This window comes from Eleginops maclovinus, chromosome 15, assembly GCF_036324505.1.
Source record: "Eleginops maclovinus isolate JMC-PN-2008 ecotype Puerto Natales chromosome 15, JC_Emac_rtc_rv5, whole genome shotgun sequence".
In the NCBI taxonomy this organism is placed as follows: domain Eukaryota; kingdom Metazoa; phylum Chordata; class Actinopteri; order Perciformes; family Eleginopidae; genus Eleginops; species Eleginops maclovinus.
In genome coordinates, this window is record NC_086363.1 from 11,117,958 (window position 1) to 11,353,749 (window position 235,792).

A 235,792-nucleotide genomic window follows, 5' to 3' on the forward strand; every position below is an offset into this window, starting at 1 on the left:
TTTTAAATAAAGGGAGAAGTGTAGTTGAGCTTCCAGCCCATTTTCAGAGTTGTTTTTTTCGTTTTCTGTGGAAAAAACATTTTAAACTTTACTAAATAGTAAATGGCAGTCATAGCAGAGTCATTTTGCATACTTTAAAATGTGGTTTTTAGATTAGCAATTTACTATGCAAGTAAAGGATCCAAGTAGACACAAATGTACTGGGAGATTGCTGTTTTCCACAGAGAGAAAAGCAGAGTGCAGAGATTGAGAATCGCAGCATCACATATTCAACATTCACAGAAAAGAAAAAAAAGAAACCCTCTTTGAAGTTCGGAACAAGCTGCACCACTTTGAGATATAAAATCCACAAAAAATCCGCTTTGAAGCAATAAATCTAATCTGCCCTCAATATCAAACTTCCTTCGAGAAACTCTTAGTCACGTCTGAGTCACAACATGTTACCCCTTTACCTGAGTCCATGCAAACTACAAAGTCTGCTGAATGCCCTCCTCCACTGTGATTCAGAACGCCTCAAAGAGCCGCCATTATGGGCTGAGGGCCCATCTGTGTGGGTTGAAATAGCTCTGTTCCTTTACTCTTTGGGTCTGCGCGGGCAGTCACAGACTTTACTCAAATCCTGATTAGTGAAGTGTTCTCCAGGCACAATAGCATGGTGGGATAATACCACGCTACGTCCACAAGACTAAATTAGAATTATTTCAAATAAGACCCTGAGCATTTCGCGTACCACGAGATTGCAGGCTGCCCTGTTTGACTGGTAATTTTCCCCTATTCTTCCACTGGAGCACAGTGGCTCCGCTATAAGGAGTAATTGTTTTCAGCAGATGCAATCACTTGTTGTATATGTGTGTGTGTGTGTGTGTGTGTGTGTGTGTGTGTGTGTGTGTGTGTGTGTGTGTGTGTGTGTGTGTGTGTGTGTGTGTGTGTGTGTGTGTGTGTGTGTGTGTGAGAGAGAGATTCTTTTATTATGTACAATCCTTCTAATCAAGTCATATCAAAGAACCCTGGGTCTTTGGTTGCGCTGACAGTGACACTGATTATAGTGAGTGTGTTTCGGTGGGATGGAAAGGCTTAGTTAAAATGTGAACCATGACTCATATGTATAGGCAACCCACAGTTATACACACTCGTTGCATTTCTCTCCTGAACACACATTCACACCCACATACAGCCGACCTGACCCCTGTTTTTCATTCCAGCTCGGATATTGCACTGCTTAACAGCTTTAGTCCTTCTATAACCTCAGTATGGTGCCATTACCTTCCCTACTCTGCGGCTGCTTAACCAAAGACATGCACACACACTCGATCTTATACTCTAATATGGCTCATCTGTATTTCAGGCGCATAGGAAAGTGCAATCTCAGCAAATCCTGCTGTAAGAACAAGAGCTTGAAGAGAATGCCTTTCCGTCTCTCGACATTGCTGCCTGTCTGTCTTGTGGTCTGTGTTTTTATGCAGACACTCGCATATTGTTTAGCAGGTTTGAGATGCATCAGATGTTTTCAGCGTGTGTGTGTACCATCACAAAGCGATACCTGTTCCATATGTTCTGCAGATTTTTAACGCTGTCCCCCGTGGTATGTTACGTGTATGGGTTAAAAAGAGGACATTTGAATATCAGGTCAGTTGTACATAGCACACACACACACACACACACACACACACACACACACACACACACACACACACACACACACACACACACACACACACACACACACACACACACACACACACACACACACACACACACACACACACACACGCAAACACAGTTGCAGACAAAAACAGACAGATATAGCTCAGACTTTGTCGGCCCAAGGCAGGGACTTGTCATTTCTTATATGTGAGAGGGACTAGAGTGTGTGAGGAGGGTGAAAAACAAGTTTCAAGCAGGAGGAGAGGAAAGAGAAGAAGAGTGACAGGCAGTAGTTGTCTTCTGGCTGAAAGAAACAGAGTGTGTCTGTGTGTGGAGGGGATGGGGGGGGGGGGGACAGCAAAATGGAGACGAGACGCTCCGAGTTGTAGCTAATTAAGGCTCTCTAATCGAAAAAAAAGAGGAACCGCTCTGGACACAGCGCTGAGGAAGATGTTATTAAATCATAGCCAGTGGTGAGGTAGAGCATGAAAACATTAGTGAGCACATTCAAAGTACCGCCCAGGGCATATTGGCAAGAGTTAGATTTAAAAAGTAACTAATATGAAAAATTAATTAAGGCTCTTGGTGGGTGAGGGGGGGTTATTCTCTATGTGTTCTCAGGTAAGCCGGCTAACAAGTAGAGAGCGTCCACATATAATGGGTTAGCTTTATTGTTAAATGTAATACCTGTGACGAGTCTACTGTACATGGGCATTCAGATTTAAGGGTGCTTTCTTCAGTTGATATTATTTCAGGAGGTGCAGTTAAAAATATGGGGAGTCAGACAGAATTTAATCAGCATAATGGTGTGTGTGTGTGTGTGTGTGTGTGTGTCGCAGAAAGAAACAATGCTAGATACATATCGGAGATTTGTCTAAACAGGGTAACAGAGGCACTGGGCCCTCTTACTTTCGGGGTGCGCCCTCAAACCAAAATGCTGATTTTCCCCGTAAACGTGTAAAGTGATGCAAGAAAACGATATTTGTATTCGTCAAAAACTGTATAATTAGTCCAAAAATATGAAAATCGTTTCAAATAGACCGTCAGATAGCATAGACTGCTTTTTTTTCCGGAGCTTTTCAGCATCTCGAGAGAATCGATACAAGATCAGCGACATAGTGCTGCCCTGTATATTTAGAGAAAATGGAATCCCACCTAGCCTAAATGTGCCTATGATGAATTAGTTAATTGGTTGATTGGTTTGGTTTATTGACAACATTGTAAGGAAAGTTTTGGTTTCACCGTCCACCAAACTATCAAGAACACAACAGAATTAGGATGATCAATCAGGGGCCACCATTGCAATTGGTGAAAGATATTCTTAAGTCATAATGACAAATTCTAGCGTTCTTCTACCTCCATTAAATTGTAAAATAAATGGGGTCAAAGTATTAAGATAGACGTGGAAACTACACCGTCTTTAGGTTGACCGCGGGGAACAGAAGTTATAAGGTGAAAGCCAAACCGGACAGAGGATATTCAATTATTTAACACATGAGCAGTTCATCATTTATTGATTGTTTTATGCAGGAAGAGCTGAAATGAAAGGAAAATAACAGCTTGGAAATATCGAATGACCTAAATTTTGTATTTAATGCTTGTGTGGATATCAACTCGCTACTTAAATTCCTTTTTACCTTTTTAACTTTAGAATGACTCCATGCACAGAATATGAATATAAAGTAGAATCCTGTAGCTTTCACAGTTTGATGCTGCTTTAGAAAAGCCAACTTTCATTTGGAAAAATATAATGTGTCTTCCTGTCTTAGCGTTTAAGTGATAACCAAAAAGGCATTTTAGTCAAAAGGTGTCAAGAATCGCCTGTGAGTCAAAAGAGCAGGCATCAGTGCTCGCCATTAGGTGAACAAAAGAACAAAGCATAGAAGGAATAATAGATTTCTATTGTGCTGGTAAGTAAAAGAAGTCTTTCCGTTCCCTCTCTCATCTGCGGGTCTTAGCGCCACCGAGGCTGATGATCCAAAGAGCTGCTCCAGTGTGCCGGGATAAGCCGTGCCACTAGGATCCGTCACCATAACACCAGAGAGGACGGGTGGTGGGGGTGTGGGGTCGAGGGAGTGAGAGCGGCGGATAGAGGCCAAAGGGGGAAGAGAGAAATAAAGACAGGGCTAACACCCATCAGAAATCACATCGTTCCTGACCTCCACACCTGCACACACCATCACCGGCAGATTACTTGTTGGTGATTTTGCCCCAGCAGGGGCTCAGGGTGTTCTTTTCAAAGGTATGAAAATAGAAAAGCTTTCACATGTCCATTAGTGTTTCCAATTTTCTCCTTTTTCATACAATCAAAGGGAGCTTTTCTTTTTCTTTTTTCTATTCCTTGGATGTATCTCAGCTTCCTGTTGGCATTCTAAGTGAATCATTCAGGCATAGCTGCAAGGCATGCTTTAGCATTGAAAGTATGGTATAAAAACAGCACTACCAAGGGAAATGTGATAATTAACTTTAGTAAAAAAAGATGTACAGTATCCCCAGTCACATTACTGGAGTCTCAGATCTTCCACTGTGATGAATGTTCAAAATGGTTAATGTTATTTATTTGTGACCCTAATATCACTATATTTCAGGATATACAGGTTTTTTCAAATCTGACCGGTGGCTTCCCAGTTTTGGAAAGGCATTTATTCTTAACTCTCCTAGCACTAAGGTTAGGCACCCGTGCTGGAAAATATCTGGCTCTTTTGTAAAAAGTCAAAAAGGTACAAGCAGAAAGCCAGGCCTTTCGAAATAGGGTGTCCAAAGTCTCAGAAGATTCTAACAGGACAACTAACAAAAATGTAATATTTTCATAATGATTCATGGATTTTAAACATTAACCTACCCAAGCAAGCAGCTATCATTTTTATTAAACAAACATTCTAGTAGGGAAAAGACCCCATAACTATTCGTCAATACGATTAAAAGTGGTCATTTGAATAAATCATCTCTAAAGGTATTGAAAACAGCCAAAAGATAATCACTTACTGAATTTAATCTACCGGTTAGTCACCCCTTGGTTGCTAAAAGTCTTTGATTTTTGCTGTAGGGCCAGGACCTGCTTAGTTAAAATGGTAAAGAGAGTATAAGAACAACAATCTGTTGCATGGATACGCTGCTGAAGCAAAAAAACAACGATTTGTAGAAACCTAGTAATCAGTTTAGATTTACTCTAACATTTCTTGCTTCCAAATTCAATATGACAAAGTGTTTTCTGTGCCCCTGATGGGCTTCCCATCCAGAGAAATCAGCTGAGGCTCATTAGAAGAATTCGCACACAGAAAAATCATACTTCTCCTAAATGAAGTCTTAATAATTAACACTGAATACGACCACATGACCGTATGACCGAATGAAAAATCTTACAGAGGAAGCTTTGGTGAAACTCTTCCCAGAGGAGGCCGATAGACTGCGTCTCTCTCATTTATCCTCTCATCTCTTCTGTGACTCTTCTCATTAAGCACTCGCACCACGTCCATGTATATCAACGCTAATAGGAGCTGATGATCAATCCTAATTGGTCTCTTCAGAGCGCCTGTCTGCTGTTTGAGAATGTGACCGTTAGCCGCTGCCTTGGCACCCTAATGAACTATTCATCTAGTATCTGCGCACCCAAAGGTCAGCCCCCTCATATATCACCGGAGCTCCCCACAATCACACATAAACACAGCAAAAGTCAACAGATACGCACTCACACATTTAAACGTCAGGGTAAGGGCATTGAAATCTGTAGGAAACCCACGTTCGCTCATATGCATTTCCATAAAAAAAGATGCACCCATAAATTGGAGCGCCCCACATTTCCTCATGTCTGCAGACAAGCTGTCTTAATGGTGCTGAAGTCTAACATTACATGGAGAGGGTTATCTGTATTAATGATGATAGCGAGAGATGTTCAGGGCATGCTGGGTGCTGATAAAAGAGATGAGAGAAAGGTGGGCTGCACCCACATTGTGTGACTGACCAAGTAAACACACTTCTAGTGAATCATCTGTTGCATGTTCGCACTGACCAACTGAAAGTGAACTTTAACCATTAAATGTGGGCGGAAAGCGATTATTGTGGTGGCAAAAATGCTAAATCGCCTTTGGTTAAGTTGTTTTGCATTATGCACAGAAAAGGGAAAACTGAGCAAGGCAGTTAGTAGGCTATTTGGTGCATGACCAACCATGAGAAAAATAACATCAAAGATAGAACCTGCTGATATTTAAAGGGAATTCAGTCACGCATGTGTGTCTTAACTGTCGGAGTGTGAGTGTGAGTGTGTATGTGTGTGTGTGTATGTGTGTGTGTGTGTGTGTGTGTGTTTGCGTGCGTGCGTGTGTGTGTGTCAGCTGCTTACCACAGAATGAGAGCGAAGCTGCTTGTACGCACTGACTGTAAGGCTGTAGTTCCGTTAACGCTCGGATGGTTAGAATAAGGATTTGGTTTAAGGGAAAGCTGTTCCCAGATCTGTGTCCATGAAGGAAGAAATCCTCCGTTTGGCTTAAACCCCCTCAGACCTTTTCCCCCACACACACAAACACACACACACACAAACACACACACACAGTCCTCAGTTAATGTAATGCTTCAGTAGGATGAGCAACAGGCCCTGAGGGCATGACCGGGAAACAGGCAGCAGGTTTTTTGAGAAAAATAAATATTACTTGACACAAAGAGAAGGAAGGTGAGGGGCATTGGGTGACGCCGCTGCTGCTCCTCCTCCTCTTCCTCTCTCTGCCCTCGCTGTCTGATCCTCCTTTTTTCATCATCCTGGATGTATCAGCCACCTCTGTAACCTTTTTCCAGCCCTCCCCCTCCCTTTTTCCTTCCCGACAACCTTCAAATCTCTAGACATTTCCACATTTTCCTTATCATCTCCTCTTCCAGCCTTTATCTCCACATCAACACCCCTCCCCAATAATCTTTCATATCCTTTGAGAAAGAATAGCTTCATCACTGAGCCGGCTCAATCAGGGCCTGCTTGAGAACATGTGATTATTTCAAAATGCAAATATTACAGTGTTGTGTGTGTTTGTGAGTATCAATACGTTACAGTAAAAACATCCAGAGAGGCTTGTAAGATTGATTAAGATTAGGATTACCTTTATTAGCGTTATTCTTTCTATTTATTTCATTTGGGTATTGCCAGTTCTTCACAAGCCTCCAAGCATACTACCATTCATCCACTTTCTATAACAATGGTGCACATATTTTATTTGATCAGTCTAAGTACTTGGCAATAGTATACTGCACTTACTATATTAGAGGACATGTAAATACTTTTTCATATGTTAACCTATAATAGTTTCAATAGTTTTCATTACATTTTTTGGTCATCTCCTTTAACCGTGCACACCAAGCCAAATTCCTCGTGTCTGTAAACTTACTTGGCAAAAAACCTGCTTGTTATTATTTGATTAATACAAATGTATTCTATTGTATTCACTCGGTTGTCATTTTACAATTAGACGTGCAGGGGGGGGGGGCACGCCTCAGCAGTGCCCAGCAGTTGAACTGGCCCTTCTCCAGGTAGCAGTCCACACTCCATATTTTGCAACCCTTAAGTTCCCAAGCCAAGTCCCAACAGACTTAGATACTGTTACCGTTCTTGTTGGTATCTATAATGAAATACAAATGGTGCTGATTTTTAAAATGATTCTTGTTATATAATTCTATAGATTTAAATTTAAGTTAGTGATTCATTTTAAGGAATTTTCCAGTTAAGAATTGTAGTGTAAGATGGCTATTAGTAAACAGTGGTATTGAGGGTATCAGCCTTGATTAAATTGTGAAATTAAGAAGAGTGTTTAATGCTCGTCTGCAGTGATTTATGTGTTTTTATTTATAGAAGGTATAGGTATGTATCATTACTTTATTTAAAATATTGTCTAAGCTTTTAAAATACATAACGATAAAAAATGATGCAACTCACTGTCACTCACTTTGAAAGAGTCGATGAGAGGTATGGTAACAACAAGCGTGCTTGGTGTAGCCTGTGGTGTGCAGGCTTGGTGTAGCCTGTGGTGATGGGGCCAAATAGGATATCTTGTCATGAGCTCCCAAATCCTGGGTGTGGGGACCTTTTGTGTGTGTGTGTGCATGCATAAAAAGAGAAGAGGAGAAGAAGAAGGAAAGGGAATAAGCACTTGTATGCATCTTCCTGCAGGAACTTAAGCGCCTACCACAGTAATCAATACAGGAAGTGGTTGGAGTAAACACACAAAGTCATGCATAGCAGGCAAGGTTAAAAAAAAAAGCATTGTTTTGTCAGATCGCTCAAGGGCACGCATGTACATGAGCAGACGAACAAGCAACAACATTCACCCATCCCCAGGCGGAACCTTTATTTTCCTTTCTTCTATTCTTGGTTTACAGATACCTACAGCCTGCACACATTCCTACAGCTATAGCATCCCCCACATTCCACTTTCCATTTATTAATAGTAGTGTTCAGTGTGTTGGTATATATAGAGATGATGGGACTCTCAGAAAGGGCAAATCAAATACAAATAGAGTACATGCATTTCATAATAGGGATTTTTCTGCTCCACATGTGCAAGATTCTGCGCACATAATAGTGTGTATGCATTTGAATACATTAAGACTTTCTGAAGACCTCCATCTCTCCAGGAGATTGAATGAGAATTAGAGAGAGTGAATTACTTTGCAGCACACGCTTTCTTGTCAACAAAGAAAAGGGAATAGATAAACAAATATTAAATCAAGAAACACAATAAAATGTGAACGCTTTGTCTTGATAAAAGTGTCTTTTCAAATGACAGACAGCGAGACAAAAGCCCGCAGTAATGTTGTTATGTACAGTGCTGTCATTTTTTTCACTCTGCAATGATTTTTATTCGCTGTCCGTCCGACTCATCCTTTACTTTCCTGCCTCTTGTATATACAGCCTTGGAAAAAATTAAGAGACCACTTCAGTATTATCATTTTCTCTTGTTGTATTATTTATAGGTTTGTCTTTGAGATCATTTTTGTTAACTTTTGTTATTGTATTCTATAAACTACTGAGAATGTGTCTCTGTGTTGGAATTCAACAGACACTGGACTGGTTGCCATACATTAAGAGATAAAGATTTAAGAAACATTTGGAGTGGTCTCTTAATTTTTTCCGCAGCTCTATTTCAGTTCCAACGTTGTTGCTTGATTGGCAAAATCATTTTCAAAAAGAGTTATGTAAAAACATGGTTTTATGTTGTGTTTATACTGCACATTAAGTATGTACTTGTCTCGGCTGTGTGAACTATCAGAGTTTGATTCTGTTTACATGTTGCAATAGTGATAGAGCTATTCGAATTGAAGCACCCAATTTGGGAAAAGCTTCTATAAATAAGTATCTTTGTATCCGAAAAAATACTTTTCAGAATATGAGGAAACTTTTAAGTCTGAATGACCTAAAAAAAAGTCCCAAATATTTCTTACAATTTCCGAAAAAACATACTTTGTTAAAACTGTTCATTTAGAGTGGAGTATGCATTTCACTTCACGACGTCAATTTACAAATGTAAAATGTTTGTTGTAAAATCACGTCATGTTTGCTCATTTATTTAAAGAATGGTAAGTTATTTATCTAACTTATGTTTCATGTTTAGTTTATAGTTAATGTTCAATTATAGAATTACGTTTAGCTATGTCTCATTGTTCACTTGTCAAGTTCCAGTCACTCATGTCTAGTCTTGACATTAATTGTCTGTCATTGCACCCTGTTTTATTTTGTACATACCTTTTCCACTCGTTTCAGAGACCTTCCTGCCATTGTGTGTTTTCCCGCCTGTGAGATTGTCAGCCCCTCTCTTGTGGGATGAATAAAGGTATTCTGATTGTTGCCACCTGTGCCCCCTTACCTGTTATATATAAAGTCCTCATCTCCCTTTGTCCTGTGCCAGTTCGTCTTGTGTCGCCAAGAGTGCCATTTATTTAGCTGTGTGTTTTTGCAGCTCGCTTTTACTACACGAGTCCTGCATTTGAGTTCCAGTACAGGGTTCACGTTCCTAACAGTTATGGCATTTATCTGTCATTTGTTGTTTTTCTAGTGTGTGTGTACAGCATTGTATGACAAAAACCATACAAAATAACAGCGTCAACAAACTACAAAAGGGTCATATTTTATTAATGAAATCAGCACTTTGTTAAGCACTTGTGTTGCTGTCAGTGTTAACACAAACAATAAAAAAGGTCAATAAATAATTTATTCTGTAACTTTTCTTCCACTGAATCTGTTAGAATACAACAAAGCTGACGTGTTGTTTATTCGCAATTGAATGGAACTCGTATTTTTAAATCATTTTGTGAATCCTCATACTGACATTATGGAACAGTGAATAAAAACATGAAAAGAAGAGCAGAGGTAATCTTACTTACAGCTATAGGGCCACTTGAGCACGGATTATGGTACAAAGGGAAATGGAGCATGGAAGGATCTGTCATGCATTTAAGTGGTTCAAAATGATCCTTGCTTTTGCAACGTTATTCAGATTTTAAAAATTAGCATGAGTTGAATTACCTTGGGGTTATGTTGTATAGCATTTAGGTGCTGCATACACATCCCCCAGCCACGTTTCCCTCTAAATAACCTCCCCTTACTTACTGATGATACAATTCTTTCATTTTGTTCCCTTTATTTGTGTTGCTTCATTTAAAATATCTCTCTACAGCGGCTTGTTTCCTAAATTCACTCTAAAGTGACTTTTTTGCCGATGCTTTACATGAAATCACACTTTTTGGATTTTGTTAGATAATTATTAAATAATCTATCAATTGAAAACCACATGAATAAATCTGTGTTTTGGTACTTCAGCAGCTCTTTCAGCCTGCCATTAAGAGAGATGCATTTTTTGTAGTAGCACTCAATTCTTCTTTTGAACACAGAAAACTAAAAGCATTGCCACTGAGGCTCAATATGTCTGCCTCTGCAATCATTTACAATTGGAAGAAAAACCTAAATTTCATCATTTTTTTGAGAGTGATTTTATGAATATCTGAATGAGGCAGAACATACTATTTTTATGAATTAATGAAGAGACACAATTATCCATTTTAAGTGGTAAAAGAAAATTCCTATGACAACCTTTCAAGTGTATCTTGAGTTTCTGAACATTAATTCCATTTTCAAGTGTGTCTTCAAGATATTCTGACAACTATCCTTTTTGATGCGTTCATTTTTTGTAATTTGTCCCGACATGTATTAAAATAATTGCAACATCCTACCGTGCAAACCATTCATTATCACACAATCCTCCCCAAGGATTAACAGCCTTTCTCTGCATTGTGGCTACATTAATTATTATTTATTTCCCTGGTCATTTGATAGATCTAGTTATTTTTCATCATTTTGTTTTGTGCTGTCAATTACATTCTGTTATCCAGCAACACTTATGAATTTGCTTGTCATCTTGAATTTGCCTAGAGACGAGACATTTTCATGGGCCTCCCAAGGTTCTTTTCCCATGGTCAGTTATGCTCTTACAATTCCCTAAACATATTTGTTCTCTTCCAAAGAGATGTTATTATTCTGAACTGTCAATAACATAAGATTGGAGGAAGGACGAAGGCGACTGCATTTCAATGTTTGCATTGTATTTGTGTGTCGCTCGGACAGACAGAACTGCGTCTTCGCTCTCATACCGTTCTACCTTCCTCTGTGCTCTGCTGTTTGTGTCCCTTGGTGTGTAAGTAACAAATGATGGGGCCTTCTGGGCCCTCACTCATAATTACTGCTAATAGCTGCAACAATCCACTGCCTCGCCTTGCATGTGTGTGAGCATTAGTGCGAGAGACTGTTTTTGTGGCAGTCTGTCAGACATAAATAAAAGCTTTAACCATGAACTCTAAGTAAGTAGATATCCCCCATGCGCTGTTTTTGAGTAGGTTTCTTTATGAATGTGTGTCATGTTATGTGTTTGTGTGCGAAATCTGATGGATATCAGCCTTCAGAAAGCCTTGAAAACCCAAAACCAAGATTCTATTTACATGAGGGAATGGGAAAGATCAGCTATCTCCGTTTCTTTTGTGTTTGGTAGTGCACACATTCTCACACACACACACAAACACACACACACACACACACACACACACACACACACACACACACACACACACACACACACACACACACACACACACACACACCAAATGAAGTGACAATCCCCCAGATAAAGGGGGCGACGTACAGACAGCTCAACAGATTCCAGTCAATTATTGGAGATAATGAAAAATATTTATACAGTTGATGATACTCAGATACAGTTGAAGGCGGAGAATTCAATAACTACTGTGTAGGCCAGAGGAATTTCATTCTGTTGTGTGCGTGTGTGTGAATGTGACTATAATTGGGTTTTGATTGAAACCCCTCTAACCCAAACAAAATGGTTTGCAGTTTAAAAAAAGATCAATTGTGTGGTGTGGAAGGCACCGGGAGCACACAATCACGAGCCAACAAGAGAGACAGAACATGTAGATATTACTATTTGGAAAGCAACAGGCGATATAATAGCTCTCGTTTTTTAATCTTAGTCATGACCTCAAAAAAGAATGAAATTTATAACGGGTTTTAGAGAGGATTGTCAAATGTGATTGAGTCATTAGCGGATGGAGAGGTAATGGCAACAAGGCATTCAAAAGCAAAAACGAAATGAGCCGGCACATTAGCTGCGTCAAGGCTAATGAAAACCACTATTATGCATCATTAGCTGATGTATGACTAATGTCAAACTGTATTAATTCAGACCAAACTTTTACAGGGGCAGTAATAAACCCGTTTTTATACAGGGGCAGGGCTGATAATAAAACACTTGACAACTAAAATGGAGTCATGCATCCTAGCTCGCAAGTCATATTAAACACCCCAGTTGAACTTCCACTGAGGTAGGATGAGTGGATGAACAATATACCTTATTCTATAAAGAGCATCGACACTAAGTCTTATTTTAAGTGTCATCACTGGTTTATTAGGATCAACACAAAAACAAATAAGGTGATTTTGGCCCTAACATGGCTTTATCTTAGTATCAAATCAAAACCAAGTTGCAGAACTCAGTGCAGATGCGTTACGTTAGCGTTCAGCTTAAATGTGGCAAAAACCCCAAAGAACACATCTAAAATAGGAAAGAGTTGTTGTGTGATTGACTTTGCAAACCGTTTCTACAAGAATTCTGCAGTCTCCTTTTGCACAGTGCCAAAAGCTAAAGGAAAGAAATGGATTGATGCTATTTGCAGAAACATCTGGATTCACAGTTGCCATTTTTGTATTCCTAAAGGCGTAGTTACGTTTAACAAAAACAACATTTGACAAAAGTACACACTGTGGCTTAATTGTGCTGTGTCAATCCCTCAAGTAAATGGTAAACTTCTCAATGGATAGAGGCTCACCAAAGTCATTAGGATTCACCCTCTGGGCACCATGAATGTCTGTACACAAAGTCATCCATGCACATAGTTGGTGACTATCCGGACCAAAGTGGTGGACCACCAACCTACATTGCCGTTTCTTTTTTCTACAGATTAATTTTACATTTCAAATACCATCAGAAGCCCATTCTCAACTTGTTTCCGTCTCACCCACAGCATCTATACCAGTGAGTAAGTAATTTGCTGACTCCTGCAGAGAGAGGTTCATTTGTTTTCATCATCAACAAGCACGAGTGGGCGATGTGTTAATGGCTGCACTGTGCTCTCATGAACATACCATTATCCATTGGAGTAAAATCAAGTCATGTCGAATTTTCCAAGACACAAAGTTCATTGGAGCCTACTGATCTACATGAGCTATGCATAAACGCCCTAGGGGATGTTTTAAATGTATTTTCAGGTTTTAAGAAGTGTGTTCGTTGCATGCATTTACCCTTAACTACAACCCCCGACCTGATGAAGAAAAAGCAGCATCAGGATCTGAATTTAATTATTTACCCCTGGGCATATAAGCTTAACCTGTAGAATTACCAATAAGGAAAGTCTCTCACATACTCAAGGTCTCAGACCAAACGATGTCTGCATGAAGCCAATACCACAGAGACTTGCTAATACACTTCCCAGCATGCATTTGTGTAGGACAATTGAGGCTATATGTTCTGTAATTTCTCCTGTTTTAAATGACAGGCTCTTAAACGGGTCCTCAACCACTAGCAGAGGTGGCCTGTAAAACGAAAGAAAAGGCAAAAGAGATATTGTAATTGGAAGTGATTACTACCCATCTGACGAAGCAGGGCCTTGTTGCTGGCGAGGTCAAACATATTTAAATGCAAATGGATGCCAAAAATTGAATTCAATCGCACAAGTAACCAATGTCTGTGTTACAAATAGATTATTCTTGTTCTCCTTCAGCCTCTCAGGGACATCTGCTACCATGTTCCGCTCAAACTCATGCAAGGCCTGAACAATTGATTGGATATTAATTGCGTTCAAGGTTTTGGCTTCCCACAATTAAATTAACAGCGGATTGACAGCGGTATTGATGTTTAAAATGCTTGCTTAGCTCATGGAAAATAGATGGCCAAAACGAAAATGCACTGATTTTAGGTGAAGAATGCATTGTAATTGAAGTAGAAGTGAGAGCCGTGCTTTTCATTTAAATGTCGAAAGATTAAATATTTTGTCCTAAAAAATTATAGAACACTGTAATCTCACTAACAACAACAAATTGTCAAATTGACAACAAGTTAGCACATCTCAAGAGGACAAAACTAGATGACATGCAACTACAGAGTCTTTCATTTGTTTACATTTAGCATGCAGAAAAAACAAGATTAAGAATCTACAGCCAGGCTAAGCTAGGCACAGTGGTACTTTGAGCTAAACACTTGTGCTAAGATTGCTTCATGACAATAATAACAAAGCCAAAAACAGAATGTTAGTATTTTTGTAGCAGCAATAAGTTCAGTCTAACTTGTTCACCAGATTAGTTTAGCGTATTAGCATGACAACATTGCTAACAGCCATTAAAAACAAAGCCCAGCTGATGAGAATGTGATTAGTTTGAACAAATGTAATCATAAACAAACGTTGTACAGATTAAAAGTTTGACCGCATGATTGCGCTAGAGTTCAAGTTTAGGGACGAACAAAGACATTGCGATTCATCTTTAAGGGAACAGAAATTATTCATTCATGTCAAAAGACATTTTTCGCTAAACCACAAATGTCAAACTGCTGGCAGCACCAGAGAAAAATACATGTGCATATATATTCAGAGCAATACATGAATGCAGCCATGATAATAAACTGCACACGTATAAAAACAGAAATATCCAAAAAAAAGCCTCCCGCACAAGCCAATATCTCCTGGGACATTCGAAAGAAGCAGAGACCCATACAGAACAGTACCTTCTGTTAGCGGAGAGCATCAGTAATGAAATTGCATATGCATACAGTAGCATAGGCCACAGACTGGCTGAGCTGACAGCACAACAGCAAAAAGCATGACAGGCCCAACACAGCCAGGAAATAAAAACAATAGGATACTGAAGGAGAGGGGAGGATGGAGGGCAAAATAAAGACATGATGTGGGGAAGGTGAGAGAAAGTCCCTGGGAGTCAAAAACGACCCTGCACAGAATCTCACACGGGTAACAAGAACTAACACAAAACAGCCACAAAGGGAGGAATTGAACATGCCAGACGCGCCAGGCTGATAAAATCCCTTACAAACACACACTTACCTGTACACATATTCATGAGGTGTATGCAGAATAACACTGTCAAGGATCCATGTTGGACTTACATAAAGAAATGCCTACAAGCCAGCCGTGCTGGAATGTGAATAGAGAAAAAAGCCGCAGCACTCATCACTAGCTTTCACTGCACTTGACAGCCGGCGTGTGAAGTGGAGCCTACTGGCAAAGACCACAGTGTGACTGACAGATATTGGGACTACACACTTTTGTCAGATTTGTTTTTATGTTTAGTCTATTTCCTTAGTCAAATGTCCTTATTACTTTTGATCATATCGAGTCAACCTCTACCTTTCATGTTTTTAGTAAATGTTGTCGTTAAAACTGTTGGCATTTCCCTCTTTTTTGCAGGTTAATTTGAACATCTAAGTAAATATAATGAGGCCCAAAAAAAAGTGTTTATATTTTCCAAGCCCTGTTGTTGTCATTGTTATATAAATTAAATTATAACAACAGTATATAAGTATATAGGTCCTTTAGCTAAATCTGCAGATCAAACGTATGCATTTATCTTACTGCATTCTTACTGTAGCTATTCTATAAGGGTTGTACTAAGCTTGATTGGCTAATTTATGGTTTAATGGATATTGTTTTTCTGTAAACCAAAGCAGCAAAATTGACACTGTCCGAAATTTGTTAGAATACAAATGTTGGCGTTTCTAAACCCTTCAAATGGATCAAAATCTAATAGTTTGGGTACAGATTTGCAGACCATTGAAGACAAAAGATCATTAGAGACATTGCTGTCCATTAGGACACATGGTGGAACCATTATAGACAAGCAAAGACCACTAAAAGCCAGAAAACATCAGGGAGAAGAGGGGACGATTAGAGAAAGGGGGGGACAATAACAAACAAGCTGGACCATAGAGACAAAAGAACGTAGACAAGAATGGACCATAATAGACAAGAGATGATCAGAGACAAGGGGGGCAAAATAGAGACAAGCGAGGACCATAAGAGACAAAGACCATCAGAGACAAATGGAGGACCATTACATACATTAGAGATAGGAGAACATCAGGAACAAGGGGGAACGTCAGAGATAATGGGGACCGTCAGAGACAAGCAGGCACCGTATAGACAAGGGGTTAAAACAAGAGACGATCACAGACAAGGAGGGAACATTGGAGACCAAAGAACATGCATCACCAGGAGACAGTTGTTAACGTCCATTTTCCATACACATGTGGGATCAACAGTGTAGCAGGGCTACAGAAGCAAAGGCGTCTACACCTCAAGAAAGCACAAACTGCATTACATTTAAACAGATGTTTTATGTACAGCCTGTCACACTCTATTTTGACCCAAATCAAATGAGGAAAGACCAGAAGAAGTTGTTATGTATTCAATATTTAGTTATCTGAAGAGATAATGTTGCCGGCCAGAACTGGGTTAACCTTTGGCTGTTCAAAACTCACATTAAAAGGTTAATTGTGAAGGCCTGCTGTTGTGCATCAGAATGGCTTATGGTTTTCACAAGGAATGTAAATAAGGACATGACCGCAATATATAGAGACATTTTGAAAAACATCCTCCTGTCTTTCAGAACGCTCATTGCTTTATTGTCTGGGTTATCCGGCATTCACCTTTTGTGCTTATTTGGTGGCATTCACTGATTGAATTCTTATTCTGCCAAGTTCTCCTTCTGCTCCTTTCACACGTTTAACAAAGGCTCCTTCACACGGTGAGAGGAAGAGGGGGAGGAGTAGGTAGAAAGAACGGAAAACAGAAAGTATAGAGAAATTGAATGATACTGCATGACATTGCCAGCACATTTCCCTTAAAGTATATTCAGTGAAAGCAGAAATGGGCAGGGTAGGAAATGGGAAGCCGGTGCAGAAAGAAAGTTACAGAAAGAGCCAGGCTAAAGCACTCAAGGCTTCAGGCCTTTTTAGATTCAAAGCACATGGTATATCCCAAGATTATTGACTAGAAATGTCAGCGAGGGGAGAGAAAGCATTCATAAGCAAGTAACAGGCAGAAAGAGAAAGTGGAAGAGAGAAGAAAGGGAAACGAGGGGCGTGAAATAGGTAATGCAAAAAGTGAGGATGCAGGGAGCAAAAGGTTAAGGGGACAGTGGTCTGTACTCAGAGATGGGATGAGGGAACTGAAAGAAGAACAAGAGGGTAAAAGAGGAGAGGGTGGCCAAGGGCATGAGACTTCATCTTGAGGGAAAATATTACAGGCACACATGCTGCTACCTGTAAAGCTCGAGTACGACTTGGGAAATCAGATGAGGCTCAGAGCGATGTTACGGCTCGTGTGTGCGTACTGCGCTGGAACATGTGCGTGCGCGTTTAGCCTTCAGCGTTTTAACAGGCTACGTGAAGCCCAGGAGAGGCTGGGAGGTGGGACTCTCCTGCTCTACCTGTGCCTGGAATAAAAAGATCTATTCAGGCGGTGGACATATGACCTCCAACTGACTGAGCGTTCGTTTGCACCCCACAGCTCTCTGGGAGGGGGTCGGCTCACTGCCCTTCATCTCACATCCCTCTTCAATTGCTGTGAGGGTGCAGCTAATCATTTTCCACTGTTTCTGTCCTGTTGATCATTGAAGGTTGTAGGATGTACAGTTACATTGTAAAGAAGGAGGTATTTCACTGCTGGCCCGGTCATGCTTACCCCAAGCTATTGTCTTTGCTTTTATCCTTTATTTTTCCTTCTTGTGGCAGTGCAGATTTCAGCTGATCGAGGAAGCCTGACTGCCAGTTCCCAAACTCACAACAAGTAAGAAATATCCTACTGATCTAGCAACTCAAAATAAAAATACATGGGGTTTTTCTAGAAAAATTCTGAAGCAGAAGATATTGCATTAGAGAGAAGTGAAAAATAATAGCTTCTTCATAAATTGCACCTGAAACAACAAAAAAATCTTGAGGCACGGTTTCTTTACTTCCTCTGCAGAAAAAAAGGACAGTAAAAGAAATGATCTAATTCAGAAATCCCGCTGCCTGCCACTTGTCCGCCGGCTGACCGACCGGACATCGATCCCTTATTTATTCAGAGCTCCGTAAAAACAAGTATGTCTATGCGGCCTGACGGCCTATTTGACGTTCGTCAAAAATATACAATTTTTGACGAACAGAAATATTGTTTTCTAGCGTCACTTTAACATTTTGCTATAAGAGTGCACCCGAAAGTAAGACCGGGTTACCCGGTTTAGATAAAACCATGAAAATATGCTTTCTTACTCGTGATACTAATGACAAGTTGTATGATAAATGAATCAAGGAAAAAACCTGTCAATTCAGGTGATTGTTTTATTAATTGTTAACATCTAAAACAGCTATTTAAAATCTTGTTTTGTTTATGCTGGGGACAGAAAATAGCATTAAAAAGGCATTACATTCAAATCTCATAATGTGTTTCAAAACATTTAAATGAGTCACAGGATATCATTTCTATTGCAAGTGGAAGTTACAGTCATTTCAGTTCCTGAGTTTTTATTGCAGTTCTTTTAGTTTTTCCGTCCAGTTCATTCTTTGACTTTTTAATTAGTAAAAAAACAAGTCAGGGAAACACAAAAAAGCTGTGGCACTAATTGCATTGGGGGCTGCTCATAGTTTATTGTGCTCTACAAATGGGAAATCCTCTCCAACTCTTTGAGCAGGGTTTGAGCAGAGACATTCATTTCAGTATTATTTCTCCTGTCCCCCCCCCCCAGCCCCCACCACTAACCTCTATAGATGACAATTCATTTTTAGTATTTTTTTTAATATCAATTTTTTAAGAAGAAACAGTAAAATACCAAAACATACCTCACCAAAACAATACATGGTTTAACTAATGTCATTATCACCAAATTAAAACTGTGCAAATCCAAACAGAGTTTTTGTTATGTGTTTAATGAGGGATATTGGGGATCTCTGATGCCAGATTATTAAGGAATAAACATGGGAATGTACCATTATGCGGGTTTACAAGCTTGAGAGGGATCATGAGGAAGAGTCTGTTGAGGTTAACTGAGGAGAGAGCTCTCCTCTGGGAAAGCCGTGGTCTGTGCTGTTGTTGTTGTTTGTTTGTTCTGTAATTTTGCAGGTGAGAGGGAAAATAAAGGACCAAAGACAGTGCGCAGAGGATGCGAACCGAGTCATTATGAAAGGATGAGCTTAAGTGTTGTGAGTTTTTGTCTGCGCCAAACTAACAGAAAGAACAAAACCTACCCACAGAGAACATAGGCAATCCAAAGCCTCCCAACAGCATTTAAAGGGACTGAAGCGCTGTCACGTGGGAAGCTCCTTCTTCAGCTTCCCAGAGAGACTCCCCTCTGCTGCTGGAAAATACGGGCAAACCCCCCGCTCCCTGCTGCCTTACACACTTTCCAATTCCTGTGGGATTGGAAGAATTGAGACCATGAGTCTGCCATCTTTTCAAAACTATTTCTGCATGTGCCTAACAACCAGACGTAAGCAACATGCCATTAAAATTGTACTAGTATAACTTGTAACCAAGAATTGATGATTTATAGTAAGCATTTGAAGGTAATTTCAAACAATCTAAGCAGCAAAAAGGGAGAAATAATCACTTTTAAAGAATATAAACATGAAAGAAAAAAGTGAATAAATAGGTTTGAGTGATGGAGGAAGCTGCAGCAGAAAAAACACATTGACAATAAAAGGCTCAGTGACACCAGTAAAGGAGCAAACTCATTCATGTCAATGGAACACCTCCAATAACTGTATTTGCTCATGATGTGAGTAAAAAGGTGTGAGTCTTTTACATCCAGTTCAGTTTTGGTAAACTCAAAATGCTGGAAGCTATCTCTGCATATTAGCTGTGCTGAACCATTTCCTTTCTTCAACCTCCTCTGTTGCAGTTGCTCCACAGAAGAGGGATTGTAAAGCTATATATTTTTTAACAAACAAGGTAAATTTCTCCTGTTAGCAATCAAGCTAACAACCTTGCTAACTGACAGTATCACAACAGGGAGTAAGGGATGCACTTCTCTGGGACTCTTTCGGTTAGTGTGTGTCCTAATAGGGAGAATTGTTAGAGGGAAACTTTGTAATGGTCGGGCTGTTCCTGTAAGAATATGATTAGACATTAATAGTCGACACTGAAAGTTAAACATGAATTAAACAGCCGATCCCAATCAGCTAATGCAAACACAACATTATTGCTCTTCCTACACAATGCACCTTTTTCATTTCCTTTTGTAGATTGGATCCAAGTTTTCAATTAGATTGTGTTTGCAATCATAATAAATGATGTGGGGAAAATAACTGCTTTATCACAGTTGTTCCCATAAGCAGCTAAAGCTAGACAGTCACTGTGCCAAACTTTGTGAAGAGCTACTGCAAAATGCAAACCCCAGGTGTAATAGTGCTTAGATGATATGAATCTGAGTGAAACAACTGTGCATGATGACAATTGAAGGCACCAAATGAGCTAACGAAGGTAAAGCCCTTTAAAAAAAAAAGTCCCTTAAGTTACTGCCTTTGTAGCTTTGACAGAAGGTTTTTATAGTGTGTTCCTCCTGACCCATTACTGAGCCACTAGGGGGCTCTGGGAAAGAGATTGCATCATTATCATTGCAATTTTACCACAGTGAAATATGGGTTATCATTTCCCAACTCTTCTCTGTCTTTGTCTGCAAGGTTGCTGGGTGGGAACATGCGCAGACTGCATGTCCACACGAGGTATGTGTTAAGGCCCTTCAATCCATAACAAGAATGTTGTACCTTGCCCCTTATTTGAACCCCCTACATCAAGCCTTATTGTTTTCCATTTGTTCTTTCACACACGAACACACTAATCAGGGTTAGGCAGTCATGGTGAGAGTCAAAGGTCTGCAAGGCTGTTTGATAGCAGATTAGGCTGGCATGTCAGACAAGAGACCAGGCCACACAGGAGGAAGTCACATGCTGAGTTTACACAGACAAACGCTCACCCATTCAAAGTCAGAATGAGGGGGAAAATATGCGAATACACGAGCGAAGAAATGTTTTTGAAGCCAGACTTCGAAGGTCAAATCTGCTGTTGCAAGCTGGGAACAACTCGGGAGGGCTGAATAGGGCAGCAGTAATTTATAGCAAACAATAGTCCTTAACTAAAGAGTTTTGTTTTTAAGAATCAAGCTGCAGCAACTGATTTGGTAATTTTCACAACTTCTGCACAACTTGCAAAGGTTTAGAATTTGGGGAAATACGTTATCAGTAAGCTTGGGGAGCGGCTGGCATCAGTCATGACCAATCTTATCATCACCGCCTTTACTCCTCTGCAAAAGCTCTGCGCTCTGCATTTCCTGATGAGAACAGTCTTCAGGCACAGTCGCCACAAAAGCTTCTCCCAGGGGGATTCGATGTCCTTGCGCAATCGGCACACGTAAATACGAAACACCTTAAATGAAATTCACTTGGCGGGAGATAAAGCTTTTGCTTACCCTAGTAAGGTGGTCCAAGGAGAGCTGTGGCATCGCAGGGAACACTTCAGTGAATAGCAACAAGCAGTGGTATAGACAGCCGACTGAGAGATTGGAAGGATCACAAGCCATCCCTGATGCCTATACAGAATGATCGTAATATGATTATGTGTGTCTTTTTAATAAAGTCTCAACATGTGCACATTTTCTGATAATCCAAGATAACAGCATAAACCACAGGCTAATTCTATAAACCATTGGCCATGTGCAGTGCACCTCTGGCTTGTTCTAAGCAGGTGGGAAGCGTACAGTAAACAAATGTATCAAATCCGCATTGCACTCTGGTGCCTGTTAATAACTGACATATCCCCACTGTGCATGTCCTAACATTCACATTCAGGGCAAATCAATAAAAAAACACAACACTGTGAAAGTGAGAAAAACAGCATGTTCATTCATCCAATATAGACACTTCACTTAAATCCTGGATGCGTGCCATCACAAAACGAGAGCCCCTACTATCATGCATACTTTAACAATAAAAGCCCAATTTGTGATTTAAACACATGAATGTTAATTCCTCGGTTACTCTCAAAAATACTTGCTGATTGAATTCTTTTAGGGGAATTAATCATGATAATTGTTCAGTATTTTTCACATGAAACACATCCTCATTTATGCATGCATGAGGTTCCAAAATGGCTAAGTTATCAGTGCAAGACTCATAAACACAAGTGAAGCCAGTTAACTGCCACGCTTTTTAAACCAAAGTTAATTCCCCTAAAGAAGCTTCGGTTGATGATCAGTCCTTATGAGTATTTGTCCAGCGCAGTTTCAAGTAACTTCTAGAGTCAGTGTCTGATGATTTAGAGAAAATTGGTCAAAGTCAGCTAGTTTGAGTCAACATTAAGTTCTGGTTGATCTCGACAAAATCATATATTGTGATCTTTTTTATCCAATACCTCAGATAGTTTGTCCTTACCTCATTCCTTCATCTGGCTGTTTCTATGGCAATGTAGATCCGGGTTCCTGGAAATGAAGCTAGAAGGCTCACCCTCTACTGGAATCATTGGCTCTTCTTCATCTTCTCACTCAATGAAAGACATGACCTGTATTTACAACATCAAAGTTAACTATGACTTGAAACCAACATTAGCAAATACAAACAATGAATTAAAAAGATCTGTTACTCTGGAGCTCAATTGTACCTGTTGACTAACTGAGTAAATAGAACAATGTTGCAGTAGGCCTACTCTGAAACTGAACTTTGTCGTTTAATTAGAAATCCTCCTTCATAAATCACTTAATCTTCAACAACACGAGGAGGAAGTAATGAAGACTCCCACATTTCCAATGCACTTGCAAATAACTGTTGCTAACACACACAACAAACATCAAAATAGAAGCTAACTAGCTAAGGTTAGCTTACCAAGTTTGTGCAGTGCAACTCATTGAGATGAAACGGCTTTCCAGTCTGTCCCGGCGGTCGACTTTAATTTAATCTAAACGTTGTGAAGCTCACTGACTTTACCTCCTCAAGGCAAACAGCACTGCAACACTTCCTGTGTCAATAAATAAGGGATGGGAATGGCTGGAACAAAAATATTAGACTAAGTTATCATAACTAAAGTGTCTAATAACAGCTATACAATAATTTACTTAAAAGTTTAACTGTGGTCATGATTGATTTTTGTTGTGGTTCAGCTGTGCTTTGTTGTAAACAGATAAAAAGGTCTTTATTCAAATCATGTTATAAAATGGGATCCTTTGTAGCCTTTATTTTTGATGCTGTGAAATGTTCATAGTTCAGTCAGTGCATGATATTTTACCAATTTGAAAGAATAATGAGAGGGTATGAAAGAAACACACATTTAATGTTACAGTCAATTGTGCAAGGTGTCAGAAAAATAACGCCCAACAATCCAGTTCTCTTGCAGACATTAGATCATGATTGCATGTTATCATGATTCTGAACTTAGAACAACTTAAGAAGTGCTCCCCTTTGTACCATAGTAAACTGAATTATATGATATAAAATCATACCAATATCAGTTCAAATAAAACTATAAAGTAACCAACCGGACCAATACTTATCAACTTTTTGATAATTCACAAACATTGCACTTCAGCAGTTCTTGAAGCATTATGTGTTTATACAACACAATGTTCATTTTTTAATCTCTTTTATCTCGTTTTGTTCAATTTAACATGCTCAATTTAACTCCTTTTAATTTTTCAAGTTCCAGTGTGATCTTTTTCACTCCTGCTCACAGATCCTCACATGACCCCTTTGCTTATTTAACAAGGTAATAATAGGAAGGAGAGAATGTGACCGTAAATAAAGGAACATTACGTTGGATTTGTGCATCACACAATGAATGTGTCCATTGTAGGCCATCTGGAACATTCCCCTCAGTCAACACTTTTTGCTCAGCCACACAATGAGTTTCAGTTTAAATCAAACAACTTTATTGACAGAGACAACATAAAATGTGTGTTATGTGAATAAAGTTGTCAATTTATATTATAAAAGAGGGAGGCACAGCGGATGTGCTAATGTGCTGGAAAACAGGATGATGAATGTACTCTGATAAAAACAGTGGAGGAGGATAGTCACAATTAAGGCCACTGATATCTGAGCGTTAATCATTTTAACCTTTATTTATCTCCGTGTGGTTTGCCTATACACAGTGACATTTGGGAGCTGCCAGCTGGAAGCTGCAATTTCAGTCATCCACTAAGCAGTTAGCTGGTCTACTGAGTCATTTGATAGTTCAGTGCTGTGCTCATCGGCACTTTGGCACTAGATGTCTGTGTTCACTTTCCAGATTTCTGTCACTGTAGAAGGTGCTTCTATGACCCAGGATGGCGTATTAGATGCAAATTATATTTTTGTAAATCAAATTGTGTTGTGACTCATTTTGTATCGTACTGTTTATAAATGATTCACTTTACAAATGATACATGTAAAAATAAAATTCATCTGGTTATGTTTTCCTATCAGATTCCTAGAATACATGTCACTTGAGTTCTATCAGACCTTGCCAATACTTTACTTAGACAAACTGGTCTAAGTGAAGGATTTATGTCTAGTAAGCATGACTTATGTCTCGAGAAACTATTATTCCTCCCAATCAATTTAATGTGGTCAAGAGGGAGACCATAAACTAAAAGGAAAGCCACCCATTGTGTTTTGATGGCTGTGATCATATCGCACAGCCTGGACCGTGACAATGACCTCTGTCTGACCTCGTAGATACTGCTCCCTCTATCACTCACAAACACACACATACACGCTGACACACATGGTCTAGTGGTGTTGCTGATGTTGGCACATTTGTGCTCTGGGACAAGAGCTGCTTCATTGGCACTGATTAGTGCTTTATCCTTTCCCTGCAAACACCAGCCAACATCCCTCTGCATACCAATGGACTACACAAACCACAGAGACCGGGGAAGAGGGGAAATGGAGGAAAAGAAACTGGGAAAAGAGTAGTATTTACAATAGGACAGTTTGTCACAATAAAAGTATTTTTGTTGATCTTAAAGTCTCTAGATGTCCTTCAGGTAAACGAGACCAACTGCAGGGTTGTTACGACTGTTGAGCTGTCACTTCCTTTCTTCTAATGTATTTTTCTGACTTACTAAAACAAAAGCACACTGTGGTCGTTCTTGCTGATAATGCTGTCCCAACTGACGGCTTGGTCACAAAAACAAAACTGCCATCCTCTGGTTCCCACTCAAGTAAAAAAACTTAGATCCATCTTGTTTTTTTCGTGCATTGTTGTCACTGTTGTCAACGTTAGCTGCTAGCCGCCAGCCATCCGTTATCTGTTTTTCAGTCAAGGGACTTTCGGATTGGCTTTTTTGGGCATTATATAGCAATGTTCCCTATCGACCCTACAGCCTTCATACTGTGAAATTGTCTTGTGATGCATATATACCAGGGGTGTCCAAACATTTTTCACAGAGGGCCACATACAGAAAAATATACAGAGAGCTGGGCCACTTATAGAGGTGAATATTGCCTCATAAGTTAAATTATAAGTTAGCAAAACAAATCAAATGTAGGTGAATAATGCGCAATACTTGGAAATGCTTTAAGGAAAAAACAGCCTACATCCCCTCTCTTTTTAGGGTGTCATTTATTTTGTTGGCAGCTCATTCTTAAAACAGAAGCCTCAGATTGCTTATAATAAGAGTAAATATGAAAGTTAAATTTCAAGCTTATTATGGAAATAAGTTATTGGGCTTTGTTAAAAAGACATTTAAGAGGTGAAAAGAGGGAGAAAACACATGAAAAATGTAAAGTTACACTTCCTGTACAGTGGTAATAAACCAAGTATGGTGAGCACAGTCTCGACGGATTTATACCTCTGCACACTTCATTGAGTTACAACCTTATGTCAACTCAGCACATTGGAAACTATGGTTTTGTTATCTACGTAGGATCACACTGAGCTATAATTCTGTTCTGTCAGTTCAGGACAGAAAGATAGAACTCAGCATGTCGGGCCTTTTCCTGTGCTCACAAACACACACTGAAACACTCAGAGGTCTGTGAAAGGCAAGTCTTTTGAGAGCAGAGCGACTGTAGCTGCATTTAGTTGGAGATGGAGAGCAGTTGAATCCACAGAAGTTAACATTCACAGCCACATCGATGGGCTTCAGATGTGTCAGAAGACGGCCTCGTGAATGAGTCACAGTCCGTAGTCTGAGGAAAGCTGATAAGACACGGCGGAAGACCTGCATTTCAGTGGGAGACAGATGGAGTTGGAACAAAACACATCTCTCACTCTCTCTCTCACACACACACACACACACACACACACACACACACACACACACACACACACACACACACACACACACACACACACACACACACACACACACACACACACACAAATTAGAGGATACTTTCTTACATCATTGTGTATAAACAGATGTGTTTAAATAATGCAAATGCAAATATTTAATAAAAACACAATTTTGCTTTGATGTATCAAAGTAACATCAAAGCAAAATCAAAACGAACACCAATTGTAAACAGATCACCACATTTTAAATATAACTTCTAATTCAGATGGATATTGTTGCGCAAACAGAAACAGTACAATACATGAAGTTAATACATATCACAATAGGGACACCGGCTGTATTTGGAGAAAAACATGGAGGGAGACTTTTGGAGCTGGTGTTACACAGAAACACTTTTGCCAATTCAATTCTTCACATTGGCATAAGGAGTGTTTCGTGAGCAAACTATGCCAATTGCTTCCCCTGTTGAATTGCACAACGTCTAGAGACAGCTTGATGCCATATGTGACTGCCTGGATATGAACCAGGGTCTATAAGCCAGCAAAAGACTCAACTGTTTAGACATCACCAGAACATCTCTATTAAAGCCATACTGTTCCTAAACAGCCCGTTTGGGAAAGCATGCTCCATTTCTTTATGCTTTTCACAAACATGATCCAAACCCTTGTCGTTATCACTTGTAGCAACATCCACCATATTGTTTTCACCATTAGGAAAAACAGATGAGGCTCTGACATGATGGCACCCATCATATTTGGCATAATTAATATGGTAGGAAGGCCTAATTGTTCTCCACTGTTATGTTTGCCATTTACCGAGTTATTTATGCTGTTATCGCCCATGTTGAATGTCTTATGAAAATCGAAATGAAGTGTATTTTGTTCCAGTGGTCACTCGCACCAATGCAACAGAAAGATCCCCTGCAGCCAAGAAAACATATACCACAGTATAAAATATGCATATAAAAAAGAAAGAAACACCAAAATTCAATTAAAGACGTGTCTCCTACTCGTCCTGCATAGTGTTACAATGCTGCATTGATTTTTGGGTCACTTGGTCACATAAAATGGGAGCTAGTTTCCCAATCAGTTAGGAATGAAACACACTATTTGTTTCAAACCTTAGACTTCTGGTTTTGTAAAGCCAACAAAAAAAGAAACCAACCTTCAAATATTGAGTATAGCTCTTATTAGACGCCCATGTACTTAACGAAAGGTCCCTCGCTCTTCAGTCATCGGCCTAGAATTATTTCCCTGTGGTGATAAAACATCCACCCTGCCATGGGGTCCTTGAACAAGGCACTTAACCAGGTGTGAATGTAAGGAGCACCTTAAAGAGAAGGATAAAACATTTTTGTCAGCACTGTGGTTGACTAAGCGCTTTAAAAAACACAATTTCCATTCAATTAAATTGTGCCAGTGCAGATTTTTATACCATAATTGCTTATTATACGGTTTAACCAAGCAAACACACTGAGCTTCATTGCTCCCCTTTCCCACTGCAATAAAGACCATGCTCGGTTCGAGAAATAACACCCTAAAGCAAAGTCTTCACTGTGATTATAGATATGATGATGATGTTGATGGCTACCATCTGCAGCACCTAAGCACCTACAATCACAGTCACAAACAAAAGACATGCTGCAGGGTGTAATTGCTTTAATACATTGTTTTCTGACACAAGTGGCATAAGATTATTTTTGTATAACATCCGCGCCCTAAAAGAGAAACATTGTATTATTCTGTTTTCAAATTTAAAGACCAATTAACAACTCTCCTTTAAACCAAGGCAAAACAAATGTATCATATGCTGGCAAGTTTATTTTTTATATATATCCATTGGGAAAACAAAATCCATTGGTGTGAACAATATACACATGTGGCACTGCTGGGAATAATTGTCATCCAGCATATAGATAAGTGTCTTTATGTACCATGACTATTAGACAGAGGAGGGAATTGTTGATGCCCCTGCAACCTTTCTAAACACAGTGCTGAGCTTTTCCTTTTCTGTTTGGCTCTTCACTAAATATATCACAGAGGTGTTTCTTACACAAGCTTACTCCTTCCATGGTACCAAAGCACACTAATTTAATTTAAGACACCGTAAATTCCTACAAAATAATCTCCTGGGAGAAGATTTTGTGATTGATCTTCTTCAGGCTGTTCTCTCCTTCACGAAATTGTCACAGCGAGAAGCCCTGAGAGGCACCAGAGAAAATAATAATCTGGGGATCCATTTTTCTAAGTCTGATCTACAGTGTTTATGCCTTAAGAGCGGGTGAAATAAAGTTTTGCCAGGATGTTCCTCTAAGTTCCTTTTTCTCTCTTGTGTGAAAATAGGTGTGGATAATCAATGAAGGCCCTTGTTTTTCTTAGGCTACAATGTAATGTTACATATGTTGCAATCACAGACATGGAGAAATTAAAACTCACCTACAGGAAATATGATTCCTTATTTAGAATAAAGGGCAGTGGTGCGCTTCAGCCTCTGCGGCCAAAATAAGTATTACAACAACAAACATTCCAAATCCCTAAAATCCTAAACAAATATATACATTTATACTAACGTGTTAACAGACGGAAAGAAATGTATCTTCCAAAGATTATTTTGGCAAAAACGTTTTCAGTTGTATTTTAGGAGATAACAAAGTAGCTCAGATTTATTTATTTCATTTGCATCTCAGCGTTTCTGTAGCGTAGTGCTTTTAAAGGAAATACATTGCAGGAATTTGATTGGTGCACTGCCCCACTGCTTCACAACCTTTTGAACCGCTTTCGGACCAAGGCGTACTAACTACCAGTTGTACTCCTTACAACAGGAAATTGGCTCGTTTGTACTGTACACCCAAGATAATAGTGCTCTTTTTTTTAACCTGACAGTTCTCTGTAGCGACCATGCTCTCTGACTTCCCTGGAAAGGCTCAAGCAAAAAGATTATTTTTCCCCTCGCAAGAATCAATAAAGTATCAAAAAAAAGCTTACATTGTATTTTCTGCTGTCTTTGGATGTTATTTACACTACAAAAAGGGATTCATTAATGAGTTGGTGTGTGCTCTAGCACACATTGTGATATACAGGTGGTACAGGTCTTTAAAATGTTGACAATGACACTGTATCATTTTCTGTGTGCTGACATCAGCTCTAACATAAAAAACATCTTATGCGTCATGGGTTTACAACTTCACATGGTGCCATTTTTTCTCAGAAGACACTGTTTGCAATCATGGATGAATTACTGAAGGGTCAACCTAGTACAGGCACAATACGCTCAGGGTGGTGGGGGCCCCTCTGGCCTTCACCTGCAAAATGTCACTCCAAAAGACATGTAGCAACCAGGGAGAGATTCAAAATGACAGAAAACGTTCCACCCTTGCAAAATGACAACAAAGAGACACAAGATGACCACAAACGGGCACAAAATCCTTGCAGAGACAAAAGGTGATCACAATAAAGAAATTAATCGACCACATAGAGACACAAAACAACGACCAAAAGAGGCAAAAACACTTTAACATTAGTTTGTAAGTGCACCTTTAAAAGAGGTGGTTTGGCTTTTTACATTTTTGTGCCCAGGGGCCCTTCTCTCATAAACCAGCTGCATGTTTATAACGTGTGTAAATAACTAACGTTTTTTCACAGGAATAGTCCATTAAGGTATGGTCAGCATTACTGCAGGGGTACAGTAGATCACACATCATGGGGTTGTATAAAATGTCAGCTTGCATATAACATAGAGACAAGGTCCATTTGTGCATGTTTGTATGCGAATCAGTAAGTGACACAGATGGACACGTTCAAACACACTCAATGCATAAATTTGCGGACAGCTGTACGTGTGTCAGTCCATTTCATTTGCATTGTGTGGCACTGCAGCGTATATGATTTAGTTAGTAATTAGGGAATAGAGACGTATCCAATTATTGGGGTTGTGAAATATCACCCTGTCTCAGTAGTTATTCCAGCATTGTCTGAACCCTGCATTATCATTACACCAGCTGCATATATGATTACAGTGTGTTCGTGTAAAGAGTGGGAGAGAGAGGGAAAGAACCAGAGCAAGAGAGCAAAAAAGCAAATAACAGTAAATGTGTGTGTCCAGGAAAGGCGGCGTCAAAGGAAACTCATTTCTGCTCATTGTAGATTATAGGTGGCAAAACCACATGCCCGCAGGTGCTGCAGCCAAAGCCATTGCTGAGACACATAGAGTGCGTGTGTGTGGGGGGCCAGGGTACTACTGGTACTACTTTTCTCTTCCTGTCTGACTTTAAGTACATGGACACGCACACACTCATTCAAAGGTAGGTACTACATCATAAAGAAATTATGCCACTCTTGCAGCGCTGTACATAAACTAAAAGGCCATCAATCAGATACTGCTGCTCTCTCAAGGAGGTGTAAATTCATAAAGGGGCAAACACACACAGTTGCTAGCATTGCTGTGTGTGTGGAGGTGAGTGTGTACATTTTCACAATCATATCTCACCCACTGAAACAGCCACCAACCGCTCTGCCTGTCAGCACTGGAAACAAAGAACAGGGACCGTTGTATGTCAGCAACTGGAGAGCTGCTATCTCCAACCATCTGGGAAAGGGGAAAAGAAAGTGAATCTCTAAAGATTTCTGATGTGGAGGCACACAGAACATTCCCTCCATAGAGTAGAGCTCTGTCATAAACCAAGAGATGGCTATCTGCTCTGGGAAGTGATGACAGATTCGACAGCAGCACAGTGTGCATGTGTGCAATATATTATGCATGCAAAGAATATAGTGTGGATGCTTTTTAATTTCAGTCATATGTTTTTCCGAAGACACAACATCAATGCAAACTAAAAATATTATGGAGTGTGTATTAATCTCCCTGTGGACTCCTTTGTTTTGTTCCTTGCTTGCACACACCTGCCTCCAGCCCCTCCCTTTATAGTCTCCACCACACACACACACACACACACACACACACACACACACACACACACACACACACACACACACACACACACACACACACACACACACACACACACACACACACACACACACGTACTAGGGAACGAGTGATGCAGAGTGAAGCTATTGAAGCATGTGGAAATAATTTACAAGTTGCACATGGGAGCTGGAGGACAGAGACTACTCTCGCATTCAGGAAGGTGGCGAACACATTTATCATGTCCTACAGTGTGCATGCGATAAGAGCTCACTTTTGGGCTATTTTGGTGATAGTAGAAATGTTTATAGCACGTCAGAGTGCAATAAAAACTCGAGCTTCTCTTATATGCCCGCCTTGAGATATGCATGTTGTTATCGCTTCTGACGGTTGCCTTGAAGAACTTGCCTGCACGAAATCCGCTGATCATGTGGAGAATTCCACAGCTCTCTGACAACAAAACCCATGCCACGGTAACAACCGCCTATCGCTGCCAGCCGCCCTGCGCCAACCTGATTGGACCCTCAATTTGACTGACGTGCTGCTCCGCGTTTCCCATTGGCTACGCGGTAACGGCCCCGTGACTGTGTGCCAATGAGACACGGTGAAGGCGGAGCGCGTGGGCTGAGGCTCAGCTCTCCGTGGTACTTAAATGGAGCTGGTGGTGAAAGAAGTGAAGTACTAGCACGCACGACAGCCGGAGCGCCCGGTGCGCGGTGCGAAGAGTGAGAGACACAAGTGTGAGAAGAAAGAGGGAAGAAGAAAAGAAGGAGGACAGAGGACCTTGCAGCCCTCTGTACTCATGGACCACAAGGATATTTAACCATTTGCCCGGGGAGCGCACAGGTATCCTCTTTTTTATCCACATTTTGCACGTGCGTAAAGACGCAGGACTTGCTTTCTCTAGCCTTACTCTTAAGCAGCTGCAACCCCCATACCATTTTTTCCCCTCCTTTTCTGCATGGGAACCGCAGGCTCTTTCACATTCCACTGGAATTAATGATTGAATAATGGGTGTGAAGGGAGCAAGGTTCAGCGGACCATTGATTGCGTTAGTGTACTCTTTCGGCTCAATAACACCAGAGAGCTCTTTCCCCTCTGTACAGGTGACAGCTGATAAGTGATGAGTGCTTTCTTAGCCTCTTATCTATTGAGCAAAGGGGATTAAAATGTAGCCAAGCGTCTGTGCATAATGTGTCTTGTTCTATGAAAGCTCTACGTTACGCTATTGACACCCCTCTCTCTATCACTCTTTGCATCTTTCTCTCCCCTCGCAGACACCGCAGTCCATGCCTCTGCCTTGCCAGGTCATTGATGGGAAATCAACTGGATCGGATCACCCACCTCAACTACAGCGAGCTGCCCACGGGGGATCCGTCCGGGCTGGAGAAGGACGAGCTTCGGGTCGGCGTCGCCTACTTCTTCTCTGACGAAGAGGAGGAGGTGGACGACCGCACTCCGTCCGACTGCGGCTTCACCAAGGACCACAGCCCGGCCGAGGAGGGACCCTTCTCGGTCAGCGAGGTGGAGTACTCAGCTTTCTGCTCCCAGGAATGCATCTTTTCCAAGCTGCAGGAAAACGAGGACTTGAATGTGTACGCGGCCAAAACTTTGCTGACTATGTGCAAACCGGGGGACCTGCTCGAACTGGTGGCCACGGCGCAAGCCCCCCACTGGGCCATATACGAGCAGGAAGACCAGGTCATTCACCTGCACAAGGGTGAGATCCGCAAGGACAGCCTGCTTGAGATCAGCAGTGGGCGCCACGGGAGGATAGTGAACAATCGGTACCGGTACCGGCCGCTTCCCCCTGACCTAGTAATGCAGAACGCAGTGGGACACCTGGGCCTGAGCAGCGAGGAGATATGCTGGACCAACTCGGAAAGTTTCGCAGCTTGGTGTCGCTTTGGGAAACGGGAGTTCAAAGCTGGGGGAGAGGTGCACTCCGCGGAGCAGCAGTATTTCCTCAAAGTGCATCTGTCCGGCAGTGGGGTGCACACTCTGGTCTTTCGCAGCCTGGAGGACATGATCCGGGAGAGGAGGCGAGTGGACGCCAGTGGAATTCTCAAAGAGCTGTCTTTAGTTAACGGGGGCAAGGAGTGATCAGGGATTCTGTTTGATACCCCCCCTCCCCCCTTTACCATTTCTCCAACACCCCCTCCCGGTTGCGCACGGACGCACAAGCAACGGCACACACAAGCACACAGACAGACGCAAACACATGCAAGGACCTGTTGGTTTGGACTGTCTGTTTGTTACGGATGGACCCGGGGCTGCGTCTGGACTACAGGCGCTCTGTGGAATTTGCATTAAATGTGCATTAGTGTTGAAAACTGCGAGAGAGCGGCCATATAAACAGACAACGCCCCTTCATATAAGAATTCGTGCTGAGTGGGACACACGATTTCTGCTAAACCCATTGCCCCGAACACTGAAAGTCACCTTTTACAGACCGCACATTGCGCACACGGTTCGGTTTCTGTTTAATTTCTCGGGATAATGGAATTGGCCCCCTCTCGGCGCAAAGGGCGCCTGCTGCGGCAGAACAGACGGTGAGAGATGGGGAGGGGGGTGAAAGATAGGATCTGGGATGGCTATGGAAAAGTCTCCCTTCTATTTTTGTACTGTTAGCTTTAAGACCGGGACTGACCATAACACAGATCCACTAATTCATAGACCCCTGACAGTCCCAGATGGCTACGCAGTTGCCTAAACAAAGCCTTTTGGCTTGAACGAGCTCCCCTTTTGCCATATCAAGAAGAGTATTGTCATTTTCACAATGCTGTCATCCTGCTCCACAGCACTGGATGTATGTGTACAATTGTATTCATATAATGATTTCAATTTGAGTCCCTTATTTTTGTATTTAAGTTTAGTGGATATAACCCTGATCTCTGATTTTTGGTTGAAATAAATGGAGGTTGAAATATGAAAATAAGCACTTGGGTCTGGCAGGTGTTGTTTGGCCACACATAATTACTTTCACACAAACACATGATCTCTCACTCTGCTCTCACACACATGCACATGGTGATATGAATTATGTATGCTCGAGTGCCTCCTGACCTGCCTTGAGCCAAATGGGCTTCATATATCTGCACAGTATTTGGAGGCAGTAAAATGGTCATCTGCATCAAAGCCGTGAAGGTTTATGAAAAATCCATATTGGATCAGGGAGCTACATTACATAGGCAGCTGTACAGAGTCAATGGGAGCATGCAGTGTTTGGCTAATGGCTATTTCCATGTCTGGGGTTTATCCTGCTGGTATTTCAACATTCACAGACATGTTGATCTCCAGATTATGTTTGTCCTGCCTTCCCCATCACAACACTACACATTTTTGCCTCTAACATCCCATTTCACAACTGCAGTGTGTACAAAATGTCCTTCCATATAATGCTTATCGTGAGCACACACATTGTGTTGTTATAACATCAGTGTTGTGGCTCGGAATTGATGTTTTGGCTCCTCTGCTCTGAGAGTCAGACAGTGCCTTCCTTTTCTCGTGCGATCTGCTGTAGTATCAGTGAGGGTGGGATTAATACCCTCGGTCTAACTTCTCGTGTCTCCTTGCATTTGCCTAATTGAGTCTGAAAGCACCAGCGGATGTTGAAGCAGATTTATGGCCTTAGTCTTTGTTCTGCCTGCTACACCTGTGATTCATTGTTGATCATATCCAAGGGTTGAAGAGGTTTTCAACATAATAACGTTGCTGCTCTACAGCTTGTTTGGTTGTATCCACTGTTGGAATCATGTTTTAGCCTTATTGTGATCATAAATAACAGAACTGCAGCTGGAGTGGAAGACAAAGGGTTTATGTGTGTGTGTGTGTGTGTGTGTGTGTGTGTGTGTGTGTGTGTGTGTGTGTGTGTGTGTGTGTGTGTGTGTGTGTGTGTGTGTGTGTGTGTGTGTATGTGCACAGATGTTGCAATCTCCCCACTCAGACGTGGTTCACGTCAAAACACAGACTAATAAACCGATGATTCTTGTGCCTTGAGAAGATTTTCTCCAGCTATTGACCCAAATACTTTATTTTATCGGCTTTGCTGTGAATGTATTGCCACGTTTTCTTCTCCTGTTAAATCCCTTTCCCTCTAATTCTCTTAAGATTTTGTTGGCTGGTGTATAAACAGTCTTGCTTTACTCATCTCTCATTGTTTGACCTTTTGTTTTAACTACCTTAACAGCTAAACCATTATAACATCAAATTCTCAATATCAATACAGACTTTCATGTTGAAAATTGGTGAGAATTGGCTAAATAATATTTGTAGCATTAGGTCCGATGCTTTGGATTTAAAATAGGAAGTAAATCATAATTTAAATGCATTTAAATAATCCAAACATGATTCTTGCGAACAAACATCAGTTCTAAATGGATTAACATCAACATTTGTTTTAACCGCTGATGATTGTTGAATACATTTTTTAGAGACTACATGTTGAAAGGAGATTGCTCTAGGTGGGTGATTGTGCGTGTCTGTGTGTGTGTTTGCAGGTGTGTGAGTGTGTCTGAAATCCCCCTGTGGGTTTGAAAAATCAGGGTAGTGGGGCAGCCGGTGTTAGAGTTTGTACGCGTGTTTGTGGTCTGTGACTAATGTGCCTCTGAAAAAAATGTTTCTAGCGTGTAGGATGTGGGTTTTTTGTTTCTTCCAGGCAAGTGTCAGTTTGGCTCTATGTCCGTGCGTGTGTGAGTGTGAAACGTAATTATCAAAGCTGTTTAAGGTTGTGTGTATATATATATATATATATATATATATATATATAAAGACAGTATATTGGCCATATGTTGTGTGTATGTAGGGCTTCATCTTTGCATCCATCAGCGACACTGGGAAAGTAAACGCTGTTACTAGGGCAACTCTAGCCACTGTCGTGCTGTACATCCACTTAGGTCTTGTGCCTGCATGCGTAAGTGTGTGACTGTGAAAACCATCCACAGCTTAAAGCTAGGGGTCAGCCTTAATAGCTAATCATGCAAGACAAACATATGACAACCAAATCTGTCTTTCTTTCTCCATCACACACTGACTCACTGGGGACCAGCTATTGTTCCTTTGTGCAGTGGTATGGATGCATTCAATTGGGCTTGACTTCATGTTGTGTGTGTGTGTGTGGGTGTGTGTGTGTGTGTGTGTGTGTGTGTGTGTGTGTGTGTGTGTGTGTGTGTGTGTGTGTGTGTGTATCTGGACAAAGCGGATCGCAGCTAGCCTGCTGCCAGCTAAAGCAGCGGTCTCAGAGGAGATGTTCTGGGGAGGAGGGAACAAGACAGAGTATCCTGTCTGCTCGATGCCTTTAAGAGGATCTCCCTCTAATCTAGACACTGGCATGGACTCCCAGTAGGCTTCAATGTCTTGTCTTCCCCTTCCCTGCTTTATTTTAACAACAACGAGTGCACAGCTGGAGATGTAAATGAGGCAGTGGTAAATGGGTTACATGCTGGTAAAACATTGCTAACAACGGTTTTCCCTTAACATCTGCTGTAAGTTGTGTGCATACAATCTATGTAGTATTTCAATGTTTGGAGCAGCACGTTCATACTGAAATTTAAAAATTAAGATGGTGATCCATCTCATACATGCTCTCAAAGGATTGTCTTTGTCTTGTATGTTATAGGTTGTGTACTGGACAGGTGCTAGTGGGGTTATTCCTTTGAGCCTGAATGTATGCAGCGGACTATCACCAGTTTCTTTCTTAGTGAACTTAGCCACACTATTACATTTCAATAGATACTACTGGTGATATTCTATATTTTTTCTTCACCAGGAAATAACCAAAACCAACAATAAATCACTAAATAGCCATATTTGTTAGAAACAACAGTTAAGAGTATAATAGAGCCAGTAAACATTCACTAAAGCACTAGAAATACAACTGAAATCAATCCCAAATGCACTATTAACTCCTTTTTTTTAAAACAGCAGTGCCCAGTTGTTTTAGTTAACTACTGAGCCTTTTCTAAAATGAGTTTGTGAGTTGTTTTCAAAGATGTACAACTTAATGTTAAGGCTAAGAGCCCAGAAACAGTTTAAGGATGATTAGGATTAATGAGAGGAATGTGCTTCCAGAAAAGCTTTAAACTGAACAGTATCTTGAAATCTAGGACACTTTCAGTCACTTGTACTCACTTTATGAGGTTAGAACATATCAGCCAGTTTACCTAGGATTCTTAGCTAGGATACAGCCTATTGTACCTTATTAATGTTTATGCTATATATATATAATACATGTGATAATGGAAAAGTATCTCTACCTGAAGAGAAACCTTTACTCTAGTTTTATGTAATGGCAGCCTTGTGTGTGTGTGAGAGAGTTTGTCTATGGGCTTTGTGGGAGCTCAAGTACACCTACAATGGGAGACTCTGAGGGAAACAGGGAACTCCGGCTCGGTAGGGTCAAGTTGTAACATGTGGCAACAGTTAAATGTTTCCGTTGGAGTTGCGCACAAAGACGCTCCCACACTACTGAAACAACCTGCATGCCACGCCCAGCTCAACGTGCGACAGGTGGACTAACTGTCATGCAAATAGACGCCTACTATTGAAACGACATTTGTCTGCACCTGCACTGTGAATGAAAAGCTTTACTTAAAACCAGTTTGCTCAATTTAAACTGTATTCAAGATCAGACGCAATGCAGACAGACAAAAACTGTTCTAGGATAATTGAGTGTCTTTGAATTTGCACTGTAACTGTTGATTTGTATTTTTTGTACCTATAGCAAAGACATATGTTTGTCATACTGTACAGTGGGGCAAAAAAGTATTTAGTCAGCCACCAATTGTGCAAGTTCTCCCATTTAAAAAGATGAGAGAGGCCTGTAATTGTTATCATAGGTATACCTCAACTATGAGAGACAGGATGAGAAAAAAAAATCCAGAAAATCACATTGTAGGATTTTTAATGAATTTATTTTCAGATGATTGTGGAAAATAAGTATTTGGTCAATAACAAAAGTTCATCTCGATACTTTGTTATATACCCTTTGTTGGCAATGACAGAGGTCAAATGTTTTCTGTAAGTCTTCACAAGGTTTTCACACACTGTTGCTGGTATTTTGGCCCATTCCTCCATGCAGATCTCCTCTACAGCAGTGATGTTTTGGGGCTGTCGCTGGGCAACACGGACTTTCAACTCCCTCCAAAGATTTTCTATGGGGTTGAGATCTGGAGACTGGCTAGGCCACTCCAGGACCTTGAAATGCTTCTTAGGAAGCCACTCCTTCGTTGCCCTGGCGGTGTGTTTGGGATCATTGTCATGCTGAAAGACCCAGCCACGCTTCATCTTCAGTGCCCTTGCTGATGGAAGGAGGTTTTCACTCAAAATCTCACGATACATGGCCCCATTCATTCTTTCCTTTACACGGATCAGTCGTCCTGGTCCCTTTGCAGAAAAGCAGCCCCAAAGCATGATGTTTCCACCCCCATGCTTCACAGTAGGTATGGTGTTCTTTGGATGCAACTCTGCATTCTTTCTCCTCCAAACACGACGAGTTGAGTTTTTACCAAAAAGTTCTATTTTGGTTTCATCTGACCATATGACATTCTCCCAATCCTCTTCTGGATCATCAAAATGCCCTCTAGCAAACTTCAGACGGGCCTGGACATGTACTGGCTTAAGCAGGGGGACACGTCTGGAACTGCAGGATTTAAGTCCCTGGCGGCGTAGTGTGTTACTGATGGTAGCCTCTGTTACTTTGGTCCCAGCTCTCTGCAGGTCATTCACTAGGTCCCCCCGTGTGGTTCTGGGATTTTTGCTCACCGTTCTTGTGATCATTTTGACCCCACGGGGTGAGATCTTGCGTGGAGCCCCAGATCGAGGGAGATTAGCAGTGGTCTTGTATGTCTTCCATTTTCTAATAATTGCTCCCACAGTTGATTTCTTCACACCAAGCTGCTTACCTATTGCAGATTCAGTTTTCCCAGCCTGGTACAGGTCTACAATTTTGTCTCTGGTCTCCTTTGACAGCTCTTTGGTCTTGGCCATAGTGGAGTTTGGAGTATGACTGTTTGAGGTTGTGGATAGGTGTCTTTTATACTGATAACGAGTTAAAAAAGGTGCCATTAATACAGGTAACGAGTGGAGGACAGAGGAGCCTCTTAAAGAAGAAGTTACAGGTCTGTGAGAGCCAGAAATCTTGCTTGTTTGTAGGTGACCAAATACTTATTTTACCGAGGAATTTACCAATTAATTTATTAAAAATCCTACAATGTGATTTCCTGGATTTTTTTTCTCATTTTGTCTCTCATAGTTGAGGTATACCTATGATAAAAATTACAGACCTCTCTCATCTTTTTAAATGGGAGAACTTGCACAATTGGTGGCTGACTAAATACTTTTTTGCCCCACTGTATGTGGGTATACATGCTATATTTTTTAGGGAAGTGGGTTGAAAAGAGTATCCGGAAGTATCCTTTAATGCAATGTTACTCTAGTGCAATGTTTTCCTCTATAATGTAGTGTAGTTAAACCTGAAGCAGCAAATAATGGAAGTAAAGTTATAGCTCAAAATTGTTCTTAAGTGCAGCACTTGAGTAAAACACCTGAATAATCTTAAGGGGAATTGTTCTAAACAACTGCTCCAAAAGCAAAAGCTTTATGAAGTCATTATTTCTAAAAGGTAATATCTAGTAGTACCTAAGACCAGATGCAAAAAAAACCCAAAAAACCTTTAGGTGATAAAACCAAACCGGAACATTTCTCTACAGTTCATTAATGTTCTATTCTCAGGCATGTGTTCCAACATCTGACTGTGCTTGGCTGAGTTTAGGGTCTGAATGGCCTCAGGATATGCGCACCACCACAGCTGCACCCCTTAAGCCTCTCCACCTCTGTCAAGAGACAGTAAAAGCTAAATGTCAGGAGCATATTGTCGACAACCTCTTAAAACATGCAATGGAAGAGTACCTTTCATTGAGTTGAATAGCTTTTACGGACATTATCTGTATTTTCACTCTAGCCACCAAAGACGAAGGTATTTGATTTGGAACAGAAGAAATAATCATCCTTCATGGAAGTCAAATATGCTCAATATGATATTTGTCAGGGGAAAATGAACACAGACAAATTAAATGGAAAAATGTTTGACCGCAGTTGTAATTTCCCGTTCCCTTGACGGCAGTAAGTTTAATTCACGAACATTTTGTAAATGTCTCGTCACATTTCCTCTTGTGTCTCTCATAATCAGTGTTTTCAAAACTCCCAAAATCAGCTCAATTCAACAGCCAACAGCGAATCCAAACAAATTTGCACATAATAATCAACAATTTGGCAATAAAACATTCATGTATTCCATGAAAACATTCCTAACCAGAGAATACGATTTGAATATATATTTTTTAATGAGGATGAGTTAATTTAGCGCCCCTGAGTAGGTCAGACGAAGCAGTGATTCAGTGTCTGGCTCAAAGAAACTCCATCAGGTCTGTCAGAGGGTCAAACCTCGGGTTGATAAATATCGGACCCATCAGTCCACCCTGACTGTTTTATGTGTGTGGCCCCCATCCTTCTCGTCCTCACTCTTAATGAGTGAGAAGAGAAATTGCCCCCGGGCTGTGGCCCTGCGCAATCACAGTTTGATTAATGGGAAGGACCTAACATAGCATCATCTTTCCGTCTCTGTGGTTTTAACCCTTTTTAAAAAGTCACAGGAAAAGGTTACTGTAAATGTCATTATGAGCATTTCACAACCTCCCTAGCTGCCCTGCTCTGAATAACCCGCCGCTGCTAAATGTCATTCTCTGAACATTTTGTCGTGTTATACTCCGGAGTGTTTTTGCTCAGGAAAATGTTTAAATTCTACCATTTCATAACGTTACTCTTTGTGGCTTGAAATCTCTCCCGCATCTTTTACAATTGCAAGCTGTTGAATAATGCCCTCAGTGAATTCATTTTCACAGAGAATGTTTGAACCAAGATTTTTTCACACTGCAGAGGTTTGTGTGAGGAAGTTGGTAATCTCTCTCTCTCTCTCTCTCTCTCTCTCTGGATGAGGATTTAAGAGTGCAGCTGGAAAACAAGCATGTGGTCATTTGACAGTCAGTGTGTGGCCTGTCTATTTAAGAGGTGAGATGTTGGTGAAAAAGCATGTAGGCCATCACAGTGTGCAGCGTCTGTTTGCATATTTATGACCATGGCTCATTCCCAACTTAAAACAGACACATTTATATGATAGGACTGGGCAAAGAAAATAAAATCTCAATATTTTGAATGAATACTGTAGAGCCCAACATTCATTAACTTGCTGTTTTGTGCTTACATGTTGCACATTCCTACATGAACATATCCCACTGAGTCCCCATATCACGCACCAGTGAGACAGATACTGTTGAAAGTGAAAAAGTGACTACATTTCTCTGAACAGTTAGGGATGAGTTGAACTTCATGGGGGACTGGAAGGACATGTTCCCCAACAGGTTTATTTAGCAGTAGGTGGTGTGTGTGTGTGTGTGTGTGTGTGTGTGTGTGTGTGTGTGTGTGTGTGTGTGGGGGGGGGGGGGGGGCTGCAGTGTGAGGCTTACTAGATGACAATTGAAGTTTTATCCTCATACTAAATGTGTTTGTGGCATGAGGATTTGACTAAGTAGCCACAGAAGAATTTCAACATGTGAGTGACTGCGAGGGAGTGCGTCGTGTTTCAAACAGAAGGTAGTGGGTTGATTTCAGCACATACAGGCCACATGTCGATGTATCCATGGGCATGATACTTAACCCTGAGTTGCTCCCGACGGCTTGGCTAACAGTGTGGGATGTGCGTGAAAATTAATTTCCAAGAGCTCTGCATGACATTGAATGAGATGTGAAAGTGTGAATGAATTCTAGTATGTAGAGGGCTTTGAGAGGTTGTAAAGACCCGATAAAGCGCTTTATAGGTAAAGTTCCTGTACCATAACCATTACATCCAGCATACAATTAAACAAATAATAGCTTGCATTCACAAAGGAAATACATCTCATCCATAGGGGCTGCAACTAAAAAGTTCAACGTCTGAAATCATAACTAATGATCTTTTTTATTTCCTCTGTACAGAGTTAATGATCTCCGTCACAGTCTGTTTGTAATACACACTGATTATACATCAAAATACAAGAACTTCAGGCTTAAATTGCCCAAGATGTTTGGCACTCAATTTGCCCAACCAAACTACAAGAGACTACGAGTAAAAGTTCTGCTGTATTTAAGGTTGATTGATAAACGTATTTTCTCTGTTTATAATATTAAATAAATAAGAAACGTGTGGATGAAAGAAGCACCTTTAATACACACTATCAAAGCCGGTCATGCTCATCAGGGAGCAGCAAGAGGTTTACGGATGAGGAGGCTGAGAATGAGTCAGAGATTGGTTGTCAATAGCACCGCTGACACTCATCAATTAGTGTTGATGGTGTTTAACCAAGCCAAATGAATTCTTAAGTGTTGAGCAAAACACACAAACCGGTTTTCACACACAGACAGAAAAACGTACACACAAATCTTGCCTTAAAGTGGTTACTATTTTTGACAACAATACTGTAAGCACTCTTCGACAAATGTCTGCTGATAATAAAAAATGATGCTTTTAGTGACGCGTCATATAAAAACGGTCACAAATTAATGCCTTTTTCTGGTATTTTTCTTGTACTTTAATAATTCCATGCTCATTTCGTTGCTGTCTATCACTTCTGGTCCCTTGTCCCCTACGCTCACTTCACAGAGTATGTTGGGTTTGTATTCTCGTTCAACATCACTACTAATGAACTGAAAGTAAAGGCGCTTCTCTCTCTTTGGACCTGTATCCTCTTCTGTCTGTCTGCACACCTCCGTTTAATATCATCTGTTTTTAATACATGCGTTTCCTTCAATATATATATAAAATACACCCACACTGTTAGAATTATGATATACAGCCAACAGTATGTGGTAGGAAATCAACATCGACAAACTGAAATGTGTTATTTTATATTGTCAGAATCACTAAAGAATATATTCTTTACATTGGCATTTTCAAGGCAGGCTGAATCACTGCTTTTGTTTATGAAAAGACACGCAGGGATCATGTGCACAGAGGGAAGGGGAGGGCAATAACGTGTTGGGGATTCAATTTAAAATCAGAGATTTCTGATCCAAGATCAAATGCTGTTTTGGATTTTATGACATTGAATAGAGTATAAATAAAGCGTTTGGTAAACACTGTCCGGAAAGATGTTATCATGATTACAACCAACAGCAACAATGGCTGTTCCCACTCATCATCATACAGAGGTAAATACTGCGGAAGTAAAGAGAGCAACACGTTATCTACCTGCCAAAGCAGTGCAAAAACAAGCCTGAAACATGTATTTAGAGTCATTTTTTACTAGGTCCATGTTTATAACACTGTTCTACATTAACTTGCATAACCAAAACTACAGCAAATTACTTTAATTTGAAATGCTTTGCTTTGTGAGTTGTAAAGACAACCAGCATTGTCAATTCTGCAAAAACCAAGGCCATGTTAAAAGACATGTGGTTTATAATGATTGGTTAGGTTTAGTGAGCAACACTTATTGGTTAGTTTAAGAACAAAAAACATGGGTTCTGTTAAAGGTAAACAAAAACTATGGACATAAGCACATGAGGTAACACTATCAGTAAAATTATTCAGTGGTTTTCAAACACAATCCAAAAACCTTTCTTAGTGAAAGTGCTTTTTAAAGAAGTAGGTAATGTTTGTGTCAGAATGCTAACAAGCTGATGTAATGAGAGGTTAATAGAATTGTACGTGTGTGATTATACATTAAGGGCAACAAAGAAACCTAACCATATGGCGCTTGATGAAGAGTTAAGGAATCACCAAAGTGATCATCTTGAGTGAAGTATGAATGTCAGACTTAAATTGTGTTCTTTTTCAGTACTATGGACAGCTCAGATAGTCCATGATGACCACTGCTTTACCCACCTTAATCTTTGCTCATGTGCTGGAAATATGTAAAGTGTCCAAACTGATAATAGCACACTAAGATGTATGCAGTGTTGCTCTAAACAAGATCTCACAGACCAAAAGCTCAAATACATTTTAACACTACATTTATGTCAGTGTGTGGATTTTCCCGTTTATCAGTACAAGGGACAGCGCTATTCTTTAACTCGCACAGTATGGGCTGTCCATGGTCCTGAAACAACAGTTAGATGATAGTTGCAATATGTCCCTTGACCAATATAATGTTGTTTTTGCTATTTTTTAATAGATATAGAGTGGGGAAAAGATAAAACTGAGGGGGCTAATAGCGCTGATGGCACCAAGCCCCGACTGTATTTTAAAAATATATATTTTTGGGGGGCTTTTTGCCTTTAATCGGAGAGGACAGTGGAGAGTGACAGGAAAGTGGGAGAGAGAGTCGGGGTGGGATCCGGAAAGGACCACGGGTCGGGAACCGAAGCCGGGTCGCCGGCATATGGTGCAGGTGCCCCAGCCAATTGCGCCACGACCAGGGCCACCCCAACTGTATTTTAAAATACTTTATATAAAGCTATGTTCTTATACCAATAGTAAGTTTGATTTGGTAGGTCGGAGGAGGGGGCACTTCAAAGACTGGTCACCCAAAGGCACTACACTGTGTTAATCTGTATGTAAGGTTAGTCTTTACCCTGTTGCCGTCACTGTGACATCATCAATATTACTTTCTCCGACTTGGCAAAGCTCCTCCAGAACTGCAGAAGACCTGATATCATACAATCAGTTCTCCTTAAGAGGAGTCTTTCAAATATAAAACCTGTGAAGCATATTTAAAGGAATCATAACCCATTTAATCAGCACCTTAAAAGTCAATATACATATAAAATGTCCTATTGATGTTCCTGCCAATTTCCCTTACACACAAATGATACACCGAGAAGCAAACACACCAAAGGAAATTAGTATAAAATAGGGAGTAAAACTCACCTTTCCTTTCACAGAGTGCCTTTAAATCATCCACACAGGTAATGGGTTTTTGGAATTGATTTTACTCTCATAGTAAAGAAAGCAATTCAGCACTGGTTTAACTACTGTCCTCTCCTCTAGGCAAGCTCTCCCATTCAGCATTCAGCAACCAGTGGTCCAATAACAACGCACGATCATGAGCTAGCACAATATGTGTGTGCAGCTGTGTGTGTGTAAGTGTTGCAAATGTGTTTGTGCGTGAGCTCATCTATGAATGAGTGTGCAATACAGGGAAAAAAAAGCATAATCTGCCGGTAATGGAACATGAAACCGAGCAGAAAATTGCAAAAAGAAATGACTCCAAGGGAGGGTGTCAGCTCTGATGAAATAAAGCCCTTCATGTGTGGCCTAATACAGGCAGGCAGAGGGGCTAATGTCCTCTATAATCACAACCTTTATTCCGATACATTAAAATGGAAGAAGAAAAAAACAAAAACACACCCATATGGCTGGAGCACAGCCAAATATTTAAAAGTGGCCTGATAGTTAACTAGCAAGCATGATTTTGCTCCCTTGGGTGTCAGCTAGCTACGGAGCACTCGCCTCAGTTTTTCCTAATGGACTCAAAATATGACGTGCGGCTTTCGCATTAAAAAGCAATTACTGTGATAAAGCTATGTTTGAAATGTTTCAGGAATTAAAATAAAATCTTTCCCAAAAAGATAGAATCAGCAACAGGTGTTCCCTCCAAGGTCCGTGTATCTAATGGCCAACTTTCTGAATTTATTATAGGAGCAACATTTAAAACTATGATATGTCTTTCTAGATAGTGCTCGACTTGCCTTCATAATTTAGGTGATAATAATTCATTTTGAGTGTTTTTTTTGCAGATGTTATCAAATGTAGGGACTTTGCCAACTTTTTAAGGTTAAATTAGTTCCTTCATTTGCTTAAATCAAATCCTTAAACTGATAAATGGGATTTCTTTTATCTGTAATCAGGATTAAAAAACGGATTATTGTGTGAATGGTTGCAATGATGAACCAGGTCTAAGCTTAGAACAACAAAATGATGCTCAAAGTCTCTCTGGTGATGTTTTTCTCTACAGCTTTGTGGCTAACTGATGGCACTACTTACCACTTGGCTAACCCAGGATTCCTGAAGTCTAATCGATCAGAAAAGCCAACATTCAACTCCTCCTTACTTTCATTCTATGCAACCAAAGGCACAAAAAACCTTTAGGGTTCCAGTGGCAAACACATTTGCATCAGATGAACTTTGGTGAACTTTCTGGAGAGAATTTCCTCACTTTTGCCCGTGTGACGCGAGTGCGCTAAAGGTGAGTCATGGACCTAGCAACTGCAGACGGAACTTGACAAAATGAAAGAAGACTTGAAACACAAGATACTGGTGACTTTGGAAGGACGTTTCCATGCCCAAATATTACATCATGTTAAAAGTATGCAGCTTTACCCTTTAAAATCCACCCAGCAGCAGACATTAAGAAGGGAAACCTGACCACACACATTGCTTTAAATTTCAGATGAAATTTGGTTCTTCTGAAGGGGAAAAATACAGAGAGCGTTATGAGATTGAAAAATCTGAACTGATTAATGGAAATGATCTTTTTCACTTACACTCCTCTAGACAATGGCACCTTTGTGTGCATCTTTACTGACCTGTTGTGAGCTACACAATAACTTAGTTAAAATGTATTAACTAGTTTTATCATCTGAATACCTTATACTGTATTTAACCTATAATAAGTTTCAATTTTTGAGGAACCTTTCAAGGACATTAGGGATTTACAAACCTGTTACAGAAAAGACTTACAACGACTCACAGCTTGGACTTGCCCTTGAGGGGACCGCTGAAATGGACCAAAACACAAAAATAAACTAAAAGAGTGCCACCTGCGGATATGTCCGGTCAAAGGTTAAACGTTTGTCGTTCAGCTACATTCATAATGTCTGCTATGGTTCATCACTGTGGGGGGTGTGCTGCTATTATGTGGCGCTACATGGGGTCTTTGCTCTTTTAACCCTCCCTCTGTCTCCTTATGTCTCCGGGGTGTCATTTTCCTTGATGGGGCAGCTGGAATTGACTCAGCAGGGGAGGTATGATTTGGGGGAATAGGACAAAACTATTTCCAAAGCTGTCATCGACTGGCTTGCCCTTGACCATTGCTGCCCCGGTGGATTTGCTAGATGACCCTGTGTCAAAGAGATCCCTTGTACTGGACATCTCCTCTGAGGGTAGCGGAAATCTGTGCGAGCATGTGTTGGACTCTGTCAACTTACTGTGGGTAAATAAAGGCTAAAAACAAATTGCTCAAGGATTGTTTGCAACCATCTGGCAGTGGCAGTTCCTTTATAGAACTAGATGCAACTCATATCGTCCCAACGGGATCACAGCCAGCCATTCCTTCAATAGTGTTTGGTGGAGCATGGATAAAACCTTATTCCGATGCCCGAGAAAGAGCAAGGGAGTGTGAGAGAGGAGAGAAGAGGAGGAGAGGGGGTAAAATATTGATGAGAAATGTGAGGCACAAAAATAGAGCTGCTCTGAATTCCCAATGAAGGGCAAAGGACACAGACACACACACACACACACGCACAATGCAGAGTGTAGCATGAAAGCAGATGAGTAAAACACATACGCACTCGTGCACATGCACACGCACTGTGGCATTTTTGTGCAAAACCATGATTCAGCACAAAAAATCTCATCTACTTCCCAAAAGTGCTTTTCAACAGTCTGAAATAGTAACTGGCTATCTTCCAAATGTTTCTGTAATATATTCTATGCAGCTATCACAAAATTCTCTTTCATTATATACAACCTGAGGTCAAATTCAACTACAGGCAATATGACTATACACAACAGCAAGAGGCAACAATACAGAGCTTTCAGAGTCTTTTAAGACCTTGAGAGTGGAACTAAGGAACGCACAAACCGTGTTACAATTGGTGCGAAAACATGAACACAACAGGGAGGCGATAACGAGTTGCTGCTGCCAGCCCAGGTTCACATTCAACACTCCCACTCATCGGTTTACACTAGCTCATCTTACATCAGTAGTTGGTATACATGTGTAAGTGTGCCTCATTTAATAAGACCTAACCGGCCTTTGATACTTCTATAACAATAACTTTTTTAATTCAAATTAAATTAGATGTTAAGAAAAAGGAAGACATTCTAATTACATTTTTGTTACATTTTTGTTACATTTTTTATCCCAATGAGGCCCAAAGCAGCACTCAGCTTTCAATTCTTTCAGAGGAATTCATTTGTTTTGCTAAGGAATTAAACCAACAATGTACAAGCGATAAGGGTTCCCCCTCGAGTTGAGGTTCAGAGATCAAGCTGGAAGGCAATTACCAGAAAGAGACATCAACCTGCAGAATAAATGTGCATTCCTTTTCCCCCTCCAGCTTACATATGCTGGCTCAACCTTGTTTTGTATTACCTGAAACTAATGAATTTATTTTGGTAAGAGTTATAATATTCAACAGAAGCTACCAAACCTTTGGCTAGTCACATTTCCATCCTAAATCATGAATTCACTTTACATAATAAGCTTGAGGAAACTATCAAAGTTACTCGCAATAATAATCCGCCCTCACACTTTGTGACCTGAAACTGAGTCGCTTTAGCAACAATAACCAAGCCAGCTGATATATTTAACACACACACACACACACACACACACACACACACACACACACACACACACACACACACACACACACACACACACACACACACACACACGCACACACACGCACACACACACACACACACACACACACACACACACAGTGATCACGTGTGATTCCAATCCAGCCCCGGCCAATTGCAGTTAATTGCTTCTGTGAATGACTGATTGGGTCCGATTTTTACCATAGCAGGATCTTAGAGGAAGAGACGATGGGAGGATGCAGAGAGAGCGCGTGAGAGAAAGAGAGAGAAAGAGAGAGAGAGAGAGAGAGAGAAAGAGAAAAGAGAGAGAGACAGAGACAAAAGCAAAAACATCAACCTGTCACAGAGGGGCAATTAACAGGTTGATTAACTCCTAACCATGTCCAGAGTTTTCTCTATTATCTGTCTGCCTGGGTTTGAGAGTGTGTGCGCGTGCTTTGGCTGTGCTCCTATAGGATGAATGGACACACCCTAAAAAACACTATAAATGTTGATTTAACTTGTGCTATCCCTCAAACATGACTACATCTTAATCTGTTCCTTTCCTGTCCGCTGTCGTAAAAGTTCTAAGTGTCATTTGCAGAAGTAATGAATTCAAATGAATGGAAATCAACATCTGCTTGTCAGCGCAAAGAAGTACACTGAAGAGCCTCAGCATTAGCGTCCCCTAGCATCCCTAGAACTTCACCCATCACCATTGGGTTTGCACACAGACGTGAACATTTAAAACATTTTTTCCAATTCAAATGAATTTCAACCTCGATCTGGCATGTGTTGGATCCTGGAATGATCGAAAGAGTGGTCGCCTTAGCAACATAGCACCTTTTGGTTGCCTTATATTTCTGAGAAAATGTTGTGAACAGAGAGAGAACAAGAGGGTTGGCAGATCGGCTGAGACGTTCGCAGACAGTCAGCGTAGACAGACAGACAGACAGACAGACAGACAGACAGACAGACAGACAGACAGACAGACAGACAGACAGACAGACAGACAGACAGACAGACAGACAGACAGACAGACAGACAGACAGACAGACAGACAGACAGACAGACAGACGGCCAGGTGAGACTTGTGCTTTTGTGTCCCAATTTGATGTAAAATCTTTGATGACAGACATATCAAAATATTTGAACTGAAATGGTCGAAGAGAAGACTGATGAGGAGTAGTTGTGGATAGCTACATGTACAAACTCCACAACAGATTGGGCCTGGTAGCTACTCTATTATTCCTAAAAAGAAAGGTCTGTCTGGCGGGTCTGAACTATTGTTACAATTGAGGAACACTCCTCTCTTTGCTAATGAAGATAGAGAAGAAAGGGGTCATCACTATTTTCTCAGTGCCAAATCTCCTAGGGAAAATACATGTTGAATGCAGTTGGATTGGTAAAAAATCAGTTTAGTGATACCAAAGTATAAAAATGTAAAAAACAAACCAGCGTATATGAAGACAAAGCTGAAGGAGTAAGTGAGCTAAGCTGGAAGTGGGTTATTTTTTTATATTCAACCAAACATTGCTGAGAACGTGAAACACATTGAAATGTCTACTTAATGTGTCATATTAAACTGTGAAACATGGGACCCTGGGAATGACTCAATGGTGTAGCTAACTGATTAAAACCTTTTTAATTTGCCACCATATATGGATTTACCTTAACCTTAGCTTGAAACATTGCTTAGCTGGTCACGGTAGGTTGTCACGTTAGCGGGACCTGTTGGTTAGCTTGACACCTTAGTTTGTCACTCAGTGAGGTAGGGTAATCACTGCAAATGAACAAAGCAGTGGCTCAGTCAGTAGGGGCTTGGACTGGGAATCGTAGGGTCGCCGGTTCAAGTCCCGAACAGACTTGAAATATGGAAAGTGGACTGCTACTTGGAGAGGTCCCAGTTCACCTCCTAGGCCCTGCTGTGGTGCCCTTGAGCAAGGCACCGGACACCTTCAATCCCCCTTCCCCATTGCTCCCCGGGCGCTGTACGATAGCTGCCCACTGCTCCTAGTACTAGGATGGGTTAAATGCAGAGGACCAATTTCACTGTGTGTGCTCTGCTGTGTGCATGTATGTGACAAATAAAGAGGGTTTCATCCTCTGATTCTATCTAAGCCTTTTTTCTAAAATATACTGTAATTTAGCAGTAGGCCAAGTCGGACATATTAAACATAACATATTAGTTCTTATGGGTTCAAATCATTTTTTCCATTAAATGTAAACACGGATAAGGTAGACACCAAGCAATAATGACTTAAAAGCATGTGGCAATGCTAAAAGAAACAGGTGGAAATAACTTCTTATATATTCTAAGATAAACATCTTTATATTTGGTCTAAAATCAAAGGTATTTATAGTACTTTTATTCTCTTATGGTATACACTGTTTTGACAAATGCTGACCATTTCTCTCTCTCTTTCAAAGACACACAAGATCTCTCACGCACACACGCACACGCACACACACACACACACACACACACACACACACACACACACACACACACACACACACACACACACACACACACACACACACATTTACTGAAGAACCAGAAGAACATTTCCTGTCCATCATGGCTCTTTACACTGCTATAAATCAGCCAGCTTTCAGAGACTCACCACCTGGCGACCAACTGATAGGGAAAGAAAAAGGAACCAGGGCCAAACGAACAAAGGCAACTGTAGATCGCGTCTAATGAAACAATAGATACAAGAAAAGAGAGGGACAGAGGGATAGGGGGACAAACCAGAAGCTGATAAAAAGCCAAAGTCCAGCACTGCAGGAAATGACATCTCAATTTCAGAAATCACGTCAAACTCCCTCACAGTTCATATTATCCTCCTGCCTGCAGTTTCACACCAAAATATTATAAGGATGTTTACCCTCAGAAAATCACGCACAAGGTCTTTGAATAAGTGTCATCATCCTTCATGTTTCCTTTGATTGAAAAGGATGCTCCAGCCATATTTGTGAATATAAATCCCCTCCAGGAATTTTTTTCTACAGTCAAGATTCAGTGATTTGCTCAATGACTCTTTAGTGGGAATAAATGCCTACCAGAACTCGGGTCCTTGGTTTGAAGGATAGTCCCTGCTCATTTGATGACACCCCAATGCTGCTCCATTCATTTTATCGTCAAAATTTACAAGGGTCACTCCTTTTTTGCCTCAGGCTATGACTGTATTGCATCAGCATCTGCATCGTTGTTAACAACCGGCTTAAATTAAGGTCTAATAATGAGGGCACTTTTGATACTGAACATACATGTGGTTATTCATTTCAAAAGTAAAACAGCATGAGTGCACAGCATGAAATTCCTCCCTGAAGCTCCAACACTGTACTCTTGTTGGAAAGCAGATCACATTGAGGTTCTGCTCTCCTGACACCTCTAGTGGCTTCAAAGTCTTTCTTGGGAGGAGAGCTAACAGTATAATTAAATCTAGACAGACGATAGGAGAGCAAACGTCTGCTAAATGGCCGTCTTATCTTCTCCGGCCTGACAAACTGTCAGACCCTCTCCTCCATTTGTACATAATAGGAGGGTGGAGGCAATGACAATACAATGACGGGTAATTGTGAGGAGGTGGGTGCTTAGATGTTGAGACTGTCAGAGGAGACAGTGAGGTGAAATAGATGGATGAAGTGCTGGTTTGGTTAATGCACAGCTTCAGAAGCACTGTATACTATATACTATGCTAATACTCCATATTCTAAACAGATTACTGGACATTTTATAACAAATATGTTGCTGGTCTTTTTATTTAGCCAACCTGGACACCCCAAAAGGAAGATGGTCTTCACCATAAAAAAACAGTTTGAAATAAAAAAAAAATAGGAATAGGAAAATAGCATTGTACTACAGTTCTGACATGGTGCGGTATGCGATGTGGTTACAACATCAATCAAAAATAACTAAAGTTCTGGTTTCCATCGGACACCAACTCCAGTCTCCTGGTTGAAAGTTGTACCATCTTCCATCCGTCAAAGTTGTTTTACCATAATGGCAATGTTTTTGCTAACCTCAAAGTGACAAGTGTCCATCACACAACCTGGTAGTCATATAAGACCAAGTAAGACAAGGGCAGCAAGCTGATGAGTGCAATAAATTGAGCACTGCTGCTTTAATGGAAACGTACATAGCCCCTTCACACCTTTGCAATGCCCACACAAGTGATGTAAATGTTTTCTTTCTAATTAGAGCCCTCCTTCTGGGTGTATAAAGGCTGTATTTGATTGACAGCTCCCCCGCACTCCTGCATATCGCAAGCCAAGTGCGCAACATCTCTTTTTTAACCACCATTTTTCTTGACAATACACCGTTAATTCAACACCATTTCCAGTCAAGCACCCTGTGTACATCAGCTGGTGTCTGAAACACACATTATACATCTAAATCTGCATGTGGGATGTTTCTTTCTTCTCCATAAGTCCTTTAAGCCAATCAGGACATGCGTCAGTGTCTGCCTCTCCGCAGCTCAATGTATCTTTTGTCCCACTTATCATGTTAGGAAATGTGTCTTGCTGAAACATGGCATGAGTTGTTCTTCTACTGCAACCGAAGGAGCAACGCATTAAATGTACTAATTAGTCGTTGTAGACTTCTCATGTAATGTTGCTCATAAAAGTTAAATAAAGTGGAAACACTCATGTAAAGAACAAGCAGCACATGATAGGTGGGACATGGGACACATGGTAGACACTGCAGCATGTTCTGATCATTCATGCTGTTAATAAGTGATCAAGAGACACGTGATGTGGCACAATTGTCTTGGAATATCTACAAGCTTGGCCTCAAACCACGACAACAATCTTTAACGAGCCATCACGTTTCAGTTCGGGTAAGTTATCCATACTTATCAATCTCATCCACAGTCGTGATCTTTTTAGATTGCAGAAAAGAAAATGCATTTATGAGTACATTACAGAACGTATACATGTTTTCAAGTTCATGTAAATACACACACCCTTACATCTAGATAAAAAACAATTACAAATGATGCTGACAGCTTTCCAAAATTCTCAATTTGTGAATCAAGTTTCCCGTTTGTGTTTCAGTGCAGGATTTAGTGCCTTTTCCAAGTTCAGAAATGTTTTCTAATGTGATGCCATTTTTTATTTGCTTGTTTTTTTGTAAACGGCCAACCAAAAACGCATTGCCTCTCCAAATTTGTCTGAAATTGTACCAGCAAAGTGTTGTCAAAAATGCACACTGGGGTGAAATCAAAATGATCCCAATTTGGACATCAGCTTGATTTTTTTCCCACTGCTGTTGCATAGTGATACAATTCATCCATGTTCCTCTAAATTAGACTGCTGAGGGCGTAGAGTATCATGTGTGATGACTTATTGGACTGAGCAATTCCACCTGCCCCGGCCACACACACTCATATTTTCTCTAGAATAACATCTCAAAAACAATAATTGTAAAACCTTAAATAAACTCCTAATACTATAGTGAGCACTTGACAGTTACACAACAATAAAACTCTTTTTTCTAGAGCCACATTAGCTTTAAGAGCGAACAAACAATCAAAAATGTTTTAGCTCCTGATTGAATGTCAGTCTTTATATACATCGAATCTAGCACTTAAGATTTACTGCCGCCAATGTTTGTGTGCGGGCAGCTTTATGAAAACTCAAGGCCAAATGCTATAAAGTAGCATATGGTGTCTCGAAAGCATCTGAATATGCAGTACAAACACACAGGACTATGCACACTGAATCAAACACGTGTGCGTACAGCCGTAAGGCCTTGGTTAATTATTCACATTGGTCAATAATGAGCCACAAATCAATTTTTAATTGTGTTTGTCCCCTGTATTAATCTGACTATCGATTCCAGGCATGTCTGCCGTGCCTGAATGAGCCTCAGAAAGCAAAAGAGCTTCAGGACGAGAATTAAAGACGGAGCGTGGATGGAGGATAACAGCTGCTGCAGAGGGAAACAAGGAAAGCCAAGAAGGACAATAAGGCAGTAAGGTGCGACAAGACATGGTGGTTATTCTCTCCCTGCAAAAACCCAAGGGATCCTGTTTTCTGTTTTTGCAGATAGGAGTGCTGTTACCCCTGATCTTACTAGTTCAGCAGGTATGAAGTGTGTGTGTGTGTGTGTGTGTGTGTGTGTGTGTGTGTGTGTGTGTGTGTGTGTGTGTGTGTGTGTGTGTGTGTGTGTGTGTGTGTGTGTATGTGTGTGTACAAGCAGTAATTTAAGGGGTTGTCCTGCTCCATTTCGCTCAGCAAGCTGATAGAGCAATGGAGAGACGCTGACCTACCCTCACACAAAATTATGTTTCCATCACTTGAGAGGACATTACATTGACTTCCACTAAATATAACCACTACTTGCCTACTCCTGACCATGACCCCAGACTTAACCTACACTAACACTAACCCAAACAATAAACCAAGTCTTCACCCTCAAATGTCACGACTAATGTCATACCGACTTGCATTTTGTCCCTAAAAGAATTCCCGCAATGTAACAGTGTCTAAATATTGATGTCGCCGTAAAAAATACCTACCAACAAACACTTCTTACACAACTCTTTTGACACCTCATAAACCAATAACACAATCTTTTATTCTTCTTACCCATAATTTAATCTATTTTCTCATAATGTCTCACTCAGTGAGAGCTCTTTTTTTTCTATCAATACAAAGAACTGAGAGAAACAAACACACATAAAGCATGTCAAAAATCCAAAGCAATGGATTAAACTTTCGAAAAACTTCAAAAAAGTCAAACCAAACAGCCGGGGACCCTGATAGGAAATGTCAAGCGGCTTTTAAGGCACAAAGACAAGCCATTAAAAGAGTTGCCGTGACACAGTTTTAATATTCCATCTAGCGAGCACCTTTGAAAATGTCATCGCTGTATTTGAGCTTAGTGTGATGGAAAGGTAGCCGCTTGATTATAGTCATCATCCTTTCAGGTGACCAAGACTTGAAAATACATTCACTAAGAATCCACACGTCCACGCAAACACTTACGCCTTTAGATGTATACCTCCTAATAATATATTCACACATCGCATAGAAATATTACTGCAGTCACAGAAAAAAGCCCGTTGTTATTGCTTTAAATCGTCTCCTTTTTTTCTCCAACCACACACACACACACACACACACACACACACACACACACACACACACACACACACACACACACACACACACACACACACACACACACACACACATTTTCTTTCAGGCTTTGTTGAGGCTTGGTCAGAAAAAGTGTAATGACAAAATAAATACAGCTAAGTGACACAAAGGCTAAAAGCTCTCGCTTGGTTGGAGAGCCCAAACAAAAATGTATTGGTTTCAAAGATTAAAGAGCCTTTCAAAACATGGGATGGATCGGCTCTAGCGGCCCCCAAGAGAAGATGCCTGTGCGCACTGATACCTCCTTTGGTGCTCATAAAAAAACATCTTTGGTTTTTAAATTGACAACAAAATCACTGTTTACTTTCATTTTGGCTTCTGATTTTCCTCAATCACGAAAAAAATTGGCGCGTGCATATGAGACAATACGTGTTGCTTTTGCATTTAGTTGCTATGACAATGAAGTAGGATGGGTAAATTGATAGAAAACTTCGACAATATTGTGTCCATTGCAGTGCTGATTGTGTATGAGCAGTGAGGCATAGACTCAATCAGGTTGTAATCAGACAAATAATCTTCTCGTTGGGCCTTTTAGTGCTTTGCAAACAGAGACAGAAAGAAGAGAGGGAAACTTTCGCTCTAATACTCTGCAGGTAAGTGTTTCATTCATTACTAAGCTTTTGTCTGTTGGAGTATTGGAAAGGGATTCACCGCAAGAGAGAAAAAGTGTTTTGCTGAGGGGACGAGCTAACAAGCACACAAACCGCCTCATATGTCAACTTAATTAGTCACTGGAGATCTGAATTCATCTGGCTGAACTCAATTTGTGCTTTTCATACTTAAATCGACACCCTATTTGCCTAAAAAAACAAAAACAAAATAGATCTATATTTTAGTCAATAGTTTTGTCCTTTAATCCCTGCCCAGCATAGATTTGATTTCAGAAAGCAGTTTGGACAATTTTTGATTTGATCCCCTCATGTTTGAATCATTTGACGGGTAACACCCTTTGATTGGCTGCAGCTCCCTGCGGAACCGAGGACACGGCCACGCACTAATCAGGCGTGCTGATTCTTTTTGAGCCTATTGATTGACGGCCAGTGAAGATTACACTGAAAATGTGATCGCCATTGATTCGTAGGGGCCTGCGTTATAATTCAATGCACTACCATGAACGTGAGCTGAGGGAGGAGACGTGTATGAGCAAACAGAGAGGAGATATTTAGAAGCAGCGCCGGTGTCTGAGAAAACAAAACACACATGAATAAAAACACAATAAACAGTAGGTTTACAGATAATTCACGATATATATTCTTGGTTATATACACCAGACAAATATATAGAAAAAGGGATTCACATATTATTTAGAACTTGTATTTAAAATGCAAATTGGGATGCAATGATTAAGCACATTTTGTCCAATTTTACCAAAATGCTGCACTTATTTATTTAGAGTTGCAGCAACAGATGTCATTCATGAGCAAACGGGAGAACATTATAATTCAAGTCCAAGTCTATTAAAATATTTATTAATGCATGGGCAGTAGAGTACTAGAGGCTAGCTAAAACCAAACAACCACTTTTCTTACGATAACTTGGAATGAAACAAAGGTGGTTCTTATAAAATGTACTTTCCTGCATTGCATATCTTCTTCTGAAAAGGGGCATTGTAATTGGATTTCTACATTTGCATATCTTTTTGCTGATCTCATTTCCACCTTGCTGCAGTTATTCCAGGGCGTGTCAGTATACGGTTTCTTCATTCTGTTACTTTGTTTTACAGATTGGCGTTGGAGGTAGATCCAGCCCCATTGTATTTTGCATTTTCACCCCCCCTTGCAAAATTTGGCATTTAATAACTTTACAAATATGTGGATGTGATCCGAGTAAAGTTAGAAGATGGTGTGGTCAAAGCGTTGCTGTTTCTTTAAGGTTGTAACAATTACGACTTTTAAAATAATATCATGACAGGGTGACCTAACATAATTCCATCCTGGTGGAAACTGTCAGACATATTGGTATATTATCAAATAGATGCTACCAAAGATATTATTAGTTCTGAGAAGATCTTGTGGGAAGTTCCAATCCTACATAAACACTTTTGAGTCCAAGAAAATGACATTAAATCCAAGTGTTTTAGCTTGTAAATGCTCCAACGGAGGGTACACATGGCAGAGTCAACAGCTTCTGTGAGACTTTAGTATGTTGGGAGGAGATCAATGTCAGTGAAAATGGTCATGGCGGTCACAGTCACAGCCGACCGACGACAAGTTAACTGGCTATGGTCATGCTCCCACTTCTGGACTTACACATGCTCAGTCAGACTGAGCATACTGACGAAGCACAAACGCAGAAGTCAGTAACGTGAGAACCGAGCGATCATGGTGACCAGGCTGTGACACAGCAGTTACTCAGACACAGAAATGCTGACAGAATGAGAACGGGTGTTCAGGAAGAGATGTAGAGTGGTGAGAGGACAGCTGTAAAACAGAATCAACAGCAACTCTCCAGAGACAAGCTATACAAGATGCGAATGAAAGAGCCACTGTACTAACAGCCACACTGCACTGACTGCTGATGGATGCTGGGCTCTTAAAGGGCAACCCCTCCATTTTTTACAAATCAAACTGTTGTAAAAACCTTGTTAAGTCAGCAGGGTTATCTGGTTTGAAGACTACATATTTTACCAAATGCTGCTTGGGTGTTTACCAGAAAGAGACAGTGTAAGATCATAAATATTTGAACTGCACTATGGGAAATGTAGGAGGAAGTTTGTTATAAGTTGGTGATCTTTGCATCTGCTAGTATGTACTGTATATAAATCTAATTATTTTTGTTTTATTTTGGCTTTATTGCTTCATACAATACCTTCGTCGTACGTACAGTATATGTTCAATGACCTCATGGCTCAAATGATTCACAATTTTTGGGGAGAAAGTGTTTTATTATCAGTTTCGTACGGTCACTATCCGCCGACTCATAGCTCCTTATAACTCCTCATAACTGGTGGGTAGTGATAAACCACTACTCCAACTTCTAAGCGATTTGGTTCTGATTTGTTCATTCAATCAAACATCACGACATTGGTCGTTGCAAAACATACCTGGCAGAATTCTGCGCTTTTCTTTTTTGACAGCATTAAATGATACTGCAATTATCATTGACTTAATAAGTGAGTTTGTTTGCTATAAACCAAACATATGCTTCTCTTTTGCTGAAGTAATAAACCACATTTCTATCACTATTTTCCAGTTGCTGCAAATCACCAAGGACTGCAATCTGATTATATAGGATCAATACAGCATTATAATTGTATAGACACAATTTTAATGTGACAACATGCTCTATTTACGCTACGTCTGTTTGCCAAAGAATCAGTAATACGACATGATAAAATACATCTGTTTTGTTTTTAACCATTGGCCTCCTATTTTTCAGTTTGTGTCATAATTACTAGAAGCCTTATTTCTCACATTATGGAAAAATTGCCAAAGTGCTTGAAGGGCATCCAAAGAAGCAAAAAAAACAAGCAGTCAGATGATCAGTCAAACAAACCTCCGGCTTTGCCCGATTAATTTGAAAGGAGAGCACAAAGTAATTACCAATCATCTTCGGACAAAGTTGGTAAATACATCTTATCACAACCAATAGTAATGATAGCCAAAGCTATTAAAAACATGAGGAGGAATCTGAATTTTATGTCAAGTACACAAACATAGGGTCGTGGTTTACAAAGTGTCACATGGTATTACTGCAGCCTAACTGCAGTTCAGTCACGTCGAATAGTAATCAACACTGTGACCCAACTAACAAGGAGACAATATTGTGTTGCCTGATCCCTAGAGCTCATTTCACTGCCAGATGGATATCTTTTGGTAATTAAACCGGTAAAAAAAACAGCCGCAGATACGACATACACAGACAGCAGTTAGACATGGGACTAGATGTGAGAGATATCAGGTTGAACGTGGCGGAAAGGGACAGTATGGTAAGGTGGTGGCAAAGTAACAGTTTGTTATAGTACACACACACACACACACACACACACACACACACACACACACACACACACACACACACACACACACACACACACACACACACACACACACACACACACACACACACACACACACACACACACACACACACACACACACACACACACACACACACACACACACACACACACACACACACACACACACACACACAGCTCCTTTTTTTCTTAATTAGCCTAAAGCCCTTATGTTTGGTTTCAGTTCTTCTTCTCAGTGTGGTGCCAGCGCTTCCGTTAGTTAAGATTTCAGCTCAACATCCTCCACTGCACTCATCTCTCCCTCCCTCTCGCTCTGACAGTCTCGTGTCTTTCTCTCTTTTTCTCACAGAACACACACATGCACACACACACATATATATCCTTCTCACTTTGCCCATATCTCCATTGCAGCTCTCCCCATATTCCTTTCTTGATTCATCACTTCTCCTCGCCTTGCTCTAGATCATCCTCCCACTCTGCTTTTACGAGGAGTGTTATCTCATCACTGTTATTTCATTTTCTCTTTCCATTGCCCGATCTACACTCCCCTCTTTTTTTATCTGCCATTTCAATGGTCTTCAAAAGCCTCGTTGCCTGGCATTGTGATTGTCGCCTGGCTGGTTTTCAGTCCATCAATACTCACCTTCTCACCCCCCACTGTCCTTCGTCTCTTGCCCTGTGAAAGTGAGAGAGTCGTTCACTGGAGCATGCTTGATGACATCTATCCAGTGGCGGTGTGACACCCATTCACAGTGTGGCGCATTAACAAACCTCAGAGGACGTCACGCCCTCCAAAAAAGACCCTCTGATAAACACTTCAGCTCCCTTTTTCCAAACCAAAGGCCAACACACACACACACACTTCTTTTATTCTGACCAAATGCCCACCCTGCACACAGATGGAGGTCTGTGTCAAGAGTGTAAGAGTGTTGCCATGGTTACAGCAATCTTTGCCGTTCATCACAAGGCTGGAGGTACACCTGCTGGGAGAGAGAGGCAGGTATCGTGGGATGATCCGTGTCAGTGTGTGTGTGTGTGTGTGTGTGTGTGTGTGTGTGTGTGTGTGTGTGTGTGTAAAGACAGGCAGGCAGATGTTCTCAGGGGTAAGTAAGAAACAGGAGGGGGTAAGTTGAATAAAGAGGACAAGGGAAAAAGCTGTGCGAAACCTGAACCTCTGGAATGCCCAATTCTCTCAGTATTTTAAAGCTCTGATGTTGTTTACCCCGGCAGCAACCCTTATCATCATCAAAGCCTCTAAGTGACACTCTACAAACGAAAAGTGTTCGCCAGTATCACCCCTCCCCTCCTCCTCCTTCTCCTCCTTTACCATCGCCATGGTAACTGATTGCCTCATTCTCCTCTGGCTTGGATCCCTCAGAAACACAAACCTGTTGTCGCCGCTGCCCTTGGTGAGCTCTCCGGCTTGTCTGTCATTATGTTGGATTACTGGGAAAAGTTTTGCTCAGAGCAAAGCAGAAGCCTCTCTGGTAAACATCTGGAGGTGTAAATACTGTAGATTGTGTTTGGTTAAAACACAGACATTCTGCTTTACCTTCCTTAATTTAGATTAGCTGTCTGAAACCCAAAGATCTTTTGTTGAAAACGATAAAAGACTGACATCTTTGAGTCTAAAGCAGCATTTTCTAGATGTTTTTTCATTATAATTATTATTAATGTTATTCATTTTAGTCAATATATTAATGTTTTGTTTCTGGTATTTTAATTCCTCAATATTTGCCAGCATCACATGTTCTGTGCCAACTATTCACAACTCTCCACTGCATTCTGCTGTTAACGTATGTGATGTTTACACCGAGTGAAATGCTAAAACCGTAGGCTTCATGTTCCATTTTTTTCAAACTAAATATTCTCGATTCTTTCTGCCTAATTCATACACATTCCCCCTCCCAAATTCAGCCTGACGTATTTGGTATGTTTTCAAAGTTGGGGACGACTGGGGTAACACTGTTTCTGTGAGGTCAAAATCTTTAGACTGACAATGGAAACAGCCAATCAGAAAAAAAACACACCACAAAGTCCATGTTTTAGCTACACTGGAGCTTTCGATCGTATAAAATCGGTGTTCTTCAGCAGACAAGTTATGATACAACTGCAGAATGTGACGTTTGCTTAAAATTGACACTCTTGGACATCTAAGACGGCAAACATTTTTTCACAAACTACACGGAATGAGATGCACATATCCGTTGAGAATCATGACACATGCAGTCCTTAAAGCCATAAAGCGCAAACACGGCTCCTATCCCTCTGTTCAAACTTGGTATTGTCCTACAGTAAGCCTCAATTTGTCTCACTCATCCCAAAGTGATGGACATCAATGAGCTTTGATTGCAAATGACTTACTGAATTACTGCACACTTGTATTGCACATACAGAGAAGCATGATTGCGCACACATCGTAGACATTTCATGTCTTCAAAAAAAGGAGAGAGCACATCACCATTATACTGACATCAGGTTTGAGGGGGAAAGAACGTCTCCCCTGCTGCTAATACTGATTTGGTGGATCTGCTAAGTTCAAGTCCTCTCTCATTCTATAATCTTCCAGTAATTGTCCCTCTTTTGCACCTCCACCCACATGTCTCTGTCCCCCATCACAAACCAGCTCTCCAGCTCCTTTTCACTCTCTTGAAAAGTTTTGGAAACATATGGCAGTCGGTAACAGTGTTGCAGATGTGAATGTGCCTGCCTTAATGCTAATGTGTGAAAATCAACCCATTATCGGCTTTTTTTTCAGTCTCAATGTCATAAAGCAGCTGTTACTGAAACATCTGATGCTTACTTTTATCAAGCAGCGAGGCATTCATGTGAGACACAACTTCATGTTGATCCCGTTTCTAAAGCACATTAAAGCAACTTTTAATCCAATTATTCTCACACAGGCGACACAGAACTGCTTCTATAGAACCACTGTGAAGAAACAGACCATATTGATCTATTATTAAGGGTTACAATCAATCAGACTCTCCACCAGCTGGGAGTTAAACTCACAAGTCTCCACAGCAAATCAACTCATTTCATCAGATTCAACGGATCAAGTGTCATTTTTCCCACTCAGTCGGCCTCATTCTGCCATGATTCAACTTTTGAAAATAACTTTATGCTGCTGGGGAAGGACTTCAATTGTTTTAACATTTATATAAAACATTTTTTAAAAGATGAAAACAATGCTTAATGTGTCACAAGATTCTTAAAATTGAAAAAGACTATTTGTCTTGGCTGCAGAGAAACAGGCCGGTTCAAGCCTATACTATTAGATTCATACATTCAAGATAGAATCGGAGGATGAAACCCTCTTTATTAGTCACATACATGCACACAGCAGAGCACACACAGTGAAATTGGTCCTCTGCATTTAACCCATCCTAGTACTAGGAGCAGTGGGCAGCTATTGTGCAGCGCCCGGGGAGCAATGGGGAGGGGGGGATTGGAGGTGTCCGGTGCCTTGCTCAAGGGCACCACAGCAGGGCCTAGGAGGTGAACTGGGACCTCTCCAAGTAGCAGTCCACTTTCCATATTTCAAGTCTGTTCAGAGACTTGAACCAGCGACCCTACGATTCCCATTCCAAGCCCCTACTGACTGAGCCACTGCTCTTTTTCCTGACAGACTTTTTCCATGATATTCCAACACAGAATAGCCGCAATGGTTTTGGTAAGGAACAGCACTGTCTTACAAATTCCTTAAAATCAGAAGAAACCACCTGAGCTTACATTAACTAACAATTAAGCTGCCAAAAGTGCCAACTCATTAAACACAGCTAGCTAGAATACACTACTTAATGTAATGCACAACCCAGAGGAACACATAAAAAGAGACACATAGAGACCAGCACTACCTATTGAAAAGAAAGAAGAAAGAAAGAAAATATAATAATATAATCATTTTAAGGAGCTGTCACACAAGCAGTCAACAAAAAGTTTAACACAATCTGTGACAGGAATACCACTACCGCGCCAACGCAAACACCAATATTCCGTGGTTAACTACGCGTACAGCTCTTCATTTCCTCAGCAACAAGCTAAACATTGGATATTAAAAGTCTAGCTGAAGACTGGAATCGTTTTCAGTATGAATAAAGGCAGGGTGGATATAATACACACAGCCTTCTCAAGCTGATGGCTGTGAAGAGTGCGTTTCTTTGATCAATATATCATCATAATGCCAAGTACTGCTACCTGCAAGAAGGAATGACTGTATGTGACTGGCTAATCAGCAACACAGGGCACCAAATTGCCTTGCTAGAATTGATGCAATGGTCGCTCTTAGGGACACAGAGTCCAGTTTTTTGATTAGCATGAAGATTGTGTTAAATTGAAAAAGCAGTCGTAATCACAGTACATGGGGAGGCTGGAAATGAATTATACCTAACACGAATCACCAACATGAAGTGTGCAGCTGCATAAAAGACATACGGTAAGTAAAGACTTTAAAAAAAGAAGACGGCCAGCAGTGAGTTGTCTGTGGCTTACCTCTAGTCTTCATCAACAGCTAGTAAGTGTGTAACGGTTCACAGAATTCACGGTTCGGTACGTACCTCGGTTTGGGGGTCACGGTTTGGTAGGGGTTCGGCGTACAACAAGAAAAAGCAACATAAATAAAGCCCCAAATGCATAATTCCAGGTTTGTTGTTAATTACTTTTGAACAGTAGTACAAGTTTCAGTATAAAAATAAGGAATTCTAACATTTTGAATAATTAACCGTATTTACACAGTTAAAAACAAACCACAAACAGTACCACACACACTCAGATGGCCATATTATCTATACTGGCTGATGTCAAACAAAAAGGTTCAATAAGCTGTAAAACTAAAACGAAAGTCTTGAAAGTATTACAAAATAAATAATAAGTGTTTCAATCACAATCAATAAAAGGCAATACAGAACTGTCAAATTATAACATAAATACAATGACAAATATAAAACAAATTAAAATCTGTTCCTTTAGGAGCAATGTCTAACATTTGCAATTAACTTGTGAGTGTGAGGCCATTATTTTCAAGTTTTTCTTCAAAAAACTGAGTTTGTCTGCATTGTCAGTAGTGAACGGTGAACGGTGAACGGTGAAGTAAACAGCGGGGATAAACTGTTGAACTGTTGTTCTCTTTTGCCGGGCTCCGGTGATTGCCAAATCTGGGCGATGCCTTCTGATTTAGCATGTTTGACGTGTTACCATTAGCATACCGCACCGCTGTCGAACAACACCGACACACCGTCCTCGTCCGATCCACCACTCGCACTCCATCTTTGTTGTAGTCCACAGGGAACCCGAAATGTTCCCACACAGCTGATGCAGGTGGGTCTTCTAGCTCCTGGTGTTATCTGAACTCGCCATACTAACTTGTCTTCTTCTTGTATTGTGTTCGTTTTGTTGTGTTTTCTTCTTGGTTTTCATTTGTTGTTTAAGGGCAGCTGGCAAACAGCTTTTAAACGCAATACCGCCCCCTGGATTATAGGGTAATGGATAATGCCCTGAGTGACAGACTTTTTCCCACTGTAAAAAAAAAGAGGCGTTTTCGTCGTGTTACTTCATGTACCGAACCGTGACGTCTCGGGACGAATACGAATACCATTACACCCCTAGCAGCTAGCGTTAGCAAAGGGCCAACGGGCTAACAGCTGTAGCTTGTTGAAGAAGTTCTTGTTCAGGTGTTTATCATTGGATTTTGATCTACCAAGAAAAGCACATTTGAAAGTAGTCTGCTTAACATTAATAAACCTGTACTACACCCCTCCTGTTAAAATGAGCACAATAATAACAACTTTTCACTCAATCTGATTTTTTTTCATGTATCATTTTTTTACTGCTGTCCTAGATAGATGTTGCATGCATGCCCCAATGTCCTTGTTGTATTATGCTTTAATATTCCATTTAACTGAAACCCTCCCATGTGATGCAGATCCTGCAGTGCTATCTTCAGCCCTTCTATTAATCGCTCTTTTTCCACTCTTTAGTCATTATTGTGTTTGACCTTCAGTCATTTCCCATCTCGCTTGCTAACCTGACCTCCCATTCTCTTCATTTTCATTCTTTATACATTCAATGCTTTTTTTTCCCTTCTCAAATCTGCCTTACTCCTACACTGCATTTTCGGAGTATTTCACTTGTATGTGTGTGAATGTAAGTGGTCTACATGTAAAGAAGACAGACAGTCGCTCTGTGGAGAGCAAGGCAGTAGGGTCAAATGCAAGAAAGAAAGGATAGATGAAATATAGATTGGTAAAGGAAACAAACATGGCCTTGGAGGGTGAATGATTTCCCAGGATTCAGTCTGAAAACAAAGTAGAAGGTGTGTGTGAGGGATTTCCTGGAATGCAAACACTTTTTTATTGCCTTTCTCTCGTTTCATGTTTTCTCTGCTCTTCTGCTCACACTGCAGACTCCACAGAGGACTTGTGGGCACATGTTAAATGCCTTGTTTCAAAGAGATAACCTCTCTTCAGCGGAGGTTTTGCAAGAATCCTGTCTCATTCAGCCTCCCCCTGGGGGGACACCAATTCTTCCTGTCCTCTCTCCCACTTCTCTCGTCTTCAGGATGGATTGTGATGACGGCTCACGCTGCCTGCACCGAGAGCTTTGTCTGACAGATAAACAAAAAGGATGCTGACACTTGACAGCTTGTGACACTGTGTTTTACCAAAAACCCAGCAGTAGGGGAGGCAGACCTTAACAACATTTTCTCAGAGTTGCCTGCAGTCTATCTTTGCACACAAGCAAAGCCCAAAAGAGATTGTGATGCTGGTGAGAACAAAACATTTCACAAAAGGTCATGAGGGGAAGATTAGCAAGCACCAGTTTCCATCATCAGTGTTCACTATGGATCCTGCAGCGGTGAAATCCAATATTAAAAGTAAAGAGAAAAACTATAATAATGAGAATACCTGCCCATTTGTGTGTGTGTGTGTGTGTGTGTGTGTGTGTGTGTGTGTGTGTGTGTGTGTGTGTGTGTGTGTGTGTGTGTGTGTGTGTGTGTGTGTGTGTGTGTGTGTGTGTGTCTTTCATGTTAAGCAGTGTGACTGACTAGTTTGTTCTGACTCAAATGCTCGTGTGACAGTCAACACTATTGACATTATAATTCAGGCAGGTATGAGAGGGTGGTGCAAGCTGAAACGGAACTTGAAAGCTGAAATCGTGACAGACGGGAGATGAAAATACTCAGCAAGGCTTTGTCATCGTCAACTCTTCAGGTGTTTTTCTGCAAATGTTATGCAAAAGTCAACAGTGTTTCTGAGGAAAACACCAGGTTCATGTCAGGTCTCATAATGAAAGATGGCAAAGAAAAATGTATTTCAAATAGTGACGACAACAAAATGAGCTGCTATAAGATGTCATTGCGGTATCTGCTTGGACATACTAACAATAATAGATTTTAGTTTGACCACTCGAGGGCATTGAGGGCATTGCATTAGCTCCTTTTACAGATAATATGGTGAACGTGTTAGCATACCATTGCCTAATTGAACATTTAGCAGAGGTAGAGCTAAAACAGCATTATTTTGAAGTCTGGACCCCTGGAAAATATTCACTCTCCTATTAGCTTTGTTTTGGTCTCCACAAAGGACAGTAAGTGGCTCTTTACCGGCATTTATTTACCAGCTATTCGCCTACTCTTTTTTTCTTGTGTTTTGTTGGTTGGCAGGAAGCTTACATGGTAAATGAGCCTTTTCCCTCAAAAACAACTGCCTATGCTGTGAAAAACTACTATGAGAGTGGTTATAGCAGTTTTTGACCAGAAAAGCAAAACAATGAGCTGAAAGACACTAAAAACAGCTCAGGGAACTGCAGAGGGAACACCATTGGGAAGCCGATTAAGTTAGAAACAGGAAAAGAAAAGTAGAAAACATATCAACATTTAAAGTGACACACTTTTCACATTTAATATTTCAACGCGTTTCCTCTCTAAAAGACTGAGAAGAAATTAAATGCTAGTGCTCCGTGGAAATGACTGAGAGGCTGTTTGGTATTTCAGGTCAAGAGTGGTCCCAGGGGTTTATTGCGGTCAACTCAGCTAATCAAGACAGGTCAAAGCAACACACCAAAAATATACTGCAGTGCTAATCCACTTGGTCCTCATGTTCCACTGTCCCCTTGCCTTATTTTAGCTTTTCAATGTCTCTGTTTATCAAAATGTTAACCCACTCTCCTCCTCCTGAGCTTACTTTCTCCTTCGTATTCACCTAAATGATTGCCGAGTGCTCACACACAAACTCACCTGTTGCTTTGATTTCAATCCAACATAATCTGATATGCACCACTTTGCTGCAGTGTGTTAAACACCAAAGATCGGTTCCTGCTGGCGCTGATTCGTTCAACCTGATGACCAGAGGATTGAAACGGTTCACATTTATGACCACAAGGCTTCCTGTAATCTTGTTTATTCAGCACAAAGATCCGATTTCATGCTGGCCGGGACTTAAAAACGGTCTCCTGCTGCAGCTCAAGGGTATGAACAAACCGAGGTCGATTACTATCTGAGACCAATCTCATTTATTTTGCGAGACTGAGAGAACTTGTCTGACACAAGGGAGTGAGCATCAGTGTATTTTCTTAAGACCGCAAAGCCAAGTCATCTTTATAACTATCTGACACTGGCTTACAATAGCACTAAATGGATGAGCAATGAGGGAATGAGTACAAGGCTGTGAAATGGACCCATTCATCTCTAAAGAAGTAGCTACTCTTATGATATAAGGTTGACACTTCCTCTATAAAGTGGGCCTGGAAGAAGCCCATTGTGTCTGGCTGTGTTTTCACAACTCAACCACAAGTAGTTTCTCATATTTTCTCCACAGGTGGGGAATTCATCACTCTTGTTTCATATAAGACCCTAAACCCACCACATATCTTATATAAGTTCCAATATTGCTGTCAGGGTAAATACCTCCAAGCCACAGTCTTGTATTCAATTTATGTGCTCTCTACTCCTGCAGCTGTTTTAAATGTTGCCTGCCAAAGTGAATAAGTGTCAAAAATGTCACAATATTTAAAATACTCTAGCCTAAAAGAATGACAGAGGGGTTAGGCTAGCAAATACCGCTGTGCACTCATGGAACAAAAAGATAAGGGGATCGCAAAATAGAATGTATTAAGTAGAAACGTAACCATGGGGGAATTAAAGGGAATTAACTTCTTTAGTGTTTGCATGCAGCAGGGGAAAAAAGCAGTTTTAACAGACAAGGCTTGCTAAAATGATTCTGAAGTATATTCATTAAATGAAGAGATTAAGAACAGCAGGAGAAAGTTAATGAGCAAATATGGAAACATGATCTGCTTATTACTGCCTGAACAGATTTAAATGGGCCTTGAAGACACTGGTGCCACATTTCATGAGGTAGCCACCAGAAACAGTTACAGCTAGTTTTCAACAAATTACATCGGGATAATTACCCGAAGCACGATGCGGACATCAGTGCGGTTTTTTTTATTCCTCGGAAAATGTGGCTACAAACCTTAAAGGTCTTAAAACTCTTTTCTTCAGTCCGTCTTTTACTCTGAGCCATGCTGCTGTCACACACAGATACCACATTTCAGGCCAAGTTAGAAGACTTGTAGTGATTGCTTTTGAGAGATATTTTTTGTTTTGTCTGCTCTTTGCACTGGTTTGAAGTGGGAGGGGGTGTTTAAAAACTTGATGTCATGTACTTCTGAAAACAATTTAGAGAGCCATCAGACAATTGTAGGTAGTGATGAGCAGGTTGGGGCATAAGAGAGCTATTCTGAAGAACCCAACCTGCAAAAGATATGCCAACCCCAATCTCAACTGTTATTAGTTGTATTAGAACTGTATAGTCAGCACTGAGGCCTGAATGCTATGGCGCTCTCCAAGGTGCTGATCCTGCTGCTAGGACTGCTGCTCGACCCCAGGAAGACTAGCTGTGCTATAAGGCACAGCTAACGTGGATCCTACTATGAAATAAGCTGCACCATAGCTAGAATGTGCTCTCCATCACGTTCTTTCTTTCCTGAACTCAGCTGTGGCTGGATCTGGGCTAAATAAGTTGGCCATCACTGGTAGCCCATTCTATCTGAACAAAAAAGGATGCTGTTGCCAGCCATGTAAACGAAAGCTGCGACTCCCTCTTGTGTGTTGGAGAGAAAAAGAGACAGAGGGGTAGAAAAGGTGGACTTTTGTAATTTCTTCCATAATACAGTTTTAGAGATATTCTCAAATGTGCAATGGCTTTAAAGGAGCCCTATCATGCTTTGGGGTTTTCCAACTTGTAGTTTTTAATATTGGTTTTTGTGCATGTTAATGGTCTGCAAAGGTTAAAATCCCTCCAGTCCACTCCACTCCAAAGTCCTCCTACACATTGTACGTGATAGGCTAACATGTTTAAGCGGTTGACCAATCTCAACAGAGCCGGCCAGCCTCAGTCTGGTTTCAGGCAGAGGGGGAAAAGAGGAGCTGCAGCACAGGGAGTATTAGAAAATGAAGCACTTTATGAACATTAAAGTATGTAAACATGTCACAATAGAGGCACAAATATGAACCTAAAAATGACCAGGTACCTTAAAGTATTTATACATATATATAAATCAGCCACTTTTTCCTCCTAGCACCCTTCAGTTTCCCCCTGCTTCTCAAAAGATGTATTCCTTCTTTGTAATTATCAGTAGAAAAATAGTAACAAATGCATTTTGTGACAGGACAGTAGGTAAAAGCAGTTGGTTGCTCCAAACTCCCTATGGATATGCGTGTGCTGACCAGAGAGCACTTTACTAAAACGATTAAATATGTGAAACAAAACAAAAACATGCATTTGAGAGCAAGAAAAAGAACAAGCTGGATGTTGGGTTCAGAGTGCTGTAATTATCTTCTGTAAAAATGATAAAATGCTGTAATTATGATGCAAACATTTTGAGTGCTTTCACTGCAAAATGCAACACATATCTTTGTAATAAAACCCTTAATTAAAAGAAAAGTTGAAATAACTGAAAAGTGAACAAGGTCAAGCAAAGACGTTGAATAAAGCGATGCGCTTTTCCATCAACACTTTTCTAAAGAAAGGACAACAAACTCATTGTCGTGCCAAGAGAGTTTTATTTATTTCAGGCAGTAAAGGTGGGACAGAAATAAACCCGCATTAAGTGAAACAAACGGTTGACAGCATCACTGTGTGTGCGTACACACACGTACAAATGTATTCTTCATCATCATTAGCCCACCGGTGGTCGGTGCTCGTATTTGGTATTTGTTCACCCGCACACACAAAACAGGGCAGCTGCGGGGCTAATTTGTTCAGAAGGAATTAATTAGACATTATTAGGGGTAAAACAATGGAGCAGAGGCAGGGTGTTTAACGGTGGGACGTCAAAGAGGCAAACCTGTCACGGAACAATAGGCTAATATACACCCACTGCTTCCCGGGTACTGCTCAATTATTTTAGAACACAATAGCACACACACACACACACACACACAAATGCATGCAAGCAGGAAGTGCATTTTGTGATCAGCCCCCAGTGTGAACATTCACTCATGACGGAGAGACAGCATTCATGTGTGTGTGTGTGTGTGTGTGTGTGTGTGTGTGTGTGTGTGTGTGTGTTTCTAATTGAGCAGATGTTTCAGTATTAAAGGTATCCACTCTTTTACCTTCAAGGTAGATACTGCAGCTGCTGTTGAAGTGTCTGCAGTTGATGAACCCAATTACAGAATAAAATGCAGAGGTTCGGCCTCTTATCACCTGTATTCGCGCCCAACGCTCATTTCTTAAGACCTTAATCTAATTCCATTCCCCTTTCCACTCTCTTTTCCTAAATCTTCTTACCGCTGTTCATGGCTACCTTCCAGACTGCCTTCCCCGTCTTCCCTCACAGCCACTTCTTTAAAACAGCCAAGGCAGAGTTGAAGGTGAACTGGGCTTGGTGGGTTCCGCGGTGAGCCAGCAGCAGGGAGCCTGCCTCGGGGCCATGGCCCGTCGCCAGCAGCTCAGAGGCCGCTTTCTCGACGTCCCAGCCTCCCTCCTGCTGGTGGGACAGCATGTGGGAGCTGAGCAGTGGGTACAGGGCTGAGGCGACGCAGCCCACCAGGAGCCCGGCGTCCAGGAGCAACGAGAGGAGTTCAGCATCGCAGGAGGAAGCCGTCTCCTAGAGGAAAAAACAGAAGAGGGAGGAAAGTAAACACACATGTGGTAATGGGGTCAGGAGAAACTTTCCTTTTTAAGATTTTTCATCCCTGTACTATCATTTTTCTCATTTAAACAAATATTTCTCTTGCCAGATGATCTGCTATCATTCAGCAGACCTGCTTTTAACACCCACTGGCTGATAAAACCTCAAAGTGACGACTAGATTTGCGATAGCGACCTGTAGAAAGAATGCAATTTAACCTCCTGCTGCAGCAGCAGAATTTACAGACTGCGTGATTACAATGCCACATGGTTGAAGAAACCTGATGATGTCAGAGTGTTGGGTCAAATCATGCATTGACCCTGTGGCTCACCACCAATCCAATGGCATATGCCTTTAAACACATGAATGCACACAAGCACGAAATCAAACACACGTAGGGATCCTATACATTTTTCATTTCAGACTCAAATTCCCAGACTTCTTAGTAGATTTAGGTCATAGATAAAAAAAAGTTCAATACATAGAATATATTTTAAGGTGCTACGCTAAAACAGTGCAATGTCATTCAATTTGTCTTCAGGTAAATGTAAATCACTGTACCTTGCACCTTTAAAGGAAAGAATGTTCAATTTACTTTTTCAAAGTTCTGAATTTGTATATATCTCACAGAAGCACAATAGCATGAAAAACACAATTTTTCCTTACTGCGTAGGAACCGTGCCTCCTGCAGTTCTTTGCAGCTTTGAGAATATTCTGTTACCAAAACAATTCTGAACACATGTTCGCACAGCCATAAACAAACCTTTACGTAATGTCTAATCCCATTTTACGCCTTTTTACATCAATGAACTGCATGCAAATTCAAACAGCTAAATGCCGCCGGGGCTGCTGTGAGTGCTTCACAGGCCACGAAGCCAGGCTGAGTGCAGAGGGCGGGGAGGAGGCTTGGTGACTCAGCCCATCTTCTCTGCATCCTCTCACCTGTTTGCTGTCTCTATTATTAAGCTTGCACTTGCAAAACTTTACATGCATACGTGCATATGTGCACACACGCACACACACAGAAAAAGTGCACAGAAAACAACAGTGAGTCCCTGTCAGGGTATTTCTGGAGCTGAGGCAGATCAATTATAAATGTGGAGCTCATGTCTATTCTGTAGTGGAAAAGAAGGGCAGAGACGGATGAATTTCTCCCCCTCGCCTCTAAGAATCTCTCATCCCACGTCCTGCCTCGCTCCATTTTTCTTTCCTTGAAGGACGACATAAAAGTGTTAAAAAGGACCACTTGAACTGCGATGATGGATATTAGCGAACCTGGACGTCTCACACGAGAGACATCCGACTGTTGTCATTGACAATGACAACGTCCCCTCGTGGAATTATTGCACATAAAATAAGTTTGATGTTGTGGTAATGTGTGCAGATCTGAAGAAAAACTGCATCCCCAGATGTATAGGATCTGTGGAAGTATTCTGTATGTGGACGCATTTACTATTTTAACACAATAAAAGCTCCTGGTTGCTCTGGCACCAAAGGGAGAGGGCTGACATATAACAGTTATAGACAGTATGTCATGCATGACTAATAATTTAATTTCCCTCCTTTGAGAGAGAGGACCAGATGAATCATGACAAGCCGCGGGAGAGAGGAGGGCGAGACAGAGGAGACAGACAGAGGCGTTTTTGAATCTTCGGAGAGAGGTGGACGGGGAGGTCATCCGGTTATAATGAGAATTAGGGCAAAGAATGGAGAAGACAGAGGGGACAGGCTGTGGAAAATGTATGACGGAGAGAGAATAGCTGGAGCGTAGAAAGGCATGCATTCATTTTTAAGTGCACCAACTGTTTCCAAGAGCTGAATGCACAGTAGAACCAAGGAGAGGCACTTCAAACCATCTTAACATTTCAAACGTTTGAGTTTGGAGGCTCAACAGAAGCACAGAACAAATGTAATACATGCCATTTCCTGGAACTGCCGTGAACATTGGCCTTTTTTGAAGCAGCATTTCTTTAGAAGATGACTTTTAAGTTTAAAGTCATCAAAACAGCAGAGGATGATTTGTTTATCACACGTTTTTCAAAGTTCTAACCGTCACATCGTTTGGTTAGGATAATACTGCACTCAACAAAGTATTTCCTGTGATCTGGGAACACAGTGACAGTATACAAGAATAAAGAAAGCCAAGGGAGGAAACTCAACGGTTAGATAATGAGACTGTGAGCAAGACAAAAAGTGTACATCCAGATTATCCCAACCACATTGTTTTAATGTAAAACCATGAGGTGTCCATGATTAACGATTATACTGCAAATGATTTTAAACAGCAAGTTAATTGTTAATTATTGTGAAAATCAATTATGTGATTTATCAAGGAGAAATACCCTCTGGTGCAATGGGACGAATTGCCCACCTCTTCCATGTAATGACATTGCCATTTCCAAAGCCAATGCTCCAGAAGGACAAAAATGAAATGAACAATACATTTTCTCCAATATTTTGACTGCTGGAAGTGGCCTCATGGTGCCCTTTAGAGCTATTAGCGTGATTAACAGCTTTACAAATACATCTGACTTCATTTGACCTGAAGGCGTGCTAATCACTGAATCACCTTTCTGTGGTCGGGCTGTGATGAGGGCTGTACACGCAGACCAATTGTGTGAAAGAATACCACATGACCGAGGAGAGCAGTTTACAGACTAACAGCACACACATGCACTGTATTATCACATCCAGTGACTTTGGGCTACATGGGATGCGTACAGATTTAAAGGGGCCCCATTATGCTGTGTGTCATATAGGGGTTTGTGCATGTAAATGGTCTGCAAAGGCTTAACTCCCAAAGCTCTCTCCTACACACTCCCCCCTGCCTGAAACGCCGCGATTGTAGTCCTTTGTTTACGTCCGTGACAGAGTGACATCAATACATAACACTCAAGCTTCTATTGGCCAGCACTCCAACACATTGTATGTGACAGGCTAAGGGGAAGGACATGTCTTAAGCGGTTGAACAATCACAACAGAGCCGGCCAGCTAACCAATCGGAGTAGATTGGGCTCTGGTTTCAGACAGAGGGTGAACATAAGTGCTCCAGAACATGCAGTATGAGAGAAATAAAGAGCTTTTTGAACATTAAAGCATAGAAATATGACACAGTAGAGTCACAAAATACACATATAAAATCTGAAAATTAGCGCGGCTCATTTAAAGAACAAAGATTTACTCTTGGATCACGACCAATTTGAGCATAGGAATACATACATGCTGTAAACAAACACTGACCCATCCACTCTGTTATGGTAGAGAGAAAAGAACAAAAACAGGGGCACAGGCATGGTCCTGCACACTTAGACACACACGCACACACACACGCACACACACGTACACCTCCCAGGCTATTACGATTTGACGGTGTCAAGAGAGACAGCAGATTTGAGTCTCGGAGTCAGTTGGATTGACATTCCAGCTGAAAATAGATGTGAAGGTGCAGCAGAGAGATAAAGGGATGGAGGGGAATCTTGATATCAGAGTGCAGCAGATAACTTTATGTTCTTTTAAAAGCATGACCAGCTCTGCCCAGTGATTACACCTACTGGTTAACAGTACATTGACAAAGTTCAAATGATAATTAACTGTACTGTAAGTACTGTGTACCGTGTTATTATCCTTTCTTGATATTTTTCACTCAAGTTGCAATAACAGCCATCTCTCTGCAGCTACTGAAAAATGCAGCTACTTTAGGTCAAGGACAGCTTTGTTTTCTACTCCTTCATACTGTGAAACGTTGCAAAAGCACGGTAGGGATTTTTGATTACTTTCATTCATCAACTATTCAGCAGAACATGTCATCACGACGACCGAAGATCATATCAAAATCAAAAAAACATTCCGATCTCTGCATGTTCAAGGAATAATTTAACTCTTTGGGAAACTTGCTCTTTTAAATATCCTTACACTCCCTTACAGTATATAGCTCAGCATACAGTCTTAGCAAACAGATTGAAAACAGGGTAAAACAGCGAGCCTGTTTCTGACCAAACCAAACAAAGATGTTCTACTAGCAGCTCTAAAACCACAAATTAACACAGATATATCTTATTTCTTTAATCTGTACAAAACCTTAAGTTCACTTGTGGCTTTATCAGGGCCAGGCTAATAATTTGCCACTGATTGCAGTGTTTTGTGCTAAGCTAAGCTAAGCTAAGCTAAGCTAAGCTAAACTTACTTACATTCTACTGGCTCCAGCTTCATATTTAATATAGAGGTATGAGCTGTATTGATATTCTCTTACAATTCTTTAAGGAAGAAAGAGAATAAAACCTTTTTCCTAAAAAACAAACTTTAATTGCTTTAAATTATTATTTTTGCAACATTTGTTACATTATGATTATAACCTTTGTAGCTGAAATGCATCACAAACTGAATTTATAGCTTTCTGCTGTCAGACACCATCCTCTGAGTCGACTAGAGCTAACAACCTGTTCTACTGTACATCCATCCCTACAGCTTCCCCCCCTGCTGTGATTCCTCCCTCCTAACCCCTCTATCTCTTTGAGTCTCCAACTTTCCCCGGCAGTCTGTCTGGGCCCTCGCCTTTACAAACAGTTCATCGCAAACAGAATCTGACTGAGGAGGGAATGCATCCATCATGCCTTCCTTTCTTTCTCAAAGGTCAACAGCTTGAAAACCTGTCCTGCGGTGTATGTGTTTTTGAGCACAGGTGTGCGTGTGTGTGTGCGCATGCCAGGTTAAAAGCCCCTCCACATCCTCTTTTGAGGTTCAAACAACACTGTGTCTGTCTCTTAAGCGAAGCGAAAGAGGAATCTTCTGTCTCATGTTTGTGTGTGTGTGTGTGTGTGTGTGTGTGTGTGCCGTGACTGAATGAACAAACACTCAGCATGACAAGGGAACTGACACATCAAACTGCAGCCATAAGATGTCCAACCCTCACTCTCGCTCTTGTTATCCCCTATTCATTTCTTGCTGTCTCTCCCTCAAAAAGACAGCTACGGTAGTCTCTCCTGGTTGCTTTCAATGGTCGCTAAATGTTCCCTGATTGGTCAGATCAATTTTTAACACCCTTGTTTTCAATTCCAGCTCTGCAAGTCTCTCATTTCCTGTATACGTCCTCCTCCGCCCCCTCTCTTTCCCTGAGCTAAACCCGGCTGAGAGCTTAATTGGAATTACCGTACACGTACAATGCCTAATACATAATGCATGGCCGAGCATTCTTTTATCATTTAAATCATAAAGCTTCTTTGGAATGCCAGACAACACACAACTATCTCCTTGCCTGACTCTCTACTCCTTTCCTCTCCTTCAGGCTCTGCTTCCCATCCCGCCATCCAAGCTGTCCACAGGCTTTAGTGGTGCACCAAACTGAGCGCACACAAACGCATACACAGCACCAGACGTTCCTTGCTTACAGCGCGACATGATTGAAAGTGACAGAAGAAGAAGCTGTGAAGCCAAAAAAAAAAAGTGGGCTGTGACGCACATGAGCAAACACAAACACAGAAACACAAACACTCAGGGAGCAAATCAGAGATCAACACACTCCGTTGCAAGCAAACACAGCTAGATTAACAGGGCCAATATGGCACAAAAGCTGTAAACAAGCCCACTTAAACAAGCAATTAGACTCATAATCACTCCATCACATGCTCACATACACAAAGTGTCTTCACTTCACTGGGCAGATGAAAAAGGTGTAAGTGATTCTTTGGAGATGACATAAGAGGTCACATCTGTTATTTTTTTCCATATGCCTTAATAACAGTGTGATAAATGAGATACTTTATTTTGAATGAAACTGTCGTCTTCTGCCTCTAGTTATAGCTCTCCATTAAGAATAGTTATATAGCAATCTTCCTCCTTATGGTCTATGCATTTTCACTGCAGATGGTGAAACCGTCCTGCTATTTTAGGTAAAATCCAAGATCCAGCAAGAATAGTTTGTGTTCAACTTCCAGGTTTAATCTTTGCAGATATCAAAACTGCAGCATAAAAAAAACTATTAAAAATGAGCACTTAAATGTAATTAAAAGTAAATGTAATCACGCTAAATTAGTTTTATATCAGGAAAAAGAGATTCACGGTACATGTCTTATAGCTGATTGGTAATCGTATAGGAGTATTTCTCCCATTCCTGCTTGCGTTACTTCTGAAAAAGGTATAGCGGTAAAAGCACTCTGATTGGTTGGAAAACTAGAAAGGCACCGTGTAAAGGCTAGTCCAGTGAAGTCAATAGTAACCAGCTTCTGCGCCATGAGGGACCTGAAAACCTGAGGCATGGGGGGGTGTTGTTGGGTTATGGCGGAGCTGATTTAGTCATAGCCCCACTGTGACACCAAGACTGACAAGCAGATAGACAAAAATACATACACACACAATTCACAGCCCCTTCACTCGGACATTGCATTAAGGCACGGAGCTACAGGTTGTGTCCATACATTATACATGCTCAGTTTTTTCTGCTCTCTCTGAGTATAGCCATAGCTGTTTAAGGAGTCCTAAAAATGTGTTTTGGAACAGCTTTGTATAATATATGTGCAAACATGCAGCTGTATCTAGTATGCTGTACATTTGCACTGACAGCTCATTCTTATTGGCCTCTCATCAGCCTCTTATCTCTGTCAGACTGGTGTAAACCCCTGGCTCCCTGCACCGCTGCTCCCCTTTGCTCCTCCATGGCACATACATCTTCACTAGAAGGAGCAGAGAGGGTAGAAAAGGACGAAATAGGAGAGAGGGAGTTTGAGGGAGAAAGTGGAAAAGGCGAGAAAGAGTGAGGCTCTTTCAGCTCTGAGTGAATAGAAAAAAAAGACTGCACACTTTCCTGCATCATCGAGGACAATACAACCTCTTCTTCATTACCTGCTCCTTCTACTACTTCTTTGTCTCCCTTTTGAATTGTATACTCTACTCCCATTCCTCTCTTTTTTCCTTTCCACCACCATCCACCCTTATACTTTAACTCCCACGATGGTTCCCTCCACAACAACGCAAGACACGGTTAGTGTGAAGCAAAATTGATGCTCATGCAACAGCCTTCTAAATGACATTTCTCATTCAAGTGGATTTCTATAACACCATTTTAATTAAAAACAATTCTTTTTTTTGGGGGTAATCCAGGGCCATCCATCTTGTGAAAAATATGTGTTGATAGCGGGGAAAACAATGTGCACAGTAATCTATGACATCAGATACAGAGCAGAGTGCCAGGAAACACACACCGGTTGGGGAAATGCTTGAAGATAAGGTCTGTCAATCACACAGAGTGGCGTGTCATTTTCATGTATGCTATCAAGAGCGCTGTGCTTCACAGTTTGCCGTTAAGAAATATATTATGATGCATTGTGGCTAAAATCAACCAGTGTTAATGTAGACATTAAACGACAGGTTGATAAATGAAGAAGGACATTCAAATCTTAAACCAGCTGTGACCAAAGGGATGAAACAACAGGAATTTCATTATAACAACTGTAGATGAACAGTTAAGCTTCGACAGTTAACTTACCTGGATTTTCTGATCGACCAAGCTTGACTATGATCTATAACTTCTGAGCCCCCCCGTTGATGAGAACTACTGATCTCTTAATGGCTGGCCGCTACAAGTCCAGTCGATTTGTAGAACTGATTTTGCTCTCGTTTCATCTTAAATTTGCTAATGATAGTGAAAAATGAGCCCTTTAATCAAATGTTTAGAACTAAAGCAGATACCAAATCAATCATTTAAAGGGTCTAAAACATATGTTTTAAAATGTACAAATGATTAGTCCGATAACCTTTTGTAATTCAAATGTTTAAATAACCCATATGCCTGTTTTGATATTGCAACCAATGCAACCTTATTAGGCAGACTCAGTATCAGCCATGTCATGATAAAGCTGATCCATATCAATTATAGTTTCTTTTGTCATTGTCATAAACTCAGGGTTTGGTACAATTGTTTAGTCACAGCATCACACTGACCTAAGCCATGCTCAGACCAACTTAGGCAAGGCTCCATCATTCATTTGAATCAGGTCAGTACAGCGATGCAGCAGGGTTTCCAAAGTGATCAAGCAACACAAAAAAGTGACTTCTTCTGGCAAGCTTCCGCTGGGGCCGATTGAATACATGCAGATACATAATCCTTATGCATTATTCTGTATGTGCTGTATTTTTCTATTCTTTACCTCCCACCTCGCAGTTGCAGGGTCATAACCTTCCAGACTTCAGAGTGTTATGAAACACTGTGTGATGTTGTGTTGCCTGATAAGCCTTCAAACTAACTAGATCTGATACATAAAATGGACTCCCATGACTATGTTTCATGTTAAATATGAAACAGGTTTTAGTGGAACAGCAAGCCCTGGACCTACCTTACATAAAAATAACTTTCAAGCAGCAGTGGCAGCTCTAGACCATTTCACACGGCGAGGACAAGGCTGGTGCCACAATACTAGCTAAAACATTAAGGACAACTACATCCGTACAGAGTACAGTACTGGAATTGGATTATACGGGTATCATAATCAAAATCAATTATCCTTTTTTATATAATTCGACTGAATAGATGCGGTAAAACAGTTTGAAACACTGAACTGTATTTAAAACACACACAGACAACGAAGACTGCTCACACACATATAGAGAATAAGTGGAGAACACAACACAGGATCACACACAGAGAGATACACACCCCCATGCATGCAGCTCCACAGTGAGCACATTATCAGATGTATTAGATGTAAGACAATTTCTCTCTGTCTCTGCCGATGTTATCTTCAGAGGAACACTGCTCTGAACATGCCCCTGTTCTCTCAGCTCTTAGGTTGCAGAGGCAGAATTATTTCTCAAAGCTGTTTGACACACTACCCTTCTCACTCCATTCACGCACCCTCTTCTCTAACTCTGACTGATTTATCTTCTCTGTCCTTCCTCCCGTACCATCCTCTCTTCAGGCACACTGCCATATCCTCACCACCGTCTTTTGCACTTTACATATTCATACATTTGCTCCCTCTTTGTAATTTCCCTTCTCATCCCATTTCTCTCTCTAAACACCCTCTCCATTTGATGTCCTCCCCCAACATCTAAATCACACATCTATTCTGTATCCCCCTTCAGCAACCTGCTTCCTAAAACCCGCTCGCTTTCTTCGGCGGGATAAAAGCAGCGTTTTGCCCAGGTGTTCCGATATATAGGCGCCTTTATGTTTCATTTAATAGAGGCTCTGTCACTTAATGGACCGGCTTTCTGTTATCTGATCCCGGAACAAAGAGAGGGTCTACCGGGTCTGAGAGGCCTACTTTGTGACAATTGCTTATCTGATGGGGAACAGTGGAAAGCGGCCCACACAGTCTTAAACTATTGCTCTCTTATCCGATGGGCTTCCCACAACTAAAGGACAGTTAGCAAGTGGATGAGCGCTGGCTTATTTAAATGATGAGATTCTTACACCGTTGAAGAGGTGTTGCCTGCAGGTTTTCAGTATTTCACATTTTCTATTCTGTCTGGTATTTTTTAGACTATAATGTAAAGTCTTTGAGGCCAGCTACAACACTGTAACAGTATTTATTTGAATACAGACAGAGAAACAATACTGATGTTGGATCTTATCTACAATAGCTTGAGGTAGAAATTACACTTTTTTTGGAGGTCTCTTAAAATATTTCAGATGAAACATCCAGAAACAAGTAGACATAACTTCACCTGAAGGCATCCCAAGTCGAACAGGTTTAATAACCTTCAAATTATTTGATTGACGGTTAATTAATTCATGGCAATTTTGAAAAATCCATTGAAACTATCAAGAAAAATATGCCAACTTTTTCTATTTCCAGCAGCTGACATATGAGCATTTGCTACAATTTGCTGTTTTTCTATTTATTTGTATAAAAACAACTGGAAAACATTTGGTTGTTGGACTAGAAAAGGATTTCTGAAGACATGGCCATGTGCTCTGGGAAGTTGTGAAGTGAATTCTTCCTTATTTCTAAAGTTTTTGAGGCAAATTAATAAACTGATTTGAAAAAAAAGTCTGCATTCAAACTGTGATCCATGAAGAGGACTCTGCTTGAATCTAGACCACGCAGACTTTTACATCTTCACTTACCGGGGTCATGCTGTTGATCTGATCCAGAGTCAGCTTCAGCAATTGTTCGTCACCACTCTCAGCCATCAGTTTGAGCGCAGGCTGCTGGAGGCTCGGCTGCTTCTGGAGCAGCAGGGTGGAAATATGTCCGATACACTGGAGAGGAGGAGAGAGGGAAAGAGTGTGACAGGCAGGCAGGAGGGGGTGGTAGATGAATGGATAGATGTGAGGATGGAGGGATGAAAGCAGGAGTAGGAAAGATAAAGGAAAAAGTGGGATGAAAACAGAGAAAGAAAGAGTGAGGGAGAACAGAGGGGAGAGCGGGAGACGGAGGGAACAGAGTGGGCGAGGAACAGTGAAGGTTAATCGATGTGCATATACTGTACAGACACGGAGGCACATAATACTTTTAAAAAGGTCTACACACAAACACGCACACACACACACAGCGGTCCTATCCAGTAATATATGGATATCACAATGCAATCTGACTCCCCCATGCTCTGGCAGTTTCATTCCAGCAGATTCAAATTAAAGCTGTTCAGAACAGAGTAAAAGGCCTCCTCCCACCCCTCTTCCCACACTAATATTAGACAGCCAGGCAGACACTAGCCTATTCACACTGAATAGCATTAGCACTAAACTAATATCACAGTCAGCTGGCGCTAGACATACAGAATGGCATTAGGCTTACCATTTCCATGCTGCTCAGTAGGGCATGAATAGCATTAAGGGCAGTCAGATATCAAAGAGCGCACGTGCCTACAGTACATTGTGGAGAGCACTGAGCTGACGCTAACATGTTGCCGTGGATAACATACTTAATAGCTTTAGGCTTGTGTATTAAGATATGGGGTAAATTGTGGCAATGCTTGGTTTACACTGCGTTCAAACAAGCGTTTATTATTTCTCAATAAAATTGATAGCAGTGTTGAAGCGCAATTTCTTTTCCCCCATTCGGTTTCAATTATTATTTTCACTTTCCTAACTGTATTGAAGTGGTAAAAGAATAATTCAGCTCTTGTATTTAAGCAGTAATGCAAGAGAGTACAAATAAAAGGCATTCAAATTGAATGAACATTTAGAATTATAGGCATAAAAGGTACCTAAAAGAATCAATGGTGAAAGTAATCATTATGCATTACTGTCAGGAGGATTTTATGTTTTTATTATTGGCTATTTTCGGAGACACACAAGTATAGCTTTTAATATTTTATAAACTATTGCATAGTTTAATCTTAAAATTTGCATCATATTTTAACTCAATCTTACTGTATGATCAAGTATTTTATTGAACTTAAAAGAACATTAACTTCCACTGAAATGTAGCAGAGTAAAGTATACATCAACAAAAAACCAACATCCTTTTAGTAAAACGTTCCGAGTACTGCAAAGAAAACAAGACACCAGCAGTAACAGACGATTATCCCAGGAGAGTTACCTGTGCAGGAAGCTTGTGTTTGGTGTTATAGAGCGATCGCACCATGGTGACAACTTGCTGACCCAGGTTTAATTTGACCTCTGATGCCTGGCAGCGGGTCAGCAGGGCCGAGGTCAGCACCACCCAGGGGTTACGCTCGGACTCAGCCCTGGAGACAGAGAGCAAAACACTTGTGAGTGTGTGTGTATGTGTGTGGTCTCCTACTGAGCGGTGAACACACAGGAGAGAAACATGTGAATACAAAAGTGACAGGTGAAGAAAGCACATATTTCTCAGTGAGTGAGTTCTAGACCAGCGGTTTCCAACCTGTGGTCCATGGCCTCCTAGTGGGCCCTGAAGGCATTGCAAGTGGGCCGCCAAATAATTTGCAAAACATAAAAAAAATATATATATATTTTTTGTTTTCAAAACTTAAATTGAAAGTTGATGGTAGGAACTTTCCCGCGGGACTACCTTGATAATGCACCTGATTGGTCGGTTTTGGTAAAAAAACAAACATCCTTAGTGTATAAGTAAGGGATAATGTGCAGCGAGGCGGTAGTTATGGGGAAAAGAACACCCAACACGCTGAAGCGATCTCTTGCGCCTGGCTAAGCCTACATGCTGCACTTACAGCATTTGTTTAGGCCTATTAATTTAATGCACTTGTTTTGGCTTGTTTTGATGTTTCGGTTTTTTTCTACACCATTGTATGTGTGATTTACCTCACCTCATCTGATGCATGTAACATATTGCTGAGTTATTATGTATAAGAATGCATTTCTCAATTTCTGAATGAAATCGTTATTAATTTGCCTATTGCAGACAGCCCCTCACTTTTAGTTCCTTGTTTCTGTTTATTACTGATGGGCAGCTCCTTTTATAAATGAGATAAAAAGTCATTTGAGAACTTTATTTAGCATTTTTTTTTTATTCTTAAGTGGGCCCTGAGCCGAAAAAGGTTGGGAACCGCTGTTCTAGACGACAGAACAAGGAAGGAACCTACGGTGTCTGAAAAAACAAGATCAGAACTACACGTGTAAATCTTTCAGTACCAACAATTCAATTTTAAATCACTTGGTTCAGTACAAAAGGGTGGAGCCTTTTAGGAAAGAAAGCAGAGAAAAATGTGTGAGAGATTATGGAGTTTTCATACTTGAAGAAGTCATATCAACTGATGGCAACAATGTTAACCCACGAAGGCAAAGATGGGACGAAAAGTAACATTCATATGTGCCATACTTGCACTATTGAGCCGTTTTTATTAAACATTATTAAAGTATTTCTCAATTCGCAGTTAAATAAAATAACATGTTTACACAAATAACACAGTAACGTTGGCATTTTGTGTGATTTTTACCAACAAATCACACAGTAATGCTTGACTTATTGTGTGGGATTATTGTCCATTAGAAGCATTATCTAGATTCTTATGCAGGAAGTGTTGTGAACAATTAATTTGTTGACCACTGTAATCGCACCAGAACCTTACACGAAAAGAACCTTCGATAAATTGCTTTCCCCCCCACAATTATTTCCAACTTGTAGAATACTGTAATGTCATTCATTCAATAATAAACTGTATGTGGAATGACGGTAATCCTGTTAGACAATGCCTAGTTTACAGCAGCCGACTATTGTGTGTCGCTATGAATAATATAAAACCATCAGCCACATAAGACTAACAGCATCAAATCAGTGGCTGACACAGACGGAACCATCAGGAGGTTTACAGCCAATCTAATGAATTCTGACGCGAGGATAAAGGATGTTTGACCACTCTACTCCTGCAGTTAACATTAAAAACCTACATGCCGAACACCAGGGGGACCAGCTGCCAGCACTGACAGGCGTCAAATTGTTGACACGCTCCTTTGGGAGGCCTTCAAGACCTTTGCTAATGCTGAGTAAACGATGAGCTCCCACCAAGGCCAGCAAATGCCAATGAGGCTAAGCCAATATCGCCTTCATGGATCTTTATGAAAATCAGTCACAAGATGAAGAAATTCCTAAGGGAAACCGTAGAACGACTCATTATCTGTCAGTAAGATCTAGGTTGACAGACAGAACTTGTTGAAATGATTAATTCTACTAATACTACCATGAGCATGGCAGGGAGACTTATGTCCCTTTGTAGGTTGTAGTTTTTAAAATAGGATGAATAAAGTATCTATCTGTCCGTCCACCCACCCATCCATCAGCACTGGAAAAATAGCAGTAAAAATAGGGGACATTTTACCTGAAATCAGCAAAATATCTCAAAATATTGTTTTTCAAAAATATTTACAAAAAATTGCTTATATTAACCGAACATTCATAACCAGTTCAAAGTACTGAAAAGAATACACATGGAACCTTTTCATTTGTTAATTCATGACATCCCAAATTCTAATGTCACTATAAAATCCTGGGGAAAATGCGGTGAGCAGAAAGCCAACCATGATCATGTTTTTTACGGCTTCTGGGAAAAGAAAAGTGTCAAAAAAATTGGCCATTTCTTCAAACGAGAACCCACTAACGCTATTACTTGGTAAAACACCAGAGGCAATGGAAAAAAAAACGTCCCTACCTTTTTTTTAGTGAAAAGAATAGAAATCGTTGAACCAATAACAAGGATTTGGCTAAAAGATAACCTACTCAACTCAGAATAGAAGAAACTAGTTAAGGAAATTTATGGAATGGAGAAAATAACTATATGTGAATTAGAAACCGAGACATGGGTAAAGTATAGAAAACAAAACATTCAAATGATGAAGTAAGAACTGACAATTAATATACACCTGAGTATTAATCCAGTATTAATTCATTCCATTTTCCTGATCAGTTGTAGTTCATTTATGTATCTATATGTGTTTATTTATGCTTTGTAAATAACATCTTAAAATGTAAAAAAATATATATTAACCCAATGGTAGTGTCAGCATTTATAAAGAAAAGTTAAAGCAAAAATATTTGTTCAAACACTAGCATTATCTGCTCAAATGCGCCCCCTTGGTTTCTAGCAATAAGTCACTTAGAACCAGTAATATGAACTCTGTATTTTATCTGTTTTACTATCTTAATGTGTATCTTCTACTCTCCCAACCCCAACTATTAATGTATAGTTCGGAGACAAGTAGCAGGCACCACTGTACGGTTGTTAGCAAATTGACATGTGTTTATCTGCAATTAAAGATGGTGAGTATGATACCAGGAAGAGGTGAAGAACGAGAGACATGGGTGGATTTTTTTAATCAGTCTACCACCGCAGAGAGTCCCACATTTTCACGACCCCCCAGGCCTTCATCTAGAAAAAAAATTACTCAACCAGGAAGTGACTCAAAATGAATACAAAGAAACATGAAACAGCTACACAGAGACACAACTTCACTACAGAGACACTCAATACACCCACAAAAGGGCAGATCAATGACAAAAAATACCTTAAATATTAACAAATCGGTTACAAAGTGACACAAAATGACCAAGATAGTCACAAAAAAAACTACAAAAAAGACACAGAGAGAAGCCTCAAATTAACAAGAGCTGCTAAACAACAACTAAAAGAAGATCCACAACTATAAACTCTGCATCTATAAAAGAGAGGTCGTTGAACTTTTGCATATGTGTGACCAGGGACACATTGTCTTATAATCCACCCACAGTGAGAGACAGGGGTTTTGTGTGTGTCCGTCAGCAGGAGAAGCCGCTCTCCATCCAGCTACCGGGGGCGCCTTGTCCTGCCAAGCTGCTTCACCTTCCGATGATGCAGCTTTGGGAGCAAACAGAGCCCACTTGTGCGGTTTGGCACAGCGCTGCTTCCTGTGTTTCACCAGGGGGACAAAGAGGATCTGCTGCCTCGACTGTGTGTGTCTGTGTGCTCGCCAAATCTGTCACAGGGCGCAGCGTGAGTCACAGCCAGCCTTTTGTTTGTGCTTTCAATATGACTCAGTTTATGTGGACACATTGAAGGATAAGCTTTAAGATGCAACTCAATAAAACAGCCTCTTGAAGTCCCAATGAAACACATCTCCACTCTACAATCACACACAGGAAACACACATCCATCAAAAATAGGATTAAATGCTACGTATTTGTTAAGGTTAACCATGACTTAACCATGACTAAAAAAATGTGAAGGTTAAATTATTCTAGTTCTTCCCAAATGATGACTGCTGGACTGCAGCAGCCGTTTAAAAACAAAATGCATACTAAACACAGATCAGACCTTAATTTCAGGCTTCTAAGCTTCAAAGATGCGGAATCTGTGTGTATACATGTTGCAGCAAATTAACTTCAGCGATGTAAATGAGCAGGACTAAAGAGACGAGCAGAAAACAAAATCCGTAATCAGAAGCTGAGTTTGTACTCAGCATTTGTTAAGGATTTAAATCTGAAAGTACAGCAGCTCAGCCTGGAGTTGAAAGAAATGATTATAGCCGACTGTCCCAGCAGGGACGCTTTGACTACAGCTGTACTGAACTCACAAAGTCAGTGAAGTCTCTGGGTGAACTTGAAGCAGCTGTGGCTCCCAAACCTAATCCCACATCTCCTTCTGCTTCTCAGGGGAAAAAGACACTGGCAAACTCAAAAACACCTCTACTGCCCTTCACAAACACACAGATGATTTAGATGATCCTGAATCCTTTTCAATGTATTTGTAACATGTTATAATGCCTCTGTCAGATTATTTTCATGTCTGTTCAAAATGTTCATTTAATCTACTCAGATATTTATGTGAAACTCTCACAATTAGCAAATGTATTCATTAAGTTATAGCCAAAGTTCACAGTGACCTTGGACTTGGACCACGACATTCAAACCACTTCATCCTAAAGTCCAAGTGGTCATTGTTGCCAAACTTAAAGAAACTCTGGTACCTCTTTACAATAAGATTACCCTTATAAAGGATTCATAAAGGGTTTATAATTAGGTTGTAAACACTTTGATAATCATTAAGAACCAGTTCTATCCTAGTTTTCATTCATCAACACAGGCTCACTATTTGGCAACATGACTAAGCCTTATATTGGCTACCTAGCTTACTTTGCTTCTTCATCAGCCAGCATCCTTGGTATCTGTTGTTCACTGAGTTGATTCTCCCCCCCATCCAAGCAACCGGTCACAGTTGCCCTGTTTATCTCTTGTCTTATAAAAGCTCATTAATGATTTACAAAGAGTTCACAACCTAATTTAAAAAATGAATTACAAACTATTCGTAAACCCTTTATAAGGGTAGTCTTATTGTAAAGTAGTACCGAAACTTCTCTTAGGCATTCTTGAGAAATGGATGCAGAAAAACACAAATTTTTCCCCCCTTATATTGAAAACCCCCTTTTTTTATTTAGTTTCCACCTCTACACTGAGCAGCTTTCTTGTAAATGAACTAATTCTCTACTACTACTAACAATGAAAAACTAGGTGAGTATGAATCCGTTATTGAAATGATTCGCGGTTCCTCAGATGAGGTGGAAATGCAACGATTAATGCTCAGTAGCTGATTTTGATTCTATGGGACTTTCAGAACCTTGAAGCTCCTGGACTCTTTAGTCAAAGATGGTCTCAAGACACTTCACAAGATACTAAAAGAAAACTAGCATGTCCGAAAGTTTTTTCCTTTTCTCGCCCAATTTGACTTTATCTCATATTCAATTTTTGAGCTTTATTCTTGAAGTTTATCTCAGGCCCTTTTTCATTTTAAGCTGTTAGTGATGTCACAGCAGGATCATGATAACCTATTTTACCAAAAACAATATGAGGTCTGACCCTGGCATACTTCATTGGATGCTGTGTTGGCTTTTAAACTGATCAATGAACCCACGTGAATCTTGTTCAACAACAAAACAACAAAGTCTTCAGAATCTATAAAGACGATTAAGACCATATCCATAAGAAACTTTGGGAACGTTCTTGTGAGTTTCTAACAACTACTGGAGTGGAACTCTACTTTAAATTAAGATCGAAACTGTTTGAAACAAAGCCTGCTTTGATTGAGCTGGAAGGGAAAACTCACTGTCTCGGCGGGCTTCGGAGTACCACTCACTTTTAATCAAGAACAATGGAGCAGGAGAAGAGCAATCACATCATTAGGCACTTATCGATATTATAGTCAGCCTTTGCTGAGGTTCATAAGATGCCAGCTGATGCAAAAAGCCAAGAGCCTGAAGCTTCCTTAAGATGCCTGTTTTTATTTCCAGCTTGTAAAGTCTACGAGCAATACCTGGGTCATTAAAAGGCACTATTCTCCATTCCTGCTGTCAGTAAAATTGGAAGAAAAGCCTAACATTAAAATGTCAATATGTTCCCTGATTTTGTTTATAATAAAGATACACTATAAAACCTGTTAAAGCTACTATAAAGAACCAAAACACATGCACATCAGAAATGTAAAAGCATTCATTTTGGATCTGAACTTAAAAACTACATTTTCTAAAGACTTTGAGAGGGCCCCAATGCATTCAAGGTTAGTTTGGAAATAGGCTTTTTAGCTGTATTGAAGAGAGTCAGATAAAAAAATGAATACCTTTGTAGTGTCGGTACGGTAAATATAAGACTGCAGTGAGTAGCTAATTAGCTTAGCATAGCATAAAGCCCAGTAAAATGAAGACCAGCAAAACAACTAGTCACTACATTTTTATTTTGTCTGGAATAACCATATAAGGTAGAGAGTCTTAAAAGGTGACCATTTGGAGGTGCTGGTGTCTCCGGACAAACCAAGGCTAGCCGTTTCCCTACTTCAAGTCTTAATGCTAGGCTAATCTAACCAGCTGCTTGCTGTAGCTTCCTTTATTAATATGGATAAGTGTATTTCCCGACATTTCAAACCAATACATTAACCCTAAAAGATACAAAGTGCAGTGAAAAAATGATAAAGAAATTTGTCTTACACTTCCTCTTTCATCATGGGGGGCCACGCTTGTAGGAGGAGTGATAGTAGCTGAAAGTCCTCCCACTTTTGCGAAGTTTCCAGCAGCTCCAGGAAAAGGGCGTGTCTTTTCTCCTCATTCTCCACATCTTCTATCTCAACCTGAGAGGCAAGGTTGGAGACAAAGACAGGAGGTGAGCCAGGCGTATTAATTAGAGACCAAAAAACAAATGCCTGCCATGGTTATTTAGCACAAAGCACAAATTAGATGAATGAACATTGTTCAATAACTTGAGTAGCCATCTGTTGCAATGCTTTGGATAAATGTGATGGTAAATGCCAGCATCGTCCACTGAGAGGTCGTTTTGCAGTGATTTATTATGTTCCACTACACACAAAAGGAACAGCAACAAGAGAGCAGCTTTCATTGATTTCAAACGAAGCTCTCCATTGTGATGGTAAAACTTGACAACCTAATGATTGCAGTAGAGTTTGTGGGCAAGGCATATCTGCCAAAAATTGGGACCTGAATGAACTGCGCAATCACAAACACTACATCCAGACAGCCAGTATCAAAGCAAACTTCAAACATGGCATTGAAAGGAGGGACAGCGGCTTCATGCAAAATATCACATTTGTCAAATTTGATCGTTTAAAAAAAAAGTGCCAGTGGCCAAACTTATTCTATACTATTATGGAAAAGAGAGAGATCTAGAGGGAGTATGTAAGAGTAGAAAAGGAACAAGGGAGGGTTAATGTGGAAAAAATGAGACGAGGAGGAGGCGGAGGGAAAGTAATTAATTTTCTTCTCAAAGGTTGGCTTCTAGTGTGATTTAACAGTTCAGAGAGCGACTGATTTCTGAGGGGAAAACTACAACCTGCCAAAGCATGGCTGCTGCAAAGACAGGCACCGTCACACATGCACGCACACTCTCTCTCAGACACACAGACACAGACACAGACACACACACACACACACACACACACACACACACACAGGCTCATAAAACATAGTTTCAGCCTCGGCGGTGGGATCAAATTTATTAAAATGGATATCTATGTAAAGCCTGGCTGTATTTCATCAGTATAAAGGTCTTTACACGGCCTCATTTTTATATTTTAAGACCCTAGAAACGGTTTCTGAATTAACATGTGAACGTATATCTCTTCTAAAACCTTTATTATGACTAGATTTTTAATGACGCTAAGTAAGTACAGAAACAATCCGTGCACACCTCAGCGCTGGTTATGATCTAGCTCCAAATGTTTTTCGGTTTAGCAGATGAAACTGTCCCATTAACAGTTCTTTAATGCAATTTTTGGAGGTAATAAAACACTATTCTTTAGGGAGGATAAAAAGACGCGTTAATATGCCAAAGACTAGCACAACAGTCCTCATACATGATGATTATTGCTTTCAAAAGAATATCTCTGTCACATAAATAACAAACTGCTTGACACTGAGTGAACAAATGTCTGAATTCTGTTGATTGGAGCTCATGTGGCCACAATGACTGCATTCATCCCTGTTGAATTTCAAATTTGTTGTGTATACCTCTCTATTACAAAGTGTCTAAATGAAACACATACCCGAGAGATATTTGTTGAAAAGCCACAGTGGAACGATGCAGGTGAGTTGTTTTATGCTGTGTAGGTCATTGTGTAGTCAAAAGCAAAAAAGCCTCGTCTTGCTGATTCACTGGCCGCTACTGGAGGCGGGCACATTTGAATTTTAGCACAAGATGTGACTGCTGAATATTGATGAGGCAGAAAAATAAAGGCCCCTTTTTATACTGAATTAAATTAGTTACAACAAGTGGAATGGTCATGGATTCAACAAACAGCTCATATATACCTTATAATAAGAACAGCTTTACAAAACATGGACAGGAAAGACTCCCAGATTGAAAAAGTGAACACCTATAAAAAGACAGTTTTACTGACTAAGTGACAATGGCAGTTGAGATGTCCCTGGTCTTCTAAGATTGGAAGAATAACAATAATATTCAGTTCCTGAATAAATATAAAAATAAGCGCATCAACATGTAGTCTAAGGAACTGAACTGAAATACATTAATACATTGTTTGTAGGTAAATACATCTGAATATATTTATATAAAGTACATACAGCCCTAACTTTCAGCGCAAAAATGCATCACACACTGCAGGTAAACTTAATCATTCACATATTGCTCTTGCATGTCTTGAGAAACTCTTGTAACAGTTAGCAAGCAAGCTAATTCCTAGAAAGCTAACACTGAAAAACTGCTTTTGAAAAGTGTTCGTATGGCACCAATTCTTGGAAGTAAATGAAAAAAAACATCTTGATGTTGAATTTTATAAACCATTTTATTTTCCAATTGTGAACTGGCCTTACACTCCTATTCTTGTGTCAGTAGTGGGGCTCCATATAATCCACTAGCTCTTGTAATTGAGTTACACTGGATGACTGGTAATTAATCATTATTCACTTCGGCTGATACCCTTCATGAAGTACTGATACTCCTAGAGTTCAGAGTCATCACTGCTGTTGAATATTCTAATTTACAAGCAAATGCACATGCAAATAAGTAGCAGCACATCAAATTCTTGCACTGCTGTGTCGTGGAGCGCTTTATGATGGGGTATGGAGCAATAAATGAGTAAAGCCGAAGCTCAGGACCCTCTGGGTATGGAGGTCATTTGGGAAACAGAAATGGAATCTTAACTACCTATAAAAATCCCTCAGTGCAATCTAAAACTCTCGAATCCATCCCTGAATGTAAACCGCAACCTAAAGCCTGTTCATCATTGTTATTGCCATACTGTGTTATGAATACTGAATACTGAACACTCTCTCGCAATTGAAGCATTTTATAAAAGTTTAATGGAAACATTTATTCATTATTTGAAAATGAAAGGGTATGCCAGACATTGGGATTCCTGGATAATATTGTGATTGCATGTTTTCTGTGGAAAATCCATTACAAATTGTACTCAAACATAGAAAAATAAGCAATTGTCTAAAATATAAACACACACCTACATCCTTTCAACCGCTTGCACACAGAGACACTCATTAAATCTCACCTACAGTAGACCACAAATTAAATCTCTGCCAATTACCACGTGGCTGTGAGGCTTTTATTTTCTTAACAAGGGAGGACGGTAATTAATGTTGCCTCATGATGAAAATCTACATTTCCTCAGTGGTATGGTAGAAAGATCAGAGTGCAGCAGGGCAGAGGGAAGAATAAGGGAGGGAGGGACAAGCTTGTCATAATACAATACCATAACTCTAAGCAGAGAATAGCTGGCAAATTGGATGTGACACATAGTCTTTCAGTCAATCAGTCTTCATATATTCTTCCCTTTGCCTCTTTACAAAACGTAGTCCCTCTTGTGCCTTTCTATCAATCCATCCAATGATTAGTAAGTTAGACAGCAATATAAATGCTCTGTCTATTTCTTATTTGTCTTTTTTGCATAGTCACCACTTCCCGAAAGCATGTGGAGGACAACCTTTTCAACCTCCACTAAAAATATTGACTTTACAATAATAGAATTTAGGGTAACTAAGCAATCCTTACATTTCTTTAAGTGCTTTCACTAAGTGTTTTTTTTTTGTTGCTGTCTTTACAAAATCCCAAACAGCACGGTAAGGAACGGATTAAACATTGTGTTTATTTACTCTAGTAGCTGCAACCTGTTAGCATGTCCGACGCACTAGCTAACTATGGAAGTAAGAGTATTAATTTCAAGGCCAAGCTTCATATCATTAACTAGCTGCATTAGCTTGCTGGGTTGTACAGAGGGTAACATAAAAAAAACTACAAAAAAAACAGCTGTAACACATCGACTGTATCCATTAAGCTCAAACTAGTTTATTTAGCTAGCTACAGCAAGAACCGATAACTCAATAATATCAGTCATTTAAGACAGTAAAATCAAAGAAAAAAAAGAAACCTGATTTTATTTACATCTATTATCCATCATCGACTTAAACTGTGAATTCAAATTCCAACTGAAAAATGTACGTAGTTTGTAACAGTAAAGGGTTTTTTCCCACCGAATGATCAACTACTGTTATCCTTCTATTTTAATTTAGCTAATAACACAACACAAAACTATGAACAAATATGTGTTTGGCTGAAATAAAGCTATTTTATAAAGAGGGGGAAAAAGAGCAGTTCACTTAAGCCAGTTGCAACTGGAGTTGCTAATATTGAGAGGTCAAGAAACAATACAACTCCACATAACGGTGTGTGACAAAGAGCAAAAGCTATACAAGCTCTCACTGCCTGCAATTTCAAGCTTCAGAAACATTTTTCTTTTAACTGCTGGCACAGGAAACAGAGCTGTTACAATGATGTCAACCACATGCTACATGCGCGCCCACTGTGACTGGAAGAAGCCATGCTTTTAGCAAAATGATACACAGGGACACGGGGAGTGAGAAGGAAGCATGGAAATAAAGTGAGCAGATGGGGGATGCTGAAGAAAATGAATGTTGACAAATGGTTACCAGCAGCCGGAATGTTTCTTTAAAAGCCTTTTACTTTTCAAAACAGGGAAAAGGGAAAACCTGAGTGGATGCTTTTTTTTTTTTTGTGGAACTTGGTGCAAGTTTCTAAATGGGTATTGCATTAGAAAAACAATATTGGGTCAATATATGGTTCTTCACACACACACACACACACACACACACACACACACACACACACACACACACACACACACACACACACACACACACACACACACACACACACACACACACACACACACACACACACACACACACACACACACACACACACACACACACACACACACACACACACACACACACACACACACACACACACACACACACACAAATATTATATCTGAAATATTTTCCTTTGTCTGGAACTAAGAAGACAGATTAAAATGTCATCACTTCTGATGTTTTATAAAGTTGTACAGGAACCCATTTCTATATGACAAACAGCAATTACAGAGTGTGCTGTAGTTTGCCCAAAAAGGCTTGTATAGTCGGACAGGGTATCTCTCCACTGATTAAAAACTGCAAAGCAGTCCAGCCCTATCAGCATATGATAATAAAAGAGGGGGTGAAACAGAGATGACGTGTGTGTGTGTGTGTGTGTGTGTGTGTGTGTGTGTGTGTGTGTGTGTATGTGTGTGTAACAGAGACAGACGAGAGATGCTTTGGGGCAACTGTGCAATAGACAGAGCAGAAAGCCACGTGGAGAGAGACACACACACACACACACACACACACACACACACACACACACACACACACACACACACACACACACACACACACACACACACACACACACACACTTCATCAAAGTATAAAAATGGAGCTGAAGATTAACAAGACTGCAGTAGTCTGCTTTTGTGTGTGTGTGAGAGAGTGTGAGAGGGCAAGACAGATGAAAGTGTAGTCATCTTTTCCTCCTGACAATTACTGGCATGAGTCTTCTCTCAATTCATTTAGGAGAAGACACCCACATGCACATAAACACACACACCAAAACATAATAAGGACCATGCAAACACATTCAAAAACAATCGGCCGAATGCCACTGAAACGGAGCTTCATTAAAATCCTGTGGAATAATTTCCTCGCTATGTCACCGTCTTTCCTGAAGGAATAAACTCTCTGCGGATATTCTGACATCAAAGCGCTCTCCAGTAGTCTTTTAAAATGTTAACGGCTTTCAACACACAGGTGACACTTGAGGGTACTACTGCAGGTCATTTTAGACATATGTGAATGAAGGGAAACCTGCTATACAGTACACTAAATTGCACAACTGCACATTAAGGTTATCAGCAATGTGAGCCCCCAACCATGTTTTGAGGGTTTTTTTTATTTGTAGACAATAGCCATGTTTGCATACATCTAAGAGCTAAAATACATATTTAGGGTTTAACTTAAGCACTTTTTTGTGTTTTTTAAATGATATTCGATGCTTACTTTAATGGTTGGTAGCAAAAAAAAAAAAAAACTGTCTCCTCTTATGCTCATTTTCAGGTTTCATAAATGTATTTTGTGCTCTACTGTGTAATGTTTCCATGCTTCAGTGTTAAAAAGGTGCTTTATTTTTCTCATACTGCCTGTGCTGCAGAACCTTTTTTCACCCTCTGTCTGAAACAAGAGCCCAGTCGGCTCTGATTAGTTAGCGGCCCTTCTCTGCTGTGATTGGTCAACCGCTTACGGCCCCTCCACATGGTTCCGTTGCGTTGATGCACCTTCCCATTCACTTTGAATGGGGTGACGTCAAGCGTTGCAGAACTGCATTGTGGCTCCGTTGCTCACAGTGAAAGTTGAGATAAGTTCAACTTTTCAAGCGTCGACGGAAGCGCTAGCCAATCAAACCGCGTGTATGTGTGTCCGGGGCGGGAGATTAATGTGATTGGTTGTTGGTCGTGTTAACCCCAAGCGCCAGACACGCCCACCGGCAAGCGCCAACACAACGGAACCGTGTGTACGCTGAGTTAGAGATGTTGCGTGCCTTAGCCTATCAGGCACTTCCTGTACTTCAGCTTTGGGATTTTGGCCTTTGCTGACCATTAACGTGCACAAAAAACAATATGACACACTACGGGAAAGAGAACCCCCAAAAAAGCACAATAGTAAGAGGCTACAGTTTACGGTTACAGAATAGAACACAATTGTTTAAAGTCAATCCCCCTGAAGAACTTAGTTATTGCCACCTTGGTGAAAGGTGCTGACTGACATTATTTTCAACATATCACTCAAGTTTTCAACTAATAATTAAATACTGTCACTTGTTAGTAAATGAGTGCTGTCCATTAAGCTGAAAAGTGGATAAAATTGTGCGTTTCATACGATTACTCGATAAAATGGCCGTTTGTTGGCCTTTGTTGTCATGTCATGTCATGGCAAATATAATATATAAATTCAACGGATGCCAATAAACTTGTCATGTGCCTTTTAAATGTTCATAAAAGCCCCATTTTGTAATTGTATTCATATATACTCACATAAACGTTACAACTCAAATATTATGTGCGTATTGGAATCCTTTAAAGTTATTTTAGTCCAAGCGCCAATTTGGTGTGCACTCTGAGGAACCGCATAACGCAATCAAGACATCAAGTGAGAAAACTGGGATCAAAGTGTCAGTCAGCATTTGCAAATTAGAGGCTCGCTTGAAAGATTTCACCCCATTTGTAACGAGAACCCTCCTCCAGAACTGATTAGACAGACGCTGGTTCAGTGTCTGAAGTTGATTTGAAATAAATAAAGAGAATGGCCAATTTGTTACGAGAGATGACAAAAAAAACTGTTCTTATTTATTTCACTTTTCATTAATCTAAAATAAACGACATGCATCACTGCATAAGAATTTAATAATATTGAGATGAACTTTGGTTTTGATACTTTCCATACTGCCATAGGGAATATAACATCGGGGAAAATCATTGTTTCAATTTACCCAAAAAAACAGACATGTGAATGGAACAACCTTTAGGATTATTTTAGACCCAAAAGAAACTCCTGAGAGATCAAATCAAACGACCACGCACATTTGTAATATTTCAGCAGGATTTCAAAATTACAAATAGTTTGAAGTGTGAGTGCTGATTGTGACTTTGTTTCACGTTGTTTTGGCAAATGCAAAAGATGAGGCTCAGGTGTTACATAAATCTCAAGTGTTTGATCAATTTAACACAGCAGTCTTTAAATACCTGTTACCTTGACATGTCTCAATGGGTGTTCTTAGGCCACAGAGCCTATCATTAAGACATTATTTTCCTGAATATTTCAGCTGGTGTATTCAGAGATCAGAGTGCCGTTGAGAGTACATAACCGTGTGGTACTTTTCACAATGTCCAGGGTTTCCCACTGTTCTTAATAGTGGATGAGGCCCAACTGCACTAAATTATTGACATCTGCTGGTAACATTAAAATGGTTTTATCACATCAAAGCCTCAGTGAAACACAGAGAGAGACTACAACCTGATAAAGCTATATATTTAAGACATGAGGCAATTGTTTATAGTCATCTCAAGACTAGATGAATTACTCAAGATGGAAACCTGTCAAAGTCTATCATAGCTCAAAAGATAGCAGTGAATGATCAATCAACATTAGACATTCTATTTATGCTCTGGTATAATTAATCAAAGGAACACGTTGGATTCAAAAGAGAAACTTCAGTCATTTTAAGTCAGGACATGTTGGAGACAAACAGCTCAGTCACTCACAATCAGCAGATGATTCTCAGGGATAACCACTTGTGAGAAATAAACAATCAGTGCTGCTGGTCGAGCACTAAATCGGAGGTTGTTCAAAGTTTATCACTTGAACTTTAAAAATACAAGTCTCATCAGAGGTTCAGATTAAAGAGTAGACAGTCAAAGCTCAGTCTCTCTGGTTGCCCTTTTAATAAAACCTTGTGACTTGAATTACAAATAAACCACAATGATAGAGTAAAGGCAAGATCTGGGTTGGGTGGAAATGGGCATGTACAGTTACTACATATATTTTTTAAATAAATAAACCAACAAGATCGTTTCACATGTTGGTTCCAAGTAACATGCCATTGAGAATACTGTTAAAGGTTAACCATATAATCCTACTGAGATACATAATGATCACATGTAGAGTTTTAGAGGCATACTTTTGCCTGTGTTGCTAAATGCTAACATGCCACCAATAACAATGCTAGCACGCAGAAGCTTAGCAGGTTTAACGTTTGAATGGCTCGCTATTTTCTACCAGCATGCTAATACTTCTTATTGGTTCCAAACAGAAGAGTGTAACTCATGCTACTGGGCAGGGCAGGTTTTTGGGTGAGGCAGGTTTTTAAATCAAAGTATTGGTCAATTTACAATGTTAACCTTAGGATGTTTCTCAATGAAAAGTCAAGCAGATCACCAAAGTCATGAGGACTGGCTTTCATACTGTAGATATCTGTACCAAATGTTACAACAGTCAAGGTTTTCCAGACCTTTCACCTAAAACAAAAACTATCAGGTTCATAGTACCGCTAGAAGAAAAGTCAGGAATGAACCAAAGTTAATAGGGAACATTGTCTGAGAACCATGGCTTTTAAAAAAGTGTGCCATTGCATCCCATACTTGTCGAAACACTTCTATAGAAACCCAAAAGTGTCAAACTCATGGTGCTGCAAGAGAAACCACAACCTTTAAATCCATCCTCTGGAAACCATAGATGCCTATACCAAATGTAATGGCAATTCATTGCAGTGGTTGATGTGATATTTTAGATTGGACAAAAGTGGTAGAACGAGCAACCAACAGACTGTCTTTGCCTTTCATGAAGCCACATCAAAAGCTTTAAACACTGTTGACCTCACATTATACATCAGTAAAAACAAGCTACTGTATATAGTGTATATAAGGCAGACCTTTTCAAACAAACATTTCCCTGTACAGATGTATAGATGAAAACTGGAAAACTATGGGGTGGTTCAATCCAGTATTGATTGCTTCTAAACAACCTAGTAATGGAATGGAATTGATAGTAAATATCAAAGTAATGGAAAAGGGCATTTCTATTACCAGGTTCCTAGGCGGAGAAGACAAAGGAGCACATGTCAACAGGCCCTACACATACATATGGTGGTTCATACTGCATGGTTAGTACGGCTCGGAACAAACAAAAAAAAAAGCCCCATTTACACACCAGTTATCAAATCCAAACATACGCATGCAGACCTACAACATGTCATGTCCCTGTCATCCCTGTGACTGGCTTGTTAAAGTGTGGGGTGAACAAATCCTCACCTCTGGTAGACAGGTTAATGATCGGTGCTAACATCACTGTTCCACTGACAGCTCTCTTCCTCTCACTCGTCACTTCTTATTACTTCTGCCAATCACGCTGGCTCGTGCCATCATTCCCACCTTTCTATTAAATGAGCAGGATAAATAGTGTCATTTTGCAGAATGAAAATGGCCATCACCTTTTCTTCAGGTGACTGTTTGCTGGAGGTTTACCAACAAAGGTTGTCATGACTTTTTGTAAATTGGCAAATGTTAAAATGCCATGACAGTCAGTCCCACGAGAAAAATATTTTTAATATCTTGGATTCTATTTTGCGTCCAAAAGCCAACAACAATCGTCAATATGTCCTCTTGTTCAAAGGTAGATATTTGACACACTCTTCCTCCCTCCTGCAAGCATGGAAACCAATTTGTTTTGAAATGTATTACAATTTTTGAGCTAGATGGGAAGCTTTTTAAAAAGTGTAATTTTTTCACTTTTAGGCTCATTATTGTACACCAAAAATCATGGGTTGCTTTGGCTTCTTTGTCCATCTTAATTAGGTATATCAGATTATCTTTGATTATTAACACATCATAGGTATCTTTGTTTTGCCAGATGTCTATTTCTTGATTAAAAAGAAGAGTATAAAGTGATTCATCATCTATTATGAATAATGTGTTTAAATATGTCTTAACTACCCCAAAGATGATAGATTCCCCTCAAATAAAAAACTGAGATGGCATGTATGATACAGTAGTGCTCGGTGGATAAGAAGGGCAACAGTAACATAAGTGGTAGTTAAGTTAGCTTGAGCAGGATATTGGCTGGATTAAGCTGCTGCCTAATTTAGTTGTGAGAAATACATAACTGTTTTAACAAGATATAAGTTAAAATGGCTATTCTTCATACAGATATAAGCATGGCAAACACCTATAAGTAAATGATGTGGCTTTAGTTTTGTGTTACTGCAAATGTTGTATACCGTGTTCATAGAAATTCAAAGTCCAAATATGTATTAACTTCACTTTAGCATTGGAAAGCAGCAAAAAAACAAACAATTAGAAAACAGGTAACCATGACAATGAAAGTTATTCAGTGAATGACTGTTATTCAGAAATGTGGTTCTTAACAAAACAACAACAACAAAATAATAAAGATGCCCAGGTGTGATCATGAGCAAATCCTTCAAATTCTGGTTAGGTAGCTGACGATATTCTTAGCCTCTCTGACCCAACTCAAAGATGCATTCATCCTTCCTGAATTTCAATGACCTGTTAATAAAACAGAGGTGATCTCTTGCCCCCATCAACAAATCTGCCTGATAATCTTCTCTCTTACTTGGCAATTATCTCAGTCCTTGACCTGAGATGGGGAGATAGGGAAGGGAGAGGGGGAAAACACGGGACGTGGGCTCATCAGCGGATCGGACCGGAGTGCTGCTGGAGCCTTGGGATCCAGAGTTCTCCGTGTCTGGCCTTTACCGAGTGCGCTGAGAATGAGCTCATCAATATTCATTGACCCGCACAGGCTAATGTCCCCAGCGACGGGCAGAATAAAGTTGCAGAGGTCGCACACTTCACAAGGGGAGAGAGAGGCGGGAAGAGCGAGGCAGAGAATGAGCGATGCCGAGGAAGTGAGCGGGGATGATTAGAGAGTGCAGGTTTCAGACGAAATGAGAGCAAAGAGTAGCAAACACCAAAAGGGCAAAGCATCGGGTCCTCTGGAGGGTTGGGGAGTTTATTACGGCTTGAAAGTGAAATACATAAAACATGCAGGGGAAACATAAGCGCAATGATAAAGACACGCACACCCGTCGAGAACAGAGAAACATACACACACACACACACACACACACACACATACACACACACACCCTTGTGCATACAAAGTGCGACATGAGAAGACAAGTGAAATGACAAACAAATACGGCTCCTCTAAACCTCTCCCTTCTATTTGTTATGCTTTTTTTCTTGCTCTCTCCCCTTGTAGATCCACATTGTATAACATGACACCTGAGTATACATAATGGCGCATGCCTCTGGAGAGACAGATGAGACATGGAGAGCTCAGAAGAAAAAACACAGAAGGGGAGTGGTTTGAAAGAAAGAGCAGATCAAGGGTAGGAGGAAGGAACATGGTTGTAGCTTGAAGCAATCCTGACGCACACCGGCTTGACATGACACAACAGCGACAGGCATGCATATCAATCACACAAGCCTTTACAATATATTTTAATATTAACCCATTTGTGGCAAGACTCTTCTTAATCATGCATGCTATAGGGGCTGATGAATATTCAAGGTATGAAGAAGGCCAAGGCCAAGGGAACATGCTAAACGACGACACGAAAAGGACATTGTTCACGTAAGATAAGAATCAGATATATACCTTAAATGTTAAAATGTTATCACATAAACTATTTCAGTGAGAATGAATGCTTAGGATGAATGCACACACTCGCACATATGCTCAGGTTGTTAACGAAAAGCTTCACAAGGCGCCACAGAGCAGCAGAGAGCTTGCCAAAAAATAGATAATAGCGCGAGTGCCCCCACTTCATCTCAGATTGTTCCGTCTTTCTCCCTCCCTTCTCGTCTGGCTCCGTGCTGCCCACTCCCGTCCCATCAACTGTCCTCCGGCTGTTTTCTCCTCATTTCTCCTCTTGTCTGTCTCCCTCTCTCTGCATCCCCTCTTTTTTCTTGTTTACTTTGTAGCGCAGCTTCCTGTCTGGTGTTTTTTTTGACTGAATCATCAACGATCTACCCGAGATGACAAAGTGTTCTCCTCTCCAGGCTCGGGGGTTAAAATAAATAATGGAGCATAAATAAAGTTTCTGCACAGGAGCCTGGGGGGATAGATAAAAGCTGACAAAACAAGTGGAGTAATAGCTGAGGCTTGGCTATCAAGGCAATGACCCTTGACCTGTTGCATTAGAGTGTGGCCAAAAGATAGCGTCCTCAAACGCATCACATTTATTATTTATCTACTTGGAAAGAGTCTCTGTGCTCTGTCTCTCTCTCCTCTTGTATAAACCTCTCTGCAGTCTCATTCACTTTCATCAAACAAATCTCTCTCGACTTCCCTGTCCAGCTTCTCCTCTCCACCTGGCCTTCCCTTTGACTAAGCCCCATCTCCCTCCCCACAAAATCCCTAGTGGGAATATCCAAAAGTTCTCCTTCACTTTTCAACTTTGTAACACTGGACCGAGAGAGCACATCTGCCTGTTTGTGAGTCAGTAATAGGGGAGTTTGTGTTTGTGTACCACAGTTGCAAAATGGCCATGATTGGTTGCAGACAAAACACCAACCAGACTCCCATTTAGGTTTGTGTTTGTATTCCTGTCAGATGTAACAAATGCTGCAGTTACGACAAAGTGGTGTGTCATCCATCTGGGCAGCTCTTTTTGTTTCCTTTTTTATTGTGTTTTTCTGAATGTGTGTCAAGGCTGAGGCTTATTTTCTCACTTCACTTTTGTATAATATTTAAATAAAGTGCAGGTGGAGTGGGATTTGTTACAGTATGGCAGGATGGGAGACGCACACAGATGTGTATGCATATACATACATACATATTTACTGTCACAAATAGTGACAAATAAATGCACGCTCTTTAAAAGTCATATTAAAATATGCATAGTTCTTTAGGCTTGTAATACCTCATGTACAACACGACAACCTGTCTCTGTGTACGCACGCATGCATACAACCCCTAATACACTGGTCCTGAAATGAGGGAATTCTGTAATTTTCTGCTTAATTGGTGCATACCAAATGAGAATTCATGTCCAGTTTTTACACAGAAGGAGAAAGAAAGGTGGCGTGAGAAACTAAGAGACTAAAAAAGGGACAAATAGGAAGCTGGGGGAAAGAGGTGATACTTTCTGGAAGACTATATAACCATAAATATGGTTGGCAAAAAAGCCAAAGGTTAAAACCAATATGATAAATAAATTAAACTGAAATGAAATTAAAGAATGAAGAAGGCAGATTATATATTTTTAGAAATGCAGATGGTTCAACAAAGTCTATCCCAAGTTACTTTGCTTTAATTCCAATCTGTCTAAAGGAGGGATGTGATCAGAAACAGAATTAGAAAAAAGTCCTTTGAGAATAAATAGAATGTGTTTGCCAAACTCAAAATCTCAACCTTGATCAAATCAAGTCATTATAAACACATTGGAGGAGAGTGCAGGTAAAAAAGAATGAAAACGTGCTTCAGATAAGTGAAGAAAGAGCTAGGTTGGGGTTAACTCGTGAGATCCGGAGGCTGAGTGGCTGCAGACAGGAGAGCTGCGATGGTGCAGCTACACAGCCTGCTCTGCTCCGTTCATCCATATTAGATAGACGATGCACCGCAAGGCCAAACAGCCAAGCACCAAAACAGGGTGTCACAGCAAATGATCCATGACATTGACAAGGAGGACAGGGGCTTGTAGCATGAATCAGCGATCACTGGTGATGAGCGCAGATGATGACTTTTCATGTTCACACACACACACGCAGGGTGATTTCCTCTGCAACCTTCCCTTCCTCCCGACAGCATTTAGAGTGCACACAGGTGTGAAGGTCATGATGTGATGGACATGTCCCCTTCTTCCCTTTTTTCACTGCCTGTGTAGTTACAGTATATCTGTGTTATATCCCCTGATGTTGCAATCAGAGGGGAACGCAACGTTAATTAAGAATTAAAATATGTTTCAGGTTCAATAATCTTTAGTGAAAATTAGCTGCTCTTAATCAAAGCCAGAAACCAACTCTAGCGAGCTAACTATCCGACAGAGGCCTAGTTAGCTACCTGCTAATTCCACCAATTTGAGCAGAACAAGTTGCCACTCGACTTGCGATAGTATTGTGCTTTTCCTGCACTGTGACAAAAATGTATGAATGAAGCCTAAGATGTATCAATTGTATTTATTTACTTATCTCTCTATACTTCTAGATATAACTACTCCATTGCTTGTTTTAGTCGTTACTGCAAAACCTCATCTCCCTTCACTGAGATTAGCGACTGGCTAGTTGGTTTAACTGGAGTTAGCTCTTAGCAGTCATTGCAATGGCAATGGTACACACAAAAATGGCCACCACTCCGACCATCATGGTTAGTTGAATAGTTTTAGGGAATAGTTTGCTAAGGTGTTTAACCTTTGACCTAGTTCATCATTTGTCCTTCCTCTTTCTGTGTTCCTATGGCATAGTTCTTTGGCCTTGCTGTAATCTCCCTTAAGGAGGGGCAGCTTGGGCGCTTTGTTGTTGACAGTTTCTGACCGAGCACAAGGTGACATGAGATAGTTTATTGTTTAGGGACATCTAGAAGCCCTTCTTATCTGGAAAGTAGGTTCCCTGACGTGCATTCTTTTGTCATGTACGTCAGCTTTAGTTACATTTAGGATCCATATTTGTCTAGTCTGGCAACTGAAGAATGTTGATTCTCCACTCCGAACTAGTTAAAACCTCGTACTGTAGAAGAGTTCTTCAGAATTGGTCTGGCAATCGCTGAGTCAACTCGTGGCAGCAGCAAATGTCTTGTCAATTCTCCGGCCGTTAACTTCATAATAAACCTTCAGTGTTTGCCATCCAAGTTCCAGCTCTTCCCGTGTCTCTCTGAGCTTTGACTCCATTGTTCCAGAAGTTTCCATCACAAATAGAATGGGAACAACCAGTCTACTCCTATTGTAGCCATTCCCAGTTAATTATCTATAAAGCCTATAAAGTTCGACATTTAATGAGTTGTTCATGTTTACTGACTATAACATTGCAATAACATGCATGTATTTATAATGAGAAAATGTGTGTCATTTCCTTTAATGTTAGATCTCCTGTGGGATAACTAATATATTTACACTAAATAATTGAGGATGCAGCAGAGCATAAGACAGATATGTATGTACACATGTAGCAGGAGAATAAGTAGTCACCTTATGCGAGGGAAGTGCCATAAACAAATGACACAAAGTATATTGTTATGAGTAACACAAAGGCCAAACGAACACTATGGACACAGAGACAAAATAGACCCTTGGATCCTGACAATGGTGACATTTGGACACCCTGCTGTTATGACTAATCATTCAAAATGAAGGCACAAAATCTATCCCTGGCTTCACCTCTCACACCTTCCCTTCCCTTCCCTCCCATATCATCTCCCCCACCTCCTCCCCATTCCTAAATGTCAGCATTTCAATTGGGCTCATTAATTCCTCCCTTTTTAGGCGTCTCTGTGAGTGTCTGTACCCGAGCGGTGTGTGTTGGGCTGCTGCAGGAGGGAGGAAGGATGATGTATAGGAACGGTAAGTGGCCAGTTGTTCTTTTTCTGTTTCAATATCATCTGTGAATCTACTTTCTCTCTCTGTACATCTCTGATCCATCATTATTTCCTACCTCTCTCTAATTCCAGCCCTCTAGTTCCCTCTGATCCATCATCCCAGGGTTTGTGTGAGGCAGTGGCCGTGAATCATGCTGTGGCCTTTCCACTGACACGGCCCGGCCTGACCCAGTCTGGACACCACTGGGCTAAACAGCATCCATCATAAAAAGCATCTGTCTGGTCCTAACACGGACTGGCCTGCTCAATGCATGTGTGTTCAGATGTATTATACAGAAAAGAAACTGTATATGGATGAGGACGTATAGATAAAAATATGCAGACAGCCGAGGCAGGCAGCAGAATAGGAGGAGGCTTCGACAGACAATGTGAAAAGAATACAAGAATTTTCAGATCCTAACAGACTGTGGGGATCTGAGGATTTGTTGACGTGCTGTCAAAGAGGTGTGCGCACAACGCAATGAGGCAAGGATAGAGGATTACACAGTAAGTGAATCAGATCTGTAGGAATACACAATGCAGCTGTGAAACACAAGGAAGGTGGTTATCAGGAGACTGGCAAACAAAGGGAGAGCTGAAAAGCCAATAACCTTTGAGCTTAATCAACTGTGATAATCACCGATAATGTAACATGAATACAAATTGAGTGAAGACATTGCAATGCCTACTAATTGTATATATCTTATTTATGTGAGCAATTGGAAAATACTAGTTAGTGGTTGGACAGATGAATTGAGGATGGTACAAAATGAAATATATTTTTTAAACAACAGATACAATGACAACAGAGCCTTATAGCCTAACCTACCTCTCCATACTATCCATTAGATTTGCATTTGTCATGTGACCAGAACCGTCTGCACATTTTGGGCTTGAAAGTAAGGTCTAGGCATAAATTAATTAACCCTGTCAGCATGGGGTTACTTCACTAGTAAAGAAACAATTAGATACGAGGTGTAAAATCCAATGAGAAAATTACCTTTCTTATACAGTATAAGGGATGTATACTGTAAGTTCATATGAATTCAAATCCCTTGGGACAGTTAAGTCGGGGGAAAAAATGCCATATTCTAAGCTGTTTAAATATGTCAGCTCCTCTCTGGTCCCCCAAAAATCTGTTATCACAGATTTACATGAGGTGGTTTAAATTAGTCCCTAGTGGTACTGACGCACTAGGCTGCGAGCTGACGGCAGTTTATCAGACAGAAAAACAAGCAAGACATTTTTTTTCTGTATTACTTACATAGATAAAGTTGAATCAAAACTCCAAGTAGCATATAGGCTAATTTAAATGTATCCTTGACATTGTAAATTAAGTTTTAAACTATTATATCTTACAGTTATATAACATCAATAGCGCTGTCATATCTGTGGGGTAAATATGAAGCTGTTGCTGATGGCCGATTAGCATAGCCTGGCAAAGGGTCTGGAAACATGTGAAAACAGCTAGCATTGCTCGGCTCTGCGATAGATAAATCCATCCGTTCCAACATCTTTCACAGTTCACATATTAGCATGTTATTCTTTGTTTGAATAGGTTTTGTAAAATGTGTTACCCTAAGACAGAGTTGGGCTAGCCATTTCCCCCATGTTCATTCTTTGTGATAAGCTAAGCTAACCTAGCTATACTAGCTGACTAGCTATAGCATTATATTTAGCATAGATACAAATGAAAATAAAATATCTGTTTATCTCAGTCTTATTCCGTTAGTATCAGAGACCCAAAAGGGCTTGTGTTTTTTTTTCAGTTGACCCTATTTGCTACTGTTCATTCTGAATTGACAAGCTGCCAACTGCCTGGAAGGTCTTCAACCAAAAGAGCTTCAGACTGAGCTAATATTAATAATTACATATCAGTCATCAGTAGGTCAGCGCAAACCAAAACTACTCCCAATGTTATAATTAGTGTCTGTGACTGTATCCTATTTTTCTTCAAAAACATTTGTTTTATAATCTATATTTTCAGAACGCACTACCTGGTACTGGTTTTTAGACCCTTTGTTCTACTTTCAGTAATATGCTCATTTCTACCTCATTTATTTTCCCTATTTTCAAGGGAAAATAAAAACATGAACATAATGCAAGTCTAGCATACTGTCTCTAATTTGTCAAAGACAATTAACCAGGATGATTTGTAGCATATTAAAATAGACAAATGATAGCAATTTTCATCCGGAATAATTACTTGATCCATTAAAAACTTACAACCTGTAGATTCATGCATTCTAATCTGCCATGTCATTAATGAAAAACATTTACATTTAGAGCTATTTTTCAGAAATACTCTTTAAAAATAACTTTTTAAAACATTGCTCTCTTAATATGCCCAAAAAATAAGTAATTACAAATATTTAAATGAATAACTTGTGTTGCTTTGTGAAAAACTTGTTTTATTCCTTTCCTTTTTTAACTCTTACATTATATTTTAGTATTGCTGATATTGAGAAAAGAAATACCAAGAGGGGTAGGAATGAGAGTGTGTGTGTGTGTGTGTGTGTGTGTGTGTGTGTGTGTGTAGTAGTTTTGCCTCCCCCTCTGATCTCAGACAACAGTGCTAATCAGATGCCTTTGTCAGAAATGGAAGACACACAGCGGCAGAAAAGGAGAGATGAGAGAAACTTAAACATACTACTGATATCTGTTACACTCACAAACTGTGGCATGACAGCACGGTTGTCATGGAAATCACAGCAGGCAGTCTGTCTGTGTGTGTAAGAGTGAGCGAACATGTGTATGTGTGCCTCACGGGAGGGCTGAATATGCAGTGAAAGGCGGCTACATGGCTCTGTGACTGTGCGTCTCCTGGGGAGCAAGTGGGACAAAGTTAGAAGGGAATTGTGCTGATTAGTTGAGGGGCCGTGGGACAGACAGGGAACAGTACTCTCTACTATCCTTCCCTCTCTCCCCCCCCAGTTGGCTCTATCAGAGTCTGACTTCCACCACTTCTCTCTCCTCCTCTAACTACAGTTCCCCTTCACTTTCTGCCTCTAAACCCCAGTGATGAGGTCAGACTAGGGCACCACCACGTTTGGGGCATGGCCTCGGGGCACCAACATTAGCACCAGCGTTGCTTTGGGTTGGTACCAACCAAGTCAAAGTGATTACTGTGCCATTATTTTCATCCAAGAGACAGTCAGTGGAGACAATTAACTGTCGCTCTAATTAGGATCTAAAAAGGCAATAAATAATAAGTGAGTTGGTGCATGTACGTGTTTGTTAGTGTGTCATCACACATGGACATAAAAAATCTTTCCAAAAATGCAGTCTAATCCAAAATTAAATGTGACATTTGGCTATAAAAGCCCTGCCCACACATTTAAAAAGGCCCTTTGGTAGCTTTAGGGAGAAACAAGAGTGGCACTTCATCTGAAACAGGTCTCGCTATAAGAGCAAGAGACTCGTTTCAGAAGAAGTTGATTCATCTTTAACACGATTAATTACCTGATCCCTTGGATGTACACTTGCTTAAGAGGGCAAGTGTGTGTGTGTGTGTGCGTGTGTGTGTGTGTGTGTGTGTGTGTGTGTGTGTGTGTGTGTTCGCTCGCCTGTGTGTGTGTTTCGTCAGAGCCTGTCAAATGTCTGGAGTGCACCCAATTAGTTCAAGAGCTCGGGCCCACACACCTTTCTGTCTACCTGTGCTGACAATGGCCCACGGCTTGGTGCATATATTTACACATTAATTGAACCACTCGGGCCATTAACGCGACAGTCGAGCAACTTAATGACTACTCACTCAATGATACTGTAGGTAACACCAGGAAAAGGGAGAGGGGGGGCATGCAGGCAGAGCTACAAGTGCAAACATATGCATGTGCAAACACCCAGCATGCTTATACGCAGATACTGTACTGCATTAAACACAGCAGCAAATATACATAGGATTTAGCCATTCATTGATACCGTTTTTTTGTATTATAACTTAATTTTTGTAGGAGACCGGTACATAACTATCCTAGTAGAAATGATTTCATGTACGGCTACAAAGATAAGGGAGAGACTAGTCAATAGTCCCTGATTTCTTGGGAATATAGAACACACAAGGTCATGCTTATATTATAATGCCATTGCCATCAGATTTGATCAGATCACATATTTGTATAGTCTTAAATGTATGTTTTCAAAGGTGTTCTGCAACTATGACAACTGAAATGTCTCTATAAATGACTGCTATCTGCATCATGAACTAGAATAAGTGAATCATGTTCTAGAAACACATTTAAATAGATTTACATAGGCAGGATTTATGGGTTAAATAAACCAGAGTCATGATCTCAGCTCAGTGATAGCATGAGCTTTAGAAGCAGCATCAATAAACAAACATACATCTACATAAACTACATCTTCCCAGTCCCTTTAACCACCTTTTTTATAGCTGAAAGCCCATAATGTTACATAATGAGAATGCATGTGTCAACATTCACATGTTAAAATGCGATGAGTTAGTCAGTTATCCTTCCTCTTAACATATTCATGACCCCATTTCAAATCTGCTCTCCTTCCACTTATCTCTTCCCCCCTCCCATCAATTTCAAGTACCTTTTTAAAATATATGGCAGATGATTGATGTTATGACCTTGGGGAAAAGAAAAAAGGGAAAAACATCCGGACATGTGTGTAGCCTCCTTCACATCAAGTGCCAGTGTTATGTTTTTAGAGTGCTTAGGATTAAAGTTGTTTCTGAAGTAATGCATACTCAAAGCTCTCAAACTCACAGTCTGTTAGTGAGGGACGGTGAGTAATGGCTGGGTGCATGTGTGAGTGCTTCCGTACCTCTCTGTCTTTAAGAACTGCCTGAGTTCTGTAGAGCAACAGAAGACGGACGTCGCTGTCTTGGAGGCTGAAGTTGCTCTCCAGGATCTGCAGCACGTCGATTCGAGGCCTCACAGGCAGCGCGCTGTCACCGCAGAATGGATGCAACCAAGCCAGGAGGTCATCCGAGGTCACCGTGCTGTCACTGAGAGAGGACGGTAAGAAGGACAGCGGTCAGACAGGCTGAATGAGGCATAGATAAAGAGACAGAGATAGTGTTGGGAGGTTGTCTAAATAAAAGCCCACATCTAATGGTTTCATCTTATTTTCTTTGTCTTGGGGTCAAGGAAATTGTGATGGCCTAGTTTTAATGTTCGGATATATTATAGACTGAACCAATACTCGAGAAAATATTTGAATGATTCATTCATAATGAAAATAATCATTAGTTGCAGCCTTAACCAGACAGCAGAAAAAAAGGGAAATGCTTTGTGTTTAACTACACTGACAGAGAGCAAATGAGGAGTAATGTTGTCACAGATCCATTCGTTTTATTTTGATTTGTTTGGCTGACGGTCAGGGTATACAGTAGAGGTGCTATCCAAATGTTGTCATAAAAAAAAAGGCTCCCAGGCAGGTTGGCAGACTTGTCTAATAAACAAACTGGCATTTCACTGGCATTTGACACCGAGCAGCTGTTCATTTCAGGCTTTGAACAGAGATGAGAGATAGAGCAAGAGAAGAAGAGAGTCAGAATTTAAGTATGACAAAAGTGTGGTTTGCGTGTGTGAGTAGTTAACCTACCCACTCTGGACATTATTGTGCACAGCAGTCACCATGGCTTCTAGGACCCCGAGGGGTTGTGGATAATTTGTCAGGGCGTCTGGGTCTCCACTGGAAGAAAAACAAACCACATCACCACAAAGATCTTACATAATACGCTAATTAAGATAACATTTTCAAATTACCACAACACAGAGGGGACAACAAGTGAGGAAAAACAGAAAATGGAAATCAAAGGCTACTCTACTCAGGGACAGTGTTAGTTAAAAACATGGCTGGCAGCCATTTAATGTTTGAAGCAGCTTTGTAAAAATTAACCATCACGAAATTATTTAAAGTCCTACAGACATGAAACAGCAGGAAATCATTTAAACCTGTCTCCATCGTTACAAGCTCCCAGAGCATGTTGGTGAAACTCAACCGAATGCCTAAAAATCTCTTCAATTAAATAATAACGTTTAAATTAAATTTACCGGCTCATGATAGCAGGTGAGCATGACAAGGTAATGTGTGATCTTTCTGTAACGTTGTTAGTGTATTTCCTGGTGTTGCTGTGGGTTTTGCTGCAGTCTGCTAGTATCTGTGTGTGTGTGTGTGTGTGTGTGTACACTGTATGTCGCAAGAGAGGGTTATTTTTCACAAAGACAGAAGGAGGAAAAAAGTGGTGATTTCCCCCGACTCTGTCTGCTGTGGTGCTGGCCTCATGTGCGCTCACATACACACAATGCATACACAACCCCAAACACACAAACACACACACAGTTTGCATTCGCTCCACATACAAATGATCCGGCGAAAAGGTGGAAAGACGATGACGCAGCACTTTCTTTATCGCATCTTACCACTTACATTTTCTCTTTAAAGACATGCAAACACAGAGTAGTTATGACAGAAACAAAAGATGGCCATTAGTGTGAGACTCAGGTATGCCTGCTGCGCCAGACTGGAAAACAAGACCGCCTCATTCATTCCTGCCAAACACAGAGGTCTGCAACAGCACACACACACGCGAACACACTTGAAGTCCTACTTGAATGCATAAAGGGATATTCATATCTATGTACAGAGTGACACATTCCAGGAAATACAAAAATCTGTGAATACAAAAATATGATGTGTGTGTGTGTGTGTGTCTGTGTGTGTGGTAAGAGAGGGAGATCTACAGGGAAACAGCTGTATCAGGCTGCATTAATTATAATAAGATAATGAATCAGAGAAAGGAGGAAAGTGTGTGCGTGCAAAAGAAGTAAGGGTGTGTGTTCATAGGGGACACATGTCTACTTAACAACGAGTGTGTGAGCGTACACGTACACAACAGTTTTTTCTGCTGTGTGTGTGTGTGTGTGTGTGTGTCTGTGTGTGCATGCGTGCGTGTGTATAAAGGCAGGTGCCATCTATCCGCACCATGCCCCATTGAGCAGCCATAAAGAAGCGGGAAATGAGGCAGGAATATAATCAAGGCGATTGGCACTCATTTATCAAGCCAATCAGATGGCCTGATGATATCTGGCCCTGTCACTAAAGCTTTGCTAATTGGTCCATCATTGTCTTAGGGCATTAGGGGAAAAACACAAAAAAAACCACCTCTGGAAATAAACATTTCTGTTGCATGGTATATCCGAAAGTGTCTGGTATTTTCTGCAGCCCTACACTCTAGCGTCTCTGCAGACCTGTCATGCTGAATCATCCCTCCTTCACCTTTGAATGCGGCGAGCAGGAAGACACCAATGAAAAGCTGTGAGTCCGACTCCCAAAGGCAGCTAGTGTAGATTCAATTCAACACTGCAGGCATTTGTTTTGACAGTGTTTTTTCCCAAACAACACGCTGAGTCTAAAGTGGACCAGAATAGAGAATATTTCTCAGAAAACCTCCAACAGAGATCTGCTAGTAGGTGGTGTGTTTGGGTGGCCTTCGATACATTACAAAACACCACATAAAGCCGAAGTACCACATAGATATTTCTCTTAATCTGATTTGTTTTATAAATACACATTTCTTTTGAATGTTACCAAGCATCTATGAAAGGTGTAAGTGTAGAAATACAACTTGATATTTTCCTCCTGTCTTCGTTAGGTTTATCCCTGTGGGTGGTTTATTTGGTAGCACACGGTAAAAAAAAGCCTGTAGCAGTGTAATTTTCTCAAAGCTGTCCTATTATTACCAATTTCCAGAACAACTGAGGGCTAACAAGGGGCCGTACCAGTGTGCAACACCATTTATGATTTATAACCAAGTGAAAACACCAGTAATGTCCACAAAAAAAAAACCCTAAGCAGCAGAAGCAGGATCCTATGCAGAATTAAGAGTTGTGATTTTGCAGCTGTAATTTCATTTTGTGAAGTTTCTTGCCATCTTAAAATATATTTATTATCAGAAATTCCCTTTTTCCTTAAAATAAATGTTTTGTAAATTACTTGTAAACTGTGTGAGGTTGCCAGGTTATTTCAGATGTTTTAAAACATACAGCTCTGGAAAAAATTAAGAGACCACTCTAAATCTTTCTTAAATCTCAATCTCTATGGCAGCGATTCCAGTGTATGTTGAATTCCAACTCAGAGAAAATTGTCAGTAGTTTATAGAAAACAATAATAACAAAAAAAGACAGACCTATAAATAACAAAACAAGAGAAAACGATAATGCTGAACTGGTCTCTTAATTTTTTCCCGCGGCTGTATGTAAATTGAATCGCACTTCAGAGGCACCGGTTGGTTAATTTGTTTAACTGAAACGAAAGGCAGGCAAGATGTTTTGCTGTTTCCGCTTTTAATGCTAAGCTAAAGACATTTGAAAAAGGACTAAGACTAAAATAAAAAAAATTGTTGACAAAATGAAAAGGAAACATTTTGGCGAGCAATATTTTAAAACGTAACTTTTTCTAACTTGTTTTCAACTCAAACTAGACTTAAAGGATGATAATGATAACAACATGAGGCTAATACTAATGATACTAACTAACAAAATGAGGCTAATACTAATGATACTAACTAACAAAATGAGGCTAATACCAATGAAAATGTTGTGAAAAAACACATAATCACAAATATCTTCCAAAACTGACACTGTGTGGTGAGAAGGCAATAATGTGTCTTTTCCAAAATTCCAGATGTATTCCTCCAAGCTCAGTTGTTGTGTAAGTTGTCGATTGAAAGATGTTGTGTATTGTATAGAGAGCTAGAGAGAAAATACCTGAGTGCGGCCACCACTCGCTCCACCGCGTCATGCAGCACCGTTTTCACCGACAGGTTTAAGGGTCCAACAGCAACTCGCAGAAGCTCTCCGATGAACTCCAGAGGCTTCCCATCAGTTGCCATGGTGACTGCCAGCTCATGTAGTTTTGACCTCTCGGATCGGGATAAATCATAAAGTTCACTGTAAGGCTGGAATACAGAAAAAAACACAACATGAGGTATGAGGTATACGTTTTTTTTACCTAGGGAAAAAAAGAGACAGAAAGGGCAGCCTTAGAAAATACAAGTCGGATCAAATTGATTTAGACAAATAGAGATAAACAAATATCAATATGAAGTGGCAGAAAAACAATTTAGAAGAGAAAAACAAAAAGGGCAGAGTGGAAGAAGTCTAGATGGGTAGGAAGTACCAAGTTTAGTGAGGGAAGTTTGTTGTTTGGTTCTCTGCAGGTGTTTACCCAGAGGGCACCACTAGCCTGATCCTGCCCACTATTTCTGGTATCCAGCTCAACTTTGCTTGTTTATCTCTATTCCAATAAAAAGGGGCTGAGCAGCTTATCCGAAGTGGCATTTGGTTGTGTGTATGTGAGTAAGTCTATGTGTGTGTTTAAGTTGATGTGTGCATATTAAGGAGATGCTTTTAATGGTCATTCAAATGATTTTATCCTTGCCAAATGTTGACTTTTTTCTCTGCAAATACATAATAGATTGTATTCCACCATAGGAAAAACTCTCACTGTTCTAAACCTCTATGTTTATAGCAGCTGCAATGAGATGTAGTCTGTAGTTTGTGTCATTGCAGCAGAACAAAATGACAAGAAGCTGCTTGTTGACACTAACAGTCCCTCTCGACTTTGAGATACAGGACTTCTAAGGCTGGTTGATAGGAGCAACTGCAGAGCAAATGGAAAAGTATAACTGTTCAAAAAAAAAGTGTGCAGCTAATGTATCACAGAAGTGAAAACCTGGGGGTGGGACATGTTTCCAAGATGCACAGCACTGCTAGTCACGCATAACAGGGAATGTGCAGTGCTGTTGTCTGCCAGGGGAAAGAAGGGAAACATGGACAGATGTTGCTGTGTCATGTATCATTTCAGTGTCTCGGGTATCTCAGGACAGCAAACTTTTAGAAAAAAAATCTGAAAGGGCTTGTGTTTAAAAAAAACCTTTGCAGCTAACGTATTCATCGCTAGGTGCTGCGGGAGAGCCTCCATTGACTCTGAGCAAGACATTGACATTCTTGGCATTGGAACCCATGTCACCTCTCCTGTTTTTAATATTGGAACCATATATTGATGATATAAGATATTTATATAGGGAACATCTAAAGCCTACCTGAAGACTGAAGTGTGTCTGTTTGGGTAAGATTTGGGAAGCTTCTCTGCGTTTTTAAAATAATGCTTTATCTGGGCAGCCGAAGATCAGTATGTAGGGACTTGGACTGCAAAGATTATTGAGATTGAGATCTCTTTTCCAAGAGAGTCCAGGCCCAGCAGCACAGTCGCAGACAACTTAAAACAGTCACAATCATAACCCAATCACAGTCAAACAAGATCAGCCGAAGCATTTACAGGCACAGCGGCTCTGCTTCAAAGTCTTTTGAGTCTGTTTAAAGAAACCAGCTCTCTGAGTTTCAGCTCATTTTGCAGCTGGTTCCGAGCCACAGGAGCAAGGTAAGAGGCCCACTTCCCTAGTTAAGTACGGACTTTTGGGACAGTAGAAAGAAACAAGTCCTCAGAGCGAATCAGATAAGATCGGTGCATTTGCGGTTCATGTAGATCCTTAGATAAGGAAGAAGAGCACCAAAAATAGCCCTATTTATAAGGATGTGCCAGTGTTTCAGAGAAAACCATCCAACATGAGGGTATAGGTTGGAGTGGTGCGTCAAGGTTTTGAGGTTTGAAATGAATCTCAGTGCATCGTGGGAGACAGTATCCATCAGGTGAAGGCAGTGTGACAATACATTCATATAAACCACATCTCCATGGTCTAGCACAGACAGAAAGGTTGAAGACACTGGTCTTTATGACGACATGTTGAGGGGTTCTGACGGAGAGAGATTAGCTTGATAAGTTGGTTTGATCTTTTCAGATTGATTCCCTTTTCCTGAATCCTTTTTGAGGTGTTGTTGGCTTGAAAAGATAGTTGAATATCAATGGAAGGAACGAATCATGCACATTTGGAATATTCTGATGCCAAAAACATACATAGCAGTGGCTAAGTGCTAACTGCGGCGAAATGCCAAAGGATGTCTTTTTGCAAAGCTGTGATGGATGCTTCAAAATCAGCGAGCTGTGGTTGTTTTTTAACCTTTCGCAAAGTGTTGGCAAAAGTTGCTACTAATTGCAGCCAGGGAATACCAGCAGCCAATCAGTAAACAGTCCTGTGACTCCTGTGACATGTTGACCTATGTTGCAAGGAATTTCATCCCATCTGAACATGTCTTTCAGACACAGACAAATGTAATCACTAGCTTAATTATTGCATTGAGCTGTACTTTGCTGGTGCTTGGTTTCTTTGCAGCATTAGGAGAATGGAAAAAACAAACAGTAATTGCTAGTGATGGTACTTTTGGGATGCCTTGGTGGTATAGGGGTTTAGATGCCACCACCAAAAAGTCTCTTGCCATTGCCAATTAAGGCCAAAAATGCCACAATGGTATGCAATTTCTTCGAAAAAACTGTGGTAGTTTTTCTACGACAGCAGATCAAAGGCTTATAATTATTGCTTTTATACCGAACAGCATTTGATTCACTGTCCATAATATCCTAGGAACATGGGAAGCTTCTAAAGCCGAGCTGTACGAACTTCTTTACAATATCTGCAATGTGCAATTTGCTGTCCTCATGGCAGGTCAAGGCGCCTGTGGTGGATTCTTCTTCTATCCACTATTATTCCCAGCAGCTGGTCACGTACATTTGATAAATGGCCCCAGTGAAGCCAAACAGAGCCTACAGGGCTCCTTCTATCTATCTTTCTCCACCTACCTGCCCTTTCCTGGTTCTTTTATCCTTTTTATCCGTCTCCAAGGATATAATCGCTCCTTGCCCCAGTAGAAGGGAAGTAACATTGAAGATGTTCGGCTGTCTGTGTATGTGTGCGCCTGTGAATTTACCCTAGATTTCTGCCTTGTTATGATGGTATCTTTTGTACTATAATGGAGGATATGGGAATTTAATCACAGATAAAAAAAGGCGCTAAAAAGTATAAGCGTGCACAGTTTGGGGGTCAGATTGGATCAGTTTTGATAGCAACAGCTTACCAAAATCACAAGATCCCTTATCTATTGCCCGGCATGCAATATACACATACACACACCCACACAAGCACAGGGAGGTGACAGCACTGTAAGTCATTGTGACTTTGCGTAATGAGATACCGCATGATGTACGTACAGTATATGGCCATATGGCAGGGCTCAGTTCAAATAGCGGCCCATAGATTTACATTAACATATCCTTGACTGGTCCCTGTGAGGCGGGAAGAGCTTAGTCAGGCAGAACCATCCCAGAAATACATAAGCACACACACACACACAAAACAGGGTGTGCGTTTGTGCACACCAAAGGTGACCCCAGGAACAGGCGAGGGAAAAGAATGCGAGTGATCAAGTTTGTCTCAAAGGTTAAGAATTGGTCAAAAGAGTTTCAGAGATTTGGTTTGTGTACCTTTTACTAACATAAATAAAGAGACAAAAACTAACGATTTGTCTCCTGTAGGTGTTTAAGTCACAGAACGTTATTATAAAGAAGAGGATTAATGAATTAAATAAGTAGAGTATATCATCAGGTGCACCTGCTTGATGAAGCCAGTTCTATTTTTGGGACTATTTAAGGTGTGCAAGCAAGTAATCAGTCAGTTTTTCAAGCAGTTATATATTTTTTTTGCTTTTGCCATTCTGCTGAGATGTCATTAAGTGTGTTTACTCAACACCTTTATATTTCTTCTCAGAGAAAAATATTGTTAATTTTCATTTGCTGCTTAAAAGCTTCCAAATTAAGATTTTTGCTATACTTCTAACTAGTTTCAGAATTTGTACGGACTAAAACATCAATGGATTAATGGTTGAAATAAGGAATGGATTAAACTAAATTGTTAGCTCTACCTCCATCTTCTAAAGCAGTAATATCCTGCTTTTACATGAATGCATGAGTAAATATAATCCAATGATATCATTATTATATAATCACAATGTGGTTTTAGCAGTTATATTTAGTAAGTAGCCAGAAACCACAGCTTGTAATGCAATTTCTAAGAATTTCCTACAAGAAGCCACCAGATTTACCTGCATAGAATTTACACTTCAAGCTGATCCCTCTTCATAGATTATGCGAAGAAAGCACCATGGAATCACTGCAGCAAACCATTTTCCTGTCTTGCACTACTTGGCACACTACTTTATGTGTTCTTTTAACATACCCTTTAGCGTATTCAAATATAACTTCTCACTTATAAAGGTTTAATGGCGGTAAATAAAGTGTGTCAGACGGGGTCTACCTGCAGGCTGTCTTTGAGGGACAGAATGAAGGCATGGCTCAGGGTGTCCAGGTGTGCCTGGGATTGCTTCAGGTGTGTTAGAGCCTCATCAAAAGTCATCCCCGCTGCGCCGGACCCCTCCTGCTCCCCACTGCCTTCCACTGCTCTCTTCCTGCTCTTCTCGCCCAGCTGGCGCAGGGCTTTGGTGGCTCGCTTTATCACCTCTGACCTCGCCTGGATGCTCAGCTGGAGAGGAAATAGGATGAATGGAGAGATACAGAGAGAGGAGATGCGATAAGTAGAGCATATTGGGGTGAGGTCGGGGGTCAAAATTGAGGGAAGAGGGGGAAAGATAGATGCACATTTAAGCATATTCATTTTGAATTTAACACGTTGGAAGGAGGAAGGTATGACCCAATATATATGCATTGGAAAATCACTGAGTGAATGGGGGGAAAAGAAGGCTTTGGTAGAAAGTTTGACATTGAAGCATCAAGGTGCTGACAAGCTTCTCACACATATTCACACAAGGGAAGACATCAAAAAATGTAACCAAGTTCACATTTCAACGCTACCTGAATGGTTTCCTGAAAAACCTTTACAATTTCTTTTGAGGGAATATCTGTAAAAGCATTTGAGAGGGACGACTCAAGCAACATCTGAGAAACCCTGAAACAAGGTTTCAGATCTGGCTGGAGGTTGAGCAACAGAGGACACCCCCACTAAAGACGATTTCTCAGATCAATACCTCAGAGGGGGGAAAAGCCAACAATCTGTTCAAAATATATGTCCAGTAGGAGATAAGTAAGATAAGACCGAGCCATCCAATCTCACCCCTTGGCCTTATAGGAAATGGATCAATCCATTATGGGGGGCATTGGGGCTGTGAAAGGTCAAATGGATTCCCAACAGTGAGAGGGGTGGATATTTCCTCTTTGAGGGTTCAAAAGGAATAGAAAAAAGGGAAGGAGAGGAGGGTAGGGGGAGCAGACAGTGGGTTTCCGAGGGGTAATCTGCATGTTAAAAAGCACAGTGGGAAAACAGTGCCTGCTGGGAATTGGAGTTTAATTGGCTTTGAAGTAGAGAGGGATCAATTAGCTCTCCTTGTGTCTCTGGGAAAAGAGAGGCAGCATAAGACAAAAGTGGAAAGAAAGAAAGGTCTGCAGTGGTGGAGGGGTGGGTGGCACTGTGCCAGTATAAGGAAAAAGGAAAAACCAGTGGGCTGCTTTTGATAAGGTGCGCCGAGGCACTTTCAGTCCCTTGCGAGACAATTTTTCAGAGTGCTGTAATTATGTGGCTGACATTTCTCGTGCAATTTTATAATTTCTTTTATAAATCATGACTGGTATGTGCTTTGAGGCGACACAGTGGGGATGTGAGCAGAATAATGTATTTAAAATTTGAAAAGGGACTTTGACGTTCAAAAAATGTAGCCCAGGGGCAGGGGATACGGCCGGTCGGACGATGGAGGAGTGAAGAATGTGACAGTTTGATGAAGTGATTGAAAACCCCCACGATCTTTCCTTTTAGACAGTATGAATCCTGTTCTGGGTGGCTGCCTGGAACCAATACCTTCTGTGCTGCAATTACACATGGTTAGACCGCCAAACTTCCAGCAGCTACTGCCTAAGCTGTACTGTCATACTTTTTATCCTCTGCTCCTCTGTCATATGGTAATTACATACATGAAAAGGGCTGGATTTTTGGAGGAAACTGTTTAAAATCACCAAAGTGACGGTATACGGGTGTAAACATAACATATTTTTGTAAGCTAAACCTCAAAGTTAAATCGCCCTGGTCAGCTCGACTAAAAACAATTGGATTTTGGATGATTACAGAAAATAAGCTCTGGGTCAAATAAACAATAATCAAACTCCGTCGTTCTGGAAGATGATCTTCACAAATGAATGTTACGTTTTAAGCGTTATTCAATAGCCAGAAACAAAAAGGCTAATGTTTGTCAGTAAACAACTACACCACAGGGATTTGGTGTTAATGGTTCCTGAAACCGCCTTTTATAAGACATGTAAAAGCTTCAAAATGTACAAGTTGGGCATTTACAAATGCGTTTTTATGACAAAGAACCGAACTATGAAATCTCTTCAGTTTTGTTTTCATTTTCTAACTAAACCATTCAAAAATCATATTTAAACCCAAATATTCTTATTTATATCCTTGTTTTTGGACTCATTCATCAAGCACAACCAATTTTTGGCTTACATGTTCGGCTGCATCAGGGGAGAAGGTGATGCTATCCAGGAAGTGGACGGCGTCTGTGGGAACCAGCCTGTCCAGGTATTTGCTGCAGGTGTCGTACGCTTGGAGGTAGTCCTGATCACTCTGTGGCGATCTCTTCAGCAACTGGGGGTCACCTTTCCAAAACAGCTTCTGCAGCCACACTGCGTGGACTGCACTGGGGGACACTGTTGCCCCCCCACCACCGAGTGCAGGCAGCCTGGTAGCGAGTTTGGAAATCGAAAGAACGTTCTGACTGGTCAGGACCGGTTGCAGGGTCAACAACGGATCCGACGACTCGTCAGTGAGCTTCCGGTAGTTCAACCCTGGGGAAGAGATCATTTATAATTTAGACACATGATGATGTTGAGCATTTAATGTATGCTGACATTTGTAAAATGTATTTTTTGTAATTAAAATAATAATGGCTACAACTTCAAAGATGTGTTTCCACCGCCCTCATGCTTATAGGGTATGGCATGTATAATGAGCAAAAATAAAACATCTCAATCATCGTCCTTGCACCTAAAACCTCTCTTAGGGGAAATATTCAAAGATCCACATTGCAATGCGATGAATAAAGAATGTGACCTTTGCATTTATGTTTAGATTTACACTCGGAAACATATTACACACTGTCTTTTTCCCTCCTACTCTTGAAAACACCAACAGGCATTTTCAGGCTAGTGCAAACATTGTAAAGGACATATGCATTTACTTGCCGAAGCAGGAAAAATTGCTGCATTGTGTGTAAAGAACTAAAATGCGTATACTACAGCATACCTAACACTCCCCTGTTCAGAAAGAGGCTTTCACATATGTTATGTGGAAGCTGTGCAGCACTAGCAGGATAATTACAGTGATTATATATGCAGAGGTTGTACAATATTCCATTACATGAAGGAATGAGCAAAGAGGAGCGCATGGAAAAGTGTAAAAGGTTGATGTGAACAACAAAGAAAGGCTGTGTTGGAAAGTGGTGCTGCCTGCATCCGAAGAAAAGTGTCCATTGATCTATTTGTGTGTGTGTGTGTGTGTGTGTGTGTGTGTGTGTGTGTGTGTGTGTGTGTGTGTGTGTGTGTGTGTGTGTGTGTGTGTGTGTGTGTGTGTGTGTGTGTGTGTGTGTGTGTGTGTGTGTGTGTGTGTTTGAAACACAGAGAGACCAAATGGCGTGCTCTTGGTCTCCAGTGCCATCAGACAGACACATTACTGTGGCAACACCACAGCCTGTCTGGGCTTTAAATATTTAACACAGGTCTGCCTGTTGGGAGGCCTTTGTCAACGCTGCTCGGAATCCCTCACGCACACACACACTCACTCACACACATGCATGGGGCGTGCACACACCATACTTTCAGACAGGCCCAGACGGACACTTAAAGCGCAGATAAGAGTTACACGCACTTACACATGTACTCTCTCTGTCTGTCTCTCCTCTGCCCCACCCACTCATCATTCTGCCTCCGTCTCTTCCCCACCCCAGGCAGCAGCTCATCCCCTTCCTCAGGAGACCCCGCTCAGACAGTCACCTGATACTGTGTCTGAAATTGTGATGAATATAAGACACACACCAGCTGTCTCGTACGTTGTCCGAGTGTTGTACTTTAGCTCAGGTGTGTTTGCTCAGGACTGCAAACAAGTCATTGAATGTGGGTTGATTGTGAGCCTGGGCGTCAAATTTGCTAAAATTCTTTATCTGGGTTGAGTTTTACCAGAGTTTGTGAAGCGCGCGCGTGTGTGTGTGTGTGTGTGTGTGTGTGTGTGTGTGTGTGTGTGTGTGTGTGTGTGTGTGTGTGGGTGTAAGGAATAGAGAGAGAAAGTCATACAGTACAGAAAGTGTTAGCTTGTACTTGTCAATGTCACAAAGTCAGAATGTGCCAGTACACTAATTGCTTTGGTGACATACTGTATGTATGTAATATGTGTGAGTGCAATAAAACAATACTTGGACTTTTACAACAGCTGTGTAATACACAATTTGCTAAACTCATTCCCTTTGTCCAATCACACAATAGCAACAGTAACAAGGCACTGCAGCACCTTGTGATTTCTCCCCATGGTAAAGCCAGGTGTTCCTTTTTTTCCATTTCGGGTTTAGACTTCTTACTTCCAGATTGCAACTCTTTTCACAGCAGACATTTTAACTTGCCAAAACAGGAAAGGGTATTATTAATGTTTTCAAATAATCATTACCGCATCTAAGTGAGCCAGTCCGAGGGCTCTGGTATTATGCATGCTTATTTGAGGATAAAGCATTTAACCCATTTCCAAACCCACTGGCTATTGGTTTGACAACAAATCTTACTGTTCCTTCTCTTAGTGACTCTGAACCTTGGTTTTGGAGGTTTAGAGTCTGATTAGACACTTCAGATGCAAGAATGAACTCAGAGTTGAAAGACAACGATGTTTACAAGCAGCCAGTACAAGTACATTTTAAGCAAATAAGGTGCTGTCAGGCGCTGCCAAAGAGTCCCGAGATTGCCATCCACACAGACTGTTTACCTGCATACAACCAAAGCCTGATTGATTTGCAGAGGAAATGTTTTTGACCAACTCAAGGTTTGGATGTTAATTTTATTTTCTAGTTGGCTACAACAGAATAAATCTGCCAGTTTGTATTTAATCTGGCAAAATCAGCAATCACTGGACAGAAATTAGAAATCTGCTTTTTTTATTTTCTTTTAAAAGGCAAAAAAGAAATTGTTTAAAAAGTAATTCTGCAACTATTTCATGGTTAACTACACATGCAAGGCACTAAAACGGAGATAACAAAACCTCAAAAGTTAGATGCTATTCTAGTGATGAATTCTTTGTGAGTGAGAAAAACTCAGAAGAATCAGCGGCAGTGAGAGTTTCTGAAAGTCTGGCTGCATGAGTCAAAAGTGTGTGTATGTGATTTGTGAATGTGTGTGTGTTTGTGTGTTAAACAGAGACATGTGTCAGCGGTTAAATCTGTGGTGTTACCCGGAGCAGAAGGAGGAAGTGAGGCGTGAAAACACAGCTGACACCCGGCTGACCTTTACTGAACTTCATCGAGAAGTGACACCACCTCCACCCGTACACAACAAAGTTGGAGCACTCGAGCCGGACCGCTGAACCGGTGACACGCTACGACCTGGACATGACGTCCTTGGAGACGGAGCTGCCACGAAAATCTAAGTGGAAACAGCATCTTACTGCCATGCTGTCCTGCTTCGGGAGCTTGGTGTTGGAGAGATTGACATTTAATACAGAGGTGGATTGCCTCCCTTGTCATTTACAGGAAAAGGTGAATAGTTTTTTGTTTTTTTTATTCCTGTGGCTATTCTATTTTGGAAACTAACATGGGAGCTGGTGGAGAAAAAAAAGCACAACCGATTGAGATAGAGATAAAAGCAGTATAGATATAATAATGGGCTTATTTAATGTTCCCTTTTCAGACAAAACTGTGCCAAATGTGGTACAAATGTAAGCTCCTTTAAGATCAGTGGCTTGAGGTTATCTACTGACTTGAAGGAACGTCAACATCACTATGTGACTCATCAATCATGTCAAGAGGCATGATGTTCACTGGAATTACATTCTTGACATTACTTGTAAAGGCTTCCGGCTGATTTTCCACCAATAATACAGACACACTCACCCTTGGAATCCTATGCTGATTTGTGGCATATTTTCTTTCAGTAACACCCTTCATTGTTTGGCAAATTGGGGCTTTTGTTGATGCTGTACCATTAGAAATTACAAAGTGAGGTTTTTCTAAGCAGGCCATTGTTGAGAAAGCAAATTAATTTCATTTTATTTATTCAAAAATGCCTCTTGCATAGATTATTGCAGAAAAATATTGATGACAAGGAAGAACCACACACTTAGAATTTGACTTAATTAGATTTTAGATGCAAACTGCAGTCATTGGTTCAAGCGGTTGCAATGCCCGCCTTTTGTCCTCCCTCTTAACAACCCACTAGGTTTGCATTAATTGTGCCATCTGCTTTATAAAAACAAATTAAGAAAAATTAATTGTCTTACCGTTGGCAACAGCTGCAAGCTTCTTGAGCAGTTTGACATGGGAGTCTGGTTTGATGGTGGTGGTGACGTGAGGCTCACAGCCCGCAGCGTTTAGTAAGGTATAGTAGTACAGCAGGCGGCCCAGGTCGGTTCCCTCCACAGTGGGCAGAACATACTTGGTCATGTGGCTGTAAAAGGCCTCAGGGTTGATCTTTAAAGTGTCAAACAGGCCGAGGGAGTCGCTCCGGGATTCAATGTCCTTGGTGGAAAGGCTGGATAAGAAGAAGGAAATAAATGTCCACAAGGAACGCCAAAATCCACAGCAATATAAAATACATCAGAAATATTGTCTCTCCCATGTTCAAAGCAGTTACATTTGCTGTACTAAACACCTGCTGTGAGAGATATGTCTCTCTATGGTGAGTGTCCATTGGTACACAGGTATTTCAACATTAAAATCCCTGATGTACTTGAAAAAAAAATGGGAAACAATGAAGATCTAAGTTTTTCTTATAACAGCAGTAACCACCATGCCTGGGAAAGATACGAGAAAAAGCAATACTGACAAAGACTGAACATTTCAGCAACACAAAAAAAAAAGAATCAAAGGAAGAAGAAAAACCAGCACTCGGGACTATTTGATGGCGAAGTAGTATTTGAAAACAGCAATGTAAAAAACACCACTGCAATCTGAAGGCTTATCACCAAAGATACAGTCCCTCGGAAAAAGATGAGCATTTCACTGAATACAACTGAGAATACATTTAAGAACTTGGTGAGCGCAGAAATAAAAAAAAAAACGGGACAAATTGTGAAGAAAGTGAATAAAATAAAACAGAATGCAATGTGAAAATGCTCAGAGAGTAGAAGACATCTGTGTTGTTATTAGCGATTTGTTCATGTTGCGCACGACTTGCTTTTGCTTTTTAAAACATGTTCATCTACAGAACTCAAAGCTAATCGGAGCAGGTGGTCCGAAGAATAAGGACAAGTGAAAGCAACACAAGAAGAACTCGGGAGGGGAGGACATTGGAATAAGAAAACCTCAGATAACCGCAAACAAAGGTCAAACAAGGGAAGATACAAAGAATAGAATGCTGAGGCAAAAAAAAGTTAAGTGCTGCTAGTCACTGAGGGGCTCTAAGCAATCTGTGTCTGTCCGGGAGTGTGTTCGAGTCTGTTCATCTGTCAGAACGAGACGACATCAAAGAACACAATGTATCCGTAGGGTCCTCCATCAGAGCTCGCTGGGAGGCTTTCGCTAATGAAAAAACATAGGCAGCGGCAGCAGGGTGGAGGCATCTGACAATAAGCTCAATAATGTAAATAACACTAATTATCCTCGCAACAGGGGCTCTAATAAGACCACAGTCAACAAGAACAACCAAGTAAAGACTCTCTCAGTCACTTTTCTCTCTCTCTTCTCTAAGTGCACACACTCACAGGCAGCCCAATCAATGTCGGATGTTTGATTATTATAATCACATTAGCTCCACAGTGACTGAAAGCTGAGAGAACAATAGAAACAACTTGTCCAGGTTCGACTGTTTGAGGGAGGCTAAAAGTTTTCCTTTGGCAAGCACACGCTGGCAGCAGTGAATGGTGGATTGCGCCCAGTGTTCATGTCAGGTTCTGCCTTAGCGGAGTGTGTTACTTTAGTTCTTCAAGACCACATTGTCATCTCCTCTTTGTCTTTCTTCTGTTTCCAGAGAAAAATGTGTTTAGTGCCTTTCTTTGCTCAGGTTGTAAGCACCTTTTCTTTTCTCGTCCAAAGCTTTAAGCATCTCTTTGTCCCACTATCTGCTTTGCTACTGCTGCTCACTGGTATTTCCCTCTGTTTACAACACAATCCCCCTGCCCTGTTTCTGTTTTGCTCATGTGGCTGTAACATCAGAGATTCCCATAACAATCTCTTCTTGTTTGTTTTCAAAAGCCGGAGCATGGGCCGATTTAATATGGTTGAGTGTTCCTCATTCTCTTCCTTATCCCGCTGTCTTCTTCCTTCTTAGATTACCATATTCTGTTTCTTGTTTCTTCCGCCATGTCCAAACAAATATAAGCTTTAATATCCTTAAATTCAGAGGCATATTTAATTGCCATGATAATATTAGAGCCAGATTCAAACTCTGTGGGGGCTTCGGCTGAGCAGTGATGTTAATTTAGCACGTCATGGTTTGAATTTATGCACAAGCTGTATGTTTCTTTTTTTAAATGATCACGCTGCTAATTTATTTATGGATAACGGTCCAGCAGGGGGTTGTAAAGGTGTATTTGTGTGGCGCAGTACAATGGCACTCAGAAATTGACAATGAGAGGTACACTGCAGAGGCATGGTGCAGTTTGTCATTGTGAGGCCAGTTTTCTTAGAAAATACCAATCATTTCCTATGTTTTTTGTATGACAAATATTTTTGCTTAATTAAGTATGAGCCATTTCCCTTACACATAAATTACCAAATTGATTACTGCTCATTTAAGTCAAGAATACAATACATATCATTTTGAACCTGCCAATTTTGTTTTTGTTCAAAATGTTGTCCATTAGATCTCATTTTTTGGCGTTCTCCCAGTAAATCTGAATCTGAGAGAGAGAGAGAGAGAGAGAGAGAGAGAGAGAGAGACTCATGACACGTTTTTTTTTATTACTTTTTTAAATGCGTTCTGCAGAGAAGAGAGGCTGGCGTTGGTCACGGTTTGGAATGAGAGATAACAGGACAGAGTAACACGGCGAATATCGCTCATATATATATATTTTTTTGGAAGACCTTAGTTAAGGTGGCAGGCGTGCGTTGCTTAGGCGGCCGCCTAAGCTGTAAAGTGCTGCGGGAAACCCTGGGACAGGAATGACAGCTATTTAAAGAACAATTATATCAAATTTAGATATGACAAATACTATATGCTGTATTTAAAGTGGAGAGCTCTGCTGATTCAAAAAGGTAGTGTGGAGAAGAAATGTGCAACATGTGCAGGATTTACAATTTAAAAAGAACAAGATGTTCTCGCATGATGTGCATTAATGTAATGCATAATGTTTTCCTGGGGGTCCCGGGCCTTGTTAATGAGGCCGGTAGCAGAGGGGGAGAAACTGTTCAGGTGGCGAGAGGCTTTGGTCCTGATGGAGCGCAGCCTCCTGCCAGAGGGGAGCAGGGTAAACAGCTTGTGTCCAGGGTGGGAGGGCTGCTGAGGGAAATATCTGAATTTAGCTGCTAAATGCTCCACTTTGTTCACCAGCTAGCTGCTAACTTTGTCTGTCTGCTGTTTGCTGATGGGCAGATTATATACGGTGAGTTTCTTTCACTAGAGGCTGCCTAGTGCATTTTGAAATTATGCTAAAGGGGGGCAGTGAGTGAACCAAATGTCTAATGAGGCTCATGCAGATGTCATTAGTTTTGCAATTATTTGTTCATAAACCAAATAACTGAACTAATTAAAACCATGACCTGGTGATGGTGTCTTGAGCAATGTGGTGCACCAACCAACTGACCAAAGGAAATGAACCATCCCTGAACACATGCTGCCAGAGTAGCTAAATTATAGAGGTTACATGTTTTCCGTTTCAGGCAAGAAATTTGTTTTCTAATGGAACAAATATAATTTCCAAAAACAAACTTATGCAACGTGGATTGAGAAAGTTAGAGGAGCAGTGTTCATAAATATGACTAGTTGGTTTGGGGACATTAACCTGATTATCTATGTGGTACGCAGAACACGTATAAAATAGCCTGTTTTTAAATTCAGTCAGAAAAACTCCTTTTGTTTTATTAAGTCAATTCCTGAACCAAAGGTTATGCGGGCTGTATTTTTTTCCTGCTGCGCCAGGTCCTCCCCAACGGCTCCAGGAAGCATGCTTACACAGTCATGCTCCAGGTCATGGTCACGCTCCAGGCTCAAACCTTGTACAGTATCTAAGGACAGCACATCAATAATCCCTTAGCACTAGAACCAGCAGCAGCTGAACACCAAGCACATTTCTGACCTGTGTGTGTAGCAACAGCATGACCCTCCTCCCCACTGAATGCTACAACTGTGCCTTTCTATTCTGGACAGGGAAGCTCATCACCATTCTCAGCACATTCACATGAACACAGAGCAAGATACAGGCTCTCAGTGACCGCATATATTGTGTATTTATTGTCCTTTTTTATTGTTAAGATATTGGCATATCAGAAACCCTATACATATGTCAAATATGTCTCTATTTGTAGAGAGTCACCACCAAATGATTGACATTTTTCTTAAAAACTCAAAACACAAATTATGCAATGGGACAAGAAAGCCTACTGAGATAAAACGGTGAATCTACAGTAACAGTGAATAGGTGTAAAGGTACTGTGGCAGGGTGAATGCTGTTCATAATGTTCTTAGAGTTTAAATAATTAGTATTCCATGAAGGTATGGTTTCAATAAAGAAAATGCTATATTGATTCAGGAATTGATCAATTATTATTAAACGATGACTTAATGGGAGCGGTTAGAATCACCAGAGGCACCAAGCTACAGGTATATCCCAACACATGGTAAAATATAAGCCTGAAACTTAAGGCACAGTATATTATCTTGATACACTAGTCAACAAAGCAATATTACTACCATTATTTCAGTTAGAACTGGATACCATCCTAATACCAGTCATACCATTGCGATGGTTAGGTAATAAAACATACATTTTTCAATATCCAATCTCCTGCCATATGCTGTTAATTGTGATAACATATAACTTGGCGTCTGTGTATCAATAGTATTGCCAACATAAGAGGATACCACGGTTTTGTCTAAATCGGGTAACAGGGACCCTGTGCCCTCTTACTTTTGGCATGCGCCCTCATACCAAAATGCAGATTATCCCCGTAAAATGGTAAGTGATGCCAGAAAACAACAGTTCTGTTCGTCAAAAACAGTATAATTACTCCAGAATTATGAAAACCATGTCAAACAGACCGTCATACGGCTTAGACAGCTTGGTTTTTAAGGAGCCCCGAATAGATAGTTGGTTGATGTCCCGTCGGTCTACCGGTGGACGAGAGGCCGGCAGCAGGCTTACACTGAAACGGTGATTTCTGAATTAGATTGTTGCTTTTACTGTCCTTATTTCTGTAGCGGAAGTTAAAAAAAACGTAACTCAGGATGTATTTGTTGTTTGAGGTGCAATATATGACTCAGCAGTTTTAAGACATGAAGAAAGATCATTTTCTGCTTGGCTGTAAATGCATTTTCTTCGCTGGAAAGTGGGCGGGCCGTATTTTTGATCGGAAATGACGTTAGCGCTCTCCTGCTATATTTCTCTAGAAAAAAACCTGGGTTACTATGCTGCACTGACCCTACTGTATGCTATTTGCCAATGTCTGTCGTCATTTGAACTTTTATTTGATGATGAGGTCACCAGATGTGCAATTATGAAGGAGCGGATACAGAATTCAAAGATGTCTTCTGAAAATTCCTCTGAGGATTCCTCATTAGACTCAGAGCAAAACTTGTCTCATTGATGAGTCAAAAGGGAAGGTGCTACAAAGATCTTTGTAGTTATCATCATGGGCGAACAGTAATCTGAGGGAAAAGCAGCACAAGCACTCAGCGGCTGATGGTGGCAGGTAGAAACAGAAATTGTGAGTTTTATGTTTTTAAAGGTCAAACGCGATGTTTGCTTGGATCAGCTATCTCACTGTCGAATGATGTGAAACGCATGCTTGTTTTCCCTCTCCTGAACTGATCCAAGTTTCAGTTTTGAAATGCATTCCTCAAGACCTACTGCAATAAACAAGTAAAAGCTGGGAGGGTCACATTTTGGAAATCTTGAGAGGCCATTAACTTAATTTTAATTGCACAAAAACAGGCAGTGCCAAACAGAGGGAGAGTACAACTGAATTGGCAGCTGATTTCTGAGCACACGTCAACATCCTTCCTGTTTTAAGACAAGCCCTTTAAATGATTTAATAGCTGTCATTAAAATGTCAATAAGACCAAGTGAAATTGTCGTCCCTAAAGAGCCCCCGTGTAGATCTACAAAGCCTGACACGCAACGAGAACAGCTGACGACGGTAGTGTTTAGCAGTGCATTGATTCCTCTAAAGCGTTTATTCTGTGTTAATAGCACCGTCTCAGGGACACTCTGGCTCTATCATCCATCTCTGCTTCCTCCATCCATCTTCCCCGTCCTCCCCTCCGCTTTCCAAGCACTCACTGATTCGATGTGTATTTCTCCACCTAATGACCTTTCTAAACATCCTGCTTTTTATAACACTAAACGACAAACGCTCTGCAGCTTTTTCTTCACATTCACCTTAAATAAATATAGGTCTATTTCCACGTCACCCCTAAGTTGTGCTTCCTTTTCAAGAGCTTCCCAGCTAACTAAGCTATTCATCTTCAATACTTTCGGTTGAATGCCAAAAATGAATGAACTAATACTTCTCTAAGCCAGAAATCTCCCATTCAGTACCAGTTTAAAGCTTTTTTTATTCTGAAGGTTAATACAGAGGTCTTTGTGTATATTTAATTCATAACCAGATGAATAGAACATCCCTTCGGTAAAAAGGTTTAAATCTCATATGTCAACAAAATCAATAAAAAATGTAGAACTTGGCTTTATCCCTACGTTCATGTTCCTGTTACATAAATGTATGAGCATCTGAACAAACACACAACATTTTGGAAAACTTGTATTACAAAAAAAATGTTTCTTAATAAAAGTAATCAACTGGAAAGTTTCCTGGTGGAATCTATTGGTGAAAGTATTTACCCTTTTTGCTTTCAGTGTCTCCCGCCAAATAAAGTTACTTTTTGTACAGGCTCTGGGTTGATTCAAAGTCTAATTAATATTTACAGACTGCTCCTGTAGATTGCAACATCAAAAAGGGATTTGCCTCTTTATTACTCAGGGGGCTTCCTATGTAATCATTTATCTGCATCTCACACTTAGACCACTGTCACTTTGAAATACTTCAACACCATTCAGATTCTCAGTTAACAATAATTCAGCTTTCATCCAGTTCAAGATGCCTGTGCTTACCTACAGGGCAGTGAAAAAGAAAGCCATGACCTGCCCTTTGAGCCAAATGAAGCTACAGAGAGACTCTTGTTATTGCCCTTAACCCAAGTAACTGGCCTCAGAACTGGATTTGATCCCAGGGCCCTGCACTGTGGCTGGCTGCTTCTACAAAACAGGTGCCATAATCCATTTCACTGCATGGATCAATAGGAGTCTAAATTCCATCCAGCATCCCTGCTTCTGTCTGTGAGCGTCTTTTCCTTTAAGTTTCCTCTCTTCTGCTCTATTTATAGCCTTGGTGTTCATCCATCCGTTAAATCAATACGCATATTGCAGCTGCCTCCAGTCAAGATTATAGTATGAATATTCTTCACACATTTGTCATGATGTTGAGATTTTGCTAGAAACTCACAGTTGCAGCAGCTGTGTCTGGGGTTTGAAGGAAGGTACAGGTTGTAATTTATCGTTAAGTGGAGCCCATAAAGCATTTTGCTTATATCAGAACGCGACAGGGGATATTTATCAAGGATGCACACGCGTTTCCGCACAAACGTGCACGCGCTCACGCACAAACGCCCACGTGCTCACACACGCATCTGCTGAAAAGGCATTCTATTAAAACAAGGAAAGGTGCAGCTAGTCAGATCCCCGGCTATGAAGTCAGAGAGCAAATAAATTATGGAAATAGACTCTGACACACTCGCATCGTGTCTCCCTCTAAAACACAACCACAACCACACACACATTCACAACATGTTTGATTTACTCCAGCGGGGCTTTCAGTGTGCTTTTTATGTAGGCGAGTTCTGCTCTGAAACTCGTATTTTTTTTTCATACAACTTTTTCAGACTTTTAGACATAGTAAGGACAAGTACGTGTGCACAAACTGAACTTAATAGAAATGAGAATACAGCAATATTAGTTCCTTTATCAAATGCATTTAGGAATTTTTCAAGGCTCGGATTGACTAAACATTGAAAATGAAGAGATGTAAACTGCTCAGAGAGAGGTTATGTGAGGGTGTTTGCATTGTGTGTGTGCATGTATAGTACCCGCTGTCTGTGAACAGAAACTCGAGGTGAGTCATGTAGACCTCCCACAGAGGAACATTGTAGCGCTTAGCCAGAGACAGAGCGATTCTGTACACGTCGTCCTCCAGTGTCCTAAACAAACGCACATAAAAAGGGAAAAAATGATCAGATTCCATGGCATCAAAACCAAAAGTGAAAAATCACCTCCACTAATAAGTGATACAATGTATAACTCAATGCTTTGTATGCCAAATGGCAAAGTCTTTTAGCTGAGGAAACTGGAATCAGGATCATTGTTTCTTCCAGTAGGTGTGATTTATAGGCTTTATGCTTTCAGGCAGAAACCATAACTCTCAACTTTCCTTTGTACCTTGTCTGTATCAATTTTCTTTAATAATATTGATATGGAAATGTACTATGGTGTGTAATGCTGCGTAAACACAGTAAGAGGAATTAGGTTGTAATATAAGAGCCATTATAGAACCAATAATAGAAATTTTGGAAAGAAACTATCATAAAAAAGTTTTTTAAAAATGTAAAATACGTATCAATATACACAAAGGGAAATACAATATGACAATGTACTTTAAAAACAATATGTGTGCAATGTATCATCATTAAAAAATAGTAAAGTTGAATAGCTGTGGAGTTTGAAATAGGTAGAATTGTGCAGAAAACACAGTTTAGACAGTATATTCCCCCCCCCAGTATTTACTCTGTGAGGCCGAGGATGGTCTCCTTCTTGTAGTCCGAGTCGGAGCTGAAGCGCTGGACGTCGACCCCGCGGCCCAGCCCCTGTAACACCTGGGCCTGGGTGAAGTCCGTCAGACGCTCGTTGTACACATTCAGCTGGCTGATCAACTTCTGCAGCTCCTCGGGCCAATCAGAATACGCGGACACATGCTGTGTGACCAATCGAATCAGCTCCTTTGGGTCAGCCTGTGAAAAGAGGAAGAACATTCATGTTTACACACAAACTGCTGCTGGCATCACAGGGTAAAGGGATGCGAAGCGAACGGTTTTGCTCAAAGACACATTTGCTAATCCTGAGGATTGCTATACTAAAAACTGCTCTGAATAAAAGAAAATAGAACTGCAGATGCAGAGGTCTGAACTACTTTCTGTATAAGAGTGAACACATTGGCTACAGGTTTTAAACTTAAATATATCATAATGATTGTTCCTTTACTTATTTAAGCACAGGTATCAAAATTGTTAGGATGTTAGCTTGAATTCATGTTGCGAAAGAGAGGAATATCTTCTCCTGGACAAGAAGTGAAATTTAAAAAAAAGTAATGTCACTTAATCTCAACAAATACTTTGGGTCTGGGTGTCGATATGAGCTTCTTCTTTTTTTTGTCAGAATGAGTATGGAACAATAAAAAAATAATCTGAATTGAAATGTGTGTTTCCATCCACTACTGCAATCCAAAAATGAGGAGTTTGGGGCATCAAAATAAAGTGCTTATTCTAAGTTTTGCAGAAGAAGAGTTGATGTCATTAAAGGGCACCAGTCAAAGCAAAACTAATGAAAAAACATGTTGAAATGGGATTTGAATATAATACATCCCCAGTGGAGCTTGAGTCACAATAAATTCATGGCTTCATAATCTTGTTTTTTTGTTTTGCTTTGTTGTCCATCAGTAGCACTTTGCTATGATGTATTCTAAACACTAACCTCAGCCAAGCATTGAAGTTATATTTGTCTCCACTTAAGCTTACCCAATACCATATGCTAGTTTCTTTATATAATTTAAACTTGATATGCTCAGCTTAGGGAAACAAAAAGGGTCTTTGAGCACTGGGAAAAGCACTATATAAATATGATGTACTGTTACGATATAAAGATCTTAATTGACAGACTCCTTGCTTCAAAATCTCTACCTGTCTTTTCTTTCGAATGCAGTTCTTACACATAAAGCGATGTAGGACATGTACTAAAGTTTAAACATAAGCAAACTGCACTCAAGGTTTTTATCATTAAACTTTGTCAAGCACTGTGCTTCAAACCCCCTGCACTGCGTGATACATAAAGCTTCACAGGGCTTTTGCTGCTTTGCCGGTACAAACTAATGAGGCTATTTTCACAAATGGCTGCAATTTTCAAAAATTGACATGAAAAGGTAGAGGAAAGCAACCACCCTGGCCTTACTTTTATAACTTCTATAATTTTGCTTCCAGGAAGCAATGACTACATCACCTGAGTTAAATGGCTAAACAAAATATATACCTTTTTCTCCCTACAACTCTTAAAAATATGGGTAAGCGTAATTGCTATGGTGATTCAGGGCTATGGGGAATTTGACGGTGGATACACATTTATGATTGAGAAAGTCATGCGCAGGGAGCGGTATGTGAAATCGGCATCTCCCTCATCACCTCTGTTCTAATTAAATGAGCTCCTGAATTCGGTTTTGGCATCTTATATGCTGTCGCCCAGCAGGAAGAGATGGTTTATTTGTTGATCCTATTTGCATAAGGTAATTATTGCTCCTGGAAATGTGTGAGCTCGAACGCTGTGCGTGCATGTGTGTGTCATTCTCAGTGTGTCTCTTCCTGCTCTCAGCATGGGTGCGGGTGTGTGTCTTTAGATGTGGCCTTAGCGGCAGTTAGGGTGGCAGATTCACAGTTCAAAAGCAGGACAGGAGGGAGAGTAAGGAGAAGGAGTAGAAAGAGGAGAATATTAAAAGTGTGAAAAGTCAGAGGGGGGTACAGGATATGAGCCAGGAAGAAAGTAATGGAAGGGATGGAGGAGGGGAGAGTATTTGTTAATGCTGGCATCCTTTTGGAAAAACTTTTGAGACAGGGAAGAATAACATGCAAAGGAGAACATAGGGAGAAAGAAGAAAGTCTGCTGGAACTGCGATGGACAGGCAGCTGTTTGAAGAACTTTATTGAAATAACTCTTTCATGACGAAATACCGTTTGCATTATTTCTCTGTCCTTCATCTACAATATTTTTTCCTTTTGGTGATCTGGTTTATGTCCACCCATACCTTTCAAAACACTAGTTATTCTTGCAGTCTCAAAACCTCATTCCTTGGTAAAGAATCTCTGAAATACTTTCTAATACGTTTTTGTTGCAATCCCATTTAGTCTCCAAATTAAGCAAAGACAACACGTATTCTTTGGTTTCTCTTCATCTTATATAATTACACGCTTACTTAATTTTAAAGTTTCTTAAAAAGCCACTTATAGTCTTACTTCAAAGGGAAGGATGTATAAACTGTATGTCAAGTATAATTGCATGAGGTACCATGTGATGTTACACAGCTGGGAGGAAGACAGCTTCCTCCAAATTCCCCCTAAGCTATTCCACCGCTGCCATAGGCTCTTTTTTTCTATGCGCCCCTCCTTCCTGTGATGCAGCTAAAGAGGGAACAGGGTAAAAATAAAAAGCCTACGCCTCAGTCTCTAATCTTTTCATCCATGCCTGATCTCTCATTTTTCGCTCTTAATTTCCCATGTTATTATATTTTAGTCACAACCCTGCATCCATAAATAATGTTTTAGAGAAATCTCTAAACCTTCTGGTTAAATATGTGAAAAGAAATACTTTCTAGTTAGCACAAAACTATTGGATAAATTAGACCCTATGTTGGTAATAGAAGTAAAGGCAACACATCACCAAAGTTATTATATGTCATTCTAAGGGCTCAAACTAAATATCAAGCCAATCCATCCAATTGTTGTGGGTGGTAAAAGAAAAGCAGGGGACTCATCTGGGAGCCATGATTGTCTTTAACAAGTTGAGCCAATCTAAGTAGAATTAAAGATATGTTTCTCAACAGGAGATACATTTGACCTGCTGGTGTTGCTAGGTCAATACTAATACTGGGATTGCCAAAGCTCGTCCTCTAAGGAGTGGGAATAGTTGGACTAAATGTCTTTAAAATCCTCAGAATACTCGTATATATATTGTCACCCTCATGGTAGATGGCAGACCCAAGTCATTAGGATTCCTCCTCTGGGGACCATGAATGTCTGTATAAAACTGCAGCAGATGTCGAGTAGTTGCTAGGATTTCAGTATGGACAAAATTGGTCCAACAGACCGGGTGAACGCCATGACCATCCTACAGATTTGCTGCTTTTGTGGCGGATATACAATTTCTCCCGCCCTTCTCATCAGTCTGGCAGTCCAACGATGTATTAAGTCCTACTCTAGATTCATTGCAAGAGAGGCGGATCACAAACAGTCGATTTGTTTTCATTTTCGCAAACCATCCCCATAAGCAGTTGGGACGTAACAAGTCTGATACATTCTCTTTGTGATTATTTTGTGCATTTCATCATCACATCATTAATGCCACACACACACACACACACACACACACACACACACACACACACACACACACACACACACACACACACACACACACACACACACACACACACACACACACACACACACACACACAAACACACACACACACACACACACACACACACACACACACACACACACACACACACACACACACACAGCATAGATGTTAAAACATTGTCTCTCTCTGTATCGCTAAGTGTGGTAATGATCAAATACAGTTCATAGAGACACATGCATGCCTTCCGTCTCTAGCGTACTAATAATGATCTTAATGGGTTGTGTTTATGTCATGCCTCACTTATACAGCTATACAGTCAGTGGCCTCATTAGCACTAATTCGGAAAATGGTGTGTACAGTGCACATAATTAGGAGGAATGCAAGGGGGAGAGAAAGAGGGCAGTGATTTTAAAGGAATAATCACTCCATAAACAGGGCCGCAGGCTGCACTGTGGGTCATAATACACCATGAAGGAGACTGATCACCAGCATGCGACAAGACACAAGCAAAAGGGGCAGGAATAACTTATCAGTCAACCCAGTGCATTTAATCTAAGGTATAGAGACTAAGCAGGTTTAGACCTTCTGATTCAACAGTAGCAGTGCTTTAAGAGTGCATATTTTTCTAATAGGGCCCTTTCTTTCAGCTATTGTGCTTTACAAATAATAAGTGTGGTACAAGGGTACAATTTGTACAAGTGCACCATTTGAAAAGAAAAATATAGAGAGAGACATTTCAGTCATTCAGTTTGCGGTGCTTTTTCGTGATTGGGAAGTCATTCAGTCTAATTCATTATTTCAATCAATTCAACAACAGGGAGATAGCGCAGTGGTCCGGCACCGCCAAGGTCAGCTCTCACATACAGCAGGCCTGTTGTCGCCATGAATTTTACCCTCTGTGAAGGCCGCGGGCAATGCCAAATGTCACTAGATGTAAGCTAAGTGCTGTTTCCTCAAGTAGATCTCGATGATATTAGGGAAACACTTATGTTTTAGTAAACTTGATTTTACCAGTCTTAAAATCTCAACACTTTGTCTACATCGTTTAGATTCCCTTCAGGTTGAATCCCAAAACAAATGTATACATCTAGGTAGAAATATAATGTCCAATGCGCCAACTGCATCGAAGTATATGACCTGAAAGTAAAACTTGAATCTCTCAAAGCAGTTTTTCTGCATGATATACTCCACAGTCATGCTCTGTGTGTCTATAGTGTATTGTGTATGCCTTAAACGTACACTTCTGCGTATGCACCATGACTGTGAGTGATCAATACTCAATGAGAGGATGGCGACTGCAGGCGAAGATAAATGGTTGAGTGAAAAATCTCAATGTCTTTACTCAGCACTTTCGGCTTCACATTCACAGCTACCATTATGCTAAGCATGAGGATTCCTACAGACACACACACAAACGCACACACTCACACATTGACAAGTACAGGTAAACAGACATTAACACTTACAGAAACACAGGCTATTGTGCAATATTGTGTTAACACTAGCAGCAGAACAATTACGGTAAAGAGCACCTCGATTTCGCAAACAAGCACTTTAGTCAGTATAATGAAAACTTCCAGTGCGAGCAAGTGGAAATCAGCTCATTATGCCCTGAGGAATAATGGAAACCCAGCATCCGTGTCATTGGGCCTGATGCTGCTCTGTCATGCCCACGAGCAGAAATCGGATGTGAAAGTAACTGCTAAAGACAATCAATGGTGGGAATCTGCACTTCTCTCTCAGTAGCAACACGACCTAACAAGGCTAAAAGGACAATACTTTAGATCACCTAAATGAAAAAAAGCTCAATAATTAAGTAATGCACACAGGCACCAAGCATCGCTGCACCACCTCAGGGCTCGAGTATTAATATAGAATCACTGGGAGATATTTGAGTGACTCAGGGACCACTGTTTTATTTTCCCTGTCTGAATAAATATGCTAGATGTGACAATACGCCTCAAGTTAACCTCCAATTTTAGAAAATGTCCTGGGTTTTTATTGAGGAATATATTTAAACAGCATTTGAGGGATTAAGGAGTAGGATAGTAGGTAGAAGAGAAAGATGACAGAGTTTGAAATTGAAGGATCCTTTTCCATTCAGTTTAACTGGTTCATTTCATAGATTTAGCCATGGTTTCTAATGGTTTTGACAACATTTTACTCACCAATGGATTACTGAGGTCTGGGAGCATGGTAACATTGCTGAAAAAAACTCCATCAAAGCTAAGAAAACACAAACTAAGGCGAGTCTGTTTTCCCAGATTGTCTAAGCCACTTAAATTGGAGGCCAAACCAAATACGGATGTCAGAAATAATCCCTCATTGCACAGGATATGTGTGAATATAATCCCATCAAGCATGCTGAAAAAGATCACTAATTTTGTATTCTCCTACAAGTATGTTTGGCTGAGTTGGGGGCCAGTATAAACCATTTATGATGGTCTTACTTGCCTCTTCTTACTGAATGTGCCACACTCCCAGATCTCAGTAATTAACAGTTTAAAACCAATGAATGCCAAAGAACTAAAAGGGAGAAATTGTCCCTCAAGAAAGTTCTAGGTTCCTTTCTGTGGAGCATGGCCCCCCCCCATTGCTACTAAATAGCTACACTATACTAGAGGGTCAAATACAGAAAGCCAACTTCCTCATATATTCCCCTCTTTCGGGTCTCTATAATATATAATAAGCGAGAAAAGTCCAACCAAATAATCTTTTAAACAAAAACAACTACAAATGTCAAAGAAACAGCTAACAACGTGTCATTGAAACTCCATTTTTATGTTGGGAATTAGCAGGGTTTCATTGCTTTTCAAATGCCATTGCAGTTTTCCGCTTTTCTCTATTTGTAAATCGACTGATTCATTCATTAGTGTAGGGATAATAAGAGAAATTCAGCTAATTTGACAAAAAGGCTTCGAAAATAGATTCCTTATCCTAGCTTTAATAGTGATGACACACCATGCCATTCAAAGGTATCCAAATAATGGATTTTCTCTGTTTGTTTATTAAATAGGTTAAAAAACAATCTGGTTTCGCATTGCAGGAGTGAAGATGTGGATGTTAAGGTGTATGTGCTACTTGTGCTGTGTAACAATGAGGATGTAGTTACAGCATGATTAATGCACGGTAAATCCTTCCTAAAAGGTTTTTGTTACTGTATGATTGAGTCAAAGTAGCATACATATTTATAATGGGTGATGATACTGGTTTTATCTGATGTATTACACTATTTATGCATAGTCATTGTCTTATAAAACATGGTCTGGAAGTGAAGTTGACTTAATTTATTTCAGTCATTCCTTCACATTAAGCTTCAAAGTGTTCTTTCTGCAGGTAGTGTCAGCTCCAAAAGCCTTTAATTCTACAGAACGGTGAGAAAACAGGCTGTTGATTGAGGCTTTAAAAACACATCAAACACCTCGAGTAAACCCTCAGAGAGTTGTGCTCCTATTTGCAACCAAACGACTTCTGTGTCTCGAGTGTTTGGTGTCGTATTGCTCGGGTATGAAATTATGTGATCGTGAAGAGAATTGAAAAAAAGCTTGAGAGTTATTGAGACAGTGTTACTGCTCTTCAAGTGGAGAGTGGGAAACACTTGGAGACAGCTTAACACACCAAAACACACACACACACACACACACACACACACAAATACATGTGTCAAAGGAAAGCAGATCCAACGCTTCATCACCCGCAGATATGTAAGCCTGCAGTCACACACACACAAACAATGCACTCAATGCTACATGCACATACATATTGGAAAACTATAAAAACATGTCCCCTCCCCCCCCACAACTTAATTTGCAATGCAAAGCAGGCACGTGCAAGATTTGATAAAGGCACGCTGTCATACATATCTGAAATTAAATATCACATGCCGTACAATGTGTGCCCTTAAAAGATAAGAGCGAGCGAGAAAGCTAAAGAAAGCACGAGAGAAATGTATAAAGTATGCGCATTCAAGATAGTATTGTGGACGGTGACGCCCGAGATTTGACAAGAGCGAGACCAGCCTATGGGGGGAGGGATCTGAGCAGTGTCGAGGGAGGAAAGATAGCAGAAAGAGCAACATAATGTGGACAGAAAAAAAGCAGCGCGGAGACGCGAAAAACAGAACTGTCATGCTAACAAAGATATTCATTAAACTCACAGTGAACAAAATAAAGGGGGGGAAATGACAGAGGGGGGTGGGGGGGGGGATGGAAAAAGATGGTGAAAGAGTGGAGGAAGATACAAGGCGTGATGGGTTGAAAGGTTTTCATCCCTCTGACTTCTATCAGTGTTTAAGAGTTGCCAGTAGTTCATCAATAAGAGCAGAGTGAAAGAAAGACCTGGAACACACCGATAACAAGCACACTAAAGACGGAAAACAACTTGAAAAAAAACCAAGAAATTAGCTAAAAATGAAGACAAAGCAGAGTAGGAAAGGCTATTTACAATTTATTTTTAAGTTAATGGACCGTAAATTCACTTTAGGCAGAAGGTTGAAGAGTGTTTACTGCTATTAGGGTTGCAGAAAGGATGTGTGTTCCAGTGTGTGAGGATGAACATGTAGTGTTGAGTATGACGTGTTGGTGTGTGAGTGTACACTATGTGTATTTGTGTGCACAGTCCTGACCTTGAATGCCAACCGGGACACATTTATCCACTTCTTCTGGTGGCCTTTTTCCCTCTTCCGCTCTTTTATATTTCAACGTTTTACCTCCCCTACTTCCACCTCGGCTAAAACTCATGAGAGCCACACTCCACTCAAGGAAAAGGTCAGAACCATTTCTTCTCTTATTCTCCACCTTATCCCCCCTGCCACTCTCCTCTTCCTCCCCCTGCCCACTTGTATACTCTTTTTCTCTTCTTGTTTGCTTAGTTTTTCTCACTTTGTAGGAAGAAAAGAAATGGCCTTGTATCGTTTCCAAAAATAACAAGTGACATAAGGGTGCCACGATAACCGCTAAATACATTTAATTTGCTATTTCCATCAGTGTCTGAGAGCCAGCGTCGCCAATTATACAAAATGTCTTGCTTCTATAATTAAGACATCACGGGGAACACAATCAATTTAACACACATATATTAACACAAGCAGACACACATGCAAACACATTTACAAACAGAAGCATAGGCATACATAACAAGGCTGGTTTTGGATTTAATCATAAGTCGTTTACTATGCTGATGAGTAAAAGGATAATTATAGTTATTTTTAACATGGGCACTATTATCCCAGTTTGTTCCATCATTACGTCTCATTGTGTTCATTTGTTTTGCCGCTTACATCACAGCAAAGCCTGTTGTATCCCTGCTTTGCCACGGGCAATGCTTTCCATCGATGAAGCCCAAAAATATGTATCATTTAAAAAGTACCTGTAATGACTCAGATTTTTTTTATTAAGAGAGTCCCACTGGTGTGACTGTCATTAAAAGTTTGACAAAAAGTATCTCAATTAAAATAACTTTATTTTAAATTCTAGTTTGATACCCCACATTTAACCAGAAACTAATTTGGAGGAAACAATCAGATAATGATGCAGACAATAGCTTCAATACAAAGCTGAAACTAAATGATTAATTATACTGCATGGCTACTGTCTGTATGTGAGTATATGGTTATGTAAAGACATGTAGAAACAGTATTTATTTGGTAAGCTTTTGCTACTTGAAACATTCAAGGGTATTAGATGCGTAGAGATGGAGAATGGACTGTATTTATAAAGAGCTTTATCTAGTCTTTACAATCCATCAAAGCGCTTTACAAACTACATGTCTTTCTTCAACCGTTCACACCTCATTCATACAGAGCAGTGCCACTGGCTCTAGGAATCAAACATTCACAAACATTTATTCACCGTTGAATGCCATCGGGAGCAACTCAGGGTTAAGTATCTCGCCCAAGGATACACCGACATATTGACTGCATGAGCTGGGACCAAACCCATAACCTTCCAGTTGAAAGACGTCCACACAGTGAGATTTCTCTTCTGAATAAACTTTTTAAGGATGGTTAGTAAGGTCTGGGGTCAAGTGTTACGCAGACGATACACCCCTTTAATACTTCTACAAGGTTGGACATGATCCCTTGTTCCATAATCACTTTAAAAAGCTGACGAGTTGTGTTTCCTGGTTATTTACATGCACTTTAAAGCATCCATCTAAGAGATACACATCCTTCTGCTGATTTTCTAACTGTTCAGCCGACTGTTCCTTCTTTGATCCTTTCAAAAGTCACAGGCACCCACCTGCCCACTTTCTCTTTAATAGTGTCTCGAGCAACCCTGTAACACACTGTAACCATGGGTGACACAGCGCTTTGCTGTGGAAAATGCTCTAAAAGAGACTGAAGAGCAAAAACCAGCACAGAGCCTCTCTGGTTTCAAAACACTTCTTCAAAAACCGTCTGCTCAGAACAGACCAATCGTTTGCAACCTCTGTTCTACCCACTGCTTTTAACTTTGGGATTTGTTTTTATTTGTGTGACAAATGCCTTGCAGTTTGATGTCAGTATGGTAATTCAGTATGTCTTTTATTTTTGTTGTTTTGGGTCAGGTTTAATTTATATTTTGATGTTCAACGATGCAGAACGTTCATGTCACCCATGTCAATTTCATTGTGGCAATTAGAAGGAGCATGGAAACTCAGACAAACCTCCCCCCCCCCCCACACACACACACACACCTCAGCATAATACGCAATAGCTCCATTCGCACAACCACCCACACACATAATGGGTATTTGATTCTTACCTGATAGAGAGCGTGGTTCTTGTCCTTCAAGCAAGGTATGAGGCGGGAGTAGATCTGCAGGGAGTAGTAGTAGGCAGCCAGCTGGAGTGATAAGGCGGAGTGACACTGTTTCTCAAAACACCTGTTGGCATCCAGCACCTGGATAGATGCATGGAAAGATATGAATAACAAAGTGTGCTGGTTGTGAGAGGGAAAAACAGGTCAAAATGCTAATACAATCCTTGATTTCAGTACGTATTCCACTGGAATTAGATCAATCCGTCACAGTTTTGTTTATTATTTCCAAAATAAGGAGTTGCTACCTAAAAGATCCACCTAAGTAATCAATATTAGTTTTGGTGTACGTGACATTAAGAACATTTTCACCCCTACTCACATCACTTTTCAATGGGCAACTCAACCTGTTATATATGTTGTGTTCAAGGCCACCAGACTCCAACTTGCAGAACATGGGAGTTGCTGTTCTACCACTGCCTCGATTGGTTAAAAGTCTGTGTTATAACTTAAGAGGTTAGTGCTTGTGGCAATGATAAGTGATCAACATTTTCTAAATATGCAGTATACTTTAATATTGATTTGCTAGATGGCACAATCACGTTTTGCGGCTGCCCCTTTTTATAGAAGTACATTACTTAGCCTCTGTACTTCTTTCTGCTTCTCCAAACTGTGAGCAGGCCGACAACCATCTTGAATTGTAATACAATGACCTTGGATAAGCACCTCACACCAACCAACTTCAAAAGAAATGTGAAACTATTTTTAAATCACTTTAATGGCAATTATGCTATGCACAAAACCCCGTGTTCATTGGGTCCAACAATGCAGACTGTCAATAACGTCTATTCCAGGTGGAGTTAAAATGCTCTAAATATCAATGTAATATAGACTTGAAGGAGAGGGGAAAGTATAGGATATACAATGTGTGTTGTATGACAAACTGTGTGTTGTTACAATATCAGGCTTTTCGTGAACTGCTACCGTTATATGTCATTCAGTGACATTACTCCTTTAAAGTGTGGCTTTATTTGGTATCCTGATGATGGCTAACACAGTAGCTCATCTAGAAAGCTACGGAAGGATGTGGATTCATTTACTAATTTGCCAGAATCTCAGTATAATACAATCACACTTTTACTACCAGAGCCCGTTGGTTTGTGCGTCCAAGAAAAAGTGTGTCCACCTACCTGAGGCAAGGCCAGTAAGTAGGACAGAGCCAGCATCATGTCCCGGGGAAATGCATCATTGGCCAGCTGCAGCAGAACTGAAAAAAAGGATAGAAAGAAAGAGGGGGAAGAAAATACTTTAACTAAAGCACTGAGGATTAGCAACCAACCCTTCCCTGTTGGACGAGTTTCATCCCACATTTGTTGAATACAGACGACAGTGCTGTCAGAACACACCTCTCTGTGGGACGGACAAAAGAAGGTAAAAATAGAGGGAGATAGGAAAGAAAAATGAAGAGGCTAAGTCAAGAAGCGACATTACAAAATCCCCCGAGTTCTGGTACATGCCCATATTGTTGCTGGGCTATTGTGTGTTTGCATATGCTGTGTACAAGTGTTGTGTGCTGTATGTATGGTTTATTGCACAGGGAGTATTCATTATTCAGAGCAAGTACACACCCACTTCTAATAAGTGCTCTTCAGAGGAGTCCAAACTTCATTTAAGTGCTTTTTCAAGTTGATTCCCCCTGAATCCCAAATTAGCCTATGCATATTGACTGCAAAGACAGGCAGAGGAGTTTGATTATAAAGGATCAAAAATGCGTGCCTCATTGGCAGGAAGTCTATTAACATGTTTTTGAAGTGGACAGTCCAATTCCAAGAGGACATGTAAACATGGGTGACATCTCATTTGAAGGGTGGAATATTGATTAGGAACAACCGATACGATTACTTATAGCAAAAATGTTGTCACAAAGAAGTGTAATATTTGAAATATATGTTTTGGAAGGGAACAGTCAGAAAATAAATATTTAAGGACTTTTACCAAGAGGATTAAGAACATTGATCCTAAGGTCAGGCTTTAGCCTGACTTAATAGAAGAAGTTAGTGAACATATAAAGTGATTTACAGGGTGAAAAACTTCCCCTTAATCATTATTATTTTTTAAAACAATGTTTCTTGTAATATTTAAGGTAAAAGCTTCTTGTTTTCAGTTGTAAATAATTAAAGCTCTGGAAGGGCTGGGTTGTAAACTGGTTATCAAACTGCTTTTTTCTTTAAAGTGAGCGGAAAGCTATGTTTATGTACTTGTAGTAATCCTGCCATACTCCGTAAAATAATCAATTTGAGATAAAAAATAAATCCCAACGTTTCTTCGCTTGCTTTACTTGTTTGCAGTTGTTTCTTTGAGCCACTGAACTGTCTGGCAGAGACGGTGATGTTGACTGTGAATAAGAAGTTCATACTTAAACTCTCATAGTCCACCTTAATGTATGTAACTGTGTTCTAGAAATAAATATACAACTTTGTGAAGCGAATGGCAATTATGCTATACGGCCAAGCATTTGACCTCACAAAGAGAACAAAAAACAGTTTATATAATTATCCAAAAATTACCCCCATCTGCGTCAGCCCCATATGCAAGCACGTGTAATGCTCTGCAGCTGTGAATTACTCTTCCATTTACCTTCAACATTGCATTCTGGGTAATCAATATGGATCAACAGACTCATAACAAGCTTGGACCATCAACAATTGTTGTAATATAATACTTGCTGATTTGTGTAAACGTGACTTTGACAATTTTCAATGTTTAAAAAGTGCTAAAGTTATTATTTGTTATGGTTTGAGGACACAGCCAATGTTTTCGGTGTCCCTAAGAATGATGGGATTTGTAGTCTAGACGGAGCTTTGGGCAGTGGGATGGACTTTTTTCTTTCGTTTGCCTTCAGGCCACAATAGGCAAACACAAAGATGCACTCCCACATACAGACATTCACACACACCATCATGATTAAAAGTAGATGAACACCAAACACTGTAAACACAGAAACTCCCTCAGTTAATCACTTGCTAACTCCCTGTGAGGAAACAGTGGGAGAGAGCAGAGAGGAGCAGAGAGAATCACTTTGTAGTCTCAGACCCAAGGAGAACAAAAGTCTCTGTTGGTGATAAGAGCCTGAGAAAAATGGAACAGTAAGAGTGATGGAAAGTGGAGCATGAACACTGGGAGAGAGGCGGGGAGGGGACAGTGGGAGAGAAATAAACTGTAGGACAAAATGCACACAAATACTTGTATGATAGGGTCAATACCCGACACATATATCTGGAGGTTTGGTGTGTGTACTTGTGAGCAGAGGCGGAGTGATGCGCCAGCTTATAAAGCCATAACAGCTCTCTAAAAGCAGAGTGCCCACCCTCCTCCTTTTTCCCCTTTTGCTCTTTCTCTCCCCTCCTCTCCTAGCCCCTCGCGGGTTTCAATGAGCTACACCTCAGAATGAGCTGATTACACGCCTCTCTAAAGCTACTGATACCATCGAGACAGGAATTACCAGAGGGGTAAACACACACACGCGCACACAGAATAGATAACCCTGACTTAAAAGCATACAGTATTTCTGTGTGAGGGAGAGAGGAAAACGGAGAGAGTGATAAAGAGACACCGTGTGAGAGTGTAGGTCTGTGTCCAAACATAGACACACTTCTGCTCCTGTGTCAGCTAAATCGGGCACATTGTTAGCGGGAAGGTGAGACATTGACTTATCACTATATCCCCTGTGCAGGCAGTGTGAAAAACAGCTGATTACGACCTGGTCAACTTGCGGCAAATGGCAGCCTTCCATGCTGTGTTTGTGTGTGTTGATATGTGTATGTGTGTACGTGTGTACGTGTGTACGTGTGTACGTGTGTACGTGAGTGCGTGCCAGAGCGTCTCCCTTGGCTCCTTACTCAGCTCAATCCTATTGAGTCACTTTCCACTTGTGTCATCATTAATTACCTCCGCCTTATCTGGGCCAGGTGAGAAATCAATACATTTATTGAGGCCATCTCCTACTCTGTTTTTTAAGGATAGCCGGCGCGGCGGGCTGATATGCGAGTCATTAATCGAAAGGTTGTTATCGGACGTCTACTCCGCCTTTTTCTCTTTCTAAACACGTTGCGCTCAGCGGCAGCTCCGAGGGGAAGGTGACTTTTTCAGAAGAGAGTTGTTAGTTTGAAAGACCACAGCATAGAGATTCAAGATTGTACGCACACCTGCGCATTAGAACTGGTCAAACGGTCGGAGTGTGTTGTTGAGGGTCAACATATTAGTATTCAAACACACACCACACACACATACATTTGCTCTTTATTTTTGTAGTGGCATTGATTTTGGCGGGCAGATGCGATCCATCACGCAGCCTGGCCTTGATGTTTTGACTTGATGCTATCTCTCCGGTATCGCCCAGGTGACGTGTCATTATTTACTGTTGCCGCGGGATGCATGGGTACACATTAATTAATCAATGTGAGGCTATTCTTCCAATGTTGTCCCCTAGTCCACCACATACGGGCTCCCTAGCTAGACGGATAAGGAGAGGGCAGGGTGAAGGGTGAAGGGGGGGGAAGCAAAAAGAACAAACCTTAATGCAAATACCGCAGCTTCACTTAGAAGGAGAAGTAAGATCTTTAACACCTCGGAAACACATGGTTACTGTTTTTTAAATTCCTTGTTAGCATTTAAGAACTAAAACCCATGAGAAAACCATTTAGTATGAGCCCGCCAGCAAGCGGACGTGTGAGATGTTGCCAAATCAATGTAGCAAGAAGTCACAAAACATTCCAAAGACATGAACAAAGCCTGTACTGAGATGAATAACCCTTTTTTACACGTCTTTCTGTAAATGTGCGATTTCTTTGCACACACATTTTTTGGCCACAACGTGGGAATTCACACTGAACTATGAGACCACCAACTGGTTTTGTCCAATTTCCGCTTTCAAAACAGTTCATTTAAACAACAACAGCCTTACAATGTGCAATGACTTATATGCTAGGAATAGAAAGAGAAATACGTTGCTGCAGATGGCTGGAATATGCACACAATATGGTCGGTCTGTTCTGCAGCAAAGTTTGGTTTTATTTCCATCACAGCACGGGCTCAGTGGAAACAACATGTAAAACTCCTCCAATATTATCCCAAAACGATCTCAATAGAGTCTGTAACAGGTTTTTTTAAGAGCAGCCATGTGGGAAATCAACCCGGTGGAACAGGGGGTTAAAATACAGCTGGCATTTTCATTTCTCTTCAAAAAGAAAAAGGCAAGTATTTGTTTTTAATATGTTTATCTACACAAGTGTCTGTGTGTGTAACTAGCAGTAGTGCAAAGTAACTAAGTACATATACTCAATTATTATATTTTTTAAAGTAGAATTTTAAGGTATTGTGCAGTTATGAGTATTTCCGTTTTATGCTATTTTATAATTCAGGACACTTTGGAAGCCAATAATGTACTTTACTCCACTAAATTACAGATTCAGTTTGGTGTGGTCTGCAGGGGCAGCAGCATCTCGGTTGCTGACAGGAAGAGACTGAACAGACTGATAAGGAAGGCCAGCTCTGTGCTGGGGAGTCCTCTGGACACTGTGAAGGTGGTGGGAGACAGGAGAATGGCAGCCAAGCTCTCCTCCCTGCTGGACAATGTGTCCCACCCCCTCCAAGTCTGCCTGTCTGCACTGTGCAGCTCCTTCAGCGACAGGCTGCTGCACCCGCGGTGTCTCACGGAGATATACCGCAGGTCCTTCCTTCCTGCAGCGGTCAGACTCTATAACCATCATGGCCCCCGGTAGACCCCCACACATATAACAACACTGACTCTAACACCCCCTGTTGTGTTAATAACTGTGCAATATATATCTGGCTGCTATACTCAGAATGATTTCTGAGGTCTATTTTTGTGTATTTTGTGAATTGTGTGATTCTTGTATATATATTTGTTATCTTGGGTGAAATATTAAGCTGTCTTTGGCTCTTTCTGCTGTACAATATTTCCCCTCTGTGGGGCGACTAAAGGTATTCTGATTCAGTTACTTGTTACTCAACAGATTCAGATTATAAACCAATACTAAATATAAATTAAACTAATACATTAAAATTGGTATTTCATTCTAGGTTAAACAATAAAGCAGTAATATGCAAAGTGATTAAAATGAGTCAACCTTTTCTAGATGTGATAGGATTAATGTATTAACACATACAATAACATTATCCAGTAGTGCTAAGGTTCACATTAGTATTTTCTGCCTCTACTGTGACATGTTTCCGAGCTTTAATGTTCCAAAAGCTCTTTATCTTTCTCATACTGCCAGTGCTGCAGCACCTTTTTTTATTACCTAGTACCTGTCTGAAACCAGAGCCAAGTCTGCTCTGATTGGTTAGCTGGTCGGCTCTTTTGTGATTGGGCAACTGCTTAGAGATGTGAAATGTCCCGTCCCTGAGCCTATCACATCGAATGTGCTGGAGTGAAGGTCAATGGAAGCGCAAGTGTTACATAGTGATGTCACTATGTAACGGAAGTAAACAAAGAAGACCAAGGGAGGGGATTCAGCAGGGTGGGGAGTGTGTGGGAGAGCAACCTTCTCTGTGGGGATTTTGGCCTTTTCAGACCACCACAAAAACTCACTACAGGAGAGGGAAAATCCCCAAAAGCGAATAAGGGCCCCTTTAACATGTATGATTCTGAAATAGGCTATAATATATAACCAGTACTTTTACTCTTAGTTCTTTACGTTTGTTGATGAAAATACTTTTGAAGCACAAAGTTAACCTGTATTTTTCCCTATTCGTATTGCTACTTTTACTTAAGTAACGTATCGTCCCCAAATGGTAATTCACTGTCATATGTGCTAATGCATGCTTACCCTCTGTGGCAGGAAACAGGGTCTTTCCTTCAGTTTTGGCCTCAGCCAGTTTGCCAGTCCTCAGCAAAACCTCTGCAAAGTTTTCCTGAGGCACATCTTTGTAGGACGAATACACATCTTGACTCTGAGAGAAAGACAGGAGAAGAGAGAGTGATGAATAAATACCTAAAAATCATCGTGATACTGAGGGGAATCCCATCACGAGGTACAGCAGATCAGAAAGTGACACAGCGATGTGATTAAGAGCGTCTTAATTCCCAAGGATAAGACAGATGAGAGATGGAATAAACACATGAGCTAAGTAAAGCTTTTTTAAGATGGAGCATTTAGATAATTCATTTATAAGATTGTCTGAGAGGGGAACAATGAAGTGTGTGCCCTCGTCAGACTCAGAGCTCCAACACAAATTGTTTCCCGTCTATCTTCTCCACTCGCTCTATCCGTCTTTCTGTCTGCTTGGATTTGTCTCTTTCTCTCTCAATCAGCCTCCCTCCCTCCCAAAGTCTGTTATTGGAACTGTTGAGGTAAAAAACAATCCCATTGATCAGCCGGCTCATAGGCAGATGGACGTGGGGAGCCGTTATTGGTAGATGGATGATGGAAGATGGATGAATGCTGGAGATGGAGCGGAGGAAGGGATTTGGAGAGGCCTATTAAAATGTCATGAGAAGAGATGTATCGGCCTGCTCTGTTTCCCCTCGCGTCCACTCTTTTAGCTATCCACATGATTTGTGTCTCCGGGTAAAAAGCCCAGTCACAGCCCAGGGCGACCATTTTCTAGGCATAAAGGTCAAACGACTTCTTTTCTTACTTTTCTCTTTTTCTACTTCAATAACTCCTTCTGTTGACATCCTTTACTCTATGATATTTATATTATTCATCTCTCTGCCTCCGGCTAGAACATAGAGAACTTCTCCTGTACGTGTTAGATGATGCTGTTAATGTAAAGAAAGAAAGGAAGAAAGAAAGAAAGAAAGAAAGAAAGAAAGAAAGAAAGAAAGAAAGAAAGAAAGAAAGAAAGAAAGAAAGAAAGAAAGAAAGAAGAAAGAAAAAAGGGAGAAAGAAAAAAAGAGATAAAAAGAAAGAAATTGAAAAAAATGAAAGAAATAAGACAGAAAAAAAGGAAGAATCTCTGTTTTCCTGTAAACTTCTAAATTGCTTTTGGCATTGAATCTACTTGCTCTGAAATCAATATTCATTTAGTCTTAACACTGTTTTTGAAAGGTATAAGTCACAGGAGAAAAAGAGTCTAATGAAACGCCTTAAGTTATAAACCATCTCAGGCGTTTTTGCTGTAATATAAGAAGGCAGCCTAGGGTGAGACAGGAGAAATAAGTACAACAGGGACGCGAAGGGAAGAAAAAAATAATGAGCCGTGATGAGACACGCTGCTCTGCAGCCACTCACCAGGTCTACGCAGGGATCCTCAATGAGTTCCTGATAAAAGGGGCTGCAGCCTTGTCGCTGTAGGTTGGAGTTCTCGCACGCTCCTTCTTCACTCATGGCTCCTGCACCGTGACCCTGAGGAGCCATCAAAACATCATTAAACTTTCACAACATGCCCACAGCACTGTCATTTCTCACTGTCCCACAGCTCACATCCTGTCCGATTTTCCTTGGCTTTTTTCTTAGAAACCTACGACCACGAGACGGCCTCACAAATCGACCAGAGACTCCATCAATCTCCGGCACGGCGACCACCGGGCTAGTCCAGCTGCCGGCGAACAGCCAAATATTGAAATATTCAACAGGCGGGCTAATTAATTATGCAAGATATGAGCTCTTGATTGGTTGTTTTTGGATGAGGCCTATGAAGAATGTGAGATATGGGACAGGGGCAGACAGCTAGTGTAAATTACACACAGTCCCACACACACACACACTGTGCAACTAGGGAACAAATGGAGTAAAAAGGAGGCATGAAGCGAATATATTGGCAGTCATTGCTCTGGTATTGCTGGCTGCTTGATCATCTCTTTTACTGCAGGGGTTCTCAACATTTCGCAACTTAGCTACTTGGTAACATTTGTGAGGAACACTTTTTCACATACCTCAAAAGAAATGCATAACATGTTACAAATAAATAAAGGAGAAACATGTCTCCTCACCTAAATGCTAAGAGCGTTAGAGTGCACAGGGCTGTTTTCAGCATCATTATTTATATTAAAAAATCCGGATACATTTTTGGTCACTGCAACCGATAGACTGTAAGCTAGAATGTAGTGTTTTCCTGGTTATACAATATTATTGGTATGGGGATTATCAAACATGACATGAAATTATGCATTTTAATTTGATGGATTTAATCAATGTGAATTCTTGTGCACATTTATCTTTCTAAATAATCCAAAAAGAGTAATTCATCCAACCACTTGGCATATGCGGCCTATTAAATGGAGTTTTAAAGCCCCAAGTTTGGGAAATACTGTATTTAAACATGCTTTAATGCATGTTTGGGCATACATGATCACACAAAAGTCAATACAGCACATAAAACACACCCACATGTTGTTAGTTAATTCATTAGGGACTTTATTGCCCCTGCCCCTGTCTTCAGCTTAAGTCAATAACAACAAAATGTGTTCTTACAAGCGGCCGGAGGAGGTTGAGCGAGTCCTTCCACCAGCGGTGGTCGCTGACTGCGGTCAGCACAGCCTTGGTGGTCAGTCCTGTGGTGGTCAACACCTTCATGGTCTTAGCTGTAGTCCTATGCAGGAGGTCCCCTGCAGTCCCTACAGAGGAAGAGCTGGCCTGGGGCCGAGCAGGGGACAGGAAGGATGAAAAAACAAAACAGCCAGGTTATTCTAGTGCTACTCGTGTGTCACTGCAGCAACAGGAGGGTCTTTGCTCATCATCCTGTATTAGTACAGAATCCTCTCAGTGAAACAGCTCAGAGGATTGCTATGATCGCTACATCTGTATTGTTCTATTACACCAAAGGACACATTTGAAGCTGAGGACTCTCGAGCATCAGTGTGGTATTAGACATGGTTGTGCTCTGTTTTTTATTAGGTACTTGAGTGGAGCACTTCAATAAGCATCGGTTTGTTTGTGTACTGCGTGAGGGAATTACAATATGCACTGCTCTGGCAGCACAGAGCCCTCCAAGCCCTGCATGAGACAGTGAGTACCTGTTCAGAAAATGCTCAAAAAGGTTGTGCAACGTTAGTCTGGGGAAGATGCATTACACAAGGAACATTTTTACTAGTGACAAACATTAGATTGTAAAGTCAGATACTGTCAAACAGATTAATCATTGACACAAACACAAGGGCTTTCTTTACTTAAAGGAAATATGCTTTTTTGCTCTTTAGCGTAGAGTTAGATGAAATGGATACTACTTATTTGTCTGTAAAATATAGGGCTACAGCCTGCAGTGAGTCAGCTCAGCTTAGCTTAGCATACAAACTGGTGGTTGGAAGAAAACAGTTAATATAGCCCTGTCCAAATTTACCTACCAGCACTTCTAAAGCTCACTATAACCAAACTGTAAAAATGTCCAATATACTGTTTTATGTAGCTGGACTATTTAAAACTTCCTGGAATCACTGCAGGTTTTCTGGCCCCCAGCCTAGAAATAGTCTGGCACAAAAGCCTCTATAAAACGACAATTTTTAGTTTTAACACTAAGATTATTTTATAGATTAAATAAAAAGGAAACACTGGTTCAATTAGTGAGTTTAGAGCTGCTGTTAGGTGACTCCTGTTATCTCTGGACCGAGTCAATCGCCTTTTGGCACGAGTGGTATACATTTTTTTATACAACAAAGTTTTCATCAATACAAATTAACAAATGAATGGTGCATTGTACTCTAAATTGCATTCTTGGGAGTTTTTTGAAAGTGCGCCCCAAGTTTTCACGGCATGCTGGTTATTGCACAAAAGGATTTTAAAACCAAATTTAGAGGGCCAGTGGGCCGGGGCCAAATCGTTTAGTGCCTTTCATCAATACTTTATTTGACAGGGGATTGAGAGTCAGGGAATAAAAGGAATCCAGAAACACATACATTTAAGATGTTTGTTAAAAAAAACATCCCCTACGGATCCACATCTAGGGCGTAAACAACACACAAAATGTGAGGAGTAGGGACATCAATACACTGATAAAATGACAACAGACAGTTTCAAATGAGCACCCATCCAGGCACAAAAAGGGGATGCTATGCAAGTCATGAAACATTAACACCCACTCAAGGCATCATAAAGCTGGCGGTGCTGAAGGGGAGGAGAAGGGGAGGCATAAATAAACCACACGGGCTGAGCGACTTTAACACTAGATTTACACCTCATCAAATATGGAGCGATAGGAGAACACACAAACTGGAGCAAAACACAGAGACACACCCACACAGGAGCGTAGAAGAGGCATCTAGACAAAGAGCTATAACGTTAACAAACAGGGAAAAGAATACAGGGGAAAACACACACACACACCTTCACAGAGTCTGTCTCGTCAGCCTCTCCTCGTCCATCCTCAGTAATAACAGGCTCCATTTGATAGTTAACTGCCTGGTACAACACCTAGAGGACAGATATTGGGAAGAAGAAGGGAAACAAAAGAGGAGACTTGTTGTATTATCATTGTTATTATTATTATTATTATACAACCTGTTATTTTAGCAGCGCAATCACATAGGAGGACGGATCAATTAGATCGGGTCTAACTGCTATGAATGAAAGGCAGAAAGCACAATGGGGAAAGTTTCCATGTGTTCCAAGAGGGAAGTAAAAAAACAACCAACAATTGTACTTATGGCGAGAATGGTCTGTCAGTATCTGTTGCATTTACTTCATGTTATTAGTCATTATTTGATATGCAATATAGCAGTATTCCTATTACGGTTTTAATAATTAGCCATTAGTTTTACTAATTGTGGTTTCACAGTTGACTGAGTCAATTTTGAATGTCAGGGTTATTTGTTTATTCATCTTTTTATTTTGAATACAATTTTCCCAATTTTTGTAGAAGCTCACTATTAAGGATGTACAGAGTTTGAAATGCAAAGGCGATGTTTTAAATGACAATTTAAACAATGGCAACGTTTTTGTTGTTGTTTAGATCTTTTTTTGTTGTTATTTACTCCTCTTTTGTCAAACCAAGCCGCCCTTCTTAACGCTATCCTCGTACAGGCACAGATTTAAAATACACACATTATAAAACAATCTTCAAAATTACCTTTAACAAAAGTGTTTGCATCGAAAGTGTTTTGCAGCAGCTATGAAACAAACCTTAAATGAGCTAAATGTGAAATGTGACAATCAGCAATTGCAAAATTGGTGCGACACGCCAGAAAACCTTCCTCCACTGCCATCAGTTTCTCTAAAAATACACGTACTGTAAGAATTCATGCTGTTTTATAAAAAGCCGTATTGGCCAGGCCATAATGAAAGGGAGAGAGTGACCTGTGTTTGCAGGTCACTGGAGGCAGCCAGAAGGCCGTGGATGTTGTCAGGGGGGCAGTGGGTGAGGGAGAAGGCTAAAAGCTCCTGCCGGGCCTCCAGATCTCCATAGCCCTCACACTGACCCAGCAGACTGCACACGTCCCACGCTGGACTGTAACCTGAGGGGAAAACAGATGGAGGCAGGGTGGGAGGGGAGGTAGGGTAAAGTAAGGGTAAGTGAGGAGAGGAGAACGAAGATGATGAAAGAGCAGGAGATAACAGCAACACGCAACAAATAAAAAGAGGATCGATAAAAATGCTGTGCGGCAAGAGAAGACGACGCAAACTCTAAGGTCAAATATAAACACACTTATTGACTCGGTTTACACACACACAAAAATATCCCCCCGGAAGGCTAAGCAGCCGTCCTTTTTATATTCTATTGGTGTCCTTCCATCCCCCCTGAATCCTATCAGATAGACGTAAACACGTACTGTAGGAAACCTGCAAAACAAAAATGCAGAGGATATAATGTTGCACTTTTTATACAACAAATGTATCTTATGTAGCTGTAATTCACGTTTAGGTCTAAAGCATGTTTCCTCTTGAAAGAATTCCAGCCTGGCGCATTGTTCTACATTTGTTGCAGATTCATCACCATCAGAAAGCCAGCCTGACTTCATTCTTACAAACAGATTCAATTATTTCCACTGCGTCGCAGACAGAGAACACCGGCGCTTATCTGATTACACTCCCCTTTCTCAGACACCGCACTACGTCCCATTCATCGGCACTGTTGGAAGACTCAGGGAAATTACATTTGCTTGAATTTGTACGTGGCGTAACACGATACCGGGTCAGACAAAATATCATTATCGCAGTGACCGCTTTGAATCCCCTACGGAGAAGCTCTGCAGTACACGCGGTCCAGATTGGAATATTATTGTGATGTTGTTGGCTTGATTATTGTTGTTGTGCAAACACAGACACAAAGTCACTCAACCTACATTTTTGGCTTGTCACGGACGGATGTAATCATATCATTCTGAAGTGTGTGATAAGGCAAACCATTAATGGCACCAAATATTAAACACAAAAGAGCTCAAACACATTTTCAAGCCTTACACTGGTTTAGCATATTTGGCATTCTGCATGTTGTTGTTTTTTGCATTCTCTATAAGCCATAGTCTTTTATGGTGGAGAACATTGGGCAACCAAGGTTTATGGAAATCTATCTTCAGTTACCTTAAGTTACCTAAATACCTCATTGGAAGGAACTAATTGCCAAACGTTATCATTATTTGTCAATGATATTTCAACCCTAGCAAAGTGTACTTACTTTTGCACACACAAATAATTGTCATAAATGATTATAACTGACATTTTGGAGGCATTTACTTCAGTTTTACTTCTGCATTAGTTGTTTGGATAATGAAGGCGAGGGTGTACTCAAAACAAACAATGTCCAGTCACATCTTTCCAGAACAGGCTTCTGTCTCAACCACTGCGCCCCCTCACTGTCGGCATGCTCCCTCATACCAAAATGCAGATTTTCCCTGTAAAAGTGAGGCCAGAAAACAATATTTCTGTTTGTCAAAAACAGTATAATTATACCACAAATATGAAAATTGGGTCAAATAGACTGTCAGACAGATCTGTATTTTTGCTGTGAAGTGGGCGGGGCCGTAATTTTGACCGGAAGTGATGTTATTTTTCTAGAAAAAAACTTGCAAAAGGCCCACATTTTTGGACAGTTTTTTCTGGAAAGCATGAATAGTGTTGCAGTTGTTTGTAGATACAAGAAGAAACATTGAAAAGAACAAGCTTTCCATCGCTGCGTTAAGTGGGTGTGACAGGAAGATTGTTGGTTTTGGAACACTTTTTGAAGAATTGTCAGATGCACACTCCCGAATTCGGTCAGAACGGTTTGCAGTAAAGACGTTCCAGATGCTGTTTGACCATCTGACAAGCACTCTGTTTGAAGAGAACTGTCACATTGAAAAGGTTGACGGCTCATGCTGTTTGCCCCGTTTGATTCTATGGTCTGTCTAGCAGTATCATCACTTTTCAAGATGTCACATTTGACATTGTGAGTAAAATTGTATCATAGCAAACAGTGTCAGCCTAAAATGTTTGAACAGGGATGATCCATGATTACCAGCAACTGTAGATAAGATGGCTGCTAATCGTGTGGAAAGGAAACTAACTGTGTTACAAGTCTGTGTGTATTTATTCATCCTTCAGTTTGATGTTGAAATTTAATAAAAGCTTGGAATTGAATGCTAGCAAATTATTATAAATTTTAAAAAAAGTAAATCTTGAGTACATAATACCAGTGTAATCAAATCTGACTGTGTAGCCAATGATAGTCATATTTTCCATTTATGACCAACAGCAGAGCACCACCGCATTTCTTTGGCATAAAGAAAGAACCTCGCAATTGACACTGTCTAAGAGCAAAGGTTGTGAAACTGTAAAAAAAGAGCTTAACAAAAAGTAGAAGGCTAAAGAAAGAAAAATAATCTATTCCATGACACTGAGTCTGGCGGAGCTCTGTCGCCAGGAAATTCAAGCGAATTTGGCGGATTATCGATAATTGGGTAACATTTTCGTAAGGTTTGCTACAAATAAGAATAAAAGGAGGCCAATAGAAGGTTCACATTGGATTTTCTACAGGCTTCAGTGCAGTGTGTTTCTTCTACTAAGCTCTTGTATGAAGTATTCTAATGCCAACTACATACCTGCAGCCATGAGGTCCTGACAATGGATGTAGGCAGCCTTGAAGTCCAGACACTGGAGAGCTTGCTCGGCCAGCAAGGTCAGCACCTGGCCTTTCCGCACATCCTTATCATCGCCTACACACAGATACACATTTATCAACATACAAACATGAAAGTGAGTTTTTAAAATATATGTCTTTAATCCTGACAAATGTCAACATGTCAACACACTAAATTAATCTTGTAATATTGAGCAACACGTACATCATCTTGTTGAATAAACCTCTTCATTAAATCTCTAACTGTATTAGCTGGCATGGCAGAACAAGACTACATATTAATCTGCCATAAATTGGGTTATTGGCAAGTCTGTTCATCTGAAAGAGGGGGAGTATGCAATATTATAAAAAATACAACCCTCCCGTCTGGCCAAGACAGGAATAAATCCAGGTTTGATATCTTAACGTTGGTGGGATCGTTGGTGGTGTTAGCATTCAGGTGGTCAGCTTAGGTCAATCTTTGATCTTAGGCTAAGTTCAGTAAACAAAAGGGAGAGGACGGGACGATCAAAAGAGGCAAAGCAAAAAACAGGACTTCTGAAAAAACCTGCACACTGCAGATCAAAGAACGTGGGCGGAGATGAAGAAATTAGATGGTCCTGGATGGGTCTCTGTGTGTGTGTGTGTGTGTGTGTGTGTGTGTGTGTGTGTGTGTGTGTGTGTGTGTGTGTGTGTGTGTGTGTGTGTGTGTGTGTGTGTGTGTGTGTGTGTGTGTGTGAGTGTTTTTGTACTGGGTGAGTGACAGAAAGAGATGCAGTGTTTACTGCAAGCGGGAAAGAGGTGTTAGTCAAATGTCGTCAGGGTGACTGGTGAAAGGGTGTCTTCAAAAGCTGTCGAGACCTTAATATAGAGAAGGTTTGTGTGTGTGTGTGTGTGTGTGTGTGTGTGTGTGTGTGTGTGTGTGTGTGTGTGTGTGTGTGTGTGTGTGTGTGTGTGTGTGTGTGTGTGTGTTCTTTCAGACAACATGCTTTTATCAAGACATTCTCTGGCATTTATTTCAAGTCGATCTAAATCAGACATCTTGGGAATCCAATTGAAGCCTTTACCTGTCGTTCATGGGCCAATCAAAGGTGGGAATGGATGAAAAAGGTGAGAAGTGTCAGAAAAACAACAGAAAAGAAAGACTAAATCAATAAGCTCCGACTGCAAAATTAAATCCCTGACGCTTTTTACTGGATCACCAGGATCCTCACTGAGTCAGCAGCATAATTTAATTCTTATTTCAAATATCATAATTATTGATTACTTCAGACAATAACAACTATTTTTCCTTAGCTGTACCCCGTAAAATGGAATGATTTACAGAGCATTTCTGTATACCAAGCAGGGAACCCAAACCCTTAGGGTTTTTAACCGGTGTGCTGGTGATACCTGCATTAAATATTCACCAAAGAGCCCTGGAGCTATGCGCCCTTCAAAAGCCTCCCCCTGCATTTATTTATTTAAAAATGTGTTTATTCCTCTTCTCATCTCCCTCTGCCTCTTTTTTTCAGAAGCCACACAGTGAGAGCTGCCTGCTGACTAAAAGTGAGCAGCACAAACACAGAAGTGCCACAAGGCCGGTTAGCAGGTTTCCTTTAGCTGGTGGAAACCTGCTCTGAGACCTACGAGAGACTCAAAGAGAGCCGGCGGAGTAAGCCACGAGTTAAGAGATGGAGGACAGAAGAAGGGGGGGAAAAAACGCACATGGGTAGACTGACGGATGCAGAAAAGGCTGGTTTTCTTGAAGAGAAGACAGATGAAACAAACTGAATCAATTTAGAGCACGACGGGTAACAGGATGACATCTTAGACTTTCCTTCATATCAGTGTCACATGGTGGCTGTATTTGTTTGAGTGGATCCCAATAGTCAAAAACAAAAGATATTTATACAAAAATGGTTTACCTTCATTCATTTTAAAGTCCTTTTTGGAATTCCAAATACTTAATTAAGTTGCACGGTACTTCCAGGATCCCTATTGTAAAGAGCATTGACTGCAGATAAACATGGAGGGTGATGTGCTGAAAATGATGTGTTGAAAAATCTAGCACCACCACCTCCATTTAAGGGTGAACAGGTGTGATATGCTGTGTGCGGGACTGCACAGCATATCAATACATTTTCCCATGTCACTCTTTCAGAACGTGTGCTCCAATAATAACTAGAAGGGAGTAGCTGGCAACACTGCGATTTTGGGGAGATTATGAGCTTCCAGGCCAAAGTTACATTTTCTAAATCTGCAGCCATAACACCAGCTCTGGCAGATTTAGAAGCTCCCCTTACATTTTACACATGATAGGCCCAGAGTAAATTGCTTTTGTTTGGTCAAACAAGAAGGCCATAACTAACACCAGTGTGATGGAGTGCCAAACCAGGGAGCCATAACACCAGCTCTGCCAGATTTAGAAGCCCTCCCTGCCATTTTATACACCAGGAATCCAGAGTAAAATGGTCTTGTTTGCTTAAAACCCAGTGTGATATTCATGAGATTATGACCTTCCTGGCCAAAATTACAGAGGGGTTGCCAAATCTGGCAGCCATAACACCAGCTCTGGCAGATTTAGATGCGCTCCTTAAATATTTAACCTAGTATGCTCAGAGTAAATAGCTTTTGTTTGCCCAAAGTAAAGGGGTATAACTAACACCAGTTTGAATTTGGTGAGATTATGACCATCCTTGTAAAAATACAGGAGGGGTGCCAACATTAAGTTCTTGTGTCGACTCATCAGCTGCAGTCTGTGCCCGTTGTGATACTGTATTGCAGTCTGTAATCCCTTATAGGAGATTTGATTAGTTTTTTACAAAGAATTATGAAAGATAAGCGAAATATTTATCCAAAGTCCATTGGTAATCACACCATAGCAGCAGGCTAATGTAAACATGTTTGGTAAGAAAATGTGCTGATTGTGGTTTCAGAAATCATCTACAAAAACGAACGTGAGATTGATGACATGATGATATGGCTTTAATAGAACTAGATCCGTCTGACAACTTAAATAGCAAGATTTATTTCAGCATCTGTCAGCTATAAAAGGGGTTTTAAGATAGACATTTTTTTTTACCTGAGTCAACATGGGGAGATTTAAATAGGTCCAAAAGTGGGTGCCTCGATTGTCAGAACATACGGGTATATACATATAAAATGATACTCATAATATTGTCTGTAAATCTTTATTAGCTTTTGGGAACAATAACTGGGATTTGGGCTAAAATGAGGGCAGACAGATAAAAATGGGAAGCATTGTGAACTTGTTTGCGGTGATATTTATGGATGATCTGCCTTTCAGAAACAACATCTTTCCATCCAACCTACTCTCAGAGTCAGATAGTGGTGTGTACAGATATGAATAATAGCCTAGAACTGAACCTGCCCCTGACTGCAAGCACAGTGTCTGGGGAGGGAAATATGCTTGCTCCTTTAGTGTGTGTGTGTGTGTGTGTGTGTGTGTGTGTGTGTGTGTGTGTGTGTGTGTGTGTGTGTGTGTGTGTGTGTGTGTGTGTGTGTGTGTGTGTGTGTGTGTGTGTGTGTGTGTGTGTGTGTATTGATTTTCACTTGCAAACTGCAACACTGCTCATGAAGATGAATTTCCCTAAGAACTGTCAGAGCGCTCCCTGAAAGTACCCACGCAGGCTGGGATGTGTCGCCGTGCCTCGTGTGGGCGGTCCTTCTCTCACTTAATCCCATAAGCTTTGTCATGAGATCACGATCAGAGAAGAGTCTTGTTAATTGAACGTTTCACCCCAAAAAAAAAGAGTAGAAAGGTGATGTGATCAGTGGTCCTTCGATATCGTGTGTGTGTGTATTTACCTGCCACTCTGAGGAGCGAGGCCAAATTCAGCAGAGTGGTGGACTGCTTGTAGGCGCTGGAGCATTGGGCGATGCACTCCTCTACGAGAGACAGACGGTCGGTTCGCAGGCGCACTGGGAGGGAAAAGAAGGGAGGCAGAAGGAGGAGGGGTGTCAGACATGTTGGGCTAATTACTGTACTCAATCTGGAAGAGTTGTAGCTGACGGTACAAATGATGGTGTGGAAATGATGGATGCAGCTGCGGTCGTGGTGTCTGAAAAAATAAAAGGAATGCTGCAAAGATTGTAAAAAGTAAAGCCCGACCCTTATAATATATCACATCATTTGCATTGTCATTATTTGTGTCAGTAACAGTGAAAGTAACTACAAGCTGAAACACGCATTATGCCAATTATGTGAAATCATTTTTACTTATGTCTCTATATATCTTTCTACCTGCCTCAATGTTTATGTCTTCATCTAAATCTGCCTGCTAGAACATTTGTCAGGATTCACGTGTTTGCAAATCAGAGCTTATCTTTAGTCAGCCAATACTTTACGCTCAATAATTCCTCAAAAAATGAATTTTAAAATCCTGTACCACACTCCCTTGTTAACTGTAATCCTGTAAAAAGTGCAACAATTTCTTTTACATATTTGGCATTTATGGCTTTGTTGTTGTAGTCTAAGCAATTCACAGCGCAAACATGACTCTACACATGTATCTCTTGAACATTTGTTAAATATATATACGCTAGTGAAGAACATATTTCCTGAGGATTTACTGCTCAGTGTTTGACATTTTGGTTCAGTTCTTCTCCTATGAAAAGGATTGTAATATATACTTAGGAAGGTTTATAAACAAGGTTTACAACTTTTTTCATAATACGAATTCAACAACTCCCAAAAATCCATTTCCATATTTTGGTTTCTTTTGCTTGCACCGAAAACCTAAGAAATGGCGTGTTTAGTGGCTCCACGGGCCTCTGAGCTTTCTCTGCACCCTGCAGAGGATCTTTATGGCTTGGCATCACTTTAGGCGAGGCCTAGAGGGAATGCTGGAGAGGGTGGTGTGTGAGTGTGTTTGTGTGCGTTTTGTATAAAGCATTGCCAAAGGCGCTGTTTGGGGGGGGATGCAGCCTAAGATGGATTACCTTTGCTCAAATTCTCTCACTTCATACTTGTGCGTGATTATCTGCGAGTGCACGGAGGTACAGGGATATGGCTTTTTGTTTTGTGAAAAAGAAAGACTGGCGTGTTTGTGTTTGGACATTATTTTGTCATGTCATTTGTCATGTGTCCTTGAGTCCGAACAACACATTTTACATGGGCACCGCAGGCAAAACAGTATCCAGCCGTTGGGCCTGGACATTCTACACCCCCGTTTTTTTCATTATCACTTTCTGTCCCATTCTTCCTTCATCCTTTCCTTCCCATACTTTTTTTTCGAAAATCTTGGTCTCTCTTGCAGGTACAGTGGCAAGTGAAAAAATAATGTGAGAAGAGAGCATGGAGTGAGGTGAAGAGGCGTGAGAGTAAGGGAGCAAAGAAGGAGTGGGAAGAGGAAAAAAAACAAGGAATAAGTGACGAAGAGAGAGAGGAAGAAGGAGGGAGAGATGGCTCTCCCTGTCACAGCGGTTTTATGCTGGCAGCTCAGTTTGATGAGGGCAAAAGAGGGAAGAGAGCAGAAGCCTCGGAGGCAAACAACACCTCGGTTCAGAGGTGAGGCAATGAGGGGCCAAGCTGCTGCAGACCGGCTCCACAGTTCCCTTTAAAAGAGAGCCATGCCTGGAAACCACTGCAATAGGGTACTGAGGTGGAGAGAAAAGGATGAGTGTGGAGGAGAATACTGATTGGTCAGGGTTACAGATGGAGCTGAAATCTGAAATATTATGCGAGTGTAGAAGAGAGCAAACATGCAGAGCGCTAACGCTTCAATCCTAATTAGGCCATCAGGCAGATGTTGTTTTCACAACAGTTGATCCGTGAATACCATATATTTCTTATAGTGGCAAGAAGAGGTGACATATGGAAACGGGATGGAGGTTGGATGGGTGATGGAGGTGGGCAACAGCATGTCTGAGTTGAAATTAAGTCACAGCACAGACAACTCAATTGACACAAATATATACTGTAAAGTACCTTGCAGTGGCAGGATGCTGGCGTTGAAGTCTTCCAGTTGGCTGAGGGCGCTGATGAGGTCCAGTTCCTCCTGGATGCTCGGAGGACAGTCTGTGATCAGCTGGAGACACGCCCTGCAGAAGACAACGGCCGGTTAAAACAGGAGAACTTGTTTGGGGAAATGTGCATGCTACTATTGGAGACATTCTGGGTTATGCAATAGCCAAGGAATGCACAATTTTATACCTTGGAAATATAAATGATTGTGTGATTGATAAGGGTATATACAGAAGTGGACAAAATTGTTGGTACCCTTCCGTTAAAGAAAGAGAAACCCACAATGGCCACAGTGGCTTTTCAAGAAACTATAAGTGATATGTTTATGAGAAACCCTGATAATAGCAACTTGCAACCATGAATGCTAAATATCAGTTTGATGTTATGGTCTTGTTCTTTATTTCTCTACCTTTGCTGTGAGCTGGGACGCCACAAGGTAACATGTACAATGTTTTGCTGTTGAATGTACAAACAGACACTCAATAAAAACTCAAGTTTAAAACAACAAAGGAGAACCTATGCTAAGCTAACCATGTGTGTATGGATCTTCTTCTCCGTCAGAAAGCAGATAACATGTTCCCCAAAATGTCTTACAGGTCGGAGGAAATCATTTTAAGCATTGTTCGGACAGAATAGCATACATTGTTGGATTTTAAACACCTACCCATAACATTTATCTAATAGTATTCTAGTAAAGTGTTGTAAAGCAGCTTTTCATTGCCTGCTAAACTTTGCTGGAAGGTATAAATGAGTTTTGTTTACTAAAAAAGGACCCACTTTTAAAGTTGTAACAAACTTGTCCATTAATTCTGACGTTTGTGAAGTTTGATCAGAAACCTGAAGAGACTGCTCAAATGGATTTATTTACAAAGTCTAGACTATTTTTGATGTGTCTATAACAGGGGAGTTTTCTCCTCCAACAGTATCCACACTCATTACCCTTAATAGGATTATGTAGCACATCACTTAGCATATGTAACAGTACACTCAATGTGCCTGCTCAAGATGCAAGTACACGCTCTCATTTTCTCTGTTTTTCATCACATAATTATACAGCGAAGCATCGTACGGCAAGGATTGAGAGAGAACAGAGGAAAAAAACGTAAATGATTCATTTACAAATAAATAAATCCCACATGAAACAACAGCTTATGGAACAGCTCTGACGTCAGTGCCAGTTGAGTACAGAGGAGGCAATTCGCCCTTTGAGTGTATAATCATCCAGAAAACGCACACAGAACAACATTTTTCTTTAATTTCCAACAAAGACATCGAGAAGAGGCGTCTCAGAATATCTATCAGCGTAATGAAACCCAAACACACGTCTTCACAACAGGTTTGAATAAGGGTTGTTAACAGACTAGAGTACACACACTCTGCAAAACACTCAGCAGCTTCCCACTCTTGTTGTTCTTGCCAGGAACAAGAGGTTTGTCCTGGCAAATGAAAGCGGAGGAAAGGGCTGTGGATGGGCGAATGAGAGACAGAAAGAGGGCATGGTGATTATGTACTCGTGATGTGAAGTATCTGCAGGCGTGTGTTTTGTGAGTTCGCGTTAAAAAAAAAAAAGACGAAGGGGAGAAAATATATTTGGGTTTTGCGTGGTCACGATGTGCTTTGCACTAGTACTCTGTTGTTTGTGGAAAGCTACTTACTGTTAAACAGACTCCGATTTATCAATGGAACGCCATAGTAAAGGTCTTCTCTAAAACAAGCAGATGGAGTACTGACGCAATAGTTCTTTCTCCATCTTAATTTCCTCCATTCTTTTCTGACTCTCCTACCTAAACAAGGGCTTGTATGAGAGACATCTTTAAATCACTTCTTAAAACTCGCCTTTTTGTTAAAGCTTTTAACTAAAGACTACACCACTCACAGTATGTGCACATACTGAGGACATTCATCAGCCATCTACTGTTGATAATAGTCTAAATATGGAAAAGTCTGTCATGGCAGCCTCACTTCAAACAATATCAACCATCCCTTTAGGGACTGATTCTGTGTTTGTTGTCTCTGTGAGACTGTGCCTCTCTTCTATCCATCAGTGATGCTCATTTGGAATTGGAAGGGATTCCCGTGTTATTTTAAGAGGGATCTTGTTGTCCTTGTTTTAAACTTGCCTGGTGCAACTGACCGCATCCTCTCAGGACACAGGTAGGGGGCAGTTTGTGTGTCTGTCCGAGCAAGGAGAGAGTCTGTGCCTTTTAGATGTGTGTCTCTGGAGCAGTTATTTTTAATCTAAAGGACACACGCAGCCAGTCTGTACAGGGCATTAATTTCAGTGCAAACGTGCACAAGTTGAGACACTACTCTCCATCTCCATTTGAGAAATGTGAAGCAGGTAACACACACACACACACACACACACACACAGACACACACAACACACACACACACAGTGGGAGTGGTACAATGGATGATGGTGTCCAAGCCTGTGGAGGGGTGCCTCTGCATTTGTTACTATAAATGAATGACGACCCAATTACTGTCCCACTTCCCCACTAGGAACAGCCGGTAAGGTTAGAAACCCACCAGCCCCCCTCTGAGATCAGAGACTAGCAACTGACACAAATGTACTCCCACACAAACACTTGTACTTGCTATACACTTCATGCAACATGGAATAGGAGATTAAATAAAAGCAGCCGCCATTATTATTTCCCTGGGGGTCATTATAGCATAAAAACATCAACAACACGCAAGGTCAACATCTCAGGCAGCATGCCAACAATTCAAGTTTGTACAAGATTGGTGGAAAAATCCATACAAAGTTCATAGAAATTGTGAAGGTTAAACATCTGTCTTACACACTGAGGCCTTGACGAATAAACAAAAGTATTTTATAAGTATATTTATTTCACTGCACCTAATTCAATAGACAGTTCCAAAAATGTGAACATTTCACAAGCGTCGAAATAGATTAAAGCCCATCCTTCAGAACTAAATTGTGCTTTCAAAAATGTATTCCTTTTGAAAGAGTTTCCTTTTTTACTAATATGCCCTGGGTTAGTTTGAATCCATCCTTTAAAAAAGTGATACAGTGAGTAGGGCTTTAATTTAGAAAGGGAATTACGAAGAAGGCCAATCTGAAGTGCAAAGTCGAGCAATACAGAGTTTTCCTTTCTTGTTTGCACCACCGAGAATCTGCATTGTGTTTTAAATAATAATATAAGTGATAATACTCATAAGGACGTTTTCCCATGACGTCTATTCCGCACGAACATGATTGGTTGTTTGCTTTGTTTGCGGTGTAAAACCTCGGGAAAAAACGACCACGTTCCTCAGACGTTTCAGACTAGTCTTCTTAGACATCCAGCTGAAACCGGTGGCCAAAAATACACAGAGTCGCTGCAGGACGGGATTCAGGTAAGAGGGTGGGCGGGGGCTTACCATGGTTGGTTTGTTGCTAATGCCATGCAACCCACAAATTACGTCAAAGATGAATTTTACATCACGTATGAACCCGAAACCTAACCCACCCATTTTTGAACGGCTTTCCCATACTTGGATCAGGAGAGGGAGACAACCTTTTTTGTTGAAATGTTCTCTTAACACTCAGGAGAGACATATATATGAATTAAAGACATTAAAAAGTGCATTTTGCATAATAGTGCATAATATTCATGTTCTTTGTGTAGATAATATAGACAAAAACACATTGACGCTCAAATTATATCACGACAAACCACACCTCTGGTATGTTAAAAAGCCTTATAAAGCAAAACTACAAGGAAAATGTGTCTCTTAATCGAATTATCGCATTTAAGACGTGAGAACTAGCTAATCCAACTGGTCTCTGAACGTTGAGAAATGTGGGGGGGGGTTTTTTCTTCTTACCTGGCCAGGCCCATGCAGGGGTCAGTCAGCGTCGTGGAGGAGTTGAAGTACTCTCTGGCAGCAGCCAATACTAATTCCAGGCTGTTGTCGTAGCCCACCTTCAGAGCGTAACCTTTACCCCGGAAAGAGAGGCTGACAGGAACATCCTGGCTGACCTGGAAACATGAATATAACATTTACAGATCAAAGGGACAGCAGCATTAGCATTCATTTTTGGAGGTTTAATGTCTGGAGATCCCAATGGGCAGTGTGAATGTAAAAGGGAGTCGGAGTCATGTTTAATATACCTTGGAGCAGTGCATGAGCTGCCCTGCCAGGCGTACGTTCTCCACGCGGCTGGAACACAGCAGCGACTCAACAAAGACCTGCAGCAGTCAGGAGGAGAAGGATATTATAAAAGGAGAGATGGTGTTTCACTGAGAACTGCAGTTGGAATTCAGTGATTAGGGAGTACAACACAGCTCCATTTGAGAAATGTGAAGCAAAGTGTTCTTCAGGGGGGGAAAGGTGCACTCAGACACTTGAAATTGCACACTTCACCTTTTTTAATCAACAATTATCTTGGTAGAGTTCCTTTTCCTTTTCATGAAATGTGCATTTAGAACCACAGATGACGCACTTTGTTCTCTATATGAGATTATATAGGCCTTCATTTTATTATACACCTATGGTGCCATTATGTGATTACACACTTGATCCCCGTCTGATGAAGCCGGTGTACTAAAAGGTTGTTATTTAATATCTCTGACATCAAGTGAAGACGTCGGTGTGCGGGAGTCTTTTTCTGCTTTTTTAATCAACAATTTTCTTCACAAATCTGATAATAGCATGTCAAATATGTTTTGCTGATCTTACCTGGTGACACGTTTCCGGTTTCAGACAGGTGTAGACATTCTGCTGCATGTCAAGCAGGTCCTGCAATAGACCTCTCCACACTGTTTCGCTCACTGGAGGGTTTCTGCAACACACATAAATGTTAAGTACATTGAACGAATGCTGGCATACATATCTGTGCGTAAGTGTCTTTCTAAGTTCTTACTTGCGGCCAGTGTGGCGGCACAGTTTGACCATCAGTTGGTGCGCCTCCTCTTCACTGGTCTGGCTGTTCCTCACATATGAAATGGGCTTCTGCAGGCCGTGCTTCTCCAGAATCTCCACCACACTGTTAAGCAAGAAGCACAGACTTTCACAATATATAACTCGATTTTGTCATAAAGCAGGTCAGGCAGATAATAGCAAGAATCTAGCCATCCAATACACATCATGACACGGGGGGAAACAAATGGACACGTTCCAATAGTGACAATGCTTTGTGCCTGTAGCACATCAGGCTGCACAATCAAGAGATAAGCATGTAAGCCATTTTGTAACCCGAACATAGAATCTGCACTGTCTGTACAAATGACTTTGACCTGCCCTTGCATCTGCACCCTCACATGTAAATACATTTAACAATCAGAACCAAAATATTTATAATGGCTCTGGAAACAATTAAGAGACCACTGCAGCATTATCAGTTCCTCTGGTTTTACTATTTATGGGGATGTGTTTGAGTAAAAAACAATATATATTTTATTCTATGAACTACTGACAACATTTCTGTGTTGGAATTCAACAGACACTGGAATGGCTGCCATACAGATTGAGATTTAAGAAATATCTTGAATGGTCCCTTCATTTTTTCCAGAGCTGTATGTTCATTCAACTGATCCACATTTGACCTTGTTGTGATATCTAGTTTTAACAGTTACTATATAATTGTATTTTTGTATTATTTTTGTTTACCTTGTGTGAATCTGTACTGTCCTGTTTTTCACCCTGACTCTGTTGCTGTTTTAACTCCTGAATTACGGGGATAAATAAAGGTCCATTTTATCTTCGTGACATACAGCGCTTTTTATAAACTAATTTGAAGAAAACTGTCAAAGAACAAAGACGAAAATGACATTTAAACTTAAACTGTTACTTGGAGGTGGAAGAATCTAATTGCTGAAGATTACAAAAGTGCTATAGGCAACATAAAATGAACCATTGTCTGCACACATTTTTGCATTTAAACAGTCAAATGTATGCAGTGTTTTTCAACATACTGTAGATGCACTATCAAAAACATATAGTGGGATGCTAAAGTGTAATCATATTTAGTTTTTTGATAATTTGTTAAGCATTTACCATTACTAGTACAGCAAGATTGATAGGAAAGAGAAAGAAAAATATGCTGCAATGGCAGAGGATTGTACCCTAAATATTGTCTTGCACTCCTAAATATAATAAGTAAAGAAAAACAACAAAAGAAAAACAGACAAACACAGTATCAAGTCACATTAATCGACTCGTGTTTACAGTAGAGGACAGGATGATTGGCAGCGATAGGTGTCAAAGAAAAAAAGGATTGGGGGTAAAAAAATATGTTTAAAAAAACAAATTCAAGGTAAAGCACAGATGTGAAAGACAGAAGATGTGTTCGCTCTAAGCTTTTCATTATTTTTGGCAGCAGATAGTCATTTTGAAGCCACGGTGCAGATGGAGGAAGTGTAGAGCAACGCTGAGGATCCACATGATAATCTACACGCCAGAGCGCAGCACCTCTTTGTAAGCGTGTGTTTGTCTTGGAGCATGTGAGTGCTGGCAGTCATATATGACCCAGGGAGAGAGTGCATGCATGTGTGTGTTGACGTGAGATTAGCATTGCCCCCCCCCCCCCCCCCCCCCGTCTCAGCAGGGTCGTGCAGCTACAGATGTTCGCTCTCTGCTGAAACTCATTAGCATAGTAAACAGGTGAGTATGTGTATGTGCCTGCGCGTGCGGGCGTGAGCAAAAGGTAGAGGCAGACAACAAGCCTTGATATTAACAGTGTGTGTGTGTGTGTGTGTGTGTGTGTGTGTGTGTGTGTGTGTGTGTGTGTGTGTGTGTGTGTGTGTGTGTGTGTGTGTGTGTGTGTGTGTGTTCAAGTGCGAGAGTGTCTGCATGTTCTCTGTGCACATATTAATGTGCAAGCAAGTGGTAGTGGCAGCAGCTGAACAGCTTTTATTCCGAAGGCTCTCTGGGAGCAGACACTTCGCATTAATGCCTGATTCATCTGGGTGAGAGTGTGTGTGTGTGTGCAACTCACAATGCTTCAGCACAAAATATACATGAACATACTTTCCAGTGTCCCCAGGCTGCGTTTGCGCATGGTTGTGTGTGGCTGCTTGTAAATATGTGTGGATATTTGTCTACAAAGGCCAACGCTGGCTTTCCTGTTGATGCTACCTCCTCCTCCTCATCATCATCATCATTTACATTCCCTTCAGGCTCCCAACCAACCCCTGCCTTCATCCTTGTCCTCCTTCCTTCCTCCTCAGCACTTCAATGCGTTTGGAAGTTCACCCTGAGGGGAGGGGTGGAGGAGAAAGAGACAGACACGTAGGTGATTCTAACCTGTAACGGAGAAAATGCCTGAGGCTGTTTGAATACCACGAGACAGACAGAGGTCCTTTGATATCGTGTGTGAGTGTGTGTGTGTGTGTGTGTGTGTGTGTGTGTGTGTGTGTGTGTGTGTGTGTGTGTGTGTGTGTGTGTGTGTGTGTGTGTGTGTGTGTTTAGATTTCAAGTCCATGTCTCCTCTCCTTCATAGTGTCTCCATCAGGCCCGTGAAGAGGGGAGGGAGGTAATAAGCATTGCTACAAAGTGAACATTTCCCAAGCAATGCAGCACTAATCACCAAAGTGATGGGCTCCTCATCACCACTTTAAATGCCTTGCTAACGGGCATAGGGGTCATGTACGGACAAAGGACCGGAGTTAAGAATTATAAAAGACTGTAATTATGCAAAATGAATATGAGAGAAAATGAAATAAATAGGCTCTCTATATCTCGAGGTCTGAACGTAGCTTATGTTTAGGAAAAGGCTGTGATGAGAGGCTGAAATATGACCTACCTGAGATGCTTCTCAAGTTTGTCCACCTTATCGTGGAGGGATGCGGTGATGTCCGTGTCTTGTCTGTATGAGGATACGACAAGAAGTTAGTTTGTGTTCATGTCATTAAAAAGCACTAAACAGTAGAACAAATTAGAGAAACAAATCCTTTTCAGTATAAAGTGTGTGCATAGTTTGAACGTGCATGCCTGCCTGTGTGGGTACCTATACAGTGTATGTGTGGGTGTGAGTGTGGCCTACCACTGTGAGGCTGTGCTCAAATTCTACTAAAAATAAAACCCCATGATGCTTTGCCCTGAGGCAAAGGATTCTGGTTCAGGCTGGCCTGAACCCCACTAGGGTCCTGACCCTGATGAAACAACTTTGTGTGTGTGCGTCAGTGAGGGAGTGTTTTTTTTTACATTATCCGACTGTTTTCACACACGCATAAAATCTTGACCTATCAATGTATTTCTCCTTTTTCGTTCTGCACGTCTCTGCTGCTCCACCTCCTGCTCTTCTTCTTTTTAATATACTTTTTCTTCCTCATTCTATTCCTCTCCCTCACTCACCACCTAATCCCATGCCCATTTCCGCATTTCCCTCCCTCTTTTATCTGACAGTCCTAATTAAGCTGTCTCAAAAATAAAAAAATAGAAATCAGAAAATTGGTTTGAAACTTCTAAGTCCATGGTTTCTGTCCTAGCTTGCAAATATGTAATAGTCTATGACGTGATGGCAATTTTGGAGATTAGCAAGTCAGAGAAATCCTGGGAGAAATGTGAAGCTGAAGGCATTGAATTTACAGTAGCGCCTTGCAGCAATGCTAATCCAAGCACTGCAGAAAGAGAGTCTGTCTGGCAAGTGAAATGCTTAGTCTGAAATGTGCTGATACAGAAAGAAACATGTATGAGTATTATATACACTGAAATATGTGTAGAGTAAGACCCTATTTTGAGGAGCTAATAAGCTCAATTGCCAAACTGCACTATTAGATGAGAAAATACATCTTTATAGGACTAAATATTCCTCGCTTGTTTTGGGGGGAGGGATGTGTTCAATTGTGACTTACGTATATGAACTGCAATGAAACTGCAACATCTGAGTCAATAAATGTATTGACTGACATAAATTGCCTCCAAACGTGTTACCAGGAAGCTTCTATCTGATACTTTAACATAGCATGAAGCTGACAAGGATGGGTCAATGTATACACTTGTATTGCGACTATTTCTTTGGTTGAAAGTAGTTCTGGTGAAAATTAGTCACAGCAAGACATGTGGACTATTTCATCAGTGTGTCTGGAAGAACAACATGCTTCTTTGACTGCTCAATTGTTAAATGCTAGCTGTGCCACAAACACATTTTATTCACCTATACTGTATGAGGGGTGGCAGCAAAAATCTTTATTTTCTAAACCTTAACAAATAAAACAGCATAGCTAGATACAAAAAACAGCAATGAGAAGCATTAACTGACTACAAGCTCACCTCACTAGCTGCTAATAGCTAAGCTAAGTTCAAAAGTAATAGCAGTACTCAACATGTGACTTTAGTTCATCTTTAGTGACCTATACAAAGATAACCAATAGCAACGTTTTTAATATCATAGTTATTGCTGTAAAAAGTGGTGTTAGTTGATAAGTTACTACCCTATTCAGTGTCAGCTAGCTTGTTAGATATGGAATTACAAACATTTTATTAGATACTACACACAGACTGTTAACCAATAGCTAACAGGTCATTTTGCATCAAGGTTATGTAAAGGGGGAAACATTTATTTTAGCTTCTTTTTGATATATCTTATTAATGTTTTTGATGGTATTCAAATGTCCTTCATAATGTTTTCTTTTTGTTTTGCACCACCGCAGCGCAACCAAAGTGAGCGGTTGAAAAGGGCAAAAGGTGCCATCGTTTCAAAGTATGGTTGCTTCAGCCAACTGTCATGGAAAAAAACTAAGCAATCCTTGTATGTAGCCTAGTAATTCAATTATCCAATTAAGGTGCACCGAGGAAGGATAATTCATCTAATAACAAGTCATTTTAATTAGTTTAAAGTACTCAGACACTTCATGTGTCCATTAATCAGTTATTTTCTCCGCTTTACTCTTGCTTCTTCTTCTCTATGTTTTACTACTGCATCACACCCTCTCCTTCCAATGCACTGCATTTCCACACAGCCTCATGGGAGACTTAAAGGGCGAGCCCTCTTGCCATATGAAATAAAATGTGTTACAGAAGCAGTGGGAGAGAGAGAGGCCGCAACAGCAATATACTGTAGCTAGGCTAACTGATGGCTCCTTGGAGTCAGAGTTAAGCATGAGAGAGAGAGAGAGGAGGAGGAAAAGAAAAGGTGCATAGGGGGGAAGGCAGAAACAGAGGTGGTAGTTAGGTTTATTGATGCGTCCTAGGAGAGAGGCGAAAAGGTGGGAGGGGTAGCAACAGTGTGTGTATGAGGCAATGGTACATCGCTACCATCTTCATATTATAGTTGACATTTCATTAATCTGTTTGAGATTAGGGGTGAGCAATATGGCCAGAATCTTAACTCAGGATAAGAGTATACTGTAAGTCACAATAAAGTTCTATAAGTTAAATAAATAAATAAATGTTTTTTAATGACCAAACAGTACTAAATCTGATTTAATTATTGTGACATGAGACAACGCTGGAAACTGAAAACAGTAAAACAAAGATTATTTCAAAATGGAAGCTTTTCGAGTTCAGAGAACAATAATAAGTGTTACAGGTTTTAGGGATAACTGGTGCGTATAAATAACAGCATACCTTCCTTCAGCGCAATATAAGGCAATATAAAAGTCCCAACAAATGTGCTTTACCGAGAGGAAACAAACACTGTCTGCAGGTTCTGCTCACCTTTCATTTAAAAAAAGGTGATAAAATCATATATCCAGATCCTATAACTCATCCGGACTAACAACGTCACTCTCCTCCTCCATGTCTGCCTAAATATTGTTGCCTTGCGAGACAGCTGGATATGAGAGATTGCGATATTTTCAGAGCTGCGCAAGAATAGCTGCCGGTGTAGAAGCAATTTGCAGAACACATTTCTACCGCTGCACGGTATACACAGCTTTATCACAAAATTCTATTTTAGATTATGTGTAAATGTGCATGGCTACCTGTGTGTGTGTGTGTGTGTGTGTGTGTGTGTGTGTGTGTGTGTGTGTGTGTGTGTGTGTGTGTGTGTGTGTGTGTGTGTGTGTGTGTGCGTGCGTGTGCGTGTGCGTGTGCGCGTGTATGTCTGACCCATAGCCCCTTTGCGGCAGACACTCCAGGATGTCGTAACAGAGGCTGAGCTGGTCATCTCTCTCACTGCTGTAGATGCACTCCAGAGCGACCGCCATCAGCTGGTCTGGGTCTCCGATGATTTTCTGCTGGCACTGAAGGTCAAGGAGAGGAGAGGAGAGGAGAGGAGAGGAGAGGAGAGGAGAGGAGAGGAGAGGAGAGGAGAGGAGAGGAGGACCCTTTTAGGCATGAAAAAGTATTTTTGAATATCCAGATTCAAGCACTGTATCAATTTGAGTGTGTGTGTGTGTGTGTGTGTGTGTGTGTGTGTGTGTGTGTGTGTGTGTGTGTGTGTGTGTGTGTGTGTGTGTGTGTGTGTGTGTGTGTGTGTGTTTGTTTTAATAGCCAGGAGACATGTCCTTGGCTGTGCCCTTATGGGGTCATAAATATAACATTTACAACCCAGGGGTACGACACTGGCCCTGACATGGCACAAACATCAAAGACGCAGTGTGTGTGCGTGTGTCATGGTTACCCGAGTGTGACCACCCCCGTTGTGTGTGTGTGTATATTTACGTCAGGTTTGGAGTGTTGGAAGATGATGAGAGGCAGCGTGAGGTCTTGCTGGGCCAGGCTGACCAGGTACTCTCTGAGCAGAGATTTAGCAGTACCCTCTTTCTGCCCCTCACATCGGTGCAGGAACGGCACCATCCACTGGAAAGTGTCCTTTACATACCGCTCCATGCAGGACTGGGAGGAAAGACATTTACTTTAAGTTTATGAAACGTAATAAAATTGATACAATCAGGTGCCCACACACCCATAGGTCTAATAAAACAAACTGTGAAAATCTTTATCGTCTATTTTACTCTAAAATGGGATCATAATTTACAAAATGAGGTTTTATTTAAGAAGACTTGAAAGTAAGGATTGAAACCATAAAATATATGGGAAACTGTTTACTGAGGTAATAAATGAACGAGAACTACAGTCATTCTCTCATAGTCTCCTATACAGTCAGAATTTTTTTTTATGTGGGCAAAGTTGCCACGGAAAATATTTGTAAAAACATCTGCTGTCACAAAGGGCAATGGTAACGGGATTCTGTTCGCACTGCGTTTGTCTTTTCTTGAGTACTTATGGATTTTATTTCAAACCTTTGCTCTGTATTATGCAATTTCCATCAATGTCAACAAAGAAAAGATTTTAAGGTTATTTCCCAGCAGCCCTGGATGCTCAACTGTTGAAAAGTTAGAGTAAGGGTAAGGGTTAGTTATTGGCAGTTATGTATTTCAAAATGTTGTTAAAATATGAGAGTTAAACTCTTCTCATCTAGGGTCAGGGCTACCTTTAGCACTGCGTGATTATTCTTCTCATTGTCAAACGATTTAACTCCCTTCCAATGTCAAGATGGGTCAAATTTCGCCTGAACAGTGTTTAAGGGTTAAGACTGTGCTTGCATCCAAATGTGCCATGCATATGAACCTTAAGTTGAACTATAATTGCTATGGCGTGTGGGTTGTGATTTGAGATGATGCATGTCAAAATCTTGCATGGCCTTGCACCCACAATGCAACAGCTCTGATTCAGGGATACACAGATAAGAGAGCATCTACAGGAAAATGGGATTAAAAAATATATACAGATCCTAAATGAAAACTTGCACACCCATACGTAAACATTTTACCTTGCTGAACTGTGTCTCTGATAAAGAAAGACATCAGATGCAGGGAAAGAGGAAGATTTAATCTGGGAGAAACACACACACACACACACATGCACACAGTGCCCAAAGGGAGAACCAGTCAAACAGCATGTGTTACTGCAGTCAACAACATTTGCTGGCTGGCTGCCTGTGTGGCGGATCCTACTGGCAGTGGTCGTCACAGGCTAAAGCTGGCAGTTATTAGGTACAATTTAGAGGACAGCTCACATTATGTACTCCGTGGGGACTACAGACTGTAGTACCTGCTACAGACTTGCTTTTATAACTCTCTTGAGTCTGTGTTGGGGGTATGTTTGTACTATCAAATATCAGGGATTCCAGGATTTTAATTAAACTGATTTACACTGAGATTCATTGCCTATTCAAAGTCCAATTAGCAATACAAAAATGGTAAAAAGCTGTCTTATTTTTACTGGCAATGTCAACTAATAGGAACTGTACTATAAAAAGCAGCATGATGGTAAATGCACATTTTAAATATTATAGTGGGACGGAATATATTTCTGTATAAAAACATCATAAATGTATAAATGCTTTCATTTCCTAATGGGGTTTGGCCAAAACTGTAAAAATAATTTTACTTGAATGGCTTGGCTTTCAAGGCAATATGATTACATGAGTGTGAAAGATTGATTTGATCAGATGTCCATCAACCATTTTATAGTTTTATGAATAAACTCATATCTCATTTCAAAACATATTATGTGAATAAAGCCTTTCAAGGGAAACGTAAATTGGGCCACTTACGTTTTTCATGAGCAGGCGGAGCTTGTCAATGTCACTTAGCTGCTGCAGATCTTTAAGTGTCAGACTCAGTTCACATGATGTCTCGTACACAAGTGTTTCCATGGTCACCAAGTCATCACACAGGATCTCCAGCCCGGGGATCTCCCGCTCCTTCGCCAGGCGCACCAGCGACAGGGCGCAGTCCACCTGATCGAGAGGGAAAATCAAAATGTATGCAAGTCAGTGTTGCACAAAATGTATGCGTGTCATTTCTAAAGACTCAGAAGGATAACTCTTTGACTAGTTTCCTGTTACCGCATTTGGCCTTTTAGGATATAATAACCAAATGCAAAAAACAGACAGAGAGCTACATTTCATCATTGAAAGGTGATGAAATCTTCTGGTTTGAATTCGACCTCTAATTTCGAGGATGGAAAAAACCACATGGACTCTGTATACTCCAATCTGAAGCAGTGCAGACGCACTAAAGAAATCCTTACATAAATTCTACATTCAGTATTCAACTGTCCTGCACATATATCATTTTGAATTATTGCTAATAACTAATAATAGTAATTAAAAAATGAACATTTATATCATTAGAAATACAGTGGGGCAAAAAAGTATTGAGTCAGCAACCAATTGTGCAAGTTCTCCCATTTAAAAAGATGAGAGAGGCCTGTCATTTTTATCATAGGTATACCTCAACTATGAGAGACAGAATGAGAAAAAAAAATCCAGGAAATCACATTGTAGGATTTTTAATGAATTAATTGGTAAATTCCTCGGTAAAATAAGTATTTGGTCACCTACAAACAAGCAAGATTTCTGGCTCTCACAGACCTGTAACTTCTTCTTTAAGAGGCTCCTCTGTCCTCCACTCGTTACCTGTATTAATGGCACCTTTTTGAACTTGTTATCAGTATAAAAGACATCTGTCCACAACCTCAAACAGTCATACTCCAAACTCCACTATGGCCAAGACCAAAGAGCTGTCAAAGGAGACCAGAGACACAATTGTAGACCTGCACCAGGCTGGGAAAACTGAATCTGCAATAGGTAAGCAGCTTGGTGTGAAGAAATCAACTGTGGGAGCAATTATTAGAAAATGGAAGACATACAAGACCACTGCTAATCTCCCTCAATCTGGGGCTCCACGCAAGATCTCACCCCGTGGGGTCAAAATGATCACAAGAACGGTGAGCAAAAATCCCAGAACCACACGGGGGGACCTAGTGAATGACCTGCAGAGAGCTGGGACCAAAGTAACAGAGGCTACCATCAGTAACACACTACGCCGCCAGGGACTTAAATCCTGCAGTTCCAGACGTGTCCCCCTGCTTAAGCCAGTACATGTCCAGGCCCGTCTGAAGTTTGCTAGAGGGCATTTGGATGATCCAGAAGAGGATTGGGAGAATGTCATATGGTCAGATGAAACCAAAATAGAACTTTTTGGTAAAAACTCAACTGGTCGTGTTTGGAGGAGAAAGAATGCAGAGTTGCATCCAAAGAACACCATACCTACTGTGAAGCATGGGGGTGGAAACATCATGCTTTGGGGCTGTTTTTCTGCAAAGGGACCAGGACGACTGATCCGTGTAAAGGAAAGAATGAATGGGGCCATGTATCGTGAGATTTTGAGTGAAAACCTCCTTCCATCAGCAAGGGCACTGAAGATGAAGCGTGGCTGGGTCTTTCAGCATGACAATGATCCCAAACACACCGCCAGGGCAACGAAGGAGTGGCTTCGTAAGAAGCATTTCAAGGTCCTGGAGTGGCCTAGCCAGTCTCCAGATCTCAACCCCATAGAAAATCTTTGGAGGGAGTTGAAAGTCCGTGTTGCCCAGCGACAGCCCCAAAACATCACTGCTTTAGAGGAGATCTGCATGGAGGAATGGGCCAAAATACCAGCAACAGTGTGTGAAAACCTTGTGAAGACTTACAGAAAACGTTTGACCTCTGTCATTGCCAACAAAGGGTATATAACAAAGTATTGAGATGAACTTTTGTTATTGACCAAATACTTATTTTCCACAATCATTTGAAAATAAATTCATTAAAAATCCTACAATGTGATTTTCTGGATTTTTTTTTCTCATTCTGTCTCTCATAGTTGAGGTATACCTATGATGAAAATTACAGGCCTCTCTCATCTTTTTAAATGGGAGAACTTGCACAATTGGTGGCTGACTAAATACTTTTTTGCCCCACTGTATACTCTGCTAATATACATCTTTTAACATATTTCTTGTTCTTATATTGTTTTCTTTTATATTTCTATGTTCATTTAAATATTACATTTTTTTCAAAAAAGGGGTAAAGAATGTTTTCCCTCTAGGAATAAATAAAGTATTCTTATTCTGATTTACTTGAATCTCGTGCCATGGATCTCTCCGCCATGTTAAATCTGCTTAAGCCAGTCAAAGCAGCAGGTGCACATTGTTTGCAACAAGGTGCCATTTCATTGAAAAACTGTTGCTGAGGTCACTGAACTGGGACGTGTGCAAAATCACATCCGTACCAATCTGGGACTAAATAATACCAGTCAGTCATTACTGATATCCAATCATTAGTCTTCGGACAATAAAACAATGGAAGACTTGGGCTTCCTGCTACTCTGATCCATAAAACTCTGTCCAGAAGAGCAACCAATCAATATCAGACCACCTATATGCTGGCAGCACGCCCGGCCAATCAATGCTCAGCCACCTGTGGATGTTAGCCAATCGATAGCAGATGCCGCTGGGCCCTGTAGCGATGATTGCTTTCTCTCCACCTTTTAGACAAGGAGAGCCCTTCGGCAGAGCTCTTAGCGCAGCGTCTTGCTCGTGCACAGGGCACATTAGCGCACGCTCCCGGGGTCTGCAACCTTGTTATTTGGCTGATCTCTCAACAACTTTGCAGCTGAATAAATAATTGCATGCGTCCGCGAGAGAGAAACCCAAATCACCTTGAGTCCGAGCCTGAGCAATTAGATACAACAAGAGAGAAGTCTATTGATCTAACTGTGAGTAAAGACCCTCCCCGTCCCCTACATCCCTCCCTCCTTGCTTCACTGCTCTCCGGAGATAGATTCCGGAGCTAACCACAGACAATTCAGATGCTAAAATCTCACACTTTTTAATTACAAGTTCGCCTCCGTGCCCTCCCCTTATCGTTCTCTGCTGCGTGTAACACAACTCTCTTTCGCCGCCCCGGCACATTTCACAGACTCTCCGGCTTAATTCTCCAACCCAATTTGAACTTTCTTTTGTCTCTCTGTCTTGTGTTCTGCCAGTCCTTTCTTTCACACATCATTTCCACATTTTGTCCTCTTCTACCTCTCCTCACCTCCTGCAAAATCTCTCTAAAATTTACCATGACTGGCCTCCATTTGAACTCCAAGTCTGGCCCTTTTTCCATCTCAGTGTATCTGCCTTCCCTCTCCGTCTGCTTTCCAAAAAAGACACCCTTTCATTTTGTGTCATTTTGTTGTTTCAGACACTTGTTTATAATATCCTTTATTTCTACCCTTCCATCACTTTGTAACCTGTGATTTTGGTTCACTATAGAGAGCTCTTACAATGAGATTGCTTTCCTTTTTACCTCAACGTCTGTTAGTTTCTGACCTCCCCTATTTTTGTGTTTGTATAACACTCTAACATAACAAGGGACCTCGCATTGGCCCAGCATTTATCCTCCTCTTTTCTTTCTGTTAGTTGTCTACCATTTTCCTCTTTTTTAAACCCATCTCTCTCTGAGTCATACTGTCAATCTTCCCATTCAGCGCCTCGCTTCATGCGGCTTTGTGACCGGCTTTAAACACTCCAGCTTCCTCTGATGTGCCTCCTTTTAATCAAACCCCATTTTCCTCCATTAAAACGCTCTCCCAAGCATAAACACAGCCTGATGAGGAACGAGAGGAGGGCGCAAACGAGAGTGAACAAATGAGAGTGAACAAATGAGATGAAAAAGTAAAGAGGGCAGGAGGGAGGGGAAAATGAAACTCAGGAAATGGCAGCAGAGCCAATGTCTTTCTCTCTCTCGCCTAGGCAAGTGTGAGAAAGTGTGTGAGAAAAAAATAATATGTGTGAGAGTTTGGGACACTCCCAAGATGCTCCTGGAGTAACGTGTGAGAGAGAAAAAAAAGGATGAGGTCACATCAAAAGGAGAGAATGAAGGAGGGTGTGATTTCTAGAGATAAAAAAAGACTTCCTGCTATGTGTCCTTCTGACTCTCTCTATGAGTGGAAGATGAAAGCCACCATTCCCTGGTCAGCTTCAGAATATGAGCAATGGACTCCCAAATTCCCTCCTCCCTACACCAAGTGAAAGGAATGGATTGGAGAAATAAAGTGGAAAGATATGACTGCACAATGATTAGTCCTTTCACAAAGAGAGTGCTGTGACAACCTTGATCCATCACTGTGGAGGAGGTAAAGAGAGGACATGTGGATAGTGTGGGAGGAGAGAGGGGGCTGCTCCAGCGGTTACATCCCATTACTCTGCTAAACAAGTCCTATCAAGTCCTATTTTCAGTTACAGCATGAGAACGTGGATGACAGAAGCTTTGTTAACTCTTCATTACAAGCCCATATGGCAAATAGGATGATGCCTGTCACAGATAGGATCAAAGTGACCTTGAGTGATGGAGGTTGGCAACATCTCCCGTCACGTTTAAAAGAGCAATGAGCAACGGCAATTATCTCCACAATTGCCAGATGTCTATTAATTAATTTGATGCTGCTATCCAGCTAAAATAGTAGATGGAACCTGAAAGGAACCAAGCTCCCAGGAAATGCTCCGGACGCTGAGGAAAACATTCGTAGTGGCCAAACGGCGGTTCTACAACTTCGGTATCAGCCCATGACGTCATTGGGCCCAGAAATACAGATGTCTGTAAATTAGTGGATAACTTTTAAACTAAATAAACTACCAAGTATTAACACTTGTACAGCTCTTATTTGAATCATTAGGTTTTAAAAGTGGTTAAACGGCTAAAAGCTGAATCCAGATTTATTTTCTCTCATTTTACTGAGCCGAGCGCGGGAGATCGGGGGCGGGGCTTAAGGGAAAAACCATCTGCGCGTGCTCTATGCTCTCGTCAGCCAGGCATGACGGGTCATTTTTGACATTTTGCTCTTGAGAATGTCAGGCCATTTAGTCGTCATGCGACAATGAGCTGCTCTCATAGGAATGAACGAGGCCCCGCCACCGATGCTGTATCTAGTTATTTTTACATCCATGAAAGGAACCTTAGCTTTGAATCTACAGGGATATGTTGCTGCTAATGGTAAACGGTGAATGGATTGCATTTATGTAGCGCAGGTCTTTTTTTTTTTTTTATCAGGTCTTTTCGACCCCTCAATGTTTATGTTGTAGAACAAAATGTTAACATTTTAACCACAGACCTTATTTCGTGAATCCATCCATAAAATCATTCGAAAAAAACATCGACGAGCCCAGATGTGGTAAAATGATAACTCATTCTTAGATTTAGGAATCCTTCATGCACCGCTTTAGAGTTTTTGGCCACAACTGGGATTCATTCAACATCATTAGATGTAGGTACCTGTCTGGAGCATAAATCGATGTCCATAGCTCGGGTTTGGTACCAGTCGGTCAGCAGCTCGATGGACGGTGTTGCCGTGCGAAACCTCAGCATCTCTGGAGCGTCCTCATACAGGAAACTGTCGTCATCAAACAAGTTCTGCTCCAGCATCGCTCTGAAGGAAGACATGGCGGGAGAGTGGAGTCAGAGGCATGTCTGAGTGTGTGTTTTATCTATTTGTTTACTTTCCAGCCTCTTTCAGTGTGAACATCAGCCCTTTTCATAACAGTGTCAATACAAAGATGTTGCACTCTCCACTAAATTGCAGGACCATCAGATAGCCTCACGAAGGCTAAATAAAGCAAGGAATGCATTATTGATCAGTATTAAATAACAAGGTGGTGTTCAGAAAACGAAATATATTCTGAATTTATGAACGATTCAAAATCAGCAGAGGCCGTAGAAACAGCAATTTCCCCCCCAATCTTTGTCTGTCGCCTTTTTCTCTCTCTCGATTGCTATAATGGGGGGAGTGGAATACGGGCCAAAAGTTTAATTTAAAATCCTAAAACACAAGCAGGCTGAGAAAGCATTATGTCTTTCTACCAATCTCCTATTCTCAGTTTCAGCACTACGGACAGCGCCACATCTTCAACATACACAGCTTAAATCATTGAGCTAATTAAAACAAAAAACATGATACGGCGATCATTAAAGGATAGTCAAGAATTGACCAATCTCATTAGACAATGAAAATTCTTATTCCGGGACAACTGACAAAAATATTTGTCCTAAGATGAATTGTCAATGTAGCCAAAGTCAGAAATGGCTAATTGCTCTGTGCCATCGTGCTTCATTTCAGTACAAAATCAATTAAAAACACATTTGCACTTGCTGATCTTTCAATACCATGAGTGGGCACTGTGTTTTATTCTAAATCGGTCCCATATTTACTCTACTGCTGCTGTAAATACATGTATCATTTTCAAAATGGGCCTAATATATTCGTTTAAGAAGATGTTTCTGTTTGCAGTAGCGAAAAAAGGGCTAAAGCTAGAGAGGACTAACAGGATAGGGAGGGTGGCAGCTGAGAGTGAGACTAACTAAATGTTGATTAGGGTCTTCTCATGGGATTTGTCAAAACTAACAACAAAAATAGAATATCAACACCTTCATCCTTTCAGGTTGGGTATAGGGTACGAGCAGGAAAAACAGAAACAATCAACCATAGAAATAGAAATACGGAGAATGCGGATATAAAATGGCAGAAAACAAGAAGTGTGGGTGTCATAAGCACTGTCTTAAACATTGCTGCGGTAGCACAATAGCACAATAGCCGACTGATATAATGACTTGACACCAAAGAGCAATAAAATGAGCTTGCTAAACGAAATTGTAAGTGAAGCTGGCCTCCCTACTGCAGCAGGCAAATTGCATAAATTGGCAGTGCAACAAGATTTGATATTAGTTTGTTATGGTTCCGTTTCACATTTAGATAATAAGATGTCATGTTTTGTTTCTCATAACGATGCCAGCACTAGCATCTGGCCGGTACGGAGCGTGGATTCTAACAGTTCTACGCTGCGAGAGTCTTTGTGGGAGATTTTAATACCATATCAGGGGATTTAAAGTATTGCTTTATTGAAACGCTTGATGTGATAGCGTGTTTATGTCAAAGGAGATGTTCAGTGTTTACCTGCATTCCTCCGCCTCGCACCAGTCCATCTCTCTGTGTCTATCTTCGTCCCATGGAATCAACGCCAACTCCTCTCCATCCATGCTGAGTTTAAAAAGACAAAGAGTCCGATGAGTACAAATGTTATACAGAAAAATACAAAGGCAAAGCATGACATGGAAGAAGAAGGGATGTACTAAATTAGAGGAAAAGAGGTCAGTCTGGAAAAAAGCATAATCAGAAACTAATATCAAAACAAAGACCAACGACTAGCCAGGAGTTAACAACAAAAAAAAAGCACACCAGACCTAAAATGGCAGCTTATAAATCAGCAAAGACATTTATGGTCTGAAACTAAACATGGTCATAAACAACCAGAAAATTCTGGTGAGAGGTAGCAGCATATGGGAAATGGAAACAGCGGCGCATAATAAGTAAAGAACGGGGGGGAGAAAAAACTAAAAAAGCACAGCAATAAACTATTCAAAGAGCTTCGGAAAAAGAGTCAGAGTCGTGCCTCGGTTGTAAATAGCCGGGACATTTAGTTTCTAAACGCCGTGTTGGTGCTAAGCTTTACTCCTTCCTGGTCTCCTTGAGTGTGACAGGTCTGAGGAAGATAAATAGGTAACACACGAGAAAAGAAACCAAAGTGAAGAATGACTCTGTAACCTCGAGTGTCAGTGCTGACAAGACTCAGACACTTAGACACACACACACACACACACACACACACACACACACACACACACACACACAAAACTGGGATACTGGAGTTTTCAGAAGCAGTTTTATATCTTATTCTAGGATTAATGCATTTTGCCCTGTTATCTATTTGTCTTTAGACAGAAAAATATGTACTGTGGCTGTAAAACTCAAGGAGATAGCGCGGGCCACAAATCATCTATAGCTTTGGTGCAGTTAAAGGCCGAGTGCTCGCACGCTGCTGCAGTTTCTTTTTTTTTTTAACACGGCCATAAATTCTATCCAATCACAAAATACATAAGATGTGTCCGAGTAGCGGATGTGATTTATGTCAACGCGCAAAAGTAGCAAGATTTCTACCAATGTTCAAGCACGAGTCCATCCATTCAGATTGGAGTTTTAACACCGAGAAGACAGAGATCGAGAAGTCTTCCCTTAAAAGTGAACTTCTTTCCCTTTTTTTTTTCCTGTCGTTCCCCATCTCCCTGCTCCTCTTTCCTCATTTAAGACAGCCAGGTTAGAGGGTGGAGAGTAAATATTGGTGTGAGAGCTCGGATATCGATGGGAGGAATGAATTATTCCGCTCCCGCTCCTCTAATCTACTTCATGTCAGCCTGAGAGAGGAGGGAATAGAGGAGGGTGGGGGGAAATGGAGATGCAAGACAAACTTTGTTCTAGTTTATTTTTATTACAACCAAGCGAATCCTTTTCAAGGTAGAAGTATTCAACAAAATATCACTTCTCTGTATTCTTCTACAGGTCCCATTGCAGACCTGGTCGATATACAACAGGAGGATATTTCCCCATTTCAGTGTAGCAAAAGATCTTTGTATATTGCGAGTGAGCTCCAAACAGATGGCGTGAGCTGACTCCGTCTGCTGCAGTGGAGGAGCGTCGCGCTGTTGGGGGGTGTGGTTGGTTCTCACAGGCTGGGGAAAATAGGAAACTGCCCCACAGCAGCAGAGCCATGATGGATGCTCACTGCAGAGCCACTGCCACCTGACCTCCATACAAACTTACACATGGCTAATAAAAGGGAGTGGTGTTGGTGGTGTGCGTCTATGTATATCCAGAAGCCATTTGTATTGTATACATGTACAATTCTTTTAACTCCAGGGGACATTGTATAAATATATTCATGAATACATTTTATACTGCCACTGAATATATAGGAGTAGATAAAAAAAAAATGAATAAGTGAAAATGCAAGGGAGACGAGTTAAAGGTATCAAAAAGGCAAAAATGGATGGCAGCCTGCACTCATTAGTAAATCCAGTCTGTCACCTTTACTAGTTAACCTTAACGGGGTGAGTAAGGACTTCTTTCTCTCCGAAACACTCTGTTTCTCACACATCCTCTCCCCCTTCAGTGCTCCTCCAATCCCTAAGCAGAGGTGAGAACTAGAACAAAACGAGTGCACCCATCGCCGCAAGTGTTGTGTCCTTTTAAAGTGTTTAATTTTGTTTGCGTGTAAATTTAGAAGATGCAATTAGGTATTGCTCCTTTTTATGTCATTGCGATGTTTGAAAATGCCCTTAAGCTCTGTGGGTACACATGTGTAATGTAAGGAACGCTCCTGCTGTGTGACAGTGAGAACAAAGAAAAAGAAGAAGAGGTGAAAAAGACCTCTGAGTACATGCTTCGACGGATGTGTGATTCCAGATTTGGGTGCTTTTAATTTGAACTGTAGGTATACATTCCACTTCTGCGTTCCAGAGAGGTGTGAATTTTAATTTTCAGACATCCAAGAGGGCACCTGTCCCCAAAATAAGTAGTTTTAATGTCTTCAATGTTGGCAGAGTGAATTGTTGTAAAAATAGGGAATTAAGAACGAATGAAAGTATGAAAGGAATGAGATTCTCAGTTTGGCTACAATTTAACATGTTCTTTTCTTTTGAATTGTTCACTTTAATTTCCTTTTTAGATCAGATTAGACTCATTTTATTGCCCACATAAATGGAAATATGTCTTTGGCTTCTCCAGGGACAAAATAAAGTATATAAAACACAGAACACAACACAACATAAAGATGTACAAAACACAAAAATGAAAAGGAAAATGTAGAAGCAATAATAATAAAGAAAGCTTATTTAATATAACAGCAGCAGACTTTAATTGGGTAAATGGAAAACAGCAGTGGTGACAGTACACAGCCTTGTGGTGCCCTTATATATAAAACAAGCTCATCTGAGTAGACCTCATTCATCAAAACTTCCTGAGTGTGCTTCTGTAAATTTAATCCCATGTTTTCTGACCTAAGCAGCTAAAAAACAAACAGACTGGGCTGTTTAATTTCACGATTGAGAGTTTCATTTCATGTGATTGGCACTCCAGATACCCAAATGTATGGGCACAAGACGTGTGTGCATATGTGTCTTACCAGGCTTCGGGCAGCAGGGTGGTGTACTCGTGCGGAGAGGTGGTTTCTGGGAAGTTGTGCACGATAGCTAATCGATGCTGGAGGAGTTCGGCTCCGTGATAAGTGAACAGGATGTCCAGAGCCTGCACGTTACTCTCCTGTAGGTAAACAAATGCATGACAATAAATGAATACATACCCAAAGAAAAAGCACCAAGTTTATGACAATCGGAAACTAAGCCGCTATTTTAACACAATATATACAGTGGTATGCAAAAGTTTGGGCACCCCTCTGAGATTTCATGACAATTTGCTTTTCCTTTATAATAGAAGATCACAGCAACAACATTTGTTTTCCTACAAAGATGTAGACGTTTTAGTGTTTTCCAGACCAAAATTCTTAGGGTAGCATTACATAGTTTTATTATAATAAAATAAAATGCAAAAAATGGGATGTGCAAAAGTTTGGGCACCCTTATAAATAGCATTCATTTCAACACCTGTACGGATTTATAGCTGACAGGTTGCTGCACAAAATTGCTTTGATTAGCTCATTAGACCTTCAATTACAAAGACAGGTGGAACCAATCATGAAAAAGGCTATTTAACATAGGTAATAGCTGGCTGTGCCTGGCCTAGGTTCTTTCTTAGGGAGTGGCAAGATGGGGACCTCAAAACAACTCTCCACTGACCTGAAAGCTAAGATAATCCAACATTATAAATTAGGAGAAGGGTACAAAAAATTATCTGACAGGTTTAAACTGTCTGTCTCCACAGTCAGAAACGTAGTTGTGAAATGGAAGGCCACAGGAACAGTCCGTGTGAAGGAAAGATGTGGTAGGCCGACAAAAATAGGGGAAAGGCACAGGCGAAGGATGGTGAAAATGGTCACAGAGAAGCCACAGACCACCTCCAGAGAACTACAACAACATCTGGCTGCTGATGGTGTAGTTGTTCACCGTTCCACAATCCAGCGTACTTTGCACCAGGAAGAGCTCATTGGAAGGGTGATGTGCAAAAAGCCTTTCCTGAGTGTTAATCACAAGAAGAGTCGCATGAGGTATGCAAAAGCACATCTGGACAAGCCAGAAGCATTTTGGAACAAAATACTGTGGTCAGATGAGACCAAGATTGAGTTATTTGGTCATAACATGAACAGGTATGCATGGCGAAAAAAACACACTGCATTCAATGAAAAGAACTTGTTGCCCACTGTAAAATTTGGTGGAGGATCTATCATGTTATGGGGCTGTGTGGCTAGCACAGGTACTGGAAAACTTGTTAAAGTTGAGGGCCACATGAATTCCTTACAGTACCAGGAGATTCTTGACAAGAATGTTCTAGAGTCAGTCACAAAGTTGAAGCTACGCCGGGGTTGGATTTTTCAGCAGGACAATGATCCTAAGCACCGATCAAAATCCACCAAGGAATTCATGCAGAAGCACAGGTACAATGTTCTGGAATGGCCATCCCAGTCCCCAGACCTTAACATCATTGAAAATGTATGGATTTATTTGAAGAAGGCTGTCCATGCACGGAGGCCAAGAAACCTGACTGAACTGGAGACGTTTTGTGTGGAAGAATGGGCCAAAATACCACCTGCCAGGCTTAAGGGACTTGTCTGTGGCTACAGGAGGCGTCTACAGGCCGTTATTGCAGCAAAAGGAGGCAATACTAAATATTAATGGAATTATTTCTTAGGGGTGCCCAAATTTATGCACATGCCTATTTTTGTTTGAATGCACATAAACATGTTTCTGTTTGACCAATAAAAGTTATTTCACTACTGAGATGTTTCTGTTACCATAAGGTATAACATATGTTAAAATGAAGTTGCTGCTTCAAAAGCTCAGCAAGTGACAAACTGATGCAGTGGTTTTCCTAAGGGGTGCCCAAACTTTTGCATACCACTGTAAGAGGGGAAATGGGTCCAAAACACTTAGAAATAAACAAAGAAATAAACATAGGTGCCAGTATACTAAATAAATGTAGACAAAGCCAATGCAGGCCTGCAGAAAAATCATACCTTGATGAAGGTTATAGTTACATTTCATTATACTGCATTTGTTTTTTGAGTGTGTACTGCACTTAATTTACCCTGGCATAGTTTCTTGCTGACAAAACGATATTTTGACTGCGGAACTTCTTGAAGAACTCTGCATCATATTTCTGCTCCGCTGCGTGAGGACCGCCAAGTATCTCCTGAAGAATGTAAATCATGAGAGAGAAAGAGAAAGAGACGAGAGGAATTAGGATTGGGGAATGCAACAGTGGTTCATAAAACAAGACATTTGTGAATCAGAGGGTTATCTTTACAGAGAAAATTGTGCGAGTGGGTTGAAAGTCAAACGAAGATGAGCCGACAAAAAGAGCAAGAAGAGGATCAGCTAGACAAAGTCAACAGAGATGCTATTTAACTTCCTAGTATGCAGCTGTCCTGTCCTTTTAGTCAAAACCATCTGAGGAAGGTACAAAAGTGTGTGAGAGTGCACATGTGTCAGGAGGGAACATTTGTTGTCCTGGCCTTTGGCTCAAAAGGATTTATGCACGTCTGTGTGTATAAAATATCTGAGGCATCCTCTATGCCATGAGTGTGTGTGTGTCTTTGTATAGATGTGTGTGTGTGACACTGCGTGTCTGATGGATGGCCCTTTGAATGGCCCGATGCAGACAGAGCCAGCCCAAGTCGGGATGATAAACACCCTAATATCATATTCATAGACAGCCAGAGAAAATGGATTGGGGCAAAAGGAATCTGACGAGGGCTTCAGTTACCATGACAATGTCCGAAATAAAGAGAGAGACGTCACTCCGGCTGAGCTGAATACGAAGCAGGTCGAAATCTCATCTCTCCTCTCTTGCATGGGAGAAGGTACGGCCCTGTTCTCCCGTGATTTATTGCGGATGAAAAGGGCGTGCGTGTTAACATTATTCATCGTAAATCTGAAATCCAGAGTGTTAAGTGGGTGCAAGTGTCAAAGTCCCACTTTAAGCATGTAGCTATGTATGCTGCACTGATGCTTATCTCCTGTAGGCCTATTAATGTTAGAGTACAACGATATTTCCTTATGTCACATTTGCCTCCGAGCTAGTGAGTTACCAAACCTTCATTCGTTTATTTATAAACTTTACATGCCTCTCACGTAACTATCTTCTCCAACTTTTCAATATTTCTAAAGAGATTAGTGGGGTTAAGAAAGAGTATCAATAAAAGGCAGATGAGAAAAGCCTCTGTGCTTTGGGGGGGATTCGATATGAAAGGGTGGAGAAAAGAAAGAAGGAAATGTTCAGTTGCCGCTGGGAAAACAACTAAGTAATGAAGAATGTTTTCTATAAAAACCTTAACTTAGGGTGTCTCTTACGCAAACATGTAAATAAACACATCATATGTTAGTGATTCTTAAACTTCGAATAATAATTTGAATGGTGGTTAGCAGTACTTCAAACACCCTTCACACCCATGTAGATCCCCAAAAAGAAGCCTAAATTGTGTATGCTTGATTCTTATTCATACAATAGTCTGGAAAACATCCATTCATACTACACTGAGACCGCCTCGATTAACACGATTAATGCAGAATCTGAATGCATGGTAACGATAGCATTCTGGTTTCTTTATGAGAGGGCTTTGAATGACAGTAAGTATGAAGAGAAAAGGCCGAAATGCAATTCCAATGGCTATTGTCCGACAACAATTTATGTTTTTTATTAGCATTCATATGGGATATCTTTTTGTATAGAGATAAGCTGCATGATTGTACAGATGTGTAATTTGCTAATCGGACTGTAAACAGTCAGAGTCGGACAGAAGAAAAAGTATTCGCCTGGATATCCACTGGCTACCCCAGAGGATTGTCACTAATAGGTGGTGTGTTCTGAACTGTTGACTGCTTTAAATTTCTATAAAAACTGATAATTTCCAGACTGAGAAGGAGTGGGCTCTCATAGGGCTGACTATCTTGTCTGGTCATACCGTGTTTACACAGGAGGCATTTCAGCTGCGTTTTAATCTCACACCTATCTGACAGAATGGATATGCTTTCATTTCAATTACAGCTGTCTACATAGGCTACAACAACTTTTACTATTCCTGTATAACCATGACCCACAACGTGATGTGGGGCTTGAAATCTATTTGCTCACATGCTACAGATGTAACTGCAGGTGTAGTTGAGTCTGAGCGGATCCAGTGAAGACAGGATGGTAAACTAAAAGCGACACTGGTAGACATTTACAATCGAATGGTTTGTGTGTATAAATGTGTAGTTTTATAATTGTTTTTTTATCTAGATCTGCTAGAGCACAAGGTGTTTTCTAAGCAAGTCAAATCTATTGGTTTGAGTATGTTTTTAAGCACACAGCGATAGGCATTTTTTACTACAAATGTCACAGACAAACAAATGATTGAGATCTTTATCTTATTCCATCCTTATTTTATATAGTGTGTTTTTCTATCTGCTTTTTCCATTTATGACAGCATTCTATCCCTGTTTTATTGTTGACTTTTTCTATTCACCCTTAATGTCAAGCAGTTGTATTTCTAATATGGAAGCTTTCAGTATCATTTCAGGTTGTGTAATAACTATGTCCGATGTGAATAGAACTAAATAAATGTTCGGTGATTACCTCGTAGGTTTCGAGCCGGTCCAGATAGGAGAGTAGTTTCAGTCGGCTCCGACACAGCTCCTTCTGCTCCAGAGTCAGCCTAAGAATATACATGTAAAAACATTAATCAATTGCATGCTGGTACAATCTCAAGACTTTATAATGAACATTGCCAACCCTAAAAAATGAAATGTAAGATCTGAAAAGTGCTTCAAACTTCCAACCTGGCCCACATATGTCACTAATGGACACACTCTAGCTTTAAATGAACTGTAAATTGACCCTGTACAGGCTCCCCGCGGGGACCTATATAACAATGCTGTGGACTGGTGACTACAATACCACACTGTGCCCTCTAGACCTAATCATTTTCTAAAGGCCACAAATCAACCCCTTATGACCACAAGAGCCCTTTGGTTGTTATGTATGTGACGCTAGTTGTCAATGAGGTGAGTGATTGCCCTGCGAGAATCAAATCCATTTTCAATGTCATTTAATCACGACCATAAATAAATTGGATGACCACAACACCAAGGCACCAAGCTATATAGGATCTACCTACGATTCAATCACCCAAGGTATGCCCGTGGGAAAGGACCCACAAGGCTGAGTACGACCGGTTCGCTACGTCACCTCAGCTCACACGGACAAATAAATAATAATCACCACATATTCACACACCTCCAAGTATATTCCACGAGGAAACAACCTGGCCCTGTCGAGCATAGCACAAAGCTCCATTAAAAAAAAGAAGCTTGGCCTAGATCAACCGCAGTGTGACCACAGGAGAGCTGACCCTTCCACCGCCGTCTTAATCCCTAATCCCTCATTACAGAGTGCGCTATCAGGCGTTATCAGGGTTCCTCTACACAGACTAACAGAGATTAACACTGGCTCAACAGACTCTCTGGCACATCAAAGAGGGGCGGCTTAGCACTCGAACCACTGGTAATTATTGCTTTGCTCTGCCTCTTCAGAGAGAAAAAAAAGTAGTTGGAGAAAGGAGAGGGGAGAGAAGGAGCAGATATGAGACGAGATGATAGAAAGCTATTTTAACCCGTCTGTTCTCCTCTCGGGGTTTCAAACGATGGCTCAATCCAACACAAAGGGACTTCAGAAGCAGAAAACAAGGCGACATGCTCTCCTGTCAAGGTTTGATAAAAACTCTTCATTTACTACAAAAAAGGTTTATTAAACTAAATGTAAAACCTGTGTGTTTTTACCCCTGTGGGCCACAGGGCTAATGTATGCATTATAGAAGCACCATTGTAAGGACTGAGGACAGAGACAAAGGACAGAAGCAATACATTTTAAAATCTCAGCGTGTGCATCACTAGCGCAATCACATTATTTGATGGTTGGGTCCCCCATTGATTTGTGGATGGCGGTTTTTGAAGCACTGAGTTTGGCATTTTGGCTGTTTCTGTTATTTGGAACTAGAAGGGAGCTCAAATAGACTCAAAATATTTACCGAAAGCCAAATGAGCTTTTATGAACTGAAATCACGAAATTACGAAAAAACAGACAATGCTAGCAACCTGTCCATCAAACGGTAGCCAGACCCTAAAGCATACCCTGTCTATTGTACTCTAAATGGGACCATAACTATACATTGAACATCTTAACGTATTGAAAAAGACTGATAATTAGCAATTGAGACCATAAACTAATCAGAACCGTTTTTACTGAGGTAGCAAATCAAGCGAGAAGTAGTCGAGTTATTTTTCATAGACTTCTATACAATAATATTTTTGTAAATAATCGAGTTGTCCCCTTCTGGAAATTATAGAGAAGGTTCTTCCACATTTGCTCCTGTTTGTGTTTTGGGACGTTGGTTTGTGCCATGTCAGTCCAATACAAATTGGAATTACGGAATCAATAAGAGCAATTGATCGAAATATCTTAATCTGTTTTCCTCTGAGCGCACTTTGAAGACAAACGCCAGCATGGCAGTGTGGAAATTCCGGCAGCAGGTCAGAGTTGGCTCTATTTAGTAAAGGTCCATGGCTGCTGCCTCTCAATCCTGCTTCTGAATTCCACAGCTGTACAAGATAAACAGCGTGTATACTGTTACACATACAAATAGGCAACTTGGCAGTTCACCAAAAGGGTAACAGAGAGCCTGTGCCATTGCAAAAGATGTATATTAGTTCCCTGGATTGCCCTTACATAAACAGTGACTCAAAAGGGAAACGCAGGCAAAGTGGGCCATGAGCGAAAACAAAAAAAAGGCGACACATCTGAATGGAGATTGAAGAATGTGAGGTTTGAGATGTAATGGGCCCGACTTTGACTGCACTTTAGGCCGTTACCCATCATTGCACACACTGTCTAATGTAAAGAGATTGAACCCTGATTGCTCCAAGGTGTGTGTGTGTGTGTGTGTGTGTGTGTGTGTGTGTGTGTGTGTGTGTGTGTGTGTGTGTGTGTGTGTGTGTGTGTGTGTGTGTGTGTGTGTGTGTGTGTTCATCTTATATTTTGAAGCTATCAGGACTTCAGGTTATTACAATCCGATGGCATCACGCCTCCATCTCTGTACTAACACCTGACTGTACTGGACAGAGATTGAACCGCATAAACAGGCCAACGCAGCCGCATTCATGTACACACACACACACCCACCCACCCCCACACACACACAAATACACAAACACACACTCTCCCACAGAAAGGCGATGTGTGATAAAAGCGATTATCACACAGTGCGAAGGGGATAAAATTGGACTGCATAAACAGACAAAAACACTTCTGATCATGTCTTCACATGCGCAGGGCTGCATCAGTAACACGCGCGCGCGCACACACACACACACACACACACACACACACACACACACACACACACACACACACACACACACACACACACACACACACACACACACACACACACACACACACACACACACACACACACACACACACACACACACACACACACACACACACACACACACACACACACACACACACACACCAGCAAATGAGAAAATGAAACTTCTGATTGAGGTCTGAATCTGATCAGATAACAACATAAACACCTGGCAGCAGATGGTTCACTAGCCCCCCTCTCTTTCTCCTCCACACACACAGACACACATATCTAAATACATTACTACTGCAGTACTGTCCATCTTGCGGCAGATATAAAGGCCCTCGGCGCATTCTGAATTATACTTTATTATGCGCACACAGACTGATGAGAAAAAGCTAAAAGATAAAACTTTCTGCTTGAAGCCCAAAACGGTTTTAAAAAACAGACTGGAGCATGACAGTCTATAATATTAAGCAACAACCAAGTCCTGAGGAAGTCTGTATTTCATGTGACAATATATTTCTGGATGACTGAATGCAGTGCAAGAAGAGCAAAGTGCCTATAAGGGTAAAGCTGGTAGTAACAAGAGAGGAGGGAGAAGGACAAAACCATCCATTATTTCATTTTATTTTTAACAAAAGGTGTGTTTGCTAAAAGTGGATTTCCATGGTCCTCTTGTTTATAATAGTACAAATCAATTGAGTTGGTTTGACTATGAATACTGAGAATGTGTCAGGAACTGTCAATAGCTACCTTAAAGAGTGACTTCCAAACCCCTATCTGCCATTTGGTGAACTATCCAATTCAATTCTTAGTTTGTTACTAGAATTTTACCTTCTATGTCATAAATCAGCATCATCTTAATCTATAACTCATGTTGATTCATTTAGTTTTTTCTGGAACTGGAATCCTTTTTTAGGTTTTGTGGAAATAGTTACTGGATTTAAAAGGTTTTTTAAAAGTGGCCCTATTGTGCTTTCTGGGGGGTTTCCCTTTCCTGTAGTATGTTATATAAGTTTTTGTGCATGAAAGGCTTAAATCCCAAAGTTTCCTCCCTCTCCCACACAGTCCCCCACGCCCACTCTCCTGAAACGCCCCGATTGGACTCCTTTGTTTACTTCCATAATATGTGACTAGGTAACACTTGTGTTTCTATTGGCTAGCGCTCCAACACAATGCACGTGACGGGTAAAGAATAAGACATCTCAAATCAGTTGAACAATCACAACAGAGCAGACTGGGCTCGCCCTACAGATCACATTACACATAAAGAATGCTCACTGATCCAGTCACTTCGATGCAGTACTTTTTTTTTTTAACTGGTATTGGATCGTTAGCCGAAACCCATAGTCCATGTACCACTATCAGGACTGAAAAAGTCTGATCAGTGTTTCCCTATTTTCAAGCGCACTCATACACGCACACAAACACATAACACGGGGAGGGACGAGAGCTGCACTTACTGTCACAGTCAATAGTTAAATAGAGCCCTTACCTACACACAAGAGCATCACACACAAAAGCACATACAGCAGCTGTGATCGATACTAAGCCATTTCTGTAATAGTGGTGTAGTTAAAAAGAAATTAAGAGAATTATTATCAGTCTCAGACCTTGGCTGCAGGCCTAAAGGCAACAAGGGCAGATCATTTAGCAAGGGACTTTGCTGCGCCCATATGCACACAAATTTACATATACATATAAAAACATTTTGGGCACAGGTGTACGAGCAGCCTGGCAACACCATAAAAAATAAATGTAATTTACTGAGGATTTAACGGAATGTTTTGCATTAATGTTTTTAATGATATGGATTTTCCCTCTTTTATCTTTTGCTTATCTTCCATCTTCTCTTTTTCAGACAGGGACTACAGGATTGCAATAAAGCTTAACCGCTTTATTACCGAATGAGCCAAACAGAAAGAAAATCAAAGGGACAAAAAAATGTTTAACAGTGAGCTGAGGGGGAGATATTAAATTATGTTTCTGCTCCTCCTCATTCAAATGCAGACCGGAGGCTCACTGGTTAAGTATCTGAGGTGAAGAGAACAATAGAGACAGCACAATATAGCTACTGAAGCTGAAAATCCTTATAACACAGTATAGGTATGCATTTTAAAAAGGTGCATCATTTATTTCAGAGCATTTTCTTGGGGTTGCATCTGGTCTTTTCAACAGCTGTGTGTAACATGTGTTAGACCTTATAATAAACTTAAGGGTGTTTCATGATACATGGGTGTGTGTATTTGCGTGCGTGTGTGTGTGTATGAGAGGTGATTAGTTAACACTAAAGGGTTTTTCATTAGTCTTTCCCTGGGCACTCAACAACAAAGGCATAAATTACCTCCAGCAGATTACCCACTAATCTCCACCAATGCGCTCTCCCTCTCGCTCCCTCATCCTCATTAATGTCCCTGCCTTTATGATCCCTGCTCTCCGGTGTGCGACCTAATCAAACAATCAGTGTTAAATTTGGCAGCCCCCTCTCCCATTTCCTCATTGTTTCCGTGCCTGCGCCTTAAATACCGTCACCACAATCTCTCCTTTCCAACAAATGGTAGTGGCAGTCGCTGCCCCTGTTATTACAGTTCATACCATGAATAATAATGACTTAATTTAGGCTTTAGCGACTAGGCAACACACACAGGCTAGCGGCAGGTTTCCCCTCAGTGAGATTTTAACACCCACCTAACACCTGCTACAGAAAGCAGGAAGCTGGTGTTGAATTCTGGTGATGCAGACTTTAAAATGACAAAAAATATTACAAATACCCTCCAAGTGACAAGACTAAGAGTGTAAAGCAAAGAAATAGGCACTGTGCAGGCCAGCATGTCCATGTTTAGAAATTTGTTTTTAGTTTAAACTGTACAGCATATTAACATGTGATAGTTAGCACGGAAAAAAATACAACTTAGGCCAAATAGTGTTTGCTTTTTAAAGGTTAGGGGTTCAAAAATAAACCAAATCATCATCTGGGGACCTTGAATGTTTCCCGTAGCTGTCCAGACATCTCACTCCGAACCAAAAATATCATGAAATAGAGAAAAAGTCACAGACTTCATCTTCTGGCAACCATGATTATTGGCACAACATTTGGAGTCAATCTATCAAGTCAATGTTTAACTACTTTACCTAATAGTTAGGAAAAGGAATTGACCTGCTGGTGGTGCTGAATATAAAATCAGAAGTAGCAAGATTCTGTTGCAAATTTCATGCCAATCCATTTCACAGTCGTCAAAATCTTTCCCTTGGACCACAAATATAAACCTCATGGTGAAACTAAAGTAAAAATCAGGGGAATGGTAAAGGTGGCCTGCTTAATTCTTTGGGAATCGTGAATGTCTGTACAAAGTGTCATGTTGATCTATCAAATAGTTGTCACAAAATGTCAGTCTGACCAAAGTGGTGAACTGAAAAATGGACCAACCAACAGGCAGATCAATAATCCAGCAGACCAACAAACCAATTCCTAAACCTATGCTTCCGAAAAAGGAGTGTCATACTGGAGTTTACGTATGAAATAATAGCTTTGGTAATTTCGCACAAGGACACTTCAGCCATGCAGTTGCTTGCCAACCAAGCTTGGGTCCTCTAGCTGAAGTATCTGTAAGCACCACCCAGCCTCGGTGATTGTGTTCAAATGCTCCAGTCTCTGTAAATTCTAAAACTTTGGCAGCATTTCTGCCTGCTGCGACTTTCCGTCTTGATCTGCTGTCTGACTGAATAAACCAACAGTGTGGCTGTCTGTGTACCTGCTGAAGTCGACCTTGGCCAACAGCTCTCGTCTCTTCTTGTTCTCCCGCTCCTTCTTCATCTCCAGCTCCTCGTCTCCTGACAGGATGTCTTCGTACGGGAGGTCGTCGAGGTCAACGTCGCCTGGCATGATAAACCTGCGAGATGGCAGGGAAATGACACATACTGTGGCTAGAGGGTAAATACGTATAAACAAAATGAGGCATGCTTAACAAGCCTAAGGTTGATAGGAGGGAAGGAGGAGCACAAATCGATTGGCATTCTTTCTATTTATGTTCAAGGCTTTGTGTTTTCATGAATGTCTCACCTGCCCCCATCTTCCCGGTTTCCTATGGCTATGAGGGCCTCAAGGTCGGTTCCCTTCAGGCCGTACTGAAGCAGCTCTTTGGTTGCGTCTACATTCTCCGGGACCCGCTCCACACACTCGTGCAGCACCCATGAGCGCTTGCAGATCTTGCTCTGGAGGGGTGGGATTTTGGGAATGAGTTCAGAAAAAATGTTGGGATAAAATGAGAAACAGAATTAGGAAGGAGAGGTGTGAAATTTTGCATCAAATTGGTAAAAATGATGCGTGAAATAGAGTAAAAGGGACTTAAGCGTGTGCTGTACCCCTACTCACCTACACACATATATTGTATATTTCTAACCACACGTCGAATAGGCTGTGATAAACAACAAAAATCTGATACAATTCTTACTCTCCTCTCTCTCTTAACCATCCTTTTCTCTTCCTTTCCTAATTTCCGGACCTACATCTCTCTTATCTCTTACCAGATAATCTTGTATTGAGGCGATGCTGACGGTACTCTTCCTCCACTGTCTCTGGTACACCAGGTCAGAATCCAGATTATACGCTTGAGCAAGAGACAGGGCTTCACCGTATTCCTCGTTGTCAATCTGGGGGATAAACAAAAATGAAAACAATAATATAACATTAGGAGGACGTGATCAATATACATGGATGCTTTCTTCACACTGTGGAACAGACAGCAGGGAACCTAATGTATATGATCACAAAAAAGAAGAGCGAATGGACTTTTATTAGGAAGTGAATCACTGTGAGACAGTTTGATTAGAAAGTGGTTGGGGGCGGAAAACTCTAAGCAAAATAATTTGTTTATTATTAAGGTTCATTACCAAACAAATATTGCTCAAATAAAAGAACAGCAGATCAGTTTCATTCATTTCAGAATCTGTGGGTACTTTTTTATGTTTTATATCCATTTATCAACCTAAGGGACTTATTCAATCATGTCCCTAAAGAGAATTCAATGAATAAAATGATTTAAAGGAACTACAACCACATGGCGTATATAAAAGAAATATTAGAGAGGAGAAAGTCCTTGGCCTGATTTCCCATCATGCTGAAGGACAAAGAAGCTAAGGTTTTGAATAAATGTGTTCAAAAGCTATGGCTCTCCCAAAATCCTGAGTACGCACTCTGAATGCTCAAAGTCTGAAAAGGAACCGCTCTAACACACAGATTTCAATCTGTGTAGCAATGTGACACACTCTGGAGGGGGCTGCTTCCTAGGGATAAGGAGAATGGCTGAAGGCGAATGGAATATTTGGGGATATTTGACAAAATAAAATCAGAGGGATCAACACACAAAAAGAGAATTCAGGGGCAAGTACTGAGTGAGTGAGTACTGCCGTATGTGTTGCATGCAGGTATTTGTTCGTACAGCAAAGTATTGGCTGGAAAAGTGGAAAACACTGACTAAAGCCTTAGAGTGATGTAAATAATAAAAACTCATGTATTTTACTCAAATGTATTATCATTATCCTACCAATATGATTTCAAGGCTTTGTGTAAAAAAACACAAATTTTAAAAGTATATTACCACTTCACAATATGTATTCTTAATGTAATGAATATTAAGGCGCCCACTAGTGTTTTATTAGCAAGAGTAGCTTCCTGAATTTGCACCTAAAATACCCTTTATTTATAATTCTTAATCTCTGTAATTCTCAGCCAGGAAAAAGAACTTATGACCCTGTATCACAAGGTGCATATTCACATGGTACTAATATTATCACATGACCTTTGTGTACGAAATACGGTATGAATATTTACTTGTCAAATTACAAAATGTGACAGACGACCTCCGCTATTATTACAAACGAGCGGTCCCCAGGTAGTACTGGTCCTGCGCTAACAGGACTTTGGATGGAGCACATGATAAACGTTTCACCTGCATCATGGGAGTATTGAGAGGTGTGCATTCATTGTGTGTTTGATAGCATTTCATGTCAAACACCACTGTACCCAAGGACATGCTCACAAAGTCTCCAGCATAGCATTTATTTTTCTTTGGTAGCAGTAGAAGTAGCGCTGCAGTCATCATTATTATTATTTTTGAATTGGCCTGAATAGATGTTGACATATTATAATGCTAAAAGAGGTTTTGCATCACATCAATGTCTCACACAATGATTTGATCCATCAAAAGCACTTTTATGTAGGCCTACTGTACGTGTGTGATGGTACATGTGTGCCAGCGTTCTGACAGACACACACTGACTGAGGATCCATCTTTTTCTGTGTGTAGGAGTAGAAAGCAACACATTAGCCAGACTGCGGTTCCTTGAGGGCAATAAGAACCCCACACAGTTAAACCTCACGTAGGAGGACATCAAAAACAGCTTCCTTCTCTCTCCGGATTCGGCTAATAAAAATGTTAGGAGCTCTGCCAGTATGCTCCTCACGCAGGCAGGGTTACGCCACCGAACGCCTCATCAAACCGCTAAAACACATGAATAGGCTGACTTGAGGAAAGACTTGAGGTCTTTCGCAACTGAACTGCAAACCTCAGCTGAGGTGAGATCAGGTCATTCTGCTTTCTGTGTGTGAACGAGTGCGGAAATATCAAACTGTTCAAACATAACAAGCATAATGCAGGCCTTGACACACACACACACACGATAGACATAATAATATGCATGCACACACACACACATACATACATACACACGCAAACAAAACACACTTTCATTCACTCACACGACTAGAATTGGATACTTGTGAGTATTCCAACAGGAGAGCAGCAGCTGCGGTTAGTCCCGCGGGTACCAAGTGGTTCAAAGAGATAATAATGATATATTACCGTGTAACTCTCCACTGTTAGAATTGATGGCGATGACTAATGGCATCTAATGATGATGACAATGATGAAGAAGGAAGTAGATGATGGGTCATAAAAATGACTGATGAACCATGCTCAAACTTGGGACCATTGAGAGCTGATAGTGTGTTTTATGAAGGAGCATGTTGTTGTATTTGCTGCAATTTGTAGGAAGCCGCAACAACAGCCATATTTCCAATGCGGCAATTAGCATTTCAGAGAAACCCCTGGGACTGAGAAAAATCGCCTTAAAAACAGACTGAACATCTTGCTTGGTTTTTTCATTCCTCCTCAACAACACTCTGGCGTGGGTCCAACAAAACAATTGCACTTCAGTGAGCTGGCACAGGATTTATTTAGTCAGAAACCAATTTTGCAGATCAGCCTGTTATAATTCAGTCAGTGACCAAACAGATTCATATGACGTCCTTCAGTTGCTGCTAAATTAAGCGGCAAGAAAAAAATAAATGAAGGCTTTCGTGGGAAATGTGATATCCACCACGGAGGAGAATTGATGACTGATGTTAAAACGTGATTGCCGGCATTACAGTGAGACACATGAGACCCATGTATCACTTTGCATATGATAAAGGCTTTACATGAGGGGTTGGTATAATTAGGAATGGAGTGTCTTTGAAATATTAAAAAGGTAATTCCTTTGCCCAAATGAATTTACAACACTGTGTGAGGCAGAGAGCCATTTAGATTGCTAAGCTAAAAGAGCATTTCAATCCAAACACGAAGGCAGAAGCAGTGAGGGGAAGCTTTTATTGTTTTAGCCCATTCAAATTTGGTTGCCCCAATAAATAACGAAAGAATCATAACTCATAAAACATTCAATCCTACAGTGTTCACACACTTGGACCTGAATTGTCAAATAAAAAGTACCTTTCCAGACACCAGTTATGTGAACTTCATAAAATATGAATGCTGCGATGTGACTTCCCCTCAGAGTCACTGAGCAGGGGCTATCCATTCAAAGCCTTAAAGACAAATGCCAGCAGCTCTGTCACTCTGTAATTGGGCGAAGTGTGCATGTAGCCGTGCTAACATTTACTAATGATCGCTAAGCACGAAGTACAGCTAAGGCTGATGGGAGTGTCAGTCATGTAGGGTCATTTACAGAACTTATTGGATTAAGTGGCGATTTGACCTGATGATTGAAGTGATTACAATCCACCCTGTAGGAACTAAACATCATGAAAATCCATCAATCAGTAATTTAGACATTTTATGAAACAAAGATTGTCTGCCGCTTAGATTCACCCTCTAGGGACATGTTTGTCCAAAATACCATGAAATTGGCGGATCATTTTTGACCTTTTTTGGACTGGTTCCCGACACAATTGCAGGATTATATATTACACATTTTCCCATCGTCGACACGGACCTGAATATAGTTTTTTGACATTGCGGGTCTGGACGTGCTGCTTCTGTTTAACCTCTCGTTATGACTAAAAGGCTTTTCATTTGTCAATTTTACTCGGTATTAACGAGTGCCTTGTGTTAACGACGGTCTTTCATTCAGGACACTTTGCATGCAGTGTTGTACAACCCTGTATAAAGTCAGTTTGACATCAGGTGACAACAGGGTGTAGGGGATCTTTGTTGCAGTTGGTCTTATTAGGGTGTTATTAAAATTTAAGGTAAACTCTTATATAAAAAATAAAAAGAACTGAAAGAAGAAAAATGTGTTTTTAATTAATTCCGAATTACGAATTAATTAATTAATTCATCCGATAGTTATTGAGTTGTTTCAGTCTGGACTAAAGCAATTAACCCCTCGACTAACCTCGAAAACTTTCAAGTAAAGTTCCTGGATCATGGTTATCCTCAAAATGGTGAGACTATCTTTACAGAAAGCTATGCGATGGAATATCTGATGATATAACCCAGCCATAAAGAGGTCTCATTATTCTTCCTTTATCTGATCCAGCACGTTCAAAATGTGCTCTTTCAAATGTAAAGTGGGACAAATGGATTCAGGCTCTGGTGAAAGTCTTCTAAAATTCAAAAGGAGGACACAAATGAAGTTATCTGCATTCTTCTTACGGATTTAGCTCTGATCCTGCCTTAGAAAAGTACAGTAGCTGTAAAACACTTTTTGGAGCCAAAGAGATGAGATGCACCGGTATAATGTTTTAAAAGTGTACATCAACACTTATACTGCAGTGATTTATAGGCCTACCTTCCTCTGGTACAACTCCTCCGGTGTTGTCGACCTCAGGCTGACCAGACGATAGTTTTTGATCACGGTGCGGGGACGCTTTCGTGGTGGCGCAAACCTCTCCATCTCTGTCACGTAGTACAGGCCCTGCTTGACGTAGCCAAAGTAGCGGGCTTTGGCTGAGGACTCTTCATCCGAGTCAGAGTCCCCGCCATCATCGCCTTCTTCATCTTCACTGGCCCCGCTACTCATGTTGCTCTCCAGGCGCCCGCGCTTCTGAGCTAGCTTCACCTCACACTGCAGAGAATTAAGATAGACTGAAGTTAAAATGAGGGATGACAAAGTTAAGTAGTGAAGCAGAATCATTCAAAAATGATGGGGTACAAGAGAGTTGAGGAACTAGAGTTATACATAGTGATAACTCTGAATTATACTCCTAACATACGCATCTGATGAAGCAATTCAGTCACAGTTGTGTCTTTACATAAAAATACATCTGCCTTGTCGGCCCAAATCATAAAGGGATGGCTGCAAAACTAAATAAACTACCTATCAGAGTTACAGCCATCGGTCGGAATGACTAGTGGGGACACTTCTTTGCCGAAAAATGTGTAATGCAGCGTTGTTTACATCATAATCTGGTGAACTCAATTCTTTAACTCCGTCAAGCTGGATCAGCAAGCTGTCAAAAACACAAAACAAGAGCATGGTCTGTCTGCTCAATATAAATTCTAATCCAAAGCTAAGCAGAATACAATTTGTCCCCTTATTCTAGTTTTTTCATTGCCTCAGTTGGGGAGATACTTGCCAAATTTTCCCCCTACGCTGCAGCAAGACATTATATTTTGTAGTGGTGCCCCTCTGGGTTTTTATGCTCACTATAGAAATGCTATCCTCGAGCAGAGGGGCTCCCAGCCAGGGTTTATGAAACATTTAGCACCTGTAAAGCTTTAAGTGCCTTAATCAATGAGGAGCTGAGGCAGCTTCCATAGTGCTGCACTAATACATTACTCATCACGCACAGGAACATGCACATGGAATCATCGTAAACACACAAGGTCACATTATTCCACATCTGTGGAGGCAGCACACAATACAAGCCCCATGCTCAAGGTAATTTCAACACGCATAAAACCCTCGGCTTTAGATACAGCTACGCCGGCACCCATCCCCCCTCCCCCTCTCAATACTGAAGCAGGCTGATGAAACCGTTCCAAAAAGTTGGCAGCTGGCTGATAAAAAAATACCTCTCTCTTTCTCTATGCAATCAGAGAAAGAGAAGAAAAAAGGGAGGACTGAAGCAAACGTGGAGGGTGCTGTGATAACCAGGACTTTGTTGGGGAATAAAGAGCTAGTGGTTAATGTTTCATCTTCATATACTCCAACAACTTTACACACATTCTGTTACCGTAGACTGCATTTATAAAGGCTTCCACACAATGACTTTCAAAACCATAGTCATATATACATATTCAATATAAATAGTCATTCGTTATATTGAGTCACATCAGCTGGCAGCACAAAAGAAATGCATCATAAATCATCTCATTTCACAAAGAAAATTGTGCTCAAAAGGACTTTTTTTCTTAAATATTTTTATAAATAAAACAAAATAACTGACTTCCCAATAACATAAGGGTCCAGGCTGCATTGTTTGTTTCACCCAGTGCATGCCGGGTTGATGAAAAGAGGAAATATTGTATTTTATAAAAGGCGTTTAAAAGCCCTGAAGGCCAAGATCTACAATGCCTGATGCTAAAAGATGGTTTCAGCTAACATGAGTCTCACATCCCATTCTATTAGTTTACTAATCCCCTCTATCTGTTTGCTTAACCACACATGCACACCGCTTTTGAACATTTACCTCCAAGCTGAGGAAGCCCACGTCGTGTGCCGCCGTGACTTGAGGCGAGGGCTCGAACCACTCGCAAGATTTCCCCAGGAGGTTGCGCAGCGTCCTGACGGAGGACACGGTGACGGAGCCGGAGCAGCGAGCCAGAATCAGCACGACGTCGCTCCACCAGCTCACATCCTCCAGCGGGTAGTACTGCTCCTTATCTGGGACAGGAAACGTTTTACAAATGTGCATATACACCAGGGGAATGTGGTCAAACTTTTATTTGGCATTGCTTGGTGTACTTTTTGGATACTATTTTCTTGTCTCCATTAACATTTTAGAATTGGCTTCCTTCCCTGAGACATATTTACACATGTGGGCATATTCATCACTTGTCATCCATGAGATGAAGACTCGCACAGATTATTGCTTACACAAGCTGTCACTGCTGTCATTACAACTGGCCCAAAACTGTCAAAAAAAGGGACTGTAAATCTGCCTAAAGAGGCGTGAACACACAGCACAGAAACACACACTCACAAGCATGGACACTTTGAAGAAGGAAAATATTTTCTGGCTTTGGATGTGTGTCTAAATAACTGTAAAATTCAGAGAATAGTGCATGTCAAGGATCATTAAATTGTATCCACAGTGCGCTGCTGTGTCAGCAACAAAGTCCGCTCTCTTTAGCCCTTCAGGCCAAAGTACCTTTTATTTTCTTCCTTCTCTCCAGCGATGTCTTCCACTCTGGGTTGATCTCGTCAAATCCTGGCTGCGGGCAGGACCGAAGGATGGTGGGACCAAACAGGAAGAGAGGAAAAGAAGAAGAAGAAGAAGATTAAGGAGGAGGAGGAGGAGGAGGAGGAGGAGGAGGAGGAGGGGGTAATATTAATCTTCTAACCCTGTTTACACATGAAGCTCGCACAGGCAGCATCTCTGCAGGCTCAGACCAGGCGATAAAGAGGAACACACATATAAATCGGCAATACATTGTGCAAATATAAGTTGTGTCTAAGCCACCTCACTTAATATCTAATGGGTGTGTACACAATCCCTCTCTACCCACTCAGACTTGGGCCGGAGAGATTACATTAATACATTCAGTTGAGCAGCTAATGCGCAAAATAATGCCAGCACACAACTGCAATGCTCACAGGTTTACTCAGCAAAATCATGCATAAATTCTCCTACACACACTCGCAGTTAAACAGCTTAGAGGTGTACCTGTTGATCTTGGCTCCATGTGGCCCTCTGTTTGAGGGAGGGGACGTCCCACAGAGAGAGGCGACCAGAGAAGTGGATGACAGCGAGCAGTGCGCCGTCGGGGCTCAGGCTCATGCGGAAAACACCGTCCTGGACAGAAAATAGGCACACAGACCATTTTTAGGGCAGAATCCTTCCTATTAAATAATTGAGGAACCTGAAAAAGAGAGAGAGAGATGCGGTACCTTTTCATCTCCTTGTCTGGAAAAGAACCGGAAACTGGGGATCTTGAAGAAACCTCTCTTCTGATTCTAATAGTGAAGAGATGACAATAATTAGTGAGTGTGTGTGTGTGTGTGTGTGTGTGTGTGTGTGTGTGTGTGTGTGTGTGTGTGTGTGTGTGTGTGTGTGTGCATCAAAAACATGAGCAATATTGCAAAAGTATTGTATTTACAAAGTTATTTGTGTGTATGGGAGGGAGGGAGGATGCTACACTGCGTTTATGTTTTTATCTGATCAGACTCAGACCTCAAGAGTGTGTGTGTGTGTGTGTGTGTGTGTGTGTGTGTGTGTGTGTGTGTGTGTGTGTGTGTGTGTGTGTGTGTGTGTGTGTGTGTGTGTGTGTAAAATATTACAGATATTAAAATGTAATGGGCTCATCCTTTTGGCTGTATAAAGTATACTGCTAGAAGCCAAATCGCTTGTTAAATGAAAATAAAATAAAAAGGGATGTATTTCCAACAAAGCCATTGAACAAAATTACACTGAGCGCAGAAAGCACCCATAACAAAAGAATGTTAAAGAATCATGTTGAAAAGTTACTTCCTACTTATATTCTCATCAACCGATCAATCACTGAATGCAATCTTGTCCTTTGTGATACGTTTATCGGGCAAGTCGATATCACAATGACTTTTACAAAATCCTGATATATTGTGCAGCCCTAGTAAGACCCTGCATGAATAGCTGGTGCACGAACATGTCTGTGTGTCTGTGTGTTGTCTCCTCACCGCGCTGACATCGTCCTCGTAGCTGGTGACCTGCTTGTAGTGTGGCGAGCCAGACAGAGTCCGCCAGGCAGTTATCCCATAGCACGATGCCTTGGACGTGCAATCATCCCCCGACTCACAGCCTCCCACCAGCAGCAATCTGACAAACACACAAACACACACACACACACACACACACACACACACACACACACACACACACACACACACACACACACACACACACACACACTCATTGCTAGTGCCCCTGACGGATCAATTATCTTTGCATAACAAGGACAGCAAATTAATTTGGTCACTGTGAGGTCATCCCTTCAGCCTGGGGTTGAAGCCAGGAATATCTGTTGAGCTTCCCCCACTACTGTAGTGCCATTTAGCTAAAGTGTGGATAGAAAAGCTATTCATGAAAAGTAAAAGGCTGGTTGGAATCAATGTTTTTATGGCAGGAAAAATACCACAATGACCACAGTGATCAGTTGGCCTGCGATTGCAGTGAAAATGCAACGGTGGTCAGGAACTCAGGGGGAAACAGTGCTTTCCAGCTCAACACTGCCCCCTGGTGCAGAGAAGGTACACATTTAGTAAGAAACAAAAGCTGAGGGTGAGTTTATCAACTGACAGCAGACACGTGTTTGTGTTAAGATAGTAGCTTGTGACACAAGCCACTTTAAAGTCAACTAATAGTAAGGTTTTAAAACAGATGTTCAATCACAAAATCTGCAGACACATTCTGATAATGAAAAGATCACAGTGTTTAAATGCACATCTGGAAACATTTATGAGTTTATAATGCCATCTGTGAACCACATAACTTAAAACGGTCGCTGTTTTACAAAGCATCTCGAGCCTGAAGGTCTTATATATTTATTATTATTATTGTTCAGTATTCAGCTGTTGAAATCATTTTTTCATATTTTTTTTCAGCTTCTCACCTCGCCCTTCCCCTTACTTCTATCCTATTCTCTCTGTTGCTGACCCAGTTTTTACGCAGGGATCATTAAAGTTTCATCTTATCTATCAGCTGGCAAGCACTTGACAGTAGCTGCCAAAACCCATTAAACTGCCAAACCAAGCTTCACCGGCCAAACTAAATCTGGTTAGTGCAGACCGGGAGAGCGTTGTGAAAACAGTGAGGTCGCGGGCGTGAGCCAGACATAATTAACCCGAAACTTTGAATGCTACGTGATGAGGAGGGCCAAGGGCATTTTAGATGGCTATAGTGGATTCCTGCAGGTATTAAAGTGATTGGCTCATTTATCCCTGAGTAAGCCAATTGGCCCGATTCCATAATGTAACATATTGTGCCTGGGCAATAATGTCGGCATAAGATCCTTGTATTCGTAACTGATATTTATAGTACAAATTTCATTATGTGTTGCTGTTAGATTTAACTGCACAAGCAACTTTTTTTATAGAAAAATAAAGCATCAGTAAAAAGTGAACTGCAATGCAGTAAAATCCCGCTAAGTTGTAGAGCGGCGATCAATATGCGACATATTTACGAGTATATTGACGACATGTTGCCCCTAGATGTCAAATGATGAAAGTGTTTGAAATCACACAGATTTTTAAGATACATCATCGGCTGCAACGGGTTTAAGGGATGAGAGTTGATTCAAAGGATTTATAAGGAAGTCTGCAGATCCTTGAATGTAAATGAACAACAGCCTTGATGAAACACTGTTGTAATAGAAGTGGGCTCCAAATGAGGAGGCCACAAGAGAAAATAAAATCACTAATGGTGTCAAATTAAGGCTCCAGGCATTAATTACGCTGTCATTGACGGATTAAAAAGGGAAATACTATATAGGCAAAAATGCTTATTTTTTAAAGGGGCCCTATGATGCTCATTTTCAGATTTCATATTTGTATTTAATGCCTCTACTTTTACATGTTTACATTCTTTTATGTTCAAAAAGCTCTTTATTTTTCTCATACTGCCTGTTCTGCAGCACCTCTTTTCACCCTCTGTCTGAAACCAGAGCCGAGTCTGCTCTGATTGGTCAACTGGCCGGCTCTGTTGTGATTGGTGAACCACTTAGGGATGTCCCGCCCCTTAGCCTATCAGGTACAATGTGTTGGAGCGCTAGACACTAGTGATACATAGTGATGTCGCCATGTTAAGGAAGTAAACAGAGGAGTCCAATCGAGGCGTCACGGGGGGGAATCTCCTTCTAGAGGGAACTTTGAGATTTTAGCTTTTGCAGACCACCTACATGCACAAAAACCTATAAAATACGTCCAAGACAGGGGAAACCCAAAAAGCATAACATGACCCCTTTAAAAATAAAAAAATACAATTCTACAAGAACTTAGGGTGATGGATTGTTGCCGACAAACATACCGGTGTCCAGGGTGGTAAATAGCTGAGGTGATTCCGTGGGAGTAGTGAGCGGAGAAACTGAAGCTGTGGTTCTCTTGGAAGTTCTGATTGGTTCCCACACTGAAAGAGAAGAGGGAGAGAGAGGATAGTCACATGACAAGTCAACTATAATTTAACTCTGGCCCATAAACAATCAGAACATGAATACTCATGGGCAAAATGTTAATGGTGCGACAAAGCTGTTTTAGCCAAGATGACAGAGCAATTTCAAATCCCGGCTGCAATTAAAAATGAGACATGGCAAAATATATAATCTAATTTAAGTGGGCAATCTAAATTAGATTTGTATTAGAGGAGATGTCGTGTAATTTGTTTGGAGATAGCTCATTGGGGAAAAGTTTCCCTGCTATGTAAACTGTACGGAGAGAAGGAGAAAGGCATGTTGAGAAAAGAAACGAGGAAAACTTGTTTCAGATGTTTGGCTTTTATGCCGCAGTGAAGCGTTTGTGTGTTTGTGAGCACACCTACAGAAATATTGGCATGGGGCTCGACAGAGAGAGTGAGAAATATGGCTGTGGAGGCTCTGCCATAATTCTGAAATTGTAATTCAAAGTGTTTATGTGAAAATATTGAAATGCAGTCACATGAAGAGGAGTGAGAATGAGATCCATTCTGAAAATGAATCTCTAAAAACAAGCCAGCATTTTCAGAGTAAATCTGGAGCAAATAGCTCACACATTTTGATTACCTCCACACACACACACACACACACACACACACACACACACACACACACACACACACACACACACACACACACACACACACACACACACACACACACACACACACACACACACACACACACACACACACACACACACACACACACACACACACACACACACACACACACACACACCCTGGTGGCTTGAAAGGCAGCGAACACCATTTATCTGCCTGTAATAGAAAAGTAAATCATCATTTTCAAACATCCCTGGTCACGCAGAAGTCACGGCAAGTCGTCTGATCAAGATTCAACACACACTCGCACACATCTCCTCCCGTGTGTTGGGGTGTCAGCGCACCGAGGCTGTGACAGCAGCAATCATACAGAGTGAAATGGGATATCTGTGAAATAATACCATATTAAATAATGCTTAATTAAATAGGGACAGTGTGGGCAGCCACGAGAAAAGCACGCACGCCGGTCCGCAAGCACAAACTCAGATGTCATTAATCAGATGTTCAAAATGTGTATTTGGATTGGCAAGTGGGGGAATTGGTATGCAAAGAGAGGAATCACTAACGTTAAAATATAGACAAGCATAAAGCATCCAGTCTTACTATAAATGGGGTGGAGTAAAAAGTAGATGCATTAAAATCAGATGGTTAAGCGGATAAGAAAAACTCCTGAAAGTGGGCAGTGAGATAAGGGTGAATTTACGTGTGCTTAACGCTGAAACTGTGCTGCTAAAACGTTTAAAATACTGAAAGACTTTGAGTTGTAGTTGTAGTCTGTTTCAAATACCGAAAGCAATGGCAGTGCTGAAAGAGGTTTTGGTCCAGGAGGTTAAGGGGAAGCACTGAAAGGAGCTGCCCTATGAGGCAAAGTGCCGGGGTTTAAGTGTGTAAACTGAAGAAGATGATAAGTGAAGTGCCGGCTAAAGTGTAAACACTGTAAGCCTCAGGGCAAAATAGCTTGACAAAAGTTTGAAGGTAAACACAGGAGACCTGAAAGTGTAATCATCAAGTGAGGATGAAATGGCAATTGAAGAGAAAGATGAACAGTCGAAATGTAAGTTCCCACTATTTGAGGCCGTGTGCACTCTCCGACATATTGCACAGACTCTAACAGTCACGCTCCTGTCTGTGTGGGAACGTTTCTACAGCACTACACAGGAAGCAGAAAGATGTTTGATTTGAAAAATGTCCAGTACATGTTAGGTTTTTCTACTTCCTCTTTCTTATGGTCTTCGATACTTTGGATATCGGTTTTACTCATATACATTTTGGAAGGGTAAGGGAAGTTATAGGGCAGGTGTTCAAGCCAATCAGCAGCAAGGAGCCCTGTGGAGTTCATATTTCAAATAAAAAGAGGCATGTCAGTTTAAATGTGAATGAACAAATTAGTTCCTATCTCAATTAGAGAGTAAGATGTGAAGAGTCGGGTCCATAGAAGATTGTGCATCCAGTTTGGTTTGTTTGTCAGCAGGATAACGGAAAAAACCCTGTCCCAATTTTGATAAAATGTCTATCTTAGGAAGATGGGCCAAGGAAGAACTAATAACACATTGGAGCGGATCCTCGTAAAAGGGTGCATTCATGCTTTGTTTTTCAATTATAGACGACCTTGGCAGCTCTCCCTGTGCCTTTCTAGTTATATAAAAGTTAGAATATTTTGTACTTCTATGTATTTAAATTAGAAGAGTAATACGCATTCCAGAATGGTTGTCTATTTGAGCTGCATAACAGAAAAATGCACAAAACATAGACGGTAATAAAAGGTAGTATTTTTGGTGTTACAGTCTAAGATAATTCTTGAAAAGAGAACAACTTAAGATAATGTACTGTAGTTAAGACAGTGTAACCGAGAAGGTGATTTCAGAACTCTGTTATTTTAAGGTGTATGACTGAAGCAGTTTTGTCTCTCACCTGACTAGGTAGCTTTTGAGCCCGCTTCCGTATGTGATAACGAGCAGCTCGGCCGACCAATGGGCGCCGCCTGTGTACTCCAGGAAGATCAGGCCGGCCACTGCACAACTGAAATCCCCAGGAAAACTCACCGCCTGACAGGCAAATAAAAAAAGAAGAGTCAACAACAGTGTGAAAGTTACTGATGTAAATTATAGAGGAAATTAAAAAAAAGATGAATTGTGTATAATTATCTATCAGTTTGTGCCCCCACAAAGTTCGTACAAGGACACACAACAAAGATGTGTCACATCAACAGCAATTGTTGAAGAACATTAAAGAGACGGGGAGAAAAAAGATTAAGAAAGAAAATGATGCGACAGGAAAGGCAGGGAACAAAACATAAGACACACAAAAAGTGAAAGGGAGACTGGGGATGTAGGGAGGCAAATCAGAGTTTTTTTTCATCATAGCATACTCTATGTCAAAAATGTTATCTTCTCCTCCAGAAATAGCAGAATGTCACAGGCGTGTGCACTTAACAGTGACAAACAAGAGGAACAGAGTTTGGGGGGTGCTGGTGGAAGTGCGCAGACACACATACTGTAGCTACATAACGAAGGAGAGTCGCACTAAAGGACCGACGGATGGGGAGAAGGACGAGTGTCTGCGCTCATCATCTCTGACAGGGCGGATAGAGGGGCAAAAAGAATGATGGATAGAAATGGAGGAATGACAACATGTAGCACACAAAGGACATTAAAGTAAGAGGGTATGGCAGAGCAACTCAGAGGCAGACATGTGAGAATAAGAGAAATGCTCGAGGAGGATCTAGGGAGGGGTGTGAAAAATTAAAGAGAGAAGTTGATGAAGATGGAGAAGAAAAGGTTGGGAAAGTATGAGCAAAGATGGAGAAAGGGAGATGAGAAAAAGCATCAGACACATGAATGAATAAAGCAGACATGACAGACAAAGAGGGCCCAGAGGGCGTCTGACAGAGAGTCGTTTTCTTTTAAGAAAGGTGACAGGCAGCTCAAAGTGCCCAGTGAAAGTGTGCTTCACTAGAACAGAACACAGCCCAAGCGCTCTCAGGAGCCCCGATTATGGATGTGTGAGAGCGCATAACTATGTCACTATAGAGGTACAGTCAAATCAGATGGTAAGGATAACAAGCTGGACTTAGCCAATTTATAAATCTTTGGATGATTTATTTTGAAAAAATATATATTTTTTTTTAATATGTATTAATGTCACATTTATTTTTCTTGATACATTTCGATTTAGATGAAATTATATATTACATTATTATATGCCTGCTGTATTTCATGTGCTTGTCTGTGTACTCTGTCTGTGAGATTTATCAAACTAAATAAAATTCATTAATTGTTCAATAACTATTCTATAAATTGTCTGAAAATAGTGAAAACCTTTTGGAGAACGCATTGGGTCAGATTTTCTTTTTTGTATTTATTTTTTCTTTTGATTGAATAAATATGTTAAGATTTTCCTTTCATAACCCAAAAATATTCAGTTTAATATAAAGCATTAATAAGCAGGAAAACTCAACATTTTCTGGCTATTTCGCAATAAAAAATTACTTAATTATAAAAAAAAACTGTTTAGAATTATAACAATTATCATTATCAACAGCCATTGCCTTTCTTTCGATCTAGTCATTAGGTTTATAAACATTGTATTTGAACCAGTCATCTGAGAAGAATACGATAATACTAACAAGAAACCAAGTTAATGCTGAGTTCCCATATGCTACACCTGCCTGATCACGTATCATTAGCATCACTGCATGCAAAATAAAAGTAAAAGGCATTTCGGAAACAAAGTCAGCTTGTTTGGGGACTGCGGGTGTTGGATGCCATCAGAGGAGGAAGGACTGGCACGGTTACCGGTGGGATGACGAAGAGCTCGCTGCCTATGAGGTCGAAGAGGCGCACGGTGCCAGTGCTGTCGGCGTAGCCCAGCAGGGTGCAGTCGTGGCTCCATGCCGCCTTTCGCCACTGGGGGTTTGGGTCCTTTGGCACTGTGGCAGGAGAAGAAAAAGAAAGACTTGAAAGCACACACAAACAGAGAAAGGGTGAGGAGAGATTCAGGGAGCTGGGGATTTGTTATTAAAGCAGACTCTCTGGTGTTGTGAGGAGTGCCAATGATGGATCCAGATGGTAGAAGAAGGATGAAGCTAATGCCATACATCCTCACAGTGTGTCTAAGGACCTATCCAATTCATGTACAGTATGAAGCATAGTTAGGGTAATACATCTCAACAATTGCCTCTTAAACATGCACAGTTTCCCAGGCATGCTCCCGATGAGAGGGGGGAGAAAGGTGGAGAGGCAGAGAGGGAGGGGGAGGAGATCATAAATCCAGCTTTTATTGAAGTATAGGCTACTGTTTTACCAATCTGCTGGCTCAGCAGTGCTGTGAGTGTAACCATATCGCTGTGATAAAGCACAACTCCGCCTGCTGGCAATTTCTCAAGGCTTCCCTGTCATATTCCCCTCTGATTGAAGGGCTGCGGCTGATCCCAGATCTGTTTTGAATACCTGATTTCGTTATGAGACATTAAACAGCATGAGGGAAATAGGGTACAAACTTTATTGTACAAACATGTGCACAATGTTTTGGGTACAACAACAATGAAGTATTCAAGATACACCCTTTCGCATAAAGAAACAGTGTGAGGCGTAATATGCCACCACGGGTGCCGCGTCTGCTAAGCAATAAAGTTATGAAAAGGAAGTTATGTTTTTGTTGATATCACATAACAGCGCTATTGGCGTTTATTGTATCGAGTTTCTTGGCTGAGGAATGCTGCCGCAACCCCTGGTGGGCAATACTGCAAACGAATGGAGGCGTCGGATATTGTATGACTAGAATTTTAAATGAAGAACAAAGGAGAAAGGTGGGAGGCGAGACAGACATTGAGAGGGGAAGAGAATGGAAGTAAGAGAGAAGTAGAATAAAAAGAAAGACCAGAAAACAATGAGTACGGCACCCACTGAGAGGAATAATAGCTCCCCAAATTTTAAGGCCTTAGTATCAGAAAGGACCTCGGGAAGTAGGCGATTTAACGCACCTTTGAGACTTTCAGCTAAGGAAGAGCAGACAACAACATGCAGCCATTGTAGGAGGCATAGGTAATCTGTTCTTTTGTTGCTCTTTTTCTTCCTATTTCAATCTTCTTCTTTTTTTCCATTTCACTCACACGCTGCCTACCCTCCTGTTTCGCTCCCATTATGATTTGTATACAGTATGTTGTTCTGCGGCTGAGAGGGTTCCATTTCCACATAGATGGCTTTTTTCGGGAGCTGGAAAATTGGATGCTACTGTCCTGCTTTTACTTGGTTTTTTTTTATTCTTCTTTTCTCCCAGCAATGGCGGGGGTGTAAGTTGGGGAGAATTACACTCAACGACCCAACAGAAGCCTTCTATCTAAAGCCTCACGGATGCATTTATCAGAGCTCAACACTTATGAAATATGTACGGGCGGGAGACGACTCCACTGTAACAGGAGCAGGGAGGGAGGGAGGGAAGGGGAGGGGAGGTGAGGGGGGGAGAAAGAGACAGGGAGTGATACACAGGTGTGGATGCAGGAGATGCATTCACGCACGGGGTTGAATTCACACAAGCGCATGTACGTGCAGGAAAAAGTTACGCACACACTCCTCCATTAAAGGAAAAGCCATTAAAAGGCAGGATCACAGCAAAATCCATTAGGACAAATCTCCGTGAAATGAAATGAAGTAAAAGTAAAATGAAAAGGAGAGATAAAAATGGAATGAAAAATAGGAGGGAGGCTGGGTTTTCACAGGCCCAGGGGCTACTGTTATCCACAGTCAGAGACATTAGAACAATGGGCCACAATGACAAGTAGCCTGAGCCGGACCAATACAGTGTGAGAGAAAGAGAGAGCCAGAGAAGGGGCGGGAAAGACGACGAAAATGCGGAAAAAAATGTATTTAAAAAGGAGAGGGGAGAAGGCTAAAAGTGGAGAACTCATTCAGGGATTTTAGTTTCTGGAAGATTTTCTTTTTTGTATTAATTTTTTCTAATAATAAATATATTGAGATTTTTTGCAGTTATATCTATGTATAAATTACATTTTGTTCTGTTTGTGGTTGTAGAATTATTTATCATTCCCAGTGAAAGTTGCTACAGTGAAGTTGTTGCTTCAGCCAATTCTTCTCATCTGAGAGAATATTTTTTTTCCCGAAACTTTCTGAATCTCTGAACACAGAGGGGACACATATTTATGTATAAAAGACATGAATAAATTGATTGTTCATAATAAGTGACCTTTAAAGACACCATGAGTAGGATTTTCATGTCAACTTTGACTGTTGTGTAATCCAACGGAAACCAAGTATAAAAAATCCCAATAATAAAGTAGGAGTTTTTAACATCAAAGTGTATTTACTTCTGGAAAGTTTGGGCATCCCCATGTTTGGCGTAATTAATACCAACGCAGCAGGCCATTTTAATTTAATAGCTAATCAAACAATAAAGGCAATTTATTTTATCAGACACTACGAGGCTGCGTTTAATGGAGTGGCAGCGTATGGGATTAGGGTGCTTATCTTTATCCCTCTCACACAATCCAATTAGCCACCATGGTTGATATTTCTCTTTGAAACAAACTCAAAGTAGTGTTCGAACACAGGCTATGGACACTGTAAATGAAGACTACAAGTTGAAACCATGTTATGAGCTTCAGCATTTCACAAATTAAACGGCGGAGAGGGACTTACCCTGGCACTTTCCAATCACCGAGCCAAAGTCATCTCTCACAGACCTGAGGAGCACACACACCAGTGAAAAAGCAGCGATATTACACTCCACGACGAGGATACACACACCCAAGGGTGCAACTATACATACTTTTAGCCTTTCATGACCTGATATAATGTGGGTTATAATTGCCACTTATGGCCTCTGAGCTGTAGTAGCTCAATGGATCGAGCAGACAGGGTCTTGAGTGGGCAGTGTTTAGACAGACTCTTAAACAAAGCTCAATGGATAAGGCCTTGAGCTGACAACACACCCACTCACACCGACAAATGCCATAAAGCAAGTCTATAACACACTCTGTGATTTAACAACAGGGGTGTGTACAAAGGACTACGGAAAAACCCAGTACATCAATCTGAGGCATAAGAGGAGATTGGTCTCGATTACATCGGGTCAACCAACGCAGTTCTCAGAGCGCAGTAATATCAGATACATTCTTTATTTGTACGTGTTGATATGTACGTGAAAATGACTTTCAATTACGCAGAGGGTCAAGAGGAAAGCAGCCTTTTGAGACAAATCTGCCGAGGAGAGAGCAAGACATATTTGTATACCTGCTTTATTGCTATTGATTTTCATTTCAATGTTGCTCCATTTAAAGCACTACATTGTGTCAATGGAGCTCACTGCTGAGCGGGCACATTTTTCCCGTGTAAGGGGGAAATTGGATTTGTGTCGGAAAATAATTACCACAGCTCAAAATGAGCACAAACACGCTCATGTGCATGTATGCTTTGGTCGATGATGAAAACATTTAGGCAGCAATTGGGTTTTCAATTTGTTTTAATTTAGTTTATGTAGCCCGAAGTGCCACAAAAGGTTTGCTAAATTGATTCAAATGTGTTCTCCTATGACTGATTGAGTTGTCTTTCATTATTAGTATTGATGCTTTATTCTTTAGATACAAGCTTAGACTGCAGATAAAAAATTTTTTAAAAGGGAGATGTGATTAACCATCTTGTTAATTAAAACTCTATCACTCGCACACACAAAGACAGGGAGCTTCAAACTGCGGGATAGAGTTCAATAATTACCTAATCTCCACACACTGGTCCTGAACCACTGCCAACAGTTTGCCATTACTGTGGAGAGAACAAGAGGACGGTCAGGAATGATCAAGAGAGAGAAAGCAAAGAGAGCAAAGGCTGGTAGGATGTGAATATTACTAACATTTTAAAAAGTGGAGGTGAAATGAATCCATGGTGATTAAGGAAGATAAGAGTGTGTGTCTAGAGGGGCAGTTTGAATGGGAGATAAAGACTGTAGTGAGAGCCAATGTTGGATGGCTTGAAGACAGGAGAAACAATAATAATCAGGAGCATTAAACAGAAAAAAGATAGTTAAAGATAGATAGTACGGGATGAATAGGGAATTTAAATGAAAGGAGAAAGGTTTAAAGGCAGACAGGAATGAAATTGTAGGATCTAACACATCAAGCTAATGTCAATCCGCAGCATCATTTGTCCGCACTTAACGCCATCTTACATGCTGGGATCGATGGCCAATTAAAAACAGCCTTTCTGTTAGGTGTGTCTGTTGTAGTGAGTAGAATTAAATTATTAGTCAAGGGGATAAGGAAAAGAGAGAGGAAACCAAACGGGAGGGAGGCTTAGTACAAGTCAGCAAGAAAATGGCCTGCTTTCAGGTATTGATCACAAAGAGAGTGTGTGTGTCTGTGTGTGTGTGTAGCACCTTGCAAGCACCAGCTGCCAGTTGATCTGCTTCTGGGCCAGCCGCACAAGACCCAGAGGGAGACACGAGCTGGAGGGGCTGAGGTTTATGGAATCAAACAAACAAATCACGGAATAAACACCTTAATGAATCAGAACAAGAAACAGCTAAAACGTAATAACTTTACTTAGTAGAAGTTCTTCCAAAGAGGGATAAAAGTTCCCAGCAAAGAGTCTCCTCCCTTAAACTTTCACAAAGCTGATGAGAGCCACTTTTACTGCGAGACTGATCCCCAGGGAAAAGAGAAGCATCGAGTGCAACCTGTTGCTATGGATGACATCATTCTTATTCACTATGTCTAGAGTGATTGGTTGAAAAGGAAGTGAATCCAATATAAAACATTGATCACTACATTAAAGTGTGAACAGGAGCTATATTAACACAGATGAGATCATTTGTTATTAAAACGAAATATAATTTAAAAGTGTACAAGATAAAAAATGTGTATCAATTAACTTAACATTCAGTAACATTACAAATACAATACCCAACATCTGAAAAACATTTGAAAAAATAAAAAGAGTTCAATTACATTAACTTGAATTAAATAATAAAAGTACAATAAAAAATAGAAATAATTTAAGATTAAATTAAAGCTAAATAATGTTTTGTTTAAATGAAATTTAATTGAAATTAAATAAAAATGTGTAAAATATAAATCATCATAAAAATATAAATGTACTGGCCATGAAATCAGCTTTATTTATTATTTCATTAATTAATTAATTAATTTAGGGGTTATTTAACGTATACATTATGAACTGTCAAACGATGTTGATGTGAAGGGTGCATTTTGGTTTTGAGTTCCTGTAAACTGACTTTCCCGGTGTGCAAGTCGTGGAGATTTTGCAACTGCCACCGCTGGTGTTATTGGATTGTTTTGATTTGCTGTGCAGTTGATGATTTGGTACAATGTATTCTCACAATCTTGTTTAGCAACTAAAATAGGCATTTAAAAGTTCATCATCATCGCATGTTTGTATTACATCCGCACGTGGAAGGCATTCAGCCCATTCTGTTGGGTAATTTGTAATAAAATCCCAGATTTCTCATCCACAAACAGAGAAGGGAAGCTAAGAGACAAGCTTGACTAGAGGATATCTTAAATATTTAATGGGGTTTATTGATGGTGCTAGCCAACCCCCTGCTGATGAGATAAGCAGGCCTTGGTGCTTCACCACTACAGAATCCACTGCAGGCTGGATAAAGCCATCTGTTAAGAGGTTTCAACACATACTGTGCAATAAGAGCAAGGTAAAAACAAAATGATGCACACAGATAAGACTGGTAGGGTTCCCGACAAAGTGTAGTCCTATTCACATCTATTGCATTTAGACGCTTATTAGCTTTATTTTTAATCTGAGTTAGAGAAGGATTCTAAACACAAATTTCCACAATTACAGCTTGTGCAAACAAAATGTAAATCTAAAGCTTTGCATTACAGCCAATCAACAGTTGTGTCTTATTATTTATAAATGATTTAATTCCAGTTTAAAGCCAAAAGCATAGGCCTATTTTGGTCAAATAATAAAACTAGTAAAATGGGTCTTGTCGAATTGAACAAGGTTACACTTGATCCTTTTATTCTTTTTAAGTAGTCATAAAAAAATAAAATACTGTTTTATTATTATTGTTAGACTTTTTGCAGTCCTGATCCAAAAATGATTTCATAGTCAGTATTTAGAAATACACAACCACTTTTAAATTCATAAAGATAGCCCATTTCCATACAAGCATCTACAGACATTTAAAGTAATACAGTTTTTTAAATGCTATGTAGTCAAACACAGTCACACACCTCAGTTCTAAAACTCGTGCAACTCATAAGCATTATGAATCACTGTTGCATGTGGCATATCAGACCATTACACTGTGAAATAATGTCAAGTCATGTGAAACTGTCAGCATATTAATGATAAACTTACCTGTACCACAAGTAGTGCAACACCAGACGGAATGGCCCTGTAATAAATATATCACAGTTAGTAAGCATACCAATGGTAACCCTGTGATAATTACATATTTGATGGACCACCTGTCTCTTGTCCCATTCTATATTAAAGTTTAGGCAATGTAAACAAGGACATATAGGACATGAAAATCAGTCATTTTACCCCAATTAATTCAAAGGATGTTATTATAAACACTACAGATATATAGCCAGGTCTCAGGATCATGTACTGGCACTTCCTACAGTAAGATTTGGGAACATGTGTCTCATTGGTTATAAAGCTAGGAAGGAAACTTAGATATCTTACTTAGTTAGATATCTTGCATACTTATGGGCTAAAATTCGAGTGAACAGACAACCTTTGTAAAAGATAACAGTCACGGCCAGGTGATAAAGTACAGCGCCCAATTTCGCTATGCAATTAGGTAACCAAAAAAAAAAAAGCTTACCTGTCACTGCTTTGGCAATAACTGATGTGTTGTGCTCCTTGTTGCCTCGCAACTGCAAATGTGACATGAAAGTAACATGTTAGAACAGTGGTCATATCGGGGTCATCCTTTAGTATTTATTAACTTTAATTAACGTGTGGAAGCACCAAAGTTAGGCTAGCACCCACATACTTTTTAGGCTATGGTTCGCTTAATGGCGCAAAAAATCCATGTTACCGTATGAATGGACCTTAACTGCTGATTGCAAAAGTAATCATGATGAAAAAGTACAGCTACACTATATGTCAGTGTGCAAGGAGAACGTGAGGATTTGGCTAGCAGTGTGTTATGCTACGTGGCTGAATCCATGCAACTGATTAAGTGTTGACTCTCGGAGGGTGATTTTTTTACAAATAGATGTTCAACTAAATATTCCCACACCAAACTGAAAAACGTGGAATAAAGAAGTCTGACCAACCTGAGTGTCTGTCTCTGCCGGCCATTCGTTAATGACAAGTAAATCGTACAAAATATTTTCATCTTCGCCTTCTATCAGGCTTTCCTCAGCCATGTTTACTTGGACTGCCTGTCAAAAAGTCTACGGGGAGCAGCACTGGACAATATTTATCAGGACACCGCGTTTGGAGAATGTATTTAACAGCTTAACTAATGTATTTTCAAGGCTTGATAATACCTTAAATACTATGATTTTTGAACACAGACAGATATTCTGTCGTAGCACTCCTTGTATTTTTTGCAATGATATATTGACCGTATTTTATGAACTAATTCTCCAACCGGAACCAATGATGTAAGGCTTATTTGCAGGACCACTAAAGGAGTTGCACCGAGCCGAACACGTTAACATCCGTTGAAGTTATATTCGTTGCAGCAATTATGGCAGCGTTTTGTGGTAAGAATATCTATCAAATAACCGTCTTGATGTCACAGTTCTATTCAATTCAACCATATGAGTGCAGTGAAATATTTAATATGTATTTTGTTCAACAGAAATGGGTGTCATGGCTGAAATAGCGCAAGCTGTAGAAGAGTTAGACTGGCTGTAAGTAAATCGGGCTTACTCGGCAAAATCTACGTCTGTTTTGAGATATCTGTGCACATTGTTTTGACCTTTTAGAAGTTAATGTAAGCTTACCAGTTGACACTAAACGAATATATTTCAATCATTGCATTTCAGGCTGCCTACTGACATCCAGGCAGAGTCTATTCCACTTATTCTTGGGGGAGGAGACGTGCTTATGGTAGGCCTCCCCTCTTTATTTCTTATTCAAAATTTGAACTCTGCAAGTTTATGTATCGTTTTCCTTTTGTGTTCCCTTTTCAGGCAGCAGAAACTGGTAGTGGTAAAACAGGGGTAAGTAATTGACAACCAGTCAGTTTATAAATACAACCTTACCTCTACCATTTGCATTTAAACAGCAGACGAAGTTAGAAACCTTTAAAACATACGTGTAATCATTTCTCATCCACAGGCCTTCAGTATCCCAGTGATCCAGATTGTGTATGAGACCCTGAAGGATCAGATGGAGGGGAAGACGGGCAGAGCTTCCATCAAGACTGGAGGAACTAGTGAGACCCCCCTAATATCAAAGATTCTTTTCTGCAGTCTCTGTGTTTCACATGCCAGCTAAAGCATGTTCATAACATTGCACAGAACTTTCTAGACGTATAGACCTCAAAAGGCCAGTTTCATATAAGGATCCATGGTATTACAAAGTGGTGTTCTGCGCCCTGCAGATGTTTAACCTGCTTGCTTCTTTCTTTTGACTCAGTTTTTAACAATTGGCAGATGAATCCTTACGACCGCAGCCCAGCTTTTGGTAAGCAGAGAAAAAATAGCATGTAATGTCACAATCCACCACTTAAGGACAGTCTAACCTGAAGCTCTGCTCTCTTTGCTTTTTACCCGTACAGCAATTGGTCCAGATGGACTGTGCTGCCAGAGCAGGGAGTTTAAAGAGTGGCATGGCTGTCGCTCTACAAAAGGGGTTACCAAAGGTGTGTAATGCACACTTCAGCATGACAACATACATGCATTTCACATGGAACCAACCATTTATTTGATAAACTTACAAAAATGAACAAGCATTTATTTATTTATTTGCAACTGTTGCCGGTTCTTATCTATGTCTTTATTTGTCCAGGGAAGTACTACTATGAGGTGACCTGCCATGACCAGGGTCTATGTCGCATTGGGTGGTCCACCAGTCAGGCAGCCCTAGACTTGGGTTAGTCTTTCATGCTTTTCAAGATACAACAACCTCTAACAAACTGTCTGACTTGAAAGAATATTGAATCTTTATTTCTTTCCAGGTACTGATAAGTATGGTTTTGGCTTTGGTGGGACTGGAAAGAAATCCAACAACAAGCAGTTTGACAGCTATGGAGAGGTAGATATTCATCCAAGAACATTTAGATATGTAAACAATTCCAAGATAGTTTTTTTGAACTTGTTTTCTTTTTCTTATTGTGCCTCTTTGCAGGAGTTTACCATGCATGATACCATTGGATGCTACTTGGATCTAGACAAGGGCCAAATTTCCTTCTCTAAAAATGGTGCTGTCTCAGTAGTTATCATTCTTATTATTATGATTAAATAATGGATTGGTGCTCCATAGCAATGTTTCTTGCCTTCTTCTCTTCAGGTAATGACCTGGGTGTGGCTTTTGAGATCCAACAACAAGTGAAGAGTCAGCCCTTCTTTGCCTCCTGTGTGCTCAAGGTATCACATCAAAAATAATGCTGGACAAAAAACTCCCAAACACAGGTGTCAGATTTTCACAATATAAATGGCTCTTTTCTTATCTGTGTTCAAGAATGGCGAGCTGAAGTTCAACTTTGGAGGAGAAGACTTTAAGAATGCCCCTAAGAGTGGGTTTGTTGCCCTGGACCAGGCGCCAGAGGGCCACGCAGTCAAATCTACTCAGGCAGGTGTGTGGATACAACCTTATTTCATATGCAACAAGAACATAAACCAAATTGAACTGAGATGAACATCATACACCTTAACCAGAGACAATTTAGATAATGCAATAGTTCAATTCACAATAAAAGCCTTCTTTCGCTAGACATAAAAACGGTTTACCAGAGCGGTAATTTTACCATTGCTGATGCACCCATGGATTAATCACCACTTAAGTAATGTGACATATGATCTTTTCCTGCATTGATTAGCCCTCTTTACTCTGTGTTTGTGCAGGCAGTGCCAAAGTGAGTCAGGTGAAGGCAACATCCAATTCACCCAAAGCCCTGATCATTGAGCCATCTAAAGAGTTGGCCGAACAAACACTCAACAATGTCAAGCAATGTGGGATTTACGTGGATAACCCCAAACTCAGGTATGATTTTAGAGAGCTATTAACAACACTGGCTTTCACAAACATTGGAAAACCATGCAAAAAATGAATTGTGCAGGTCACCTCTGATGGCAAGAGACTGCAGGTATACTTCAGATAAATTGCATGTGACAAAATATCAGTCATATCCTTTTTTAATACTATTTTAAACAGTAAATTAAGCACAAAACAACACACATCTGAAAAATGTATACAATTTATATTTGCTTCATTATCTATTATATATGAAATTCCTGTTTATACCAGCAGATGGAGCCATCGCTCAATTTGAAATGTTGATATCAGTAATTTTTTTTTGATGTGGTTTACAGGAACCTGTTGGTGATTGGTGGTGTGGCTGCCAAGGACCAGATGGCTGCTCTGGAACAGGGGGTAGGCGCCACGTACTGTCTCCAAAATAACTGAGTTTACTGTTTGACACAGAGATGAAGTAGTTTTAACTAACTGTTGTTGTTTTTTTTGCCTTGTTCATCTCCCCTGATTCTGATTTTTGTACCAAATTTTAATTAGATCGACATTGTCGTGGGAACACCCGGAAGGCTGGATGACCTCATATCCACCGGGAAGCTCAGTCTGTCCCAAGTCCGCTTTCTCGTCCTGGATGAGTGTGTATGTACAACACATTAAAATCAGAAGCATAGATTTTTTTGCCTCCAACAAAGTACAGCTACTGTTTTTTGATCAGTGATTTTCATAGCATAACAATCCCTGAAGTCACTCACCATTTTTCTGTGTTCCCTGCGTCCCTTAGGATGGCCTTCTTTCCGCAGGCTATACAGACTTCATCAACAGGATTCATAACCAAATCCCTCAGGTCACCTCTGATGGCAAGAGACTGCAGGTAACACTTCAGATAAATTGCATGAGTAAGAAAAATCAGTCATATCCTTTAAGACTATTTTAAACAATAAATGAAGCACAAAACAACACACTTAGATGACGGTCAAAGCCTTTGTGGGGTATTTTCTGAAAACATTTTATATATCTCAGATGCAGATGAATTAAAATAAGCAAAGCAAGTAAGTAGGGGGGAAGCCAAAATATATGATCTCAGTTAATATCTTTTCTTCCAGGTGATTGTCTGTTCAGCCACGCTGCATTCGTTTGACGTGAAGAAGCTGTCTGAGCGGATCATGCACTTTCCCACATGGGTGGATCTGAAGGGGGAGGACTCTGTGCCTGAGAGCGTTCACCATGTGGTTGTGCCTGTCAATCCCAAGAACGACCGTCTGTGGGAGCGCCTGGGCAAGAACCACATCCGGGTGAGTCCCTCATGTTGGCCTAAACAAACACTTCATACTGATGTGATTTGTGTTATAAGGCTGGAAAATGCAGTTTATATCAGTTTAGATTATGTGAACTTTTTTTTTTTCTTCTCACTTTGGATAGACTGATGAAGTCCATGCCAAAGATAACACCAAACCAGGAGCCAACTCTGCGGGTAAGAGCTGATAGGCAGCACGGTTCACTGAAATGTCACCCTCTTTTTTTAATTTGTTAAGTATAATCTTAGAGGAGCAATGCCCTTTACATAAACAACAGCACAGATCGTTTTTTCCTTCAGTGAAAATACATAATGAAGAACAAATGTGTGTGATTTTAGAAATGTGGTCAGAAGCCATCAAGATGCTAAAGGGCGAGTACACAGTGAGAGCCATCAAAGAGCACAAAATGGACCAGGCCATAATCTTCTGTCGCACCAAGATCGACTGTGATAACATGGAACAGTACTTCATTCAGCAAGGAGGAGGTATGAGTACTACTGAGAATTTCAGCCATCTCTAGACAGACATCACATTGCAGACGCACACTTAATCTATGTTTTATTTTCTACGACTGTCAGAATTAACGCTTGTTCTTTAGGTCCGGACAGTAAAAACCACCAGTTGTCCTGCGTTTGTCTCCATGGTGATCGTAAGCCCAATGAGCGGAAGACTAACTTGGAGCGTTTCAAGGTAAAAGAACAAGATCTTCATGATACCTTTTTTTTAATGGATTACATCCAGTCTATCGGTGTTGTAAGATCGTCTTGTGTTCACAGAAAAAAGAAGTGAAGCTGTTAGTCTGCACAGATGTAGCCGCCAGAGGAATTGACGTCCACGGAGTTCCGTATGGTAAATATTTTAGATCTTCAAAATAAAACGTAACAGCGGTCATCACAAAACCGTAAACGTTTTTATATAAAGACCGCTCTCTTCATCTTCCTCAAGTGATTAACGTCACCCTGCCTGATGAGAAGCAGAACTACGTCCATCGTATCGGCAGAGTCGGAAGAGCCGAGAGGTAAGCCCTGAGAACTTGAGAATAACCGAGTTTGTGTATTTTGGCGGAAGAAGAGTTGCAACTATTATTTTTCTTCTCTCACCATATGAGTTTTGTTTGTGAACTCACATGGCAATCTGAGCCTTTTAACAATATACCTTAAAATGTCGCAGTCCTCTATGATTGAACTGAAAATGAATACATTTGAGTTAAAAACATGTTTTGCTTTTGACTTGCAGAATGGGACTGGCCATCTCCTTGGTTGCTATGGAAAAGGAGAAGGTAGCGGAGATACAGAAATATGCAAATCCATTTGAATTACACATCATAAAAAGAATTTCATATTCAATATCTTTCTTCATATGTGCAGGTGTGGTACCACGTTTGCGCGAACAGAGGCAGAGGCTGCTACAACACGCGATTGAAGGAGGATGGAGGTTGCACCATCTGGTACAACGAGAAAGAGGTGAACAAAGACGTAGAAAGAAACTAAATCGAGCCAAGTCGGCAAGGAAAACGTGTTATTTGATATACAACAAATTCAGCAGAGGGCTTTTCAGGTGATTTGATAGGAAAGAGATGCAAACATTCAAAGCAAAACTCCAATGAGATGAGCAGAAATGATTTGCTTCATTTTGGAAGCACTGAAAGCTCGAGCACACACACACACTTTTGACCCTTATGACGTAATTCCACACTACCCCATGTGGATTCTCTATTCTGCTTGTGTCTTTTATTCTCTTTTCCTCTCTCCACAGCTCCTGTCAGATGTTGAGGAGCATCTAAAGTGCACCATCATCCAGTGTGAGCCAGACATCAAAGTACCAGTGGATGACTTTGATGGAAAGGTCACCTATGGTCAGCGCAAGGCTTTGGGAGGTATGTGTTAAGCTGCTTAAAAAATGTTGGTTTACAATTATTAATAGGCTAATCACTGCATAGATTTGCTGGTAACTTGGCAAAAAAATATGTATAACATCCACTGCAGTTGTTTTGAGTATTACAAACAAACCTGTTGCCCTTGCTTAGGTGGTAACTACAAGGGTCACGTGGATGCTCTGGCACCAACGGTCCTGGAACTGGCTAACCTCGAGAGAGAAGCCCAATCTTCCTTCCTCACCTGGGATACATGCCAAACCAGCTTTTCAGAGCCTTCTGAACACACCCCAACTAGCACTAAAACTGTAGGCGGCACTGATACAGGTTAAAGAAATGTTCCAACAGGAAACAGAATCTTTATTAAACAACACAGTAATTTGCAATTATTATATAGTAAGAAGAAGAAGAAGTATACATAATAGAAGTAAAACAGGTTGAAATTCTATTTCTCTTGGTATGCCAAATGTGTCATTGATACATACACTAATGAAATTTATTTGTTGGATTGTGTTTTATTTTCTGATTGATGTGGTTGAATGAAATATTTAAGTTTCCTTATGGAGTAATTGGCTAAAAAGTCAACGTATTTAAGTGTCTGGTAGTATTTTGTGTGAAATAAACTGTAATAGCCTGCTCAGTTTGAGTTAATTCTCCAAAAAAGTAAGCAACTATCTCCAACAATTATGAATGCCGCCTCTGATCATTTCATTTATTGAGTCTCCGTTAATAATTTCTGATAAATTCAAGAGAATAAATAATCTTCACAAAGCAGTGTTTTTTTACTATATGTTGTTGCTGGTTGTCTTACAGCTGTTAGTCAAATCTCTCCTCCACAAAGATAAAGATCGAACAGGCATTAAAACAAAGCACTGTTTCTTGGCTTGTGAATGAGCAACCATATTAGGAAGTAGAGAAAGAAATAATAAAGAACACATGTTTTTATTACATTATTTATAGATGTGGAGCTAGGCCATCGTTCTTCTGTAGTACTTCTACAATATGAGGTTCTGACCTTGCTGGTAGAAAAAGAAATTCTGAGAAAAAAGTCTCTAATCTCAGAAATCTGACTTTATAAATGCCGCCTCTGATCATTTCATTTATTGAGTCTGTTAATAATTTATGATAAATTCAGGAGAATAGATAATCTTCACAGAGTAAATTTTAAAGTCAGAATTCAGATTTTTTTTATCAGAAAGAAAAAAACGTATTACTTCCGTTCGTCATGTGAATGTCATGATTTAAAGCATATCTTGGAGCATAAGTGTGACATCGACCAAGAAGAAATGCAAACAGAGGGAAACAGTTTTTACCCCCTTGATCGTCTCATCTAGTCTTGGACAAAGCCACAAATTCAGGAAACTTTGGCAAACAGAATCAGTCACAAAACCCAAAAGGTTATCTGGGCTATGACATCAATTCTTAACCAGAATCAAACTGTCTGAGTATTCATGTGCCTTTACCAACTAAATAACTTAAATGGGAATCCACCACTTGCAGTTCAACATAACCAAGGAGGGCATTGTGGAGTAGATGCAAAATCCAAACAAGTCAGACATGGAACAAGAAAAAATGCAAACACAGAACATGTGGAGGTTGCGTGCTAACCGTGTAGAAAAAATCCTCTCATCATCAGAGTTTGGTCCATTCAGCTGGTCTGAGAAATTCGGCCTTGAATTCAATGTTGGATTTGGTGCAAAGAAAAACATCAGTCTTGACAATTTGCGACACTCATCTGCTCGAAGTTGCTAAATTTGCCTTAGCAATGAACTCATCCAAGCAGGATTTCATCATGGAGATTCTTGAGCACAACGTTGACTTCGGCCTGCAGAGTGAATACCAGCGAAATATATTCACATTGGAAATGATGAATCGAGTGAGAGAGCTGGAAAATTGTGAAAATGCAATCAATTCTCAAATGAGGTTTTTGTACTTCCTAATCTCCCTGGTATGGGTAATGTAAATCCTCAACTCTTCAAAATTTTGAAAACGGAAGAGTGTGATGATGCTCCTAAGTTCCTACCTCATTCACAAGCTGAAACTTTGGAACATATTTCACACAAGAGTGCAGATCTCTATCCCTTCTGCCAGGAAATAGGTTTGAAGCTAAATGTTGACGAACAACAGGCAACTAAAAAACTGGATATCAACAAACTCTCCAATGGATCAATGACTGAGATTACAAACTTTGCAGAAAAGTTGTGTGGAACATTTGCGCAGATATGTCTTGACATCCTCAGAGACAGCTTCTTCTTCGATTTCAAAATTAGAGATTCTGACCTAGCCAGAAATATTCTTGCACAGATTCATTTCATAGTGGAGAAGCAAAATCTAAATAATTGTGTAATTTATAAAACTAGGAAGGACACAACAAAAGACTCCTCAACAATCGTAAAACTTGATTGCCAGAGCAACCCACATGTAGATGAATCTAGTGATTGTTCTTCTCAGGCTGTGAAAACAGTCCAACAGGTAGGCAGATCTAGTGACTTTGTACAGCAAGATGAGCCAAAAATAAAGCTGTGGAAATGCCAAAAGCTCTGGAACAAAACAAAGTCTTAATCCCAAATTGTTGACCAATGGTATCATGGTTGAAATAAACACCTTTGCTACAGCAATGCTATCAGCTCAAAAGCACTTCATCACAGAGATACTGGAGTATAATTTGAATCTTAATTTCAAAAATGAGCTGCACCGCAGTGCCTTGACAGAGCAAGTATGGGCAAAAGTAAAGCAAATGAATGTGAAGACACATTACAGCGTTTGTCGAATGAATAATCTTTTTGAGCTGCCTGACTTGATGTGCCAACAAATTCCTACAAGATATTGCCCAAAATGCTTTCAAGAAAGAAGTCATAAGCTTTGTCAGAATGACTCTGACCCTGGTAATATACACCATCCTTGTACTCATACCATGGTGGGCCCTGTCTCTGATGATGCAAACTACACAAAACAAAAGACTGTAAGGGATAAGTCTTTTACCTTCTTAGGAAAAGAGGAAACGATAATGGACTACTACCATTGTCGCCCAAAAATCGGTTTTAAGCTGTTAAGCTAAATTTGATATACCTGTATTGACATATGGGATTATGAATGACGTTGCCAGATTCACCAAAAAACTATGTGGGACTAAAGTTAACATCATTAAAGATGTCCTTGAACACAACTTCAACATTGGCATGCAGGGGAGAAATTATTCTCCTTCAATGCAGTTCCAAAGACTGACGCCAGACTGGTTCAATGAAGTTTATGTTATTGGTCAGTTTTCCAGCAAACAGGAAACTACTGTCAAAAAAAGAAAACTTGCACTGCAGACAAAGAAGACAAGAGCAAACTACTACACCTGTTCCCTAGGAGAGTCTGATCTAGACTCAGATGAATTCACAGACTCAGAAAGTCGTGGCATTGAAAATCACTTAAAAAAAACAAATAGTTTTTCTCTAAACTCAGATATTCCAGGACAACTGCAATCAAGTTGTCCGGGTATTACCCTGCCTGTCCTCACCAACGATGACATTTCATCCAGTTTACCAACTTCAAACTCAAACGTAAACCCACCCTTGCAAATCAACCAAATGAAGGAGGGTTTTGTGGATTTGAAAAGCTAACACAAACTTCAAGAAAGGAACTAGACAAAGGTTCATGAAACAAGAAGAAATGGAAACAGAGAACTCAAACCTTAACCCACCCTTTGCAAATCAACCAATTGAAGGAGGGCGTTGCAGAGTTGAAGTGCAAATATAAACTTCAAGAAATACATCAAACAAAGGTGACATGAAACGAGAAGAAATGGAAACAGCAAACAACTTGTGGAAGTTGCGCGCTAACCGTGCAAGACGAGTCCTCTCAGCATGTGAGTTTGGTTCATTTGTCTGGTCTGAGAAATTCGCGTGGATTTGGTGCAAAACAAAATATCTGTGTTGACTTGCAAGATGCTCAACTAGTAGAAGCTGCTAAATTTGCCTTAGCAATGAATTCATCAAAGCCGGATTTGATTTTGATTTCGGCCTGCAGAGTGAATACCAGCGAAGTATATTCACATTGGAAATTATGAATCGAGTGAGAGAGCTGGAAAATTGTGAAAATGCAATCAAATTCTCAAATAAGGTGTGAAATACCATTCAGGTGTTAGTTGTGTCCATTTTCTCGAAGGTCACAAAACAAAAGTATTGGATCCATCGTAATGGCACAAAGGTGCAAAGAGATCCAAGGGAGATCGTCCAGAACAATGGGAACCAGGTGGGTGTTGGTTGTGGCAGTCCTCTCCAGGGAAACATAAAAATGAAAGAGGAGTGCTATTCATGTTATGGAAACATAAAACCAGAACCTGACACAGAGGAAAGATATTTTCATCTTCACGATGACAAAACCTGACAATGTTGCACATTTGGTCCCAGGTGAACCCTCAGCAGCCCTTGGATATACGTTAATGACTGCATTGCCAGATTCTGAAAGACACAACACAGAAGCAGAGAATGGGAATGTCCAGTATTACATCCTGGCTGCACCACAAGGGTCCGTTACACATCCAAATACAGCTTGAAACTTAAACATGCATACTCCATGGTTACAATAAATGGCAATGACAGCACATTGATCAAAGAAGAGAAAGATAATGTGCCTGTTGACGTACAGCATTATGGTGGTCAAATAAGTGGAGCAGGCATCTACCAGGGTTACCTGACAGGGTTAACCTAAAGTGTAGGTGTGTGTTGGATTACAAATGCCATTAGCTGCCTTTCCGGAAAATGTATTTCTTGTTGTAGAATGAATTTTAACTACTGCTTTAACAACTGAATTTCCCCACAGGGATTAATAAAGGCACATCTTACCTCATCTTAACTTGATGATTTATCTTGCATTAATGTCTTGCTGTAATGTATACTTTAGATATGTCACTCTAAATACAAAGACTCAAAAAGTGCAGCCCACAAATATTGATGTATGACTAGAGTGTTTAAATGCGTAGGGATATTGCATGTTATGTTTTGAAGCATTGTCAAACATGACCAAGTGTTGTAAATAATTTAAGCTTCTTTATTTATCTTTTTGATTTTTAATTTGTGGAAAGAAGATTATTGTTTTTTAGTCTT

General features: G+C 40.6%; 3 protein-coding genes across 3 annotated transcripts; 2 read left to right on the plus strand and 1 right to left on the minus strand.

Annotated features, from left to right (window-relative positions):
* Positions 1-32,084: 32,084 nt before the first annotated feature.
* On the plus strand, positions 32,085-34,349 carry lratd1 (LRAT domain containing 1). Its single transcript, XM_063901530.1, has 2 exons — positions 32,085-32,257; positions 32,689-34,349. The coding sequence occupies exon 2, from the start codon at positions 32,726-32,728 to the stop codon at positions 33,512-33,514; it is 789 nt and encodes a 262-aa protein (XP_063757600.1). The 5' UTR covers positions 32,085-32,257; positions 32,689-32,725; the 3' UTR covers positions 33,515-34,349.
* A 36,816-nt stretch (positions 34,350-71,165) lies between these two features.
* On the minus strand, positions 71,166-224,780 carry nbas (NBAS subunit of NRZ tethering complex). Its single transcript, XM_063902089.1, has 53 exons — positions 224,663-224,780; positions 224,206-224,257; positions 223,731-223,767; positions 221,767-221,844; positions 221,109-221,156; positions 220,035-220,078; positions 217,176-217,309; positions 215,293-215,426; positions 212,659-212,757; positions 210,315-210,453; positions 209,550-209,615; positions 209,326-209,454; positions 208,810-208,873; positions 208,129-208,322; positions 206,286-206,561; positions 201,744-201,869; positions 201,280-201,431; positions 200,972-201,109; positions 194,426-194,504; positions 191,897-192,001; positions 189,822-189,958; positions 186,761-186,844; positions 185,086-185,239; positions 179,557-179,742; positions 177,660-177,833; positions 177,105-177,238; positions 173,857-173,919; positions 170,977-171,099; positions 170,793-170,895; positions 170,225-170,302; positions 169,938-170,092; positions 166,065-166,177; positions 163,943-164,056; positions 160,116-160,229; positions 157,396-157,553; positions 156,427-156,513; positions 154,582-154,743; positions 153,400-153,513; positions 151,993-152,116; positions 146,332-146,408; positions 145,148-145,285; positions 134,790-135,013; positions 134,096-134,206; positions 126,081-126,331; positions 122,058-122,398; positions 119,859-120,083; positions 115,360-115,550; positions 112,193-112,282; positions 111,410-111,593; positions 90,584-90,723; positions 83,739-83,886; positions 82,319-82,453; positions 71,166-72,234 (listed from the first exon to the last, which is right to left on the minus strand). Exons 1-53 carry the CDS (start codon positions 224,753-224,755, stop codon positions 71,959-71,961), a joined length of 7,095 nt encoding a protein of 2,364 aa, XP_063758159.1. The 5' UTR covers positions 224,756-224,780; the 3' UTR covers positions 71,166-71,958.
* A 241-nt stretch (positions 224,781-225,021) lies between these two features.
* ddx1 (DEAD (Asp-Glu-Ala-Asp) box helicase 1) lies at positions 225,022-231,473 on the plus strand. The gene is given in 27 exon segments (XM_063902090.1): positions 225,022-225,097; positions 225,196-225,247; positions 225,383-225,446; positions 225,530-225,559; positions 225,678-225,774; positions 225,978-226,025; positions 226,120-226,203; positions 226,350-226,433; positions 226,519-226,595; positions 226,689-226,761; positions 226,851-226,927; positions 227,022-227,136; positions 227,405-227,543; positions 227,873-227,933; positions 228,072-228,170; positions 228,313-228,402; positions 228,635-228,823; positions 228,951-229,002; positions 229,165-229,311; positions 229,425-229,516; positions 229,603-229,675; positions 229,772-229,844; positions 230,063-230,105; positions 230,194-230,289; positions 230,582-230,702; positions 230,853-230,939; positions 230,942-231,473. Coding segments are annotated over 27 exon segments (2,220 nt in total). The 5' UTR covers positions 225,022-225,081; the 3' UTR covers positions 230,983-231,473.
* The last annotated feature ends 4,319 nt before the right edge of the window (positions 231,474-235,792 follow it).

What these genes read in the sequence shown, in the direction of transcription:
- lratd1 (XM_063901530.1), top strand. Translation starts at nt 32,726, where the DNA reads ATGGGAAATCAACTGGATCGGATCACCCACCTCAACTACAGCGAGCTG.
- nbas (XM_063902089.1), bottom strand. Translation starts at nt 224,755, where the DNA reads ATGGCTGAGGAAAGCCTGATAGAAGGCGAAGATGAAAATATTTTGTAC. An exon ending in CCAGACAAGGAGATGAAAAG is followed by an intron (nt 209,455 to 209,549) that starts GTACCGCATCTC and finishes TTTTCTGTCCAG; the next exon opens with GACGGTGTTTTCCGCATGAG. An exon ending in TGCCGCCACACTGGCCGCAA is followed by an intron (nt 170,896 to 170,976) that starts GTAAGAACTTAG and finishes TGTGTGTTGCAG; the next exon opens with AAACCCTCCAGTGAGCGAAA.